General features: G+C 42.2%; 1 protein-coding gene across 3 annotated transcripts; it reads left to right on the top strand.

Moving 5' to 3' along the window:
- Positions 1-76,386: 76,386 nt before the first annotated feature.
- LOC126251422 (peritrophin-44-like) lies at positions 76,387-221,255 on the top strand. 3 transcript variants are annotated; one of them, XM_049951838.1, is made up of 2 exons: positions 76,387-76,465; positions 84,042-85,654. In XM_049951838.1, the coding sequence occupies exons 1-2, from the start codon at positions 76,427-76,429 to the stop codon at positions 84,951-84,953; spliced, it is 951 nt and encodes a 316-aa protein (XP_049807795.1). In that variant the 5' UTR covers positions 76,387-76,426; the 3' UTR covers positions 84,954-85,654. The 3 variants fall into 3 exon arrangements, with proteins under 3 accessions (XP_049807795.1, XP_049807794.1, XP_049807793.1); XM_049951837.1 differs by lacking the exon at positions 84,042-85,654 and adding an exon at positions 219,591-221,255 and having other exon boundaries at positions 76,408-76,465; XM_049951836.1 differs by lacking the exons at positions 76,387-76,465; positions 84,042-85,654 and adding exons at positions 181,643-181,749; positions 219,591-221,255.
- Positions 221,256-288,358: the final 67,103 nt, after the last annotated feature.

The following is a 288,358-nucleotide window of genomic DNA, read 5'->3' as shown; positions in this document are numbered from 1 at the left end:
CCGCGCCAGAAGACAGCAGACCGATCTTAGCCGATGCCAATTCCGGGACGACGAAGATGAACAAGAAGATGTGGGTGCAGGACGACGTAGGTCACCATCGCCGCAAGCTAGCCGCTGGAGAGGACTCTCCCCAACACGCCGATCAAGGTCTCCATCGCCGTTTAGAAGCTCCAACCGATCACCTAGCCGCCGCAACCTGGAAAACTAAAGGGTGCGACCTTTCTTGGAGGTGAGGCCGCCGAAGAGAAAAATCCTCCGCCGTTGATCACTACAGAAATGATAGGAAACTACGTCGATATCCTCATGGATGGCCGACCAGCCCAAGCTCTCGTGGACTTTGGAGCACCATATTCAGTCATTTCAAAAAAATGGTTCAAATGGCTCTGAGCACTATGGGACTTAACATCTGTGGTCATCAGTCCCCTAGAACTTAGGACTACTTAGACCTAACTAACCTAAGGACATCACACACATTCATGCCCGAGGCAGGATTCGAACCTGCGACCGTAGCAGCCGCGCGGTTCCGGACTGAGCGCCTAGAACCGCTAGACCACCGTGGCCGGCCAGTCATTTCAGAGAAGTACCGTCACCAGTAGCAGAAAACCATTTTCGTCAACAGCAAAACATCTCTGCTGAAGGTGGATAATGGGTAATATGTAAAACCTACAGGAAGATGGGTCATTCATGTGAATATAAGTGGCCATACACAGCCCGTAGAATTTATCGTCTTACAAGAGTGTAGTCATAATGTCATTCTCGGATGGGACTTTCCGAAAGCTTCTCAAGCAATTGTAGATTGTGGTCGCTCGAATATTGTGCTAGACGAGATACTGTGGACAGGAAGATGCGCATCCGAGTGTGTGGGGACTATGTGTGTTGGATGAAGTGATCATTCCTGCAGTCAGCGCTAGAAAGGTAACTGTCACGTGTCATACCTTGCGTCAATCCATGGAGCTTGTAGTGGAATGTAAGAGAAGCATGCCACTGAAGAATAACTTGGTCATCCCAGCCTCTGTCATCTCGTTTGAGAATGGATGCGGTGAATTGTAGATAGTTAACTGTCGCCAAGAACCGCAGATCCTCCCAGGACTTATGTGCATAGCAAACGCTGAGCCGTTAATTGAAGAACAGCAGAGCATCATAGAAACCTCCCATGCCGAGTCTGTTGGCGAAATTAGCGCTACCACTACGAGGAAAGATATTCTAGTTGGACTATCACCAAATCTCACTAAGGAACAACAAAAGAAGCTAGTTGCCATCCTTCAAGAGTTCTATGAATGCTTCAATCCACAGGTGAAGAGCAAATTAGACAAATCGACGATGAAGCACCGGATTAGCACTGGAGACCATCAACCAATAAGCCGTAAAGCATACCGTGTGTCAGCAACAGAAGGTCGAATAATTCGCGACGAGGTAGAGGAAATGATGAAGAATGACATAATTCAGCTTTCGCTGAGCCCGTGGTCGTCACCAGTGGTGCCCGTCAGGAAGAAGGATGGCTACAGGAAGCTTAATAAGATAACTAAAAAGGTCGTTTACCCTCTTACCCGAATTGACGATACACTAGATTGCCTGGAGGGGGCTAAGTTTTTGTCAACCATGGACATGTACTCAGGATACTGGCAAATCGAAGTAGATGAGGCTGATCGTGAGAAAACTGCATTCATCACCCCTGAGGGCCTGTGTAAGTTTAAGGTAATTCCGTTTGGTTTGTGTAATGCCCCAGCAACTTTTGAACGAATGATGGATAATCTTCTAAGACACCTGAAGTGGACGATGTGTATTTGTTATTTAAATGACATTATAGTGTTCTCAGAGACATTTGATGAATACGTAAAAAGACTGGGAGCTGTTCTTAAATGTCTCCAACAAGGCGCACTGAAACATAATCCACGAAAGTGTCTCTTTGGAGCAAAAGAAATCAAAATACTTGGACACCTTGTGTCAAACGAAGATGTGCGGCCAGACCCAGAAAAGATGAGAGCTATAACTGAATTTCCTATTCCTAAAAGTGTTAGAGATGTGAGAAGCTTCCTCGGATTGTGTTCGTATTACCGCCGTTTTATCAAAGACTTTTATATGAAAGCCAGGCCACTCCAAGAGTTTTTAAAAGCCGATGCTAAATTTATCTGGGGTGGTGCTCAACAAGATTCTTTCGATGTGCTGCGAAAAGCTCTGACGACTGACCCTGTACTTGGTCTGTATGATGAGAGAGCACCTACAGAACTACACATAGATGCCAGTGTGTATGGAATCGGTGCTGTTCTAGTGCTGATTTCGGATGGAAAAGAGAAGGTTATAGCCTATGCTTCTAGGACACTCACAAAAGCCAATAGAAACTACTCAAGCACAGAAAGAGAATGTCTTGCTGTGGTCTGGACCATGTGCAAATTTCGATAGTATCTCTATGGAAGGCCATTCACATTTTTTAGAGACCCTCATTCACTTTGTTGGTTGACAGGTCTTAAGGATCCAACAGAATGACTGGCCAGGTGGGCACTACGTCTTCAAGAGTATGAAATTACCATAGTGTGCAAAAGTGGAAGAAAACACCAAGTTGCCGACTGACTCTCATGAAACCCTGTGCAAGACCATCAAGACTGATGAAGATAGTGTCTGTCTCAATGCACTCCAGGATCTCTCTGCTGAGGAGATGAAGGACGCAAAGATATCTCAAATTACGCTTGCCTTAAATCGGTAAGAGGATGTGAAAGGACAATTTAAGGTAGTTAATGGATTACTTTGCAAGAAAAACTTTGATCCGTTTGGAAAGAGGTGGCTACCAGTGGTTCCTAAACACATGCGCTTAGATGTTCTACAGAAATTCCATGACACACTTGAGGCCGGACATTTAGGATTTATTAAGACATACGATAGGACCCGCAAGAGATTTTTCTGGCTAGGTTTATTTAGGAGTGTCCGTGACCTTGCGTCGCACTGTCTAGAGTGCCAGAGGAGAAAGGCAGTTCCTCAGAAACCACCTGGCCAACTCATACCAATTCCAGCAGCCGAAACGCCTTTCCAGCGTGTTGGGATTGACCTTCTCGGACGACTTCCAACGTGTGCTAGTGGCAATAGATGAGTTATTGTTTGCACTGATTATCTGACACTATATGCTATTACAAATGCCTTGTAAACAGCCGAAGCATTCGAGGTAGCCAAATTCATCGTAGAAGACATTGTATTAAAACACGGTGCCCCAAGGTGGTTAATTAGGGATCGAGGGAAAGTTTCTCAATCGAATCTTGTGAGAGAAATAAACCATCGGTGCAACAATACACATCACATGACGACTGCCTACCATCCGAAAACTATCGGGCTTATTGAACGCCTTAATAAGACCTTGGCCGACATGCTATCAATGTTCGTCAATGTTGAGCAAAGAAACTGGGATGATGTGCTACCTTTCCTGACGTTTGCCTACAACACCGCCAATCAAGACACCACAGGATTTACGTCATTTTTCCTGGTGCACGGGGGTGAGGCGACGACGACGACGGATACTGTGTTTTCGTTACATCCTGACGACGTGGACGACGACTACATCGACCAGGTGTTAACCATAGCTGAGGAAGCTCGGCGGTTAGTTCGACTCCGCACGCTGCAGGCTCAAGAAAACGATCGCCGAAGGTATGACGCGAGTCACAGCCCTGTTGTCTACCAGCCTGGTGACCTCGTCTGGATCTTCACTCCTGTTCGGAAGGTTGGTCTTTCTGAGAAGCTCCTCAGTCGCTACTTTGGACCTTATAAGGTTGTAAGACAGTTGTCTGATGTTAGCTATGAAGTTGAAGATTTCGACCCCGACACAAGCCGACGAAAGGTCCACGTCCTTCAAATGAAGCCCTATAAGGATCCTGCAACCCAGGGAAAATTCGAAGCTCCAGCGACAGGCAACAAGCAGAAGGGCAAAGAAGAACGTAGCGGCAAGGGACGTTCTAAGAAGATCACCGCCAGGGCGAACATCAATTATCGGGAGTTGGAGTATGCAGGACCGATGACTCGTTCCCGGACTAGGAGGACGTAACACCGAGGCGCTGTTCTCTTAAGGAGGGAGCCAGAAGACGCCGAGTAGCGCAGTCGCCGTAGTGTGGTGGTTATGCAGCTGGATTGTTCCATTGGGAGGGGGGGGGGGGTTGTAAGTTTATTAAAACTCGTCTGAACTGAAAAACTTTAATTTCTCTCTTCGGTTCGAGTACATCCTAGAAGTATCCACGAATGGCAAGAATCATTGTACTGGAATGTTCTGCAGCTGTACATATACCGTATGTATTCTGGCCGGAGGCAGTTCGCTCTGCGCTTTTGTATGTGCAAGTGCTGAATAAACGTCCGTTAAGTGAAGTTAGTGTTCGTCATTCATCTACTTACACCTTCATCTATGTGACAATATACATATCACAAGGACAGAGGTTTGGCGAGAATGAATTTTGTAAAATAGATTTTATTGCGAGTAGAGAAACAGCGAATTTTTGTAGTTTTAGTGGTAATGGAAGTCACGACTGATTAGTGGCTGTTAGATGTGCACAGTGTAACCCTGAGGATCACTCACCGCCATGTAAAAAATCGGTTCCAGTAAAATGTTATATATGCAGTCAAATGGTTCAAATGGCTCTAAGAACTATGGGACTTCACGTCTGAGGTCATTAGTCCACTGGACATAGAACTACTTAAACTTAACTAACCTAAGGACATCACACAAATCCATGCCCGAGGCAGGATTCCGAACCTGCGACCGTAGCAGCAGTGGGGTTCCGGACTGAAGCGCCTAGCAGGTCTCGGCCACAGCAGCCGGCTATATGCAGTCATTAGGGGCATATGGAGAGGCAATGCCAGGAGTCGAGATGGCTCATGATTAGACGTAGGAAATCAGTTAATGTATTTTGTTTTCTTGTACGTTGAATGTTAGTTCTCAAAATGAGTGTTGTCAAGGACAAATCTTCGACAGAACCAGAGATGCAAGGTGTATCAGAACCGGGAGCAGTACGCGTATTGTTAGAAAAGGTATCACAATTAACAGTGGATAATACAGCAATGCGTGTGTTGGTAGAATCTGAATAGTCACAATGGGATAGAGATATGTCAGTCATAAGTTTAATTGCTCCTTTTTGTGGTAGGGCAACTGAGGATAAGCAGGCCTGCATGACAGACCTTAGAAATCTAAACTGGCTCGCATGGAATAGTGGTCTCATAAGGAGTTATTGAGTGTTGGAAAATTGAGAACAACAAGGGAAACTAAAACTTATGTATCATTCCATGTAGGCTTTCACGGCTTATGTATACAGAAGCTCTTAAGGGAGGCGCAACATTCGAAGAATTTTAACAAAGGTTAATTCAGAGATATTCGAAACGGAATAGTGCCAGACGCTATAGGAAAGAATGAAGTATAATCACTGAGAAACATACGGAAACTGTGGAGCAATTTGCATGAGGAAAATTGATGGATGAACCTTTGAGTTAGACAGGATGCTGCAGTCAATGCAATTATTTTGCAAGAAGATCAGCAGAGGGCACTCGACGCTTATTTAAAAAGGTTGCATGCAGAAATGTCAAGATGTGTTCATACAGGAGAACCGACGGATTTGCGCACAGCATTGTGGTTAGCTATACGATGTGAGGAGATCGATTTGTCTGCCGACATATAGGGTAAGCGGACAGTGTTTGCAGCTAACATAAAATGTTTCAGGCGTGGACAAACGGGGCATGTAAGGAGGCAGTGTCGCCAGACTCAGGGCGATGTTAATAAAAAAAAGAGAAAGTAATAGTTCTGGAAGTGGAGAATCGGGGAAGAATAAGGCGTTAAACGCCAACGGGAACATCAGGTCCGCCTACGGTCATTCCTAGTTAGATTCATGCTCCGAAATCGTATGCAGAGGTGGACTGCGCGATGAGAGGAATAGTAGGGACCGAGAGTGGCAGGATACACTACTGGCCATTAAAATTGCTACACCAAGAAGAAATGCAGGTGATAAACGGGTATTCATTGGACAAATATAGTATACTAGAACTGATATGTGATTACATTTTCACGCATTTTGGGTGCATAGATCCGGAGAAAGCAGTACCCAGAACAACCACCTCTGGCCATAATAACGGCCTTTATACGCCTGGGCATTGAGTCAAACAGAGCTTGGATGGCGTGTACAGGTACGGCTGCCCATTCAGCTTCAACACGATTCCACAGATCATCAAGAGTAGTGACTGGCGTATGGTGACAAGCCAGTTGCTCGGCCACCATTGATCAGACGTTTTCAGTTGGTGATAGATCTGGAGAATGTGCTGGCCAGGGCAGCAGTCGGACATTTTCTTTATCCAGAAAGGCCCGTATAGGACCTGCAACATCCGATCGTGCATTATCCTGCTGAAATGTAGGGTTTCGCAGGGATCGAATGAAGGGTAGAGCCACGGGTCGTAACGCATCTGATATGTAGCGTCCACTTTTGAAAGTACCGTCAATGCGAACAAGAGGTGACTGAGACGTGTAACCAATGGCACCGCATACCGTCACGCCGGCTGATACGCCAGGATGGCGATGACGAATACACGCCTCCAGTGTGCGTTCACCTCGATGTCGCCAAACACGGATGCGACCATCGTGATGCTGTAAACAGAACCTGGATTCATCCGAAAAAATGACGTTTGCCATTCGTGCACCCAGGTTCGTCGTTGAGTACACCATCGCAGGCGCTCCTGTCTGTGATGCAGCGTCAAGGGTAACCGCAGACATCGTCTCCGAGCTGATAATCCATGCTGCTGCAAACGTCGTCGAACTGTTCGTGTAGATGGTTGTTGTCTTGCAAATGTCCCCATCTTTTGACTCAGGAATCGAGACGTGACAGCACGATCCGTTACAGCCATGCGGATAAGATGCCTGTTATCTCGACTGCTAGTGATACGAGGCCGTTGGGATCCAGCACGACGTTCCGTATTACCCTCCTGAACCCACCGATTCCATATTCTGCTAGCAGTCATTGGATCTCGACCAACGCTAGCAGCAATGTCGCGATACGACAAATCGCAATCGCGATAGGCTACAGTCCGACCTTTATCAAAGTCGGAAACGTGATGGTACACATTTATCCTCCTTACACGAGGCATCACAACAACGTTTCAACAGGCAACGCCGGTCAATTGTGTATGAGAAATCGGTTGGAAACTTTTTTCATGTCAGCACGTTGTAGATGTCGCCAACGGCGCCAACCTCGAGTGGATATTCTGAAAAGCTAATCATTTGCATATCACAGCATCTTCTTCCTGTCGGTTAAATTTCGCGTCTGTAGCACGTCATCTTCGTGGTGTAGCAATTTTAATGGCCAGTAGTGTATTATTGGATACAGGGGTGCTTGTGTTTTGACAGTAGCGATTTGATGAAACGTAAGCTATGGGATCCACGACGGTACTTTTTAAATGCAGTGGAGAATAAAGATGTCACCGTTAGGATTTGTGGACGCAGAGTTTTGCTTGGATACGGTTCAATTTAAATAATGTGTACGGACTGTGTTACACATGAGTGAGGGCTATGAGATGATTCTGGGATCAGATTTCTTGTATCAGCAGTGTGCCACAATTGATCTTCAGCAAAAAAGGATGGAACCTGACGGAAAAATGTTTCAGTTACGTGAAAGCAAATCCAGGATAGCGATGTTGCGAGGGGAGTCTGTCACGAAAGATAAACGATTAAACAGCGAACTAAAACACAAAGACGTTATTTGCACGACAGATCATGGAACGAACTTCATGACAGATCTATTCAAGGAACTGTGTTAGTTATTGAATGTGAAGAAGTTAACGACGAGTCTGCTCCATCCACGACCCTATGGAAGAATTGACAGAGCGCGTAGGACAATCGGGAAGATGATTGTGTAGTACGTTGACTCACCACACATCAACTGGGATGTCTATTTGAAGTACGTCGTCTCTGTGTACAACTAAAATCAGAATGCGAATGCAGGATTATCGCCAACTAGTGTCGTTAGGTTGTTTTAAGCTGAGGTGAGAACGTTATTCATTAAATTATTTTGGTCGCTTAAACTTTGAATCCATACCGAATCTGCAACTTTTATTGATAAAACACCACAGCTTCCCATTACTGTAAGCAAATTTCGCATAAACGTATTAATCTGATGTTCACTCTTGAGTTACCAGAAAAATAAAGTTTGAAATTAGGCAATTAAGTGAAACTATGTCGATGGATTTTTCAAAATTAGTCATTTTAAAGAAATTATTTTTTCACTCTTCTTCGGAGATAACATCATCAGACAAATTCTTTCCTTCACAGAGGCGTTCAGTGACGTTCAATTAATTCTTTTCACCTATCCACCTTCTATTCGGTATTTAACAATGGAATTCCTGTTGCACTCTTAATGTTACCGTCCTTGCTTTTAATGTCTGTTTTGACTTTTCTATGCACTAAGTTAGATATTTTGACAAACAGTTCTCCTTTTTCTTTTCTACCTTCTGTGATTGCTCTCTTCAGAGAAGCCTATTCCTCTTCAACTGAATTGCCTATTGAGCTACACATAATCGCAGCATCTATTGCCTCGGAGAATTTCAGACATATCTCTTCATTCCTTCGTACGAGCGTAAGTCAAAAATTATCCGGACTTTTCATAAAACACTTTATTTATTTCAAAAATCGAGTTTGATATCCACGTTAGTTTTCAATATAGTCATCCCTTCTTTGAAATGCACTTGGTCCACTGGTCCACAGACTTGCGTATTCCTGCCACAAAGAAAGTTTTCGGTTCATTGCAAAGCCACTGATGCACCGCTTCTTGCACCTTTGTGTCCAAAGAAAATCGATGACTTCGCAATGTATTTTTCAGCTGCCCAAACATATGGTAGTCTGATGGAACAAGATCTGAACTGTAAGGTGGATGTTCCAGCAACTCGAAAACCAACGTCTGGGTGGTTTCAAGGGTGAGGTGAGCTGTGTGAGTACGGGCGATATCGTGGAACAGAAGCACTTTCGGTGACAAAAGACCTCATCGTTCCCTGCGAAATTGTTGTTTAAATTTGTTACTCAACAATGCACGCTAATGGTATTTGTTGATGTCTTTCCCATTTCTCCATGCAATCATCCAGTATAGGCCCATTTGCGATTAGCATAACCTTTCCTATCGACGCCTCAATCTTGAATTTTTTCTTCAGTGGTGATTCAGGTTGCTTCCACTCGATATCCTGGCGATTTGGTTCTAGCTCATAGCGATGAGCCCACGTTTCATCACAGGTTACTGTTCTTTCCAAAAATGACTGTCCTTCTCTGTTGTAACAGTCGAGTAAGGGTTGGCAGATCTCATGACGTTTCAGTTTGTGTTCTTCAATGAGTAGTCGACACATCCGCTACGAAGAAACTATATGGAAGCAAAGTTCGTAATGAAGTAAACAGAACCACGACTGAAGTTCAACGCAGACTCTACGCCGTCGATATTAAATCTTCCTATTCGTCAAAAACCATCAAATGAGATAGCTCCACTTTGTAGGCCGTTGTGGACGTTGATTAGCGCCCTTCTGCCTGTTTAAGCATCATATTTTTCCGGCCAATTTTGAATGTCTCGATCCACTCGAAAACTCTTCTGTGCTGCGCAAACAGTCTACGATGAATTTCAGCACCTTTTACTACTCCTAGCCAAAGAAATCGTATCACTGCCCTTTGTTCTTCCTTCGAGCAAAACAGCTAGCAAAACGGGCGTGTTACGCTTAAACTTCAACCTACTCTTCATCATTGTTAAATTGTGATCTGACTCTATAGTTGCTCCTGGCTACACCTTAAAATCTAAAATCTGATTTAGGCATCTCTGCATAATAATGTTGTAAACTACCAGAAGTCTTCCCGTATCTCCTGGCCTTTTCCTAGTATACCTTCTCCTCTTGTGGTTCTTGAACAGCTTATTCGCTATTACTAGCTAAAATTTATTACAGAACTGCATTAGTGTTTCTCCTCTCTCATTTCTAGTACTAAATCCACATTCTCCCTAGAATCGCATTCCCGTCCCTCGTGAGCATTACATCTTTTTACATTCTGCATTACTTGTTCAATATTCTCACATACTTTCTCTGTCTCTTCATCTTCTGCTTGCGACATACGCATGTACAGTGCACTATTGTCAGTGTTGGTTTGCTGTGGATTCTGATGGAACAAACCTATCGCGGTTTGCTGTAGATTCTGATAAGTACAACATATCACTGAGCTCTTTACAGCAACTCACTCTCTGCCCTCCCTTCTTATTCGTAATGAATCCTACTTCCATCGTAGCACTTTGTACCGCTGTTGCCATTACGCTACACTCCTTTGACCAGCAATCCTTGTCCTCTTTCCATTTCGCTTTACTGTCGCCCATCATATCTAGATTCAGAATTTCCTTTTTCTGATTTTCTGCCTTCCCTACCACCTCACTAACTGAGTCATTTGGCTTCGTCGCGACAGGAGTCTATACTACTACCAGCGCTGCTGTACTGCTGGTGGGTGTCTGACCCGTTGTCGCTTCAGAAATACCTACACATTCATTATATGTCACTTTCAGTTCATAATGTATACGAAGTTCGTCATCTTGGCATTGATTTTCATCCGATCTACTTTCACTGCGAATCTGCTGGCAGCTAATACATCAGTACGCTGGTTGTCGGTTATTCCACTGTTACTGGAGTAGTAACATTGTCTTTGTTGATGGAGTCCCTCATTGCTACTCGCTGCAGTCCGCTCCTTCACTGTAACAGATCTCCGTTTTCCATACAATTATTTAAGTTAAAATACCCAATATGGCCTCCCTTATAGGGCCTAATATCTTTCCTCACTTGCTGTCTCTTTCTACCCTGGCCTTTCTCACATCGTATTCATTAACCAGAGGAGCAAAAATGCTCGTATTGAAGCACAAGAAAGGGAAATATGCCCTTTATTAAAATACTCTGGCTGAAAAGAGGAGTACCAGTTGCGTCATTCTACCTTCCTCAGCAAATTTTAAAATTTTCCCAAAATTTTTGAAAAGCGAAAATATCCGCGCTCTTTTTAACATGCAACTTACCTCTCACTCCCACAAACTCTCGACACTGTAACTCACAACGCGTTGACACCCACTAGTTCTTCGCTGTAAATCACTGCCGGCCGCGGTGGACGAGCGGTTCTAGGCGCTTCAGTCCGGAACCGCGCGACTGCTACGGTCGCAGGTTCGAATTCTGCCTCGGTCATGGATGTGTGTGATATCCTTAGGTTAGTTAGGTTTAAGTTCTAGGGGACTGATTACCTCAGATGTTAAGTCCCATAGTGCTCGGGGGCCATTTGAAACATTTGCAAATCGCTCATACATGTCTACTTTTAGTTGCCCATTCTCATTCACTACTCAGCCCAACCCACTGTCGTTATCTCTTGGTATCTAACTGTCACGGTCTCCCATCTCACAGCTACAGTCTCCTTCGTTGTGACCTACTACTACAGTCTCATTCTACTGTCACTGTAACTCTCTTGCTATCTCTTACATAACTATCCCACTCATTCTTTCCCACTGCTGCTGTCTCTTCTCGCTGTCAGTATCTATCTCTTTCTCTTTATTATTGTCCTAGACTCTTTCCCCTATTATCGTTCCTCTCACTTCCACTTTCTCCATCTCTTTATTCCTCTCCAAATGGTTCAAATGGCTCTGAGCGCTATGGGACTTCTTAACATCTGAGGTCATCAGTCCCCTAGAACTTAGAACTACTTAAACCTGACAAACCTAAGGACATCAAACACATCCATGCCCGAGATAAGATTCAAACCTGCGACCATAGCGGTAGCGCGGTTCCAGACTGAAGCGGCTAGAGCCGCTCGGCCACAACGGCCGGCTATCTTTCTCCCAATGGCATTGTCTCCTTCACTCTTTTATTAGCACTGTTCCGTCACTGTCAACTAAGTTCCACGGCGCTCTCTTTCTCACACTGCCACTGTTTCCTTCGCTCTTTCTATACCACAACCACTGTCTGTTATCCTCTGTTTTCATTACGTTTCTGGCTCTTCCCCACTGCCACTGCCTCCTTCTCGCTTAGTATAAAAAAGCGCTAATATGTTCGCATGCTAGAACTTTTGAGAACATTTTTTAAGGGGCTAGGGAAAGCGGAATGAAGCGGCTGGTACTCCACTTTGCGGTCTCGGTCTTTTGAACAGAAGCACATTCGCTTTTTTGTGTTCTGATAAGAGCATTTTTCCCGCTGTTGCCCTTCTTTTCTCTTCTACAACAGGGAATGTCACTCATACGAAAAGAACTTTGTGAATTAGTGTAATTTTAAGAGTTTATTTATGTGAAACTCAAATAACGCAAAACTTACTGTACACCTCAGACCGGATTTACTTATACTAAAATTTTGCATGTGCTTTAGTGCTACATGATGGGGTTCCCAAAACTTTTCTGATGATAACGGAGACATTTTGCTGCATATTTGTCCGTGCTCTGTCACTAGTTTTTCGCCCCACACCGGTTTTTACGTCAACGAGTAGGGTAACTTTTGATCTTCGTATCTCGTAAACCGATAAAGGTATCAACAGATGTTTCAAGGTTGTTCGTGATCGTGATCTTCGAATATATTATAAAAATTCAACACGTTTGCTGTCCATAGCTCTCTTGCAATTTGGTGTACGGTATTGGTACCCAAATACCAAATTTTTGGGGTGTTCCTCGATTACGGACACGGATTTTTGAAACCTTTGGGGTGTTCCTCGATAACGGACACGGATTTTTGAAAACTGCATTCCTACACAAATTCCCACAGCATATAACGTTAAAATTTCAGCAATTTTCTTAGGTTATTATTAGTTAGACTTCCTCTCACGCTGGATACGTACGTATTTTACGCGTACATGTAAGGTAAATTTCAACCTCTGTGTCTAGGAAACGGATAAATATATAAATTAAATTTTCTTGGTTCTTCGAGATCGGGATTTCGGAAAAATATCGTAAGAATTTCAGCCATTTGCTGTGTATATCCGTCTTTCAGTCTGCGTCTCGACTTAAGTACAAACAAATCTTAAAGAAAACTTTTTTGGGAGGTTTCTAAGGAAGCGCTTTGAACTAATCGTGCCTCTGTAAACCCCTCAAGGCCTGTCGTAGACCACATCAAATGCAAAAAGAAACAAATGACCTGCTCCATTTCCTGAGCAAAAGAAAGTGTAAAATATTCAAACTTTGACCCTAACACTAACACGATCTTTCTGTTGGGTATACAAATGGTCCCTAGCCCAGTACCTACGCAGAACACTTGAATCCCGTTTTTATGCGCGCCGTTTTGTAAGGTAATATGTAGTGCATGCTGTCGCAACCTATCGATACTTGCAACCTTCGTTGTGCTTGTGGTCATTGTGCTTTGCAGCTAATATAACCTCCAACATTGCAAGGTAATTCCTGGGACAGCACGTTTAGTAGACGTTCCTACGATCGAAAACCTTTTAAGGGCTCAGCCTTCCTGTACAGATCTCCACCTGGTCGATGCGGAGCAGCATTCAGGAATTCTTGATATATTTCCTTTTATTTATTGCTTTACCAGTACTCGCCCTCAAATATACTTTGAAATTCTACTATTCTTTCTAGATCTCTATATCTATATCTTCATCTACATCTACATAATTACTATACAATTTAAAAATAAGTGCTTGGAAGAGCGTTTATCGAACCACCTCTAAGCTACTTCTCTACCGTTCCGCTCTCGACCAGACCGAGGTAGAAACGAACATTTAAATCTTTCCGTCCGAGCTCTGACTTCTCTTATTTTATTATGGTCATCATTTCCCCCTATGTATTTGGGTGCGAACAAAATATTTTCGCAAACTTTTGTAGCCTAGACCACACAGTTACCCGCATTTCCGCAGAGGTTTGTTTCCGCAATTAATAAGCCATTCTTTTCAAGGAGCTCTGCAGGAGTTAACTTCCTACAACGTACGCAACAGTTATAGGATGGATCTTTCTCTTCAGGTCAACTTTCTGTAGTTTTTCGCTTTCTTGGCTGTGGGACGCCCATCCTAATGTGAAGCTGGAAACCACCTTTTTGATAGCTTCTATACTTTCGTTGCTTTCTGATCTCAACTTTCTCTTCGTTTTCTAACTCCACGATCTTTTGGTTTATGTCAGTCATACGCTCTTTGTTTCATCCTGAACGTCGGTGTTAGCTGCAGTTATAGTTTCGGTCAATTGTTGGTCAGCTGCTAACCTGAAATCTTGTAATCGTGTTTTTCTACTGCTTTGAACCTACATGATCTGTCCCTTCAAACAGTCAACATATTGATTCAGTTCAATGTGAATTTCCTGACTTATTTATCTTGTCTATCACCGACTTTCTTAATTTCACTATCAATTTTTGCATGAGATTACTACAAAGAGTTTCTTGGCTCTTTATCTTCCTTAGTCCGGTTATCAACTGATTCGCTCAGTCTACTTTCCTTAGAATTCATGTTGTTTTCCAATTCACTGTTCATCGCTTTGCGCATGTAATGTATGTTCTCAGTGAATTCGCTGCACACCACAATGCTTAAATCCTCTGTCCCCTTTTTCAAGACACTCGTCACTGACGTATTCAAAGAATCTACGTTACTGTCAAGTTTACTATCTAAAGCATTTACCCTCTCATTTGCCGTATGTTACTGCCCAGTTTACTGTCCAATTTACTATCTATTGACATGCCTAAACCATGTATTTTATTATTTAGTTCACATTGTTTCCTATCCACCTGATCGGTCGAAGTCTTTATTTGATTACCAATTTAATGTCAAAAGAATTTATATTCTTTATTATTTCAGTGCCTGTTGCCTGAAACATCTACATTACAGCGTCCTAGTTGTACGTCTGCTTTAATATTGGATTCGTTTTCTTTCCAAACTTGTTTGTATACTCGGAATACTCTATGACTGTTTCTTCCATACACACCTGACATGATTCCGTCATTTCTTGCTTTATTGATACGTCATTTACGTCTCCCTTCTCTTTTAGGTTATTTATTTCATCGTAGCTAACGGACTCGTTGCTATGCATTCCTGAGCTCACCTCATTGCTTTGTAGCGCCCTGTCCGCTTCCATTCTCGAGATCGATATTATTCTCGCTATTTTGTGATATTGCCAACACTCTAACCACAGTTGTATTTAATGCGAGGTTCAGGAGACAAATATTACACTACATGATGTACTTTCGACAGATGGTCGCCACTAACGTTGCTACAAACTCCGTTACATTAATGATTTTAATGACATGTATTATTTAATGTTCATTATTTTACGGTAATGGCTTCGATTCTGAAGAATAATGCTAAACGGCAGAGTGCAGTCACGATTGTCATTGTACAATATCGCACAGCTTTGTATCTTGTAAAAAAGCGATCGAAAAGGTAATTAAATGTGTAAATAAATTATGCACAGTAGTTAACTCTAATTTAAAATACGTATTACAGGTAATAACTTACCGTCACAAGCTCATAATGAAATCAAACTATATGGTTCCAGAGACCTTTCCAAGTTTCAAACATCAGTGGTGTATATATCTAGACTGAAGCGATCCCAGGATCTCGTAATTGGTACAAATTCACATTCATCGCTTCAGTCTGCCTATGTACATCACGTTTGTTAAAAAATCGATTGAAAATGAAGTTACGTAATAATTACAAATGTATAGGTATTTAGTAGCGGGACAAAAATGCAAACGCACGACTTTGAATCTCATAGCCAAACTACAGTTCAAAAGGAACGATGAGATACATAATTGCAGTATCAGAAGGAAAAATGAGATTCATCACTTTACATTAAGGTTGCCATTAACTAAAAGCGGTTCACAATCCTGCAAAAAAAACGTTTTCCCACTGATACAGAACATCTCACAGACAGCAAAGTGAAATTTGAAAACAAACTAAGAAAGTTTCTCCTTGGCAACTCCTTCTATTCTGCAGAAGAATTTCTATTATTGTAATGTATAAAAGTCGTGGACATGAATTACTAAATCACATCTGATAGTCTTCTTCCTTTTTGTATAAGAAAATAAATAAAACTTACATATATTCAGAATTAATTTGGGATATGAATGTAAAATGAGTCGTTCTACATCATTACGATCTACCGTGCAAAATGATTAATGGAACATGTAAAAAACTAACTATGACCCAATGATAGTTCCTGACTAGCAACATGTCACGTGAGACGTTTCGAGTGACGTCACTCACTGTAAAGTTATATGTTGTCAAGATTTGTGGAGAAAATACCCATGAGTAATCACTGTTTCACAATAAATGTTTCCTCGGAAAAGTTCCTAATTACTTCATTAACGAACAACAAACACTTTCGGAATGCCATTGTTACGAAAGTTAAGAGAACACATTAAATACACTTACAAACTGCATCGCAATGGACTCATACGAATACAAAGGAAGCGATAGAAGTGATGTACATGTACAGACAAACAAATGATTACAATTACAGAAAAACTGGATGATTGATTCAAGTGAACGAATTCACAAATTGAGCAACTCATAAACGCGTTGGTCCTCCTCTGGCCTTAACGTAAGCAGTTTCTCAGTTTGGCTTTGATTAATAGAGTGGTTGGATGTTGTCCTGAGGGACACATGCCAAACTACACTGAAAAGAGAAAGAATCTGGTACACCTGCCTAATATCGTGTAGGGCCTCCGCGTGCATGCAGCAGTGCCGCAACACGACGTGGAACGGGCTAGAATAACATCTGAAGTAGCACTGGAGGAAACTGACACCATGAATCCTGCAGGGCTGTCCATAAATCCATAAGAGTACGAGGGGGTGCAGATCTCTTCTGAACAGCACGTTGCAAGGCATCCCAGATATGCTCAATAATGTTTCTGTCTGAGGAGTTTGGTGGCCAACGGAAGTGCTTAAACTCAGAAAAGTGTCCCTCGAATATGTGCTCGCTCACCCATTCACAATACCTTGTCGTGCTTAAAACACCATTTCGAGATCATTATAGAGAGCATCGCCACTTTACATCCGTACTTCATCACAGAAGACTAGCTTCCTCTAAATCCATAATTGCTACAAACGTACATGTCCTTTTCTTTAACCTGTCGTCTACGATACGTTTCAGAATCAGTAATGCATCTCGTTGTCCTATACATCTCCGGAAATCGATCTGACCATCCCCGAGGTCGACTTCTACCAGTTTTTTTCTGTTCTTCTGTAAATAATGTGTTTCGGAATTTTGCAACCACGACTTATTAAACTGATAGTTCGGTAATATCAACATCTTTCAGCACCTGACTTCTTTGGAATTGGTATTAACACAGCGTTCTTGATGTATGAGGTTACTTTCCCTGCCTCATACATCTTGCACACCGGGTGGACTACTTTTGTCATGGCTGTCTTAGGTGTTTCAGTCCTCTGTCATATTCTACATGCAGTATAATATTTCCTATCTCATACTCATAACATTCTTCTTTCTTTTCTGTAATATTACTTTCATTTCCCTTGTATAGCACCTCGACGTATTCCTTCCATCGTTCAGCTTTCCCTTCTTTGCTTAGAACTGGTTTCCCATCGGAGCTCTTCATATTCAACCAGTAGCTTCTCTTTTCTCCAAAGGTATCTTTAACTTTATTTCCACTAGTAATATTTGCTTCTATAGACTCGCCCTCGAGCCGTTGATGCTTACCCTTACTGCACTTTCTGTCAAATTCGTCCTTACTAGCCTGTATTTCTTTTCGCTTGCTTCATTTGCTGCATTCTTACCTGTTCTTTTTTTAACAACTGAATTTAATATCTCATGTGACATCCAGACCTTTCTTTTTGATCCAGAAAATCCTCTGCAGCCTTCACTATTTCATCTCTCTAAGCTCTCCCCTACTGTATTTATTTCCGGTACTGCAGTCAATCGTTGCGTAATACTCCCTCTGAAATTTTCACCCTCTTGGTTCTTTCAACTTATCCAAGACCCAATTTCTTAATTTTCTGTTTTTCTGCAGTTTCTTCTGTTTTAATCTACAGTTCATAACCAACAAATTATGGCCAGAGTTCACATCTGCCTCTGGAAAAGACTTATATTTTATAATCTAGTTCTGAAATTTTTCCACCTTTACTATCTTATTAATTTCTTTTATCTCATCATACATTCTTGCACTCTCTTCATCATCTTTGCAGCTATCTTACAATGAACTTCAGTATTGAGGTGGGTGGTGTCTTCGTGTTTATCCACTAAGGTCCCGTACTAAAAATGCTACTTTTAATTTGGCAATGGCAAGTAAAGAAGTTGTTTATGGACAAAAACCAGTTATGAGTCATTTGTCTATTTTTTGTAACAACAGATCTGGGAGACGCGGTCGCCGTTACGATCTTTCATCTCTTCCAGTTATTAACCGGCGCAGCACCAGTCTTACCAGACGCCAGTAAGACGGCAAGTAGGCCGCACCTTTGCACGAGAAACGTCGTAACAGAAGAGCCCCACTACCAGCATGTTTTTCCATATCGTTGAATGTAGCTTCTAGACGACTTTACGTTTCCTCTACATTATGTAAGACCATTATTTCAGAGTAGAACCTCCTTACCTAAATGAGCTGATAACCTATCGTAAGAAGCTTTATCTGATATTGCGGTTGCGTGTGTCAAAGATTGTTTGGGCGCAGATGAGGAAAGAGAAGACACTTCTGTGACCTACTTGTGGAGTGCGAAATAGATCCGCTGATAAAACTGAATGTTTCTCTTTTCTTTGCTGTACGACTATCATAGTCTTTTCTCAAAATGAAATTAACAGTCCCAGACCTATCCTAGATTCTTATGGGGTTCCTACAACTCTGCATGGTGTGAATTTAGAAAGTAGCGTCAGATAACTACGTTTAATATTTGCCTCGAGTAAGAAGCTTTATAACTCGTTCCATCTAAGATAGCATAGTGGCAGCCGTACTTGGTTAACCGAAAAATACAAATCATAAATTTCCACCCACATTTAAACAGTATGCGTAACTTCTAATAGATCCATTTGTGAGAGGAAATTCTAAAATATGGATAAAATGCGTAACAGCCATCGAATATTCGTCGCCATTCTATTCTTTACGGTATCCTCCGAATTCCTCGGAATTTCGGCTCAAACAACATCGAATTCAATCTCTTTGATGGAGAGAGTCACGAGACAGCATTCGTTTCATACTAGGCCATACAGATTATTTTTTATTTATTTCTTCATTCATTTTTTTAAATTGACGTTCAGTTTCTTCCCACGCATGCTGTGAAGAACAAAAGAGTGATCTGAAGGATGCAACGTCAGGTTTTAACTTCTCATCGACGAAGAAGACATTAGAGATGGAGCCCAAGATCGTATGGGACAGGCTGAGGAAGGATGTCGCCACTGTCTTTTAGAGAAACCATCCTGGAATTCGCCTAAAGCGATTTAGGGGAACCTCAGAACATACAAATCTGGATGGCCGAGCAGTGGTCTGGAACCTCCGTTCAATTCTAGAGCCTTACCACTGCGACATCTCTCTCGGTGCACAGGAACTTTTTTAGATTTACGTCCCCCGTGTCCTTACAGTCTGTAAGGAGCAAAATTCCGTCACTTTTTTTGCCTCATAGTTCCCAGTTTTGATGTTTGGTTTGTCGCAGTTCTCCTACTCCTCAGTCTTTCGCTGGTTCATCCTCAAACTACATTTAGTGGTGTCTCTCTAATTAAGGACAGCAATATCATCAGTGTAACTTATCATTTTTATCCTGTCATTCGTAATTTTAAAAACGCTCCAGAGGCTACCGTTTATCTCCTTCATTACTGTTGCGACATACGTGATGAACGAAGGAGTGAGGAAACAAAATCTGTGTCATTTTCAGTGCGAGAATTTTCCTCTTCATTTTCCATTCTTATTGTTCTCCATTGGTCCTTGTGCGTAATGTGTATCACTGCTCTTTCCCTGTAGCGTATTCCTGCATTTTCTGAGGACTTCCCACATCTTGAACCACTGTTATTTACCTAATGCTTCCTCCACGTCGCCGTATCCTATGAATATGTCTGGATTTTTCTTACGTCTCACTTCCTTTATGAAGTGTAACGTCAGAACAACTTCTCTGGTGCCTTTATCATTCGTAAGGTAAACGGATCATATAATCAATCCTCAGGTTTTGTCATTCGTTTGTGTGCTATTCAGATTAGTAATTTGGTTGCCTGAGCTGTCAAGACAAGTATTCTTAGCATTTTTTTTCTCTTGCTATCCCCTGGACTTGTGGAATGTATTCTTCTTAATGTCCGATTCTACAGCAACTATTCACATAAATACAACAAACATTTGAACAATTTCTGTACATATCAATCAACTGAAAAGAAACTATGGAAAGTTCTGCCGAAGGGTATCGCTGCACGAATCCCAAAGGACGAACTGGTGAAAGCAATCCAAGAAAAAGGATTCCCTGCTACCACCGTACAGTAATATAAACAAAGGAACAAATCAATAAAAGATTTGCGGCCACTGCCAGTTTGCTGATAAGCCTACCGAAGGACAAAAACAGTGATACGATACTTGGGCTTCAAATACGTACTCTACACTCGAATCTGGGACGAAGATTTTATACTAAAGGAAGGGCGCCAGCTCTTCGAACACACGGCTAACAACCGCCATCCCCAGCCACAATGTGTTAACTCAGCATGATGTCACCACTCACATGACTGCAACATTCCGAAGAAGGCGAAGTCTAACTGGCAAAACTATGGACACCACTCTGCCACGTGGAAACACTGATCCACGTACCAGGTGCTGCTCTACATTTATCAACGCCGAACCCCTGCCTTACTCCAGTCGTCTAAACGTGCACTTACAATTCGGCTAACGTCCAAGGAAACTAGTCATCTTGGAACCAAGGGCTGTGATTCTATAAACGACTGTAGGAAATTTTATTCTCATTGCGGCCGATTTTCTACCGAATAAATACATCTTTCCCGATCAATTGCGCCAATGTATTCCACAAATTTTAAAAAGCACTGCTCGGAAACGATTTTAACATTACCAATAAGGCCTGAAGTTCAACCATCGATCATAAAGGATGATGTGTAAGCGACTGTTTATGGACCGCCACAACCTACACAGATCCCTTACTTCCAACACCAGACGGTGGATATTTTGGACATTGCAGTGATTAAATACCTCGCCCCTAATTTATAATTGAAGATGATAGAAAACCTTCCTTCTTATTGTCGGCCATAGTGTCTGTTAAACGAGGACGTTTCCCAACTCAACCTCGAATTACGATATTGGTGAATTGGGTATAAGTAAGCAAATACATAAATAACCGTGTCCGACCAGCTTTGAATGTTGACACTGCACAACAAGTCAATAGGGCTATCCAGCTGCTCACTGATAAAAGCAGGAAAAATAGAAAAAGCACGCACACCCGACTCATAGGAATGAAAGGCACCACTTGCCGTGAGAATTACGGTAAAGGGCAGCGGAATGGAGGCAAGCATGCTGGGAGGATAGAATGACCCAATCCCTCCTCTCTACAAAAGAAGAGTGTAAACTCGTCCGGCGCCATCCACAGCCTACTCCCAATAAATGTGCGATACGAGGACCAGAATAGATCCACTACGATCCACTAGCCAAAGCAGAGCTCTACGCTACTGTTCACGAATGGCAGATGGAGACCGCACAGCCTCTGGTCAGATATGAACGCCCGAAGATACAACAGGAAGAAGAGCGGTTAGTACAACTGGTAGCCGATTTGAGACAAAGTCCACTTGGGGATCGAAGGTGAAGCCACGGAAATTAAAGATCGTTCGCAGGACGCAAAACAACTCACCTGGCCAAGACCTCAATGGAAAAGTGGAATTGCAGCATCTGCCACGTAAACCCATTATGCTCTTGACTACAATCGTCACCAGTTATCTTCAGTCGCCCACTTTCCTGAGAGGTGGAAAGTAGCAAAGGTTGTTCCTATTACTAAGCCTGAGAAACACCACTCACACGTGGTCCTTTACAAACCATTTATTTTGCTGCCCATGAAACCGAAGATAATGGATCATCTCCTCCTCAGTTAGATCATGGATAAACTGAGACAGCCCAAGATCATCCGGCGAAAGCAGTTTGGTTTTCGGTAAGACTGTCAGCAGAACTTTATCTTTTCCACATAACCGAATTTCTATGGACAAAAGTTGACCCACCTAATTCGATGATACGAGTCTGTATTGACATAGAAAAAGGCTTATAGTAAAGTGTGGCGTCATAAGCTCTTAAGAAACCCTCTGCTTAGTATTCCTATCGAAGACTGCTATGTATGCATGGGAGACGGCTGTTCGTCCAGATACAAGGTAACAAATTTGAAATGAACATATCATCACATGCCACAGGGCTATTTTTGAGGTATATATGACTAATTTTGCATTGGAACAGCACGCTTCAGGAAGGTGTTATGCTGAGGACACAGCATTTTTAACATCAGGGCGAAATATATCGCAAATGATCCGTCAAATGCGGATACAATCTGACTTGATAGGAACCTGAACACTGCAGAATAAGGTAGCTATCAACCCACCCTACGAAGATGACAGTAGCACTGTTTACTAAGAAGTGTCCACTACTGGATACGGAATTGACTATGTATGTGCTCAGATCCCTTGGAGAGCCCAGCGTGTGTGGATGGATAAAGGCCTGATCTTCACGACTGACGTTGAGGAAAAGAAGAAGATAATACTAAAAATGATCAGAGCTTTAATGCCGTTATTTCTTAGCAATGATCTTAACCAGTCGATGGAAACTTACTCTGCTGGAGTTTAACATCGGAATGACGTGCTGTTCTAATATCAGAAGCCTTTAAACTCTTCAAATTATGTGACTTAAGTGGAGCTTGGGCCTTCCATGGTCGGCAAGCACCAGAGAGATCCTTCAGATGCTAAGCGAAAAATATCTCTCAACGAAAATACAAGACCATGCAACCGTCACTTTTTTTTTCTTTTTTTTTTTAGGATTAATGATCTATGATGCGTCCTCAGAAGAAAACTGGAACATGTAGGTACAGAACAACGTTGTCCATCGCACCGTTAACCAGTACCTCGCTACCTTATTGCCAATAAGAGCGTACACCTTGTAACCTTCCCACAAAAATTTTGAAAGAACTATATTTATTAGTAATGGAGCCACAGCTAAGTGTAAACTCCCCACAAGAATATTAAAAGGACAATACTTAATAGAAATGGAACCAAGCGTAACCTTCCCGCAAAAATATTAATAACAATGACAATTAAATGAAAGCTCGCTATCTGATTCAAGTACAAGTTCCCATAAAATAATGAACGATAATCTCATGACAATGAAACTACAGTGATAACCAAAAGTCAATTAAACCGAAATGTCGGTGTTTGCCCTGTGCGAATTCAGAATAAATTTCTTACCTTATTAAAACTGCATGTCAAAATTCTGCTCTTATTCTGCGGCACAGCTTGCAATAGATGTATCGCCATAACTAAATTTTTTTTGAAGTTAACTGAAATTTTTTGTTTAAGGAAATGCAAGGGAATCAAATGATACTTTTGTTAAAAAATTACTTTCAAAAAAAATCAAAATTATTATTGGGGGCGATTTTTGAAAGTTAAATTACAATGAGTGGACCTTACATTATCTGATAAGCGCAAAGCTGCATAAACATTTATTTAATAAAATTATACCTTGTCCTGAATCTTGACCATCGCTGTGCCGACGCCCGCCGACGCAACTGCTACAGACATACTACTCTCCGCGGCAGCTACCAACAGACTACCTTACGCGACTGCTCGCGACACACAACTTTACGCGACTGCTCCCAACAGACTAATGTACTGCACTGCGCTTCGAGCGCAACTGCTCTGGTCAGAGATTCTACAATGCCTCAGCATCGCTGCCGCACAACATACGTGTTTCATAACCCTCCACTGGGGGGCAAAAAATTTGGCAGCGATGGTGAGTCATTTGGACTTGCCATCGTAACAAATTTTTCATTTAATTAATTAACATTTACAAAATATTTAGATGTATCACATGAATTAAATGTTGTGCGCATGCACCGATTACAAAACATTACAGACAAGACAAAATATAAGTACAAAACAAATCAGGAAAGATGTATATACAAATTATTTGACAGATAACAAAGTGTACACACACTAAAAAATTCTTTAGCAGTTTCATAACAGGCAAAAAAAAAAAATCATGTTGACAAGTGTCATGAGTGCACATGCACTGCAGTGGAGAACATATCAGTAAAAGACGAAATGTATATACAAGAGTAACAAATGACATAAATCATAAAAGGTATACAGAATGAACACAAATCATATCGAAAATTGAGAAGAGTGCACAGGCACTGTAGTTCAGTTGAAAACATATTCACATAAGTGCACATGCACTGAAAACTTTTGAACATTTTTATAACAAATAAACGCAAGAGTAGAAAAAATCATCAAATCACAAAAAGTATATACAATATAGATGACAAGAGTGCACACATACTGCACTTCAAAACAAATCGAAAATGTCCTTAGTATTTTGACAACAAATGGCAAAAATCATGTCGACAAGTGACACAAGTGTACTCGCACTAGAGTTCAACAAATCGAGAAAAAATGTATATGCCATGAACATAAATGGTGTTAGTAAAAAAATGATTTTCACTATTAGGATAGGAAAGGAAGGATTGCATCATGGTTGTAGCACTTTAGTTTGCACATAGCTGCACTGAAAGTCCATATCTTTCCACAGAATCACAACTAAGTGATACAATCTGCAGTTCCGTTCCCAGAAGTATTTATCAGCGTATCAAGACAGTGAAACGTCGTAGTAGTATTCCATACTATCATTTGGCAGTATACCAGGTACACCAAACAGTGGGACCAGAATAACGTCTTCATCGCTTACGGTGGTGGACAGCATGTCGTGTCAGCACCACGCTCTTAAGAGGCGGCACACAGTGCTCCATAACAAAGTCTTGATTAGTGATTACATAAGTAGTTTCTTCGCCTACAGTGGTGGACAGCATGTCGTGTCAACACCACGCTTTTAAGAGGCGGCACACCAACGTAGAATTAGTGCAAAAACCAAATATAGTGCTCCATGATAATGAGGATAGACAAGACAAATGGATGTTACAATAATTTCAGGTAGTTAGGTCAGAAGGTGAAGGACATTAACTAACACACAAGTCTTGATTAGTGATTACATAAGTAGTTTGCGGTATCCATACTCTAGTCATTGAACATTTCTGTACCATGAATGTAGTATTACAGAAAAATGTTCATTAATTAATTTAAAGACAAGAGTGGTAATCAATCGCCATCAAGTATTGAGTATTACAAAACATTTTTCCTCATTCAAATGACATATTTACAAGTAACTATTAACACTCAGTGGCCTAGCAACTTTCGATTAGTACAAAATATTTATCATCATTCAGTATTAATATGGGAAGTCATCATTGCAAACACTAACAAAACGTTAAGTTACATTAATTATTGGCACTCAATGGCCAGCAAGTATTGAATAGTATAAAACATTATTCATCATTCAGTATTCTTCATATCATTAAGAAATCATTATTAGAAAAATCAGTTAATTACAGTCATAGCATTAATAAGCATGGGCATTATAAGTTACATTAATTATGGGCACTCAGTGGCCAGCAAGTATTGAATAGTATAAAACATTATTCATCATTCAGTATTCTTCATATCATTAAGAAATCATTATTAGAAAAATCAGTTAATTACAGTCATAGCATTAATAAGCATGGGCATTATAAGTTACATTAATTATGGGCACTCAGTGGCCAGCAAGTATTGAATAGTATAAAACATTATTCATCATTCAGTATTATTCATATCATTAAGAAATCATTATTAGAAAAATCAGTTAATTACAGTCATAGCATTAATAAGCATGGGCATTATAAGTTACATTAATTATGGGCACTCAGTGGCCAGCAAGTATTGAATAGTACAAAACATTAGTAGCATTAATAAGCATGGGCATTATAAGTTACATTAATTATGGGCACTCAGTGGCCAGCAAGTATTGAATAGTATAAAACATTATTCATCATTCAGTATTATTCATATCATTAAGAAATCATTATTAGAAAAATCAGTTAATTACAGTCATAGCATTAATAAGCATGGGCATTATAAGTTACATTAATTATGGGCACTCAGTGGCCAGCAAGTATTGAATAGTACAAAACATTAGTAGCATTAATAAGCATGGGCATTATAAGTTATATTAATTATGGGCACTCAGTGGCCAGCAAGTACTGAATAGTACAAAACATTAGTAGCATTAATAAGCATGGGCATAATAAGTACTCTCATTACAATAGATAGTGGCAATTATGTTTTGGTATCATTAAGAAGTCATTATTCAAGTGACATATTATTCAGAGCTGATCAGTGTTATTCAGAATTATCATAAACTAGTGACATTATCTGGGACTGTTAATACATTTTGTTTTTTCTGCTAGCAATGCATTGCTTTGGGTAATTATAAGGGAAAGCAAGAAGAAATAAGAGAAAAAATTGCTTCTAGGTTGTTCCTATAAATGAAAAGATTGTGTAACGTCATTCGTCATGAGTCAGCTGTAGCAAGGTTATCACATTTATAAATGATAGACACAAGTGGGTAAGAAAAATGCAAGTACTAGAACAGGTATAATAAGTAACAAGTTTAGTAAGTATCATAAAAAGCTTCTCCTGAAAGAAAAATACAAAATGGATTATTGAGCTGAAAGAAGAAACGCAGACTATGCTGAAAAGTAGTGAACTTCGAATTAACAGGTAGTGAAATGTGTATAAAAAATGTGTTCCATAGCTGTCCTTTCCAAAACCTTCAGTCATCCTACTACGCAATATAACACCTGCTGTCAAAGTAAACTGCAACAAATACTTAAATAACTACATAGCATAAATACATAACTTCAACATTATCCTCATCTGTAAAGAAAAACTTCATTATTCATATCATCATAACTCCATCATTATCATCACCTGTAAACAAAAACTTCATTATTCATAGTACCATATTCTTCATCATTGTTCATTATCAGCATTCATTATCATCTGCAAAAATCATTTCATTATTCATCACACAACTATTCCTAATCCCTAGCATATTTCATCACTTAAAACTAAAATGTGTAGTTCTGTCTGACAGCTTGCATCAATCGCTTTGTATTCTGAAAGAAAAAATTAGTTAAGACTGCTATTCTGCGATGTGTATAATATATTCTGGTTAATGCTTGTTAATTCTGATCCATTTACTCGTCCTCATTAGCTTATTGCATCTTCTTTCGTTTATTCCATAGGTGAAATTCCCACTTCTGTTTAATTCATTTCCTGTACGCATCATTTATTTCTGAAATTGATGAACAAAGATTAATGTCTTGCATTTAAATCATATACCCATTGAATAGTGACTGGTTAATGGTGACTCAATTAAGCATACAACATAACATGACAGAAAACGTAATATCTCAAAACACAGACAGTGTTTAAAGGCAAAAAGTGTACAGAGAATATCGTAATGCAGCAGCAAAAAAGGAAAATGTAAAACAGTCATGATGTTGAGATATCACAAGGCAAAATGTCAAAGTCAAATGGTGTGTGTTATACCTTAACTAGTTCACAGTGCATACAAACAAAACATGAAAACAATCGTACATACATAAGAAAGACAAAATGTGACATTCGTTGTGTTCAGCTTATATGTAGTGTAGTTAATAGATGCGATAATTAAAGACTTCAATGGAGAGAGAATTTGATAAAATTAATGCGTCATTATAGAGAATTGCACAATTATTCCTAAAATGCGTAAGTTCATCTGAAAAAATGCACGGTCTAGTGTGTAACGACAAGAAGAGCGACCTGCTAACCTTACCTTGCCGGGCACTTGCCAAGAAAAAATACGATAATCATCAATAGGTAGTCACATAAATGTAATTGCATAAGTGGTCATAAAATGTGTAAGTTCATCTGGAAAATATGCACGGTCTGATGTGTAACGACAAGAAGAGCGACCTGCTAACCTTACCTTGCCGGGCATTTGCCAAGAAAAAAAATACGATAATCATCAGTAATTAGTCATGTCAATATAATTGCATAAGTGGTCATAAAATGTGTAAACGGCCTCATAGCATGTTACATCGTAAAGTGGTTTCATTCGATAAAAGGTTTAATGTTTGACACATGATGGTTGCCTTTCGATTTTCTGGTTCTCAGAGTTTCGACGTGTACAACATTGGGGTGAGGAATGCTGCGAATCCGATATGGACCTGCGTATAGAAGTTCAAATTTACTGCACTTACCTTTTAATTTGCTGGATAAATAGTGTGTACGTACTAATATCTTCTGTCCAACGTGAAAGTCTCGGCGTCTACAAACCTGTTTTTGCTGTCTTCTCCGGCGCTCTGCGGCACGTTTGATGTTGTTCAGCGCAATGTCAATTATTTCGTGGTGTCTTAGTCGACGTGATCTAGGAAAATTTACTAACTCTTTGATTTTGTTTGGTGGTTCAACGTTTTTCAGTATAATAGACGGAGATAGCATAGTAGATTCATTTGGAATGGAATTAATTACATCTTGGAATGAGTGTATGTGTGTGTCCCAATTAACATGTCTTTTGTGGCAGTATATTCTACACAGTTTGCCAATTTCTTTCATTAATCGTTCACAAGGGTTCGAAGAAGCGTGGTACTTGGATATATAGATCGGAGAAATGTTTCTAGCTCGTAACATGCGTGTCCATATAGCAGAACGAAATTGTGATCCATTGTCAGAAATTACTTTCATCACATGCCCTACATGAAATAAGAAATGCTTTACAAATGCTTTCGAAACAGTTTTAGCAGTAGCTTTGCGTAACGGAGTGAAGGTAACAAATTTTGAAGTGAGTTCAACAGCGACAAAGATGTAGCAAAAACCTCTATTAGTTCTCGGAATTGGACCAAAAATGTCTACTGCGGCCATATGTCTTAATTTAACAGGTACAATGGGATATAATGGAGGAATGTGTGAAGTGGTGTCAGACTTAGCTTTCTGGCAAATTTTACATGACGCTAAAACTCGTCGTATACGTTTTTCCATGCTGGCAAAATAACAGTTCTGTCCCAGTATCAGAAAACATTTTCTTGCTCCATAATGTGCGTAGCTTAAATGAGTGTACCAGATTAATTTGTTAACCAGTTCGTCAGGAATGCATAATAACCAATTGTTACTGTCTGGATGAGAGCGGCGAAACAGAATGTCATTGCGTACAGTGTAGTGGTTTCTAATCGTAACATTATTCTTATCTTGCCAAAGGTGTTTAATTTCTTTCCACACATTGTCTTTGCTTTGCTCTCGTGCTATGTCCTGTAATGACGATGAAATAAAATTTTCAAATGCAACTTGTTGAATGTACATGACGCTGAAATTTGCTTTGCAGAAGTTGGTTGCTACGTCTTGCTGATTGTTGCTGAGAGAACGGGATAATGCGTCTGCTATTACATTTTGTGTGCCGGGAATGTGAACTATCGTAAAATTAAATTCCTGTAAATAAAGTTTCCATCTGCTTAATCTATCGTGAGTGAATTTAGCTGAAAGCAAAAATTGTATCGCTCTGTGATCTGTGTAAACGGTCGTATGTCTGCCATAAAGAAAGTGCCTAAATCTCGTAAAAGCCCATACAACACATAGTGTTTCCAGTTCTGTAACGGAATAATTTCGTTCAGCAGGTGACAAAATACGGCTTGCAAATGCGATGTTTTTGATTACTGTAGACCCATCTTCTTCAATTTCCTGAAAAATGTGTACGCCTAAAGCTGTGTTGGAACTATCGGTGGCAATGGAAAAATTTCTGGTAAGATCTGGGTGCGATAAAAGTGGAGCATTCAACAAAGCATGTTTCAGGTTCACGAATTCAGAATGTGCTTGCTTGTCCCATGACCAAATAGTGTTTTTACCTGTTAATTGGCATAATCTAGGTGTATCTAAAGCAGAGTGATGAATAAATTTACGAAAAAAGTTAATTAAACCCAAAAAACTGCGTAATTGCTTCTTCGTCGTAGGAACAGTAATGTCACGTAGAGCTTGAAGTTTTTCCGGATCAGGCGCAATGCCTTCTGCTGAAATTACGTGTCCAAGAAATTTTATAGAAGTTTTGCCAAAATGCGATTTACTGAGATTAATTGTAAGTCCTTGTGCATGGAAAGTTTGCAATAGTCGTTCTAAAATCAGATTATGTTCAGACCAGTTAGCTTCTGCAATAAGAATGTCGTCTACGTACGTCGTAATTCTGTCTTTAAGTTCTGTCGGAAGTATTGTGTTCAAACCGCGAATAAATGCTGCAGAAGAAATAGTTAAGCCGAAAGGTAATTTACAAAATTGATAACAGTCGCCGAAACAGAGAAAAGCTGTATATTTTCTGCAATTTGGATGAAGTTGAATTTGCCAAAATCCCGATTTCAGATCTAATGTAGAATAAATAGCTGTACCGTGAAATTTCTGTAGTAGTTCTTCTAATGTCTGTGGTCGATCTGTTTCATTAATAATAATGTCATTAATGTGACGTGAATCAAGTACGAGGCGAAGTGAGCCATCTTTTTTCTTAACAATATGTAGCGGGTTTATGTACGGACTAACTGCTGGTTCTATAATTCCTTGGTCGAGCATATCCTGCAACTCTTTTTTAACTTGTTCTCTATGAATATACGGAATAGGATAATGCTTAGCTTTAAATGTGTCGTGCTGTTTGACTTGAAATTCATACATAAAACCGGACATAGTACCAGGAATATTGTCGAAAACTGGAGCTTGCTGTAAAAGAATTTTGTGTAACTGCGTTCGTTCGTCGTCTGAATTTGCACTGCTTTGTTTAACTTTATCTGAAATCATCTGCATTACGTCGTAGTCAGTTTCGTCTGGAGTATTATAGTTGTGTACGTACGTATCCGTGAACAATGTGGGATTACAGTCTATGTTACGCAATACTGAAATGACCTCTGTACAATTAATTGTTTCCTCTTCTGATGATAATGAGTGCTGAAATTCTAAAGCCAATTGCACATTTTCATCCTTCAACATTAAATAAGAATTTTGAAAATCAACCACTGCATCGTGTTGTACGAGAAAATTAGTACCTAAAATTACGTCTGTTGTCAATAAAGGAACAATCCAAAAATTTGAATGAAAAGTATGACCTCCAATACAAAATGATAAATGCGTCTGTAATTTAACGTCTACTCCTTTACTCGATATTGCTCCTTTTACTTTCGTTTTGCCTAAAGGTAATGTAGGATAAGTATTCTCTTTGTTGCACTCGTTAAAAGTTTCCTCATTAATAACTGACATAGGTGAGCCAGAATCAATTACTGCTGAAAATTTCGATGAACCTATTTTAATTTCGATGACAGGATGTGAAATAATTTTCTGAACAACTGGTCTTTCCTGCAAAAGTGTGTCTCTGATGTCGTCAAAAGTAATTACATTTTCATGAACAACATTCTGCGTGTTAAAAGTAGTGCTTGTATTATTGGAAGATACGTCCCGTACAGTATCTAGTCAGATTCTATCTGACGTGTTATTATTATCAGGAGGATGTTGTGGCATTTCTACAATTTGAACAGTTCTATTACTTCTTCCAGACGTGTTACGCTCTGGATGATACCTACTGTCGGGTTCGTTCATTAGAATAGGTTCTTGTGGATGATTTTGCTGTTGGTAAGATCGACTGTTATTATATGTACGTTGATAATTGTGCTCGTCATTTTTACGTCTGTCGTGATAGTCATTCCTATACGGTGCATTGCGATAGGAATTGAAATACTGTCTTCTCTGCACGTAGTTATTTCCTTGCTGCCGTGCGTCACTATTTGTTGGATCTGGAACTATACGTGCACGCGGCGAAACATTGTAGTTGGGTTGACCTTGTGCATTACATTGTTGGTTATGTATTCCAACCGGCTGACTTTCATGCTGTTGTGGTGGAAAACGTCTATTGTTACTAAAAGGTGGTTCCTGTTGCTGAAAGTTTTGATGATGTTGATAATGAGAATTTTGTCTGCTGTTAAAGTTCTGGTAGTTGTCGTTCCTAAAGCGTCTGTTATTTTTCCTATTGAAATTACGTCCCTGATCATAATTACTGTAAGTTTGTTGACCTTGGTTATTATACGAAAAGTTTTTATTTACAAAAGAATAATCAGATTGTTGTACTTCTAAGAGTTGTAACAGATCTCTGAATGCTGAAATATTTTCCTTTTGCTGACCCGTTAGAAGTGAAACTCTTAATGACCGTGGTAACTTAGAAATGCATAATTGTATAAGTGCAGATTCACTATAAGGCTCACTTAAATACTGGTTCTGTTGCACCATGTGCTCAAAAAATTGCATGACACTGGGAAAATTTGTGTTCTCATAATTTGGCAAACTAATTAGCTGATCTTTAATTCCGCGCTGTGTCGTCTTCGACCAGTACGCTGACAGAAAAGCATTCTGAAATTCCTCTACTGAATAACATTGTCTCGCGATCGGCCTCATACGAGTTGCCGGTTCGCCTTCCAAAAAGCTGCAAATAAATTCAAGTTTGTGTGTTACAGGCCAAGTCGGTGGAAAAGCAAAGCTAAATTGTTGTATCCAATCTAGCGGGTGAATCTGTGCTCTGTCGTTTTTAAATACTTTAAACTTTCTCACTGACAGAAAATGTTTGTAATCGAAATTATCGTCTCTGTGTGATGGAACAGGTTCATGGTTGTAAGAGAATCTGTTGAACTGTGATTGTTCGGAATCAAAGTCGGGTGCTCTTTGTAGATTACCCAAATTACACGCGTTGCGCGAATTTGACAAATGTTCGCAAAGTGGCGTCTGCTGTGATGCGTTATTAGCCGAAATATTTTTCATCTCTGTTACTTCCTGCTGTAAACTTGACAGTTTTCTACGCAACGTGTTATTAGACGAATCGATTTCATTAATTGTTTGCTGTAAATTTTGAAATTCAGTTGTTTGACTAAATGAAACCGGTGAAATGTCGTCTGATTTGCTGTCATTAGTACTTTCAATAGCATCAATACGACTGGCCAATTCATCATATTTTTCAGTCAGTGTTTTTGCCTGATCATCGTTTTTAGAATCGGACGCATTAATCTGTTTTTGCAACTTACGTGTAATTTCGTTCAGTTTTTTAACGTCAACTTTGACGACATCGGAATCCTGTGTTATTTCTAATTCTTCAAATCTGTCTGTCACTGCCTGAATATCTACTGCGTGTGTATCTGTTTTTGATTTAAGATCAGAAATTTCATCACGTAATTCCGCGTTCAACTGTTTGATGGAATTAATTTCCTCGGACACTGTGGCAATATTATTGTCTACGTATGTTTTTGCTTTTGCAAACATTTTACGTTTGTCTTCTTGTCTCTGAGCTGTGATTGTTTCCATTACTTGTCGTTTCACTTTATTTTGATCCTGAATAAATTTGCGGAAACGCGTATCACTGTTTTCTATGTGAAGACTAAGACGTTCGTTAATTTGAGAGTTCTGTTGCTCGAATTTCGCATCAATCTTTTCATCCATTTTGCGCGAAAGTTCTACCGTCATTGCTTTAAACTCGTCGCGTAATTGTGTAGTTTTTTCAGAGCATTGTTTAGCGACTCCGCTAATTTCGTCTCTGAGTGTTTCTGTTGTGGCTGTTTGCATTTCCCTTAATTCTTGAGCAACAGACCTAATTTCTTCGCTACTTTTTCGTGAACAAGCCTCAATTTCTTCGCGTAACTGTTCCTTAGTGTCATGGCACTGCGCGGCAACGGCTCTAATTTGTTCACTTAACTGTCTGGAATTGTTATCTAATTTTTCATTTAACTGTCTGGAATTGTTATCTAATTTTTCATTTAACTGTCTGGAATTGTCATCTAATTTTTCATTTAACTGTCTGGAATTGTCGTCTAATTTGTCATTTAAGTGTTGTTTAAGGATTTCGTTATCTTGTTTGTTCTGTTCTCTAAGTTGTTTGTTATCTTCACTAAGTTGTCTGAGATTTACATCATTGTTATCTAATTTTTCATTAAACTGTTTGGAAGTGTTGTCTTGTTTTTCAAGAACTTGTAGCAATAATGCCATCAATTGATCCGAGGTAACATTACCTATTTTATTCACTGTGCTGTTTAATGGTGGATCTAAAATTGTCTCGCTTTCTGTAACCATTTGGTTATTCTGAGATTCACAAAAAGGTTTGTCAGTCGGATGTACACTGTCAGACATTATTTCGGAATTAAATAAATCCGTCGTACTTTGTGTATCCTGCTCATTTTCATTAGACAAATTTGTCTGTTCGTCACGTGAATTTAGTAATCCGGTTGTGTTAAGCTGGGCAGCGCTCATTACAATAGGGCGCCCCGCGTCATCGATTGTCGTCAAATCAACATAAGACACAATCGAGTTCGTTTGTTCATCATTAAGGTCTACATCATTAGAGGTTGGAACACTCTGATTGTCAGTGAACGCAGGATTGTCATCATTACACTGCGTGTCACTAGTACTATTGGTGAAGTTATTTAATTCACTTATTTCGTTCATAATACCTCGCGATACACTATTCACAGTCTTTCGCGGCATTTTCACAACAGTCACAATTATTCACAAAATAAATAAGCACAATGCAAAATCAACACACAATTACAACAGAGCAAAGAATTGCCGATGATCTGAGGAGAGAAATTCACAAATTAATAAAAGCGTTGCGCCAAATTATAATTATATTTAAGCAAATAAGAGCAGATATCTGACTGTTTTTCAAAAGATTCTCAACGAAATACGATCCTGGACTGGGTGTCGCCAAGTGTAACCTTCCCACAAAAATTTTGAAAGAACTATATTTATTAGTAATGGAGCCACAGCTAAGTGTAAACTCCCCACAAGAATATTAAAAGGACAATACTTAATAGAAATGGAACCAAGCGTAACCTTCCCGCAAAAATATTAATAACAATGACAATTAAATGAAAGCTCGCTATCTGATTCAAGTACAAGTTCCCATAAAATAATGAACGATAATCTCATGACAATGAAACTACAGTGATAACCAAAAGTCAATTAAACCGAAATGTCGGTGTTTGCCCTGTGCGAATTCAGAATAAATTTCTTACCTTATTAAAACTGCATGTCAAAATTCTGCTCTTATTCTGCGGCACAGCTTGCAATAGATGTATCGCCATAACTAAATTTTTTTTGAAGTTAACTGAAATTTTTTGTTTAAGGAAATGCAAGGGAATCAAATGATACTTTTGTTAAAAAATTACTTTCAAAAAAAATCAAAATTATTATTGGGGGCGATTTTTGAAAGTTAAATTACAATGAGTGGACCTTACATTATCTGATAAGCGCAAAGCTGCATAAACATTTATTTAATAAAATTATACCTTGTCCTGAATCTTGACCATCGCTGTGCCGACGCCCGCCGACGCAACTGCTACAGACATACTACTCTCCGCGGCAGCTACCAACAGACTACCTTACGCGACTGCTCGCGACACACAACTTTACGCGACTGCTCCCAACAGACTAATGTACTGCACTGCGCTTCGAGCGCAACTGCTCTGGTCAGAGATTCTACAATGCCTCAGCATCGCTGCCGCACAACATACGTGTTTCAACCTTGATAGCACCACAGTAAACTGCAATTTTTGCTACTTCCTGCTGTGATAGGGTACAAGTAGTATGCTTTCAGAACATACTCTGTCTCCAGAGGTGAGAACGACACGCCACTGCAAATATTCCTTTGGAACCGTGAAAACAAAGTGAATGTCTTTACTGTATCTTCAACCTTAGAAGCATAGACTGCCGAAGACGGTCATTCTTCAGTTCACAATACACAAATAACATTTCAACAAATTTCGAGAAGGTGAAGTAAGAATTTTAGAAGTCGTTATTTTTCCAAATTTCTTATTCCCAGCAGGAAACTGAAATGTATTTCAGTTCACAGTTGCGAAAAACAGGTGTTCTCATACAAAAATAGTTCCTGATATTTTCCGTTTTTCGACATACAATTTGAAGTGAGTAAATTCCGTAAAAACTGGGCAGCTCACGAAGTCAAAGTTAACGAAACAAGAAACATGCCACAAATTATAACCAAATTAAACAACACAAGCTGTGTGACAAAGTAAGCAAGTAGCTAACTGCTCATGATGTATATCACGCTACTGAAATTTGCGACACTTATGCCTACAAATCAGCTTGCGAGTGCCAGTCAGCTCCAGATGGCAGCTGGAAATGACTCCCTCTCAACAACGGTCTGGAGACGAATACCCATAACATTTCACTGACTTCCACTCTCTACTTTCAAAAATCGTATAGATGGAGGGGATAATTCAATACCGTTGCTAATGTTACAGACGAGAATAATGCCTATTTTGCTTTTTAAAAAAAAAGGGGGGGGGAGGATTGCAGCGGAAACATTGCAGCCTGGAGCAGCGTTTCCTCAGTTAGTTGAGCCCTCCACAGCAATCGTGGTGGTGGGATGACAGTTCGATCATATAACTAACATTCTGGAACGAAAGCAACCATCGTTCTCACACTCAATTGGCAGTGTGACGGCATCTCCACCTTTGATGTCCACGAAGAAAAGGTAAAAATGTGAAACTCGGTTCAGGGACAGCTGTGGTGACCAGCTACGCCAGAGAGAGGGTTCTGTCCTCAATAGCACGAAGCAAATGCCAGCTGTGTAAACTGCCCGTCTCCCGGTGGAGGCACAGGTCTCCTAATGAGATTCGCTGATTTGCCTTCTGCTGCCTACTATGAGTCCACATGGGTGGTGTACTGCACCAATGCGAAAAACGTTAATCTTTTCTCTAAAGCTGAAAGATCAAGCACTCACAAAATATAGTAATAACCACGAAATGATGGAAGAGACTGAAACAGTATCGCACACCGTTATGTGACAGTATTGCCACATTACCCCTTCTTCCCTCTTTCAACAAGAATGAAGAACTCCCTAGGAAGCAATTCTCGTTCATCACCTCGCTCAGACATCCCAGAAATTAACTAGTTCAAAATGTTCGGAGTCAGAAAACTACTCTTAACAATCCTTCATCGTGATGGAATATGGCAAGCCATTATACGTTTAATAACTTATAAGGTTACCACATGAGAAAAATTATGTTAACCCAAATCCGTGCACCGATAAGAGGTGTTAAAAAGACAGAGCTCCTCGGCAGGCCGTATGCCCACCAGCCGTCATGTCATCCGCTGCGTTGCAGCGTCATATGTATGTGTATGGAGGGGCATGTGATCAGCCCACCGCTATCCCAGCCATTTTGCTGACTTTCCGGATAGTGGAGCCGCTACTACTTCGTCAAGTAGTCCCTCAATTGGCATCAAGAGGCTAAGAGCACCCCATACCAGTCCTCCCACCGAGAAGAGCCCTTGGCAGTACCGAGAATCGAACACGTATCCTCCACATGGAAGTCATCTACGCTGACCACTCATCTATGGAGATAGACATATGATGTGTTAGTGAAATCAGAATACAATAATACACAAATAAAATACCACAAATCTTTGTTTCCCAAACATTAATCATAAAATTGTCCATTAGTCTTGGTTCACAGTGCAGGCTTGATATTAGGAGGATAGGTTGGTTGGTTGTTTGGGGGAAGAGACCAAACAGCGAGGTTATCGGTGTCATAGGGTTAGGGAAGGATTGGGAAGGAAGTCGGCCGTGCCCTTTCAAAGGAACCATCCCGGCATTTGCCTAGAGCGATTTAGGGAAATCACGGAAAACCTAAATCAGGATGGCCGGACGCGCGATTGAACCGTCGTCCTTCCGAATGCGAGTCCAGTGTGCTAACCACTGCGCCACCTCGCTCGGTAGGAGGATAGTTCCAGTTGACTTAAACAAAAAATTCACTCTCATAACGTAAGACTAGGGTGTCACTTGTATATGCCGTGAACCAGAGCCCACCAATCTCGAACTAGTGCTACATGATTACCTCAACAAAACGTTGATCAGATATTACACTATAAAGTGCCTTAGAGTTGGGATGTCAAGATTACAGTAATAAAACAACTTGTTTGCATACAGTGACACAAGGAAGACGAGTGCCTGACAAATTTGTGTCAAAAGCAATTTTTGTGAATATGATGGCTCATAAGAACCGAACAACTGATATCGTGTGTGGACGCTGGACGGTTCTGCAGGGCAGAACAAGGTCGTTTCTCTCTCTTGTTATCCAGACCTCGAGTAGAGCAAACGTCTTTCTCGAGACACAGAGTCTCTGCCTCTGCACCCAGGACCGGTGAATAACGTAGCTTGACATGAACCACCACCTCTCCTCTATCTGCTTCTTTAATTTGTTAGCCCTCCTAAATTGGCGTACATGTTTTAGCTTCCCACCCATATACCCCGTGCATTGAAACATATTGTTTTTTTTAATTGACTAACTACCTGCTATCTCGTTCAACATTAGCCCTGTAAGCCCACTCATAAGTCTGGAAAGCTCGAACACGTGTACACAACATTATCCCAGCACAATATTGAACCTTGGAATAAGTGTGACCGTGTAACCAAGGACAATTTAATAAAAAAGTACTTTGGCCTTATACACTGCTGGCCACCGTAAATGCAACACCCTGAAGGAAGCATCCGAATCAAGTGAAATTTACACCATGGGTTTGCAGCGATGAGATATGCAACTGATTAGAATTTCAGCGCAGACGCACATCACGCGCGCCTGTGGCGCCACCTCATAGCGCCATTTAAGGCTTGGCGCTTTCGACGAGTGTACGTTCGGCACGTGTGTTTACCTTGTGGTTGTTTCACAAGACGATCAGTTATGCCTCGTAGACAACAGCGAACATCTTTTGATCAAGTATCCGAGTTCGACAGAGGAAGGATAGTGGCTTACCGAGATTGTGGATTATCATACAGAGAAATCGCTAGTCGTGTTGGACGAAACCAAACAACTGTAATGCGGATATGTGACCATTGGATGCAGGAGGGCACGACGGACCGACGTGGTCGATCGCATTCACCTCGGTGCACCACTGCACGTGCTGATAGGCAAATTGTGCGCATGGCAGTGACGGATCGCTCAGTGACATCCCGAACCATAGCACAGCACATTGCGTCTGTAACACATCATCCAGTGTCTGCGCGTACCGTTCGACGCCGTTTACAGCAGAGTGGTCTGTCCGCAAGACGTCTATTGCTTCGTCTACCATTGACGCAGAACCACAGACGTCTCCGTCGCCAATGGTGTGATGACAGACGGATGTGGACGGCAGAAGGGAATGACGTTGTCTTTACTGACGAGGCACGCTTCTGTCTGCAGCACCACGATGGTCGGATTCGAGTTTGGAGACACCGTGGAGAGAGGATGCTGGACAACTGCATTATGCACCGCCACACTGGTCTTGCACCGGGTATTATGGTATGGGGCGGTATTGGATATTACTCTCGCACGCCTCTAGTACGCATTGCCGGTACTTTAAATAGCCGGCGCTACATATCCGAGGTGCTGGAGCCAGTTGTCCTTCCTTACCTTCAGGGCTCGGCCACAGCCATATTTCAACAGGATAATCCGCGACCACACGTGGCACGCATTGTCCAAAGGTTCTTCGTCAATAACCAGATTGAATTGCTTCCCTGGCCTGCTCGCTCTCCGGATCTTTCGCCGATAGAAAACATGTGGTCCATGGTTGCTCAACGAGTGACCCAGATTACATCCGCAGCTGCCACACCAGATGATCTTTGGCAACTTGTGGCAGCTGCTTGGGCTGCTGTACCCCAGGAACACATCCAACGTCTCTTTGACTCAATGCCGAGACGTATGGCAGCGGTGATCTCCAACAATGGCGGCTACTCTGGCTACTGATTCTGGCAGGAACCACATGTCACAGACGTCTGTAAACGTAATCATTTGATACTTGGTCAACATGTTATCTACAAAATAAATTTTGTTGTGCTACCTCTTGTCTTTCTTGGTGTTGCATTTACGGTGGCCAGCAGTGTATCTTAGTTCAGTTCCACAGCAGGGTACAAGTTCAAATCCAGACTTACGCATAATCGTTCCTCGGCATGTTACTCAAATCACGTTACCTTAAAAGACCTTAAGTTTAACAACTACTGTTATTCTACAGTAGCCCAGTCGGTGTGATACTCTGAAACAGAAACATCAGCAACTTGGCATATTTTAAGGACAAAAAAACACACTTGCAAAATATCATCCCCAGCAGACGTGCCCCAGCTAATATTACGACCATAATTCTGATAGTACGCGGTTATGAATTTACGGAAGTATAGGTTTAGACTTTTGCACACATCAGTTGTTTGTTACATGCTCCGCCTCACTGCAACCACCTATGCCTGACCGTGAAGCACTGAGGAGCGGAGTGACAACCACAGCCCTCCCATCCGCGGGGTGTTCAAGGTGAGGGAAAAGGAGGAGAGAAGTGCATAGGTCCAAGCGTCTTTTGAAATCCTTTACGAGATCGCACGTTATTTTACGTGAAAAACAGGTACCTACTACGAGTACGTAATATGTCAAGCTCATGCACTTATACACTCATGTTCAGAAAAAAAACAGAACACATTCAACGACTAGAGATATGATGTCCACATTCACAGGACATGTACATTAGCAAGTTCCACAGAATTGATTAGCACTTCAGTCACTTCTGTTGAGCGTATGACCTTTCGAATTGTAGGGACAGGATCCGCCATGGGCACTGATAACTTGTTCCATGCGTCATGGCATCAACGCGTATTAGACTCGAATGGAATCCTGTGATACAGCCATCCACGCTGCATTCACCTGGTTCCAAAGTTCGTCAGTCGTGGTTGGTACTGCGTCACAGCGCTGCACCCGTCGTTTCACCATATCGATTGGCCACAAGTCTCGTGATCCGGTGGGCCAGGGCAAAAGGCTGACATCCTGTGACACCAAGAAGGCACGTGTCCATGCAACGACATGCCGTCGTGCATTGTCTTGCTAAAAATGGCGTGTAGGGTATTGTGCAGAAATGGTATGGCTACGTGTCGCTGGATCTCACTCACGTAGGTCACACTGGTCACAGTGCCCTGGATACGCACCAACTGTGACCTGTGATGGTACCCAGTAGCATCCCACAACATAACGCCTTGAGTTGGTGCTGTACGTCTCATTTGGAGGTAGTCATCGTGATTCCGCTCCCAATACCTGCGGCGAACCAAACTGCGGCCATTATTTTCAGACAAACAGAACCTGGATTTGTCCGAAAACACCATCTGATGCCATTCCTGACTCCAGTGTCGTCGTTCCATACACCATTGCCGTCTAGCATGTTTCTGCACTTTCGTCAAAGGTAGGCGGAGAAGTGGACGATCCACACATACCCCATGCCGTAATAAACGGCCACGGGCTGTCACCCCTGATAGTGGACGATGTGTTCCACTGTTCCTCTGTTGCGCCAGAACCGATGAGAACGCAGTTCGGTTCTGCAATGCCATTCGTATGAGGGGTGGATAGTCTCGAGGGATGGTCTGAGTGGTGCGACATGACCCATCTCGTTGTGTTCTACGGCCTTCCATGAACGATTCTGCACATACCCGTTGCACTGCCCATACACTTCGTCCACACGAGCAGCAGTTTCCCGGATGCATGCATCATTTTCTCTCTTGCCAGTAATGCACCCTCTTTCAAACTCACTAATTTGATAGTACGGTTGGCACATACGTCTGTCAGGAATTCTGCACGTCTGCTGAAGTCACACTGATCCATTACCTTCGGTTTATAGCGACGAGAGCCATAGTGCATTTTAACGGTAGGTGGTGTTGCGCCGCGATATCGATGTGGACCTTGAACCCGCTGGCCGACATGGTTCAAATGCTCATTAATGTGTTCCACCTGTGAACATGAATGACCTATCGCTAGTCGTTCAAGGTGTTCTATTTCTTCTGAACATGAGTGTACATTCAATATGATTTCAACAATATTCTCGCACTGTAAACCTGCAGCATTTATATGTATATCAAACTGAATAAACCTAAGCAAGTGAATAATTATTGTGTAATGCTCTTAGTTATTTTCGATTTGTAATTTAATAATGCCAGTCACGTTGTGCATTTTCAACTTCTCGCGGCGTAATGAATAATCCATTGCCAGTAGCTGCCATCACTCTTCTCAGACCATGGGTGTCCTTAAGACCTTAGTGCATCGGGCGCACTGTATATCCGATGAAGACAATTTACAAGGAGAGCTAACATACCTCAAGAGCATTTTTAAATCTATTGGATATTCTCCGCAACAAATTTGTAGAGCATTCGATGCAAAACCTGAAAATCAGGTATGTGTTGGGGAAGAAGATAGTAATTTCTTCAGATCTCGGGCTTTTCTGCCCTAAGTGGGTGCTCTTTCTTCAAAGATAGGCCGTATTCTTGAGAAACACTGTGTTAAGGTGATCTTCCGGCACCCCACGAAGATTGCGGCTTTACTCGGCTCTGTGAAGGACGATTTACTGCTTCGTAAGGCGGGTGCGTACCAGATTCCTTGCGGAAATTGTGAGCAGTCATACATAGGTCAAACAACACGCACCGTTCATGAGAGGTGTGTGGAGCACCGAAGATACACACGCTTATTACAACCAGACAAGTCAGCTGTGGCCGATACGGGTCATTCCATGAATTACAGTGATGTGAAGATTTTAACATCCACCTCTTCTTTTTGGGAATCTGTATTCAAGGAAGCTATAGGAATTCGATTAGCCAACAATTTAATAAACATATAATGGTTTTAATTTGGACAAAGCATGGAATCCGGCTTTTGGAGTAATTAAATTGCAGAGAAGTCGTCATCGTGTCACCGCCGCCGATCAAACATCGATAAGCAAATCGAATGTCCGTACGCCTTCGCCACAGGCGGCGCATGTGTAAGCGTATGTCTCTGCCGGCGACCAGCATCTGTGACCCGCATGCGCAGTACCGCCGCGGTGGAGCATATAAGTCCGCGCTTGGCACCTTGTCGTCAGTCTTGTGACTTGCTCTGAAGATGGCCGGACGATACGCGGCCGAAATATCAGTAGAGGAAATTTTATTTGCGCGGCTGCATGCCCGAAATTTAATGGATAATGCCAGTCACGTTGAAGAATTGCGCAACTCCTGCAAATGTTCTTGATTTTAACAGTGTCAGCTTTACACTTCAAAGAAAATAAGGCAAAGCAGCAGTGTTACTAGTTAAAAGCCGCTACGCTTCCTGTTTAGTACCACACCTATTCTTTTCATTCATATGTCCTGCTCCATGATCAGCCACGCTCGGGACGTCCTGTTACAGCCGCTGCCCCAGACATGCTGAAGTGTGTGGGTGCCGCTATTCGGGCTTACCGCTGCACCACAACTCGACAATTGGCTCTAAAGTTGTCGGTCATTGGAAGTGCAATGATCGAGACCCAGAACCCGGGAACACGTCGCCAAATTGGGTTGGACATCACTACCTCATCCACCCTACAGTTCAGACCTGGCACCCTCGGTCTTCCATCTCTTTGGGCCGCTTTCAGGATCTCTACGGGGAACCAGAATGTAAAAGAGCTTTGGAGGACTTATGATCAAGTAAGGAACAGATAACATAACATCAAAATTTCTAAAATCGTTGGGGGAGTGGCAACAACACGACTACTCACGTTGGTGTGTAGAAAGTATGGGTCTGGCGATATACCATCTGACTTTCGGAAAAACTTCATCCACACAATTCCGAAGACGGAAAGAGCTGACAAGTGCGAGAATTATCGCACAATCACCTTCACAGCTCATGCTTCCAAGTTGCTCACAAGAATAATATACAGAAGAATGGAAAAGAAAATTAAGAATGCGCTAGATGACGATCAGTTTGGCTTTAGGAAAGGTAAAGACACGAGAGAAGTAATTCTGACGTTGCGGTTAATAATATAAGCAAGACTAAAGAAAAAGTAAGACACATTAATAGGATTTGGCGACCTGAAAAAAACTTTCAAATGTAAAATGGTGCAATATGTTCAAAATTCTGAAAAAAATAGAGGTAAGCTATAGGGAGAGACAGGTCATATACAATGCGTACAACAACCAAGAGGGAATAATAAGAGTGGACTACCAAGATCGAAGTGCTCGCATTAAAAAGAGTGTAAGACAAGGATGTAGTCCTTTACCCCTAGTGTTCAATCTGTACATCGAAGAAGGAATGATGGAAATAAAATAAAGGTTAAGGAGTGGATTTAAAATTCAAGGTGAAAGGATATCAATGATAAAATTCGCTGATGACATTGCTATCCTGAGTGAAAGTGAAGAATAATTACGTGATCTGCAGAATGGAATGAATAGTCTAATGAGTACAGAGAATGGATTGAGAGTAAATCGAAGAAAGACGAAGGTAATGAGGAGTAGTTGAAATGAGAACAGCGAGAAACTTAATATCGGAATTGATGGTCACGAAGTAGATGAAGTGAAAGAATTCTGCTACCTAGGCAGTAAAATAACGAGTGACAGACGGAGCAAGGAGGACATCAAAAGCAGACTATAAATGGCAAAAAGCGTATTCCTAGCCAAGATAAGTCTACTAATATCAGCCGGCCGAAGTGGCCGCGCGGTTCTGGCGCTGCAGTCTGGAACCGCGAGACCGCTACGGTCGCAGGTTCGAATCCTGCCTCGGGCATGGATGTGTGTGATGTCCTTAGGTTAGTTAGGTTTAACTAGTTCTAAGTTCTAGGGGACTAATGACCTCAGCAGTTGAGTCCCATAGTGCTCAGAGCCATTTGAACCATTTACTAATATCAAATATCGGCCTTAATTTAAGTAAGAAATTTCTGAGAATGTACGTATGGAGTACACAATGTATGGTCGTGAAACATGGACTGTGGGAAAACCGGAACAGAAGAGAATCGAAGAATTTGAGATGTGGTGCTACAGAAGAATGTTGAAAACTAGGTGGACTGATAAGGAAATTAATAAGGAGGTTCTGTGCAGAATCGGAGAGGAAAAGAATATGTGGAAAACACTGATAAGGAGAAGGAACAGGATGACAGGACTTCTGTTAAGACATGAGGGAGTGACTTCCATGGTACAAGAGGGAGCTATAGAAGGCAGAAACTGTAGAGGAAGACAGATATTGGAATACATCCAGCAAATAATAGAGGACGTAAGTTTGTAGATGACGAGAGTGTCAGTCACGCAGTGAAACCATGGCTACGCCTACAGGACAAAAGCTTTTACCAGCATTTAATGCATGCTCTTCCACAACGTTCGCGTACGGCCATAGAAGGTAAAAGAGACTACGTAGAAAAATAGGACATGGACAAGACATGTTGATGTACATTAGCACTAAATTATGAATCTCAACAATAAATATGCTCTGAGAAAATAAATGTGGGGCATTACTTCTTGAACGACCCTCGTACAAATCCTGCTGTGTCTTGTGCTCCGTGTTTTAATAATTTAAATTTCCTCTCGACAGCCCTGAAAAAAAATATTTCCCTTCTTTCCAATTTTCCAAAAGATGACAGGTCTTTTCCTACACGCCTATGTTACGGAAAGGGCAAAGTGGTATCCAACGAAACTACATCATCAGAGCAAGTTTCGTCATAACATATATCCGTGTTTTTACATCACTGCCCCGTTGTTCCAATGAAGCTGATCGACGAATATGATTGGTGAAAGCGTATTCTCATTATCTTCATTTTAATCCTCATGTAAAGAAGCATTTCACTCTATATCTGGGGTATCTTCATTCATGGAGTTGTCTCTTATTACTGCAACGACACTGAAAAGTATAAAGTACAGCCCAAAGAAAGCTCCATAAGCTTTCCACGTCGATATAGAAACAACTGAAGTGGAAACCTGCACTTTTTATTTAATTGATGACTAGTATATCGTCGTGCCTACTATCCACGGCTGTCAGTAATCTCTTTGTTTGATGAGTAGAGGTTCAAACTGGACCAACCTTCCGTACTGACCTTGTGGGCGCCACACTATCGGTTGTCGGTTTACTGACACTATTGACGCAAACTTATTATTCATTCCACTGTACTGTACTTTGTTCTTGGGTGTTAAGCAGTTACTGTGGAGCAAATTGTGTGGAAAATGGTCGGTACGCGCGAAGTTTTAAAGATGTGCATTCACAAGGCCATAACGGTGTGTTATTAAAAACGACTCAATGTTTTACACGGGCTCAATCACTGTTTCTGATATCTTACACGTGTGCTTTGTCTCTTTAAAATGTGAAGACAAGTTACCGATGAGTTTCCTTGTAAGTGAGATGTGCACTACCGATTTAAGTTAATGTTTCAGCAATACAGGCTGCTAAATGTACAAAAATGACACAGAGTAAAACAACATTCCTACCGTAAGTATGGTCAGGATGGCACCGCGCCCTGTTGGTAAATCTGGCTTCTTAAATTCTCAAAACAGCTGGGCAAATATCCAGGTGCCTAATTTTCAGCTGCAAGTAGGCGAAAAATATATACCAAAGGACGTGCTGTACGTTACTGATCATCCGGAACACAAAATCCCTAAGTCTTCCTCATACCACTCACGAAACTCACGTCACATCACAATGTGCTACACCTTTTAGAACTTTAAAAAACTGACAGACACAATCTTCTTTTTAAAATAAAGACATACCATCTCACAACAAAATCTGATACAGACAACCTGCAGAGGAAGCCAAACGAAAATAAGGCAACGTACCCTGAGAAATAATACAATTTTAGAAGAACAATACATCAAATGTTGTTAACTTACATCTTCGACGCTTCCGAAACAGATAATTACATGTGATCAGATCTGCTGAGGAATCTCGCTGGCCATAGCTGCACTTGATTATCTAAAACATTCGCAAAACAGGCATTATGCTCTTGCAACATGCTATCATTGGACCGTGAGAAATTGAGATTGTCAAACGCAAACATACTGATGCTCAAGTTCAACAATAAAAATAAGTTACACTGCAGGAAATACTGCAACCAGTCCCAAGTTTTCTTTAAATGAATTTACTGTACCATTCATGAGAAATCTTCTGTAAACTATGCGTCACAAAAACTCTTTAAGCAATCCTTATATAACACTTTTGGTTGATACAGTCTGTATACCTTTGTGCCCATCGGGAACTAACAGGGTAAAGTTGTGCATAGGGCATTGGAGTTAGACGTGCCTCACAAATCATATTTTTATTATTTTGTCCATTTTGGTCTGAAAACACAGCAGCTGTTTTCGTAAATTACACTGTTGGAAGTATTGCAAGCAGCCTCAGTTTTTCTTGAAATGATTTTATTGTACCAATACTAATTCCAGGCCTGAGTCAATGATCAGTTGGTAGCAATGACTTAGAGTAAGTTTTAGATTTTTTGTAAAACTTACAAGAAATCAACACTACAATCTAATGATGGGTCAAGGTCGGAACCTAGTAATGGTACAATAAAATCGTTTCAATAAAACTTGTGGCTGGTTGCAGTATTTCTTTTCAGTGTAGTTTAGGAAAACAGCTGTGGTGTTCTCTAACCAAAATGAATAAAATAAAAAAAAAACAAGATTTGTGAGGCACGTCTAACTCCAATGCCCTATGCACAACTTTACCCCGACATTTCCCAATACGCACAAATATAGACAAACAGGAGCAACCACAAGTGTCATATCAGCATTATGTAAAAACTTCATGCTAAACACAAACGAGAACTTATGGACAGGGATCACGTAAGAAATAAAGCAAACTACATAACTAATGCAAGTTATGCAAAATTAACTAAAGTAACATCAGTGTATGAATATCTACTGATTTGAGACATGGTGTGGTCCAGTTAAATCCTTCATCAGTAACATCCCTAGGACGGCTGCGTTTTTGAAGAGCAGGCGTTTTATTCACAACACGCCAACGTATAGGAATGACAGCGTGTGTGATTTATTCCTCACTTTGTTATAGAGCTGGTGATTTCTCACTAGCACACTCTGTCCTGCATAGAAGAAACATGGCTTCACATTCTTTGCATTCTTCTGTCATAGCAAAAGGGTTTCCTGGTATTTGCCATTGCCTCTGCAATCACCAGTCTGCAATTAGCTGCCTGCTGTTGCAGAGCTTTTATGGTGCTTGGATGTATGATATTTTGTTTGACAGTGAACCAGTATGGCTTCATGATTCCCTATTCAAATTCCTAGATGTTTGTACAGTGCCTTGTGCCTGGTAACACTTTCGCAATTACATCTCTCCTCATGTGGCTACTGATGAACTCCAGTTTCCCCTGAGTTTAGGAGGCTGTCTTTAAATTGCTCAGTCGGTGTTCTGATGTGGAAGACTACATCTGTGCTACAAGCAAGGAATTTCCTCGCAAGAAGAAAGGTTTTTCATTCAATTCCTACCTATGGATGGTCACGAATTCCTACTCTCTGTTGGTGGTATTAATGGCGCTATGACTTGCGGTCACTCAGTGTCCCTCCTTAACAACTGAGCGATGCATCTGAGTGAAGTAAACTTCTCTGAATTTTTAATCGACAATTTTCTTAATCTTAGATTCAGATCGCTCCTGTCCTTTGAGCTATCAAAGAGGTGTTTGTTTCTTCTACTTTCCTTAAACGTGGCTCTATCTGGGACAGCCTGGTCACAGTGCCTTCCACAGTTTCTACAATCTTGACCAGCTATCCATCCTTGGACTCCCATTGGGAATCGATTTTCCTCTCCAGCCCTCTCGTTTTTTTGCCAGAATGGTTTAGTGTCTGCATCTGCTTTCCAATCTCTCTCTTCTGCTTTCCTGTCTTTCCCCTACACTTCTTTTCTGCCTCCTATTGCTTTCATGGCCTCGAGGTGTAGCCGAGCGGTCTTAGGCGCCGTGTCACGGTCCGCGCGACTCGCCCCGTCGGAGGTTCGAGTCCTCCCTCGTGCTTGGGTGTGTGTGTGTCCTGAGGGTAAGATAGTTTCAGTTAAAGTAGTGTGTAATCTTAGGGACCGATGACCTCAGCAGTTTGGTCCCATAAGACCTTACCACAAATTTCCAAATTTTCTACTGCTTTCATCCTATCAGCGTTGGCTTCATTCCTGTCTACTCAAGCATTTTCTAGCATTTGTTTTGTCCAAAAATGAATAACTTCCATGTTTCCGGGATTCGAGCTGCTCTGTGCGATAGTGGTCTATATTTTCCAAGCTCCCTAGTTACACTCTGCTTTGCTGCTGGCGTAGTTTCCTGGGTATCGGGCAGTACAAATGTTGCGGACGCCTCTCTTTAGAAAATTCGAACGTGACTTCTCTCAGTTCCACTGCATCCTTCTGGCTAATAATTCGCCTTTTCGCTCTAGATCGTGCTCAGCTGGACATATCCATACACAACAAACTGCGTCGGCCACAGATTAGACATGAATGAATAACTAAACAAATAAACACCATCACGCATAATAGAAATAAAACCATAATCTGCAGCACAAAAAATCTTCACAGTGAATATAGATCTACCCAGTCAGAATCCCCAAAGATATGTACAGGTAAATACCAAAAAATGGCAAACACTTATAGTTCTCAGGAGCAACACTAGGAGGTACTACAGCTGCAGATTAATGCGCAAGCTACAAAATCTGACAAAAATAGTTGCTACAACTTTTTCCACTCCTGACGTGAGTTTCTCTGTGGCGTCAAAACGTCAGGATGTCGAAAGATACCATAGACAAGAGCTTGGAAAACGGTCAGCATGAAAATTCTGTCTCGGTGTGTCCTGGATCTGACTCAAAGAGCGTAAGCGCAATACTCGTTCTTTCTTTTTAGTTCTTAATGTAACTATCTTTAGGTTAGCACCCCCGCGCCCACAGCTAGAGCAGAGCACCAGTTCCACAATAGAGTGACGGAGACAGCAGCATCAGTTCTGTCAAAATGACCCATCTCGCTGTGGAGGCTCGCCTCTCATTATGTGATTCACTCACTGCCTTCTACAGACAAACAGAACCCTGAAGCCACACCTGTAGTGCACAATACAAGCGTGAAAAACGCAATACTTTTCTTTCAAGGACGCAAGTCTGGTATAAATAATAACCTTGAAATACTGACGGAGAATGAAACAATCTCGAATATTGATGTGTAACACCAACGTCACACTTGCTTCTCCATTCTTTTTCACGTGTCATGTACAACTGTATGTGCTGTATATACGGTTTAGAGTCGTAATCGCTGTAGCTGGCCAATTAGAACGTCACTAGACAGGATAAACTGGCGTTAATAATTTCATAAAGTAAAAGCACATTTGAAATCCCAACAAAAAAATTCCCACTGAATTTCCACAAAGGCACGGATTGGAGTTGGATGCACTGTAAAATCGAGGTTATGTAACCTATAAGCGACACAAACAGCCTCATGTCCGTGAAGTGTTCCTCATCTATTGTGACAAAATTAGGAGCATCAACCTGATATACCCTCCTGGAAATTGAAATAAGAACACCGTGAATTCATTGTCCCAGGAAGGGGAAACTTTATTGACACATTCCTGGGGACAGATACATCACATGATCACACTGACAGAACCACAGGCATATAGACACAGGCAACAGAGCATGCACAATGTCGGCACTAGTACAGTGTATATCCACCTTTCGCAGCAATGCAGGCTGCTATTCTCCCATGGATACGATCGTAGAGATGCTGGATGTAGTCCTGTGGAACGGCTTGCCATGCCATTTACACCTGGCGCCTCAGTTGGACCAGCGTTCGTGCTGGACGTGCAGACCGCGTGAGACGACGCTTCATCCAGTCCCAAACATGCTCAATGGGGGACAGATCCGGAGATCTTGCTGGCCAGTGTAGTTGACTTACACCTTCTAGAGCACGTTGGGTGGCACGGGATACATGCGGACGTGCATTGTCCTGTTGGAACAGCAAGTTCCCTTGCCGGTCTAGGAATGGTAGAACGATGGGTTCGATGACGGTTTGGATGTACCGTGCACTATTCAGTGTCCCCTCGACGATCACCAGTGGTGTACGGCCAGTGTAGGAGATCGCTCCCCACACCATGATGCCGGGTGTTGGCCCTGTGTGCCTCGGTCGTATGCAGTCCTGATTGTGGCGCTCACCTGCACGGCGCCAAACACGCATACGACCATCATTGGCACCAAGGTAGAAGCGACTCTCATCGCTGAAGACGACACGTCTCCATTCGTCCCTCCATTCACGCCTGTCGCGACACCACTGGAGGCGGGCTGCACGATGTTGGGACGTGAGCGGAAGACGGCCTAACGGTGTGCGGGACCGTAGCCCAGCTTCATGGAGACGGTTGCGAATGGTCCTCGCCGATACCCCAGGAGCAACAGTGTCCCTAATTTGCTGGGAAGTGGCGGTGCGGTCCCCTACGGCACTGCGTAGGATCCTACGGTCTTGGCGTGCATCCGTGCGTCGCTGCGGTCCGGTCCCAGGTCGACGGGCACGTGCACCTTCCGCCGACCACTGGCGACAACATCGATGTACTGTGGAGACCTCACGCCCCACGTGTTGAGCAATTCGGCGATACGTCCACCCGGCATCCCGCATGCCCACTATACGCCCTCGCTCAAAGTCCGTCAACTGCACATACGGTTCACGTCCACGCTGTCGCGGAATGCTACCAGTGTTAAAGACTGCGATGGAGCTCCGTATGCCACGGCAAACTGGCTGACACTGACGGCGGCGGTGCACAAATGCTGCGCAGCTAGCGCCATTCGACGGCCAACACCGCGGTTCCTGGTGTGTCCGCTGTGCCGTGCGTGTGATCATTGCTTGTACAGCCCTCTCGCAGTGTCCGAAGCAAGTATGGTGGGTCTGACACACCGGTGTCAATGTGTTCTTTTTTCAATTTCCAGGAGTGTATTTTCTTGCTGAAGGTACAGGTTGCTTACAAGGAGTTATATGCATGCAAAAGGATGCACTAGGTCAGACACTAGAAATCTGTGTCGGCTGCTGTTGAGAGACGATGGTAAACCTATCAAGAGGCTAATTTAAGTCCGTCCTATCTTCTCCCACTCTAGACTCCCTCCACAATAGCCTAAATGCTTCGATGTTGACAAAAATGATCCGTAGCCAGATCTGGTTGAGGATGAACATATGCCCTGCCAACGGTAGAAGCACATATAGTCGAGTTCTGGACAGTTTGAAACGTCCCCTTAGAAAAATTTATGAATGACTGTGCTGGTAAACCCCTTACGTTATTTGATTTTCAAACAGCTGAGCAAAACTTAACGTACTCAGACATTTCTCTCTTTACTTATTCTGATCATCACTAAACTGACACACAATATTTTTAGCCCAACGCAATCTGACTTTTAATAATCTCTACAAAAGAATGGCCCTCACTAACAATAACCTGTACCTTTCATGAATCACTTACCTCACAAAAATCTTCATTACTCGAACTACTGCAATACAGTGAGCGCCAATACTGCCAGCTAAATAAAAGATTCTAACTACTGAAGTCACTAACTATACCTTAATAGTGTTCAAAAGTCGTAATATATATATATATATATATATATATATATATATATATATATATATATATATATATATATCAGTTCATGACATTCAGTCTTACAAATTTACTGTCTCTGATGGACACACGTCCATATCATCCGCTCTCAAAACTCCGCCATCCACCACTGCTGGCGGCTCACCTCCAACTGCGCTAGGCTACACGCTGTTAACAGCCAACTGCCCAACACTACAATAGCGACTATTCCAACAATGCCACCCAGCCATAGACTGCACACAGCACAGCCAGTGCTTTTCATACAGAGCGCTACGTGGCGTTACCAATATAAAAACCTAAACAGCCTACTTACAAGTTAAGGCATCTTTTCTTCATTCTTCGAGAGGTCAATGGCAGTGATCGTAGTTCCATCTCTGAGCTCTGCGTCTGTGGTGAGAAATGGGTAGTAGTGCACTTGTGAAGCTGTGCTGTCTGTTCTAAACAGTCAGAAATTAGATGCAGTTGGTGATTCTCACCAGCTGTTGTAGTCCAGCATTAAATTGACACTGTGAACTGCCTTTATCGACCCACGTTATTCAACATCACTATAGTCAACAAGTTGTTTCCTAATACAATGAATTCTCATGATGGTGGTATCCGTCCGTATGGGGATTCATACTTTATACCCTTGACTCTTTGGCACGCTTGAAACGCACAGTCTTGAAGATGTAGTTGTCTCTCTGTGGTTCATGCCCTTCGAAACTTATAAATTTCGTCTGTTTTCTATGCAAGTTATGTAAAACCTCTCGTTCTCTGCATTTTACCTTTTCAAAGAGTCTATTCCAGTCAACGCTGTCAAAAGCTTTCTCTAAGCCCATAAATTCTGCAGGCGTGGATTCCCTTTGTTTAACCTACACTGAAGCGCCAAAGTAACTGGTATAGGCATACGTATTCAAACGAAGATATATGTAAACAGGCAGGATACGGCGCTGCGGTCGGCAACGCCTGTATAAGATAACAAGTGTGTGGCAAAGTTGTTAGGTCAGTTACTGGTGGTACACTGCCAGGTTATCAAGATTTAGGTGAGTCTGAACGTTGTGTTACCGTCGGCGCATGAGCATCTCCGAGGTAGTGATGAAGTTGCGGTTTTCCCGTACGACCATTTCACGAGTGAACCGTGAATATCAGGAATCCGGTAAAATACAAAATCTCCGACATCGCTGCGGCCGGAAAAAGATCCTACAGGAACGGAACCAACGACGACTGAAGAGAATCGTTCAACGCGACAGAAGTGCAACCCTTCCGCCAATTTATGCATATTTCAATACTGGGCCATCAACAAGCGTCAGCGTGTGAACCACTCAACGAAACATCATCGATATAGGCTTTCGGAGCCGAAGGCCCACTCGGGTACCTTTGGTGACTGCAGGACACAAAGCTTTACGCCTCGTCTGGGCCCGTCAACACCGACATGGGACTGCTGATGTTGCTTGGTCGGACGAGACTTGTTTAAACCTGTATTGAGTGGATGGACGTGTACGGCTATGGAGACAACCTCATGAATCCATGGATCCTGCATGTCACCAGGGGACCGTTCAAGCTAGTAGAGGCTCTGTATCGATGTGGGGGGCGTGTGCAGTTTGATTGATGTGGGACCCTTGATACGTCTAGAAACGACTCTGACAGGTGGCACGTCCGTAAGCATCCAGTCTGATCACCTGCATTCATTCATGCATTCCGACGGACTTTAGCAATTCCAGCAGGACAATGCGACACCCTCCACGTTCAGAATTCTACAGAGTGGCTCCATGAACACTCTTCTGAGTTTAAACACTTCCGCTGCCCACAAAAGCCGCGCGGGATTAGCCTAGCGGTCTAAGGCGCCGCAGTCATTGACTGTGCGGCTGGTCCCGGCGGAGGTTCAAGTCCTCCGTCGGGCATGGGTGTGTGTGTTTGTCCTTAGGATAATTTAGGTTAAGTAGTGTGTAAGCTTAGGGACTGATGAACTTAGCAGTTAAGTCCCACAAGAATTCACACACATTTTTTGGGCCATAAAACTCCCTAGATATGAACATTATTGAGCATATCTGGGATGCCTTGCAACGTGCTATTCAGATGAGATCTCCACCTCTCGTACTCTTATGGACTTACGGACAGCGCTGTAGGATTCATGGTGTCAGTTCCCTCCAGTACAACTTCAGACATTAGTCGACTCCATGCCACGTCGTGTTGAGGCACTTCAGCGTGCTCGCGGGAGCTTTACACGATGTTAAGCATATTCACTAGTTTCTTTGGCTCTTCAGTGTATCTTCCGCTATAAGTTGTAGGGAGAATATTGCCTTGCTTATTTCTTCATATCTCCTGAAACCAAATTGATTTTCCCCGGCCGGCCGAAGTGGCCGTGCGGTTAAAGGCGCTGCAGTCTGGAACCGCAAGACCGCTACGGTCGCAGGTTCGAATCCTGCCTCGGGCATGGCTGTTTGTGATGTCCTTAGGTTAGTTAGGTTTAACTAGTTCTAAGTTCTAGGGGACTAATAACCTCAGCAGTTGAGTCCCATAGTGCTCAGAGCCATTTGAACCATTTTGATTTTCCCCGACGTCGGCTTCTACCACTTTTTTGAATTTTCTGTAAATAATTCGTTTCAGTATTTTGTAACCATTATTTATCAAACTGATGGTTCGGTAGTATTCCCACCTGCATTCTTTGCAATTGAAATTATTATTTATTATTCTTAAAGTCTCATACATCTTGTGTACCAGGTGGAGTAGTTTTGTCATGGCTGGCTCTCCCAAGGAATGTCGTCTGCTCCAGGGGCTCTGTTTCCAATTAGGTCTTTCAGTGCTCTGTCAATTTTTTCTTGCAGAAACATATCTCCCACCTCATCTTGATATAGTTCCTCTTTCTTTTCTATAACACTACCTTCACGTTCATTTCCCTTGAGCAGCCGATTTATACATTCCTTGCACCTTTCAGCTTTCCCTTCTTTGCTTAGTATTGGTTTTCCACCTGAGCTGTTAATATTCATACAGCTGATTCCCTTTTCTCCAAAGGACTCTTCAATTTCCTTACATTCGGTATTTATTCTTTCCCTCGTTTACAAGGGTGATTCAAAAGAAACTGGAAATTTTGTAATGGGCATTAAAGGATGAGGACAATTACTTTACACATATTTGTTTATGTCACTACATAGAGCAGATTATGCTATTATTGAATGTCACAGGCATTTTTATTTCTTGAATATCACATTCAAAACATGAGGTTCCACTCGGCATACACATTTCTGCATCCTGATAGGAACGTTATGCATGGCTCGATCTAACATTTCAGTAGGAGATTTGTCATCATTCTGATTTAAGTTCTTCAGAAGTAGCAGCTCGATTACGGTAACCACGCTCTTAATGTGTGCCCACAAGAAAAAGTCACACGTTGTCAGAACGAGCGAACTTAAGAGACCATCCAATGTCACTGTGCTTACCAAACAATCGTCGCACAGCTCCCATCGATATCTACGCCTATGTTTCGTTGCTCCTTCATGTTGAAACCAACCGTGGGCAGATAAATGTGGCAGTTCATGCGCAACAAAACTTCCTATCATGGCAACATACAGAGCAGACGTTACAGTGGTTGCGGACCTGTCGTCATTTTCCAAAAATTAGGGGCGTGTAATACCACTCAGTGACATGGTGCACCATACAGTAACATTTCTGCTGTACAATGGACGCCTATGTAGCTGACGTTGATTTTGCTGGGACCAATAGCAAAAGTTCTGTTGAAAAAGCCTCGAGGTGGAAGTGATCTTCGTCCGACACCCACTGTTTGTTAATGAAATTTCCGTCGTGATGCAATTTTGCTAAAATGCGTTCAGCATATCGCGTGCGCATTAGCAGATCGTTAGGGTGAAGTTGCTATGCGATGTGCAGTTCGTACTGGTGGAACTTTAAATCCACTTTCAGTATTCGTTTATCACTCAAACATACAATGCTGATGACGTCCAAAAGAGCGCTATGGGCTTCTTAAGGAGGGTAGGACGACAAACGGGCCGACCTCGAGAAGGAGAGGCACCACAGGACATTTTAATTTGCACTGTCTATACTTTTACAAATAAATTCATAAAACTTTGTCAACGTGACCAGTAAGGATACAGGATTCACACTCATAGCAGTGGAAGTTCAAAAACACGAAAAAATAATATTTTTTAAATGTGAAATTTCATGATTTTTTTCACTTACTGTTGGCTGCATTTGTTGCTGTAGGTACACTTTTCTTCATAAGTAAGACCGAGCGAGGTGGCGCAGTGGCTAGCACACTGGACTCCTGATTTAGGTTTTCTGTAATTTCCCTAAATCACTTCAGGCAAATGCCGGGATGGTTCCTTTGAAAGGGCACGGCCGACCTCTTTCCCCGTCCTTTCCTAATCCGATGAGACCGATGACATCGCTGTCTGGTCTCCTTCCCGAAACAATCCATTTCATAAGTAACAGAGATTCTTCGATGCATTTTGCACAGCTTACAAACCATACTTACAGGTGTATGAAATTCTAGAATTTATTTAATCTATGGAAAAATAAAAGGGCTGTTACGTTTTAAACTTCGTATTTTAAAGTTAATTATCTCAATTTTTACCACAGTTTTTAACAGATTTGGGAAATTATAGAGTTTCATACACCTGCAAGTATGGTTTGTATGCTGTGCAAAATTCATCGAAGAATCTCTCTTACTTACGAAGAAAAGTGCACCTAGAGCAACAAATGCAGCCAATACCAAGTGAAAAAATGATGAAATTTCACATGTAAAAAAAATTTGTTTTGTTATGTTTCTGAACTTCCTCTGCTATGAGTGTGAATCCTGAATCCTACCTGGTCATGCTAATAAAGTTTTATGAATTTATTTGTAACAGTATAGACAGCGTAAATTAAAATGTCCTGTGGTGCCACTCTTGCTCCAAGTCGGCCCGTTTCACGTGCTACCCCCCTTAAGAAAGCAGTTCGCACAGCCTCTGTATCTGTCTCACGTACGAGCGTTTCAGCGTCTCCCTGCAGATTGCTTCTTCAATGTAGAACCCGTTACTTCAAAAGTGCGAACCCTGATGTTGACTGCATGCGCTGAGGGAACGCAAGAATGCCATCTGATGTTGAAATGACGCCGAAATTCTCGATGCGCGGCCTCCACGCTTCCATTCTTCTAATAGGCTTTTATCGCAAATGCACGCTGTACACTGTCATATTGCTCCATATTTGCTGTTATGGCAAGACAGTGCGATCAGTATACAATGTGTCATTCGGCTCCAATTACCTCGCAGTGTTGCCCAAAAGATCCCAAAATATCCCATTCTTTTGAGTACCCTGGGTATGCTTATATAGACTCGTATTTTCTCTGTAGCAATTTCTGTTTAACCTTACCGCACTCTCTGTCAACCTCATTTTGTGCATCGTTACTCCTTTCGCCTGCTTCTTTTGCGGCATTTTTTTTTTTGTATTCTCTCCTTTCTTAGGTGAAGTTCAGTACCTTCTGTGATATACAAATATTTCTATTAGGCATTTTCTTTGTATCTGTTTGATCATCTGCTGCCTTCAATACTACGTCTCTGAAGGCTACCCATTCGTATTCTACTTTATTCCTTTGCCATGCTGTAGTCAGTCGTTGTATGGCATAATGTTCCCTCTGGAATTTTCACCAGTCTCTGGCTCTTACAACTTATCCAGGCTTCATCTCTTTAATTTCCTGCCTTATTGCAGTTTCTGCTGTTTTCATCTGTGGCCAGAGACAGCTGCCACCGGAAATGACATAGTTTAAACCATGGTTCTGACGTTTCTATCTTATCATTATATAACCAGTCTGTAACCTTCCAGTGCCTCCAGGGCTCTCCCACGAATAAAATCTTCTTTGACGATTCTCATAGTAACTGTTAACAATGATTAAATTATGCCCTCTGCAAAGTTCTACCAGGCTGCTTCCTCTCTAATTCCTTTCCGCCCCCAGTCCATACTCAATTACTACTTTTCCTTTTCTTAGTTTCGTTACTATCAATTTCGAGTCCTCCAAAACAGTTAAATTTCCCTGTCCTTCACTACCTAAATAATTTCTTTAATGTCTTCATATATTCTTTCAATCTTTTCACCATGTGCGGTGCTAGCTGACATTTGAAATTGAAATATTGCAATGGGTGTTGGCTTTCTGTTTTTCCAATACATTACCATGCTTAACAGGATATTTTTAATTTGGTGATGGAAAATAATTATTTACGTATAACAGAAATTATAAGTTATTCGTTTAATTTTTGTAGCAAGAGATATGGTTAGGTTTAAGTACTGGGAGAAGCGATCACTGTTATGACATTTCTCTCTTCTAGCTATCCACTGACGCAGCACCAGTCTTGCCAAACGCCATTAAGTAGGCAAGAACGTCACACTCTTTCTTGAGTAACGCCGCGACAGAAGAACTCCGCTACCATTTCACTTATTAGTGGCGAGACGGCTCCATTTCCCCTACCGTTAAATGTATCTTTCACACTGGTTTTACATTTACTTTAGATTACATAAGGCCGTTTTCTTAGAGTAGCAGCTTCTTATCTAAATTAGTTGATAACCTTTCGTATGAAGCTTTATCTGCACTTAATATGACTGTGTGTGTCAAGTTTGTTTAGGCACAGAGCGAACACTTCTGTAACCTACTTGTGAAGCGAGAAGTACTTTTCGCCGGCCGCGGTGGCCGAGCGGTTCTAGGTGCTTCAGTCCGGAACCGCGCGACTGCTACGGTCGCAGGTTCGAATCCTGCCACGGGCATGGATGTGTGTGATGTCCTTAGATTTAAGTAGTTCTAAGTCTAGGGGACTGATGACCTCAGATGTTAAGTCCCATAGTGTTCAGAACCATTTGAACCATTTTTAGTACTTTCCGCTGAAAAACATGGATACATATTTTGGATTTAGTAGACGAGTTATATACGGTTGTCTTAACCTGAAGGTATCAGTCCCAGTCCTTTCCAAGAGCCTGATTTAATACCTACAACTCTCCTTAGACCCAATTATGAAAGTAGGGTCTGATATCTACGTTTAATGTTTACCTTGACCGAGAAGCTATAGAGTTCACTAGACGCAAATTTGTGAAATAAAATGTAGAAAATGCGAAAATACCGATAAAAATGTGTAACAGCGACAGAATATTCATTGTCATTCTGTTTCTTGTCACTATTCCTACAAAGATGTCAGAAATGTGTCTCTAATCGCATCAAATTCAATCTCTTCGATGGAGCGAGTCACATAACAGCTTTCATTTCGCAGTAGGCCCTGCATTTTCTTTAAGTTTGCTTGTAATTATTTATTTTTTGTACTTGACATTCAGTTTATTGCCGCACATACTGTGAAGAACTGAGTGTGACTCAAAGGACTGAACATTAGCTTTCAGCGTCTCATCGGTGAAGAAATCGTTACAGATGGAACACAAGCTCCTATGGGACAGGCTTAGAAAGCACGTCGCAGCTGCCTTTCTGAGAAACAATTCGCCTTAAGTGATTTAGGGAATACACAGATCTGCATGGCCGGGCAGTGGTTTTGAACCTCTCTCCTCCTGCATTCGCGTCCCGTGTTTTACCATTTCGGCACCTCTCTCGATGGATAGCAACTCTTTTAGTATTTATGTCCCCAGTCTTCTCGCAGTCTCCTTTACAGTATGGTAGCAGAATTCCTTCGCTTTGTACACTACATGCTTCCCAGTTTTTATGTTAGCTTTGCCGCTGTTGTGTTGCTAATTACCTTCTTCTTTCGTTGACGTATTCTCAAACCTCATTCCGTGCTCACTAAACTGCTCATTGCTTTCAATAACTTCCGTAAATCTTTCTACCTGAACACCAGTATCATCAGCGAAATTTGTCATATGTACTCTGTCACCCTAAATTTTAAATCTATTTGTGAAACTTCTGTTTATTTTCTTCACAGCTTCTTCGATATAAATAATCAACAATGGACGAGGAAGACAACAGCCTTATCCCTTTCAGTTCGACCACATTTTATCACTCGCGCTTTTTGTCACCCTTTTGTTCTTGGACGTAACGTATGTTACCGCTCTTTCCCTGCACCGTATTCTGACAGTTTTTGAGGCTATCTTCGTCGACAAATCCTATGAACATGTCTGTTCCTTCGCATCCGCTTTCTCCTGTGCGTTTAATTTTGGATTTCCTTAGCCCTTTTGATATTGGTGTCTTTGCTTATAATTTCTCTGAAAGATTTTTTGACTTTTCTGTATGTTTCAACTGTCTCTCCGACGACCCCGTCGATTTAGATTTATTCCTTTTTCCTGCTGGAATTTCGCTTTACCTTGGTTGCATATGATATTTTTTTTTTCATTCCTAAGTGACTTCTGCTGCTTTACTCCCACCATTTTCAGGACATTTTTGTTCCTTTTTTCGTTAATCAATGAAATATTTCTTCTGTTTATCTCAGTTTCTTCGTATTTAACCTTTATTATACCTAAATTTGTCTTATTAATTTCTGGGCTTGTAAACTGTCTCCTTTTGTATACCGATTGAATCTTTTTCATTGCTAACACGTCATTTACTCCTGATTTAGCATTCTATTTCAACATGATGTATTCCATCTGGTATCTTTTGTGTATGCTGGCCTTTCCAATTTATAGCTCCTCGTCTCCTGATTCATGAACTTTGCGTTAGTCATTACTAGCCGAAATTTAACTTCTCTCTCATTCTTACTCGCGATCCAATATTCTGTATTTTGAAGTTACCTCCAAGTTTTTTTGTTTTTTTGTTTTTTTAATAGATCTTACCACCACTCTACCCATTCGCTCTACGGAATCCTCCATTGACTTAGCCTCGGTGATACGTAGGGAGCCGGCCGGTGTGGCCGTGCGGTTAAAGGCGCTTCAGCCTGGAACCGCGTGACCGCTACGGTCGCAGGTTCGAATCCTGCCTCGGGCATGGATGTGTGTGATGTCCTTAGGTTAGTTTGGTTTAATTAGTTCTAAGTTCTAGGCGACTGATGACCTCAGAAGTTAAGTCGCATAGTGCTCAGAGCCATTTGAACCATTTGATACGTAGGGAGCTGCTGTTTGCATAGTGTACTTACTGTTACTGTCTGCTTAGCTGCTGTCGGTCTGGTAGTTGCAGTATAGCATATATAACTATTTCCTTCTTTTACACCCAGATATCAGATTTTAAAATCACCAACATATCTGGAATGTGAATTTCGTCTGCTCTTATTATTTCCGTAAGTAGCGCTCACAGTGGTTGCAAACGGTTAACTTAGATGCTGCAACTACTGCACTTTCTCGGTATATTGAAAGCGGAATGTAACGGTTTGCAGATTTTGATAATAAGCAACAAGGATAGGGAAGTTTCTCCCCCTAGGAGAAACAGAAAGCAGGTGAATGTTGCTACCAAGCAAGTTAATGGCGTGAGAAAGATTGTACAGACAGACGAAACTTTCCCATGAAATGATTTCGGAAACTAAAAAATAGCTCACGAGCCATACGTAATTTCCTCCTTTGTCTCCGGTCAAAGATGTCACACGTAGCTGGATTAAAAGGTGATAACGGTGAGTGTTATTTGTTTAAGATCAAGTCGACTGCCAAGAGATTCCTTGACTCACCTCATAGAGACTACGGTGTGTCGCTCCTGAGCCCAATAATAAACAACTTGTGCTCAGTAGCATTGGGGTCATGTGACACAGTGGATTAGTTACAATTGTACTAAATGTGTGGGTTCCGTATCGGAACAGTTTTAATCATTTTTTTTCCTGAACACTAACGTATTAAACGATGTCAGTATAGAAGAAAATATATTTTAGCACCAAATCGGCTGTTTACTTTTTAAATTTTTTTCTAGTGTTGATATGTCTTTTCTTCAAAATCTTGTAGCTTTATCATGATTAGCGACGGCTGAGAAATGATATTCGTGAATAATGATAGTCTCTTTTTCATCGCGCACTACTTATTGTCAGTAACGCAGTCTACTTGATTTGATTGTTTTGTTCCCGTGTGCCCTGCATTCAAGAACAAGTATTGAAATTCCATTGCGAAATTAAATGTGGCGCACCTGGTCTAGAAACAGAAACCTTTACATTTCATGGTCGGTTGCTCTCCCAAATGAGCTGTGCAGGCCAGACTCACGACCCGCCTTCTCAGCTTTACTTCCACTAGTACCGCTTTCCCACTTCTCCTCGAGGTATGCGGGAGGTCTGTAAAGTTTGGAAGGTAGGAGAAAGATCGGGTCGTGAGTTGAATGTGTACAGCCCGTTGTGGAGCAGCTGGCCGCGAAAGACGGAGGTTTCGATTTCCAAGCCCGGCCCACCATACAATTTTAATATTCCAGAGAGTTTCAAACCATCGCCCACTGTGATTCAGAGTGAAAATTTGCTCTGGGTACAAATATTTGCTCCTGGGCCCCAAGGCTAATGACCTCATTCCCTACTCTTGCTGCCCAGGAGAAACAATCGGGGAATAACACTGCCGAACTGTCATTCCTGAATACAGTGATTAGCTATAGGACTACAAACATTTGATCTATAACATTTCGCACTCTTCACTGATGATATTTGTTGTGAGTGTCATTGTGTCAATATGTCGTAGCGCCGTTTCAGCAGACCTCGGAACACGGCAGACAGAAATGCAAGCACCGCTGAATCACTTAACACGGTACTGTCTGGTTACCCAACGAAACTTCGGACCCGATCGCAGCTACAAATTCAAACGTAGACAAGAAAGACCGAGCATGACAATCTAGAATCATTACTGAAATTACCACCACGAGGCAAGGAGCGCTGACAGCTGCAGTAATTGGTGGCAAATGAGCTCATATAATCAGAGCCAGTGCTTCATCGACATGTGCTCGACCCGTTACTCAGAGAGGCTTACGGAGGTCAAGAACACAATCTGTCGTGCTGTCATTCTGTCCATGTCGTATCACTGATGCCTCTGGGCATTCACTGAACCACACACTCTCACTCTTCACTCGACCTCCTGAATACAACGCGACCCCTGTCCTAGGTTGCAACCTGCTGTCGGAAGTGGTTCTGACAAGCAATACTGGTGGTGGAATTGGCTGTCACTTCAAGACTTCATTGACGGTGAAGCTACGTCTGCAGTGCCTTCTAGCAACACTAGCACAGTATATTGTGATGAATGAGCTTCTTCTTCATTGGACGCCTTTGGAGTGTATTTGAATTTGTTGTGGGCCATGTCAATTCACAGAAATATTAACAGCACCTTTAAAGTGTCATTTGTTACTCCCCAAGAACTTGTGGACTTATCAGTGTTAAAGGGAATGTTAGGGAACTTCTTTAATGCAAGTTCGGAATAAGTTTTGTAAGCCTTTAGGGCACGGACTACCATGTAACAAGACTGTGCTATTTATGTGTAATATTTGTAGGCAGTACAGGCATTGGCATAAGATAGTTCCGAATTCGGTGGGTGGCGATGCAATGTAGAGTTTAGAGTTAGTTATTGTTTATGAGTTGTAGTGTTGGTTTATGTATTTTTACTGTAGTTTTGTATTCCAGAAATATATGCTGAAATGGAACGCTGTTTGTCAGGCTATGTAAAAATGGTAAAAAGGCAAAGAACATAAATCTATGGTAAAGATAGGTGTGCACACGTCAGCTGTCAGTCTGGACATCATAGACAGGAGGGGATTGGGTCCCCCACATTATAAATTAGGTGGAGTAGATGATATCAGTGTAGAGTCGTTAGGTATGACGTTCAGTTTCAGTACTGGAATTGGGGTCTTCCTGGAGCAAATGGAAGTGTTTCCATACGTAGGTAGAAGGAAATTCAGTAGCTCTTGGACCAGATTTCCTCGATTGACATCATGCAAAAATCGAACTTTCACATGTACATTAGAACTGAGTGATATTTTGTTTTCAGTGGGGGATACAACTGCAAGTATGGCAATTAAACTGAGAACACACACTCATAAATCTTGGTTGTCCTGACTAAATACTAGCATGTATGGGGAAGTTATTGTGGGCTTCAGTTCATACTGATTTGTTGTGGGAAACATTATATGTGGTAAAGCCACTAAAGGAGTGTGAAGATCTGGCTAGAATACATTACTTCTGTGGAGATGTGAAGCACACGTTACCAACATTAATCGTGAATTTATGGTTCTGGTAAATTTGAATAACTTCAGGAGGGACGTGATTAGTCTGTTGAGGCATTTAATGGTTACCACATTAGATAAGGATGATGTTGATAGTTGAGTGATGACCAGAGCTGCAAGCAAACTATTAATGCGGCAGAGTTTTGAGGAAAACTGGGTCACTTTCAAGGCAGTGGTTGCAGTGGAGCCTTTGTTACTGTGGCCTGTCGATTTATCAGCAACAACGCTGACCCAACACCATATAGCTACAGCAGACAATGCATCAGTTTATAGGATGCTGCACGGCATAGTAAGACATCTTCTACACATAATGGAAGAGTTTATAAATCAGTAGTTAGCGGAAGGTATTACAGAGCACAGTGACAGCAGTAGAACACTAACGCTGTCAACATGAAAACGTCAACAGACGAACCAGGAAGAATAGATTCTGTTGTGATTACTGCTGCCTACATGCAAAGATCATGACGGTTGCATGTCCAATCCCCAGCACTACAAAAACATTAGGGAACCTAGGACAGTGCCAGTATTTTACAATGGTGGATCTGACAAGCATGTACCAACACTTGGAGATAGTCCCAGAAGATAGGCCAAAGACGTCTTTCATATGCCATGTGAACATTACCAGTATAAAAAGATGCAAGGTGTGCTGAAAAACCGGCCAATCACATTCCATAGTTTATTGAATGGAGTTCTACTTTGGTTAAAGCTGCAAACTGGAGTGGTACATTTGTATGAATTCACTGTATTTTCGAAGAATGTGCCAGAGCATGTGAAATGCTTGGAAGACATGTTCAGTAGGCTGTGATCTGCACATCAGATGCTTAGTGTAGAGACAAGTGCGATTTTGTGCAAACATAGGTAAATTACCTTGAGCATGTGATTAGGAGGAAAGTTGTTGAAACTGATCCTCAGCTAACAGAGGAAATTTTGAACTTTGCAGCACTACAAACGACAAAGTAACTATAGTCATTCCTGAGTTTATGCAAGTATTATTGCAACTTGTAAAGAATTTTCCACAGTTAGCAGAACCCTTGACTGTGTTGTCGAGGAAGGGCACGAAATTTTACTGGTCAGCAGAATTTCGAACAGCATTTAAGGCATTGAAGCCAGCGTTAGTTCTTGGTGCAGTACTAGTTTTCCCCCTCCCGTAATGCCAGCAGTGGGACAGTTGGTTGCTTTTTAAGCCAGTACATCAGCACACAGGAACGACCACTTTCAAAATACTTGTGGTCGCAGGTAGGAAAAGTAGGTCTTTTTTAGGATAAATCCAGACAACAGGTTCCCTGCCTAAAGAATATCTCTAGCGCTTTAAAAAATACTGAAAAATTACTCACAAGACAGATTTTAACACCTCAAACACAACATATACCAGATGTCACAAAGAAAAACACATCATTCGAAAGAGTAACATGGGGCATTTTACAGACTTAACAATCCATCAAAACATGCAATCAATAAAAAATAAAATACAACTATTAGTGGTTTAGCTCCAATCTTCGAACTGCACACTAGTTTGTATTACTGAGCACTGGTGTATAGACACAGAAATCCAACATGTAATATTATCATTATATAAAAAGGCAAACTCTTACTGCAGAACTACTTCAAGGGGTGGAGAATCATGCATTTGTATCAGAAAAGGAACACAGTTCAAATCAAGACACGACCTCAGTACCGTAAGTGAAGAGAAACACTTTGAAATATCAGTTACTGAATTAAAAGGGCTTGATATCACCAAGAAATTAATCATTTTGCGTGTATAGATCTCCCAGTGGCAGCGTGGACACTTTTTTCAATAAGCGAACAGAAGTTCTAGATAAAGTCTCAAGTACAAAGGTCAACATAATTCTGTGTGGGGACTTTAACATCAACACTAACATCATAAATTAATCCAGCAGCACCTTCATAAACATCCTTCAAAGTTTTGGCATGTCCCTATTGGTCAATAGTACAACAAGGATTACCACAGCGACTTCATCAGTAACTGAGCATGTGGCCACAAATATGGACAGGGGAAAATGTGGTGTAGCTGTAAAAGATCTCGGACTCTCAGATCATCTCTGTCAAATAACAACAGTAAAGTCAGGCATCGAATCATTCCCTAAACTACAAGCCTACAAACGACATCTATCAGAAATCAAAATAAAAGATTTTTCCAAAGAACTAGAAAAACAAAGCTAGGATGAAGTGTATAAGGAAACCAATGTGAATATGAAATTCTCTAAATTCTCCACAGTGCTTAAATTGAACTTTGAAAAGGCATTTCCAAATGTATGCCTGTCTGTATCAATATCTCACAAAAACAGATGGATAACAGCAGGCATTAAGAAGTCCTCCCAAATACTTAAACACCTCACTTCCATGAAAAAGATTCGCAATAATCCTGAATTCTTAAATTTCTATCATAGGTACAAAAAGATCTATAGGAGGTGCTGATTGTTGCAAAAAAGTCATTTAATGACAAAATAATATATAATGCAGAGAATAAAAGCAAAGCAGTCTGGGATGTTATAAAAAAGTAAATGGAGAGAGGCAAACAAACACAGAATAACATACTGCTAAGGGAGAAGGATAAAGTAATAAATTATCCACAGCACTTAGCAAACTATGTAAACGAGCATTTTTAAGTATTGCAAAGAGGTTACAGCAAAAATTCCCCCAAACAAATGTAACACCTATGAACAATGTTGCGCTAAATAAAATTATGTTACTTCCAACCACAGAGAATGAAGCCAGTAAAACAATTCAAAAAATAAAAACTAAAAGGTCAGTAGGCTTAGATGAAGTACCAGTGTGTGTACTGAAACAATGCATAGGGATTATACAAGGCCCCTTAATAAATATAATAAATGAAACCTCCACATCAGGGACATTTCCAGAGCAGTTAAAACAGGCAAGAGTTGTACCTTTGCTTAAGAAAGGTAATTCAGAAGACATAGAAAATTACTGGCCTATTTCCCTGCCGTCAGCATTCTCAAAGTTAATAGAAGCAATTATGAAAGACAGATTAATGAAATACCTAAATAAATACAATCTTTTAAGCGAATCATAGTTTGGTTTCCAAAGAAGCAAAAATATGGAGTCAGCCATTGTAGAATTCACAAAAGTAATACTTGATGCTCTTGATAACGATGAGTGTGTCACAGGCATTTGTTTGGTTCTTTCTAAGGCGTTTGATACAGTCGACCACAAGATTGTATTAAATAAATTAGAAGCATTAGGAATAAGAGGGGTACTAACGACTGATTTCAGTCATACCTAACAGATAGGGTACAAAGAGTAGAGATAACACATACTTCAAATAAATCTAAACATGTAGTAAAACACTTATCAGAAACAAAATACATTAATATAAGGGTTCTGCAAGGTAGCATATTAGGACCAATACTGTTCCTGATATACATAAATGACTTTCCCAGTAGTGTCAATCATGGTGAAAAAAATCCTCTTCGCTGATGACAGCAATATTATGGTCACTGAGAAAACAAGAGAACTTCTTGCCGAGTAAGCAAATGAAACTCTTAAGGAAGTTTATGATTGGCCAATAAGTAATAAATGACATTGAACATAAAGAAAACTAATGCCATGAATTGCAGTTTGAAGATGAAAATGACAATGTTAAATTAAATTTAGATGTCACCTTTATAGACTCTGTAACAAATGCAAAATTTCTAGGAATTAATATTGATTCTCAGTTGAAGTGGTGTGAACACACAAAGGTACTTCCAAAGATAATGTCATCAGCATGTTATGCCCTTAGAATCCTATCATCAGTGTGTAACATGCAGTGTCTTTTAGTTAATATTATTCATATGTACACTCAATTCTTAGGTAAGGAATAATTTTTTGGGGGGATGCACAAAATATGAACACAATTTTCAAACGCCAGAAAAGTGCCATAAGAATAATAACCAAAAATACTAGTCGAGCTCATTGTAAAGATTTTTTCACAACACTAGGGACTTTGACTGCTCCATGTGAGCACATTCACCAGTCAGTTGTACACATCAAAAATAACATTGATAATTACTGCACAAACCACTCTGTTCATGACCATGCAACAAGAGATAGACTCAACTTACATTTACCAAGAAAAAATAAACATAAAACTCAAAACAGCATTTCCTACCAAGGAATAAAACTGTGCAATAAATTACCAAAAGAGATTAAAGTAATTGCCAAGATACACTTATTTAAAAAGGCAGCTAAAAAGTACCTGTTATGCAATACATTTTATACATTGACGCATTACTTAGCTAAAACAGAGTAGGGGTGTGTTAAAAATGTTATGCAAATAAATAATAATCATGATTAAAAAATATCCAACTTTCCACACACCTTCACTTCATTTTTTCCTTCTTTATTTCCTTTCTAGAAATACTTTGCATAACACAATACTAACACCTCTTCCTCTTTCTGAACTCATTCATTATGGAGGGAAGCTGACTCAGTTTTTTTTTTGTTTTCTTTTATAGCAAATGGGAAGCTGCGGTACAGAAAATGGCCCAGAGATCACCAGTGTGTGTGTGTGTGTGTGTGTGTGTGTGTGTGTGTGTAGTGAGTGAAGTGTGATGAAACAATGTGTGTATAGTGTTGTGTCGATTCCCTAAGGTCTCGACACAATGAGTGGCTAGGTGCACGCGAAACTAACGCAGACGGGCGTAAATTCTGAAACAGGAGACTGGATGAAAACTATAAAGAAAAGAAGAGAGATTTTAATATACTTAACTTTAATGTAGTCTTGTTCTTGTTGAAATACATCTCTTGCATAGTAGTAAGCAATTAGCAATGATACACATGGCGCCTTGCTAGGTAGTAGCGATGGACTAGCTGAAGGCTATTTAATCTGTCTCTCGGCAAATGAGAGGAATACTTGGTAGGTCTAGTCGCAAGCTATGTCGTCCGTACAACTGGGGCGAGGTCAAGTCCGTGTCTTGTGACCTGCCATGTGGTGGCGCTAGGATTGCGAGTACACAGTGGCGACACGCGGGTCCGACATGTACTACAGGACCGCGGCCGATTTAAGTTACCACCTAGCAAGTGTGGTGTCTAGCGGTGACACCACATATAGTGTGTGCAGTGATTGATAGTGAGATATGAGTGAACAATGTGGCATTACATTATTTAATAAGTTATTTGTAAAAAAAGTATTGTATACCAGGAGTAAATCTAACGATTGTCTCTAACTAAAAGTCTGTAAATATTGTGTATACAAACTGGCTTATTTTAAATTGATCTACATTTGTAAATACTTTGACATATCCTGTATCCTCGTAAAATGATATCCATGGATGAATAAACTACTACTACTACTACTACTACTACATATGAGTGTCGAGAGGCAATTTCACAAAGCGGAATGTAGCTACTCCATAACAAAAAATGAGATGTTGACAGTAATATATGTGATAGTGTACTTTTATTGCTATTTAAAGAGACGAAAATGAAAAGTCGTCACAGACCAAGCCTCCTTAAAAACGTTATTAGCGCTAATAAAAACTATCAAGTAGGTTAACAAGGTCATTGCCAAAAGTTAAGGAGTTTGATTACCATGTCGTCCATGAAACCAGGCTAGAAGGATGCATATTTTGAGACGCTAAGTAGGAAAGTTGCAATGCTGGATGTTCTAGGCAAAAGTTTAATGCAGTGGCGAAGAGCAGAAGTGGCCCACAAGGACTGTGACACATGAGTGCTTGCTCTACAGAACGACGAAATGCAGACCATGCATAGCAGTTCTGATGATGTTCAAGAACGAAGTGCTGTGTCATGTGAATGACTCTGTGTTGTCAGGTCATGGAGGACGACGAGAAACAGACAGAGTGTAGCAGAAGGATTCTGGTGGCGAACAAGAAAACGTTATGTTGAGCAGTGTGACTGGTTGTTGAGCAGTGTGCCTTGTGCACAATGATCTGATCCTAGTCATCAGGAACTGCCTTTGCAAAAACTACCACAGGCTTTTAAACTATTTCAAATGATTGCCCTTGTTATTTTAGGACCTTTCAATAGGACCCCCCTGAAAATAATTATGTACTGACAAACATAGCCCATTTTTTGGAGTTTTTAGCAATGGTGGCAAATCCTGATCAACAGGATAGAACAGCAGCTTTTCCTTAACTTTAGTTAACAGCAGGATACTTAATGTAGGGTACCTGATACCTTAGCTATTCAGCCTTGATGAAACAGTTAAGTAATATACCTCTAATCCGAAAATTATGAACAAGTCCATTCCATCCACAGACTAATGGCAGAACAGAAAGTGTGGTTAAGACATTCTCTAAAATGTTGAGTTATTATGTAAATAACAATTATACAGACTGGGATACATGTTTTGAACGTGTAGTTTCTGTATATATCTCTAAAGTGCGTACTAGCACACGTCTTTCGCCTTTCGATGTGATATACAGCAGAAAAATAGCTTTCCCCTTTGATATCATGATATCTCAGTAATGATTAGACTGTGAATCTGTTAATAAATTTGCCAAAAAATACAAGAAGTAGAGTAGAAGTAAACCGAGTCAATATTAAAGCTTTGGAGCGCAGGATAGCCCACGCAGGATGGGAGGTTACAACAATCTCAAGTGAGTCAATGAGTATTGGTCACCAACCCCTACATGCCTAAGGGAAGGACGAAAAAATTTTTACTAAGTATCAGGGTCGTTATGAGGACGCCAAGCTGGCTTATCAAGTAATGATGTGTAGTTCCCAAGTCAAGTGTCTATCGTCCATGTGAATGCAGTTAACCCAACAGAGGAGTGGTGTATGCATTGCCTCAAGTCCCAACGAGGAGTCAAGGAGAATGAATAGGATTAGGAAAATTCAGAATCGTATAGTGGTAGACAAGCAGGATGCGCATAGTCTACCCTACGCTTTAATGTCATGTGAAAGGGAATAGTATTCAGGTTTATTGTGTATATCAGTGAGTTGTTCTGTTGTTGCCAAATTTATTCATAGTTATACTATGAGTCTTTATTGTTCAATAATAGGCAAGCACAGTTTCTTCATTGTGTTAGTGTGTATACGCGTTTTCTACGGAAGGGAGGGCATGACGAAAATTTCTTCCCTTAGGTGGCGAATCACTAGGAGCCACCCGATGGGTTGTGGTAATCCTGAAGTTGCAGCACGGCATCAACGGAAGAGCAATGCACGATTTCGCACTTAACCTTTGAAGCTAAGTGTCTTATTTTCTCGACAGAAAGAAGTGTTGTTAACAAGTCACCAATGGACAATGAGGTTAACCATTGAATAAATCATGGAGTTAGTTCAGTACACCTGGGACGTAATGAAAACATTATGCAGCAATTAAGAACCACAGGAATAGCTGAGCTTATTAGATACCAAACTAGCAATAGCCAGACTCTTACGAGCATTGGTGTAGCGTTTCAGTGATGCAAGAAATGGTCTAGGGTTACTACAGGAAGCAGTCTACCAGGCAGTAAAAGAACAGTTTAAGTTCGATATTACTGTCACCACGGCAATTCTTGTGAGGGTTGCCGCTAGCAAGGAAATATTTCCCTTATTTATTTAATCGTATGGCTAGGGCCCCCCGTCGGGCAGACCGTTCGCCGGGTGCTGGTCTTTCAATTTGACGCCACTTCGGCGACCTGCTGTCGATAAGGGCGATAGGAAGACTATGAGGACAGCACAACACCCAGTCCCTGGGCGTAGAAAATTCCCCTACCACGCTGGGAATCGAACCCGGGCCCACAGGATTGACAATCCGTCATGCTGACCTTTCACCTACCAGGGGCGGACAAAGATTTCCCTGAAGAGCTAAGTCACGGAGCTGAAGTCAGAGAAAACGACATAGCAAACCTAGAAGCAAAAACGGACAGAGGGAAGTTAGACGTGTTAGTTCGACTACCAGTGGTAGAGATGCACACGCAGTATCGATTTTACCCTTATCCAGTAAGACAGATACCGGTGGAAAAGTGTGTTCAGATGAAGAGGTGTTAATTTATCCCTGATTATAGAGAAGTTCATGCTTTTATGTCACTGAAAGACCTACATCAGTGTTTGAGGGAGACTACCAGCCAGAGAAGTGTGTACTGACGTACAGAAAGGCGAGATGTCACCGATTCTGGGAGGGGGGGGGGGGGGGGGGAAATAAAGGCAACAGAGTACTGGAAAGAAACGTTGGCACCACGGCCTCATTTTCAAAAGATAGCGGCACTTTGGATACATTCAGTCTTAATCTCAGAAACGATAATTGTGATCTGCTTCAAGGAAGGGAAATCTCAGGGCATGGTAAAATTCGAGTCATGAGATAGGAGTATCTTTGTAAATGGCGCGACTTGTGAGGTATATGTGGCAGACTTCTGCATCTCAGGTACGCTGATGAACTCGACTGTATTGCAATCTACTCCCTCTGCACTGTATTGAGAAACCACTTGAGATACTACCAACACAAAATCCAACTTACCCTAACAACAACCGTAATTATGATCCTATACACCCCTCGAAAACACTGACATCGTCTCAGCAAGGCCAAATTTCTATGGTAGAAATTTTGCGACATATTCAAAACTACTGGAGAGCCGACGACGATATGTGGTAGCAATAGGTGCTACAACCACTAGTTTTAACTCGTTACCGATTGCATTTTGCATACTTTACTTCTGTCTCAGACGTAGGAGTACCCATCCTCCAGACTTGCCGATGCATCATATGTCTATTGAGTGGGTAAGTAAAAAAAGAGAAACGTGTAACAAGATAATGAAAAATCAGTATAGCTTGTAAAAAAGGAAACAAGGATCAGAGAGACCATATATGAAAAACATCAAACTTTAGAAGAATAATACAGTCTAAGGAAACACTGTATGTGACCAGCCACCGAGAGCAACAAGGTTTCCTGTCATGTTACGTGATTACAGAAAGTACAGAAGGTAAACACAGGCAAAGTTAGGGAAGAATTTTTTGAAATGAGGAAGAGGTGTTGCACAGAACCATAACTTTATTGTGCAGGCTCAAAGATTTTCATTAGCTTCCCATCGGGCGAGCTCAGAACAGATTCCATTAACGCTGGTCCGATGTGCCAATCATTAAATCAACATGGCGAACCGGAGTTGCAACAGACCTCGGAACAGGGCAAACAGAAACGAAAGTACTACTGTACTACTTCATAACGTACTGTGACGTAACCGTTTGTGTTGTTACTTTGTACACAACTGTAAGGGAAGGTATGCTACAGAGTGGCTCAGCAGCTGTCGTCATAGGAAAGCTGGACATGAGTAGAAATGATGAGCGAACAAGCAAATACAGGAAACAAAAGCTTTACTTAGAAGGTATTGTTAGCATCCCATTTAGTAAATGAATCGACATCATTTACTTCCGGTACTATGAACGTGGAAGAATTATGGGTAAATTTTAAACACATTGTAAATCACGCAATGGACAAGTATGCGCCGAAAAAGTGGATTACGGGCGGGAAAGACACACCGTAGTTTAACTGCGCAATTCGGAGAATGCTCAGGAAGCAAAAGCAGTTACACTCGCGGTACAAGAAAGATCGGGAGAATGAGGACAGGCAAAAGTTAGTAGAGATTCGTGCTGCTGTAAAAAGAGCGATGCGAGAAGCATTCAACCACTACCACCGTCATACCTTAGCAAAAGATCTTGCTGAAAACCAAAGGAAATTCTGGTCTTACGTATAATCGGTAAGCGGGTCGAAGGCTTCCATCCAGTCACTGACTGATCGGTCTCGCCTGTAACGGAAGACAGCAAAACGAAAGATGAAATTTTAAATTTAGCATTTGAGAAATCTTTCACGTTGGGGGATCGTACAAACCCACCACCGTTTGAGTCTCGTACAGATTCCCGTATGGAGGACATAGTGATAGACATCCCTGTGGTTGTGAAGCAGCTGAATGGGTTGAAAATAAATAAATCGCCAGGTCCTGATGGGATTCCAATTCTGTTTTACAGAGTGTTCTACTGCACTGGCTTCTTACTTAGCTTGCATTTATCGCGAATCTCTCGCCCAACTTAAAGTCCCGAGCGACTGGAAAAAAGCGCAGGTGACGCCTATGTATAAGAAGGGTAGAATGACGGATCCTCAAAATTACAGACCAATATCCTTAACATCGGTTTGTTGCAGAATTCTCGAACATATTCTCAGTTCGAATATGATGAATTTCCTTGAGACAGAAAAGTTGCTGTCCATGCATCAGCACGGCTTTAGAAAGCATAGCTTCTGCGAAACGCAACTCGCACTTTTTTCACATGATATCTTGCGAACCATACATGAAGAGTATCAGACGGATGCCATGTTCCTTGACTTCCGGAAAGCGTTTGACTCGGTGCCCCACTGCAGACTCCGAACTAAGGTACGAGCATATGGGATTGGTTCCCAAGTATGTGAGTGGCTCGAAGACTTCTTAAGTAATAGAACCCAGTTCGTTGTCCTCGATGGTGCGTGTTCATCGGAGGTGAGGGTATCATCTGGAGTGTCCCAGGGAAGTGTTGAAGGTTGGCTGTTGTTTTCTATCTACATAAATGATCTTTTGGATAGGGTGGATAGCAATGTGCGGCTGTTTGCTGATGATGCTGTGGTGTACGGGAAGGTGTCGTCGTTGAGTGAGTGTAGGACGATACAAAATGACTTGGACAGGATTTTTGATTGGTGTTAAGAATGACAGCTAACTCTAAATATAGATAAATGTAAATTAATGCAGATGAATAGGAAAAAGAATCCTGTAAGGTCTGAATACTCCATTAGTAGTGTAGCGCTTGACACAGTCACGTCGATTAAATATTTTGGGCGTAACATTGCAGAGCGATATGAAGTGGGACAAGCATGTAATTGCAGTTGTGGGGAAGGCGGATGGTCGTCTTCGGTTCATTGGTAGAATTTTGGGAAGATGTGGTTCATCTGTAAAGGAGACGGCTTATAAAACACTAATAAGACCAATTATTGAGTACTGCTCGAGCATTTGGGATCCCTATCAGGTCGGATTGAGGGATGACATAGAAGGAATTCAGAGGCGGGCCGCTAGATTTGTTACTGGTAGGTTTGATCATCACGCGAGCGTTACGGAAATGCTTGAGGAACTCGGGTGGGACTCTAGAGGAAAGGGGGCGTTCTTTTCGTGAATCGCTACTGAGGAAATTTAGAGAACCAGCATTTGAGGCTGATTGCAGTACAATTTTACTGCCGCCAACTTATATTTCGCAGAAAGACCACAAAGATAAGATAAGAGAGATTAGGGCTCGTACAGAGGCACATAGGCAGTCACTTTTCCCTCGTTCTATTTGGGAGTGGAACAGGGAGAGAAGAAGCTAGTTGTGATACGAGATACCCTTCGCCACGCACCGTATGGTGGACTGCGGAGTATGTATGTAGATGTAGATGTAGAATCATTACTGAACTAGCCATAGTGAGGCAAGGAGTGCTGATAGTTCTGATAAATGGGGACAAATGCGCTCATACAACCAGAGCCACTGCGTCATAGGCATAGTCTCTACCCATTAAACAGAGAGGGTTTCGAAGCTCAAGAAGACAATCTGTCGTGTTTCCATTCTGTCTGTGTCATAAAAACCAGAGAGAATAACAGTCTCTTGAGTTTAAATGAAACCGTGACATGCTGACTGATGACGAAATGAACATTAGCATCGCTATGGTATCAAACTGAGTACGGAAAAATTAGCAGAGGCTATTTTTGTTTTAAGATTAATTTCATTATTTTCCTAAACATCTGTTGTTCATTTGGGCTACTTCTGAGGGAAACGTCGGCGTATGACGTCACACTTCTGGTAACAGGAGGTGAGAAGAGATATTTTTAATATACCACGAGTGTAATGATTTGTAGCAGGCTGCAGGCTCTCCCGATTATCGACGTTTCTAGTGGTTGGAGTTGTTTACAAATCTGATTCATGTGGCCGAAATTTCGGACTGAACTGATAGAAAACACTTGAGCTGCTGATTGCGTGTTATCACTTATCGTTTGAGCGGCGTGCTTAAAAGCTCAGGTGAATATATATAGTGCTTCAAAATATCGCACTGCGTGTTTACTGTGCAAGTCACATAATGGCAGGAGACAAGACTGTTGGACTAAGAGTTTTAGCTGTAAGTTATAACTGTATTCTCTTGTTAACGAGTGCTTGCATCAGCATTAGTGTAAGATCGTATGATACGTCTCTCTCTCTCTCTCTCTCTCTCTCTCTCTCTGTGTGTGTGTGTGTGTGTGTGTGTGTGTGTGTGTATGAGTTAGTGAAACATACTGCACTTATTACGGGCACTTCTCGATTACAATCATTCTCACTATCGGCACAGGTGGGAAGGGAAAGAAACATGGAAGATTAGTTTTAGTGCACAGTATACGAGGAATTCGTCAGAGATGGAGCATATGTTGATATCTGTGATGGAAATTAATTTTACGCTTTCAGAGAAACTGTTCTCGAATTCGTCCTAATCGTTTTAGGAAAATTAAAGAAAACCTAAACCCGGGTTGTTTGGTGCTTAAACTGCTGTACTCGTATTCTCGTGTAACACAAAACCACCTCTCTGGGTGCTTTCCTTTAAAAAACTGCAAAACGCTGGCACATGTAACAGTACATGCTGAACTTCTCGCACTGCATTAAGACTTTTGGCTCTCAGAATGCACCACAGTTAACCAAACACTTGCGAAATAAGTGAAACTGACTGAATGTCTTTGTCGACTTTTATTGTGAGAGACTGTCGGTTTTCCATTGTCTTGACAGTAACAAACCTCACGCAGAGAATGGGAGTGATAGTTTTTATAGCAGAGATAATCGAATTATGTACATACTCGCGAGATGTGGTAGTATTTCAGCTTGATGTTAATTGGTTATCCACAGAATTAGAAATATTAATATGACGCGAATTGGGTGACAAATTTACTACTAAATAGTTACTAAGTAACATACGTCTCTCATTGCACTACCTGAGAAAGCTGTGAGCTGTTTACACTGTTTGACAAAGCTATATGTATGTTAATTATTTGTCTTAAAAAGTTACTTCCTACTGGCCTTATAGTCGGTTTCAAATGGCGATCACGAGCAGTTCTGCAGACAGAATGGTACAGGGCTCTACCATCTGAGCCGTATAGATCCGAACGGGTAAATACAATTCTCTGCTTTTTATGTGGCTGGCTTGTTGTGCGAATGATAAACGTTGTTATAATTACTAGCGAAATTCATAGATTCAGTCTACCAGAGTGGAAACATACGACTAACAAGAATCTATCGCTTGCGCCATTTTCCCGCGGTTAGGCAGGGTCGGCATGGATAATCGGATTTGGCAAGGTTAGTTTTAAGGGGTGGCCGGATGCGCTTACTGCCGCCACCCGGTACCCCTCGGGAAGGAATTAGTGTACCCCAACTCTCTGCGACTAGTGTAATGCATAGAAAAGTGCGAATGTGTTCAGATGTCTGCGAGCCGTGTAACTAAGGCGGGACGTGGGAACCAGTTGGGTATTAACCTAGTGGCATGCGGAAAACCGGCTCAAAACCACATCCAGGCTGTCCAGCACACCGGCCGTCGTCGTTAGTCCGCCGGGTAGATTCGATTCGGTGCCGGCGCTACTAGCCGAGTCCAGGAAGCAGCATACTTAGCACTCTCGTCTAACCTGGCGGGTGACTACCGAGAATAACAGGTAAGAAACATTGCATTTTATCTTACAGGTGTATCCAAGAAAACGAAATTTCGTCAGAATAGTTTTGCCAGATTGTTTCACTACTAAGGAGTTGCCAGTTCCCGGTTAGCAACAGCTTAAGTTCTATTCTCGGAATAACGCGGAAAACGCGTTGTATGAGCGCGTAATAACGCCTAACCTGAGGATAAACGCAGGATAACTAATCCGGTGTGGCTGGCTGGGTTAGTGAAGTTAACCGGAGAATAAGTTTTGACAATGACAGGAATAGTTACAATATTAGTGATGACAAGATTGTTTCTTAGAACGAGGAAGGAGAAGAAACGGGGACATCACACATATTGTATGGAAAAATATGGCGATTCCAAATTTATATACAAATTTCGTAATACTACTACTGTTACTTCTCGATCTCATGCTTGAAAAGCTGAAGCATATGAATGAAATGTGAAACTATTTCCTAACATAAAACTTCTTGCATGTAATAGACCTAATAGGCATTTGATATTGGTACTTCTTGAATTATATTCTGTCGTGTTATTTGTGTAAATGAGATGGATAAAAATGACCATTTGCGCCAAAACAATATCGCTTATTTGGCGTATGTTGTAATTGCTGTAATACTAGAAAGGCCTATTTCGTTTTAGCTAGCAGACAGTGACAAAATAGTCGTAATCAAATAGAGAAACCACACCACTCTTGGGTACTATTTGTATTAGCAGCTTTTTCAATATTGTACAACGACGTTATAATTTTTCACGTAGCAAAACGTTTGACGAACTTTGATGAAGTAATAGATTCTTTCGCAGAAAGGAAGGCACGCCATGTAAAGCAGTAGCAAGATTAGAAAGAAAAAAATTCTGGCGTCTAAGGATTGAAGAAATGTGAGCTACCTTGCTTGTCTCTTGCCTTTACTAGTTTATGTTTCCTATGTCTAATTTTATGTCAGTTAAAAAAGAAAGTTATTAGCCAGTAGGCAACACAGAGTGCAAATTGTCTAAAGAGTTCTTGTTCTCCTGGTTACAAATAATCCCGTCTACTATTAATTGTGAGCTTTTTTAAAGCGGGGTAGGGTGTCAGAGCGGGCAACTGGGAGTAGGAGAGGCACCACAGGACATTTTAATTTCCACTATTCTGAATATGGGTTGAACGGCTTCCGTTACAAAACACACACGCTGAATTCCACAGACGGAAATGCAGTGACGTGTGATAGATGAATGCTGTATGAAGAGGCGTGGCACTGCACTTTGGCACACTTATGACATAATAACATGTCTTACATTCCCTCGAACATATATGTTATACGTGACAAACTCTTCAGGAAGATGTGCGCTATAAAATGAACAAAAAAAAAAAGGTTCCAATGGCTCTGAGCACTATGGGACTTAACATCTGAGGTCATCAGTCCCCTAGAACTTAGAACTTCTTAAACCTAACTAACCTAAGGACATCATACACATTCATGACCGAGGCAGGATTCTAACCTGCGACCGTAGCGGTCGCGCGGTTTCAAACTGAAGCGCCTAGAACCGCTCGACCACACCGGCCGGCATAATATGAACATATTTTTGAGAAATTGATTCCTTTAAATTTGTCACGTCCTATCTCAAACAAACAAAAAAAAATGGTTCAAATGGCTCTGAGCACTATGGGACTCAACATCTTAGGTCATAAGTCCCCTAGAACTTAGAACTACTTAAACGTAACTAACCTAAGGACATCACACACACTCATGCCCGAGGCAGGATTCGAACCTGCGACCGTAGCAGTCCCGCGGTTCCGGACTGCAGCGCCAGAACCGCACGGCCACCGCGGCCGGCTATCTCAAACATTTGAGTGAGAGGGTGGTAAGTGTGTGTATGTGGGGGGGGGGGGGGGGGGGGAGGGGTGCCACTACTAAGTTTCTGGCCCGGGAAGGAAATAACTTAGATCATAGATCCGGGACTGGTCTTTAGTTCCACTACTCTAAATACCAGTAGTAAATACAGCACCAGTGCACTGGGCAGCTGTAAACAACAATTCCAAAAATGCTTTTACCATTTCTATTTAAATGTTTCCTTTAGCGACATTCCGTTTAAGGGAAGATGTTTCTCTAGTTCAAGCCACAGTTCGATCTTTTATTATGGGACAGCTTCCAGTCTCATAATCTTTTACAGCCACTCCATTTCCTAGAACTGTCTCGTCTCTACATGAGAGCAATGGCTATGTCCAGTTTCATTGGTTTACTTAGTAAAACTGAACCATTTAATAAACTAAGCCGCAGAGTCTTACAGCCAGATTAACTAACTGATCATCTCTCTCTTTCTCTCTCTCTCTCTCTCTCACTCTCTGTCTCTGTCTCTCTGTTTCTCTATACCTACCTATCTATCTGTCTCCTTGGTCGAACTCATCGTAAACTGTTACAGCTGGCTGGATACCAAACATCGGTATGATGTTACGAGACTCTCAACATTGATTCAGATGTTAAAGACTAACTGGAATTACTATCATTTGTAACCAAATCCTTACATTATTTCTAATTCGCGAAGTGATGGTTAAGAAAGTACCTACCCCACATTCGAATAACATAACTCCCAACTATGTAAAAGATAGATAACATAACAAAAAAAGGTTTTCATTGACTCAGCGATGCGCCAGGCGTGTCACAGAAAAGACTGTCAGGCAACAGTCAGAAATTGTCTCGTTTATTTGACTTATAACACGCAATAGCTCATGGTAACTGTAAGTGGAATATATTTTTGCCTCAATGAATTTTTGTTATTGGTGTGAAATAGGTACAAATCTTGTAAACTAGACAAAAATCCACAAAACAATGGGCACAAAAGTTAAGCGCATCGTTATCACAGAATTGTTGCTTGAAACTACCTCACGTAAGCTGATAGGCATGCAGTCCGTAGAGTTATCTACACTTGAAAGACAACTCTTTGAAAGTGGGTCGGTATTTGGTGGTGTGAAGTAACAGCTGAGATATCGAGCTTGTCTGAACAGTGCCGAGCTACTTCTTTCCGGAGGAGATGTGATGAAACGCCACAGTCGTATTGGAGTGTAAACAAACTGGACAGAGGTGTCCAGATGGAAGCATATTCATCCTTCTGTTGTTTATACCTTACGGATACAATTGTAACCACAGTTTTTGTCTCCAGATTGGTTCGGCAAAGTGGTTAGATGACTCCGGCACGAGCCGTTAAATACTGTGGTATTCATTATCACAGAATACACAGCCGTAGACAACTTTAAACGTATCTCATTCCGCAGTTGTTCAGTATCCCACTTCCTTCCCATTGATTTTCACTGATGATTCTCCTAAATTTCGGCCTACTCTTCTTTATTACTAAATTGGGATCCGAGTCTTGTGTACGCCCTACAATACAATAAATAATTTAAGAAATTCTTTCTGACCATCATGCAATCCAGCTGGAATCCTTCGGGCGATTTCCTACTTCCTCCTCTTGTCATTTTTGACCAGTATATTCGCTATCACTAAAATAAATTTGTTGGCAAAACTTAGTTTTACTCCACTTTCATTTCTACTTTCATTTCCACTGTGGATCCCTTATGCTCCCATAACTCTATCTTCTTTCCTTCTCTTACTATCACGTTCCAGTTCTGCATGATTATTTGATTATCAACACCTTTTACATAGTAAGTTTTCTTTTTAGTCATTAGCCTTTTGGTTGGTTTGATGCAGCCCGCCACTAATTCTGCTCCGGTGTTGGAGGTAAAAACTGTTGAGGGGGATCAAGGGATCAATGCAGTGAGCAGGTTCAAATAAATATGGGTTTAAAAAAAATGAGAGTTTCAAATTTGCGGTAAGTTCTACGGGACCAAACTGCTGAGGTCATCGGTCCCTAGGCTTACACACTACTTAATCTAACTCAAACTAACTTACGCTAAGGACAACACACACACCCATGCCCGAGGGAGGACTCGAACCTCCGACGGCGTGAGCCGCGCGAACCGTAACAAGGCGCCTCAGACTGCGCGGCTACATCAATAACTACAGGGAAATTCTTGAACCGTTCCTTAGTAGGCCATTGCCGCGAACTACGAACTTCCTTTGGCACGAGTGCTTTCAGACTTAATTTATACTTTGTGCTCTCACACACTTTTAACTAGTTTTCATCAAATCCAGCATATACACTGACAGGAAAAAAATCGCAACACCAAAAAGAAATTAAAATTTAGAGAAAACATTTGTCTAGGTAAGAAATGATTAACATTGTAAGCGAGTCGCAAGGCATTGCAAATGTGATATGGTGGTAGATAAAAAATCGGTGTAACCGACAAAACGTTGAAGGCAAGTATGCAGACGTGCATACATTATGTTGTACAGGTGCCGAATGTCAGTTGCACTTTGTCCTTCAGTACAGGGACGGTTAATGCTGTTTGTGGATGACACCGGAGCTGTAATCCGATGATGTCCCACATGTGCTCGACTAGAGACAAACCTGGTGATCGAGCAGGCCAAGGCAACATGTAGACAATTTGTAGAGCGTGTTGGGTTACAACAGCGGTATTTAGGCAAGGTTATCCTGTTTGAAAACACCCCCACGAGTGCTGTTCGCGAATAGCAACACAAGAGGTACAGTCACCAGACTGACGCAGAGATTTTCAGTGAGGGTGCGTGGGATAACCGCAGACTATAACTCCAGGTGTAGGTCCAGTACGTTTAGCGCGCAGACACGTTGGTTGCAGGCCCTCAACTGCCCTCCTTTAATCAAAACACGGCCATCAATGGCATCGAGGCAGAACCAGCTTTTTAACAGAAAACACAACAACCTGCCCTCCAATGAGCTCTCGTTTGACACCACTGAAGTCCCAAATGGTGGTAGTATGGGGTCAGTGGAACACACGCTACAGGGTGTCTGGCTCGGAGTTGTCCTCTAAGTAGCCGTTTTGTAAAGTTTATTGTGTTAATCTGGTGGTAACTGCTGCTGAAATTGCTGCTGTAGATGCAGTACGATGCAACAGAACCATACACCGAACAAGATGATGTTCACTCTCGGTTGTGCCATGTGGACCCCCCTAAGCCCGGTGTTGTTGCGACCGTACATTCCCGTGAACATCGCTGCCAGCTATCATATACATTGGCTGCATTCCTGCCAAATCTTTCTGCATTATTGTAGCGGGAACATCTAATGTCTCGTAGCCATATTGCACGTTCAGACTTAGTGAGATGTTGATAATGGCGTCTTCGTCGCCTTAACGGCATTCTTGACTCACATCAGCTTATCACTGTGTCCATCTTTTCATAGATGATTACTGGACCTCGGTTGTTCAGTACCGAATGTCGAATCGAAACACCTTTCAGCCATCTAAATTTCCACTTGCTATTTTATTGAGCAACCACTTTCGGCTATATATCACGGCATTTTTTCTTCAACAACTGATGAACGCTGGGGTCACTGCGTCCAAAATCAACGGACACGAGTCACTGAATGCTGGTCCCTGCTTTGACTGGACCAGTGGTGGAAATCCTCCTGTACGTTAGTCAGGAGACCTGAAGATGGCGTAATATACAGCCGAAACTGGTTCGCAATAAAATAACAGGTGGAAATTTAGACGCCTGAAAGGTGTTTCGATTCGACATTCTCAACTTACCACGTCGTATCTCAAAGGTAACTGAGGCTCATGACCGTTACAACGTGTATTTAAATCAGACATGATTTGCATCCTCATACTGGAACTAATAACACCATTCTAAACCGACTGGCCTGAAAACTGCTTAGACATCATCTTTCAGATGTTGAATCACACCTACCAACTTCAGTTTATGTCTCACAAGCCCTTCTTGGTACTGCGATTTTTTTCCGTCAGTGTATTATTTCGTATTATTATTCATTTTTTGATCGTTCTCAGCTGTATGGTTATCACTGAGTAATCGTTGCTACCTGTGAGATGTAACTTTGTATAACAGGTCCCGTTCTCTTATTATCATACGTAGAAGGCAGAATTCGTTTCTCTCGCAGTGAACCCTCCTCTTTGGCGCAGTTTACTGCTGTGCCTGAGTAGATTCTTTGTCCTCAACAGATGATGGCGCTGGCGGCGCTTCCAGAGCTCGCCTGCTGCCAGCTAGCAGGATCCAAGGCGCTCTCGGTTGTCTTCTGTGGGGCCGAGGGTCGATTCCCCGACCCCACGGACTGCGGTTACTACATGGACTGCACGAGCAACGGCGACGGCAGCTACACGCAGACCATCACTCCGTGTCCTGCCGGAACCTACTACAACTCGTGCCAGGGCAACTGCAGCCTCACTCAGCAACCACCCAACTGTTCCTTTCTCTGTAGTATTAATGGTGCTATAACTATTTCGCCTGAAAATCCGTCTGTGTATTTTGTGTGTATTATTAATGCTACAGGGTCGTACTTCAATGTTAGTAAATGTGACAATTGCAATATTTCAGTTAGCTGCCCAGTCAATAATTCAACAGGTGGGGGCTCCAGCTGTAACGGTACTTATTATTATGGAGATGAAAAGAACTGTTCCGTTTTCTATCACTGCGGTGGCGTAGGTGCGACACCAGATCTGGGGGAATGCAGTTCTGATCAGTACTACTTGTCATATAACCACAGCTGTGTCGAGTTTCGTTGCACATCAGAGGGCTGGTTCGCTGACCCAGCCAATTGTTCCCGATATTATTACTGCTCCAGAGATGGGTCGGGTTATGTCAAGACGCATGTTGTGTGTCCGGATGGTAGTCACTTTGACAGCTCGGTTGGAGGATGCATGATGGGATTGTGCACAACAGTCTGCCCCGGAAGCAGCAGCTCAGATTTCAGGTGCCCTTCCAGCGGCTTCTTCGCGGATCCGTTGAGCTGTAGTTCATACTATTACTGCGACAGCAACCTAGAAGCAACGCACGTCGTATGTCCCGACGGAAGCCACTTCGATAGTGTTGTCGGTGGCTGCATGATGGGTAGCTGTTCCAAAAGGATGGTCTGAATGTTCCTGGTCGTTGAATTGAGACCTCTGCGCTCTGTTTACGACCGTTCACTGCAACGTCAGGAAGCATAGATTTTACTCTGGAATTTTGATGACAACATATTATATGTGGTAACTCTGTAGTTACCCAGCTTTAGGCGACTGAAGGGACGCCAATTCTAGTGGCTTGATATGATTTCGTTGTATATACATGATACAATGTATGTGATAACTATTTATCACACTGGAGGATGCAAACCACATTTTAACCTGTTCCTACATCCTAGTTTTCTCTTCATGCTTCCTATACTTTCCGTCATAGGTACCCGATCTTCTTTAAACTACGAACATATAGAAGTAAGGGTAATTCCTGGCAGAAAAATCTGTACTCTCTAACCTGGAACCTTGCCTATTGCAGGCAGTCCTCTTATCGAATGAGTTATGTAGGTACGATTCATAACTCACATTTACATTTCCTTTTCTGCCAATACAACTTCCTTAAATATCCATATTGCTTCTCCTTTTCTTTGTTAAGCAACCATAGGTTTTCATTTTCCAATTGTTCCAGCTCCATAATACAATTTGCAGGACATAGTTAACTTCATAGGGTACAATCTTATAGCCTTAGACTATAAATCTGAATAATAACGTAACACGTGTAACAAAAATTATGTACATTGTTTACCTTAGTAATAAAAGTGACACGTGTCAGTTTTTCTAATCTCTGTGACCGAATTTCATTTATTTCACCTGCTCAGTCAACCTTAGTTCTAGAATGTTTTGACTAGAATGGTAGCAGATTCCCTTGAAAGCCACACAGGATCTTTACTTACCCACTCCGAGATGACTGGAAGCTGATATGAAAGCCAAATGTTTTCCTACACCGCATGCTAAAGTGTTATTTTTTTTCCTTGTGTTTCCATATATTTGTCCTTTCCTTGTAAATAAAGCTTACCTCTGCAGCTGAGTGGTTAGTACAGATGGCTGCCAATCGGAGGACCCGGTTCGTTTCCCGGTACTGCCATGGATTTTTCCTCAGTGGGAGGTCTGGTACGGAGTGCAGTCAGCCTTTTAATGCCAAATGAAGAGATACTTGACCGAGTGGTATCGGCTCCACGGTCTGGAAAGTCTGCAAAACGGACGGGATTGCGGTGAGATGACCACATTCCCCTCCTTACAGCATCCGCATGACACCGCAAGACAGAGGATGACCCCGTAGCCGTTTCACATTAGTGTTCTCGTTGTCCACAGCTGTCATGGTGCCTGCGATTGTTAACTGAAGTCCTGGTGAATGTCCCCTATAGCATGATACTGACCTCGCTGGCCTACGTCTGCAGCGCGGTGCCTGTTTCGAGCAGCGATTAGCTTGAACAACAGCATTTCCTCACGTTACCATGACCTAATGTCATCCAAGCAGGCGATGCGTTTGTATTGATCTACGATCCAATTTCGGTGATTTTGTGGCCCCTGCAATAGCAATTGACTGCATAGGTCATCTGTTGTGCAGCCCCTGATTAACAACATGCGCTGGACCTTGTGCTCGGAAACAGTTGTACCTGCACCAGCACTGTACGCGTACAATCTACATCTACATGACCTGCTGTTCACAATTAAGTTGTTCATCGAACCACTTTCATGCTATTTCTCTACCGTTCCACTCTCGAATAACGTATGGGAAAAACGAACACTTAAAAGTTTTCCTTGTGAGCCCTGATTTCTCTTCTTTCATTGTAATGATCATTTTTCCCTGTGTAGGTGGGCGTTAACAAAGTTTTTTTTTTACATTCTCAGGAGGAAGAAGTGAATAAAAATTTAAGATAATTTCTTCCCGGAGCGAAAATCGCCTTTGTTTTAATGCCTGCCACCCCACTTCATGTATCATATCCATGGCATTCTCTCCCTTATTTCGTGATAGAACAAAACTAGTTGTTTTTCTTTGAACTTTTTCGATGTCCTACGTCAGTTCTACCTGATGCGGATCCCTCAACGCACAGCAGTATTCCAGAAGCGGGAGGAAAAGCGCAGTTTAATCAGTCTGTTTAGTTAATGCCAATAAATCGCAGTCTTTAGTTTGCTTTCACCACAACATCATCTATATGATCGTTCCATCTTAAGTTATTCATAACTGTAACCCTAAGTATTTAGCTGAATTTACATCCTTTGTATTTGTGTAATTTATCGTGAACTGAAATTTAGTGGATTCTTTTTCGTGCTCTCGTGGATGACTCCGCACTTTTCGAGATATAGAATCAATTGCCACTTTTTGCGCCAAACAGATATCTGGTCTAAATCATTTTGCAGGTTCGTTTCGATCATTTTATGACTTTACATTATGATAAATGACAGCATCATCTGCAAACAATCGGAGAAGACTGCTCAGATTGTCTCCTAAATCATTTATGTAGATTAGGAACAACAGAGAGCCTGTAACATTTCCTTGTGGAACGTCAGACGTTGCCTCTGTTTTGCCGTCAATTATTGCAAACTGTGGCCTTTCTGAAAGAACATCGCAAATCCAGTCACACAAGTGAGACGATACGCAATATAATTAGAAGTCGCTTGCGAGGAACCGTGTCAAAAGCTTCCTCGAAATCAAAAAGCATAGAATCAATTTGACGTTCCCTGTCGATATCGCTCATAACCTCGTGACAATAAACACCTCGTAGTGTCTCACAAGAACGATATTTTCTGAATCCGTGTTGGCTACTTGTCAATAAATCTTTTTCTTGGAGGTGATTCATTATGTTCGAGTGCAGTATACGTTTCAAAATTCTACTGTTAATCGACATAAGTGATACGGGTCCATAATTCACCGGATTACTACTATTTCCTGTCTTGGTATTAGTGAGACTTGAGCAACTTTCTAGTCTTTGGGTACGGACCTTTCTACGAGCGAGCGGTTGTATGTGATGGTTCCTATGTCCCAGACCGCTGCCAGTCCTAATTTACGGAGCGAAAAACGCTTCATCCTCCACGTTCTACGATGAGGCGTGGACGTGCATACCTTGTCACCTATTCTTAATTTCACTGTCCTTCAACGACTTGCCATTGATTCTCATAACATTAACCCGCGAACAGCAGACCAGCTTCGCCACTTCCAAGATGCTGTTTCCCAAGCGACGAGTCATAACAATCTCTCCTTGGTGAAAGTCGTTCATGTCAGTGATTTCTACGTGTTTAGGTCTTCCCCTCTCTACAGTAATTTCTCATAAGTCTCAGCCCTGATTTTATACTGCTCGCACCATTACGAGACGGTATACACTCTCGCGATGGGCAATGATAGAAATGTCTTGGCTCTTGCGATCTGAAGTTTTCCCGGCGTATTTCCAATTTGAACAGTTCACGGGTATCCGACCGGGTAGCGTCCGCAATTGCATCCACTTTGTGCAACGTATGCAAGAACTTCGGCTCCAGGATAGTGACATGTTAGTGAGCTACGACGTAGTGTCCCTCTTCACTAAGGTACCACTGAAAGACTCCATCGATATGATAAGCAAGAAATTCGACAAAAACCTAACAAGGCTCTTCGAGTTCGTGCTCACCTCAACATACTTCCTGTTCGACGGAAATTATTATGAACAGGCAGATGGCGTCGCCGTGGGATGCCGGCTTTCACCGGTTGTAGCCAACATTTTTATGGAGAATTTCGAGGAGAATACACTTTTTTTTTCATCAGTCTACTGACTGGTTTGATGCGGCCCGCCACGAATTCCTTTCCTGTGCTAACCTCTTCATCTCAGAGTAGCACTTGCAACCTACGTCCTCAATCATTTGCTTGACGTATTCCAATCTCTGTCTTCCTCTACAGTTTTTGCCCTCTACAGCTCCCTCTAGTACCATGGAATTCATTCCCTCATGTCTTAGCAGATGTCCTATCAGCCTGTCCCTTCTCCTTATCAGTGTTTTCCACACATTCCTTTCCTCTCCTCATTCCTTACCTTATAAGTCCACCTAATTTTCAAAATTCGTCTATAGCACCACATCTCAAATGCTTCGATTCTCTTCTGTTCCGGTTTTCCCACAGTCCATGTTTCACTACCATACAATGCTGTACTCCAGACGTACATCCTCAGAAATTTCTTCCTCAAATTAAGGCCAGATATGCCTTTTTTGCCATTGCGAGTCTGCTTTTGATGTCCTCCTTGCTCCGTCCGTCATTGGTTATTTTACTGCCTAGGTAGCAGAATTCCTTCACTTCATTGACTTCGTGACCATCAATCCTGACGTTAAGTTTCTCGCTGTTCTCATTTCTACTACTTCTCATTACCTTCGTCTTTCTCCGATTTACTCTCAAACCATACTGTGTACTCATTAGACTGTTCATTCCGTTCAGCAGATCATTTAATTTTTCTTCACTTTCACTCAGGATAGCAATGTCATCAACGAATCGTATCATTGATATCCTTTCACCTTGTATTTTAATTCCACTCCTGAACCTTTCTTTTATTTCCATCATTGCTTCCTCGATGTACAGATTGAAGAGTAGGGGCGAAAGGCTACAGCCTTGTCTTACACCCTTCTTAATACGAGCACTTCGTTCTTGATCGTCCACTCTTATTATTCCCTCTTGGTTGTTGTAAATATTGTATATGACCCGTATCTCCCTATAGCTTACCCCAACTTCTTTCAGAATCTCGAACAGCTTGCACCATTTTACATTGTCGAACGCTTTTTCCAGGTCGACAAATCCTATGAAAGTGTGTTGATTTTTCTTTAGCCTTGCTTCCATTATTAGCCGTAACGTCAGAATTGCCTCTCTCGTCCGTTTACTTTTCCTAACGCCAAACTGATCGTCACCTTGCGCATTCTCAATTTTCTTTTCCATTCTTCTGTATATTATTCTTGTAAGCAGCTTCGATGCATGAGCTGTTAAGCTGATTGTGCGATAATTCTCGCAGTTGCCAGCTCTTGCCGTCTTCGGAATTGTGTGGATGATGCTTTTCCGAAAGTCAGGTGGTATGTCGCCAGACTCATATATTCAACACACCAACGTGAATAGTCGTTTTGTTGCCACTTCCCCCAATGATTTTAGAAATTCTGATGGAATGTTATCTATCCCTTCTGCCTTATTTGACCGTAAGTCCTCCAAAGCTCTTTTAAATTCAGATTCTAATACTGGATCCCCTATCTCTTCTAAATCGACTCCTGTTTCTTCCTCTGTCACATCAGACAAATCTTCACCCTCATAGAGGCTTTCAATGTATTCTTTCCACCTATCTACTCTCTCCTCTGCATTTAACAGTGGAATCCCTTTGCACTCTTAATGTTACCACCGTTGCTTTTAATGTCACCAAAGGTTGTTTTGACTTTTCTGTATGCTGAGTCTGTCCTTCCGACAATCATATCTTTTTCGATGTCTTCACATTTTCCTGCAGCCATTTCGTCTTAGCTTCCCTGCGCTTCCTATTTATTTCATTCCTCAGCGACTTGTGTTTCTGTATTCCTGATTTTCCCGGAACATGTTTGTACTTCCTCCTTTCATCAATCAACTGAAGTATTTCTTCTGTTACCCATGGTTTCTTCGCAGCTACCTTCTTTGTACCTATGTTTTCCTTCCCAACTTCTGTGATGGCCCTTTTTAGAGATGTCCATTCCTCTTCAACTGTACTGCCTACTGCGCTATTCCTTATTGCTGTATCTATAGCGTTAGAGAACTTCAAACGTATCTCATCATTCCTTAGTACTTCCGTATCCCACTTCTTTGCGTATTGATTCTTCCTGACTAATGTCTTCAACTTCAGCCTACTCTTCATCACTACTATATTGTGATCTGAGTCTATATCTGCTCCTGGGTACGCCTTAAAATCCAGTATCTGATTTCGGAATCTCTGTCTGACCATGATGTAATCTAATTGAAATCTTCCCGTATCTCCCGGCCTTTTCCAAGTATACCTCCTCCTCTTGTGATTCTTGAACAGGGTATTCGCTATTACTAGCTGAAACGTGTTACAGAACTCAATTAGTCTTTCTCCTCTTTCATTCCTTGTCCCAAGCCCGTATTCTCCTGTAACCTTTCCTTCTACTCCTTCCCCTACAACTGCATTCCAGTCGCCGGCCGCGGTGGTCTCGCGGTTCTAGGCGCGCAGTCCGGAACCGTGCGACTGCTACGGTCGCAGATTCGAATCCTGCCTCGGGCATGGATGTGTGTGATGGCCTTAGGTTACTTAGGTTTAAGTAGTTCTAAGTTCTAGGGGACTGATGACCACAGCAATTGAGTCCCATAGTGCTCAGAGCCATTTGAACCATTTTTGCATTCCAGTCGCCCATGACTTGTCTGCTTTCCACTTCACTTCACTGACCTCTACTATATCTAGATTAAGCCTTTGCATTTCCCTTTTCAGATTTTCTAGTTTCCCTACCACGTTCAAGCTTCTGACATTCCACGCCCCGACTCGTTATCCTTCTGTTGATTATTCAATCTTTTTCTCATGGTAACCTTCCCCTTGGCAGTCCCCTCCCGGAGATCCGAATGGGGGACTATTCCGGAATCTTTTGGCAATGGAGAGATCATCATGACACTTCTTCAATTACAGGCCACATGTCCTGTGGATACACGTTACGTGTCTTTAATGCAGTGGTTTCCATTGCCTTCTGCATCCTCATGTCGTTGATCATTGCTGATTCTCCCGCCTTTAGGTGCAATTTCCCACCCCTAGGACAAGAGAGTGCTCTGAACCTCTATCCGCTCCTCCGCCCTCTTTGACAAGGCCGTTGGCAGAATGAGGCTGACTTCTTATGCCGGAAGTCTTCGGCCGCCAATGCTGATTATTTATCAAAATTTAGGCAGTGGCGGGGATCGAACCCGGGACCGAAGACGTTTTGATTATCAATCAAAGACGCTACCCTTTTTTTTATGAACAAGGTGTAGGGAAAAAAAAGAATAATAATTCTGATGTAATCGAAGAGGTGTGAAGCAATATACAGTGGACTGAGGGAAAGACCAGTGTTGTCTGGGGTAGTGCATTGACGAAAGGAGGCGCGTGTCCATGCGCCTACTCCACTGTGGGTTACAAATGTAGAAAGTAGCGCGGGGAGTCTCACATGTCAGCAGGGGGGGGGGGGGGGGGCGGGAGTGCTGTCGGCGTGTGGCACCATCCAACTGAGCGGGGGTGAAGTAAAGATCGCAAGTAGGTAGTTGGCGAAGAAGGCGCGGTAGCACGGTCGCTGTTCAACTTCACTGTGGGCGGTTTGTAAGTACTGCCAGAAATCAAGGCGTGATTTGTCGCCACCATTATACATGTAGGTGATCGTCCACCCCTTGACCCATACAATCGCATGATTTTTGGAGGCGGGGAAATAAGAATTCTCAGGATGGATAAAAGTCCGTGGGTCAATCGAGTCCGGCGGAACGCGGAGGTAACAGGCAACAAACTGTCGGGCAAGTTTCCAGACGTCACTGGTGGCAGCACAAGTCAGTTGGTGGACATCGTCATCCACGAGGTGGCAAATGGAACAAAGTGGAGAGTCCTGTAGTCCGATGGCGTGAAGGCGATGGTTTGTGGCGAATTTTTCATTTGCGACTTGGTACCATGTCGCCCGGACGTTGGAGGGAAGAAAAGGCTGGTGGATGTGACGCCAAACCGTTGGCCACCGCGTGGACGGATGTCTCAGTTCGATATTGTTGCCGGATATAGAACGAAGCAGTGGGGTGTAAAAATCTTTAGGTCGAGGAGAACGCGTGGTCGGTAAGTGCGTGTGAGCATAACTGAAGTCGACGATGAAATCAGAAATGTGGGTCAAATGGTGCTTGATGTGTCCGACTGGTACTGGTGGTGTTATGGTCGCGGGCACAAGAATTTCCAGCAAGCTGCGCGTAAGGGAGGTGCCCCCGTGCCACTGCTTGTGCATGGTGGACGTGTACAAGGACGCCGCTCGGAGTCGCACATTGACAAGGCCGAGGCCTCCTGCTCGCGGGGGAAGGGTGAGCGTGTCGCAGCGGACCTTAAAGATCGTACCGGCCGTAAGGAAGTATCCGAGGGCAGCCTGGAGGCTGCGTCCAATAGTTGATGGCAGCGGGAGGACCTGTGCGATGTGGACCATTCTGGCCGCCACATGTTGATTGAGGTATTGGACACGTTGTAAAGAATCGAGTCGTCGGAGAAGATTTTGTTGCACCGTCGTGCGGATAGTTTGGAGTGCGCGCGAAAAATTGATGGCAGCGGAGCGGCGCACGGTGGAGGTGAAAATGATACCAAGATATCGTAGTTGTTGTACACACGGGAGAGGTGCTAAGTCGTCGTGTGAGAGGCCGCGTCCAATGGGCATCGCCGCGGATTTAGCCACATTCATGTTACTGCCCGCTGCAGTGCCGTACGTTGATATCAAATCAAGTACCGTGTGTGTTTCACTCCGTGAGCGGATCAAGAGGAGGAGGTCGTCCGCATACGCACGACATCGAAAACTGTGCTGTCGCAGAGTGAGACCAGAAAGGTGGCTCGTCAGACTCCCGATGAGTGGCTCCAGGCTTATGGCATACAGTAGGGTCGAAAGTGGGCAGCCTTGCCGTACGGAACGCCGGATCGCCACTGGTCCCGCCACACGGCCGTTAACCTGAATCAGAGATTCGGCGGTGCCGTACAGGCGCCGGATCACGTCGATAAAGGTTGGTGGAAAACCCATGCGGTTCATCACTGAGAACGGAAAAAGATGCCGCAATTTGTCGAATGCGCTGTCAAAATCAATGGCAACCACTGCTGCGCGGAGTCTGCACGCCGCTGCCAGTGCAATTAAATCGCGACATTCTCCTGTGGCCGTTTGTATATTAACTGAGCCGCCCGGAGTTGTCTGTTCCGGGGATAGAATGCTAGGCAGGATCTTGCGGCATCGCGTTGCCAGTAGGCGTGTAAAAATTTTACAGTCTGCGTTAAGCAGAGTCAGGGGACGGTAATGTGCTGTCGTCACACCTGGTGTCGGTTTGTGGATGGGTATAATAATTCCCGTGACGAAGGACGGCGGTACGGGGTTCCCCATCGTCAGCAGTTCATTAAACATCGTTGTCCACCGTGACGCCATTAGTGTGAAAAAAGCGCGATAAAATTCTATCGGCAATCCGTCGACACCAGGTGACTTATTCAGAGCACCTTTTTTGATTGCATCGTGGATTTCGTCACGCATAATGGGCTCCATCAGCTCGTCCGCTACGTCGCTGGTGAGGGTGCGGTAACACAAACTCCTCAGGGTGGTTGTTGGTAGTCTCCTCCTGGTACATTGTGCGGTAGTGGTCGACAAAGGCACTGACGATTTCGGCCTGGCAAGTGACGTGCTGGCCGCGACAGGTGGTGATCTCGGTGATGAGCTGTCGTCGTCGATGTTTCCTATCGGAGGCGATATGATGCATGGTCGGATGTTCTTGTTCAGCCGAATCTTGACGTCGGGTTCGCACCATAGCCCCCTGCAGTCTACGGCGTGTCAAAGTTACAATTTGCGCCTTAATCCTGCTGCGTTCCCTCTGGGTGTCGGGGGTGGGCGGTTGGGCGTCCAGGTCGCGGAGAACGGCGTAGAAATAGTCGGTGGTGTGCCGGCGCCACATAGCAACTTCCTTTCCATACTGAATCAAAGTACGTCGAATGGCAGGTTTGGCACATTCTAGCCACCAGGTCAAGGTCGTGCCGTATTTAGGTAAGCGACGTTCACAGGTGGCCCATGTCTCGGTAACACGTTGAAGACATTCGGTATCATGAAGATGGGAGGTGTTTAGCTTCCACGGTGCACGACTACGCCAGACCACTTGCTTGGGGAAGAGAATGTTGCAGATGTAGGCACAGTGGTCCGAAAAGGCCAGGGGCCAAAGTTCTGCACCTTGGACTGCAGGCGTGAGTTCCCGACAGACGTAAATTCTATCAAGGCGGCTCGCGGAGTGACTCGTCTGGTAAGTATGTCCAGGCGCGTCGCCGTGCCGAACTTCCCAAGTGTCGCGGAGCAACAGATCTCGGACGACATGACGCAGTTCTTGACAGGTGTTGTAGTGGGGCACTTGATCTTTAGGGTGCAAGACACAATTAAAATCACCCCCAAGTAAGTAATGGTCGCAGAGTCCAAGAAACAAAGGAGAGATGTCTTCTGAATAGAAGAGTGCCCTGTCGCGTCTGCGGGTGGAGCCTGACGGAGCGTAAATGTTGACGATACGGGTCCCCATGACGGTGACGGCCATGCCTCTGGCAGATGGAAGGTATGTGATATCGGCCACTGGAATGCCTTCTCTGGCGTAGATGGCTACGCCGCGTCCCAGGTGGTCACCAGGAGAAGGATAAGTGTTATATCCCGCGACGTCTGGAAGTGTGGCCAGGTGTACTTCCTGTAGTAGTGCGATATCGACGTCCGACGCCCATATCATCTCTCGCAGCAGTTGAAGTTTCACGGGTGAGCTAATGGTGTTAGTGTTGATCGTCGCTATTCGGTAGGTTTGGAGCCGTACCCCGCCGTGGAGGGGAACTCCACCGGCGGAGGATGAAGAGGGACGAGGCAACGGTGAGTCGTGCCGTACGCCACCCGACGGCGTTATCAGCGGCGTAACGATGCTTCCGTCTGGGGTAACTCTGTCCCCAGCGTGTGGTCCGGGTCCTCATCGACGTCCTCACTCCACACCATTGAAGGCGTTGTCGTTGTGATGGTCGTACGTTCCAATTCGGTCGTAGGGGCAGAGGACGTCTCGGCGACAGTCGCATCTGTGGAGTCCATTGGTTCAGGAGCACCTGAGCGAGCCAGTAGAGTAGGCATCGACGTATCCACAGTCGGCGTCATGTTGTCGTTATTCGTATCGTCGTGTAGGTTCTCCGAGGCCTCGTCGGGTCGGACGGCCTCTGGAGCATCGGGGGGTGGTGATCCGTCTCGTTCCGAGACCGTACGGCGCCTCCTCTTGCGCCTCTTAGGTGAACGTTGTTTGCGGGTTCACCCCTCCGTGTCGGAAGACGGGAGGGAGTCGCGTCGCTCTGAGAGGAAGGCCGCCGCGGGAACGTCAAATGAAGGGGCGTCCATATGTTCGGGCGGGTGGGTGTCGGAAGTCGTCGCTGTTGGTAGTGGCGCCGGAGTAGCGTCAGGCTTTGAGCGCGACGCGTCGGCCCCAGCGGTATCCGTAGCAGCTGGAAGGGTCACCGGTGCATGGTCCGATGGGCGGCGGCCGGTGGGAGGAGAAGAGAGCGCCGAGGCGTAGGTGATCGGTAAAACCGTCGTCGGAGCCGGAGGTGCCACGGTAGCGGCTGGCAATTGGGTGATTCGTCGCTGAAGACACTCAGATCTGAGGTGGCCTTCTTTGCCGCACCCGGAACAGGTCTTGGGTTGGCCGTCGTATATGACAACCGCGCGGCACCCGCTAATTTGCAGGTAAGATGGCACGTGGCGATGGAGGTCGATGGTTATCTGCCGTACACCGTTAAGAACGGGGTACGTTTGGAATTGCGCCCAGCGTTCGGCAGTGTGGCCATGTACAGTGCCATAGGGGCGGAAAGCCGCGATAACGTCTTCCGCTGGTAGCTCGAACGGGAGTTCGAAAGCTCGTATGGTGCGCATTCCTAAGCCGGCATGGTCGACAGTGACCGCTCCGACATTGCCGTCGGCGTGGCAAAAGCGTAATCCATGGTTGGTGTCACGAAGTATTCTTTCACATACCGCGTCATTGACGACTTTGACGTACACAGTACTGCTTAATATGGACAAATGGATGCCCAAGATGTCAGAAGCTGGGATCTTAGCAACGTCGCATAGGAAGCGTTCCACTTCCAAGGCCTTTGGTCGTGCGTAGTCGTTGCAGAAGTTGAAACGTAAAGTTGATTTTCGAAAACGGTTGGCCATGATTCTAGTGCACGTAAGCGACACGTAAGTGACGGCCGCTGAAATGTAAACAACAGCGAGCGCGCGCGCTCCGCAGGCGGAAATAACAACACGTCCGTACTGCACGGCGGCGAAAGCCGGACTGCCCTAGACCACGGGTTATATAAGACAATAGAATAAGCCAAACAAAACCCAACTTGTTTCTTCCGCTACGTGGATGACACGTTCGTTGTTTGGCCACATCGACATGACAGCTTAAATGAATTTCTCGAACACATCAACTCGCTGCACCCCAACATACAGTTCACGATGGAGGTAGAACAGGATGGTGCCCTACTGTTTCTTGACGTCCTGGTGAAACGAAAACCTGACGGCAAGCTGGGACACAGTGTATATAGAAAATCTACATGCACCAATTTGTACCTAAATGCTTTCAGTTGCCACCATAAATCCCAGCGTGAAGGCGTTTTGCGCACACTTGTTCACAGGGCACGATCGATCTGCGATCAGGAGAGCCTTCCAGCAGAACTGCAGCACCTCGAGACAACATTTCGGAAAAATGGGTACAACCAGAAGCAAATAAGACATGCACTTAGACTGCGCCAAGCGAACAAGATGAAGAAACAGAAGAACACAAGTCATTGGCGTGCATTCCATTTGTCGGAAACACCTCAAGAAAAATCGGTACAATCCTGGGGAAACACAATGTGAAATGTGTATTGGTTCAAATGGCTCTGAGCGCTATGGGACTTATCTTCTGAGGTCATCAGTTCCCTTGAACTTAGAACTACTTAAACGTAGCTAACCTAAGGACATCACACGCATCCATGCCCGAGGCCGGATTCGAACCTGCTACCGTAGCGGTCGCGTGGTTCCAGACTGTAGCGCCTAGGACCGCTCGGCCCCTCGGGCCTGCGAAATGGGTATTCCAACCCTCTGCAAAAACCTTGACTCCACTAGGTTCAGTGAAAGATGACCTAGGCTTTCGAAAACCAGGTGTTTATCAAATTCCCTGTCAGTGTGGAAAATCATACATTGGAGAGACGGTCCGCACTGTAGAAGAGAGGTGTCGCAAACACAAGCGCCATACCGAATTAAGCCAGGCCACTAAATCAGTCGTGACCGACCATTGTATAAAGACTGGCCATACTCTGGACTATGAAAAAACAAAAATACTCTGTCAATCCTCCTACTTCTGGGACTGCGTTACTTAAGAGGCCATCGAAATCCGACTACAGGACGATCTAATAAATAAAGACAGCGGCCTTCAACTTACTCAGGCTTGGAACCCTGCACTCGGCCTGGAGAGAAAGATGCGGAGACTGCAGACCCCAGTTCAAATACAGGCGCCTCTTCCCCCACCACTTCCAGTAGCCACCGCGCCGGGCGCACCAAAGACACCAGGAGAGGAACGGTGGAGGGGGTAACGGCCGGTATATACAGGGCGCCGGGATGAAGAGCACAGCATTCGTCAGGAACCACCTGAAGATGGCAGCGTGTACGTCTGTCGAAATATTGTGGAGAAATTACGACGCTACCCGGTGGGATACCTGACAACTGTTCAAGTCTTGGCTCTTCATTGAATTACGGTACCAATCATCCTTTTTTCTTCAGTTTATTGACTTCCACATTCAGCCATGTCAATAGTGCAATGTCAATCATCACGATGAGAACGTAAGGAGAATGCAACACCCAGTCTCGAGCGGAGAAAATCTCCTAACCGGCCGGGAATCGCATCTGAGATCCTTCTAGCAATTCGCTGTACTGACCACTCAGCTACTGAGATGGACTTCTAATCCTCCTTTGTCTTAACCTATCATATTACATATCAACTTATACTACCAGAATCAACCACAGACCCTGCTGGTGCTTAGTGTATTTGCCGATACCAAACGCGCAAAGTTGAGCAGTAACAGTAACGTCGAGAGATTTGCACTTCCACAAACCAGGAACGTTGTCAAAACTCATTGAACAGACTCAGCTGCAATAAGCTGCTCAACAACAGCTAAACTAGCTGCACGACCTACGCCATTAGCACGAACAAGATTTACTGAAGAAGCTAACAGCATCCCAACTGTCTACACCAGATTTCTCTCGTTTCAGTGAAGCTGAGCGGTGTGAGGTCCACCTGCACCGTTTACAGCAGAGCGCTGAGGTCAACAAGATGAACTCAATAAATCATCGACTTCTGTATTTCTTATGTTGGTCCCAGTACTACAATTTTTAACTTTTGCATAAAAGGTTTCAAGCAGCCGACCCTGGTAAGCGCACCAGACACAAAAATTAGTCGCATAAGAAGAGAGAGGGCGGTAGCGCGCCCAGCAGACGGACGAAGCGAGGTCAATGTGCGAGACCGACTGGTGTCTACGCCGTGTGGTCTTACGGAGCTACCTGCTAGGAAAGCGGTTGAAGCCAGGAGATATATTGCCTGTTCTGTTTCAATTGGACACTAGGAAACCCTGCATTTTTTGCGTGTTCAATTTTCTGTCATCGATAGAAGCCGTTAAGTTAATATCTTTGGCTAACTCGCAGCTGTGATAAACAATTCCATCTGGGTTTTTTAAGGGTCAATGTTATCGTAAATTAATAAGATCAAGCTATTCTGAGACATGTAGCTCATAAACTATTCAAAGTAGAACTCTGAAATAAAATTCAAAATGAAGGTAATATTGTACGATTGTAGCTTGAGGTGGTATTTACGCGGTGTTTTTAGAATGTGAACTTAACGTAATTTTCATTATGTCTCCAATTATTTTCTGAAAAACACGATTTTAAACAGAATAAAATTTATGTCATATTGTGTTGTGTATATAGTTCCGCTTAGACAGCACGTACACAACTTTCCCACTAGAGCGCGCCCCGCTAAGCACAACAGCGCAGGCGCTGCGCTCATCCGTCTCCGCACTATAAGATGGCGCTGCCTTAGAGACGGACCAAATTCTGCTTCCGCCGATCCGTGTATGAAATATGTAACGCAGCCAGTGAGATTGCTGCTAACGTAGAACCTTTTCTCCTCGCGGATCACACTCGCGCAATGATACCTCAACACTCGAGGTATTATACGAGTGTACAGACCTCCGATTAGTCAGTCTGTATCAGTCTGCAATAGTCTGCATTATCCTATAGTCAAGTTTCAGTCTCCGCCTAGTAAGATTATCATATTCCTGTACATAGCCAGGAAGAGAAATGTATAGACACTTTGTCAAGTATCAGAGATATGTGAGAATAAGATAAACGTACCAAGACCAAAGGAACTTCAGACTGTCAATTATAAACAGCATCCAGAATCAAGTTACGTAATATCTATTATTTTTATTATTTTAATAAATGTGTGTGAAAATTAATCAAGTTCTGTTTAAAGTTGGTCACCGTCAATCTGCTACTCTAATCGTGCAAGTGGCATTTCTATCGTCTGACCTAACGGCACAAGATAAACACGCCATGATAAGACCACAAGACATATTGCTGACACTCGCCTACTTCGTTAGAGCGACAAGTCAAATAATCTGATGGTGTGTGTACCGAAGGTCTTACAGTACGCACACCACATATTGTTTCTCATTTTATTTAAAAACAATGTTAGAAACAATTTTATGGTGTCTTCAATGCAGAACTGCATCAAAAATTAAAAGTATATAGAAACAGCGGCAAAACACTCTGGCTGCGCTCCCGTGTGAATAGTCTACATCTACATGGATTCTCTGCAAATCACATTTAAATGCCTGTAGAGGGTTCATCGAACCACCTTCACAATTCTCTATCAGTAATGATGAGCTTGTTGTAGCTAACGGCCAATTGCCAGCTAAGTACAGTGCGAGCTTTAGTATTTAATTTCTTTCCCTCGTTTCACACATCAAAACTGAAACCAATCAGCATTCATATCTATGTAAGTTTAATCTTACAAAAAATAGTGTTTGTACTTAATACAAGCTTAATGCTTGTACATAAAGAAAAGGTATTTTTAACAAAATCATCTCGTGCTTCGTGTCAGGTGATTTTAACCACCTGATACTGCTGGCAGCACGAGAAGATATTACTAATTCATGTCGCAGCGAGACCATGCATTCAGACACTTATTTTTATTTTGATAAAAATATAAAGAACAAGACAGCAAAATTTCAGTATGTCTGTGGAACAATAAAAATAACATAAAACAAAAAGATAAATAAAGGAATGCAACGCTAATTCTATCAAATACTAGCTGTTCCATTACTACTTTACGGATCTGAGACTTGATGAGATCAGAGCTGAACTTCCGCATATCTGTTAAAGGGCGTAAACTAGAAGACACGTTAAGAAACGTTGATATGTACACGACCTTAAAATATGTGCAACACCGTTTAAAATCGACGCATATCAGCAGAAATGGTACAAGAATGTAAGCAGAATTGAACAATACTGGTATCCTAAGAAAGCTTCCCAATATCCCCGGTGATTCCGTGATGATGTTAAAAACTTTTAGGGGTGATGGAGAAGGCAAAGTGTATCAATTTTGACCCTGGGCCAGAAACTACCGAGTCGAAAGTTATAACCGAAAATCGTTCTGATACCTCTGGCAGTGGACTTCTTCTACTGCAAGTTCTTTGCTTTTCACCTTTTTTGCTGTTGTAGTATGGATCCAAAGAAGAAAAAATTGTCCAGTAAACAAGGGTTCTAAAACGCATGCCATAACAGGTATGAGCACTTGTTCAGTAGAAGAAATGCTTTTCATAGCAAAGATGAGCTCATAGCTCTTATATAGCACTTTAGAGCCCATACTTACTGGACAGTTTCCTCTTGTTTCGACCATTAGTACTACGGCGACAAAATGTGGAAATCAAAGAGCTTGCTGTTGAAGAGGTCTACTATCAGAGGTATCTGAACGACTTGGGCTTATTACTTTTGAGTAGTTCGTTCCCGGACCAGGATCCCTCACCTGAAATTGATACATTTATCCTTGTCTATCATCCATGAAAGTTTGTAACATCATCATGGAACCACCCTGTAAATTTAGAGGGGTAAAGGGACGTAGGTCGGCCCGGGAAACGATGACGCTAAGAAGCTGAAGCCGGAACGAGTTCCTCGAACATCATCCATGAGAGCAGATGATGATGATTGTAATGATGATTATACTGCTGACGCAACAGTGGGCTGTTGTAACGTGCTAAACCACCGTCAGGTATAGAATTTTAATCAGTATCACAGCATCGAGAGAGGTAGCTTAGTGGTTAGCACAATGGGCTGTAATTCGGGAGGACGACGGTCCTAATTCGCGTCCACATCCTAATTCTGGTTCGTCGTGATTTGTCTAAATCTCCTCAGGAAAATGCCGGGATGTTTCCTTTCAAAGGGTACAAACAATTTCCTTCATTATTCTCGAAACAATCTCAGCTGTACAGCTGACCTCGATGTCGACGGAACGTTAAACCCTATTTAGCGCAAATACAGTTCTCAGGTTTACCGTTGGATCATATTGTGTAAATCCCACAATATTTCCTTAATACTACTTCTAGGCATCTTCTGATGGTGGTAGATGCTATTGTCACTGCTACAAGACGAGACCGATGATAATCGCGCTGTGGCGTCGAAATTTATCAGGCCAGTAGCAGGCAATACGCGTGCGTGGGAAGACAGTCACAGTTGAAGAAAAGCAAACCTCATAGTGCCCCCTGCCAGAGTATAAAGAAGAGTTCTATTCCGACAAAAATAATTAAGTGCCTTTGCTGTTCCGCCAAGGCTTTAACGGCCTACCGAAGATATATAAGGATGGGTCTTCTCTTCGTCCAGTTCAACACTGTGGCTCCTACCTAATTCCTAATCTTACTTCTGTTTGGATCCCTCGTAGATAAATGTGACCATCATATCCGGAATTCATAGGACATCATAGACCACCGGAAGCCACTTAAGCTACAAACGTCGGACCTCTTGGTTAGCTTTGACGTTGTATCTGTATTTATGAAAGTACTTTTACAGGACCCGCTAGAGTTTATCAGTGGCAATTTTGAGAAAAACATTGTGCCACTGTTCAAACATTTGCTTATCTCAACTTATTTCTTATTCGATAACCAATATTTTGAACAAGTGGTCGGTGTCACTACGGGAAGTTCTCTGTCTCACATGATGGCCAACTGTCTTATGGAAGACTCTGAGGAAAAAGTACTGCAGTCGGCAAGTCTCCAACCTTCTTGCTTCTGTAGGTATGTAGAAGATACATTTGCGGTGTGGCCCCACGGAATAGAGAATGTTTCTCCGGCATCTGAACCTGCTCCTCCAGAATATTCAGTTCACCATGAAAGTGGAAAAAGGTGGCACGTTACCATTCCTGGATGTCATGGTTAGAAGAAAAGCCAACGGTACACTGAGACATAGTGCCTAACTCAAATCAACTCACACAGAGTTATATTTGCAGGCCACAAGCTATCATTATCCTGCACAACCCGGTAATGTCTTACGCTCGTTGGTCCATAGAGCACATTTTGTCTCAGATACCGACAGTCTGCCTGGTGAGCTACAAAACCTAGAACGATCTTCCAACACAATTGCTATTCTGATAGACAGATACGGCATGCATTCCGCCCTAAGCAAGTTCAGACCAGGGATGTAAGTGAAGATGCGGAGGGAGTTCTTGCCGCGTTTTGGGGTCATTTCCTCAAGAATAGAAACAATCCTCAAAAGAGAAGATATCAGGTATGTTTTTCGGCCACTAACAACTTGAATTTATTATGGTCTGTCAAAGATGATCTTGGAATTCAGAAAAGTGACGTATATAAGATCCCATGCCAAAGTGGGTAATCTTACATTGGACAGACATGACGAACAGTGCAAGAACATTTTGTTGAACACCATCGTCATACAAGCCTAGGGAAACCTGATCTGTCAGCAGTAGCGGAGCATTCTCTGGACACGGGGCATCGCATAGTTTACGAGAACACTAAAGTTTTATCTCAGCGTCATCTTTCTGGGACCGTGTTGTTAAGGAGGCCATACATATCCGTACGGTGGACAATCTCATCAAAAGCGATGTAGGTTTTCAGTTAAGTGCCGCCTGGAATCCAGCGCTAACTGGCATTAAATTGAAACAGAAGAAAAAAGAAGTGCTGAGATTTAATTCAGATTTTAACCACAAGAGCGTCCGGTAGCACGGTCTTTGCCAACAGCGCACGTGCAGAAGGGCTTCTGCGGCTACCAGTAGAGGGCACTATGTGCGCCACTTTCCTCCAACTGCGAGTGTCTTCCTGCGCACGCGTATTACCTCATGACCTGATAAATTTCGACGCAGACGCGCGGTTATCAGCCTTCACGTCTTGTAGGAGTGACAACAGTATCCACCACCGCGTGAAGATGTCAAACAGTTGTAGCCAAGAAATACTGTGGGATTTGCACAATATGAAACGACGGCAGACAAGAGAAGTTTTATTGCAACAGATCCGTCGGTAAAGCCAAGAAAGGCACATCCAATCGTCATTCTCTCATTCGTTTTTTAACCATAGTACCATAACACAGTTAATTATTTCTACTTTGTATATGAACATGAAATTCGGGAACACTGAGAACGGTATCAACAGCCTGGCATTTACCTTTGGATCCGTCTGAACCGTCTGCGCGAAAGCTATTTAAAGATGTCATGTAAATATTTTGTTCTGCTGTCAGCCGTGATTTATTAATAATCGTCAACAAAACTTAATCAACGTTAAGACACATCTCCGAGATATTTTTGATGCTCAGTCAAACTTACAATGTTCATTTCGTTGAGAAGTATGTAGTGGACTGACAAGGCAGCCAGTCCACAGTGACGGGTAGCCGAAAGGTCACACGTACACACACGCCGACTGGCGCGAAGTCTGGAACAGGATTCGTAATGAATGCTATAAAGAAAAGAACGGAGCTTCTCGTATACTTAACTTTAATTTCTTGTTGTACATTGCTCTTGATAATACAAGTGAGACTCTCTCCAGATATGGTTAACTGCGCCTTGCTAGGTCGTAGCCATGGACTTAGCTGAAGGCTATTCTAACTGTCTCTCGGCAATTGAGAGAAAGGCTTCGTACGTGTAGTCGCTAGCAATGTCGTCCGTACAACTGGGCGAGTGCTCGTACGTCTCTCTAGACCTGCCGTGTGGTGGCGCTCGGTCTGCGATCACACAGTGGCGACACGCGGGTCCGACATGTACTAATGGACCGCGGCCGATTTAAAGCTACCACCTAGCAAGTGTGGTGTCTAGCGGTGACACCACAAAGTACATACGTAATTTCCACAGGTCCTTAGACAGACAACCACGCAAGTAAAGTTTAAACAAACGTTAAGACACATCTCCGAGATATTTTTGATGCTCAGTCAAACTTACAATGTTCATTTCGTTGAGAAGTACATACGTAATTTCCACAGGTCCTTAGACAGACAACCACGCAAGTAAAGTTTAAACAACGAGATTCTGACAAACGGCAGCATGTGGCGTTGTTATTTCCCGCTAAAATAGGTACAGTGTATGTACTCATAATAATAGGGCCAGTGTTTGAGAAGTTATATACCAGAAACTGTTTTGCTCAGAATCACCACAGAGCATGCACGCTTCCGTCCTAACTCATCCTGTATACAGCGGAGGCTACAACAGGCTACAAGATAATTATATTCACTGAATTCGGTTAAGACCAATGAATTACTAAAACGCATTTTCCTTCACCCCTTGTTGCCAGAAGCGCCAGTCGACGATATTTCGACATGTGAACATCCTGTCATTTTCAAGGCACAAATGCAACGGGGGGGGGGGGGGGGGGGGGAGATGTGCCAGTAAATTTTGAATTGCTGGTAAATTTCGCTACGGCGATAAAGCAAAAATGGCCTACTCAGGAAGACAACAAGCACACCGCAAACAAGTACCGCCAACATACAACCAAAGATGACCAATGTCAGAAGCTATAAATAGGGCATATACACTGCCGGAAAGGAACTGCAACACCGTCAAGGACTGACAAAAATGTGAGATGACATGTAGTTGATTGTAACACTATATTATAACAAACTCAAACTAAATGAAACACGTCGTAGTGAAGGGCACCCAAACAGCCGCATCAGTACACAGTGTACCTTCCCACTACACATTGTACAGTGACGGCAACGCAGATGAGTATTCTCGGATTCAAAAGATCGAGCACACAAGACTGAATCCTTTCAGGAATGTAAGCATGACGATCAGAGTAAATTTGACAATACATACTTGCAACGTTATAGGTAATGGAGGTAAGAGAAAATGTCGAGTAATCATATATTATGAAAGTAAGTGCATGCCACTGAAACTCAGAAATGAGTACCGGTACAATCAAGGGAGTTACAAGGCGTGGTAGATCTCTATCCCTCTTCCAGGTTCCCCATTTTACCTAAAAGGCCTGCTTTTGAAGATATAAGGGCTGGTTTCCCCCTCTATAAATTTCGAGAGCATTCTGGAACATTCCAGAGTATTCAAGAACATTCCAGAACACTTGAGAGTATTAGAGAACATACCACAACATTCCAGAATGTTCCGGAATGTTCCACAATCACCCGGGATATCCTGGGAAGTTCGGGAATAGTCTGGAACATTCAGAAAGGTTCCAAATGTGGGGGAACATTCATGAATATCCCATATCATTTCGGAACATTCCAGAACTCTCTCTATGTTTGTAAATGTTCTGTAACGTTGTGGTCCAAGTGAAGCCTTTATCGTATGTTCACCTTTGTGGTAAGTTCTGCAATTCGCTACTTGTGGGGCTACCCATTGGTAGGGGTAATTAAAGCAAGATCCGTCATGGGTTTTATTGTTAGTTTCTTATCAGAGTCGAAGGGAGGAACCGAAGAAGTAGTACCGTGAGAAGTGTTTAAAGTGTACTTAGTGTATTTGTTAAAAAAAAGTTGATATCATTTATATTTTAGACAATTTGCAAACATAAAAGAGGAGATCTGGCCAGTTGTGAAGCAAAACGGCGAAAACAAAAAGGACAACGAAAAAACGAAACAGACGAATAGCGTGAAGCACGTTTAAGTTCCCAACGAAGGACAACGAGCACTGTGATAAGCAGAGAAACAGAACAAGGAAATTAACGGACTGAAGAATCAAGAATGGCGACCCAGTCTTAAAATGAGAGACTGCGAACTGAAGCCACCCATGGAAAGATCAACCTACGCGAAGTGCGGGGGAGGACATGTAAACAGTACAACCCAACAAATGAAGCATTCCACTACGATCGGACGAAAGAATTTGACAAACACGTAGTAGTCGGAAAAATGGATAACATCTGCTAGTTTTATAATGCGAAAGAATTCAGTAGAGAAACACCAGGATTCTGTTACATGAATGGAAACACTAGATTTTCACCACTGGAAGCACCTCCGCAGGAACTTTTACATTAGATGACCGGGGAAGCTCCCGAAACAAAATACTTTCTTCAAAATATAAAATCTTACAAGCCTGCTTTCAAGTAACTTCTCTCGATGTAACTTCGATCAACACTAACAGAGATAAAATCGATTTTGCAACCAAAGACAAGTCTCTCACAACATGGGATCATTAAGTATGTAACCTCCCCCTCACTTATCGATCTTAATTACAGCGAAAAATTAAACCGCATGTACCTAATGGGAATTTGGGAAAAGCAATCGTCACCGAAGTTAATCTGTCGGTAAAGTGGGAGGAAAGGGTTACATCTAAATGAAGGGAAAAATGCAAATGAAACTGGTGGAAATTAATTTTGAGAAAAGGGTAAAATTAATAAAGGAAGTAAATGTGCGGTCGTCACGTTAACAATTAATTGGCGTTAATTATATATTTGAGATTTGGGGAAAATTACGGTCGCCAGTCCTACGGACAACTACTATAATAACTGAAAAAGAAAGGTTATTGCACATATAATTAGAACTTAAAGCGTGGCAACTGAAGGTTGACACGTGGTGTGTGAAAACTGAAAGTTTGTCAGAAGTAATAAATTTCGCTACACTCTGACTTGATTTAGCAAAAGAATTAATAAAACCGGAAAATTGGATGTTAATTTAGCGACTGAAATTAATAGTGAGAATTGTTTCTGAAGCACTACGAAATTCAGTAAAATAAGGTTAGTCTTGGGCTACCTCAATAATCATTTCAAAAGCTACTTGAATCTACGCAATTTAGAAATAAGAGATTTAACTTTGAAGTTGAATTAGATGATTCTGGACAATTAACAATAGTAACATTTAGTACGTACCAAGCTGAGCTGCAGTCACAGGTAAGCTAAAATATGCTAACAAAACTCGCACTCTTAATTTGTGCTTGTGTAATCTTAATATTGTAGCCAGCTATGAATACCTTAACTGAACTTCGAAATTAAAGCAGTGAAATGGAATGATATTACTTTAATGCTGGCGTCTGAATTTCAACGACACTCGGGTTCATTTCGGAAAAGGAAGGAACCCTGCTTGGTAATGCAATTGCGACAATGAGCAACAAAGGTTCATGCTAAGTTGCTGTAATTTGGCGATGCAACAATTTTAAAAGCTGAGGTCTGCCATACAGCTCTAAAACTTTACGTGCTTCCAGTCTTCCTTGTTGGTTGATTGAAGGTTTGAAGCCGTCGATCGAGGAGGTGGCGACAGTCACTCATTGTCGGCCGTCGCGGGCTCTAGATGTGCGCCAGCTAATGCTTCCCGTCCGCAACACCGTGTCAGAAACTATCATAGCAAGTCGAGCGCAATTACATGCTGCCAAACCCCGAAAGCGCGGCAACTCTCAGGAGCGTCACACAACACACCTGCTCTACTGCACTACCCCAGCCAGACTCTCCTCTGCCCGCGCTCCATGAGGCAGCGTTAACACTACCAAAGATCCTAAACACTTTGGTTCTCCACACGACCTATCGATGTATTCGTTCGACAGCATAGATTTCCCTAGGCAAGACCCAGCGTAAAAATACAAATAATATTTACAAAACTAACCAATTATACATCGACATAGATGCATAAATACATATACAAATAGTAAAACAATTACAATATATAAAGGCACAGAAATGTCATATATTCAGGTAACAAAACAAGGAAAAAATTTATAGTACAATAGATGGAAATAGGAGGATATGCATTTCCGGCGTTACAAGTACCACTACCCAACGAAGACCATAGATTTCCGCAAGTATATTTCGTGAGAAATGAAGACACAGAAATTGATCAAGATGCACAGTTGAGACGAGAAGTAGTCCAGGGTGTGCAGAGGATCTTACACAAATACAGTCAACTGATTCACATATTCAGAACAGCACTAGATCGAATGATTTCGGATGACTATGAAGTTATAATTCGAGCCGATAGACTACCTGGAGAACACGAGCGTCGATTTAGTGCACTTCAGATGGACGAAGTCGCCCTCGTAATTGTGGACAATGAAAACACAAGCCGTGACAATTGTACAACTAAGAAGAGTCGGACTACAACGCATTGCTGAGACACACCGTTCATACAATCCACTCCAGTATCCATTAATATTTCTACATAATGACTATGGATATCATTTTAATGTGAAACAAATATTGCTATAGATGTTGTAATTAGCCACAATATATCACTTTATCACAGGATTTAAAGGTATGAGAACCGCAGAGCTATTACTGTTCTGAAAGGTGTTGTAAACGCAAGCGGGCTCAGATGAATGAGACACTGGATACTTTGAAACATAACTCATCATTGAGGAATGAAGTTATTGAAGTAATTGATGTCTACAAACATCTGACCGATGAGTTTGATTTAGAGATGCCTTGGATCCTAATATACGTGACACCACTGAAGCACTGAATTAATTCATTCGGACCATACTCCAAAACACATGTCATCGAAGGTAGAAGTGATCAAAATTCCTAAGAAACTAGCGTATGTCACTTTTAACGACGGATTTGAGCGTGTCCTGCATAACGCGAAAGTCATAGGAGTCGTTGGCGGCACTACGGCTTGCTCGTTCGCCACGAAAAGGGACGAGAAACATCTCAAGCGTTCGCACAGATGCTCGTTACAGAGCAGCGTTTAATCTTGATTGCACATGTGCGAACCGTTTAGATACGTATTCCATGCAGAAGTATTTTGGACGTCATTTTGTTTGCATGCACTCATCAGTTTACCGGTAAAAAATTATTTACGTTGTATTTAAGATATGTCGTTTTAACCAAATGATGCAATAAATTGCAGAGAACAGTAAATGTGGCAATATTAATTTCGCTTGCTATTTGATCCAATAAGCTATGGTGAACTTAATTCCCTTACTAAGTTCTTTGATTTGTTGACAAGGATTTGTAAGAAAAATTAATTTTTTCTGGAAAAAATATTCAATATGAGCTTAAGATAAGGCTCCAAGACAGGGAACGCACATTAGCAATGTAATAAATGAAAATGAATATTTGTTTGTGCGTCTCCTATGCGTTCCTATAACAGTCATCCGATTGCGATGAAACTTTGATGAGTTGTTTTACGGACATCAGCAAAGAATCCTGAGGGTACAAGACCCATCTGCCACCCATAGCTGTCGGGGTGAGGATGAAAACGGGTGACATAGTTGCCTAACTTGAGAACGCCTGGAGCAACGTTTTTCAGATTTTTTATCCACATGTCTCCTTTGTATAATTATTTGTCGACAGCTAATGTAGGGGAGAGTGTTGGGATGAGAAGCCGTGACATGTAAAAATATTCGACAACGACCAAAGTCAGTATATAATCCGTAGTGCTCGGGGTCTCAAGGCTCAATGATGACAGTCTCGATAAATTTGCACTCCTAGGAATAGGGGGTGCATGGTGGTAGTGGAGCGAAGACAGTAGCATACACGCACGACTCTGCAGCGACTGAAGCAATTTCTGCCAAATGTCGTACATGTATCAGAGGAAAAAATTACTGTGACCGTAAGACAACCTGCCATATCTATGACCGAGGATGGGTATGAAAACGGGTGATACAAAAGCATAACCCAGGAACGCCAGGAGCAATTTCAACCCAATTCAGTATATACGTAGCTCATTATTTGTAGAAAAATGCTGTGGGAATAAGATAACCCCTACTAGCTATAGGATTGGGGCTGGAAGGGGAACGGTGACATTTAAAAATGTTCGAAAACAACCTTTTAGTTTTTCTTTTCTGTATTTAGAGGACTTGGAATATTTTAAAAGTATGAAGCAAAATTTCTCTTATTCACGTTGTTCACCGCTTCAGCTAGGTCGCAAGAACGATCACTGCAGTGAGCCAATATATATATATATATATATATATATATATATATATATATATATATATATATATATATATGTGTGTGTGTGTGTGTGTGTGTGTGAGAGAGAGAGAGAGAGAGAGAGAGAGAGAGAGATGTGCTACAAGTCGGACACTCTTCCAGCTCAGGGATGCAGAGTTGTATCCGCAGTTGTTCATAGCTGCCTATCATTTTCCTCCCTCCATAGCTCTGTTGAAGTACTGAAATTTGCTCGATGATGGAACAGTCATTCATCATTTACAGGGGTTAGACAAATGTATGGAAACACCACGAAAAATGCATGCTTTAACATAAATGGAGATGCTAGGCAGACGTGCAGGCTGTGCTATCGTATTTGATCTCTAACGGCAACTGTGTAAAGCGGTCAATACATTGCAAGTGTCAGTCGTGGTCGCAACAGCGTTCTGTGAAGTTGTGAGTGCATTGTGTCAGAGCTAAGCGAATACGAACGTGGGCGAATTGTTGGTGTTTGTATGGTGGGTGCTTCCGTAGCCAAGGTATCCGAAGTGTTTGGTGTTTCAAGAGGCATCGTGTCGAATATACAGGGAAAGTGGGAAGACATCATCCGCTGACTCACAACGCGGACGAAAATGTGCATTGAGTGATAGTGACAGACGGTGACTGAAGAGGATTGCGACAAAAAAATGAAAGGGAGAGATCTGCAAAAGTCACTCCAGAACTGAATGTCGCACTCACGAACGGCGCTAGAACCGAAACACCACAAAGAAAGCTCCAAAAGCAGGGAACTGCAGAGCGAGCTGAAATTCCAAAACTGCTGATCAGTGATGCAAATGCCCGTGGCAGGAAAACGTGATGCCGCAGCCATATAACCTGGACTATGGGGCTATAGAAGAGTTTTCTGGTCGTATGAGCGTTGTTTCATATTGTTGCCAACTTCCGGCCGAGTTTACGTCCCAAGAGTGGTAAACTGCGGGAATCTACGGATGATTTGGGCAGCCATATCGTCGTATTCCAGGGGCTCCGGGTTCCTCGGCAAGGTCACGCTACTGCCAGGGGTTATATCAACGTTTTGGCTCATCAAGTCCATCCTATGGTTCAAAAATTACGTTGTGTTCTAAGATGACAGGACCCCTGTTCACATAGCTCGCATCGTCCAGAACTCGTTTTGTGAACAGGAAGATGAACTTTTCATCTTCCCTGACAAATACAATTACCAGATCTCAATATTGTTGAGTCTTTTGGTCTCCTTAGGGTGGAAAGCTGTGTGTTTGCAATCCACCTCAATCATCGCTACCCGAACCTCTAGTATTTAGCAGGAAGAACAGTATAATTTACGTAGTCTGCAACTTGCTGAATTAGTCGCAGATGCAGGAACAGTAGTGCAGAGAAAACAATTTATGAAACCGTTGTTTACGTGTTTAGGTGTTAGTCGTTTTCAGAATATGTACATAAAAATTTATGCATATGCAATACAAAAGAGAGGAGATACTTAGGGCTAGCACACAGCAAACAGAAGGTATGTCAATTAATTACAGGTAAGTCACATGTAACAAAATGGAATCATGCTATACATGAAGACTAGAAACTTTCAAATTTTTCCAAATGATACCCACCCTGGCTCAGATTACAAAGTTACATGGTTGACTTACAACGAACATGAGCAGACTGACAGAATTTAGACTGAGAGTACAGAGAGGTACAAAGGCATGACCATTAGGTGGGGCCACAGCACAGTCATGTACACAATCAGCACCACCTAAGATATACAAAAGCAAAACAATTAACTATTAATAACTGTAAAACAAGTTGGCAATGATATTGGATAAACAGCGTAGATAAAATGAAAGTAGTGCAATGATCGAAAAGTACTTACGGTAGGTTGTAGGTCAAGGCTTAAAACATTTGTATAGACAAAAACAAAGAAACAGAAATGACAACTGTCAAATAATGATAAGAATAATCATTGTAAAGGAAGAGAAAGGATAAATATGATAAAGGGCTTATTACACAGGTACATGAGGTACATGACATACAATTATATGTAAAAACTTATAATGTCATTTAAAATACGAATGCACAGCAGCATTAAAACACTAATAAAAATGTATTAAAACGTAAATAAAATAACAACAAAGTTAGAGGTAACACTATAGCTTCGAAATATACCTGAGAGCATTAGTCATCTATTTTGAATTTCATTGTATCAAACTATTTTTTTATTTTTCTTTTGCAAGAAATGAGTTAGAGGAAGGGTTAGGGGAAAGGGCAATGGGAGGGGGATGAAAGTGGTCGACGAGTAATGCGAGGGGTCTCTGTGCATGGGAGAGGGAGGGTGGAAGGTGGAAAAGGATGGGTACTGGGTAGGTAGTAGCAAAACATCACGCTTGCATCAACAACAATTGCGAGTAGAATGCCCTTACAAAGTAACAGCACAATCCATGACAGTTCTATACATAGAAAATCATCGATTATATCGAAAGAACATCTACGTTCTTTAACCTGTTCAATCAGACCCATGAGTAGGTAACACAATCCATATACATACCAACGACAACTACGATCACTTGACTCAGTTCGTCACAAAATTTTATTTTATTTTTGCTCTTTACTGTTAATGGAAGGTTCTAGAGGGGTGGGGATGAGGGAAACAGGAGGGGGTGGAGGTGGGGAAGGAGAATGCTGAAATTATGGATAGGTGGCGTCAAAAATAATAGACACTGGCCGGAAAAAGGAGCTTGACTACAAAGGAGGAGCGGGGAAGGAGATAAAAGGATGGGGTAGTGTAAGAAACTGGGTGCATGTTATGCGGATGAAAATAAATGATCAGAGCTTCAACAATAAGAATTGTTGGTAAGATGTTAACGAGACATAACAATAGAATCCATAACAATAATTTAAGAAGGAAATCACGAAATGCATCGAAAAACAGTCTGTGATTTGAGTTAAACTGTACATACAAAACAACATGCGGGTAAACTCTTCCAAAATGACTAATTCTGTACTCTTAGATTCGATGTGCAAAACAGCTAAAACATTCATCAATAGGACCCAGTGCATGTATCTCTGAGGCCAAATGGCAAGCCAGTGCAGTATCATTTTTATAATTGTGTCCTCTGAAACGAGTTTCGAAATTTTCACCCGTTTTCCCCATGTAATTTCAGTCACAAGAGCCACAAGTTATCTTATAAACTTGTGGAAGTGAGAACATATCATCATTCAGATTCACTGAAGTGCGCAGAGCGGAAAGCAATTTCTTCATATGCGAGAACCAGTCATTACATTAGATTTTTTTATGTATGTACGAGGGCTATTCCGAAAGTAAGGTCCGATCGGTCACGAAATGGAAACGACTATGAAAATCCGATAAAGCTTTGCACAGATGTGTTGGGTAGTGTCTCTAGTATAACCCCAGTTAGCATCACGTCGCTCTTCTCATTTCTGAGCTCGCAGTGAGTGCGTAAAGATGTCTAGAAAATAGTGTCTGCCGCCAAGTACGGGGGCCTGGTGAGAAATTTCCCCTGAAGCTATGCAGCTAACATTACATAACTGTCGTGCTGTTTCGTCTTCAAGACAATTCTCAGCCGCATTCTGCAGGGGCAATGAAGATGCTCCTGCATCGTTTTCAAATGGAAATGTGAGATTACCCACAATACAGCCCGTAATTGTCTCCATCTGAGTTTCAGCTCTGGTCACATGAACCGCTGGTTATGAAGACAACATTTCGGCACAAGACAACGAGCCGTAGGCCAGCGTAGAGAATTGGCGGAGAGCACTGGCGGCTGCCTTCTATAGCGAGGGTATGGGAAAGTTGGTACAACGCTACGATACACGTCTAAGTCGGGTCGGCGACTATGGAGATAAGTAGCTGCAAGGTGTATCTAACTGTTGCAAATAAAACATTTTTGATTTTTACCGTGGTTTCCATTTCGCGACCTATCGGACCTTACTTTCGGAATAGCCCTCGTACTATGCGTTTATAAAAGGGGCCAGTATATTACAGCGACGAGAAATACAGTTTATCTGTTGCCGGTGCAAAGGAAACTAATAATTTATTAAACGTTTCCTTACCAATATTACCCCCAAACTCTTCAGTGCAGCCATCGTCCACCCCTATCTGGATGATTACATTTGTTTCCTAGTTTATGCATGCCGTACTTAGGTTTAAGTTTGCTACTCTCTCTCGGCTTACGATAAATGTCAAGTACAGACCGAATACCATTTCTTTTGGCAATTATATCGAGGAAATTGAGGCTTCTGTTCCTCTCAAATTCAACTATTACGCTGATGTTAGATGCTAAATATTAATCACATCCAACAAATCCAGCACATCTTGCTCATTACCTTTTGCTAGTACGAAAATATCGTCTACATACAGCCTATAAGTTAAAATAATACTCTTCAAGCTATTAATGATGATAAAGAAATTTTTCTCTAAATGATTAATAAAAATGTCTGCTAATATGCCCGAAAAAGGAGGTCATGGTGAGGCCATCTTCCTGATAATACGTCTTATTTTTGTATTATGAATGATATAAGATTTCTTTGAAAAACATACAGGTACTGTATTTATCCATTCCGAGATAACGGTAGATATGGTAAATCCAACCGATACCGTGACTTTCTCGTCTTGCAATGGAGTTTCCACGACAGTTCTAGGATTTTCGGTAGCCCAAATTCTGCAGTTGTGGGCGTTGACAGACCCTCGGAGCGTGTAATGAGCTTCGGCGGTCCACAACACGTTACTCAACCAATCGTCATCTTCCACCATCTTTTGAAACGCCCACACCGCAAATGCGCTCCGCTTCACTAAATCGTCAGGTAACAGTTCATGATTCCGATGGATTTTGTACGCATAGCATCGGAGGGTACGCCTCAGTTCCAACCAAACAGTAGTGTATGGAATGCGGTGCGACGTGCGACTGCACGAGCGCTGACTTACCCGTGCATAAACGAACCCGCTACAGTCTCCATTTCTTCCTGAACTGTCTCAGCAGCATTACGCCTTGTGCTCGGTCGGCCTCTACGGGGTCTATCATTTAAACAACCCGTGGCTTCGAACTTCGAAATCATTCTCGCCACAGCTGCATTTGTCAACGGACTTTTACCCGTTCGAATCCCCTTCCTATGGCGATAGGATCGTAACGCTGAACTAGCACATTCCCCATTCTGATAATACAGCTTCACTAAAAGCGCCTTTTCAGGTAATGTCAACATGCTGCTAATGCTGGCGCATCTGATTCTCACTACAGCTCCTTTTATACACGATTGTCATGCGCAGTCACTGACGTTTTGCTGTCCAGCGCCATCTGCCGGATATTTTGTAAACTTTTTTTTTGTTCTAATAAAACCTCAGGTCATTCCAAGCATGTGTGTCAATTTTTACCTCCATATCTACATTATTCCGTGGGTTATTAAGTTTTCACATTTATACTGACTTTTCGATCACCTTGTAGGTGTCTATGATGCAGTTTTATGTTACAACAACTGAAATAGTGCAGAATTGAAGTGCTGAAGAGAGTTAGTATAGATCCTGGTGTGTTTACAACAAAAGCATTTTACATCATCGACGAATAGAACACTTTATTTTATGACTTTGTATTAAAGTCTGGGTTTAATTCTACGTTCAGGACTATATGTAAGTAGATTTGACCCCCTCCCGCTTCCCATTTGGGGGAAATCAACAAGAAACCTGAGAAAGACTGTGGTGGAGCCTTCAGACTTTATCAGTAGTTAAAGACGTCACATATCACTAAAAAATAAGAAGTTGGGACAAGTCTTGACCGAATGATGGAGGTACAAACGCAGTGTGGAATTTTCGCAAATACTTCCGATGTGCTGCATGTGTGTGTGTGTGTGTGTGTGTGTGGAAGCTTACATAATTAGCAGTGGCGTTTTCAAGCAAGACAATGTCACCTCTTTCAGCTAGTGACGGAGGTCTTCAGAGTTTGACATTCAGGAAAGACGTTAAGAACATTACAAAATCAGCTCATATTTAATTAAAATTTGGTATAAACTTCAGCAAAAATAATGACCGTTTAATTGTCGTTCTTAACAAAACATACAGCTCAGGCAAAGTGGCATCTGCCATTTGTTTTTAAATCCTCTGCATGAGCAGTCATAGAATTCTTTTATTTTACATAAACAATATTGTAACGTCCCTTAGAAAAATTTATGAATTGCTGTGCTGATAAACCCACAACGCATTACTTAGCTTTCTTACCGAAATATTTACGAGAGCAGTTTCCGCTACAGTGACAGTCTCATATAAGAAAATTTCACAGATCGAAAAATTACCGTAGAAATGCGTAGAAACGAAATCTCATGAATAGCAGTGTTGTGATACATTCAGTGATGGACACATAAGTCATAACTCTTAAAGTACAATTCTTGGTTTCCAATATCCTTTTTCACAAACCAGAGTCCCTAACTTCTATTCATTATTCATATACATATAAACACGTAATCACATTCCTCATATACGATAGCATCATCTTATTGACCATAAACATACCTCAACTACATAATACACATCGTCGTCGTAATAATAACATCATAGAACCTCAGCCAAATCTCAAAAACGCCGTAGCTTTCTGCAGTAATTTCAAAACTTAAAAAAATTCTCTGCTCATTTCAATAGTGTCATCTACCTCAAACGAACTTTAAAAATCATGATTCCATACTAGATACATCATTCAAAGCTCTCATAGTATCACAATGGTTCCAAAAAAAATATGAACAGTTCACAAAATACAGACAAAATACAATTTCATAAGTGTGAAGTTATCCAACTGTGTAACTGCGTAAGCATGTGTCACTGATGTAGTAAAAGAAAAGTTTGTCTCTCTCAGTTAAATGATCAGATAGCTGTGTAATTCTGTGTTACAGAAGTATGGTACCGATGTGTAAAGTTGTATAAGCAAATACCATATTAGCTAGGGCTCCTTGTGCTTGCCAAACACATGGTACACAAAGTGAGCGTGTACCCCCTGAGGATTAATGTAATTATACCCTAAGGTGTTCGCGATTACAGCAATGGAATGAAATGTATCACAGAAAATCTTTGTATTTCAAAAATCTTTAAAAATAAATGTTTTAAGCACAAAGTTAATCACTCAAATACGTGTACTGTAGCGTTAAACTGTGCGTCTTGTTGTAAGATAATCTCTGTCATTACTGATGGGTAAAAAATGTGCCAAGTGTCGTAAATATCGTCGTCCGTAACCAACGTTCTGTAGAAGTCAATGTACTTACCTCGTAATAAACATGGTGAAATGCTATGCGTATAGATATCGTAGTTATTACGTACATTACCGTGATCAAGAGAGTACTATACTGTAATGTATTGCTGTGCTACGAAAAAAGCTTTCTCATTGTAGCTATACCACAAAAGTTACTACTAAAACATGTTCTACTTTCCAGAAGAATTCAGAAAAACTGCTGATATGAAACAGATACACCGCAAAAGCAATAATATAAATTGTGTCACTCATTAGTAGCGTCGTGATATAATCGTGTAGCTGTCAAATAAACTAACCACTGTGTCATCTGGTATCTCTCAGAAAGCACTTTAAATCCATAATGTATTTTCAAGTAAACTATAATGTTGCATTACAATGTCATTAGCAGTACCGGTATATGTTCTAAGTATGTAAGCCTTATAGTCGTTTCATAATCATGCAACGAACAAGGAAGAATGTACACACAACAACACTGTGTCGTCTGTTCACTATAATAATGCATTCGTAATTACTGTCTGAATAAGTTGCCTAGGTTCTTGACTGGATAGTTAACTTTAAATCATTGTTGCATGTTAACAGTTTCTAAGTGTGTCAAAGCGTACCAGTAATGTGAAGTGAAAAATTTTATAGCAAAGACTAAGTTAAAAAGCAGATTATCTTTCAATAAACGGTTTTACATGTGAAATGTGGTGCAATCCTTTACCCTTCCTAGTACGCAGAGTTTCAACTTCAAAGCAATTATCATGTTGTATAGGTCGGTAAGGAATGCTACAATTTTTCTCAAGGTTAGCATCTATGTTGTTTTCCTCTCAGCCAGCCGGTGCACGTGGCTGCCTGCGGTGCGAGTCATTGTCTCTTTGTTGGCGCACGTCATTATTGGGATTTTGAGATTTCTATATCTTCACTTCGCCGAGAGAGCCCTGCCCTGTTTGAATAACGCCAGTTCTGATGAAATTAAGGTCTGTCGTTACGATTACATCGTCTGTCATCATGTCGGTCGATTCCAGGGTTTCTTTCTTGTCGGTCACGTGGTGAATTTCTCCCTGAATCGTAACTGTGCGCTGAACTGTTGCGTCTGAAGTTATACCACAGTCTAACATAACAGTCGCGACACTTCGCCTCGATTTTGTTGCATACAGCGCCAGCAGCGCCCCAAGCGCCCGGTAGGTTGAATTGTGACTTCAGCGCGATCGTGACAGCAAATAGTGATTGTTTATTTTGATTTATACAATGGTTTTTACCATCGGGAGCGTTTGTAGCGCAACAAATTGCAGCAACAACAGGAAGAAGACACAACAGCTATCTTTTTTTAGGTTTCCTAAGGATCCTGAGGGGTAAATACCATGTTGTTACTAAACTGTATCGTCAGGATTCACTTGCTAACTATATGTGTATAAATGATGAATGTTTCGTTTTAGGAGCAGAAAATGGCTAGTTAATAGCAGACGAGAAGACCTTATGAAGAAAGACTCAGTTTACCTGTACAATAATATTAGGTTTTGCCCGCTACATTTCGAACAAAACCAGTTCATGAACGTAGACAATAACAAACTCGTGTGGAGTGCAGTACCCACACTGTTTGACATTCCAAATAAGCCACCTCGACTGACGATGAAGAGGAAACTGCCACAAAGATTCGACAGTCAATCTAAAGCTGTAAAACAGTCCTATGACACAGAAGCAGCCAGTTCAACTCTCCATGTATCAGTGCCAGATTCGTGTGAACATCAACACAGACCTGCTTTGGCGATGAAGTGGTTAGATTAAGTGCAGCTGTTCGTGTCTTACAAAAGCGTGTGAAGTGCCAGAATGTGCAGATCGAGCGAAGCTATTACGGGACAAGGAAAGTGCCTACAGACAGATTGTTTGAAAATTATTCAAATATTTGGTTTTTCGTGAAATGTAATGTAATCAGCTCATTATAATGTTTTCAGCATATTTCTTCCACTATTTGGCAGTTGCATGTCCCACTTAGAATAATACAGAGATGAAGGATGTACTTGTGGCAACAGGCGACAATGGCACACACAGTAGGCCTACAGAACGATAAACGAGCTGTCGATCGCTTTTGCATGTAGAGGTACATGTCTGTGCTTCTTACATGTGAATCTGTGTGTTTATATTCTTTTGATATCAACGTGGTAAGCTGCAATTCTGTCAAATGTCACAAGTGTTTCTTCACGAATGTGTTGTAGCTTGCCACTCTATTCATGGTTTTTGTCCATACTTGCGCTTATTTTAGAATCGTTTTTAGAAACATATATGCCTTCTGATACTACACTCTTGGAGGCAAGAAACTAACTCGAATAATTAGGAAATTACGTAGTAAATTGATGTAAACAAACATTATGCTTACGACGCGTCTGACGTTCACCTTACCCGCCGCCTTGAGCGCTAGTGTCGCTCAATCTGTCAAAAGGCAACAACTTTCACAGCAGTGAGTGTCGCGACTGTTATGTTAGACTGTGGTTATACTGTCTCCCTTGATAATAAATGTTTTGGTTCCTATATTGTCTGTTTTTATGGTTGTCTCTGTCACATTCATTACTATGGAAATGCGATCTTTCTCTGTAATTATTTTTACTCTGCCAACGGTTGTCATACGGGTGGTGGCCGTTTTGGTCACGATTTGCGTCGTAAGAATAGCCTTGTCGTGTCCAGTTATTATTTCTTTCCTAGCGGAATTGTGACGGATGTGACCTGTAATGATTGTTTTCCTGTTTTCACATCCCGCGACTGTCTGTGTCAATTTCTAATTCTTGTAAGAGTCCCTGAAAAGCTTCAATGTCGTCTTTGCAACGTCCTGCCAAAATAATATGTCGTAAATGTCCAGGCAATTTGATTAAGCATATGCAGATGAGTTCTGAGGGGCTGTATGGGTTTCACAGGTACTGATTATTGTGCAACATGTCTTCAAAATATTTCACAAAACTGGACAATTCAGATTGTTCGAAATGTTTCATTATTATGATGCTATGTTTTACTCGGTCTTGTGTAGCTTGAGACCTGTGTGCTGAGAGGAAGGCTGGATAAAATTCTCCTTCACTGTGTCAATTGTGGATGACCGATCGCATTCTTTACAGCTGGTTCATTCTCTAAATAGCCACACATAAATTCTGACTTGTGCTCCAATGACCAGTTGGGAGGAAAACAATGAGAGAATTGATGAAGCCATGCTTGTGGATGAATGTCGTTGCCAGAATTCTTAAATGTTTTGAATTTACATGTAGTAATGAACACCTTATAGTCAAAATCATCATGTTGGCGAGTCGCATATCGGTCATTGTTACTTCGTTTCGGCGGTTACATCTCAAAATTCGGAGTACCTTGCCAATTTCTTTCATATTTTCCGAAGTCCCCTGTGTTATTATTTTGTGGCTGTTCCGTATTTCTATGTCCCTCTTCCCGTATTGGAGCACGAGTGTCCTCTGAAATAGGTAATTCTTGTATTAGCTGTGTCAACTGATCTTGTACTTCCCGGATTTCTCTTTTGTACTGTGTATTTATTTGATTTTGATTTTGTTTGAATTTCCTAATTTGTTCGTACTCTTTTGTGTCATTAAAGACTACTGGTCTTGTGCCATTCAGATTATCATCTACCTTCGTAGATAAATTATTCAGCTGATCCGAAAGTTCTACTACTTTCTCTGACAATGAACTAATTTCCTCCATATGTTTTCCTGAACCAACTTTCAATGTATCTACTGTGCCCTTTAAGTTTTCCTGAGTTTTTGCAAGTTGCGTAACCGAATGGTAGATGCAACTGAGTCAATTTTAGCTTGCAAGGTGTCGTGATTTTCATGAACAATAGTTTGCAGTTTTTTATGGCTGCTTCGTGATTCTGTAATGCATTTTCATGACGCGAAAAAATAGGTTGAAAATGCTCACAAATTTGTGTTTTTACGTCATTACAGACTTCTTGACATTTCGATTCGGTTTTAAGTAATTCAACATTTAAACCTTAACGTGTTTGTTCAAGTGTTTGTTCCATTGAGACTAACTTTTGAAGCTTGTGCTGTGTTTGTCTCTGATTATGTTTTGTTCCACCGTGTCTGACTGTTGCTGTGTTTGTCTCTGATTCTGTTCCATTGTGTCTAACGTTTGAAGATTTTCTTCCATTGCGTCTAACTTTTGAAGCTTTTGTCCCATTTGTTGCATTAATTGTAATAACAATGCACTGGTGTCTGAAACATGTTCCTCAGTGTTATTCGGCAGTGCGTTTGAAAAGCCAATATACGCATTTTGAAAAGCAGAAAATGTGTCTTGACTTGATAGAGAAACGGGTAATGACGCAAAACCTGAATCTACGGTATTTGCAAAATTGTGTCCTGTCATTTCGGATCCCTGTGGCGAGCTGTTGCTGACCGACCGATCGACAATACTACCTTCTTCAATAGCTGTTTCACTGTCTGCACGAGTATTTATTGCTTGAACCATTCCCCTGTGCACAATTACCAAATTACTATGTTGAACATTAGTTAATTCATTACATGGTGGCGCTAACACACTACATTCGTCTTCACTGTCATTTCTCATTTTACTTTGGAGCCTAGTATTACGTTTTTCACACGCCATTATTATCACAATGTTTCACACGTTAACACAGAAAAGCACTATTTCAACAGCAAAATAAGAAAAACCATTAACATAGCATTGAAAATAATATCTAATTAATTGAAAGCACAGCTGACAAATACTTGGTGCAAATCTACGTGCATGCCACATCTGTTTTACTGTACAACAATGAAAAACTACAACTACAAAGAAGATTCTATCTACAATTACGCATTAGCCACAAACAATAGCTACACTAATTACACAAACAACAAGAAAAAATCAGAAGATTCCAGTGAGGTAGCCTCGGCTAAGGGTCGACATATGAAACCTCCCCTTAGAAAAATTTATGAATTACTGTGCTGATAAACCTCTACGTTATTTGATTTTCAATCAGCTGAGCAAAACTGAACGTACTCAGACATTACTCTCGTTACTTATTCTGATCAACACTAAACTGACACACATATTTTTATCGCAACTCAATCTGACTTTCAAAAATCCCTACAAAAGAATGGGCCTGACTAACAATAACCTATACCTTTCATGAATCACTTACCTCACAAAAATCTTCGTTACTGGAACTACTGCAATAGAGCGAGCGCCAGTACTGCCAGCTGAATAAAAGATTCTAACTACTGAAGGCACTAACTACTGATAGGTATAATTAGCAAATGAAAGATTTTGATAGAGAACAAACAATGTATTTACCTTAGGTTCAAAAGTCATTATATATATATATATATATATATATATATATATATATATATATATATATATATATATATATCAGTTCATGACATCCAGTCTTACAAATTTACTCTCTCGGATGGACACACGTCTAGATCATCCGCTCTCAAAACTCCGTCATCTCACTCCCCACATCCACCACTGCTGGCGGCTCACCTCCAACTGCGCAACGCTACGCGATGTTCACATCCAACTGCCCAACAATACAATAGCGAATATTCCAACAATGCCAACCAGCCACAGACTGCACACAGCACAGCCAGTGGTTTTCATACAGAGCGCTACGTGACGTTACCAATATAAAAACCTAAACAGCCTACTTACAATATAAATGTATAGTTCTTTAGGCATTGTCTTTGTTTTTGAGTACGTTTACTAACATAGGTATCATGATGTAAGTGATATATAACACGTACTATAAGTACAATGAGAAAATCATTTCGGTTCACGTTTTATGGCTATGGATATCAGAAGTTAGGAATTGTTGCATTTTGGTGGTTGTCGGATGGTTCACCTCACGGGTACGAAGTAAGATGGACCCAAAACAGGATGTAGGTGACGGTTGTCGGCTACACAAGGACAATGATGTTGACAATTGTAACAGTAGATAGGATGCCTCAGCATAGATTGGTTGCATCTCAAACAAGCAGCAGGAAGTCCATCGTAAACAGGCTATGTATAACAGTAGTACAAAAGAACCAGAAAAACACGACTTACATAAGCTGTGCTGAATGAAGGGAACTTTATTAACACACAGGTAGTCTATCACAGAAGTAAGAATACGAGGGAATGACTTAAATAGACGAAATGCATCCGTGTGTAGGTTGGAGAGGGGCGGGAGAAAATTTCTTATATGTCACCTTTAGATCACTGCCGAGAGTCCATTCCGCTACCACAGGGATTGTCATTTGTCGCTTCATGTCCACAGTTAAGTCTTGCTGCGCGCAGAGAGGATTGTCGGTACTCGACGCTGAATCACAGTTTCCGTTACTAGTTCGCCACGATTGTGTAGTGAATACCAGCGCAGGTAAAACTTTCTCAGCACATCCGGAGAGGTTTCTAATCTTCCACATAGCAAAATAAGAGTGAAAATAGTTGTTGATCTCGATTCAGGTAATCCGGAGATCTGCAGTGACTCCTGCTCTTGTTCATATAGTGGAATTAATTTCATTTTATTCGGAGAGTACTTATTTGCAGTTGTTACGTGAGCCGTTGTGTAGGCAAGCTCAACTGCTGGAGCTTTCAGTTGTCTACCGCACTGAAGAGCCCGTCCCAAGTGTAACATGCTGTCAAGTGTATTCGACAGTGTCAATTTCTTTCTTTCCACTATCAATGGCTCGAATACTTCACAAAACACGAAGTATATCAAATGTATCCTTCCGGTCTCTGCTCTCTCGACATCTGAAGTGGCTCAGATATTTAAATTAGCTCCGTCTGTGACAGAACTATGTCAACTATGTGTTAACTCAAGCCATATGCAACCCTCTATACTAGTGACAGCAGTTACAAAATGAGAGATATTTACGCAGTCTAAGACTAATAATTAACGGTGACAGAAGTGTAATAACTTTCTGGTCATTCATTAATTCGCGACTACGTGGCTATAACACAGCAACATGTCTTCACGATACGGTGTCAACGATTATAGCATCATTTCACCAGTTAAATCGCTTTCCTACCCACACTACATAAGTCATTGACAACTTAACACTTACAAATTAAACACTTCTCACCCAATGTTTATAGTAATGTATTTCACTTAAAAACTCACTTAACTACTGTAAATAATTTCTCAATAAACGGAAAATACGAGATCTATTCGGAAAATACGGTCCGATCGGTCGCAAAGTGGAAACCACTGTGAAAATCAAAAATGTTTTACAGAATCTCTAATCAAACACCTTTCAGCCGTCTAAGTTTCCAAACTTTTATTTTATTGAGCTACCAGTTTCGGGTACGCCATCTTGTGCCCAGTGACGGACTCGTAGGAAGATTACAACCTCGTTTCTGGTCACAATAGAGGCTAGAATACAAAGACTGATATCTCCAGATTTCTGTTTGATACAGGGGTCACTTCAAAAATCACCTGTAGACCTATAAAGCAACAGTTTGGAAATTTAGACGACTGGAAGGTCTCTGATTTGACATTCTGTACTGAGCACAGTAGATCCATTCAGCAGGTTATGGATCAGCTTTTGATAAGGAAACTCGTTCGCTCGTTCACTCGCTCACTCGCTGTCTTATAAAAAGCTTACTCAGAACCTACTGAACAGATCTACGTTATCCCATTTTTCACCTCTGGTTCACCACATTTCTTATAAAATTTAGATTTTTTTCTGAAATGGTGAACGCGAGAAAAGAAACATAAGTATTCCCGAAAAAAAATGAGTGTAGGAAAAGAAATTCGAACTTAAAAAAGCAGAGAAACGAATCCTCTTATTACATATGTATCATATTTACCCAAACTTTTTGTTGTACGCAATATAATTCATTAAAAAAGTAACTCAAGTCCCAAAATTATACAAATTTTCAGCAAAACCTTCGGCGCCTTTTGAAGGAAAACCCTCTAAGAATTTCTTCTGATGGTACTCCCTTTATTTCATTACCTCCAGGATTCTTTTTTTGCTGAACGTTGCTGTTATACTGCTACTTGAATGCTAACCATCATCCACCCAACTTCTTCTGGCAGCGTCTTGTCAGTAATGTATACAAATGGTACTCGTAGATATACTGACGATGGATGTTCATGTCTTCTTGTAGATGGGCTCGAGCTGTGGACGACTATGGGTAATAACAATACTACTGGCCTGCCAAACTAGTCCTATAGCTATTCAGCAGTAACTCCCGCGCCAAACAACTAATGGTCACAAATCTTATATGTAGTTGTTATCTGAAGAATGAAGTTGACTCGAGAACAGAAATGAGACATCTGTTAGTGGTTTCCTGAACCAGGAAACTGCTCTCAGTCTGAGTCTGTGCACAGGCAGGAATACTATCTTATCTCACTCAGCCTTGGCGTCGAGTCAGCAACTGGCTTTTATCTTCCATTACCGTTGATGCTGAGGAAACTGCTAATTCACAACACCTGTTCAACCGATTTTAAAAATTCAAAATGCTACATAATCTACATGGAAACGACCATTAAAATTAGGTACACAATTTTTCAGTTTAAATATTCTCAGTTAATATTCTGTGTCATGCGTCGTAAGGGAGCATATTTTGGCCATACATGACAATGTATGCTAAAGTATCTGCAAGGATTAGAAGTTGCAACTAATTTTCTACTGAATTGTTAGAATATTTTTTTTACAAGTCATGTTAACCACATAGATAGGATCGTTCGTTACGAGATTATGTCGACGAATGCCAGTGTATGTTTTGAGTAGTGTAACACTTTTAAAATCGAAAATGCATCATAGTAGGTGGATTAATATTCCACATTACCTATTGGAAAATTTCGTTTCTTCCTTTTTTAGGTATATTTTCTGTAAATTACCATGATCAAATAATTAAGAGTCTAGCATCTGACTATTTCTATAATTAGTTTGGAATGTAACAAATACAAAGGGTGGCAGATTAAATTCCACAAAGTTATAGAAATTCTTAATGTTGTTGTTGTTGTTGTGGTCTTCAGTCCTGAGACTGGTTTGAAGCAGCTCTCCATGCTACTCTATCCTGTGCAACCTTCTTCATCTCCCAGTATCTACTGCAACCTACATCCTTCTGAATCTGCTTAGTGTATTGATCTCTTGGTCTCCCTCTACGATTTTTACCCTCCACGCTGCCCTCCAATGCTAAATTTGTGATCCCTTGATGCCTCAAAACATGTCCTACCAACCGATCCCTTCTTCTAGTCAAGTTGTGCCACAAACTTCTCTTCTCCCCAATCCTATTCAATACCTCCTCATTAGTTACGTGATCTACCCACCTTATCTTCAGCATTCTTCTGTAGCACCACATTTCAAAAGCTTCTATTCTCTTCTTGTCCAAACTGGTTATTGTCCATGTTTCACTTCCATACATGGCTACACTCCATACAAATACTTTCAGAAACGACTTCCTGACACTTAAATCTATACTCAATGTTAACAAATTTCTCTTCTTCAGAAACGATTTCCTTGCCATTGCCAGTCTACATTTTATAACCTCTCTACTTAGACCATCATCAGTTATTTTGCTCCCTAAATAGCAAAACTCCTTTACTACTTAAAGTGTATCATTTCCTAATCTAATCCCCTCAGCATCACCCGATTTAATTTGACTACATTCCATTATCCTCGTTTTGCTTTTGTTGATGTTCATCTTATATCCTCCTTTCAAGACACTGTCCATTCCGTTCAACTCCTCTTCCAAGTCCTTTGCTGTCTCTGACAGAATTACAATGGAGAGAAGAGAACCATTTGTATGAATATCAAGAGCTCAGATGGCAACCTAGTTCTAAGCAAAGAAGGGAAAGCAGAAAGGTGGAAGGAGTATATGGAGGGTTTATACAAGGGCGATGTACTTGAGGACAATATTATGGAAATGGAAGAGGATGTAGATGAAGACAAAATGGGAGATACGATACTGTGTGAACAGTCTGACAGAGCACTGAAAGACCTGAGTCGAAACAAGGCTCTGGGAATAGACAACATTCCATTAGAACTACTGATGGCCTTGGGAGAGCCAGTCATGACATAACTCTACCATCTGGTGAGCAAGATATATGAGACAGGCGAAATACCCACAGACTTCAAGAAGAATATAATAATTCCAATCCCAAAGAAAGCAGGTGTTGACAGATGTGATAATTACCGAGCTATCAGTTTCATAAGTCACAGCCGCAAAATACTAATGCGAATTCTTTACAGACGAATGGAAAAACTGGTAGAAGCGGACCTCGGGGAAGATCTGTTTGGATTCCGTAGAAATGTTGGAACACGTGAGGCAATACTAACCTTACGACTTATCTTAGAAGAAAGATTAAGAAAAGACAAACCTACGTTTCTAGCATTTCTAGACTTAGAGAAAGCGTTTGACAATGTTAACTGGAATACTCTCTTTCAAATTCTGAAGGTGGTAGGGGTAAAATACAGGGAGCGAAAGGCTATTTACAATTTGTACAGAAACCAGATGGCAGTTATAAGAGTCGAGGGGCATGAAAGGGAAGCAGTGGTTGGGAAAGGAGTGAGACGGTTGTAGCCTCTCCCCGATGCTATTCAATCTGTATATTGAGCAAGCAGTAAAGGAAACAAAAGAAAAATTCGGAGTAGGTATTAAAAGTCATGGAGAAATTCTTAATATGTAACTCAAAAATTTTTATACCATTCAATCCAGCAACTTCAACAGTTTGCGGTTCTTAAAAAGTTATTGGAATTTTAGGTTTTCCCATACATTTTCTCATTGTTATAACTTGTAATTGGGCTCACACTTAACAACTGGAACACAAATTTCCATAGATTCTACAGCAATTTTTCCTTCTTTCTGATGTGTATCTTTTATTTCGTCTCCAGACTGATTGTAGTCAGAACATCTAAGAAGACCACACCAGAACTGGAAATCCAAGTAAAAATACACTAAGATCTCCTCGCTATAAAATTTCTTTATGGTCCATAAAGAAACGACCAAACATATCCAGTGGATAAAGCACTTCATTTTTCTTATTCTTTATTTTTCCTTTATTACGTATATGTCCTTCCATACTTCTTTTATCGGTAACAGATGAAATCAAATAGAAAAAAAATTGACGAAAATATAAAAAACAGTTTTATTCTAGATGAAATAATATTTCCTTTCTTTATGGTTACAAAGTCGAGTAGATTAGTCACACAATTATCAATTAATTGGATTTTCCATCATGTGTTGGATAATCTGTACCACCAGTTCCAGTAATATCGAAGCTCATGTATAATTGAGCATGGCTAGGATGAACCAGTCCAACGCCATTATTTACACTAATCTTTGTATCCTTGTCTGGAAGATGTAAATTATTTTTAAATTTCTCTTTCACAGAGAATGAGCAGAATTGATAACTTTCGATTTTGTTAATGCTTTAGTAAGGAAAAAATTAATTAAGGACTAAGTCACTTCTAAAACAACTGTTACAGAAGCACAATTAAGCCAATCAAACTGTCATTTTCATCAGTTATAGTAATTTCTAAATCGATAATAGGTTAAAACATCGGAATATATACAGGATAATGTTATTTATGAATTATAGTTCCACCAAATTCAGCATTAGGCTTGAATGAAGCAATAATATTAGTTTATTGATGAAAATGATCAGTATGCTTTACAAACATTCCATCAGCCAGATTAAAATTTATGCTGATTAATTCGAATGGAATAATTTTAGAGTATCATTAGCTACAGTGTTTTTATCAGATTCAGTAATTTCGTAATTAAATCAAATCACACTTCCAATACTATCTTTTATATTACAGTACAATTTAACAACACTCTCAATAGTAATTCCTGTTAAAATTTTTATCAGCTTTAATGTGAATATTTGTCTTTTTTAAATGAATAAAGTTTTTTAAACTATACTGACAACAGTATTTGCGATTGTTTCTCCTTGAAAGTAAGGATTATTATCTTTTTGTAATTTTTGGAGTTAAAAGTTGTACAAAACACCAACTGTTGCTACATTAGTATTGCTGACTTATGTAGATATAGTAAATCATTTGTGAGAACAGATGAAATCACTCAACTGAAACAGGCGACAGCCAAAGCTGTCTTGAAATTGTATCAATATACTCATTTACATCAATAAAATTTATTTTAATTAAATTCCCTGATAGGGGACCAAAAATAAGAATTCCAGAGAATAAATCAAAATATAAACATGGGAAACTTTTACTAAATCCTACTTTACATGCAATAATAGGATTAAGTGGTTGTGGAGAAATGACATTAATGATCAACAGTTATATTTGGGCACTAGGATGGTTGAATTTTATTCCAAAAGTTTGAATGAAATAAAATATCAAGAATTTATAAAATTGTGTAAAAAGTTGAAGACAGGCATAATGAGAATATTGCTATTTTCACTGCAAATAACAATGAAATTAAACCGCTAGATCAATGCCAGGATAATTCACTTGTAGATATTGATGATTTCATTATTGAAAATCAGGATGTAGTTAGAGAATATTTAATTATAGGAATATATAAAGGAACATATTTTTTCATTTAGCTCAAACTTACTCAAAAATACCAAAACAATTAGTCAGAGAAAATCTCATTTTTAAGTATTGTGAAACTGGCTAACACAAATGTAAATCGCATTCACCAGGACTTTGTTGGCGGAAAAGTTAAGTTTGATGATTTTAAAGAAGTATGTAGTAAATGTTGGAATGTTGAGTTTAAATTTCATACGATAGATATGACTAGAAGTCTGAATGAAGATGAGTTGAGAGATAAAATTCAAAAATTCCTAATGTAAGGTGAATGAATTGTTCATCATAAATAAATGTTTAAAGTAATTTCTTAATGTTTTTGTAATCTGTATTAAATATTTTCGAAAGATGACCCAAGATTGTTAAGAAAGCTAAACAAAATAGAAGAAAAGTTGAAGAAATGAAAAAATAATTCAAGTTTTCGGAAGAAACAACCAAGAACACATTATGAAAAATATCAGGAAGGAGATCAACCAGTAATCAACGCCATAGAACAAGTAAAGCAAGGAATTGTAGGCTTTGGTGATAGTGTTTTGGATGTTATTGAAGCAAATAGAGGCAGAAAAACGCATGGTTCCGTACTTTCATAGACATTCAGAAGGATTTAGAGATGTAGCAGGATATATAAGTCAAAAGTATGATTAGTCTGATGATAACCCTGATTTTTGTGACTATACATTAAGTGAATCTGAAATACCAGGTGTACTGAATAAATAGGAAGAAGAAGGTAAAAGTAGAAAAAAGGAAATATGGGAAGAGACCAAAGGTAGAAAAGAGTTAAAAGGCAAAGCTCAGAGTAATGTTAAACAAATAAGTACGAGTGAAGTAATGTTAGAATTTATCAACAATAGTGAAGGTACAGTTTTTGGTTTAAATTCTGTTGGTGAAATGGGTCAAATGGCTCTGAGCACTATGCAACTTAACTTCTGAGGTCATCAGTCGCCTAGAACTTAGAACTAATTAAACCTAACTAACCTAAGGACATCACACACATCCATTTCCGAGGCAGGAGTCGAACCTGCGACCGTAGCGGTCGCTCAGCTCCAGACTGCAGCGCCTAGAACCGCATGGCCATCACGGCCGGCATTCTGTTGGTGAATTTACCAGATGAATTCAAAGGAGATAACTTAATAATTGGTGAAAAAGTATATAAAGCCAAATCTAAAATACAGATTACTAATGATGATAAGGCTATGTAGTTTACTGATATTGATTTGTCAAATTATGCCCATGTATTGTACCATTCAGGAGCACTATATTCTGAAATTAATCAAAACTAAAATAAAATCACATAATGAGGAAAAATACAATAAACTGATTAAGGAAATTGCTTATTTTGATTTTCCGAAATTATATCAAATACCATCAATCTGTATTCTGCAGAATATACATCGCCAGATGAAGTAGACCTCAGCCCAAAACTAGGTGAAGGTTTAATTAAAAATTATACAGAGAAACTATGTTTGGATCAATCGTGTTACAAATTTATTCGACAGATTAGCAGTAATTTATGGAGAAGATGTAGCTGGAAATAAAAATTATCATAATGAAAAAGTTGGAATAAGACAGATGTTAACTAGTAAATTTAGTGATTTTTTAATAAAGCATCCACATAAATTCCTCATTTGATTAGATTTTATATAAACAATCTCACACATTTAGGAAAGGTGAAAAATATGGTACACGATTAGTAAATACATTAATTAACAAACTTCCTTTCGATATTTATCTTTCTGGTTGTAATTATTGTGGTCCTGGAATAAAATTAGAAGAAGGATTATCTACAGGTGATAAAGGAATTACTCTATTAGTCAAAGTTCATAAAAAAACATGTTTTTGCTTACAGAGATAATAAAGATGTAAGAAAACGACACGAAGCAAATAAAGAACTTCAGTTAGGTGCAAGAGAAGAAAGATGCTTCACTAGGAGAAAAATTGGCAGCAATAGCATTTAGAGGAATGATATGTGTAAAATTTAAATTAGGTATGGATAATGATACTGATGAAAATTGATAGGGATTGTGAAAATATTAATAAAATGTTTCTATATAAATCAATAAATAGGACTGATCAATTTTTAACTGATGCTTAAAAAAGAGATAGGGTAAAAACGAAATTCACGAGCCCAGAAGGACAGTACAAAGCTGTTGGAAATGTAATCATAACTTTAAGTGTTCATGTTGTCAAAAAAATTATTGAATATCTAACAAAAAGGAAAGAAGTTTATATGGTTAACAACACATAGAGATGGATTTTTTCCATTAATATTGGCTGCAATACCACATCTTGCAACTACTGGGTCACTAGCTAGTCGTTCCATAGTTATTGTAAATGCAGTCATAATAAAGAGAATTAAAAGCATAAAAAACTCAACCCAGCAATGGAGAATGACTGAAAAGGTAAAAAATGCAGATATAATGAAAAATATATTAATCCTTTAAATTATTTAACTAATTTTTCTATATCAAAATTAAATAGAGTTAACTATGCTAGATGTGCATTCACAATTGATGAATTGCCTCTACATGGACGTATTCTGAAGACAGCTTCGGAAGTCGCCAGTTCTAAGACTGCTTCCACTGACACTAATAACCCAAAAAAATCTTAAATTTGGAAGAGTTAATCTAGATACATTTGATCATGTTGGTACTCCTAGGATTTCTATTATAAAGCGAAATTTGTTTTTGATTTATTTGGTGGAAATATACCAAAATGTTGAAAGAGTACAGAATTCTAACGACTGTATTTGTCGTCATTTATGTTTCTTTCTGTCAAAATTACTATCTGAAAATTATGAATTTAATGATATTTTGAATTTAATAGATAAACATTTTGGGGGAACAAGGTAAATAAGCAAAAAAAATTAGAAATGGATCTAAAATTAGAAAATATAAAGAAACTAGGTAAGATTTTTAAAGTGACCGAAGGCTATAACGATTATAAAGGTAGAAGGTTAGTAGATTTGAAGGATCCACTAAGTAATTATGATACTGTTACCAAACAATATTTAGATATAGAATATGTTACAAAACCTGAATATACAAATATTCTAACACTATTCAACAATCATTTCACTGAAAGAAAGTTTAATTAACATTTAGTGATAAATCAAATTACTTTACAAAAAGGAAGTAGAAAAACTTTTACAGATTAATCCTTTAGGGCAGATTTAACACCTTACCTAAGTAACTTAAGTAACTTAAGTGATCATCAATCTAGAATTTGTGACTAACATAATATGATTTTAAGTTTGTTAAGTATGGTCAAATATTAAATTACACATTTGACGATGATGTAAAAATGAAAAGTATAACTTTACTTGCAACCAATATAATAGGTTACTTGACGCCTACCGATTTCAAAATAGAGATAAAAATATAAAGTTGATGAATTAAATTTTTTATATCCAACACAATCCAGTAATCGATCACTTGAAATGAGAATGTAAGATAAAAATTTATTTCTTTAAATTTATCTGTTAAAACTGTACCTGTTTCAGGAGAACTATGTATGCCTGGAATACTGATTTTAAATCAAATGATTATGATAGAATGGAACAATAATTTAAGATTTTGAAAATTTTTGCTCTGTATCATTGGATCATATATTTTTTGAAGTGTAAGTAATTTACAGACATACATAATCCTTACAGACTACAACTAAAAATGGAAGACTGGCGATTAAAGGAATTTTTACAACTTGTGAAACTTAAAAGAGTATACTTGTTAAAAATTTGTAGGTAACAGCTTGTACTGCATTAATATGAAGATTAGAAATGTACTAATTGCAATATGTGAGGAAATTATTAATGCATTGCATAAACAGATGACAAAAAATTTAAAAGAAAAAATGCAGTTTCTCTCAGTATAGATGATTCATGGCAAGTATATCTAGTAGAAATGGATGCAGGAAATTTGAAAGGAATTACAAAAGTTAATAAAGTTTCGAAATTTCAATTAACAGTTATTGATATGTTTTCAAAATTTGCTTGGGCTATTAAAGTTAAACATAAAACTGGGAAGAATAAGGCAGCTTCTTTGGAAAAATTTTTTGGAATTCATCATTGAAGATATTTATGGAGAGATAACAATAAAGAATTCTATAATAAAAAATTTTTAGAACTGATCAAGAATAAAAAATTAATCATTATTCAACTTTTAAAGAATTAAAAGCATCTGTTGTTGAAAAATTTAATAGAAAATTGGAAGGAAAATGGAAAGAATACTTGCTCTTTACAGTAACTATAAACGGACTGATTTAGTTTAAAAAATTGCTTGTTGAATACAATAAGACAAAGCATTCAACTACAAGCATGAAAGTAAAAGGAGTTAATGAAGAGTACTATGAACCAGTTGCCATTGTAGCTAATGCTGAATTAAATTTAAAAACAGGAGATAAAATGGGGACTAGTAAATGTAAAGAAACACTGTAAAAGATTTAGATGGTGAAGAAGTAAAGGGAAATTCTTATGATTATGTATTATGAAAAAACAATTATCTAGTTGTAAAGTATATATTAAATGGCTAGGATTTGATAATTCAAACAACAGTTGGATAAATAAACATAAAGATTAATTTATAAATATTGGCAAAAAAGTTTATATAAAGGTATTGATAAAATTAACACTTTCATGTCTTATACTTTCATGTTATCTTGATGATGATGACGATATAGTCTCTAAATTCATAAATCAATTAATTGATCTGAATGTGAACTAATTATACAATCCCTATGGAGAAGAAATATCTACTATTTATTAATACTTTAACAAACAGCCCACATACCAGAACCTGCTTTAGCTGGCACTGATTTATAGGTAAAGTTTATTCTTGAAATATTGGCTATCTCATTCCATATCTTTAGCGTCCCTTAATTTTATACCACTTTCATTCTATTTGACTGCTTCTTAAATCACATTATATTTGCCTGGATATTCTTAATACATTTCAGAATTAACTGTAGCTACTTTTACTTTAGGCAAATTAGCCAACATAGTTGTTTTTATTTTATGTGTTTCCTTTCCAGTCTTCAACTATACTACAGCTTCAATAACAGTTGGATCAAATTCTATAGGTTCTGTATTTCCAATATTAGAACGAAGTATATTTCTATCCAAACTGATTGAATCAATGTCTTAATTAGTATCTACAGAAAATAATCTAATATAATGTGATAAATCACCAAAGTGAATTTAATACATTTCTTTTACTTTCTTATCTTTATGCACACCTAGATATCTTGCGACTATGTTTTCAACTAAGTTGTAAATATACTATTCCTTAATAGATACATAAAATAATTTATCATCATCTAACTGTCCACTACTGCAAGTTGGAATACGACCTTGTAAGAGTAATTTAGATTGAAGTCCACACAAATTAAAGTAATATTTTATGGAATATGGTTTGGTAATTGCAATATACAGTATATCTTGTTTTCCAATTCTATTACATGAATTATTAAATCTTTTAAATGTAAAGATTCTTTGCCTTTTTCTTGTTTTTTCTTTTATTTTCTGATTCGTTTGGAAGCTCTTTAAATTTATCTTTTTCAACCAATGCTGCACATTTTAGATAACTGAATAGAATTTTTTTCTACAGTAATGTAATAATCTCATTCATCAGCAACCTTAGTCCTTAGACAGATCACATTTTTTTTATAATTTTCAGTAGATAATGTAATCCATGTTTTGTGAACTGTATTATTAGGTCTCAGTTGTTTAATTTCGTTTTCGATATATTCAATTCTTAAGTCAAAGAATCATTGTATTTCTGTACATTTTAAATTATAATTTTTTTATATCTTTTACAAAATTTCTTTTAATATTTCTTAAATTTTCACTCACTATAGCTGCCATTTAAAGAAAATAGTTTTTATTAGATTTTTGTTTCTGTAAGCTTGATTCACTGGTAACTACCAAATATTTTTCATTATCTCTTAACTCCACCTCTGAGGTTGGGTTTAAAATATTGTTTGTTTTTCATTATTAGTTATACCCACTTGACAGGTAGATTTTAAAATTTTTCATATTTTATTTTATCAGCAGTACCATTTTCATATTTAACATCTTTATCAGTGTCTTGTATTCCAATATTACAGCTATGTCTGTACCTTTGAACCCAGATGCATCTTCAGCTGTCCCAAGGAACATTATTTTCATCTATAATTACACACACTTGTTTATCATTGTATGAAATATTATTATATTTAATAAATTAAAAAATATACATCATAAATTCAGATATAATAGCTGTCATTTAAAGAAAACATTTTTATTAGAATGTTATTTTTTAAATCCAAATTCACTGACAAAAAGTGTATTTGAATGTAAGTGTAAGTGCTAGTTACACCACAATTCTCAACTTCTAACATTATAATCTAAAGCAAGTGGACTAATATTTTTTATATCAGGAATTTGTTAAAGATTCTGACTGGTTTTAATTTTCCAGAGAGTGTAACAGCACTAACTGAAATTCCATAATGAAAAAAATACTATAATTGGATACAAAATAGTTAAGGCTTTCATCACCACTTGTTGACAAACTGCCTATTGGCTTCTCTCTCATCATTCGTGTGATGATTTTACTGATCTTTCGCCAGAACGAGTGGATGACACTGTCAAAACTTCACTCTACATTGCCAGTGGTAAGCCGAGTTCGCTGCCACAGACTACATGTACCTGGTGCGCCAACGTCCGAGGGCTTCTCCACAGTCATTTGCGGTGTGATTCCCCTCTTGCTACCTGTGATGGTTGTACGCTGCAGAAGCCCTATCACCTTGGCTGTATGGATTACCTAAGTTCCATAAGAACAACGTTCCACTTATACCAATTGTTACTGCTCCAAGCTCACCAATGTATAAAGTGGCGAAACTCTTGGCCTCACTGCTCCAGACACACATGTGAAAGACCGACACATACATAAAGGACTCAGGACTTTTCACTGAGAAGCTGAAGAAACTGGTCAGCTTTGATGTTATTTCTTTGTTTACGAAAGTGCACACTCCGTGACGCTCTGCAGCACATTGGTTCCATTTTCCCGCAAGACGGCGTAAAGCTCTTTCATGCATATCTCACCACAAGCTATTTCATGTGGAATGGAAATTTCTACGAATAGCTGGAATGCGTCTCCATGGGTAGTCTACTTAGTCCGGTGGTGGGCAACTTCTTCATGGAACATTTCGAAGCACATTCACTGGACTTGGTGACTTGTAAATCTAAGGTGTGGTACAGATACGTCAGTGATACTTTCGTTGCATTGAACCATGGTGAAGAACAGCTCGGTGACTTGCTAAGACACTTGAATAGCCTCCATGCCATCATAAAATTTACCATGGAAGTAGAAAAGGACAAAAAACTGCCATTTCTAGATGTGATGGCCACAAAGGATGGCGAGAACCTGGGGCAGGGCGTGTATCGAAAACGACACACACTGACTGATACCTGCAGAAACTATCAAATCACCACATGAGCGAGAAAAGAGGCATGATTAATACGCTCGTAACGCGAGCAGAACGAATACCTGACCTGCAGCACCTCAGACGCGAAATGCAACACCTGGAAAGTGTTCTGAGGAGCAGTGGGTACTCCACAAATTGTATTCGAAGTGTAACAGAGCCAAGTAAGAAATCTGGAAAAGAAATGTCAGGTACTGCCTTTCTCCCACACATTCCCAGAGTGACTGACAGAATCGGCCATACATTGTGCAAACACGGCATAAAGACGATTTTAAAACCGATAAGGATGATTAAAGTGTGTCTTAGATTGGCAAGGGAAAAAAGGGACCCATTTGCAATGTCGGGAATATACCACGTACCATGCATATATGGAAAAGTTTGTTGCGAAATGATTGCACGTACCCTTGGATGTAAGCGCGCCAGGTACATATAGTCTGTGGCCGCTAGCTCGGCTCCAGTTCACCACCAGCAATGGAGGGTGAACTCTAACAACGCCAGCCACTTGTGCTGGCGAAACGTTAGTAAAACCATCAGATGAACGTCGGCCGAGGAACCCAAGACAGACGTCAATAGGCAGTTTGTCACAAAAATTTGACTAAATACTTTCAGTATTACTGCGGGTATCTTCGAGAACCCTGAAATTCCATTTCCAGTTACAGGGTACATCCTACTGTGCCCTGAAAGTCCAGAGCTATTTCAATCAATTTTCATTTATGCTGTAGAGTAGAAAAGAATATGAAGATAATAAATTCAATCAAACTTGTTATTCTGCCTCACAGTCCGAGGACCGTTAATCAACTTGCAAAAAAGATAAATAAATTAATTTGAAACAGATTTAAATCTAAATTAATTAATTAATTTAGTTTTTAATCTTTGTTTAGTATTAGGTAAACCTCCAGTAAACAATCAGCCAAACAGATACATTGATTCATTCAACTAGTCAAGCAAATGACCACATTTTATTATTTGTCCGTTATGCTTTGCGAGTTTTACTTTCAGTAAAAGTCAGTTAGACAGACATATCAATTTCATAAATATTATTGTTTATTTATGAAGATTTCCAAGTCATCAAAAATTTAACTGAAGATTTTAGTAATGGATATTATTTGGGATATGACAAATTTTTGAATTTCCTTTTTTTATTTTTCTATGAAAGAGAAAACCTACATAGTTTAAAAGCCAGCAAATTAAAAGCAAAAGTAAAACAAATAGGGCTTAAAGAATATTCTAAAATGAAAATAATCACTTATTGATGTTATTAATAATAACAATGTTAACAATGACAATGATAACAGAATTGAGTTGAATGAAGAAAAAGCTAGAGAAGAACAACTTATTCAAGTGATTCACTGTATGTGTAAAAATTTAAGTTTTAAAGAATTATATGAATTGTTCTTAACAAATGAAACACATGGAGTAATAGTTATTCTTTATATTAAAAAGGAAAATCCATTGCTTAAGATGAATGGAAACATCCACTTACAAGATTTTATGAATTACCTGAAAAATTTATGAAAGAATTTTATGATAAATTAGATTCAGAATGTATACTAAGAGGTTATGAAATACCTGCAAATTTTAAAAGAGCATTTCAAGATAATTAGACTGGAATAATATATCATGAAATCAAAAATTATCTGAAATTTTTTAACGGAATTTCAGGATAAAGTAAACTGGAATCATGTATCCATCTTTTAAAAATTCTCTGATGATTTTATAACAGAATTCCAATATAAATAGAACTGGAATTAAATATCATTTTATCAAACACTGATTTAATTTTTTAAGAGAGAATTTCAAGATAAAATAATTGGGATGTTACGTCAAGTGATAAAATATTGTCTGAAGATTTTATAATGGAATTTAAGGATAAAGTTAACTGGGAAAAGTTTTAAAATGTCAAAATCCATCAGTATCATTCTTGCAAAACATAACGAAACATTGTGAAATAATGGATTCTTCAGAATGCAGTCAATGTTTTATATGGATAAGTGATTGAAATATTCAGTATGTAAAAACGAACTGTAATCGTATTTTTCGAAACGAATGTGTTGATAAATGGTTAAAACAGAAGGTTTATTGTCTTGTTGAATAATGTAATCTCAATCTTAATATCTAAGTTCATTAATACTATGTTCACTTCAAAGTAAATTCATTAATTTTCTTTAAAAGTTAACCAATTAAGTCTGCTTTAAATTTAATTTATTAACCTTCATATCAAAGAAGTTGATTAAAAATTCATTCACCCTTAAAATTAATTTATCTTCATCTTAAATTGAACCAGTTAATCCTCATTTTTTATTTATCAGTTACATATCCAAATATATTCCCCTTCTTTCGAAGAAGGATAATTTTGTTTCATTTATAAGTCATCATCATTCATGGAGAGAATAAATTTTGTCTTCTATTCCACTAAGAATATTTAAAAAAACTAATGTAAACCAATTATGTTGGTTACAAATTTTATCAAATAATATTTGTCCATCAATCATCATTTTTATGTTAACCTTAGTTAAAAATTGTAATAATATATTAATTATACATAAATTAAGTTAATTCTACTATTGTAGTATATGAAAATAGCAGTTACATATGACAGAAAGAAAGCAATGAGATGCGGATGCAGTCAAAAGACTACACATACAGTCTGGAGAAGCATCAATGATTTTTCAGGATGTTCTTGAAATTATTGGTAAGTCAAATTTAGAAACTTTAAATTTTGTGGTTAAGCCTCAATGTGGTGTAAAAACACATAAATACTAATTATAGAATTACTATATGTAAAATGAATAAAAATATATAAAATGGTATTATCAAGGTGCAACTAAAAAGCTGTTACAAGTAACAAATGTAGCATTTTATTTGTGGCAAAAGAATACTGACATTCAATTTCATCAAGGTGACAATAATACTAATTTTTTTGGTTACAAATAAATTACAGGTACATAATTATGAAGTTATGGTCACCATTGTTCAAAGAATCGAGATGGATAAGGTAATGTGTCTGGTCACAGGTTTTTTTTATCTATGCTCAATGATCTTTTAGAAATATGTATGGATGATCAAGAGTTGTGGTACTTTGAGATTGGTAGAAATACACCAAAAGATGAAATTAATCTATTTTAAGTTTGTTTTGTGAAATTTGTTGTGGATTAGGTGTAGAACACAAAGATGTTGATGGAGCAGTAATACATCCATACTGTAATGGTTTGCATTTAGAATTATCTCAAGATGTTATCTTTGCTATTCAGAGCTTGTATGGTAAAAAGGTATCAGTAACAACTAAGCCAAAAAAAATCATGTTGTTCATTTGAAGCAATTGAATATGTAGGTCTAATTAAGAAGTTTAATAACTTTTTGTTTGTGAATGAAATATTATACATTTGTTATATATTATTTATTCTGTCGAATTCCTGTGATTCTCCTTCTTTTATGAGGCATATCAGAACATTTTCATAAACAACATTCTCATCGATTTCTGAATGAAAAACAGGCTGTATAGTGTAATGCATATGATGTTAATATCAGCTTTGTACAGGTGCACTGAAATATCAATCATTTGGATATCCAAGCAAACAATACACATCATCCAACTTGATACTTGTTGCATGCTGCCAGCATCACGTGTCAATTTTAGCAGTCAGAAGTGTATTTACCATTGAAGAGCTACTGCACAGCAAGGTCACAGACAATCACAGCAATTTACAAGTATGCCTGCTACTTTGAAAAAAATTCGTGAATATATATATATATATATATATATATATATATATATATATATATATGTGTGTGTGTGTGTGTGTGTGTGTGTGTGTGTGTGTGTGTGTGTGTGTGTGTGTCTGTGTGTGTGTCTGTGTGTATATGTATGTATGTGTATATGTATGTATATATATTCACGAAATTTATATATATATATATATATATATATATATATATATAAATCTGCCATGTCCCCCACAATAAATCAAGTGAAACTGTTTGGTTCCAGATTCCAGAGTTTCTAGAAACTCGTATGTATGTATGTAGATTAAACTGGGAATGATAATTTGTACCAAGGCTTTGATTAGAGGCTGAGTCTCCTGCTCACTGGCATTTGCGCTAACCAGTAAACCATCCTGGCTCAGTGGCTTTGCACAACTACACAGTCTACCCCAACACACCTCCCACCTCAGTCCAAAATCCCATTCACACCACAGCAATATTGTTTGGGTTTACGGGGAATACCTAATGTGCTGAGGCATAAATGAAAATTAGGACCAAAGTGCAAGGTGTGTTAGGGTACTCTGTGTAGTTGCACAAAACCACTGTGCCAGTGTCGCGTAGTGGTTAGCTTATCTGCCTAGAGAGCAGGAGACCCAGATCCCAATCCAGGGCTTTGTACAAATTCTCATTAGCTGCTTCAGTCTGAATACATACATCCAAACTGAAACTACAATATTTAACTTTCTTTGTGGTCTTTTAAGTTAAATATTCTAAAATCTGCACATACATCAATGTTATCAGGACAGAAGGCAACAAATTCCAGCACAGTTTCCAATGGGCTTAAGATTTTGGACCACCACTTTCGGTTGCCGCCTTGTGTGGGTTCCAGCCCTAGTCTCCCACACTCATGGGCACAGACTATATGTGGTGGAAACTCCCAATGGCATAACATGCCTGGACCAAAACCAGCTGCACCACTGTGAACCCAAACATTGATGTAGTGGGAGCTATTAGCTGGATGCACTGCATCAGCTCCCACCAACGTAGTAACAACAGAGCCCTGTCACTGACAATACCCAGCACCGATGTAGGGGTCTGATTCCTTCAGCAGAAAATTACGTCACAAGAGACGGCTCAGTTTTCTCTGAAGTGGTTCTAGGCATATAACTTACAGCCTCACAAAAGCAGTAACCTCCATGCCTACAAAAGTGGTGCTTACAGTTCCGACAGGGAGCCTTTTCATTAATAAATGCAGCTGATGATAGCACTTGATGTAACCGAGAAGACCAACAGAATCTTCTCCATACATGGGACCATGGTTGCTATTGCCACTACCAACTGCACTGCAACCGCTCATTCATATGTGGCAGTGACACATACAAAGAAACAAAACACGGTCCACACAGGCCTTTAAGGCCCAATGGACTAACCGGCTGCTGCGTCATTGTCAGCCCTTAGGCTGTACCGGATGTGGATGCAGAGGGGCATGTGGTCAGCACACTGCTCTCTTAGCTATTTTCAGTTCTCGTGAGCAGCGCAGCTGCTCCTCAATGAAGTAGCTCCTCAAATGGCCTGGCAAAGGCTGAGTACACCCTGCTTCTCAACAGCTCTCAGAAGACCCATATACTGACCCATCCAAGTGCTAGCTGAGCCCAACAGCGCTCAACTTTGGTGATCTGATCGGGACTGGTATTATCACTGTGGCTAGGATGTTGGGCAGCCAGACGTGGGATTATCAAACCCATGCTTCACCAACGCACTGTTAGCACGATTGCAATCAAATACCACAGATGCACCCTCTGATGTGAGCCCTGCAGAAGTTACGCTAAGCTGGTGTGGAAACTGACCTTCCTGAAGTGGAGCCGTAAACAAGCTTCACTAGCCTGCTGATCACTCTCAAGTCAGCTTAGGTTGGAACACTTCCACCATCATATCTGACCTTGCTAATGAGCCATGTAGTACCCGACAATGATATTGTCGCCAACTGAATAGATACTAAAGATGGCAAGGAACTACTTTAATTATTCATAGAACAGATAAGAAAAGTTCGAGATGGTGACCCATAACAATAATAAGATTTAATTATGTGAAGAATTACAGACTTCCTGAAGCTATACTTTATTTATGTCGATAATTAATACAATGTACATGATTCATTTTTGAATAGTCATTGAATCATCTGATCGTTTGAGAACCCTGTCAGTTTTATATCAGTGAAAGATGTCTGTGTATGGATAGCCTCCAGTAGCCTGCCATCAAACTTTAGCACATTCGTAAAATCGCTAATTAGATTATACAAAATTAAGTTCCCTTTCATACGCCACATGTGGAACATACCTTTTTGTTGGACCTCAGTTTCGGTTGGTACCCTCAGCAGTCAGGTTGGGATTCGTATGTGCTCTAATCAAAAAAAAAAAAAAAAGTTGTCGCGCAACTTTAAGTGATTTTATCTACGTGGTGACGTGGTGATGGTTATGGGCTTTCCACACATGGACCTATTTCACGGAACCCATATGTGGCTGGATTCACAGATACATCTGGTGATGGAATGTAAGTTCTGAAATCGATCAAGTATTTTGTATGAACAATTAACAGCATCAGAGTTGAGCCTGAGGAAGTGTGAAACCTTTCACACAATAAATACTTTGCCTCTGCGTGTCTCGGAGATGCCATCATCAACAATAATAATTAATATAACGATGGTATTTTAATCAAACAAATGGATGAAACTTCCTGGCAGATTAAAACTGTGTGCCCGACCGAGACTCGAACTCGGGACCTTTGCCTTTCGCGGGCAAGTGCTCTACCAACTGAGCTACCGAAGCACGACTCACGCCCGGTACTCACAGCTTTACTTCTGCCAGTACCTCGTCTCCTACCTTCCAAACTTTACAGAAGCTCTCCTGCGAAACATGCAGAACTAGCACTCCTGAAAGAAAGGATATTGCGGAGACATGGCTTAGCCACAGCCTGGGGGATGTTTCCAGAATGAGATTTTCACTCTGCAGCGGAGTGTGCGCTGATATGAAACTTCCTGGCAGATTAAAACTGTGTGCCCGACCGAGACTCGAACTCGGGACCTTTGCCTTTCGCGGGCAAGTGCTCTACCAACTGAGCTAACGAAGCACGACTCACGCCCGGTACTCACAGCTTTACTTCTGCCAGTACCTCGTCTCCTACCTTCCAAACTTTGCAGAAGCTCTCCTGCGAAACATGCAGAACTAGCACTCCTGAAAGAAAGGATATTGCGGAGACATGGCTTAGCCACAGCCTGGGGGATGTTTCCAGAATGAGATTTTCACTCTGCAGCGGAGTGTGCGCTGATATGAAACTTCCTGGCAGATTAAAACTGTGTGCCCGACCGAGACTCGAACTCGGGACCTTTACCTTTCGCGGGCAAGTGCTCTACCAACTGAGCTACCGAAGCACGACTCACGCCCGGTACTCACAGCTTTACTTCTGCCAGTACCTCGTCTCCTACCTTCCAAACTTTACAGAAGCTCTCCTGCGAAACATGCAGAACTAGCACTCCTGAAAGAAAGGATAATGCGGAGACATGGCTTAGCCACAGCCTGGGGGATGTTTCCAGAATGAGATTTTCACTCTGCAGCGGAGTGTGCGCTGATATGAAACTTGCTGGCAGATTAAAACTGTGTGCCCAACCGAGACTCGAACTCGGGACCTTTGCCTTTCGCGGGCAAGTGCTCTACCAACTGAGCTACCGAAGCACGACTCACGCCCGGTACTCACAGCTTTACTTCTGCCAGGACCTCGTCTCCTACCTTCCAAACTTTACAGAAGCTCTCCTACAAAACATGCAGAACTAGCACTCCTGAAAGAAAGGATATTGCGGAGACATGCCTTAGCCACAGCCTGGGGGATGTTTCCAGAATGAGATTTTCACTCTGCAGCGGAGTGTGCGCTGATATGAAACTTCCTGGCAGATTAAAACTGTGTGCCCGACCGAGACTCGAACTCGGGACCTTTGCCTTTCGCGGGCAAGTGCTCTACCAACTGAGCTACCGAAGCACGACTCACGCCCGGTACTCACAGCTTTACTTCTGGCAGTACCTCGTCTCCTACCTTCCAAACTTTACAGAAGCTCTCCTGCGAAACATGCAGAACTAGCACTCCTGAAAGAAAGGATATTGCGGAGACATGGCTGCTGATGGTGAGACTCTATACTCATTTACGTTAAAAAAAAAAAAACATAAAAATACACAAGAAGGCCGTTGCGGAAATATAGCTACCTTTTATGTTTTACGTTTTTCGAAGGATATTGTGTTATTTTATGAAGAACGTCGTCTTTTATTTTCATACCCTAGAGATTTTTATTTGTTTTCTTAAAAAAAACAAATTAGTAGAGCACTTATAAAAAAATAAAAAAAAAGTTGGTAGAGCACTTGAAAAAAAAAGTTTGTAGAGCACTTGCACGCGAAAAAAAAAAAAAGTTGGTAGAGCACTTGCCCGCGAAAGGCAAAGGTCCCGAGTTCGAGTCTCGGTCGGGCACATAGTTTTAATCTGCCAGCAAGTTTCATATCAGCGCACACTCCGCTGCAGAGTGAAAATCTCATTCTGGAAACATCCCCCAGGCTGTGGCTAAGCCATGTCTCCGCAATATCCTTTCTTTCAGGAGTGCTAGTTCTGCATGTTTCGCAGGAGAGCTTCTGCAAAGTTTGGAAGGTAGGACACGAGGTACTGGCAGAAGTAAAGCTGTGAGTACCGGGCGTGAGTCGTGCTTCGGTAGCTCAGTTGGTAGAGCACTTGCCCGCGAAAGGCAAAGGTCCCGAGTTCGAGTCTCGGTCGGGCACACAGTTTTAATCTGCCAGGAAGTTTCATATCAGCGCACACTCCGCTGCAGAGTGAAAATCTCATTCTGGAAACATCCCCCAGGCTGTGGCTAAGCCATGTCTCCGCAATATCCTTTCTTTCAGGAGTGCTAGTTCTGCATGTTTCGCAGGAGAGCTTCTGCAAAGTTTGGAAGGTAGGAGACGAGGTACTGGCAGAAGTAAAGCTGTGAGTACCGGGCGTGAGTCGTGCTTCGTTAGCTCAGTTGGTAGAGCACTTGCCCGCGAAAGGCAAAGGTCCCGAGTTCGAGTCTCGGTCGGGCACACAGTTTTAATCTGCCAGGAAGTTTCATATCAGCGCACACTCCGCTGCAGAGTGAAAATCTCATTCTGGAAACAAATGGATAATCGACAGGAGCAATTTGGGAATGAGAACAGATGACGACTTTCTTGCCACGATGTCGTTTCACTTGTTTCACTGCTCTCAGGATAGCGAACATTTCTGCATAGTGGATAGAAAGGTGGTCTGAAAGCACTACGTTGAAGATTCATTCACATAACATGAATGAGCCACAGATAAAACCCTACATAGACCCATTACTGTAAACACAAATAAAATCCGGGCGTAGCTTGAAAACTTCATTAAATCTTTTAAAATTTCGTCTAGGTTTTGGGCTTCCTGTGTATCTTCAGTTCCGAAATTAACTTGTGCCTCTTACTTAACGAAGGGACCACCTAATCCAAATGTGCAAATGTGTGTGAATTCTTATGGGACTTAACTGCTAAAGTCATCAGTCCCTAAGCTTACACACTACTTAACCTAAATTATCCTAAGGGCAAACACACACACCCATGTCCGAGGGAGGTCTCGAATCTCCGCCGGGACCAGCCGCACAGTCCATGACTGCAGCGACTAATACCGCTCGGCTAATCCCGCGCGGCCCACCTAATCCATTCCTGGCTTTGAGCACTTTTACATCACGCTATTAATCTTAAGGCTCTTCCTTGCATTGATCCCAAATGGTCTTATTATCTGTGTATTGTTGTCGAACCAACGTTCCAGTGGTTGTTGGGTTACAGAGGTCAGTCGTGACGATTTAGGATCACAGAAGGCCCTACATGCTTGGTGTACTATGTGGGGACGCCATATGTAAACAGCCTCCACGCGCACATGCGCGCACTTGCGCACGCCCTTACACATAAACACACACACACACACACACAGTGAAATCTTAAAACACTGTTTTCTTCCATTTCTAACACAGTCATTGAGAAGGGCTGATACGGAACTCCTACCTGGGTAGCCGTAAATGTTAACGGCTCACTTCTGATAACAGGAAGGTGTGCCGACCTCGGATCGAATCCGTCCAGAGGATTAACATTGAGGGGACACTATGCTGGCAAGCTTTGATTTTCTTTTTTAGGGGGTTTCCCACATCCCAGAAGGTGAATACCGGGTTCATTCCCATGTTCTGCCTCAGATACGTGCTGTGCAAACATCTAAAACACTTTTTCATACGTGCACAACACAGAATTTACTCTATACACGGACAGATTGAGTACACAGCTTCTGTCGTGCGGGGTGAATAGCAGAGTAACGACCTTCAATGTTTCTAGATCTACATCTAGATCTATACTCTGCAAGCCACCTGACGGTGTGGGGCGGAGGGTACCTTGAGTACCTCTATCTGTTCTCCCTTCTATTCCAGTCTCGTATTGTTCGTGGAAAGAAGGATTGTCGGTATGCTTCTGTGTGGGCTCTAATCTCTCTGATTTTATCCTCATGGTCTCTTCGCGAGATATACGTAGGAGGGAGCAATATACTGTTTGTCTCCTCGGTGAAGGTATGTTCTCGAAACTTCAACAAAAGCCCGTACCGAGCTACTGAGCCTCTCTCCTGCAGAGTCTTCCACTGGAGTTTATCTATCATCTCCGTAACGCTTTCGCGATTTCTAAATGATCCTGTAACGAAGCGCGCTGCTCTCCGTTGGATCTTCTCTATCGCTTCTATCAACCCTATCTGGTACTGATCCCACACAGCTGAGCAGTATTCAAGCAGTGGGCGAACAAGCGTACTGTATCCTACTTCCTTTGTTTTCGGATTGCATTTCCTTAGGATTCTTCCAATGAATCTCAGTCTGGCATCTGCTTTACCGACGATCAACTTTATATGATCATTCCATTTTAAAGCACTCCTAATGCGTACTCCCAGATAATTTATGGTATTAACTGCTTCCAATTGCTGACCTGCTATATTGTAGCTAAATGATAAGGAATCTTTCTTTCTATGTATTCGCAGCACATTACACTTGTCTACATTGAGATTCAATTGCCATTCCCTGCACCAGGCGTCAATTCGCTGCAGATCCTCCTGCATTTCAGTACAATTTTCAATTGTTACAACATCTCGATATACCACAGCATCATCCGCAAAAAGCCTCAGTGAACTTCCGATGTCATCCACAAAGTCATTTATGTATATTGTGAATAGCAACGGTCCTACGACACTCCCCTGCGGCACACCTGAAATCACTCTTACTTCGGAAGACTTCTCTCTATTGAGAATGACATTCTGCGTTCTGTTATCTAGGAATTCTTCAATCCAATCACACAATTGGTCTGATAGTCCATATGCTCTTACTTTGTTCATTAAACGACTGTGGGGAACTGTATCGAACGCCTTGCGGAAGTCAAGAAACACGGCATCTACGTACCTAGGAACCCGTGTCTATTGCCCTCTGAGTCTCGTGGACGAATAGCCCGAGCTGGGTTTCACACGATCATATTTTTCGAAACCCATGCTGATTCCTACAGAGTAGATGTTTAGTCTCCAGAAAAGTCATTATACTCGAACATAATACGTGTTCCAAAATTCTACAACTGATCGACGTTAGAGATATAGGTCTATAGTTCTGCACATCTGTTCGACGTCCCTTCTTGTAAACGGGGATGACCTGTGCCCTTTTCCAATCCTTTGGAACGCTACGCTCTTCTAGAGACCTACGGTACACCGCTGCAAGAAGGGGGGGGGGGGGGGCAAGTTCCTTCGCGTACTCTGAGTAAAATCGAACTGGTATCCCATCAGGTCCAGCGGCCTTTCCTCTTTTGAGCGATTTTAATTGTTTCTCTATCCCTCTGTCGTCTATTTCGATATCTACCATTTTGTCATCTGTGCGACAATCTAGAAAAGGAACTACAGTGCAGTCTTCCTCTATGAAACAGCTTTGGAAAAAGACATTTTGTATTTCGGCCTTTAGTCTGTCATCCTCTGTTACAGTACCATTTTGGTCACAGAGTGTCTGGACATTTTGTTTTGATCCACCTACCGCTTTGACATCAGACCAAAATTTCTTAGGATTTTCTGCCAAGTCAGTACATAGAACTTTACATTCACTGAATGCCTCTCGCATAGCCCTCCTCACACTACATTTCGCTTCGCGTAATGTTTGTTTGTCTGCAAGGCTTTGGCTATGTTCATGTTTGCTGTGAAATTCCCTTTCCTTCCGCAGCAGTTTTCTAACTCGGTTGTTGTATCACGGTGGCTCTTTTCCATCTCTTACGATCTTGCTTGGCACATACTCATCTAACACATATTGTACGATGGTTTTGAACTTTGTCCACTGATGCTCAACACTATTTGTACTTGAGACAAAACTTTTGTGTTGAGCCATCAGGTACTCTGAAAGCTGCTTTTTGTCACTTTTGCTAAACAGAAAAATCTTCCTACCTTTTTTTTAATATTTCTATTTAGGGCTGAAATCATCGATGCAGTAACCGCTTTATGATCGCTGATTCCCTGTTTCTGCGTTAACTGTTTCAAATAGTTTGGTCTTAAAACACTTACTCAGCATCAGCATCTAATATGGAATAACGGACAAATGTGGCTGGCTGTTCACTGAAACAAAAAGTGTACGATCCAGCCACTTTGCAACTCACTAAACCTTCGCCGTAACTATATTCTGCAGCCGAAATACTACACAAAAATTAAGAGATTTAATGCGTACGCCCCATCGGTTAAAATAGAATACAGTTTCCCATTTAAATTCGCTTGCGCCCTCTCGTCAAGAAATAAAATGCACTCAGTTAAAACGTCGCGTACAGTAATTTGCACGTCACAGATTGGGAGGGGGGGGGGGGGGGTACTTTCCTGAAATATGCCGTCGTGCGTTAATGAACTACAAACCATTCTGATGCCGGTCAGAGAGACTGTGTCCCGTCGGAGTCAGTGAGATGACGTATGCAACGGCTAGGTGACTAGCTTCGCCAACAATCAGTCAATCCTCCTCTCGCAGTTACATCGTTGTGTAATGTGAGATGACAGTCCGTAGGAGTACTGCACATTGTATCATATAGTGTGCTCCCATGTCTACTTATCTGACTGGCTGGCTCGTTTCCCCAGACTTTCGTATGTCCGGTTCTCAGAAGACTGACTCATGCTTCTCCTGCTGCTGGAGAAGAAGAATGTGCCCTGTATTTTTGTGCCATTGTCGCCACTGCACTACTTTGCTGCAATACGTAAAGGACATACCCCATCAGCTACAGCACGTTCAGAACCGCACGTAATTCTGCACTAAATACAATGTATCAATTGGGAACGTGAATCGTAAAGACTTACTTCAAACCATCGGTGTGTACTGTATTGAGACCGTGACACCTCTGTGAAATGATACAATCAACAAACTTAAAAATTAAAAGTGGAGTGCTTTCCTGTAAAATAATTCGGTACCTGTTTAGAAGCCAACGTGGAGATCTGTTCAGACCAGGATGTAAAACTTTAAAACCATCCACGCTCATTCTAAAACGGAAGAATCCCAAAAAGTTTCGTTACTTACAATAGATAACTGAAAAGTCATTCCATTTGTCAAAGAGCAACGGTAAGTTAGGTATGCTGCTTTGGAACTGATATTGTTTTATGCGCTTGTAGCGGTTTGAAGAATCGCTGCCTGACGTTAAGTGGCGTTTCACGAGCCACATCGCAAAACTTGGTACAGTATTGGCTTTAAATGCTCAGTACTCAGAATAACTGCCTAGTGGTGCAGCACGCCTAACAGTTTAAAAATACTTCCTGGCAGATTAAAACTGTGTGCCCCACCGAGACTCGAACTTGGTCCCGCTCTCGAGTCTCGGTCCGGCACACAGTTTTAATCTGCCAGGAAGTTTCATATCAGCGTACACTCCGCTGCAGAGTGAAAATCTCATTCTGGAGTTTAAAGATAGTTCACTAGCACACTACCATCAGAGAGACGGTTTCCTTGTTCGATTAGTCAGAGACATCGTCTCCGACTCGGTATTTAAAAGAACGTGGAAGTATCCTACAGAGGCTGGAAAACGGCTCTGAATCATGGTGGATGTTAGTACTACAGGCCTTCTCTAAAAACGCACTTATTAGTTAGATCTCTACGTAAAACGCCCGTTGTATAGCCGCTTTCAAGAATGGAGATGGTTGACAATCAGTTCCAAGATCTTTTTTGCGGAGCTAATAAATGTGACACAGCGATGACTACATTCGGATTTTTGCTCCCTCACAGATTTAAAGAACAGGGAGGAGACTTGTAACGACTTTCCTCTGGGAGTCTGGAGACTGTCGAGACCCCCAGATGAAGTTGAAAAGTACGATAACAACTGCTTTTCTCTTTGGTACATGAAATGTATTCGCAGTTGTGAAAGTAGACAATCATCAACTGTATAATGGAATGACAATAATGAAAATTTGTGCTGGACCCGAACTCAAACCTCCAATTTACCGCTTTTTCGCGAGCGGTCGCCTTGGATTTGGCTATCCATTTACGATTCACGGCAAAACCCAAAGTGCCATATGCCGTCAACCATGCCTCTACAATCTATACTCCTACACTCATTATGTATATTCCCGTACAGGGGACACATTTAAATCGAAAGTCGATTGCCCAGTTTCGGTGGATAAATATTATATTGCAGTGTCTGGACTGTCCAGAAGTATAAAGCAAAATTCCTTCGGACATGCATGCATGTCTTTTCTGGGCAAGCCTCATACAAGTACAGTGCGGCAAGTGGATCATGTGGTCCAGGTTGTAAAGCCAAGATCCCTGCTCCGTGTGAGGTTCAACGTTCCACCGCTGCACCGTATGGTCGTTGCTGAAGCTTAAGGTTTTGAGGACTGACAATATTCAACAATCTCTAACTCGTGAACGCCGGTTTCGCCGAACACGTGCCCAGTGCGCAGCGACAGAACCGCCTGAGTTATCCGCCAGTTGGTACGGCAAAGCAGGTAAGTGCTGCTTTAGCATGTCACGGACGCGGTGAGCATCTAGGTCCTCAACAGTTACTTGTCGCAGTATCACATTTGATAGCGCCTAGGACAACCTGTTAACGACATTTCTTGCCTTTTTCCCTCCTCTTTTCACTTCGTAGGTGATGGTAAACGGTAGACTGAGGGTCAGTTAACTTTTGAGCTGCCTTTTCTACATTTGTTTCTTATCTGTCTTTCCAACGTTGTAGCAATCTAGTTTTCTGTTGCTTCACCCTGTTTGCTTCTGCAGGTACACTTGCAGGTTCGTATGGTGGCGTTGATTTCTGCTAAGGTAATGGCAGCTTCGTGAACTTATTGTTGTTTAGGTGTTAATATTACCCAATGCACCATTCGGTCTGCTGATCATGTAGATGAACTGGTCTCCTAAAAGCAGCAAGTTAATTAAGGACCCACACAGACAGGGTCCCACTTGCCACGGTAATGCGGGGTTCCCACTGATGTGATTTGATACGCGATGCGACTCGAAAGCGGTACGACACCGACACATACACCTACCGTTCGCCCGGGTCAACAGAACTTGCTGCGCTGCTCCAAGGACCTGTACCGTACGATACAAATTTCGAGTCATAAGAAGTAGGGAAGCTAGAACATCTGAAAAGGTATATGCAAAGGCTCTATCTAGATACAGTAGGACTCAGTGAATGAAGTGGAAATAAGACAGGATTTCTTGTCAGATGAGTATAGGGTAATATCAACAGAAACATAAAATGGTATAACGGGAGTAGGATTCGTTGTGAATACAAAGGTAGGGCGAAGAGTTTGTTACAATAACACTTCAGTGTTATAGTTAGCCTTGTCATAATCGATAGAAAAGAACGATAGTTCAGGTATACATTCCGACGTGATGCAAATCTAATAGCCATCAGGGACTGGAATGCAGCTGTAGGGGAAAGAGAAGAGGAAAGGGTTACAACAGACTATGGGCTTGGGACAAGGAATGAGAGAGGAGAAAGACTAACTGAGTTCTGTAAAAACTTTCAGCTGGTAGAAGCCTATATTCTGTTCAAGAATCGCAAGAGAAGGAGGTATACTTGGAAAAGACTGGATGATACGGAAATATTTCAGTTAGATTACATCATGCTCGCCGACCAGTGTGGCCGAGCGGTTCTAGGCGCTTAGAGTCTGGAACCGCGCGACCGCTACGGTCGCAGGTTCGAATCCTGCCTCGGGCATGGATGTGTGTGATGTCCTTAGGTTAGTTAGGTGTAAGTAGTTCTAAGTTATAGGGGACTGATGACCACAGATGTTAAGTCCCATAGTGCTCAAAGCCATTTGAACCAAGCCATTACATCATGCTCAGACATTAGGCTGAAGAGTAAGCTGAAGTGCAAGAGATTAGTCAGGAAGAATCAATACGCAAAGAAGTGGGATACAGAAATATTAAGGGATGACGAGACATGGTTGAAGTTCTTTAAGACTTTAGAAACATCAGTATGGAATAGCTCAGTAGGCAGTCCAGTTGAAGACGAATGGACATGTCTAAAAAGGGCAATCACAGAAATTGGAAAGAAAAACATAGGTAAAACGAAGGTAACTGCGAAGTAATCATGGGTAGTGGAAGAAATACTTCAGTCGATCAATGAAAGAAGGAAGTACAAAAATGTTCAGGGAAATTGAGTAATGCAGAAATATAAATGGATGGAGAATGAAATAAATAGGAAGTGCAGGGAAGCTAAAATGGAATGGCTGCATGAAAAATGCGAAGAAATCGAAAAAAGAAATGATTGTCGGAAGGACAGATTCAGCGTACAGGACAGCCGAAACAACCTTCGGTGACATTAAAAGAAAGGGTGGTAACATTAAGAGTCCAACCAGAATTCCACTGGTAAATGCAGAGGAGAGGGTGGATAGATGGAAAGAGTACATTGAAGGCCTCTACGCAGAGGAAGATTCTTCGAATGTGATAGAAGAAGAAAAAGGACTCGAATTAGAGGAGATAGGGATCCAGTATTAGAATCCGATTTTAAGAGTGCTTTTGAGTACATAAGACCAAATAAGGCAGAAGGGTAGATAAAATTCCATCAGAATTTGTAATATCATTGGGAGACGTGGCAACGAAACGACTGTTCATGTTGGTGTCTAGAATGAATGAATCTGGCGACATACCGTCTCACTTTCGGAGAAATATCATCCACACAGTTCCGAAGACTGCGAGAGCTGACATGTGCGAGAATTGTCGCACAATCAGCTTAACAGCTCACGCATTCAATTTTTCACAAGAATAATATACAGAGGAATGGAGAAGAAAATTTAGGATGTGCTAGATGACGATAATTTTGGGTTTAGAAAAGGTAAAGGCACTACAGAGGCAATTCTGACGTTGCAGTTGATAATAGAAGGAAGACTGAAGAAAAATCAAGACATGTTCCTAGGATTTGTCGACCTGGAAAAAGCGTTCGACAGTGTAAAATGGTGCAAGATGTTCGAAATTCTGAAAAAAACAGAAGAAATCTATAGGGAGAGACGCATAATATACAATATGTACAAGAGCGAAGAGGGAAAAACGAGTGTGGACCATCAAGAACGAAGCGCTCCGGTTAAAAAGGGTGTAAGACAATGAGGTAGTCTTCCCCCCTACTGTTCAATCCGTACATCGAAGAAGCAATGATGGAATTAAAAGAAAGATTCAAGATTGGATTTAAAAATCAAGGTGAAAGGATATCAATGATAAGTCTCGCTGATGAGATTGCTATCCTGACTGAAAGCGAAGAAGAATTTTTTGATCTGCTGAAGGGCACGAATAGTCGAATGATACTGAATATGGACTGGGAGTAAATCGAAGAAAGACGAAAGTATTGAGAACTAGCGGAAAAGAGAATAGCGGGAAACTTAACATCAGAACTGATGGTCACGAAGTACCTGAAGTTAAGGAATACTGCTACCTAGGCAGCAAAATAATCAATGACGGACGGAACAAAGTGGACATCAAAAGCAAACTATCACTGGAAAAAAAGAGCTTCCCTGGCCAAGAGAAATCTGCTATTATCAAACTAGGCGTTCATTTGGGGAAGAAATGTCTGAGAAAGTACATCTGCAGCACAGTATGGTTAGGCAGTGAAACATGGGCTGTGGGGAAACTGGAACAGAAGAGAATCGAAGCATTTGAGATGTGGTGCTACAGATGAATGTTGAAAATTAGGTGGACGGATATGGTGAGGAACGAGGAGGTTCTGCACAGAATCGGAGAGGAAAGGAATATGTGTAAAAACACTGACAAGGAGAAAGGACAGGATGACAGGACATCCGTCAAGACATCAGAAAATGACTTCCATGGTACTAGATGGAGTCATAGAGAGCAAAGACTATAGAGGAAGAAAGAGACTGAAATACAGCCAGCAAAGAATTGATGACGTAGGTTCCAAGTGCTGCTCTGAGATGAAGAGGTTGCCACAGGAGAGGAATGCGCGGAGGTACATATCAAACCAGTCAGAAAACCGATGACGAAAAAAAGTAGCTCGAAAAAATTTGCTACTTCCGTCTCTCCACTTAATTCCTCAGTCAAACTATTATTTTTGCGTAAAAAGTTAGAAACCAGGATTTTTTGATTCCCTTGTGGTCTTCCTTTCTTTCATTCAATTCTACATTGTTATTCTGCTGTTCACAATAAAGTGGCTGGCAATGGGTTCAATGAACCACCTTCAAGCTGTCTTTCTACCGTTCCACTATCGAACGGCGCGCGGGAAAAGCCAGCACTTAAATCTTTCTGTGCGAACCCTGATTTCTCTTCTTTTATTGTGATGATCATTTATCGTGGGTAGGTGCCAACATAATGTTTTCACAATCGGAGGAGAAAACTGGTGACTGAAATTTCATGAGAAGATCCAATCGCAACGAAAAACGCCTTTGTTATAATGATTGCCACTCCAATTCACGTATCATGTCTATGGCACTATCTTCCCTATTTCGCAGTAATACAAAACGAGCTGCCCTTCTTTGAACTTCTTCGATGTGATCCGTCAGTTCCACATGATGGCAATCCCACACCGCACAGCAGTACTCCAGGATAGGGTGAACAAGCATGGTGTAAGCAGTCTCTTTAGTAGACCTGTTTCATCATCTAAGTGTTCTGCCAATGAATCGCAGTCTTTGGTTTGCTCTACCCACAACATTATCTATGTGACTGTTCCGATTTAGGTTATTTGTAACTGTAATCTCTAAGTATTTAGCTGAATTTACAGCCTTCACATTTGTGTGAGTTATCGTGTAATCGAAATTTAGCGGATTTCTTTCAACACTCATGTGAATAACTTCACACTTTTCTTTATTCAGGGTCAATTGCCAGTTTTCGCACCATACAGACATTTTATCTAAATCGTTTTGCAATTCGTTTCGGTCATGTGATGACTTTACAAGCCGGTAAATGTCACCATCTTCTGCAGACAATCTAAGACGGCTACTCAGATTGTCTCCTATGTCGTGAATATAGATAAGGAGCAACAAAGAGCCCATAACTCGTCCTTGTGGAACGCCGTATATTACTTCTGTTTTCCTCGATGACTTTCCGTCTGTTACTACGGACTGTGACCTTTCTGACAGGAAATCACGAATACAGTCGCACAACTGAGGCGATATTCCATAGGCACGCAGTTTGGTTAGAAGACGCTTGTGAGGAACTGTGTCGAAAGCCTCCTGGAAATCTAAAAATATGGAATCAATTTGACATCTCCTGTCTATAGTGCTCAATACTTCATGAGTATAAAGAGCTAGTTGTGTTTCACAAGAACGATATTTTCTGAATCTGTGCTATGTGTCGATAAATCGTTTTTTTTTTTTCTTCGAGGTAATTCATAATGCTGGAACACAGTATACGTTCCAAAACCCTACTGCAAATCGACGTTAGTGATATGGGCCTGCAATTCAGCAGATTACTCCTATTTCTTTTTCTGGGTATTGGTGTGACTTGAACTATTTTCCAGTCTTTAGGTGCGGATCATTCTATGAGCGAGTGGCTGTAAATTGCTAAATTATGGAACTATTGTATCAGCACACTCTGAAAGGAACCTGACTGCTATACAATCTGGACCGGAGGCCTTGCCTTTATTAAGTGATTCAAGCTGCATTCCTACACCGAGGATATCTTACGCTGTTCCTCTAGGGAGTTGTTCTTGATTGGAATTCAGGAACATTTACTTCGTCTTCTTTCGTGATGGAGTTTCGGGAAACTATGTTTAATAACTCTGCTTTCGTGGCACTGTCATCAGTGACTTCACTGTTGTTATCGCTTAGTAGAGGTATTGATTGTGTCTTGGCACTGTTGCGCTTTATGTATAATCAGAATCTCTCTAAGTTTTCTTCCATCTTCCGAGACAGAGTCTGGTTGTGTAAATTATTTAAAGCATCTCGCATTGAAGTACGCGCTATATTTCGAACTTCTGCAAAACTTTGCCAACCTTGGGATTCTACTTTCGTGCTTTTTTCGTTGCTTCTGCAACAGCGATTTGACCCGTCTTCTGTACCATGGGGCATCAGTACCATCACTTATTAATTTATGTGATATATATCTCTCAATTGCTGTCGATAATATCTCTTAGAAATCATTCGACATCTTTTCTACGCTTACATTATGAGATCCGAAGTAGTGAAGACTCTTAAAAAGGCGTTAACAGCATTTTTATGAGCTTTTTTTCAATAGATGTACTCTGCGTTGATTTTTGATGGTTGCGGGTGTTACGGTATTCAGCCTTACAGCTACTGCCTTGTGGTCGCTAATCTCTATATCCGTTATGATACTCCCTATTTCTCCAGGTAATTTGTTCTAGGAGGTCAAGTAAGCTTTCGCAACCATTTGAACTAATTGTTCAAAATAATTTTCTGAGAAAGTATTCAGTATAATTTCGAATGACGTTTTATGCCTACCGCCGGCTATAAACGTATAATTTTTCCAGCAGACTGAGTGTAGACTGAAGTCACCACCGACTGTAACTTTATGAGTGGGTTACCTATTTGAAATGAGACTCAAGTTTTCTTTGATCTGTCCAGTAACTATATCTTCTGAGTCGGGGGATCTGTAAAACGATCCAGTTGATAGCTTAGTCCGATTATCAAGTGTAACCTCTACCCATACTGTTTAGCAGGAACTATCTACTTCAATTTCACTAGAAGGTAAATTACTTCTGACAGCAATTAATACTACACCACCAACTGTATTAAATATATTCTTTCTGAGCACTCTTAGGTCGTTTGCAAAAATTTCGGCTGAGCTTATTTTCGGCTTTAGCAGCTTTCCATGCCTATAACTATTTGAGCTTTAGTGCTTTCTATTAGGGCTTGGAGCTCTGGTTCTTTCCCAACACAGCTACGACAATTTACAACTACAATTCCGATTGTTGCTACAAGTACCTTACTATGCTTTGCCTGCCCTTTATGTGGTTTCCTGAGACCCTCTAACCTAAAAAACCGCACAGTCCCTTCCACACAGCCCCCGCTACCCGTGTAGCCGCCTCCTGTGTGTAGTGGACTCCTGACCTATTAAGCGGAACCTGGAAACCCACCACCCAATGGCGCAAATCAAGGAATCTGCTGCCTACACGGTCACCGAACCGCCTTCGCCTCTGATTCAGACCCTCCACTCGGCTCTGCACCAAAGGACAACAGTTGGGTCTATCCACGATGCTGCAGATGGATCGCTCCACCTTAATCTTGTGAGCAATACTGGCAGTCTTTACCATTTCCACTAGCCGCCTGAAATCAGAGAGAATCTCCTCCGATCCAATGTGACACACGTCATTGGTACTGACATGAGCCAACACTTGCAATTGGCAGCACCTCGTACTCTTCATGGGATTCGGAAGCATCCTTCCCACATCCAGAATGACTCCTCCCGATATGTACATGGAATACACACTGAATTCCTTCCCCTTCTTGGCAGCCATTTTCCTAAAGGGCCCCATAGGCGCCTAATGTTTGAGCTCTTAACAACCAGCAAACCCACCCTCTGTGAATTTCCAGACCTTGCGGTCCGAGAAGCTTCCTCTGGAACAATGTGGACGACTGCATCCAGCCTAGAGACCTCGTCAGCCACAGATAACGCCCAAAAACCGTTCGCCAAACTCACCGAGGAGGCACTACGATTGGCCCCTTGGAAGGTCCTTCACTGCCTGCTAGACTTTGGAATGATCTCCCACTCGTCCACGGGTGAGGGGTCAACCTCAGTGCAGGCAGTACACGGGGTGGCCACAGCAGTGGACACATCAGGGGACATGTTGGACCCGCTCGACATCGACATCCCCCGCATCCCCGCGTCCGATCCCCCACAGTGATGCTCCTTGACAGCAGCCTCATGCTGTGTGACGAAAGCCAACAATGCCTGGAGCTATGAGCGAAGGGTCACCAACTCAGCTTGCATCTGTACACAGCAATCACAGTTCCTATTCATTACAGAAGTCACTCCTCTCTGAAGCTCGTAAAAATATGTAACAAACGAACGGTGCACTCGGCTTATTAGCAGCAGGAACTAAAGGTGCTCTCTCACTTACGTGCGAACCGACACTGAGTTACACTAACCAAAACAAACAAAAGTCAGTAACAACAGTGGTACTGTACACTACACTGTTACTAAAATAGAAGGTCGACGATATAAAGCAAGTTCGCATTAAAAATATTTCTGTTAGTGATAAATCAGATACATGTACAGTTTTTAACAATCATTTTCTGAGCATTGCTGGTGAATTAAATAAAAATTTAGTTTATACAGGGAATCGTACAACTTTCTTGGCAAATGCCTTTCCGAGATTGATTTCTGAAATGCTCCTATGTGATACAGACAAGAGAGACATTGAGTCAATAATTAAATCACTGAAGACTAAGAACTCTCATGGTTATGATGGAATGTCTAGCAGAAGATTAAAGTACTGTGCTGTACATTTAGCCCTATATTTAGCCATATTTGTAATTTTTCCTTCAGGAATGGTCGGTTTCCTGAACGATTAAAGTACTCAGTAGTAAAGCCGCATTGTAAAAAGGGAGAAAGGGATGATGTAGAAAATTTTAGACCTGTTTCTATGCCATCATTGTTTGTAAAAGTTATTGAAAAGGCTTTGTATTTAAGGATAATTGATCATTTTTGTTGTGTCGATTCCCTAAGGTCTCGACACAATGAGTGGCTAGGTGCACGCGAAACTAACGCAGACGGGCGTAAATTCTGAAACAGGAGACTGGATGAAAACTATAAAGAAAAGAAGAGAGATTTTAATATACTTAACTTTAATGTAGTCTTGTTCTTGTTGAAATACATCTCTTGCATAGTAGTAAGCAATTAGCAATGATACACATGGCGCCTTGCTAGGTAGTAGCGATGGACTAGCTGAAGGCTATTTAACCTGTCTCTCGGCAAATGAGAGGAATACTTGGTAGGTCTAGTCGCAAGCTATGTCGTCCGTACAACTGGGGCGAGGTCAAGTCCGTGTCTTGTGACCTGCCCTGTGGTGGCGCTACGTTTGCGAATACACAGTGGCGACACGCGGGTCCGACATGTACTACAGGACCGCGGCCGATTTAAGTTACCACCTAGCAAGTGTGGTGTCTAGCGGTGACACCACATTCCTCCCCCGCAAATCGGCGAACGGTCGTGAGATAAGGCTTCCGCCCGCCGTGGGGAGGACCCCATGTTGACGTATGCGATGAGGTGGGGAGCCTAACAACAGGCGAGGCTGTGCCACCCGCACCCGGCCATTCGGTCCGAGGGGAGCTAGGAAACGCCTGCAAACCTAGTCCAGGGTGCACGTCAACATGAGGTGTATGCGCACGTAATGAGACAGAAGGGTCGACCTCCATGTGGTCGGAGCACCCGACGGGCGAAGACGACATCTGGTCCGGAGCGGGCAAGAAGTCCATGGCGGAGGACGGCTGGTCACGGGAAGCGAGCGGCGGCGCGTGACCCAGGGAGGCGCCATGCGGTTGCAGCGAAGCGTCCGCTGCGGGCGGCGCCGGCGGCGGCTGCGGCGGCGCGACGCCATGAGGCAAAATGGAAGGCATCGTCGGTAACACCTGGGGATGAGGCGAGCCAGTAGATGGGTCCCCAGGGCGCTGACCTGACGGCTCCGTCGCTGAAAGCAGACGGGGAGCGGCAGAACCCAGGCGACGACAGAGGCGCAGCTGATTGAGATGCCGACGCACCTCACCAGAGGCCCCCAAAACCAAATACATCGCGCGGCCGAGGCAGCGAAGAATGCGCCCTGCGAGCCAACGCTGTGAACCGCGATAGTTGCGATAATAGACAACGTCGCCAGGAGCAAAAACAGGAGTCTGCCGCTGCACAGGAACCTGATGTGGCGGATGCAGCAAAGACATCAGAGTTCGATGAGGACGACCATGGAGCAATTCAGCCGGCGAGCGACCATCGCGAGGCTGAGAGCGATATGAGGACAAAAAGAGCAACAAAGCGTCCTCCCGAGAATGCGACTCTTTCAACTTCAACATCTGCGACTTGAAAGTCCGGACCAATCGTTCCGCGGCACCGTTTGACTGAGGCGAAAACGGCGCGGATGTCAGATGTTGAATACCATTGGCCTTGCAGAACGACTGAAATTCTGCGGACATGAATTGTGGGCCATTGTCGGAAACAATAGTCTGCGGAAGACCTTCAATGCAAAAGATAGCAGACAAGGCTTGGATGGTGGCAGAAGACGTCGTGGAAGACATCCGGACAACAAAAGGAAAATTACTGAAAGCATCGACCACAACCAACCATCGAGCATTCCAGAATGGACCAGCAAAATCTATGTGCAAGCGTTGCCAAGGGGAAGTGGCTTTCGGCCATGCAAAGAATTTCCGCGGCGGTGCGGATTGTTGTTCGGCACACGCCACGCAAGAGGAGCACATATGCGTAATCGCAGCATCGATTCCGAACCAAGTACAGTGCTGTCGAGCAAGTTGTTTCGTTCGCACTATACCCCAATGTCCTTGGTGAAGAAGCCGTAAGACAGAGGACTGTAACGAACGTGGGACCACGACTCGGGATTGATCATTATCGGAACGCAACAACAAAACACCACGTCGGACAAAAAGTCTCTCCTTGTGAGCAAAAAAACGGCGAACCAAAGGATCCTCGATCCGTGACTTTGACAAGGGCCATTGCGTAGCAACAAAACGCAAAACGGGAGCAAGGACAGGGTCAGCAGCTGTGGCAGTAGCTACACGACGAAAATCAATCGGAAACGATGCGACCACGTCATCGGTTTCCGAATCAATGAACATGCAAGCAAGTTCGGAAGAATCGAATGCTTTATCCTCAGCAACAGGCAAACGGGACAACGCATCAGCGTTGCCGTGCTTAGCAGTGGACCGATACAAGATATCGTAGCGGTACTGCGAGAGAAAAAGTGACCAGCGAATGAATTTCTGCGCTGTACGTGGAGGTACAGGCGTGTTCGGATGAAAAAGTGATGTCAACGGTTTGTGGTCCGTGATGATGGTAAAGTGACGACCATACAAGAAATCATGGAACTTTGAAACACCAAACACAAGAGCCAAAGCTTCCTTCTCTATTTGTGAATAATTTCTTTGCGCAGAAGAGAGCAATTTGGACGCAAAGGCAATAGGGCGATCATGCGAGCCATCCTTGTGCGCAAGCACAGCACCGATCCCGAAATCCGATGCATCTACCATCAACAAAAGGGGTTTTCGGGGATCGAATGGCGTAAGGCAAGGATTTGAAAGTAACGCCGATTTCAACTGGCGAAAGGCGCGTTCGCATTCCGTCGTCCAGACGAACGGAACACCTTTACGGCGTAAGCGATGAAGCGGAGCTGAAATGGAAGAAGCATTGCGCACAAACTTTGAATAATAATTTACCTTACCCAGCACACTCCGTAGCTGTGTTAAGTTCTGCGGTGACGGCAAGTCCTGAATGGCACGAAGGTGCTCTGGACTCGGATGTATACCTTGGGCATTTATGACATGCCCCAGGTACGGTAAGTCACGAGCAAAAAACACACATTTGTCCTTCCTCAAGCGAAGACCATTCTGACGCAATACCTGAAATAATGTGCGGAGATTTTGCAAATGTTCTGCTTCTGTCTTTCCTGAGATCACAATATCGTCCAGATAGTTCGCAGCAGTAGGGACCGACGCACAAATAGTTTGTAAATATTGCTGAAATAAAGCAGGGGCGGATGCACACCCGAATGGCAGTCTTTTGAAGCGATACAAGCCAAGATGCGTGTTTACCACCAAGACGCGCTGGGATTCTTCGTCCACAGGTATTTGCAAGTACGCATCTGCTAGGTCCAATTTTGAAAAATATTTTCCCGGGCACAGTTTGTCAAAAAGATCTTCCGGGCGGGGCAAAGGAAAAGTAGCAGTCACAAGTTGCGGATTCACAGTTGCCTTGAAGTCCACACAAAGTCTCAGTTTTCCGGAAGGTTTTGGCAAAATGACTAAGGGTGAGGCCCAGAGAGAAGCCTGCACACGTTCAATGACACCTTGAGATTCTAATTCGGCTAATGTTCGTGCGACCTCATCACGCAATGCGTGGGGAACATTGCGCGCTCTGAAAAATTTCGGTTGCGCGTTGTCTTTCAGTTCCAAATGCGCTTCATAGTTCTTAGCGCAACCAAGGCCCGGTGCAAAAATGTCTGCAAATTCTTCACAAAGACTAGAAACACCGGCGGACGGCACAGTCTGATTCACTGATAGGACCTGATTTACTATAGACAAATTAAACAATTGAAACAAATCTAAACCAAACAAGTTCACGGCACTAGAGGAACGAAGAACATAAAATGACACAAGTTTTGTCTGTCCCTTGTATGTTGCAATAAGGCTGCACCGTCCTAACACAGGTATGTGCTGTCCTGAGTAACTAGTTAACGTAACATTTGCGGCACGCAATGGCGGGGCGCCCAGTTGTTTGTACGTGTCGTGATTGAGCAAGGAAACTGCAGCTCCGGTATCGAGCTGGAATGGTATCACTTTGCCTGCAAAGTCTAAGTCCACAAAAAGTTTATTGTCTTGTTGACGACAAGAGCGACTGTCTCGTGCAATTTGAACTGAGACAGGTACAGAAGCACTTGCGACTTTACGGGATTTCCGGCGACGTCGACGCACACGTTGGGTGGGACGAACACAGTCACTGTTAGCTAAAGTGTCACTGGACGGTTGGGCATGAACTACATGAATGTCCATGGGCGAAGGTCCACGAGCCTGATTGTCCTGGGTTCGATTCCGGCGCGAAGCAAAAGGCCTGGAATTATTGCGAGTGTCTGATCTAAGCTTTTTCTGGCAAACACTTTGTACATGTCCTTTCTTTTGACAGTAAAAGCAAATAGCTTGGCGTGACGGGCAATTTTCACGCGAATGTCTAGTTGCACACCGCGGGCACGATTTCACTGCATTTGCTTGCTTACGCGGCGCACGTGGTTGCAAGCTAGGCGGCCGCAGCGAAGTCGGGCGCGAGGGCCGCTTAGCGTCCCGTGCAGCGGGCCGGGCGGGCCGATTAATGTGACACACTGCTGGCGAAGTTTCAAATGATGCCTGAGCAAAGTCAAGTGTGTCTTGCCTGTCCAATATGTCTATCACTTGTTGCAGGGAGGGATTAACTAGCTTCAAAATCTGTTCCCTTATGCGAACATCAGAAACGTTCTGTGCAATTGCATCACGCACCATAGTATCTGAATATGGGAGGCCACATTCACAGGCAAACGCGCAGTCTCTAGTAAGGCCTTGCAAAGTTGCTACCCACTCCCTATTAGTCTGACCGGCCGTACGTTTTGTACGAAAAAACGTATACCGTTTGGCAACTACATTTACTGTTTCTTTGAAATAGGCATCTAAAGCAGACAAAATTTCTTCGTAGGTCAGAGTTGCTACGTCGCGTCGGGGAAACAATTTCACTATCACACGGTAGGTAGACACACCGACACAAGAAAGCAAAAACGGCTGCCGCTCTTTACCTTGAATTCCATAAGCAGTGAGGTGGAACCGGAACTGATCGGCCCACTCAGTCCAGCTTTCGGTTGTGGCGTCAAAGGGCCTAAATGGCGGTGCGACAGCGTTGTGTGGCTGCGGTAGCGAAGAAGCGGCTGCCGCCGCATCGGTTTGCAGCGCACGTTGACCCTGGACGAGCTGTCCAAGGGCTTCCAATAACGCCTGCGTCTGCTGATTCTGCAAGCGAAAAAATTCGGACAGTACATCTGGAGAATGCGGCGAAGCCATGACACAAGCAAATTAGAGCAAATAGAACACAAAGACTGCAACGTGGGCGCGGCACCACTCCTCGGCGCCAAAATATTGTTGTGTCGATTCCCTAAGGTCTCGACACAATGAGTGGCTAGGTGCACGCGAAACTAACGCAGACGGGCGTAAATTCTGAAACAGGAGACTGGATGAAAACTATAAAGAAAAGAAGAGAGATTTTAATATACTTAACTTTAATGTAGTCTTGTTCTTGTTGAAATACATCTCTTGCATAGTAGTAAGCAATTAGCAATGATACACATGGCGCCTTGCTAGGTAGTAGCGATGGACTAGCTGAAGGCTATTTAACCTGTCTCTCGGCAAATGAGAGGAATACTTGGTAGGTCTAGTCGCAAGCTATGTCGTCCGTACAACTGGGGCGAGGTCAAGTCCGTGTCTTGTGACCTGCCCTGTGGTGGCGCTACGTTTGCGAATACACAGTGGCGACACGCGGGTCCGACATGTACTACAGGACCGCGGCCGATTTAAGTTACCACCTAGCAAGTGTGGTGTCTAGCGGTGACACCACAATTTTATATCATACGATTTGCTGTAGAGGTCGTTTAACAACTCAAAATGCTATATTCTCTGTTCTCTGTGAGGTACTGGATGGGTTAAACAAAAGGTTTCGACCACTTGGTCTGTTTTTTGATTTAACAAAGCATTCGATTGTGTTAATTACAAAATATTGCTCCAGAAGTTTGACCATTACGGAATACAGGGATTAGCTCACAATTGGTTCACCTCTTACTTCAGCAACCGACAGCAGAAGGTCATTATTCACAATGTTGCTAATGGCTGCGAGGTGGTGTCTGAGGGGATACTGTCAAGTGGGGGGGGGGGGGGGGGGCAGGAACCAGTGTTGGGAATGATACGCCCTCAAGTATTACAGGTAACTCTGAAATATTTCTGTTTGCTGATGACACTAGCTTGGCAGTAAAGAAACTTGTGTACAACATTGGCTCGGTTTCAAATAGTGCAGTACATGGCCAAACGTCATTGCTTGTAGAAACTAAACTAACGCAAAATCACAGTAAGACTCAGTTTTTACAGTTTCTAACACACAACTAAACCTTACGTTTTAATTTCACAGAACGGGCATATGAGTAATGGAACTGAACAGTTCAGATTTCTATTTCAGATGTGGAAAGCTCACGTTCAGGATCTTGTTCAAAGACTAAATACTGCCATTTTTACTATTCGAACGGCATCTGAAGTGAGTGATTGTCCGACACCAAAATTAGTCTACTTTTGTTATTTTCATTTGCTTAGGTCGTATGGTATTATATTTTGGGGTAAGTCTTCCAATTCTAAAAGGATATTTTTGGCTCAACGCCAAGGGGCCCGGGTTCGATTACCGGCTGGCGCAGGAGATTTTCTCCGCTCAGGGACTGAGTGATGTGTTGTCCTCATCATCATTTCATCCCATCTCCGACGCGCAAGTCGCCCGATGCGGCATCGAATGCAATAAGCACCTGCTTTCGGCGACCGAACTTCTCCACATGGCGGACTCCCTGCCCACCATGCCGTACGCTGATTTCCGTTTTGGCTCAGAAACGGCCGGTCCGGGCAGTAAGTGGTGTAAGTCCACGAACCTCTTGTCGACCCCTTTTCACGAGTCTGGGTATTTTGACATTGGCCTGTAAATATATTTATATATTCCTTACTGTCATTTCTTGTTAACAATATTAGCTTATTCCCAAGAATATGTAGCTTTCACTCTGTTAATATTCGGCAGAAATCAAAACTGCATTTGGATCAGACTTCTTTAACTCTTGTGTAGAAAGGTGTGAAATATACAGTTGCATAAGTTTTCAAGAAGCTACCACTCGAATTCAAAAATCTTAGCAGTAATCCACGCGCTTCAAATCGAAACTGAAGAGTTTCATCATGGGTCACTGCTTCTGTTCCGTCGAGGAGTTCCTTGAAAAATTAAGCTGATTCTTATTGTTGATTGCGTTTACTTAAAGTTATGGAGTGACTTTTTTGAGGTTCATAAACATTGATTTTTATCTGTTATTACTTTTATGTTGTAATTTCATGTACTGACACGTTCCATGACCATGGAGATTTGCTCCTCAATGTGTTCCTAATATGTGTAAATTAAAAAAAATTGATATAAAGGAAGACGACAATTACTCAAAAGGACAACTAGCGGCATCTAGTGACCCGAAGCAAGAAACAGCGTACGGAAATCAGACGCCAGCGACACGTGCCACACAGCGGAGCACTCACAGCAAACGAGAGGCGACACCAAGTAGCCACACACACAGACCAACCGTCGGGCAGCAACCTAGCAGTGCCGACACCTAGCGACCACCAGGGCAACCCATTCAGCAAAGACAGCAAGAAGATACGACGTCATACTCAACAACCCGCGAAAACAAACGAGTTGGAAAGAGAAGACGAAGACAAACTAGAAGAAAAAATTTCACAAAAACTAACGCAAAATACGGAAGCCATGATGGAACATCTCACCAACAATCTAAGAAGTTTAACAGATGAAAACATCAGATCCGAAATTACACACTTCGCAGGGTCCGGTGCCACAGAAAAAGCGACAGCTGAGACCGTACCAAGCGGAACACAACCAAAAGAACGCGAAAAGTCCCCGACCCGTCAACTACACAAGGAGTCACAAACAACGACAAGAAAGTCGAGGAGACCACACCAAGGAACAACAAAAGGAAAGCAGACTGCGTCGAAACAACCGGCGACGAAAACGATCAAGCATGGATAGATGTCGCGCGAAGGAACCGCCGAAGGAGTCTACAGACGATGACCTAAATAGCAGTGGGCACGCAGCAACAACCCCAACAAGAAGCGGACTCCACAGACGGCGCACTCCAGGCTCTACTTAGGACGGCTACACTGCAACTCCACGCCGGAAAAACTTATCCGACACCTCGGAAAACTGAAGGTGATGGAAATAATAGAATGTGAGGAAATAAAATCCTGAGGAACACTAAAAGCCTACAAAGTAGGCCTACCACTAAACGAGCTTCACAAAATCACAGACCCAAAACAAAACAAAAATGGTCTGAAGCGGCCCTAATTACAAGCCGAGGTGCCGAACTCGAAGTGAACCTACTTATTTGGAAAGTAGAAGGGCTAAGAAGCGCCTTAGATTTGACGGAAGGTGAGCTTCCAAGAGGCCATGACATACTCATCCCGACAAAGACATTCGCGACGGACAATTTAGAAAACCCCAGGTTCTACTCAAAACACATTCCTGCGAAAAAAGGACCGAGAGTAAGACCTACAAACCAACGACAGCAATAGCATCTTAAGTCTATGAAGAACAAGACACCATAATAATGGAGACTGAGAGAGTGACTTTCACAGGTCTCTACATCGAACCCCTGAACACGATTGAGGACGTCATAGCAAGCGTGATGACCACTCTAGAAAAGACAGCCCCTGAAAAAATTATTATTATAGTGTAAGACCTAAACTGCAGACTAGATAAGCACAACTGCAGAATTAGGGGACTACTACAAATGATGGCTGAAGAGCGATTCACACTGGTTAACAAGAGAGAAAACAACACATAATTCACACTCAGTGGTAGCAGCACCATAGACATAATCCTTTACAAAGGCAACGATCTTGAAATAACGGACCGCAAGGTGATATATTCCGCCGCGAAGACACCAATAAAGAAACACTGCTCAGTGACAGCTACCTTCAAAATGAATGAACCTAAATGCATCACAACAGAAAAGAAAGCACATGAGAAAAACCTCCAGAAAGATAGACGAGAATAAAATACGCGAAAATGGAGACAAGTTTACCGTCTTTGAAAACAAAATACAGGAAAACGACCTAGATGCTGCAGCTACAGCACTAGAAGACGTAATTAAAACCGCAACCACCACAACCAACGAGAGAAAGCCAAAGAAATGGTTCGATCAACAATGCTACACAGAGAGAAAGAGAGTCTTATTAGCCCTCCACATGGCCAAATGCACACAGAAACAGGAATACCTGATCCGATATAGTAGACTCAGAAAAGAATGCAAGAACCTCCTAAAGAAGAAACGAGACGATTTCACAGAACTCGGGGCTAGAAGAATGGTGGAAGAAGCAGAAGGAAATCCCTACACAGCTCTAAAGCCACGACAATCACAGACAATGTGGAAAAAAGAGCCGCCAGTCTGGGGGAGGACCACTTCACCAACATCCTAAATCAACAAATAGTCAACGAAGCTCATTAAACAACAATACAGTACGAAGACATCAGAAGATTCACGGTAGAGGATATTAAAAACATTGTATTAACACTGAAGACCAAGAAGGCAGCAGGGCCGGACGGGATATTCAGCGAACACATCAAGGCAGCCCCGGAAGTTTTAATTCCAGCAGACACGGACATGATGAACTTATGTCTGCACACTGGGCGACTCCCGGATAGATGGAGAACCGCGACAACCAGAATGCTGTACAAGAGGAAAGGAGAGCCACATGACCCAAACTACCCTGGGGATTCGCACTAGACCACTACCTCCTCAAAATACCGAAGATGCTAATGAAGATAAGACTAAGAGAAGAAATCGACAACAAGATTCCAGAGAAACAATTTGGATTCAGGAAAGGCCAAAGCACCCTCCACGCAGTCAAAAACTTCATAGACGACATAGAAGAGAAAATATGACTCCCAAAAGGAAAATTCCACACAGTATTCGTCGATTTCACAAAGGCGTTTGACAGTCTCAACAGGACCATAACAAGCGCCACATATGGTGGAACAAAACAAGGAACTAAGCTCTTAACAGACAGCATCCTAAGAAAAAACACCATCTTAATATCAGACAAGGTAATAACCGCGAAATAAATTACACAGACAAATGGAGTGTTACAAGGAGACCCCCTCAGTCCCTTCTGTTCGACGTAGCCACACACGACGTGGTCCTAGCAATAAGAACTTGGGCTCCGACCCTCAAGATCTATATATATACAGACGACGTGATGGTACGATCACACGATACAAATGAACTACAGAAAGGAATAAATGCTCTTGGAACATGGGCTGAACACAACGGACTGCAGATAAACTCAGAAAAGTCTGTAAACATGTTGCTGTTGTGGTCTTCAGTCCTGAGACTGGTTTGATGCAGCTCTCCATGATACTCTATCCTGTGCAAGCTTCTTCATCTCCCAATACCTACTGCAACCTACATCCCTCTGAATCTGCTCAGTGTATTCATCTCTTGGTCTCCCTCTACGATTTTTAACCTCCACGCTGCCCTCCAGTACCAAATTGGTGATCCCTTAATGCCTCAGAACAAGTCCTACCAACCGATCCCTTCTTCCAGTCAAGTTGTGCCACAAACTCCTGTTCTCCCCAATTCCGTTCAATACCTCCTCATTAGTTATGTGATCCACCCATCTAATCTTCAGCATTCTTCTGTAGCACCACATTTCGAAAGCTTCTATTCTCTTCTTGTCTAAACTATTTTTCTTCCATGTTTCACTTCCATACATGGCTACACTCCATACAAACACTTTCAGAAACGACTTCTTGACACTTAAATCAATACTCCATGTAAACAAATTTCTCTTCTTCAGAAAAGCTTTCCTTGCCATTGCCAGTCTACATTTTATATCCTCTCTACTTCGACCATCATCAGTTATTTTGCTCCCCAAATAGCAAAACTCATTTACTACTTTAAGTGTCTCATTTCCTAATCTAATTCCCTCAGCATCACCCGATTTAATTTGACTACATTCCATTATCCTCGTTTTGCTTTTGTTGATGTTCATCTTATACCCTCCTTTCAAGACACTGTCCATTCCGTTCAACTGCTCTTCCAAGTCCTTTGCTGTCTCTGACAGAATTACAATGTCATCGGCGAACCTAAAAGTTTTTATTTCTTCTCCATGGATTTTAATACCTACTCCGAACTTTTCTTTTGTTTCCTTTACTGCTTGCTCAATATACAGATTGAATAGCATCGGGGAGAGGCTACAACCCTGTCTCACTCCCTTCACAACCACTGCTTCCCTTTCATGTCCCTCGACTGTTGTAACTGCCATCTGGTTTCCGTACAAATTGTAAATAGCCTTTCGCTCCCTATATTTTATCCTGCCACCTTCCGAATTTGAAAGAGAGTATTCCAGTCAACAGCGTCAAAAGCTTTCTCTAAGTCTACAAATGCTAGAAACGTAGGTTTGCCTTTCCTTAATCTTTCTTCTAAGATAAGTCGTAGGGTCAGTATTGCCTCACGTGTTCCAACATTTCTACGGAATCCAAACTGATCTTCCCCGAGGTCAGCTTCTACTAGTTTTTCCATTCGTTCTGTACACATGGTCTTCAGGAAAAGAGGACGCCTATCCACGGACAAAATATACCTCAAACAAGAACCTCTACAAACTACGAACAGCTTCAAACATCTGGGCGTAACGGTTCAGACAACAGCACACTCATACAGAACCCACACCACACAACGAGCAGCAGCCGCAAACAAAGCTATCTACGACATCAAGTCATTAAGCAAACTATCCCTGGATACAGCCTTGGCCCTCTTCGAAGCCAAAATCGTTCCTATTCTAACATATGGAACAGAGATAACATGGGAAAAGCTAAGCTATGGAGACCGACTACGAATGGAAAAAGCGTAAACCTAATTCCTGAAGGCAGCCTCGAAATTTCCAAGTACACCAAGTCAAGATTAGCGTACGAACTCGCGAGAGAAACATTTCTAGTAGAGGACCTGAGATGGAAATTTAACTTGCCCTACACAGGCAACTGGAAGAAACTGCGGCTAGAGAAGGAGAAGAAAAAGAAAGAGATATAGCCAGAGTTCTACTCTTCAGAGGCCGTGATTAACAGAGCGTGGACCGGCACAAACCAGGAGCAAGACACTTCATAAATTCCATGGCGGTCCACGGCTACCATCACATAATCTGCAGGACGAAGACATACCATGACACAGACTCGATATGCATATGTGAACTCTGTGAAAAACGTTGTGACCGATAGCACATTCTAACGCGTAAAAACCGTGTGAAATCAATCATAGACCTCTGTGTTAAATAATGTAAATATGCACAACTTGTGAGCCATAAAGTTTATTATTATAATATTTTTCATTCTGCAGAAACTCTTCGGTAAAAAAAATGATCTTTTCACATCGCAGGCTGATAATGAACTGATTTTATTTTTATTTTGTACATGGTTATTGCGGTACTTCGCAAATAGCTAAACTATCGGGCATGTTATGAAACGTTTACGTTGAAGAATTTAGTCGATGGCCAATTTAAGTTTGGTGGGTTTTATGTTACGCATTCCTGCAAATTGTTTTCAACCGTGGAAGGAGAGCGATATCTCATAACATTCTCGAGAGATGTAATGAAGGTTCTCCGTGACGAGGTTGGCAGCTACCCGCCACACCTGAGACTATCGTCGTCTTCTATGACCTACTTTTCAGAGTGCGGAGCTGACTCGTTTCTGTTTTTCATATGCTGCCGATCCAAACCAAAGATGGAAATGAAAACCTTACTGTTTGAAAAGAGACGGGGAGTCAGCTCATGATGCTGACTCAGTGTTTTTTCAGTCTATGTTCCCTGATTTCAGGAATTTTTGTGACAGGCATAAAAGAGAACTGAAAGCTAAATTCCTGTTACTTTTGAATGAGCAGCTGGACAGAGCCGAGAAGGACATGCCAGGAGTTTCCTTAACATCATGACTTTGTTCCCTTTCCATAAACACATTGTCTACCCCTTCACAGAGTTCACCACTCATTGCTAGACCCCCGATGGTGACAGATCACATTGTTTCTTTCATAAAAAAAAGAATAAAGCGCCGTTTGATTGCGTTACCGTATCTTTTTTCTGTAATATATATTTCGACTTTTATGCCATTATCGAGTACAATGTTAACAATTCTTGCACAATTAACGTGCCATATCCGTTAAGGCACTCAACGCAGGTAAATAAGTCTTGTTTACCCACTTCCAACAGTCTTGTCAGATACGTGTTAATGGTGTAAGAACTTTTAGCATTGTATTCGATAACGGGATAAAAGTCGAAATCCAGACAGTAGAGAAGATAGTTACAGCATACACAATATTGCATGATTGTGGTTCAGCTCCATCGAAAACTTTCTTTGACTCCACTCAATGCAATTACTATCCCAGCATCATTAACTTGTAAACATTCGTTATATATTCATTGAATAAGGTACAATACTAGATGCTCTAAGTGAAGATAAACTTTTCGTGATGGCATTCATTCACTTACTTTCTCCAACTTATACTATTGTAATGAGTAGCTCGAATAGCAAGTCGAAAATCTGTGTCCTGCTTTGTGAGAGCGGCTGATATTTTCTTGCTCTAAGCTGTCTGGACTTGTTCTGCAGAATTTGTGGAGTTTCTGTACTTGCTGAGAGTCCTGACGAGAAACCACAGGCGAACGATGTTTGATATTTGTAGCATTGTAAGGGTCGACCGAATACTTCATTTTCTTTTTCAGTTTCTTGGGCTTTAAATAATGATAAACCGCAAAAGCTTTCTGTTCAGAGAAGCTTATGATTGCAGTTGAAACTGAAATAGGAACGTGATTCGTGCAGTTGTGTTGGTTGCCGTAGTGCGAGTCGCATCGCCCATAGTATCGCCTATTGTATCCTACCAGTGAGAAGGCTAGCGCCGCACCGATGAAAACACACTTGACCTCTTAACAACAAATAATGCTGGGTTAGTAACGAGCATCATAACGGATACAGGGATCAGTGAACACAGGGTTGTCGTAGAGAGTCTGAATATTGTAACCACCAAATCCTCCAAAAATAAACGAAAAATATACCTATTCAAAAAGTCAGATAAAAATTCACTTGACGCCTTCCTGAGAGACAATCTCCACTTCTTCCAAATTAATAATATAAGTGTAGACCAGATATGGCTTTAATTCAAAGAAATAGTATCAGCAGAAATTGAGAGATTTATACAAAAAAAATTAACAAACGACGGAGTTGATCCTCCTTGGTACACAAAACGGGTCTGAACACTGTTGCAGAAACAACGAAACAAACATGCCAAATTAAAACAGACGCAAAATCCCCAAGATTTGCGATCTTTTACAGAAGCACGAAATTTAGCTCGGACTTCAATGTGAGACGCCTATAACAGTTTCCACAGCGAAACTTTGTCTCGTAACCTTGCAGAAAATCCAAAGAGATTCTGGTCGTATATGAAGTATGTTAGCGGTAAGAAACAATCAATGCCTTCTCTGCGCGATAGCAATGGAGATACTACCGAAGACAGTGCAGTCAAAGCGGAGTTACTAAACACAGCCTTCTGAAATGCCTTCGCAAAAGAAGAAGAAGTAAATATTCCAGAATTGGAATCAGGAACAGCTGCCAATATGAGTAATGTAGAAGTATATATCCTCGGAGTAGTGAAGCAATTTAAATCACAATCAACTTAAATCACTTAAAATAAGAAAATCTTGTGATCCAGTCTGTATACCAATTAGGTTCCTTTCAGAGTATGCTGATGCATTAGCTCCATACTTAACAATCGTATACAACCGTTCGCTCGACGAAAGATGCATACCCAAAGACTGCAATGTTGCACAGATCACATCAATATTCAAGAAGGGTAGTAGCAGCAATTACAGGCCCACATCATTAACGTCGATATGCAGCAGAATTTTGGAACATATAATGTGTTCTAAGATTATGTTACCTCGAAGAAAACAGTCTACTGACACACAGTCAACATGAGTTTAGAAAACATCGTTCTTGTGAAACACAACTAGCTCTTTGTTCGAATGAAGTATTGAGTTTCAGACCGATTCCGTATTTCTGGATTTCCGGAAGGCTTTTGACACTGTACCACACAAGCGACTTGTAGTGAAATTGCGTGCTTATGGAATATCGTCTCAGTTATGTGACTGGATTTGTGACTTCCTGTCAGAGAGCTCACAGTTCGTAGTATTTGATGGAAAGTCATCGAATAAAACAGAAGTGATTTCTGGCGTTCCCCAAGGTAGTGTTATAGGCCCTTTGCTGTTCCCTATCTATATAAACGATTTGGGAGACGATCTGAGCAGTCGTCTTATGTTGTCTGAAGATGAGGCTGTTGTTTATCGACAGAATATCAAAGCAAATTGCAGAACGATTTAGAAAAGATATCTGAATGGTGCGAAAATTGTTCAAATGTTCAAATGTGTGTGAAATTTTGTGGGACATAACTGCTAAGGTCGTCAGTCCCTAAGCTTACACACTACTTAACCAAAATTGTCCTAAGGACAAACACACACACCCATGCCCGAGAGAAGACTCGAACCTCCGCCGGGACCAGCCGCACAGTCCATGACTGCAGCGCCTTAAACTGCTCGGCTAATCCTGCGCGGCCGCGAAAATTGTCTGTTGACCCTAAATAACGAAAAGTGTGAGGTCATAAACACAAGTGCTAAAACGAATTCGTTAAACTTCGGTTACACGATAAATCAGTAAAATTTGCAGGCCTTAAATTCAACTAAATACCTAGGAATTACATTTACGAACAACTTAAATTGGAAGGAACACATAGAAAATGTTGAGGGAAAGGCTAACCAAAGACTGCGTTTTATTGGCAGGACACTTAGAAAATGTAACAGATCTACCAAGGAGACTGCCTACACTAGGCTTGTCCGTCCTCTTTTAGAATACCGCTGTGCGGTGTGGTATCCTTACCAGATAGGAACGACGGAGTATATCGAAAAAGTTCAGAGAAGGGCAGCACGTTTTGTATTATCGCGAAATATGGGAGAGATTGTCACTGAAATGATACAGGATTTCGGCTGGACATCATTAAAAGAAAGGCGTTTTTCGTTGCGACGGAATCTTCCCACGAAATTACAATCACCAACTTTCTCCTTCGAATGCGAAAATATTTTGTTGGCACCGACCTACATAGGGCGGAACGATCACCACGATAAAATAAGGGAAATCAGAGCTCGTACGGAAAGATATAGGTGTTCGTTCTTTCCTCGCGCTATACGAGACTCGAATAATACACATTTGTGAAGGTGGTTCGGTGAACCCTCTGCCAGGCACTTAAATGTGATTTGCAGAGTATCCATGTAGATGTAGATGTAGATTGTAGCGTAGAGTGACCTTTGTTGCAACGTGTCGAATCGCAAATTACATCACCTCATTGAGAATCGCACATTAGGTCTTACACAAGTGGGGTGCAGCAAAGGCACCAGACGTTGTCCCCTAACGACTGTTCAGCTTCAACAGCCATCCATCTCAGAACGTGACACACTTTGAGGTTGATGCTTCTTTATGGAGCAGTGTGTGTAGAATTCTCATTGCCCACTGGTTATCGCTCTCCAGCACTGTACTTGTTAGTGCTTGGCTGCATTGTGGCCCGTCCGTTTAATGTTACATTCCGCCACAGCCCACAGCAAACCAGTCATCGAACACGGTTTTGCCAACGGCAGTTGACGCCGATGGAGGAATGCTTCTTATAAACCGAGGTACCGACGGTACTCCCTTGGCAAAGTAGTTCATTCCATGTCCTTTCAGTAGCTAGAAATCAGTTCAGTCAAATTTAACTTTGTGGGTCAGTAAATATTATCTTGCCCCAAGTAAAAGCTGCCTCTTGAACTGTAGCAGTTTGCATGAACCTTCATTGTTACCGTTTAAATGAAACGTTACAAAGAACTTGCACATATGTTCACTGGTTCTAAATATACAGGGTGTTACAAAAAGGTACGGCCAAACTTTCAGGAAACATTCCTCACACACAAAGAGAGAAAATATGTTACGTGGACATGTGTCCGGAAACGCTTACTTTCCATGTTAGACCTCATTTTATTACTTCTCTTCAAATTACATTAATCATGCAATGGAAACACACAGCAACAGAACGTACCAGCGTGACTTCAAACACTTTGTTACAGGAAATGTTCAAAATGTCCTCCGTTAGCGAGCATACATGCATCCACCCTCCGTCGCAAGGAATCCCTGATGCGCTGATGCAGCCCTGGAGAATGGCGTATTGTATCACAGCCGTCCACAATTAGCACGAAGAGTCTCTACATTTGGTGCCGGGGTTGCGTAGACAAGAGCTTTCAAATGCCCCCATAAATGGAAGTGAAGAGGGTTGAGGTCAGGAGAGCTTGAGGCCACGCAATTGGTCCGCCTATACCAATCCATCGGTCACCGAATCTGTTGTTGAGAAGCGTACGAGCACTTCGACTGAAATGTGCAGGAGCTCCATCGTGCAAGAACCACATGTTGTGTCGTACTTGTAAAAGCACATGTTCTAGCAGCACAGGTAGACTATCCCGTATGAAATCACGACAACGTGCTCCATTGAGCGTAGGTGGAAGAACATGGGGCCCAATAAAGACATCACCAACAATGCCTGCACAAACGTTCACAGAAAATCTGTGTTGATGACGTGATTGCACAATTGCGTACGGATTCTCGTCAGCTCACACATGTTGATTGTGAAAATTTACAATTTGATCACGTTGGAATGAAGCCTCATCAGTAAAGAGAACATTTGCACTGAAATGAGGAGTGACACACTGTTGGACGAACCATTCGCAGAAGTGTACCCGTGGAGGCCAATCAGCTCCTGATAGTGCCTGCACACGCTGTACATGGTACGGAAACAACTGGTTCTCCCGTAGCACTCTCCATACAGTGACGTGGTCAACGTTACCTTGTACAGCAGCAACTTCTCTGACGCTGACATTAGGGTTATCGTCAACTGCACGAAGAATTTCCTCGTCCATTGCAGGTGTCCTCGTCGTTCTAGGTCTTCCCCAGTCGCGAGTCATAGACTGAAATGTTCCGTGCTCCCTAAGAAGCCGATCAATTGCTTCGAACGTCTTCCTGTCGGGACACCTTCGTTCTGGAAATCTGTTTCGATAGAAACGTACCGCGCCACGGCTATTGCCCCGTGCTAATCCATACATTAAATGGGCATCTGCCAACTCCGCATTTGTAAACATTGCACTGACTGCAAAACCACGTTCGTGATGACCAGGAGCGATTCAGGATTCACACTCGTAGCTGTGGAAAAGACCATGGGCTGTCCTGACCGACCCTGACCCTGATCCTGACCGGGTTGCTCCCAACATGAAGTCTGTCATCTAGGATGAGATCTGCGTGCTATGTGTTGAGGGCGAATACACTGTTGATGCTACGTACTGATGTGCTTGATGCTAGTACTCTAGAGCAATGAGTCGCATGTCAACACAAGCACCGAAGTCAACATTACCTTCCTTCAATTGGGCCAACTGGAGGTGAATCGAGGAAGTACAGTACGTACTGACGAAACTAAAATGAGCTCTAACATGGAAATTAAGCGTTTCCGGACACATGTCCACATAACATCTTTTCTTTATTTGTGTGTGAGGAATGTTTCCTGAAAGTTTGGCCGTACCTTTTTGTAACACCCTGTATATACATATTTATTAGAACCACCGAGCGTTGTTCCCGGCAGTTTGCATTTGAAATAATGAATTGCATAGTAACAGTACATTGCACACACGTAGTTAGCGTAGTTGGCATTCTTTGTTCTAGTTGCTGTAATATGTATTTCTGGTTTTCCGATAACGAAGCGTAATTGTACTGTATGTTCGCTGTCGTGAATGAGTGCATTTCTTTCATCCTAACTGTTCTGTTTTGCACAAGGATATCTAACTATGTTGTACGAAATACAGTGCTGTGAGTCTACTGAGCATGTACCTGTCCTCACTTGGCAGTGAGTAACATTTTCTCTAATATTCTTTACAAAAGAGCTACAGTAATATTCAGTGTGTCAATTAACTTTGGGTGAGCTGTTTTGTGTATGATAACTTTGCCTTGCTATGCGATGTGTAACTATCACTGAGAGTCCGGACCACAATCTGTCCCAGAAGGAACGAACGATACCATATTGTTGGAAGAAATAAGAGTTTACTGCGTTTTGCTGCTTCGCAGTATATTATGATTCCGGCGACACACAAGTAGTGACGCAGTTCTCTACACTTCTGTATCAGGATAGTTTAGTGTGATTAACACAGTCACTAATTTCCGTTCGGCGAAAACCAACGAATCCATGTTTGTGCTAAAGTATCGCAGTAGTTTTATGTTGTACCTTGAACCGTGCAACACCTATTCTATTACATTGTGACTGCCGAACTAGTCAATTCACTTGCGTGATAGGAGGACTCCCTCAGAAACACATCACCTACCTTCGACGGAATTGCTTACTGATACGAAATGAAATACGAAAGTAATTTCCCTAAAAAACTCCCTTCGAAATTACTCAAGACTAGATAAGAAAAGCACAACAATGCCTTATTTCAATTTAATTGTATTCTTTCTTTATGATCGTATTAGTGATAGTGTTCACATTTTGCAGTCTGCCTTCGGCTTTTCCGAACATCATTTAATGCACTGATAGATAAAGGCAATTCGTAAACGCTAGCTAGAACGAATCGATTGGTTGCCCGTGTAGCAACGTTTCAAGTTTCTCTTTCGTCCGCAGAGTAGCTCCTTTTCTATAGGTTTTCTGTGTGTGTGTGTGTGTGTGTGTGTGTGTGTGTTTGTGTGTGTGTTTACTGGTGCCTGCCAGCACTTGCTGTTTGCCTTACTCACCAACGTACTAACGGTTATTTATGAAAGACCAAGGTGTATTGCCAGATGTGAATCTTAAACACTAAATACTAACATGATTTTATGGGGTATATTTCTCAGTCTATTTTTCTGTAACGAGTGCGTGTATAATTCTTCTGATGCAAATGAGACAGGAAATATAAATAGAAAGTCCCGACCTGTGTTCAAATTTCGAGTTTTCGAGGCTTGTTCGATTCGTAGGTGTAGCAGCTTTACGCTTACGTGAAGTGATTGTGACATAAATTGCTGTGCGTCGTAAGCACTATAAATAGGTGCAACAATAGCAGAAGCAAATCATGTCTGTATGACGGTGTGATATTTATTTTCCAATACACCGCGGCATAGTGTGATACTCTCACTAACTTCAAACTCTGGTACTTTATGTTTTATAAACGTTTAATATTCTAAACGTCAAGTGCTACAGTAAAGTTTTGAGACATATCGGCGTAATGCGTTATCTAAAATTGGAACAGAAAGATTGAATGACTGCACTGAGATGAACTGAAAAGTAATGTGCCACGAAAGACAAGCGTAGTGGTTTATAAAACGCAGTATTGCTCGCAATTAAATCATTGCAGAACAACCAGACACAACTACTGTGTCACATAATACAGATACAAGGGCTTTCAAATGTTAAATCAGAATGAGAAAAACTATTTATTTTGAAGTAGTTATGAGATGCTGAACGCTGCTGTGAAAATAAAATTAGGTTTTGTGTACACCAGAAATACCTATTAGAATATATTTGTACTTGTATATGGTCTTACACTGTGATTCATTTGTTCTTTCTAAAGAACTTTGTTGTTCAGATTACAAACTGTCTACATTTTATCGCCACTACTGACAACGGGAGTGTGAGAACACTAGTTATCTTAATACAAGGGTTTTAGCAGAGTTCAATGAATACAATTAATTTATATCAGTCTATGCTCTCTTCAGTATAGAGATAAACCCGACTGTCAATACATCTGATACCTGCGTCAAAGATTGCAACTAAATTGATAAAAGTACTTGAGTTGTTGTTTGCGTCCGCCTTTTATCTGTTAACTGGCTTCCTCAGAACCTCAGTAGTTACGTGTGAGACTCGGGAACATAACGTGTTGCTCTGTGCTCGTAATAATGGAACGACGAAAGTTTGTTGGACTAGAAGTTTTTGCCGTAAGTTATATTGAGTTATCTACGTTAACGTGCTCGACCCAGTATTTGAGTCAGTGTGTATGCGTGGGAGGAGGTTCGATGCATTAGTACTAGTAGTAGTAATTCTGTCGAACCGCATATCACTTTAACAAAGATACTGAACATGTCGAGATATTACTATTTCATAACAAGAATGAAAGACATATACAGGTATTTACATACCCACAGGACAAAGATAGGACAGACAGTAATTTTGGCAAACTACGAAAAACATGAATTAGAATAGCCAAATGAACACTGGAACCTCCATCCTTCCGCATACAGGTCGGCCTATTTAAAACAGCGTAACACTCAGTACCCTCTCATTACTTAGGTGGTCTACCCACCTAATCTTCAGCGTTATTCCGTAGTACCACATTCCTAAAGCTTCTATTCTCTTCTTGCCTAAACTGTTTATCGTCCATGTTTCTCTTTGATAAATCCCTAAACTCAACACAAATACTTTCAGAACAGACTTCCTAACACTGAAATCTATATTCAGTGTTAACAAATTCCTCTTCTGCTAAAACGCTTTATTTGGCATTGACAGTCTACATTTTCTATGCTCTCTAGTTCGACGTCATCATCTATTTTGCTGTCCAAATAATAAAACTCATCTACTGCCTTAAGTGTCTCGTTTCCTAATCTAATTTCTTCAACATGACTTGATTCAATTCGACTTGTTTTTCTTTTGTTGACGTTCGTCTTATATCCTCGTTTCAAGACCTTGTCCAGTCTTTTCAGTTGCTCTTCCAAGTCTTTTGCTGTCTCTGACAGAACTACAATATCATCGGAAAACATTAACTTTAAAACTTACATCTGATTTTTCTTTGGTCTCCTTTACTATTTGCTTAGTGTATAGTTTCAGTAACATCGGGGCAGGCTAAAACCCTACCTCCCTCCTCAACCACTGCTTCCCTCCCATTTCCCTCGACCCTTACAACTGCTATCTAGTTTCTTTACAAGTTGTAAACAGCCTTTGGCGCCCAGTATTTTACCCCTCCCAACTGAAGAATTTCGAAGACGGTAATCCAGTCAACACTGTCAAATGCTTTCTCTAAGTATACAAATGCTATAGACGTAGGTTCGTCTTTCCTTAACCTATCTCCTAAAAAAATTTGTAACTTACTTCTGTAAAATATCGATGGATGTATACCAATGCCTTGTTGATGCGGCCGATGTTCGTTGGTGGATTCTTGTCGTTGCGATCTCAAGTAATTCGGATATAAAATAATTTTTTGTAATGCTTGGACGGTTGTCTCGTAGTATTCCAGCTGTGTTCCTAGTGAAGATAGTTGTGCACTGTGATTCAACCTCTTTGATCCCTAATCCGTCTGAAGTCACCGTAAGGTTGTTTTCTTGTGCGTGACTTGAAAGATATTCCCTTCCCAGTTATATAAATAAGCGAGAGCTAATACCCGTATTTCATTTCCTAAATTTGTTATAATGGAAAATATCGCAGTCATGTGTTATATTATACTAAATACAGTAAGTGTGCATGGAGAAAGGTTACTCTCTGTATTCAATTAAAATTACGCTAGATGTGATCTTTGATAGGATGCCGTAGTGCGGAATGTTTCATTCACCAACTCATTTTGACCATATCCTTTGGACTAAAGGTCAGCGTGATCACTAGACGTTTAATCTCTTTCGTGGCTGTAGCTAGGTTTAGTCCATGTATTCGGTTTGGGAACCTAGAAGCCTTATTTTAGATGTGTTGGAACTGCTCCCAAAACTTTTGCTCCAGTTGCATCTTCTAACTTCTTTATTATTCGTTTGATTGTGTCAATGTCTTCCCTGGAACTGACGATCACACTCACGTCATCTGCATAAGCTTGGCAAACTGTTCTTATGTTAAGTGTCTCAAGACTCTGCAGGGTACTATGGAATTTTTTCAATAAAGGTTCTACTGCTGTGGCGAGCAGCGACATTGTTTAATCGGCACTGAAGCTGTCAGCTGCCCATTAATCTTCAGACTCTATCCTACTTCAGCTATGCATTTTTATCAGCTTTGTAAGTGGTTCACTAAAATCTATTTTACCCATAGTTCGAAATAAAACCTGTTGATAAGCGCTGTCAAAGCCTCCATTAAAATCTAGAAAAGCTGTTGCTAATCTTGTCATGCATATTCAATCTCGTTTTGTATATCCGTGCTAAATGTACGATACCTCTGTACTTGTCTAGAATATTTGCCATTGACCATCTTGTAATGCGTTGGTTTGGTACGGTCCAATTACTTTACCTAGTATTTGCTTTATTCTGTTGTTTATAACGTTTGTTAAATTTTTGAAGTCGGCGTTGAGCAACGTAAGAGGACGGGATTTTCGTCCTATTACTCTGGGCAGTCTTTCATATGATAATGATTCCCTCGTAAACTGCAGGAGGAAGACGATATTTCATAAGATTTCATCGTACTGTTCACCGAGCGAGGTGGCGCAGTGGTCAGCGCAATGGACTTGCATTCGGGAGGACAGCCGACCGAAGCGGCCGAGCGGTTCTAGGCGCTTCAGTCTGGAATCGCGTGACCGCTACGGTCGCAGGTTCGAATCCTGCCTCGGGCATAGATGTGTGTGATGTCTTTGGGTTAGTTAGGTTGAAGTAGTTCTAAGTTCTAAGGGGACTAATGACCTCCGTTGTTAAATCCCATAGTGCTCAGAGTCATTTGAACCATTCGGGTGGGTAACGGTTCAAACCCGCGTCCAGCCCTCCAGATTTAGGTTTTCCGGGATTGTTTCTTTAAAAGGGCACAGCTGATATCCTTCCTCATCCATGACACAATCCGAAATTGTGCTCCGTCTCTCATAACCACGGTGTCCACAGGACATTAAACTCAGTCTTCCTTCCTTCCTTCTAAAACTGTTCATAACATTCGATAGGCATTCGTTGTAATCCAGCAGCTTCCCTCTTCGGAGCGTTGACGATGATACGTTTGACATCCTGATTTGTTATCCTAGCGATTAGTTCTTCGTTATCTCTTGATTCAGGACACGAAGTGATACTGTTCAAAAAGTAATCTGTCGATGTCTCTTATAGATTCGGTGCTGAGTAGAGATCCTTATAATATTTCACAACGTATTCCTTGATCGTGCTTTGTTGAAAATATTCATTTCCATCATCATCTAGAAGCTTAGGAATCAATTTTTGTTTGATCCTTTTGGTTTCTCTTATTATGTGATAGACGGATGCAATTTCATGATTGATGTCATTGCTATATGGAGCCCGGAACAAGTAAAGTTTCGCGAACTGCTGCTTTTATTTGCTATTTAATTCCTTTCTTTAAGGGGGGGGGGGGGGGGGCTTAGAGCATCCGGTCGATCGCATAGTTCTTGTAAAATTGTAAAGTAAGATTTCGACAGTATTTCTCCTCAAGCATGATTTATTCTGTGCAAAGTGGATGATACGTATCTTTATTTACGTCTTTGCCCAGTCCGTCCACTGTAGCACTCTTCGTATATGCCTGTTCGTCTATCGAAACATTTGCTCCCAAATGTCTTGAATTTCCTGCCTTAATATATTATCGCCAAGTAGCGACACACTCAACTGCCATACGCCACGCCCTAGAAAATATTCTGTCTGTTGTACGTAACGGTTACATGGCAAGTGCAATGGTCGGCAAAGATGAGTGGCCTCAGAATCTCGTAGGTTATTTAACGTAGCTTTGGAGAAGTAAATTCTGTCTAGTTTACTGGCAGACTGCCTACTGACGTACGTGTAGCATGTAACATTAAGGTCTGGGTACATCTTGGTGCCTTAAAGCTCTAAGCCATCTGTTAAAGTTTTTAACTCTGGGCAGAATTTATAACTCATGGCCTGATATTATTTCCTTATCACTTAATAGAAGTCTCCGACTGTTACACTTGACTGAAAATTACAGGTTCGTGGTGCACTCCATCGGTAATGCTGGAATTCAACGTGGTGTTGGACCACCCTTATCCTTGATAGCAGCTTCCATTCTCGCAGGCATACATTCAGTCAGGTACTGGAAGGTTTCTTGGGGAATAGCAGCCCATTCTTCACGGAGTGCTGTACTTAGTAGAGGTATCGATGTCGGTCGGTGAGGCCTGCCACGAATCTGCGTACCAAAACATCCCAAAGGTGTTCTATAGGCTTCAGGTCAGGACTCTGTGGAGGCCAGTCCATTACAGCGATGTTATTGCCTTGTAACCACTCCGCCACAGGCCGCTCATTACCAACAGGTGCTCGATCGTGTTGAAAGATGCAGTCGCCATCCCCGAATTGCTTTTCAACAGTGGGAAGCAAGAAGATGCTTAGAACATCAATGTAGGACTGTACTGTGATAGTGCCACACAAAACAACAAGGGATGCAAGCCCCCTCCATGAAAACAGGACCACACCATAACACCACCGCTTCCGAATTTTACTGTTAGTACTACACACGTTGGCAGACGACGTTCACCGGGCATTCGCCGTACCCACACTCAGCCATCGGATCGCCACATCGTGTACCTTGATTCGTCACTCCACACAACATTTCTTCACTGTTCAATCGTCCAATGTTTACGCTAGTTACACTAAGTGAGGCGTCGTTTGGCATTTACCGGCGTGTTGTGTGGCTTATGAGCAGCCGCTCGACCATGAAATCCAAGTTTTCACACGTCCTGCCTAACTGTCGTAGTACTTCAAAAATGGTTCAATTGGCTCTAAGGACTATGGTATTTAACATCTGAGATCGTCAGTCCCCTAGACTTAAAACTACTAAACCTAACTGACCTAACGACATCACACATCCATGCCCGAGGCAGGATTCGAACCTGCGACCATAGCAGCAGCGTGGTTCCGGACTGAAGCACCTAGAACAGCTCGGCCACCGCGGCCGGCGTGTCATAGTGCTTGCAGTGGATCCTGATGCAGTCTGGAATTCCTGTGTGATAGTCTGGATACATGTCTGCCTGCTACACATTACGACCCTCCTCAATTGTCGGCGGTGTCTGTCAGTCAACAGACGATGTCGGCCTGTACGCTTTTGTGCTCTACATGTCCCTTCACGTTATCAATTCACAATTACATCGGAAACTGTGGACCTAGGGATGTTTAGGAGTGTGAAAATCTCGGGTACAGGTGTGTGGAACTAGTGACACTCAATCACTTGACCACGTTCGAAGTCCGTGAGTTCCGCAGAGCACGCCATACTGCTCTCTCACGATGTCTAATGACTACTGAGGTCTCTGATATGGAGCAGCACAATCCACCTCATATGAAAAACGTAGCTTTTGGGAAGTGTCCGGATACTTTTGAGCCGACCGAAGTGGCCGTGCGGTTCTAGGCGCTGCAGTCTGGAACCGCGAGACCGCTACGGTCGCAGGTTCACATCCTGCCTCGGGCATGGATGTGTGTGATGTCCTTAGGTTAGTTAGGTTTAAGTAGTTCTAAGTTCTTTGGGACTAATGACCTCAGAAGTTGAGTCCCATAGTGTTCAGAGCCATTTGAACCATTTTTTTTTTTTTTGATACTTTTGATCACATAGTATACAGGGTGTTACAAAAAGGTACGGCCAAACTTTCAGGAAACATTCCTCACACACAAAGAAAGAAAATTTGTTAGCTGGAAATTGTGGCGATCAATCCATCAATCCATTTGGTTGATGTTGCATCTTTGAAGAAACTGAGACACGTGGGCATGTGTCCGGAAACGCTTACTTTCCATGTTAGACCTCATTTTATTACTTCTCTTCAAATCACATTAATCGTGGAATGGAAACACACAGCAACAGAACGTACCTGCGTGACTTCAAACACTTTGTTACAGGAAATGTTCAAAATTTCCTCCGTTAGCGAGGATACATTCATCCACCCTCCGTCGCATGGAATCCCTTATGCGCTGATGCAGCCCTAGAGAATGGCGTATTGTATCACAGCCGTACACAACACGAGCACGAAGAGTCTATACATTTGGCACCGGGGTTGCGTAGACAAGAGCTTTCAAATGCCCCCATAAATGGAAGTGAAGAGGGTTGAGGTCAGGAAAGCTTGAGGCAATGCAATTGGTCCACCTCTACCAATCCATCGATCACCGAATCTGCTGTTGAGAAGCGTACGAACACTTCGACTGAAATGTGCAGGAGCTCCATCGTGCAAGAACCACATGTTGTGTCGTACTTGTAAAGGCACATGTTCTAGCAGCACAGGTAGAGTATCCCGTATGAAGTCATGATAACGTGCTCCATTGAGCGAAGTACAGTACATACTGACGAAACTAAAATGAGCTCTAACATGGAAATTAAGCATTTCCGGACACATGTCCACATAACATCTTTTCTTTATTTGTGTGTGAGGAATGTTTCCTGAAAGTTTGGCCGTACCTTTTTGTAACACCCTGTATATCTCGACATACATCAGTAACGACTCTGATTTCGTGTCGAAATAACTCACTTCTCGCTCTCCTACCATCTGTACTCGTTGGGGCGCATATGGTGAGAAGGCGCACATCCCCATGTCAGAGCAGCAATGCCTCTTCCTGACTCTACGTACGCTTGAACCACACATTATATACCACCCTTTCTGTATAGAATCGGCGTTCCACATACTTCACCAATACTGAGTATCTCATAAAATCCAAATATGTCAGAAATATTTGGTGTGATCACTTCTTGGCTAAGAACTACGCCTACATCCATAGAATGTAAATAAAGGGTTACACATTTTAATTTTACGTCTGATTGAATTCGATTGATATTGACAGTCCCTATTTGAAATGATTGCATGCTCACGTCCAACGATTGAATATCCTGTGACCAGGTTAAGTTGTTTTCTACCTTTTACAGGTGTGTCGTTGCCAGTGATTGTTCCTGCAGCTAATCTACGTTCATTGTAACATCCAAGCTTCAGGAGAGTCAGCACTATAGTATTGTTCATTGCAAACTTATTTTTCAGTTTTGATTTCCCTTTTTATGCCCCAATTTAATTTCTTAACCAGAGTCATTCCCAGTAGGTTCACTTTCTGTTCCTCAGTTCTCGTCATCTTCGTATTTTCTTTCCGCATTTTTCCTATTTTTTCTACTTGTCACATTTCGACTCACTTTGACTTTCTCGCGTGGTATCTTCGCAACAACTTGAGGTTTTGTAGCCTTCTGGTTGTTGTTACTTCCCTCCGCGCCCTTTCCTGAGAGTTTTTTGTATTCTGTGGCAAACTATACTTCCCTGTTTACATGTTTCAGTAGCTGCTTTGGTTTCTCTCAGCTGTTCTTGTGTTGTTTCCTGGCGTGTTGCTTCCTGCATCGGTTGATGTTAACAATCCTGCAGTGGACGGCTCAAGGGGCTCGCCATGTATGATTGTTGGGATTGGGGAACAACCGTTTCCTCATGATTTCCCGTTTCCATCTCGGATCAACCCTATATCAATGTAATGTTGTCGGACTTCTGTTTCCTAGGTATCTGTGCCGATTCTGGGTATAATCGATTCTACAGTTCGTTGGTAGATTTGTGGAGCTTTGTGGCACCAGCTGTGTACGCACAACTCATGTAATTCACTGTAGATAACTGACCGAGCGAGGTGGCACCGTGGTCAGCACATTGGACTCGCATTCGGGAGGACGACGGTTCTAACCCGCGTCCGGCCATCCTGTTTTAGGTTTTCTATGGTTCAAATGGCTCTGAGCACTATGGGACTCAACTTCTGAAGTCATGAGTCCCCTAGAACTTAGAACTAGTTCAACCTAACTAACCTAAGGACATCACACACATCCATGCCCGAGGCAGGATTCGAACCTGCGACCGTAGCGGTCTCGCGGTTCCAGACTGCAGCGTCTAGAACCGCACGGCCACTTCGGCTGGCTTTAGATTTTCTATGATTTCCCTAAATCGCTTCAGACAAATGTCGGGATGGTTCCTTTGAAATAGCACGGCCGAATTCCTCCCCCATCCTTCCCTAATCCGATGGGACCAACAACCTCACTGTTTGATCCCCTTTCCCAAACCAACCCACCGACTAACCACAATGATGGCGCTCGATAGCGGCGCAAACTGAACTATCGGATTCGCATCATGCGAATGACATTAAAGTAATTTCACTATCATGCTCCTCGAACCACTGTAGCATCATTCTGGCTTCGAGACACGGACAGTTGCACTGTTGAAAGATGACATCGGCGTTAGGGAAGACATCAAGCATGAAGTGATGCAGGTGGTCTACAGCTGACATGGTGTGTTAGATAAGTGCCACAGATCCCATGCAAGCGCAGGGAATGTCTCCCATGCCTTAATACTGCTCCCACCAGCCAGCTTCCGTGGCGCGGTGCACGTTTCGAGCCGCCGTTCGCCTGCATGACGGAGTTTGTGGAAACGACCATCGGCCTGGTGAAGCAAAAACGTGATTCGTCCGACGAGCCGACACGTTTCCAGTCATACAATGTCCGATCTCAATGATCCCGAGTCCACTGCAGCCGTAACTAACGAAGTCTTTGAACCAACATGTGAACGCGCAGCGTCATCTGCTGCGGAGCCCCTTGTTCAACAGTGTGCGCTGAATGCTGAGCTCTGAAATACACGTGTGCCCATTAGCACTGTGCTCTTTCGCCAGTGGTGCCACAGATCGCCATCTATCCTACATTACACAGCAGAAAAGCCTCCAAACCCCACCCTCTGTGAAGAGCCGTGGACGTCAAACCACTAAACGTCTAGTGGTAGCGTCACTGCCCTTCTACCACTTTCCGTAGATGCTCACGACAGGAACAACTGAGCATTCGACCGGCATCGCCGTTTTAGAGATATTCGTTCACTGGTTCTACGTAGTAAAAATCTGTCCTTTGGCAAAGTCGCTTATTTCAGTGGATTTCTCCATTTGCAGCGCTTATCTTCGCTAGGGTAATTCCCCATTCGTCTTTGCTCCGCTCACATGGCTTTCTGTTGAGTCACGTGCCCACAACGCCACCAGGTGGCATCCAGCCTTTGCAGTGGCCAGTGGTCATAACGTTTTGGCTGGTAAGTGTATGTCAACGGTACTAACAGAATCATCACAATGACGGAATTCAAATTTGCCCTGGGTTTCAGCAATATTCTGTCTACCGCAAAAGATCCGTGCAATTTAGCAAAAACAAACTATTTCTCACGATTTATTTGAATGAACTCAGTATTATCACCAGAAATACTTAAATTAAAACGCAGCCAGTCATTAATTTCCAAAGCCATAGTTTGTACATGCCTTGTATTCATACCAAAGTACTTCTCCTGGTCGAATCGATAAATATGATTTATAGTTACGAAGCGGTACTTCTGCTTCATGAGCAATGCACAGAGACGATGAACAAAAAGTGCCACCACTTATAAGTTAGGTGGCTGCACAAGGAACGCAGTGTACACGTATAGTAACTCTTGCTTATGTAACCAGGTCGCTACATCACGCACCGCACCGCACGTCAACACAGGCTGAGCAATGGGCCGCGAGTGAGACACCTCGGCTATCAGTGGCCACTCTGCTGACCAATTCAAACTTTCATATGGCGCTCAGTGTCTACATCCCTCAATGCTATCACATTGATTCCCGCAACATGGCAATGAGAATACATGAAATTAGGATCAGTTTCATTATCGTGGTTCTCGCCCATCAGCGCTAGGAATACTGGTTTAATTTTTATATTGTCTGTTCCAACAGACATGTATGCCTGAAATAACAGACACTGTAAAAATTAAATAAAATACTACAAACGTTTTATTATTATTCTCATTATAACTTTCTTGTGTTACAGTTTTACCAAACGCCAAGTCTGTGTTATCTACGCCGGCTGGAGTGGCCGAGCGGTTCTAGGCGCTACAGTCTGGAACCGCGCGACCGCTACGGTCGCAGGTTCGAATCCTGCCTCGGGGATGGATGTGTGTGGTGGCTTTACGTTACTTAGGTTTAATTAGTTCTACGTTCTAGGGGACTGTTGATCTCAGAAGTTAAGTCCCATTGTGCTCAGAGCCATTTTTTGTGTTATCTTCACGGTATAGAATGTAACATGCGTTTAAACAGATTGCTAAAAAAAGTTAAAATGCAATTCTCCTTGGGCAGATTATTGTAGAATCTCATTCCTTGGTAGAAAATGCTGTCTCTACCAATCGCCACTCGCACGGGAAACGAAAGTGATTAGTATCCTTCCACTAAAAACAGTTTGTTCACAAACGATACTGGGTTATATGAGGGAAAATCTATGGTCTAATCGGACGAGTAACAGGGATACTCGTATTGGATGCAGAATGCAAATGTGTCTTCAATTATGACAGAACACATGCCATCCTGTTGTGGTGTCTTGCCTTGTAGTGTTCAATATACTCTTTTACAGATCGAATGCATCCTTCTTATATGCAGGTTACGTTGCTCATAAAACTAAATCTTTCAATGATCTCCTCAGCTAGTGTCGTCTTGCAACCAAATTTTGATGCCTGAAGTTTTCTATTTTCTTGCATTTTAATGAAAGGTTCAGCTGTGTGTTTGCCTATAACTCTAAATTTGAAAGCAAAAAGAGAACATGGTTGTGTTTCAGATAGTTACGTGTTAGCATTTTAAAAATTATTTACCATATCCTCCACAGAAAACCTTTGCGATTCTGCATGATGTGATGTATAATCATCTTCACGATTCCACGAAAAGTAATACCTTCAGATCCAACCTAAAGTAGCTTCATAAGTCTGTTAAATTAGCAGAAATATATGAGCTGGTGCCATTCCAGCCTCAATCAAAGCTAAGGAATCAAACCTCTATACAGCACCGGGATTAGAACGTGGTGCCTCTTGTTTTATTTTGTTACTGATGTTAAAGAACACTTGATTTATCTTTACCAGCGGTAATTTTTATGTTCATATTATGTGCTTTCATCATCGCTGTGTGCTGTTGGTTAATTTTTGTCTGAGATGCATTCACCATACAGGTGATCTGATCTATATATTTGTATCTGACCTTGATTTCTTTTTATTTGCCTTCCATGGCTGTTTTTTCAGATAACGTATTTTTTAAGCAGTTTGCAAAAATAGTGAGTTTTTGTACATAACTTGTGCAAGACTATATGTAAACAATGGACAGTCGATTATTATATGGAGCGCATTCCAAATTGAAAATGAAGGAAGAAAAACCACTGTTTAACGTAACGTCAACAACGAGATGATTAGCGACGGAGCACAAGCTCGGATCGTTTCAAGGATACGGAATAAAATCGGCCATGTCCTTCCGGCATTTCCCGGGAGTGATTTAGGGAAATGGCAGAAAGCGTAAATCAGGATGGTCGGATGCGGATTGCAACCGTCGTCCTCCCAATGTGGGTCCAGTGTGCAAACCACTGCGCCACCTCGCTCGGTGAAAATTAAAATGCTCCTTTATCCGTTCGAAAGCACCGTTTGTTTCTGCGGTAGTTTCTGTAGGAAAAAGGGTTGCGTGATATACTGATTTGATATCACATTTCTTTTGTTTCAGTAGTTTCGTGTGGCTTGTTCTTGTTTTCTATGCCAAACAATGACTGCTACTTTAAGTGGTGTATCTGCTTGTTCTGCATTTGTTCCATCAGGTCCTCTGTGATATTCACTGTTCTACCATTTTCCAGTATACAGTATTTGCACATATGTTGTATTCGCTGAGGTGAAACAAAGTCATGGGATACCGACATGCGCACATACGGATGGCGGTAGTACCGCGTACGCAAGGTAAAAAACGGCAGTGCAGTGGTGAAGCTGTCATGTGTACTCAGTTGATTCATGTGGAAAGGTTTACAACGTGACTGGGGCCGCACGACGGGAATTAATAGACTTTCAACGCCGAATGGTAGTTGGAGCTAGACGCATGGGACATTACATTTCGGAAATCGTTAGGGAATTCAATATTCAGAGTTCCACAATGGCAAGAGTGTACTGAGAATACAACACTTGAGGCATTACCTTTACTACGTGCAACGCAGTGTCCGACAGCCTTCACTTAACGACCAATAGCAACTGAATTTGCGTAGAGTTATCAGTGCTAACAAAAGGGCTACACTACGTGAAATAACCGCAGAAAAAGTTGTGGGACGTACGATGAACGTGTCCGTTAGGACAATGCGGAGGCCGGCCGGTGTGGCCGTGCGGTTCTAGGTGCTTCAGTCTGGAACCGCGTGACCGCTACGGTCGCAGGTTCGAATCTTGCCTCGGGCATGGATGTCTGTGATGTCCTTGGGTTAGTTAGGTTTAAGTAGTTCTAAGTTCTAGGGGACTGATGACCACAGATATTAAGTCCCTTAGTGCTCAGAGCCATTTGAAACATTTTTTTTTCAATGCGGAGAAATTTGGTGTTAATGGGCTACGTCAGCAGACCACCGATGTTAGCGCCTTTATTAACAGCACGACATCGCCTGCTGCACCTCTCCTGAACTCGTGACCATATCAGTTGGAACCTAGACGACTGGAAAACCGTGGTCTCCTCAGATGAGTTCCGATTTCAGTTGGTTAGAGTTGATGGTAGTGTTCGAGTGTGGCGCTGATCCCATGAAGCCATGGATCCAAGTTGTCGAGAAGGCACTGTACAAGCTGGTAGTGGCTTCACAATGGTGTGGGCTGTGTTTACATGAAATGATCGGGTCTTTGACTGGGAGTGATTATACTCGGAGACCATCTGCAGCCATTCACGCACTTCATGTTCCCAAAAAACGATGGAATTTTTATGAATCACAAAGCGCCATGTCACAACATTGTGGACACTTCGAGTAAATGATCTGGCCACCCAGATCGCCCGACGTGGCTCTCATCGAATATTTACGCGGCATAATCAAGAAGTCAGTTCGTGCACAAAATCCTGTACCGACAACACTTTCGCACTTATGGACGGCTATAGAGGCAGCATGGCTCAGTTTTTCTACACGGGATTTCGGACGACTTGTTGAGTCCGTGCCACGTTGAGTTGCTTCACTATGCCAGACAAAAGGAGGTCCGGTACCATATCAGGAGGCATCCCATGACGTTTGTCACCTCAGTGACCTTTACTGCTGAACTCGATGGGATGTTTGTGTAACTTTGCTTCGCTGATTACCCGTCAGCTCATCTACGATTAAGATTTTATCATACGCATTGTATCGTGAGATCATGAGAAGATTAACTTTAACGTAGAGATAATAAGAAGTGAGATCAAATTAAATTTATTGAGGGTTCTATCCAATCTGTGACTCTGTCTTCCGTATCGCGAACATATTTTCTGCACCTAAGCCACGTAACTTTCCGCCATATGTACACTTGCCAGTACGAAATGTAGAGGTGCAAAATCGCAGGCAATGCGGCACAGCACACGTGAGAATGAAATGCAATATGTAATTTTTCCGAATAACATTGAAAACACAAGGAAGAGAAGTGACTTCTTGAAATATTGCTCTTCAGTCCGGAACCCCGCAGCTGCTATGGTCGTAGGTTCGAATACTGCCTCGGGCATGGATGTGTGTGATGTTTTTAGGTTAGTTAGATTTAAGTAGTTCTAAGTCTGGGGGACTGATGACTTCAGATGTTAAGTCCCATAGTGTTTAGAGCCATTTGAACCATTTGAAATATTGCTCACAATTTGTAGCTGAATGATCAATCTGTAGGCTTTCTTTGTAAAGGGCAAAGATTCACTTCTACGTTAGACTGTAAATACTTGGATTCAAAAATGGTTCAAATGGCTCTGAGCACTATGGGACTCAACTGCTGTGGTCATCAGTCCTCTAGAACTTAGAACTACTTAAACCTAACTAACCTAAGGACATCACACACATCCATGCCCGAGGCAGGATTCGAACCTGCGACCGTAGCAGTCGCACGGTTCCGGACTGCGCGCCTAGAACCGCGAGACCACCGCGGCCGGCATACTTGGATTATATTTCTGAAAAAGTGTCTATACGTAATTAGTTAATACCTGAGAGATAGTAACAAATGAAATGCTTTATGATTTTCTGAAACGGAGTATTGCTTTATCCTGACCTGTATCGCTGTAATGATATTATAATTATTCAAATGGTTCAAATGGCTCTGAACACTATGCGACTTATCACCTGAGGTCATCAGTCCCGTAGAACTTAGAACTACTTAATCGTAACCAACCTAAGGACATCACACACACCCACGCCCGAGGCTCGATTCGAACCTACGACCGTAGCGGTCTCGCGGTTCCAGACTGAAGCGCCTAGAACGGCTCGGCCACACCGGCAGGCTATTATAATTATTCTATAACAGACAACGACGGTACACGGTTCGAACTGAGATACCCGACCACCTCACTCTGAGTCCGACCTATATGTTCATGAGCGATGTTTCATCGTCAACGGGCTATTCGTGACAGTGTCATTGTTCTTGTGCAAGCAGATAATTTGACAGTGTTGGAGGCTGGAGCATGGTAATACCTTCCTGATTACACTGTTAAAAGACGAATTCTGCAGAAAAAAGTAGGATTGCGGGAACTTGAAGCTGGCGTGTAACAACACCAGTACACGATATTGAACTTGTGAATACACCACTGCAGAAACTTTTTAACACATTGCAGTTGAACCATACTTTTGCGTTTCCCAGGTCGGCCGACACAGTTCATCCCGAATTTCAGAAGGCTTCACTATAGAGCAAATGCGCGACTGTCAACGGGAAGTTTCATGATGATTATAGACTCTACCGATTAACATTTTCTGAGTGAAATATACATCACGACTGGGCGAAAGTAATATTTCCTGACGAATAAATGTTTTCCACAGAGAATTAAATGTCCAGCACATGTATCTAGGCCGCAGGCCGTCTGTTTCGACCTCCAGTACCCCCGTGTTACATATCTCAGTGGCGTGTGTCTGTGATACCTTCGAGCTGGTTGGGTTCAAGTGCAGCTGGTTATTATACTCACGTAATTGGTAATGTTATGCTTCCATCTGTTCCCCAACTACGCTTCTTGACAAAAAAAGTAAAACAACGAGAAGGGAAGAAAGAAAAGAACTGAAACTTCATGTACTGAGAGAGTATGTTATACCAGTGATTACAAAATCGAGACAAAATTACAAAGAGCTTGGCTGTATTAGAACAATTATCATTATGTCGATGCACCACCTCTGGCCTGGATGCATGCACTGATTCGGTTGGGAAGGGTGTCATAAAGCTACTTTATAGTTCTGAGGCAAGCTGGCCCGCTCACAACTGTTGTAACTGGTCCCTGATGCCTGGATACCGGCGCTGACGTCCGAGTTGGTCTCACACATGCTCTGTCGGGAACATTTCTGGCGATCTTGCTAATGACAAGTTTAGTACCTCGGCTTCACACAGATATTTCGTGGAGACACGGGCTGTATGTGGATGAACATTATCCTGTTGAAAAATGATACCACCATACTGTCACATGAGAGGTAACACGTCAGAATGCAGGATATCCGTGACGTATTGTTTTGCCATCAGAGTTCCCTCGGTCAAAACCAACCGTGACCTGAAGTAATACCTGCTCTGCCTCTTCAAAACATTGGAAGGACGAGATTTTTCCCCAGGTCACCGTCATACCCGTCGACGATGCTCATCGGATTGGCACAGAACTGCAATTCATTGATGAACACAGTGTGATGTCATTCTTGAGAAGTCCATGGTTCCCAGTCGCGACACCACTCTACAAGCATCTGTTTGCGTTGTGACTTAACATCAGCTTATGCATTTCGCGACATGGCTGCCGCTAGTTTCTGACCAATGTTTCAGGCTGACACACTATGTTCCAGGGAGTTCATTACTTGGTTCTCGGATGGCAGGTGCACATCTACATCTACATACATACTCCGCAATCCACCATACTGTGCATGGCGGAGGGTACCTCGTACCACAACTAGCATCTCCTCTTCCACTCCCAAACAGAACGAGGGAAAAATGACTGCCTATATGCCTCTGTACGAGCCCTAATCTCTCTTATCTTATCTTTGTGGTCTTTCCGCGAAATATAAGTTGGCGGCAGTAAAACTACTGCAGTCAGCCTCAAATTCTGGTTCTCTAAATTTCCTCAGTAGCGATTCACGAAAAGAACGCCTCCTTTCCTCCAGAGACTCCCACCCGAGTTCCTGAAGCATTTCCGTAACACTTGCGTTATGATCAAACCTACCAGTAACAAATCTAGCAGCCCGCCTCTGAATTGCTTCTATGTCCTCCCTCAATCCGACCTGATAGGGATCCCAAACGCTCGAGCAGTATTCAAGAATCGGTCGTATTAGTGTTTTATAAGCGGTCTCCTTTACAATGAACCACATCTTCCCAAAATTCTACCAATAAACCGAAGACGACTATCCGCCTTCCACTGCCATTACATGCTTGTCCCACTTCATATCGCTCTGCAATGTTACGCCCAAATATTTAACCGACGTGACTACGTGACTGTGTCAAGCGCTACACTACTAATGGAGTATTCAAACATTACGGGATTCTTTTTCCTGTTCATCTGCATTAATTTACATTTATCTATATTTAGAGTTAGCTGCCATTCTTTACACCAATCACAAATCCTGTCCAAATCATCTCGTATCCTCCTACAGTCACTCAACGACGACACCTTCCCCTACACCACACCAATCATCAGCAAACAGCCGCACATTGTTATCCACTCATTTATGTAGATAGAAAACAAGAGCGGACCTACCACACTTCCCTAGGGCACTCCAGATGATACCCTCACCTCCGATGAACACTCACCATCGAGGACAACGTACTGGGTTCTGTTACTTCAGAAGTCTTCGAGCCACTCACATATGTGGGAACCAATTCCATATGCTCGTAGGCCGGCCGCGGTGGCCGTGCGGTTCTAGGCGCTGCAGTCCGGAACCGCGGGACTGCTACTGTCGCAGGTTCGAATCCTGCCTCGGGCATGGATGTGTGTGATGTCATTAGGTTAGTTAGGTTCTAGGGGACTGATGACCTAAGATGTTAAGTCCCATAGTGCTCAGAGCCATTTGAACCATATGCTCGTACCTTAGTTAGGAGTCTGCAGTGAGGCACCATGCCAAACGCTTGCCGGAAGTCAAGGAATATGGCATCCGTCTGTGCTTGGTGCCCAATATGGCGAGCCTCCATTGCGGTGGGCAGACACGGACGACCGGTACCTTGGCGACTAGTGTGCTTGCCCTCACGTTCCTATGTAGTCCTTATTGGGCAACTGTCACATCCCTGTGCCCCAAAAATCTGGATGCTGCACGTTTCGACCATTCGGCCAAATGGACACCTACGCTGAGCTGCTTTTAAAACTGGGTCCGTGTGCTGATAACACCTTCTCACACGAGTACGTGGCTTCTTCGCGTCCTACAAAGTGATCACTCAACATCTCATGCTCTTCACGCCCCTTATACATCCTACCAGGCCTTTTAAGATCATTAAACATGAACAGCACTAATGTACTCTGATGGCCATTCTATCTATGGCAGAGAACTGTAACTCTAACCGTTTACATAGGTGTTTAGGTACGCAAAGTTACAATGACATGCGACCGTGTCTTCTGGTTACTTCACTCTTCTTCTCAGGCAGTGTATATCCTAAGGTGTGCCTCTGTTTACAGTAGCATGTCTCCAGCGAACATATCATCTGAGACTTCGAGAGTGATTTACAGAACGGATGCAAATTATTTTCTCGACTGGCCTCCAGCACTAGACCCCAGCGCACTGAGAATGGATAGGAGGAGACAGGCCTTGCGAGAAAATTTGTCCGAGCCCACCCCAAGAACACGTGATGATCCGTGTCATCTGCCACTTCTCTAGTTTTGCTATAGGCAGCAGGGAGAGGTTTCATTTTTTAGGTGTAGGATTCGGTGTTTCTTTATCGTTCATCGTGTTTAGAAAATTGGTTGCTGTAGGAGTGGATGTATTTTAATAGACACAGAAGGTACATTTGCTGATCGTGAGTTGCGATAAGACAGCGATAAGGGTGGGGTCCATTGTCATGTTGGTAATTTTGTAGAGCCATAATGGAATGAAGTAAAGTCCTGCTCATGCACACAGTCGTAGACAATCCTAAGAAGTTGTCTCTTGGTAAAGGAGGCATCCTTTTCAGGATAGAATTGATAGGATTAGTAGACGACATACTAAAGAAATAATTCAACGGGACTGGGCGTCTCACGTAAGTACGTGTCTGGTGGACATTGTTGTGAGCCCTTTACCGTATCAGTTACGCGTCACATAGAATGTTCCATTTTTGAGGTCTAGAGCCGGTCGAGTCCCAACACCATTCGGACATAGAACGTTTCTCGTTGTCGGCCTGTATACATTTTACTAGACGTGGCAGGCACATTCACTAAACCGGTTGCCGTTGTGCAACGCTGATAACGTTAAGCGCACAGGAAGTTGGCATCCGGTATGGGGCAAGAGCGATAATTGCTTCTGGCAGTGCAAGCAAAATCTTCATTCGCTACCTCACTAATATGATAAGTGTGATAACCAGTCACATTACGAGAATCGCAATTCAAGCCTTAAGCAGCAGAAGCACTACCTGTTCTTACAGTAGCTACAGTCAATCAACCATTAACTTGAATAAAAGTGTCTTTACTATTAATACTAGACTTTCTAAAATGCATGAGCAGGACTTTATTTACAATGATTAACCAGACAATTACGACCACTTACCTAACAAGCGGTATGTCCATCTTTGGCACGGGTAACAAGGCGAGGCATTGTGGCGTGGAAGCAGTGATACCTTCACAAGTCGCTGCAGGGAGTTGGCACCACATCTGCACTCACAAGTCATCTAATTCCCATAAATTTCGGGAAGGGTGGCGATGAGCTCTGACGCCACGTTCAATCACATAAAAGGTATGTTCGATATGGATCAGATTTGCCGAGTTGGAACTAATCGCTGTGTTCCTTCAAACACTCAATCACAGTCCTCACTTTGTGACATGGCACTTATCGTGCTGAAATACGCCACTGCTGCCGGGAAACATGATAGTCATGAAGGGGTGCGCGTGGTCTGCAGCCAGGGTATGATACTCCTTGACCGCCATCTGGCCTTGCACGAGCTGCATTGGCTCCTTGGATGCCCCCATGAATGGTCACTAGAGCCTAATGGATTCGCCGCCAGCTTGTCCCGCAGTAGAGGTGTCAAAGAGTTGCTCCCCTCAAAGACGAAGAAGGTGTCGGGATTCATCACACCACGCAACATTCTGTCACTGCGCCAACGTCCAGTGGCAATGTTCACGTGAGTATTTCAGTTGTTGATGCCGATATCGTGGAGTTAACATGGCCACATGCATGGGTCGTCGGCTGCGATGGCCCAACGTAAGGAGAGTTCGGTGCATTGTGTGTTCAGACACACTTGTGCTCTGCCCAGCATTTAAGTTAATCAGTCGGTACTTTCGCGAAACAGTCCCTCAAATACTCCTCAATGGTACCCAACTACCATACCAAATAACAGTAAAAGACCTTGGAATAATCTTGGATGAACACCTAAACTGGGAAGAACAAACAGTCACAACTTGCCGGAAATCGCTCTCCTCCCTACATGCAATTCAAAAATTTAGAAAAACATTTCCAACCCATGTTAAACAAAAATTAGTCCAAACACTAGTCTTGCCTAATCTTTACTACTGTGATGTAGTTCAACACGGCACAAATAGTGAAAATTCGAGATGCTTCGAAAAAAAAAATGGTTCAAATGGTTCTGAGCACTATGGGACTCAACTGCTGAGGTCATTAGTCCCCTAGAACTTAGAACGAGTTAAACCTAACTAACCTAAGGACATCACACACACCCATGCCCGAGGCAGGATTCGAACCTGCGACCGTAGCGGTCTCGCGGTTCCAGACTGCAGCGCCAGAACCGCGCGGCCACTTCGGCCGGCCGAGATGCTTCGAGCTAGTGATGAATGCTTGCGTTAGATACGTATGCAATATACGGTTGTATGATCATATCAGTCCTTCATACTCCCAGCTAGGTTGGATACGCCCACATAAGGCACGCGATTTCCACACGATGTGCTTACTTCATCGATTTCTTAGCCACTGGTGCCCCCAATACTTATCTTCTCACATTAAATACCTATCATCATTCCACAACCGCAATACCAGATCGGATACGTCTAGCATCTTGGCTGTACCTTTACATAACACAAAATCTTTCTCCGTGTCATTCTCCATCTCAGCCATACGACTATGGAACGCGCTCCCCTGTGATCTGCGTCTTATCCAGAACCACTCAACATTCAAGAGGGAACTCAAGACTTACATATTAGGGACGGTATAGCCACCACTGTTGTGACCCTCTCATCTCTTTCTTTCTCCTCTCCATCATAGCTTCGAATTTTACCACTCTATTTCTCTTCCTCTAACCTATCTACCTCTTCTATATCTCTTTCACCCCATTCTATCGTCTTATGTCTCTGCTTGATGAGAATAACTCACAAGCTGCAAGAATATAACGAGAAAATTCCCAACTAGCAATAGGACTGACATTCATAAAAGAAAAATATGTTTACTTTCATATACATAGTCATTACTATTATTATTGTTATTATTATTATTATTCTTGATTGTTATAATTATTTTTTGATTGTTATATTTATCATTGTACTACGTTTATAATCTCTATTTTTTTCTTTAACATTAATACTGTATAACATGTTATATGTCCTTAATGTTCTGTAGAAACTGAAATTTGTTGAATCTGAGTATGCCTGGTTAGATGTAAGAGAGGGCCTGAAGGCCCTAATCTCGCCAGGTAAAATAAATGCATAAATCAATAAATAAATAAGTCTGATGTTTTTTCTGCTACAGCTCAGCGCCTGTCCCGTTTTACCAGTCTGCCTACGACATCCAGCAGCAGAAATGAGGGCTGGCCGCCCAATCCAACGACGTTTTAACGTAGTTTCACCTTCGTTTCGCCACGTGTTAAACACACCCACCACAGAACTTCTCGAACACCCGACAAGTCTTGCAGTTTCCGAAATGCTCGTGCCGAGCCTCCGGGCCATCACAATCAGCTCTCGGTCAAACTCAGAGAGATAGCGCGCTTCCCCATTCTACTCACGGACAGCACGCTCACTGACTCTACATACGCCGTGCATGTGTCTGACCAGAAGTCATTCCTCGCCAGTTGAGGCTGCTATCGCCTAGATGGCTTTATATCTGTAGTAGGTCGGTCGTCATAATGTTCTGGCTGGTCAGTGTAATTCCACTGTGGCTCTATACAATCGTCAACGTGACAATGGACCACACTCTTATCGCTATATTACGCACCTCATGATCAGTAAATGTGCCAGCCGTGTCCAGGTGAATACATACACGCCAACAGCAAGAAATTTTCTAATTACGCAATAAAACAACACCGAATCCTACGCCTAAAACCTGAAACATCTGTCTGCCTGGTCTACTGAAACAAGAACCTGACACAAATCCCGCCTGCCGACCGCACTCCCTAGGTGGTGTTTATTTTTATCAATAAAGGTGACGTTCATCCCTTTACCTCCGCCATGATTTAACCAAAACCCAATGATCTTCCCAAAATTTCCTTGGTCTGTAGCTCTCCATTGCATGAATGCACAACACAGAGCTGTAATGACGTAAGATCCGAGAGAGTAAACCCCTGTGCCCGCCTGCCGCACCTCTAGTTTTACTTGGCGCGACAGGCAAATTTACCAAAATGGATATGGCTGATAACGCCGACAACGCCGAGTGCTCTGTGCAAGCGCGACCACAGAAGTCTCACTGCTAGTCTGATTTGGACTGCTGCAAATTTCTCTCCTGTACCAACCACTTCATCACAGTAGCACTTGCAACCTACGTCCTAAATTATTTGCTGGATGTATTCGAGTCTCTGAATTCCTCTATAGTTTTTATCCCCTACAATTCCGTCTAGTACCATGGAAGTTATTCCCTGATGTCTTAACAGAAGTCCCGTCATCCTGTCCCTTCTTCTTGTCAGTGTTTTCCACACATTCCTTCCCTCTCCGATTCTGCCCAGAACCTCCTCATTCCTTACCAGTCCACTTAATTTTCAACATTCGTCTGTAGCGCCACATCTCAATGCTTCGATTCTCTTCTGATCCGGTTTCCCCACAGTCCATGTTCCTCTACCATACGATGCTCTGCTCCAAGCGTATAACCTCAGGAATTTCTTCCTCAAATTAAGGCCTATGTTTGATACTAGTAGTATTTTCTTTGACAGGAATTCCCTCTTTGTCAGTGCTAGTCCGCCTTTTATTTCCTCCTTGCTCCGTCCATCATACGTTATTTTGCTGCCTAGGTCGCAGAATTTCTCCACATCATCTACTTCGTGACCGTCAACCCTAATGTTAAGTTTCTCGTTGTTCTCGTTTCTTCTACTTCTCATTACTTTCGTCTTTCTTCGATTTACTCTCAATCCATAGTCTGTACTCATCAGAATGTTCATTCTAGTCAACATATCCTGTAATTCTTCTTCACTTTCACTGGAGGTAGCAATGTCGTCAACGAATCTTATTGATATCTTTTCAACTTCAATTTTAGTTCCACTCATGAACCTCTCTTCTATTTCCATCTGGCTTCTTCGAGTATAGACAGAACTGTTGGGGTGAAAGACTGCGTCCCTGTGTTGCACGCTTTTTAATCCGAGCACTTCGTTCTTGGTCTTCCACTCTCATTATTCCCTCTCGTATATGTTGTATATTACCCATCTCTCCCTATAGTTCATCCCTATTTTCCTCAGAATTTCGAACATTTTGCACATATGACCAGGTCGCCAGATCCTATCAACGTGAGTTGACTTTTCTTTAGTCTTGCTTCCATTATCAAACGCAACGTCAGAACTGCCACTCTTGTCCCTTAATCTTCCCTAAAACCACACTGATCGTCATCTAGCACATCCTGAACTTTCTTTTCCATTCTTCTGATCAGTACTCTTGTCAGCAACTTGAATGCATGAACTGTTAAGCTAATTGTGCGATAATTCTGGCACTTGTCAGCTCTTGCGCATTTCGGAACTGTATGGATGATATTTTTCGAAAGTGAGACACGTAGTATATAGCGAGACTCATACACTGTACACACCAACGTGAATAGTCGTTTTATTGCCACTTCCATAAATTCTGATGGAATGTTATCCTTCCCTTCTGTCCTATTCGATGTGAAGTCTTCCAACGCTCTTTTAAATTCTAATACTAGATCCCTTATGTTACCTACTGTAGTGGACTGACAAGGCAGCCAGTCCACAGTGACGGGTAGCCGAGAGGGCACACGTACACACACGCCGACTGGCGCGAAGTCTGGAACAGGATTCGTAATGAATGTGATAAAGAAAAGAACGTAGCTACTAGAACACTTAACTTTTATATCGTCCTTTGGTATACAGCATTCTTGATGATACAAGTGAGACTATCTTGAGATACATGCAATGGTACAAATGGCGCCTTGCTAGGTCGTAGCCATTAACTTAGCTGAAGGCTATTCTAACTGTCTCTCGGCAAATGAGAGAAAGGCTTCGTCAGTGTAGTCGCTAGCAACGTCGTCGTACAACTGGGGCGAGTGCTAGTCAGTCTCTCGAGACCTGCCTTGTGGTGGCGCTCGGTCTGCGATCCTGACAGTGGCGACACGCGGGTCCGACATGTACTAATGGACCGCGGCCGATTTAAGCTACCACCTAGCAAGTGTGGTGTCTGGCGGTGACACCACACCTACCACCTTTGCTTTTAATTAATTTGACAGGTGACTTGACCTTACTGTATGCTGAATAGTCGTTTGATTGCCACTTCCATAAATTCTGATGGAATGTTATCCTTCCCTTCTGCCCTATTCGATGTGAAGTCTTCCAACGCTCTTTTAAATTCTAATACTGGATCCCTTATGTTACCTACCACCTTTGCTTTTAATTAATTTGACAGGTGACTTGACCTTACTGTATGGTGAGTCAGTTTTTCCAACAATCATTTCCTTTGCGATTTCTTCACATTTTTCATGTAGTTACTTCGCCTTATCTTCCTTGCATTTTCCATTTATTTCATTTCTAAACTTGTATTTCTGTATCCTGAGTTTCCCAAAACATTTTTTTGTACTTCATTCTTTCATCAGCTGAAGTATTTCTTCTGTTAACCCATGGTTTCTTCGCAGTTACCTTCCACGAACCTACGTGTTTCTCTGCAATATCAGCAAGTGCCCTTTTTAATGATGTCCATTCCTCTTCAACTGAACTGCCTCTTGAGCTATTCCTTATCTCAGTATCTACAGCCTTAGATAACTTCAAGCGTATCTCTTCATTCCTCAGACCTCGGTATCCCATTTCTTTGCGCATTGATTCTTCCTGTTTATTGTCTTAAAAAAATGGATCAAATGGCTCTGAGCACTATGGGACTCAACTGCTGAGGTCATAAGTCCCCTAGAACTTAGAACTACTTAAACCTAACTAACCTAAGGACAACACACACATCCATGCCCGAGGCAGGATTCGAACCTGCGACCGTATTTATTGTCTTAAACTGGAGCCTAATCTTCATCACCACTTCATTGTGATCTGAGTCTACATCTGCTCCTGTGTACGCGTATCTGGTTTCGGAGTCTCTGCTGATCATGATGTAATCTAACTAAAATCTTCCCGTATTTCCCGACATTTTCCATGTATACCTCACCCTCTTGTGATTCTTGAACAGCGTATTCGCTATTAGAAGCTGAAATTTATTGCAGAACTCGATCATTCTTTCTCCTCTCTCGTTGTTTGTACCAAGCCATTGTTCTCCCGTAAGTCTTTCTTTCACTCCTTCCCCACAACCACATTCCAGTCCCGAGTGACTGTTACATTTTCATGCCCGTTTACGTACTGAGTTTTTCTTTTTTTGGGAGGGGGGGGGGCATCAGTATTCTGACTGGTTTGATGCGGCCGTTCACGAATTCCTCTACTGTGTTTACCTCTTCATCCCAGAGTAGCACTTGCAACTTACGTCCTCACATATTTCTTGGATGTATTCCAATCTCTGTCTTCGTCTACTGTTTTAGTCCTCTACAACTCCCTCTAGTACCATGGCAGTAATCCCGTGATGTCTTAACAGATGTCCTATAATCCTGTCCCTTCTCGTTGTCAGTGTTTCCCACATATTCCTTTCCTCTCTGATTCTGCGCAAAACTTCCTCATCCCTTACCTTGTCAATCCACTTAATTTTCTACATTCGCCTGTAGCACCATATCCCAATACTTCGATTCTCTTCTGTTCCAGTTTTCCCACAGTCTATGTTTCACAATCATATAATGCTGTGCTCCAGCAGTACATTCTCAGAAATTTCTTCCTCAAATTAAGGCCTATGTTTGGTACTAGTAGATTTCTCTTGGCAAGACATTTCCTTTTGGCTAGTGCTAGTCTGCTTTTGATGTCCTCCTTGCTCCGTCTATCATTGATTATTTCGCTGCCTGGCTGCAGAATTCTCTAACTTCATCCACTTCGTGAGCATGAATCCTCATAAATTTTTCGCTGTTCTCATTTCCGCTACTTCTAATTGCCTTCGTCTTCCTTCGATTTCATCTCAATCCGTATTCTGTACTCATTAGACTGATCATTACATTCAGCAAATACTGTAATTCTTCTTCACTTTCACTCGGGATAGCAGTGCCATCAGAGAACCTTCACCTTCAATTGTAATACCACTCCTGAACCTTTCTTTTATTTTCTTCATTGCTTCTTCTACACACAGATTGAAAATAGGGGTGGACGACTACATCCCTGTCTAACATCCTTTTAATCCGAGCACTTCGTTCTTGGTCGTCCACTGTTATTATTCCATCTTTACACTTGTACATATTGTTTATTATCCGTCTCGCCCTGTAGCTTTCTCAGAATTTAACATCTTGCACCATTTTACATTATCAAACGCTTCTCCGGTAAACAAATCTTATGAACGTGTCTTGATTTTTCTTTACTCTTGCTTCCGTTATCAGTCGCAATGTCAGAATTGCCTCTCTGGTGCCTTTTCCTTTCCTAAAGCCAAACTGATCGTCATCTAGCACATCCTCAATATTCTTTTCCATTCTTCTGTATATTATTCTTGTGAGCAACTTGGATGCATGAGCTGTTAAGCTGAGTGTGTGATAATTCTCGCATCTGTCAGCTCTTGCACACTTCGGAATTGCGTGGATGATATTTTAACGAAAGTCAGTTGGTATGGCGCCAGACTCATACTTTCTACACATCAACGTGAGTAGTCGTTTTGTTGCCACTTCCTCCAATGATATTAGAAATTCTGATAGATTGTTATCTACCTTTCTGCCTTCTTTGATCCTAAGTCCTCCAATGCTCTCTTAAATTGTGATTCTAATTTTGGAGCCCTCATCTCTTCTAAATCGACTCCTGTTTCTTCTTCTGTCACATCTGACAAATCTTCCGCCTCATACAGGCCTTCGCTGTAATCTTTCCACCTATCCACTCTCTCTTCCGCATTTAACAGTGGAAGTCCGGTTGCACTCTTAATGTTACCACCCTTGCTTTTAGTTTCACCAAAGGCTGTTTTGACTTTCTCGTATGCTGAGACAGTTCTTCCAACAATCATTATTCTTCGATTTCTTCACATTTTTCATGCAGCCATTCCATCTTAAGTTATCTGCACTTTCTATTTATGTCTTTCCTCAGTGACTTGTATTTCTGTACTTCTGAATTTCCCTGAACATTTTTGTACTTCCTTCGTTCAACGATTAACTCAAGTATTTCTCCTGATACCAGTGGTTTCTTCGCAGTTACCTTCTTTGTACCTATGTTTTCCTTCCAACTTCTGCATTGCCCTTTTCAGAGATTTCCATTCCTCTTCAACTGTACTGCCTCCTGAGCTATTCCTTATTGCTGTATGTACGGCATTAGAAAACTTCAAGCGTATCTCGTAATTCCTTAATACTTCCGTGTCCCACTTCATTGCGTACCGATTCTTTCTCACTAATGTCTTAAACTTCAGCCTGAATTACCCATTAAATATCCTCATATACTTTCTGTGTCTCCTCATTTTCAACTTACGACTTCGGAATGTGTATCTGAACTGTCGTTGTCGGTGTTCGTCTGCTGTTGATATGATGAGATCAACATTATCACTAATGTGTTCATAGTAACACACTCTCTGCCCTACCTTCCTATTCGTAACGAATACTACTCTCGTAATATCATCTTCTACTGCAGTTGCAGCTAGAGTGAGTCTTTGCATTTCCCGTTTAATATTTTCTACCTCGTAGAACATTTTCCTTTCGTTGGCGTTCAACCTTTTCCTCCTGGTCACCTATCCCTTGGCAGTCCCGTCCAGGACATCCGAATGGAGCACTATTCCGGAATCTTTTTTCAATGGAGAGATCATCATAACACTTTTTCATCTACAGGCCGCATGTCCTATGGATACACATTATGTTTCCTGAAAGCAGTTGTGTCCATTTCCTTCTGTATCCTCATGCCGTTGATCATTGCTGATTCTTCCGCCTTTACAGGCAGTTTCCCATCGTAAGGGCAAGAGAGTGCTCTGAACCGCTTTCCGCTCCTTCGCCCTCTTTACAAGACCATTGGTAGAGTGAGAGTGTCTTCTTATGCCGGAAGTCTTCGTCCGCCAAAGCTGATCATTTATAATTGAAATCTGAGCAGTGGCGAGTTCGAAACTGGGATTTTTTTTGGTCAAAGGAACCTTCCTGGCGCTCAAAGGGATGGGTGGCGGCAAAGTGGGTAGGAGTCGCAACCCGAGGCCTAGTCACCATTCCCCGTTCCCACCACCCAGGAACCAAGGACAGCGTAGGGAATGTAGAATGGAGGTACAAAGAACATCAATGCTTTTTTATTTATTTTTCCCTTTTTTAATTGTTATTAAAAGCACAGAGAACAGCAGGAAACCGGTGTCGCGATGAGGAGGGCGCGGCAAGTTGCCGGCTCGGTGAGACTAACGACGTATAGTGTTTCAAGGGAGAACATCCCGAAACCTGAGCGGTTCTAAGAGTGGAAAAGCCATGGGTCAACTCCTCGTCCGCAGTTGGTGGTCTAGTGGCTAGCAGTACTGTCTCTGGATCACGGGGTCCCGGGTTCGATTCTCGGCCGGGTTGGGGTTTTTCTCTGTCCGGGGACTGGATGTTTGTGTTGCGCTCACCATTTCATCATCATTATCATCATTTGTGACAGCCACTAGAATGTATTGGGAAAAAAAGGGACTGTGTAAAAATTGAGGCTTTGTTCGGCCTTTGATGACCGCGCATTTTAGCTCCCCACAAACTAAACATCATCACCATCAACTCCTCATTGCCGAAACATACCAGCTCTATTTCACTACAGCAAAAATTGGAGAATAATTGTCTGTATTTGGGATTGCGGACAACTGGACAGTGGCGTTAATTGAGGAAATGCCAACAATCAAAGACTTTTCTCGCCGTCAGCAAACAAGTAGTGAGTTGCGTATCCACAAATCCACGGAAAGAGGAGCAGGTGAGGAGGTAGGTGACACACTGGTAACTAGGGCCTGCATCTGTCGTACCCACGAACTAGACACTAGACACCTATCGCTGATCCGCACGCCAGGCGATGCTCGTCTGTGTGCAGAACATCGCAGGCGACAAACAACGGCACGCCTGCAAAGTGAATCCCGTAAAGGCACGACCGGCATACTTATTTCCCACTGTCAGAAAGGTACCAAGCAGACTGGACCCCAGTGACAAGATAAGAGCAGATATTGATCGCCAGACGGCACGCCAGTCGACCTGAGGATGCTTCCCCTATATCAGATTCGGTAACCTGTGCTGCTGAAGAAAGCCACAGATGGCCTTCGTGGATGTCAAGCGCATTGGCGGTATTACAGTATGGACGTAGCTCAGTTCGAGGAAAAAAAGGTGGAAGTGAAAGGAACTCTGAAAGCTGCATAGGGGCTGAGAGAGAGCGTGCTGCAAGGGCCTCCAGCAACAGGCTGGTAAGGTCTGTAGAGAACGGCGCCACAGCACCATTTCAGAGCTGACGAACAGGGCTATTACTCTGTGAGGGACATAATAGAGACCTAAACCGCCCATGCAATGTTGGAGGTGAGGATCTCGTACCTTATCTTGAACAGCAAGCCGTGGCGAAGATATGTACGAATGCTGCTTGCATGACGTGGGCCACGAAAGGTGGAACAGGAAGTGTCTGTACCACTTGGGGAATACGTGACGACAAATATAGATTTACATATTGCATCAGTTGAAGAAGACACAGTGCTAGTAAACGTTGAGTAGGCGTCGGAAGCTGAAGGGAATCGTGCGCAGCAAGTCACTTGCGAAATCGGGTCCTAATCATCAGATAGTAGCGGCTACACGCATTGGAGCAGCGCCGTCCGCAGGACATTGCGCTTGATTTTAAGACGTTAAGACAGCTACCAGAAGCTTCGCCGTTGGTGGTAACTTATACAATCACTCCCTGAATCAGCACCACTATGAAGAACGATAGGCGTTGACAGAGGCCGATCAGCAATGGTTCCATGCTGAAAACATACAACAGTGCAGAGCACCGGCAGCCTTGACGCATCGAACGACGGATCTAGATGAGAGGTGTGAGACGGCCTTCATAGAGTACACAGGACGTAGCTCCACGAAGGAGACGCATCGCGACGTTGATGGTATTATGATCCGGAGCGCCCCTTCCAAGTAGTCGTGATCGACCCGATCGAAAGCCTCGCTGAAGTCAAGAGCTGCTAAAAGTCCACGCCCACGACGAGCGTGAATAAGAATCAGTCCCGATAGCGACAGAGAACGGTGCGGATGTTATTGTCATCTCCTAAAGAAGTTTGATCGAGGGAAACCACGTACCGAGCCGTCCGTTTAAGCCGTGAGGCCAATAGCCGGGTAAAGATCTTCGTGTCGCTGTTGAATAACGGCAAGGCGGGAACCGCATATACCCTGATGTACCCTGAGACTTATGGATGGGAATACCGTCAAGGAAACCGTCTGATATCTGCAACAGAGGTCCCAACAAATTTCCGATCCCAATGGAGCCGTTAGAGGACGAAACATCCGGTAAAAATTTAGTGCGAGGCCGTCAAGGCCGCCTGGATAGCATCATGGATTTCGTTCTCTGTGACGTTGTCAAGCAGATTCATCATTTCATCGTCAGGAACCGACCCAAATGAGAGTTGGGAGAGTAGCGTTATGGTGGGATGGTGGTGATGTAGTGCAGCATAACCTAAGGTTCATGGAGGGCAGAACCTAAACCACGTTGGATATCTAATCGCCACTGTAAGAACATTAATCAAAGTCCACCGATGGTGGCGCCATTCTGCTATCACACGGTACACAGACGGACGCCCCTGTGTTAACCAATCATGTGTGCCCATTCTGACCAAAGCTCAAAGCTCCTTCAAAATGACGACGAGAGAGGGACGTGAGCTGTGCCTTCGCACAATTCACCATCGCCTGACGCTCTAGCTAATAAGGCATCATAGTACATTCCCAGAGAATGGCGAAGTAGAAATCCTCAAGCAGAAATCCTGGGTTCGTCGCCGCCACACCGCGGCCTCCCTTCTGTAAACAAACACGACCTTGCAGACGGCAGGCTTTGCATACAAGACCCACCACTCCAGGACAGACGACACGCTATCCACGTGGCCTCGATGAGCTGCCAGCACTCGAGTGAAGTAAGATGAACCACGTCCAATTTCCACAGTCCTGGCCGTGCCACACCGTTTGGTGACAGAAACTCATGGTACAGATACATGGATCATGGTCAGAGAATGCAACAGGCCAGACCCCAGCAAGAAATATAAACTCGTCGAGACTAGTGGAAAATGGCTAGAGAAACGTGTAAACCCTTGACGATCACAATGAAAATGCTCTCAAGGGTCCACAAGGTTGAGGTGCTGGAAAATTTCCGTTAGCTCCACGTATACACAGTGATTCAGCAGCTGGTCTTTTGGCGCCTGGGTGTAGTTAAAGTCGCCTCGCATGATTAATGCAACCTGCTGAACCAGGAAGAGAGTCAGCGGCGACCCGAACCAGACGGTGCATAGGTTTTGTGGTCCTGACGCCACTAAACGTGAGAGCTATACCTCTCGCATGAGGGAGGGAACTGTACCAGCATGAATACTGTCACGTAAGAGGATCGCCGCCCCACTACCAGTAGCGGAAGCATGGGACATGTGTGCCGCAAATCCACGGGGAGCTCAAAAGGTTGCAACATCCATCTCCTGAAGGAGGATGTTGACGTCCGCAGCATACAGCATTTCACAGAGTAAGGTCATATTGTGAAGTGCGTTGATTGATACTGACATTGACCGTGGCTATGAGATAAGTCTGGAACGCTGTCATCACCAGGAGGACAGGTGATGCAAACATGATGGAAGCACAGGGAGCCACCTGTTAGGACTCCTCGGAAGGGCACATAATTGTGACATGGAGGGAGCCGACTCCATCAAGGGGCTTGCATCGCTGTATATACCTTCACACACCAGGCGATGCTCGTTCGTGTCCATAACATCATAGGCGAAAAAGAACGGGGTGCATGCAAAGTGGATCTCGTGAAGGTATACTTGCTCCCCATTGAAAGTCCGCCCACTAGACAGGCGTCTCACCAGGCCGGTTCGGTTTAACACTATCAGGGGTGCGCCCAAGGGTAGCGTCAGATACAGAAAGGGAAGCAAGTGCATCAGACGCAGGTGGGTGAAAGTCGTTCGTTATCCGTGGGTAGATGCTGACGGGAAGTAGAGAAGGGGAGAGACGTAGCTTCGTCTGGTGGCGTCAGAGGGCAGCCCATCACCAGTAGGAGGGTCGTCATCCTGTGCACACGAGTGTGTGACACTTTCACGGAGTGACACTTGTACGGAGGGCAAATGTGTTGACATTTGCACGGAGCCTGAGACACGTAGGCAGTGGACAGAAGTAGGATACTCCAACCTGTCCGCCGCTACCTGCAACGTATTCTTGGGAAGGCCAAAGTCCATTTCCCTGTCCCCGCGCCAGTCTTGAATTTTCTGAATAGAAAGCTACTCACAGTCTTCTTGAGGAGGTGCAGTGGTAGGGCTATCTGATTGTAAGCCAGTGCCTATTTCCTTGGAGCTTGTTGATCGTACTCTCAAAATGTTTCAAATGGCTCTGAGTACTATGGGGCTTAACCTCTGAGGTCATCAGTCCAACAGAACTTAGAACTACTTAAGCCTAACTAACCTAAGGACATCACGCACGTCCATACCCGAGGCAGGATTCGAACCTGCGACCATAGCGGTCTCGCGGTTCCAGACTGTAGCGCCTAGAACCACTCGGCCACTTCGGCCGGCTTGATCGTACTGAACAGGGCTTCATTGTATTAACTAAATTTCCAACGACTGGCTGCCAATTATATCGTTGATTTTCTTTGAAATCCTGCAACTTGTTTTTCTCAGTTTAAGTTTACCCCAAGGTAAAGATGGTTCTATATGATGATGATAAAATCATAAATTATCTTTGGCATCTTTTGGTGCGCCACACCCCCGGTTTTGAGTACCTGTTTTGAAAAGGATGACAACTAACATAATGGTCGGGTTACGAGTTTCAGAGCGGTCAGACACGTCAACATCAACGTATCAGCGCAGGATTCCAGGTTCATATGTTTGTTGTATGCAGTGGTGTCTTGTTATGCTTAGTGATCTATTAATATGCTTCAAAACTGTGCACACAACGAAAAAATTCAGTTTACACCAACATTGCAATAGATTCCATGCAAAGATTACTGTCACTCGGAAGGTGAACAGCGAGTAGCCGATGTAGAAGTATTATTTTAAGGAAAAAAAAAAGGTCGGCTTTTAAGCGATAAGACAGAAGAAATTATTCATCATATGGGAGCAGAGAAATAAACGTCTCAATAATTTTCCCAACATTTTGACTATGAAAATACATTTTTGTTTTCAGGAGAGACACTCAGTTAATGAAACTGCAGTTAAATCAAGTTGTGACACTGCTATTCAGCTTGTAAAGAGTTGCGCAGTGGAGTTGATTTTCCGGCTTTGTTGACAGTTCGGAAACGCGGCTACAGACAGAAGTCAGAGACCTATAGTGTGACGTTTGCATGATTAGTTTCATAGAAAAATTGGTCTTGTAGACTTCTGTATCCTCAATGTAAATTTGACATGCTGTGTTTTTGTGTTTAATGTTTCAATGAAATAGTAACGACATATAAATTTGTCTATTTAAATTTCGTTCTAAAAAGGCGGTCATCATAAGGCTGCAGCAGTTGCAAGAAATACCATGTTTCATCCTTAGCCGCTTCCCGTTCTTCGTATCATAAAAATATTTAAAAAGATGTCCAATTTAGGTGTTAGTTCTCATTAATACATCAGTTTTAAAAATAAACTTTGCAGGAAATGCATCCATGAGCTACTCTAAAGCGATTCATGGTTGCTCACTGCTCCCGGACCCCTGAGACCATATACATTGCTCTATGTCTAGTAATTTATGCAGAGTTAAATAAAATATGAAATTTATGCACACTTGCTTGACCAAGATACTCTTGTTAAAACATGCTGAAAAATAAAAGCAACCTGTCAAATAGACACGTCTCTTTGCACTCACTTCAATGGGGGTACCCACTGTTATATTAAAATTAAACTGACAAGAATCTTTAAAGAACTCCCGTCTTCAGGCCACGAGTGGCCTACCGGGACCATCCGACCGCCGTGTCATCCTCAGTGGAGGATGCGGATTGGAGGGGCGTGGGGTCAGCACACCGCTCTCCTGGTCGTTATGATGGTATTCTTGACCGAAGCCGCTACTATTCGGTCAGTAGATCCTCAATTGGCACCACGAGGCTGAGTGCACCCCGAAAAAATGGCAACAGAGCATGTCGGCCTGGATGATCACCCACCCAAGTGCCGACCACGCCCGGCAGCGGTTAACTTCAGTGATCTCACGGGAACCGGTGTACCCACAGCGGCAAGGCCGTTGCCGACAAGAATCTTTTTTAAAGCACAAATTTAACGCTTAATTGAAAAGCTACAAATCATTTAATAATCTACATGTATGTACTAAGTAACATAGAGAAAAGTACAAGGAAAGTCATGATGCGTTCATTTTATGTTTAAGTGGGGAGAATACAATGTTCTGGTACACTGACGTATTTAAAAAAGTATTAAAAAAACTAAACTCCTCCCGAACAGGCCATGAAGTCCCAAAGGCGCCGACCGGCCGCCGTATCATCCCCAGCCCACAGGCGTGACTGGATGCGGATATGGAGGGGCATGTGGTCAGCACACCACTCTCCCAGCCGAATGTCAGTTTCCGGGACTGGAGCCGCTACTTCTCAATCAAGTAGCTCCTCAGTCTGCCTCACAACAGCTGAGTGCACCCCGCATGCCAACAGCGTTCGGCAGACCGGATGGTCACCCATCCAAGTGCTAGCCCAGCCCGACAGCGCTTAACTTCGGTGATCTGACAGTAACCGGTGTTACCACTGCGGCAGGGCCGTTGGCCTAAAAAAGTATAACACATGTAATAATTCAATAAATAAATTACATACATATGTGTGGCCTTTAGTGATGACAGCTAGTGTCTTTAACTATCATTAATAAAATGTTTGTCAAACTATTATTCGTTTTTAAAAAATTTTGTAACTGCATACGTTTGCTGTAATAACTTCGGCAGTTTTATTTATATATATGGTGAAATCGTCTAACATGCACCTCAGCGCATGCGATTATTATGACGTGGTTTATTTTGATATATGTCAAAACTGTTAATAATTTTTAATTCTAAAGTTTACCTATGCAGCCCTAATCTGACGTATTGCGACTGCGCCTTCTTTACTGTTGGCTTCTTAATCCACATGCTCTTCAAACGGCTAACAGCCTCCCCACAACTTCAGACGCCTGGACGTGCAACCGATTCTGTCGCAGACCGCCCACTCGCCGACGATCGCAACTTTTAGTCGACTGAATAGCTCTCTAGAAAATGCATCACGTGAAGATCAATAAAACAGCTTTGACGGCTGTGTGCGGTTACGAACATGCAGGCAACTGCGACTAGTACACAGAACACAGACTAATAGCAAATTAAGGGAAGACGAAAGTAATAAGGAGTAGCAGAAATAATATAAGCGATAAACATTACATCAAAATTGAGGACCATGTGGCAGACAACGTGAATGAAATCTGACACCTCGGAAGGAAATAAGGAACATATGCTTGACGGACGAAGCAACTAGAACATAAGAAGCTGACTAACAGAGGTAAAGAGAGAATTTCTCCCTAAACGAAGTTGACAAGTATCAATAATTGACCTTGATTCGAGGAAGACTTTTCCGAGAATGCATGTCTGATGCACAACATTCGACAGACGAGAATCATCGAATGTAGGAAAACCGGCAGGGAAAAAAATCGAAGAGTTTGAGGTGTAGTGCTTCAGAAAAATTGTGAATATTATGTTTACTAATAGGATAAGAAAAGCAGAGGCTCCATACAGACTAGTCGAAGAAAAGAATATGCGCAAAAAAACTGGCTGGGAGAAAGTACAACATAGCATGACTCGCGTTAAGACATCAGGAAATAACTTCCACGCACTAGGAGTAGGTATAGTAAACGTTAAAAAGCATGGAAAAGACGGAAGTCAGAATATATAGAGCAAATTATTGAAGACACTGAATGTGTTACTATGAGATAAGACGTTGACACAGGAGAGATAAACAGCCGAACGTCTGGTGACTTCTCCTGTCCTACTTGCTGCCTAAGTGTATTTTTTAACTCCCCACGCCATTTTTTACACAACACACATCAAAAAAAGTTTTGCATCACCCCTGTTCCCAGAACTCCTGAAGATAGACGTTGACTGTGGATATTGTATCACAGGCACAATCCCTTTGACTGTTAAGAAATGTCATGAAACCCACCCAAAGATGTAAACAACCATGCATGAGCAGCGCCTATTAGACGGAGGGGGTCCGACAGCCTATCAGATCCAGTCATTCCAACAGGAAGGAGGTACACGGCTCGTGTTGTCTGTAGTTCAACCATGTCTAGACAGTCAGTATCGCGATTCCACAGCTCCCGCATTGTTACTTTGTACAAGGAAAGGCTCTCAACGGGGGAAGTATCCACGCGTCGCGGAGAGAACCAAAGCGATATTGTTCGGACATGGAGGAGATACAGTGAGACAGGAACCGTCGATGACAAGCCTCGCTCAGGCCGCCCAAGGGCTACTACTGCAGCGGATGACTGCTACCTACGTATTATGGCTCGGATGAACTCTGACAGCAACGTTACCGTGTTGAATAATGCTTTTCGTGCAGCCACAGGACGTCGTGTTACGACTCAAACTGTGCGAAATAGGCTGCATGATGCGCAACTTCACTCCATACCTCCATGGCGAGGTCCATCTCTGCAACCACGACAACATGCGCTGCGATACAGATAGGCGCAGCAACATGCCTAATTGACCGCTCCCGGAGACGTGTTTGGAGGCAACCCGGTCGGGCTGAACGCCTTAGACACACTGCCCAGCGAGTGCAACAAAAAAATGGTTCAAATGGCTCTGAGCACTATGGGACTTAACATCTATGGTCATCAGTCCCCGAGAACTTAGAACTATTTAAACCTAACTTACCTAAGTACATCACACACATCCATGCCCGAGGCAGGATTCGAACCTGCGACCATAGCTGTCACGCGGCTCCGGACTGAGCGAGTGCAACAAGATGGATGTTCCCTGCCGTTTTCGGGTGGCATTGTGTGGGGACGACGTACGCCGCTGGTGGTCATGGAAGGTGCTGGAACGGCTGTACGATACCTGATAGTGCAACCAAATCGGCAGAATATTGACGAGACATTCGTCTTCATGGACGACAATTCACGTGCCCATCGTCCACATCTTGTGAATGACTTCCTTCAGGATAACGACATCGCTCGACTAGAGTGGCCAGCATGTTCTCCAGACAAGAACCCTATCGAACATGCCTGGAATAGATTGAAAAGGGCTGTTTTTGGACGACCCACCAACCACTCTGGGACAATTTGGACCAACAGTGCCCTGATGATGCCCTGATGACGCCACGACGAATACAGGCATGCATCAATGCAAGAAGACGTGCTACTGGGTATTAGAGGTGCCGGTGTGTACAGCAGTCTGGGTCACCACCTCTGAAGGTCTCGCTGTATGGTGGTACAGCGTGCAATATGTGGGATTCAAGAGCAATAGAAAGGGCGGAGATGATGTTGATCTCTGTACAGGTTCCGGAACTCTCGGAACCGAGGTGATGCAGAACCTTTTTTGATGTGTGTACAAACAATTTTCCGTTCGTTACATGAATTCTAAAGACCAGCGAATAATGATTTATTTTTGTTAGCATAAACAGTAAAACAGTATAATGTGTTCTGTCTGTAGGCAGGTCTTTACACGGTTTCCTCTGCCTTCTGCTATTCTTCTCATTTCCACATAGCTTACATTTCCTTTAATTTCATCTATCATCGTGTATGATCTCCTTCCGTCCTTTCGTTCTTCTCCCGCACATTAATCATTCCAACGCTTTATCTATGAACCAGTCCTACCGCAACACATGACCAATCCATTTCTTCTTCCTTTCTCTTATAAATTACATTAACCTTCTTTTCTCCCCTACTTTCTCCAGTAAGTCTTTATTTGCTCTTGTAGCTACCTACATCTTTCCAGCCTCCTCTACATCTACATCTTAAATGCTTCCAACCTCCTTTCTTTTTTTCTACTCGTTGTCCACATGTCCAGATGTCCAGTTTACAGCTCGATATAGTGCCACTTCCAGATGAAATATTTCTTTATTTTTCTCCTGTGTTCTCTTTCTGCCTTTTACAGATAGTAATTTCCTCTTTCTGTTGACAGTTACTTTAGCTACGGCAGTTCGAGCTTTGGGCTTCCAGTGGCACCTTATATCTTCCATTACGTCGATTCTTAGTTATTTGCCTAATTTTGTCTTACAGTGATATTGGTTGTTGTCCTTCTTTTACCAGTCACCGTGCACTTTTATTTTTCAGAAATTTCCTGCTGTCCCTAAAAAATTCTCTGTCGTAAACAGATGTTGGCGCTGGCGGCCCTTCCAGAGCTCGCCTGCTGCCAACTGGCTGCCCCCATAGTCTATTGCGCGGCCGAGGGCCGCCTGCCGGACCCCACGGACTGCGGCTACTACGTGGACTGCACAAAGAACAGCGACGGCAGCTACACGTCGACCATCAACCCGTGCCCCGCCGGCACCTACTACGATTCCTGCCAGGGCGACTGCAGCAAAACTCAGCAACCATCCGTCTGTTCCTTTGCCTGTGATAATGATGGCATTGCCGGATTTCCACCTGAAAATCCGTCTGTGTACTTTGTGTGTAACACCGCTGGTAGTGTACCGACCTTAACTGTTGCTAAGTGTCCTAGTGGTACTGCAATCGGTGCTGACATGACCACTTGCATAGGTATTGCCCCAGACTGTCCAGTCAATAATGAGTCGCCTGCGCCCTCTACATGCAACGGAACTTATTATTACGGACATGCGAATAACTGTTCCGTTTACTACTACTGCAGTGGCCCAGGTGCGTCACCAGAAGCGGCGTACTGCAACGCTGACGAATACTTCATCAGTTACAACCACAGCTGCACTAAGTTTCAGTGCACGTCGCAGGGCTTTTTTGCAGATCCAGCCGATTGTGCCTCTTTCTATTACTGCGTTGGCGATGCTTCGGAAGCGACGCAGCTTACGTGTGCGAGTGGTACTCATTTCGACAGCTCGGTTGGAGGGTGTTTACAGGGAGAGTGCACAACAGTCTGCCCCGGAAGCAGCTCGCACTTCACGTGCCCGTCCATCGGCTTTTTCGCAGATCCGTTGAACTGCAACTGGTACTACTACTGCGACAGCACGCTGCAAGCATCGCACAGTCAGTGTCCAGACGGAAGCCACTTCGATAGCACCGTGGGTAGCTGCTTGATGGGCGAGTGTTCTAGCACAGGAACAGACTTCACGTGTCCTTCCAGCGGCATTTTCGCTGATACGTCGAACTGTAACTGGTACTACTACTGCGACAGCAGCCTACAAGCATCGCACAGCAAGTGTCCAGACGGAAGTCACTTCGATAGCACCTTAGGTGGCTGCTTGATGGGTGAGTATCCTAGCAGGCTGGTAGGTATGGATCGGGATGTTGGAGTGCGACCTCTGCGCTCTGTTTCTAGCCTTTCATTACGACGTGAGGAAACCCAGATTCCATTCTGGAATTCTCGAAAGGGGACATTGCAGATGCCAAGTCCATAGACATTAAGTAGTACCTGCAGGACAGTTCTCATTGCACATGGAGGAACAATAGTTTTTGTGACAGCTACTTAAGATTAATGTTACCATCGCGATATGTTTGTCAAATTTACTGCACAGGAGCAACCAAATCACCTTCTACTCCATTTCTCAAGCCTGGCTTCTTCTTCAGATCCCATTTACAAGCTGGCCTTTGTAATGTATGTATATTTTCATATTAATTACCATTAATTTTTGTTTGCCACATGATGTATATATACTCTTTGTTACCTACGCACGTCCTTTCAATACAACTACTAGTAAGTTCAGTAACACTCTAGTGACGAAGTTGTTAATACCTACACATTGGCAGCCTTGTATGTAACAATGCTCTGCGTTACAAACTCGACGTGGGCAGTGTTTTCTTGTAACGATGTTCTTTTCTATCAAGCAATAAAAGCTAATTTATATGAATCACATTCATTAACTGTAAAAACCGTACCTGAGTATGAAATTTGTAATGACAATCAGACAACAGCACTAGAAATGTAATTAAAATCGTTTTTATTTCCACAAAAAGTATCTAGCTTGAACCACAGATACATAGCTGTTCATACCCTTTAAGAAACCTATTCCCAAACAGTTAACGTATTTTCGTCATATATTAAGATTAAGAAAACAAAATAATCTCAAGGTCATCTCCCTCAGTTATTAGTTCGAGACAATTGGTGCGTTTCATTACCAGACAGTGCATGTTGTAGTTGACGATGTTGACTGCTGCGCATTTTGCACAGGAGGTATGTCAAGCTACTGGCTGATTAGTGTGTAAAGGCAGAGATCTATAACGGGCAGGCATTAGAGGCAATGATTGCAAGTGGTAGCCATAGTCCATGTACTGGCACTGTGTGACAAACCAGCAGACACTAAGATACTTCACATAGAGTCCCACACCAAAGTCTGCCACATTATGTTACCCTCCATCCATATTCAGTAAACTTAGCTCTATGTTTTTCACTGAACCCAATCGGTCAGGTCTCGCAGTATGAATTATTTGCTAACAACTTTCGTTCCTGTCGTCCAATGACCTCTTTTCCAATGCTAAAACCGCACTATTGTCAAGTTTATAGAAGTATTCCTCTCCTGACTACTGTTTAGTTTACCGATAACAATATATAAAAATGGCTCTGAGCACTATGGGACTCAACTGCTGAGGTCATTAGTCCCCTAGAACTTAGAACTAGTTAAACCTAAGTAACCTAAGGACATCACAAACATCCATGCCCGAGGCAGGAGTCGAACCTGCGACCGTAGCGGTCTTGCGGTTCCAGACTGCAGCGCCCTTAACCACACGGCTAACAAAATATATATCGGAAATTTTGTGTTATGTTACGTCATAAATCTTCTCAGTTCTTTACAGTGGCTCATCAGTTGTGCAAATGCTGTTCTGATCAACGAACAAAATATGCAAGGAGTCTCTATCCCACATCTGCTTGGAGAAATTGGATCGTAGTGTCCTTTCCCAGAGAAATCCGTTGTCTTCAGGTCCACTCATACTGGTACATAGATGATCCATTTACCTCTGTTCATTGATTTTTATGCCAAATAAAATCACAAAATACAGAATTAAAGCTCTTTTGTTTCATTTGCATTTTATTTTTAATAATTGTTAAACTACTCATGAAATTTGCTTTTATATTTGAGCAGCTAATACCCGGCATGCATTGCAATGCCACTCACAGGAAGAAAGTGTTTGTAATTAAATTTTGTTTATTGATGTGCTTTTGGATACACAATACTTTTTTCCATCCAGTGCGTACATAGTAAATTTTTGCCCATTTTGAACGGATAATGTTGATCGATTTGTTCATCAGTGTTCCCCGTTACATAAATTTGAAGGAATTAGCGATCTGCGCGTTCGTCAGTGCGAGAGGTAATCCTGTACGATGATAAATTTTCTCTTATACTTTGAATGTTGTCACTCGATTCTCGTATGCAATATTGCGAACATCGATCGATGTCATTTGAAAACATCAATTGTTTATTTATTTATTTATTTATTTATTTATTTATTTATTGTTCCGTGGGACCAAATTAAGGAGAAGTCTCCATGGTCATGGAACGAGTCAATACATGAAATTATAACACGATATTAGATAAAATGAAATATAAAAAAACATATTCAGGTGACAAGTCGTAAGTTTAAATGAAGAAAATCAACAACGTAACACTGGAATTTGCTTAATTTTTTAGCTCTTCCAGGAGCTCCTCGACAGAATAGAAGGAGTGAGCCATGAGGAAACTCTTCAGTTTGGACTTAAAAGAGTTTGGGCTACTGCTAGGGTTTTTGAGTTCTTGTGGTAGCTTATTGAAAATGGATGCAGCAGAATACTGCACTCCTTTCTGCACAAGAGTCAAGGAAGTGCATTCTACATGCAGATTTGATTTCTGCCTAGTATTAACTGAGTGAAAGCTGCTAACTCTTGGGAATAGGCTAATATTGCTAACAACAAATGACATTGAAGAAAATATATACTGTGAGGGCAATGTCAGGATTCCCAGATTTTTGAATAGGGGTCGACAAGAGGTTCTCGAACTTACACCACATATAGCTCGAACAGCCCGTTTTTGAGCCAAAAATACCCTTTTTGAATCAGAAGAATTACCCCAAAAGATAATACCATACAACATAAGCGTATGAAAATATGCGAAGTAGACTACTTTTCGTATTGAAGTGTCACTTATTTCAGATACTGTTCTAATGGTAAATAAAGCAGCATTTAGCTTCTGAACAAGATCCTGGACATGGGCTTTCCACAACAGCTTACTATCTATCCGAACGCCTAGGAACTTGAACTGTTCCGTCTCGCTTATAATATGCCTATTCTGTCTGATCAAAATATCGGTTATGTTGAATTGTGAGTTAGACACTGTAAACACTGAGTCTTACCGTGATTTAGCATCAAATTATTTTCCACAAGCCACTACCTTATTTCATGAACTACATTATTTGTTACTGTTTCAATATTACACACAAGATCCTTTACTATCAAGCTGGTGTCATCAGCAAACAGAAATATTTTTGAATCACCTGTAATACTAGAAGGCATATCATTTATATAAATAAGAAACAGCAGTGGCCCCAGCACCGACCCTTGGGGAACGCCCCACTTAACAGTGCCCCGTTGGGACTGAACATCACTACCACTCTCAATATTGCGGAGAATTACCCTCTGCTTTCTGTTCTTAAAGTAAGAGGCAAACCAATTGTAAGCTACTCCCCTTACTCCATAATGGTCCAACTTCTGCAGTAATATTTTGTGGTCAACACAGTCAAAAGCCTTCGTTAAATCAAAGAAAACACCTAGCGTTCGCAACCTTTTATTTAATCCGTCCAAAACCTCACAGAGAAAAGAGAATATAGCATTTTCAGTTGTTAAACCATTTCTAAAATCAAACTGAACATTTGACAGCAAATTATGTGAATTTAAATGCTCCAGTAACCTTGTATATACAACCTTCTCGATAACTTTAGCAAACACCGATGGCATAGAAATAGGTCTAAAGTTGTCAACACTATCAATGTCTCCCTTTTTATAAAGTGGCTTCACTACCGAGTACTTTAATCGGTCAGGAAACCGACCACTCCTAAAGGAAAAGTTACAGATATGGCTGAGAACTGGGCTAACATACATAGAACAATACTTCAGTATTCTGCTAGATACCCCATCATATCCATGAGGGTTCTTGGTCTTTAGTGATTTAATTATTAACTCAATCTCCCTCTTGTCAGTATCATGGAGGAGCATTTCAGGTAACAGTCTCGGAACACTTTTTTCTAAGAGCGCTATATGATTCCCTGTTGGGACTAGGTTTCTATTTAGTTCACTTGCTATATTCAGAAAGTGATTATTAAATACTATACATATATGCGACTTATCAGTAACACGGACATTCCCACTATGCACTGATTCTATATCCTCGACCTATCTCTGCAGACCAGCAACTTCCTTTACGACTGACCATATGGTTTTAATTTTATCCTGAGACTTAGCTATTCTATCTGCATACCACATACTTTTTGCCTTCCTAATAACATTTTTAAGCACCTTACAATACTGCTTGTAATGGGCTGCTGCATTTAGATTTTGACTGTTTCTAACGTTTTGATATAATTGCCACTTTGTTCTACAAGATATTCTTATCCCTCTAGTCAGCCACCCAGGCTGCCTGTTTGTGCTAGTACCCTGTTTTAAACGTTCAAATGGAAAGCAACTTTCAAAGAGCATGAGAAAAGTCTTGAGAAAAGCATTATATTTATCGTCTACTATATCAGCGCTATAAACATCTTGCCACTCTTGTTCCTTTATAAGATTTACGAAGGTCTCTACAGCAACTGGATCAGCTTTCCTAACAGCTGATGACTATATTTAACACGTGTTGCAGCACAAAAATCTTTTAAAGTTAAAATTTGTGCATCATGATCTGAAAGGCCATTCACCTTTTTGCTAACAGAATGCCCTTCTAGTAATGAGGAATGAACAAAAATGTTGTCTATGGTTGTTCTACTGTTACCTTGCACTCTCGTTGGAAAGAATACGGTTTGCATAAGATTATATGAACTAAAGAGGTCTACCAGCATCCTCTTCCTTGCACAATCACTTATACAATTGATATTGAAGTCACCATATATAACTAACTTTTTGAATTTCCTATAAAGTGAACGAAGAACCTCCACTAGCTTTAGCAAAAATGTTGTGAAATCGGAGTCTGGGGATCTATAAATAACAACAGTTAGAAGTTTAGCTCCGTTAAATCTAACCACACCTGCACAACATTCAAACACCTTTTCAGTGCAGTACTTTGAAACATCAATTAACACAAATGTGATGCCGTTTTTCACATACATGGCTACTCCCCCACACCGCAAAGAGCTCCTCGAAAAGCTGCCAGCCAACCTGTATCCTGGTAAAGGAAGCCTCTGAATTATCTCCTTATTTAAGAAGTGTTCAGATATACCAATAATTTCAGAGTCAACATCTATAAGCAGTTCACTAACTTTATCTCTAATACCTTGTATATTTTGATGAAATATACTAATTCCCTCATTACTCGGATACCTAAGCTTTGTCAAAAGTGATTCCCTTGTTAGAGAGACTTCCCTTAAGCAGGAATACCTATCAGCTGACTTCACTCTGAAAAAGGTGAAGCTCTAACACCCACTACTGCAGGAATTTTCCCATGAGTGATCCTACCCACCCCACCTATGCTGTCACCTATAAGCTTTGCCAACCTCCCCTTCCCATACCTGTTGAGGTGCAGACCATGTCTAGTGAAACCCGTCCTGCTGATAGACTCCACCGACACCACTGAAATGTGACCCATGCTTTCTGTCATCAGCGCACCCCCAAGTCTCATGTTATTACGCCTGACGGATGTATTAAGATGAGGCCGATCGTGACGCTGAAGCAGTTCCACGAAATGCACATTCGTGTTGCCAGTCTGAGTGGCTATCTTTTCCAGGTCACCATCTATGTTATACTCTCCATCCCTATCAATACTATTACCAGCCCTACCCACAATCACTACCTGATCCTCTTTAGTAAAATCCCTACACACACACCCTATGTTAACAGTCACCTGAGCCAACCCTGCATTAGGCTTCACAATGCTGGTGACCTGGTACTCAATCCCCAGCACTTCCTGCAACTGCTGGCCTACACCTCTGCCATGAGAACTACCTAACATCAGAACCTTCTTCTTCCTCTTGGACTTTGCGACTGTTCTAGGCACAGTAACTACTGAGGTCTGCTGCATACTTCCTAAATCTACAGCTACTAGAGATTCCTCTCCACTAGACTCTGACGGTCATATCTATTGTAAACACCAATAGTAAAACTATCTGAAAATCTTCTTCTCATAGCAGATCTCTTGCCAACAGACAGCTCCCATTCCCCAACCCCCTTCTCCCTCCTCATCCTATCTACCTCCTCCTGTGCGTTTTTCAACTGCACCTGAAGGGCACAGATCTTACGCTCCTGCTCCTCTATCAACTTACTCTTGCTACATAACCTGCAGTTCCAGGAGAGGATCTCACCAGAATACCCACTGGCTTCCCCGCTGCATTCCCCCCAGTGAAAATATTTCGAACAAGTCTCACACCGCAATCCACTACTCACGAACCTACGGCAAAGCCTACACTTCTCACTCATTATAAAATTTTACTTTTTCTAAGTTCCGCTACTACAATAAGAAGATGTTAAAAACCTGACTACAATAATCACAAACTTACTCTACAAGGGAAGTAACTACTATTATTAACAGTATTAATAAACAACAAATGTGAATACAACAAAAGACTAATACAGAAAGAGAATCAAACGTCTAATGGCACAGTAACGAAGCTGAAAACAGTTCCCAAAAGGTTCTTCTGAAATTATTTCACCAGAAAACACCAAGAACACCGGTTGAAGACTACTAAAGTTCCTAAATAAACCACTATACACAAACAATTAATTAGTACTTAGCTTTCGATGCGCCGCTACATCTGCAACTGGTCAGCGCGGAATGTAAACACAGGCAAGAGGTTAAGTTGCTCGATACGAAACACAAAAATCAGGTCACAACACAAGAAAGGCAGAGGTGAATGAAGAAACCACTAATACGTCACTTTTATAGTAAATATTATCACAAAAACCGTTAAAATATGTATCTGAAACCTAAAAATATATGAAAACTTAGAGAGCGATCTCAAACGCAGTCACTCGCTTATGACGTCATGTTCGCCGAGAAATATTTTGGTGGGCTCTCGTCATCTGATACGTACATTGTCAATGGCCAATGTGGTGAATGTAATAGTGGCAGTTTCAGTTTACCTCCCGTACAGCACATTCGTGGCGTTTCGTTCTCAAATCTGAGGACATTGCAATATATACATAATTTATCCATTTTCTCAGTACCCACTCTTAAATGAGTATAATCGTAATTAGCGTCATAATCTACATCTACATGGATACTCTGCAAATCGCATTTAAGTGCCTGACAGAGGGTTCATCTGACCACCTTCACAATTCTCTAATATTGAAGGCTGCTCCTCTGAAAAGAGCATCTCTTGATAATCTTTCAATTCAAATAGCTCTGGTTACTCTTTTCTGCAAGATGCATGAACTACACCATGCTGTTTGTTCCTGAAACTATTAGCCTCCTCATATTTTCCAATAACTGGCATTTACCAAACCGCATGTTCCTTTCTCGCGAACATTACATAGGATACTAAAATCACTCTGTAGGTAAACGCTTCTCAGTTACTGTTTGTTGTTGTTGTGGTCTTCAGTTCAGAGACTGGTTTGATGCAGCTCTCCATGCTACTCTATCCTGTGCAAGCTTCTTCATCTCCCAGTACCTACTTCAACCTACATCCTTCTGAGTCTGTTTAGTGTATTCATCTCTTAGTCTCCCTCTACGATTTTTACCCTCCACGCTGCCCTCCAATACTAAATTGGTGATCCATTGATGCCTCAGAATATGCCCTACAAACCGATCCCTTCTTCTGGTCAAGTTGCGCCACAAATTTCTCTTCTCTCCAATTCTATTTAATACCTCCTCATTAGTTATGTGATCTACCGATATAATCTTCAGCATTCTTCTATAGCACCACATTTCGAGTCCGTTCCCGGTAGCTGAGTGGTCAGAGCGACAGACTGTCAATCCAAAGGACTCGGGTTCGACTCCCGGCTGGGTCGGAGATTTTCTCTGCTGTGGGACTGGGTGTTGCGTTGTCCTAATCATCATCATTTCATCCCCATCGACGCGCAAGTCGCCGAAGTGGCGTCAAATCGAAAGACTTGCACCAGGCGAACGGTCTACCCGACAGGAGGCCCTCGTCACACGACGTTTCCATTTACCACATCTCGAAAGCTTCTATTCTCTTCTTGTCTAAACTAGTTATCGTCCATGTTTCACTTCCATACATTGCTACACTCCACATAGATACTTTCATAAAGGACTTCCTGACACTTACATCTATGCTCGATGTTAAAAAATTTCTCTTCTTCAGAATCGCTTTCCTTCCCATTGCCAGTCTACATTTTATATCCTCTCTACTTCGACCATCATCAGTTATTTTGCTCCCCAAATAGCAAAACTCATTTACTACTTTAAGCGTCTCATTTCCTAATCTAATTCCTGCAGCACCACCCAATTCAATTCGACTACATTCCATTATCCTCATTCTGCTTTTGTTGATGTTCATCTTATATTCTCCTTTCAAGACACTGTCCATTCCGTTCAACTGCTCTTTCAAGTCCTTTTCTGTCTCTGACAGAATTACAATGTCATCTGCGAACCTCAAAGTTTTTATTTCTTCTCCATGGATTTTAATACCTTCCGAATTTTTCTTTTGCTTCCTTCACTGCTTGCTCAATATACAGATTGAATAACATCGGGGAGATGCTAAAACCCTGTCTCACTCCCTTCCCAACCACTGCTTCCCTTTAATGCCCCTCGACTCTTATAACTGCCATCTGCTTTCTGTACAAATTGTAAATAGCCTTTCGCTACCTGTATTTTATCCCTGCCACCTTCAGAATTTGAAAGAGAGTATTCCAGTCAAAATTGACAAAAGCTTCCTCTAAGTCTACAAATGATAGAAACGTAGGTTTGCCTTTCCTTAATCTATCTTCTAATATAAGTCGTAGGTTCAGTATTGCCTCACGTGTTGCAACATTTCTACGGAATCCAAATTGATCTTCGGCTTCTGCCAGTTTTTCCATTCGTCTGTAAAAAATTCGTGTTAGTATTTTGCAGCCGTGGCTTATTAAACTGATAGTTCGGTAATTTTCACATCTGTCGGCACTTGCTTTCCTTGGGATTGGAATTATTATATTCTTCTTGAAGTCTGAGGGTATTTCGCCTGTTCAATACATCTTGCTTACCAGATGGTAGAGTTTGGTTAGCCCTGGATCTCCCAGTTTATTAAGTGAGTACTTATTTGCCGTAACTGAGAGAGTTTCTATATAAAATGTAGAAACATATTTTATATAGAAACTCTCTCAGTTACGGCAAATAAGTACTCACTTAATGAACAGAAAATCACTCCACTATTTAAACATGAACGCACTGAAGCTACTTTGTCTATTCACTTACGGGAGCTGCACAGGATATGCTGGGGAGGGTACAGTGTAAACTAAAGAGCGAGAAGTTCTCTTGGTGTGGGAACTGACCTTTCCCAGAAGATAGCCACGACAGTTGTACAGAATGACTAACAGTCATTTTCCCAACTGGCAGCGCCAGGTGGTGGTCGGAGATTTACGAGATCTGTTAAAAACTTCCGCGAATTTTCTTTTATCTCGTCTATTGATGCAAATCTTCGTCCTTTCAAAGGGGTTTTGAACTTTGAAATAACAAAAAACGTAAACAGAGGCCAGGTCTGGAGAGTACGGGGAACGAGGCAGCACAGTGACATCGCTTTTGCAACAGTCACAAACAACAGGGATGAACGTACGGGCGCATTAACGCGGTGCACGAGCCATGAATAGCCTCGCCACATTTCAGACCGTTTCATTCTTACATTTTCTCGCAGGAGTCGCAACACGTCACTGTAGTGCCATCGATTACCAGTTCCTGCCTATGGAATGAATTCATGATGAACTCATCCTTCAGTGTCAAAGAAAACTATCAACATTTGACCTGACTTCACGATCTTTTCTTGGTCTTGAAGAACCTTTCCTGACCCATTGTGAAGGTTGAAGCTTGATCTCAACATCATACCCGCAGACCCACGTCTCATCACCAGTTATGATTCTATTAAGGAACATCTCGTTCCCATTTGCACCATCCAAAAGCTCTTCGTAGACGTCGAGGCGAAGGTATTTCTGGAATTCGCTCATGAGCCGTGCGACGAACTTGGTTGTAACACGATGCATTCGAAGATATTGTGTCAAGATTTCATGATGGTATCCAAAGGAAATTTTACCTTCTTCTGCAATCTCTCGGACAGTCAGTCTTCGATTGACAAGCATGATTTCGTTGACGTTCCTGAGATGAGCTTCGTCGGTAGGCAGCGAAGGGCATCGTGAATAAGGGTCATTTTTAAGTGCCGTCTTGCCATTTGTAAACCGTGAGAACCATTCGTAACACGGAGTACGGCTTAAGTACTCGTCACCGTAAGCGTCCCGCATCATTTGATGTGTCTATGTAAAGCTTTTCTTGAGTTTCGCGCAAAATTTAACGCAGACGCATTGCTCCTCTAACTCTGCCATCTCGAAATTCGCGAACCGTGTGACGCAACGTCCTACTTACTGTTCACTGAACAATAACTAATACACATACAACAATGAAATTTCCGGCAGTTACATATTAAGGGGAGCCGGAGGTGGTCAAATCCAAAAAATTTAGATTTTTTTTTTTTTCTTTTTTGCTACCGAGAATTAATTGGAACATTCCTCTTTAATGTAAACTTTGAATTATTGTTCTACTCACCCTAGAAGTGGAATTATTACCATTTTCCCCCACGCCTGCGGAGGAAATGGGCGGCCGCTGAATGCATCTAACACCCTCTCGTGACTTCCTGGCGAAGTGCTTGTGATTTTCTCGGCCTGTTACGCATACAGCGCCTTATGTTACGCATACAGCGAGTGTGCAAGGGTTGGCTACATTGTTTTCTGTGACAAATGAAGCGCTAAGAGCGCGGAAAATCGTATCTTTGTTGTTTACCGTTTCGAATTAGTTCAGTGTTGCGCCTGATGTTGGTAGTGTTATACTTCTTGTGTAAAGCGTTGTTCTGGTTACGATGCCACGTTTTAGTAACCGTGTATATAAGAAGAGGAAGAACGTAGGGAAAAGAAAATTAACACTAATACCAAGTTGTGATACTACAATAACTGAAACAGCGCGTTCTTCTGCTAAGCAACACATGGCCGGCCATAGCCCTGTGACATCTTCTAGCAAGAAGCTGACTGGTGGAAGTGACAGATTTAGTGAATATGTTAGTGACAGCGATGATATTAACGAAGTACTGAATATTGGATTATTATCTTCTGTGCTGAAAGAAAGTGTTCTGTGCAAAATGTGTTCAAGTGTAGGAGTGGGACTAGAGATAACAAAGCACTTTGCTTTAGCTTGTGAGATGAAGATAATCTGTGTATGTTGCAAGTATCAAGTGACTTTCTACAATTCACATGCCAGTCTCTTTGGTGAAAATGGACGATCTAGAGTGTTTGATGTGGATGTTCGACTTGTGTATGGTCTTCGATCCATTGGAAAAGGGTCTGCTGCTGGTAAACTGTTTTGTGTTATTATGAACTTGCCATCGCCTCCAAGCAAATTTGGGTACTACTGTGAACTGGTAGGATCCTCTGTTGAAGATGTGGCTTTGAAAACCATGAAGGAAGCAGTGGAGGAATCTGTAGAAATGAACGGTGGTTGTAGGGATTTGGTAGGGGCATTAGATGGTTCCTGGCAAAAGAGGGGTCATAAATCCCTGAATGGGGTTGTCACTGCTACTTGTGGTGATAGTGCAAAAGTGATAGATGTTGCAATATTATCAAAACATTGTAGGTGCAAAAATAAAATCAAAGGAAAGCACAGTGAAACCTGTGAGGAAAATTTTAGTGGATCAAGTGGAACAATGGAAGTGGATGGAGTGAAACAAATTTTTGAACGTTCAGTTCCCAGATACAACGTTAGGCACAAATACTACCTTGGGGATGGTGACGCCAATGGTTTCAAGACTATAGAGGAACTGAAACCATATGGAAATGAATTTGTAGTTGAAAACTTGGAATGCGTTGGGCATGTGAAAAAGCGTATGGGTGCACGGCTTCGAAGGCTCAAACAAACTTTGGGTTCAAGTAAGCTCAGTGATGGAAAGACAACAGGAGGGAGAGGCAGGCTTACTGTTGAGGTGATTGAACGTCTACAGACATACTATGGGTATGCTATAAGGCAAAATACTAGTAATGTTAGTGACATGCGAAAAGCAGTGTGGGCATTGTTCCTTCATACTGCCTCTTCCAATGAATACACTCAACACAGCCTGTGCCCAAAAGATTTCTGGTGCAAATATAATGCAAAAAAGGACTATCATCACAAACATGGTTTGCCAGCAGCTGTGATAAATGCAATAAAACCAATTTTTCATGACTTAGCACAGCCGGAATTGTTACACAAATGTCTACACGGAAAGACGCAGAATCCTAATGAGAGCGTAAACAATTTGATTTGGAAAGTGATTCCTAAAAGGGTGTTTGTAAGCATAAAAACACTGCACTTTGGCATTTATGATGCAATAGCAACCTACAACCAAGGGAACAGTGTGAAGTGTGAACTTCTGAAGGCATTAGGATTTACAGCTGGGGTGAACACTGTACGAGCACTAAGAAATATTGACAGAGAAAGGATAAGAGGAGCAGAAAGAAGAGAAAGGTATATGAAGTATGATGGAACAACAGGCCAGGAAAGAAGACAGAAGAGGAAGCTTTTGGAGGATGAAAAAGAAGACCCTGATAATCCATCCTATAGTGCAGGAATGTATTGAGAAACTTTGATAGCCATTTCCCGTAAATTAGAATTTTTCGAATATAAGGAACATTTTCTCAAAATCCACTCAAGCTAGAGAGATGAAATTTTTATACAGCACTCCTAGTGGTCAAACTTACATTGTAACACAGCCATTTGGCAAAATGTTCAGTAGTTTCATTTCAGTTTAATTATGAAGCAATTATTTGTAAAAACGTTTGGGTCATTAATAAAAAAATAATTGGAAGGAAACTAGAAAAGATACTCCAAAATCCCTCTGTCATAACTGCAATACTAAACCACTCTATATTTTTAAAAAAATTCAAATTTTTCTATTTGGTAGTTTATTCATAAATGTTCCTCAAACTTAGTGATTTTAACATGGGCAGCATAGGCACCTCCGGTTCCCCTTAAACACAGGTGTGTGCAGGGATGCCAACCGCATTTCGCTCCAACACTCCACTGGCGCGAAATTACGAACTTTCCAGAATTTTTGAACAGACCTCGGATATACATTCTCTTCGTATGTGTAGTTTTATTAATGACTAATATCTGTATTCCATTTACTGTTAACACATTTTGTGTAAAATATATACTCTCCGTTTGTGTCTGCACATTGTGTCACCAGTAATTTACAAGGTGTGCTGCGGAAGGGTCAGTATGACTGTGAAATGGGGTGGAGTTGTTTCCTGTGTAAGTAGGCTGTTTTGGTATTTTTGTTGGTAACGCCACGTAGTGCTCTATATGAAAATCACTGACTGTGCTGTGTAAGTAGGCTGTTTAGGTTTTTATGTTGGTAACGCCATGTAGCGCTCTATGTGAAAATCACTTACTGTGCTGTGTGAAGTCTGTGGCTGGTTTGCATTGTTGGAATATTTGCTATTGTAGTGTTGGGCAGTTGGATGTGAACAGCGCGTAGCGTTGCGCCGTTGGAGGTGAGCCGCAAGCAGTGGTGGATGTGGGGAGAGAGATAACAGAATTTTGAGAGCGGACGATCTGGACGTGTGTCCGTCAGAAAAAGGAAATTTGTAAGACTGGATGTCATGAACTGATATGACTTTTGAACATTATTTAGGTAAATACATTGTTTGTTCTCTACTAAAATCTTCCATTTGCTGATTATGCCTGTCAGTAGTTAGTGCCTTCAGTAATTAGAATCTTTTATTTAGCTGGCAGTGGTGGTGCTCGCTGTATTGCAGTAGTCAGAGTAACGAAGATTTTTGTGAGGTAAGTGGTTCATGAAAGGTATAGGTTATTGTTAGTCAGGGCCATTCATTTGTAGGGTTTATTGAAAGTCAGTTTGCGTTGCGCTAAAAAAAAAACATTGTGTGTCAGTTTAGTGATGATCAGAATAAGTAAAGAGAGAAATGTCTGAGTACGTTCAGTTTTGCTCAGCTGTTTGAAAATCAAATAACGCAAGAGGTTTACCAGCACAGCCATTTATAATTTTTCAAAGGGGATATTTCACCTGCGACGTATTGGCCTAGAGAGAGGAGGGACTCGCTAGCTCTACAGACGCACAGGTGAGTGAAGTATTCTGGTGGCCTGCCTTCGCTCACACTTCTACCCTCCACTGCCGCTCACCCTTACTGCCACTAGACACATCCCCAGACCATAACTTATCCCTCATAAATGATTTACTTCACTGAATATGGTATAGTCATTTAATATTTGGTCTTAACCAGTTAACAATTAACATTGATGTTGCACCACTGAAACACTGTCTTCAATGTGTAATGCGATTTTTCCATCCCCTGCAATTCAGAAACTATTAGTTATAGAGAAAAAGGGAATAGGAAAATTTCTGTGGGAAACTCAATGTAGCTTAATTTTGTACTGAGAAACATTTTCCAGTTATTCAAGAACAGCTTGAAAAAACACACGCAGGTGAGTGTTTTTAGTATGTTGTTCACTACACTTCCGCCTACCACCACACAAAAATTTGCGGCTACACGAAATTTTCCCGTATTCACCCTCTTTTGGTCTTCGCTGATTGGCCTAAACTCGCCAAAGTTTCGTTGTTTGAAAGACTCAATCATTATCTGTTGTAAAATGGTTGTAATAATTCAGAAATCTTTTCCGTCACGTGAACAATTCATCCAAGCTTCATCGCAGTTGGATGAATGGTACAGAAATGCGTATATATACATATGCAGGGTAAGAAAAAAGTCCGCACTGGGATGTCGGCAACCGAGTCCTCATCCAGAGTCAACACAAAAGTTTATCTAGCTAAATCAGATCGGATGCATTTTTTAAACACATGTATGGAAACGAGGAGCTGGCAACACTGTCACATTGTGCAGCGCACCAGAATGTACAGAGGAACGAGTGTCATCCAGCACTACCTAGTTCACTGAATTGTCTGTTGGACCAAGGACCAAACATCCACCATGGAGCTTTGGCCCGAATCCACGTCCACTTCCTTTTTTATCTTTTAGCTGTTGGTCCCCTAGTTCTCGTTAGTTATCAATAGGACATCATTTTGTCACATGACAATAGTCTACCAGATGACAGTCGGATGCATTAAACTGCACTCATGTGTCTATTAATCGCGCAGCCCACATCCATAACTTGTCCTGTCAATTTCATGTAGGGCGGTTTCCGGATGGAGTACCCAAACGATAAATACGTCGATATGACTTTGGTAATGGGTGCATCCGATAACCAAGGTTCTGCTGCTGCTCGTGCGTGTGCTGCACGGTGCCCTCAAAGATGTCCGCCCTAATAAGAACTTGGATAAATTCATGGTAAACTCTGTGCTGTCGTACAATATATTTATTCACAACCGGTTTCGATCATTAATCATCTTCACAGTGGGAAAATATTGTGACAACTTCACATGTCATACATGCTGTTTAACCAGAAAAGATGCCATAACTGACTTGCAAACATCAGAAAAACATACTTCTCGCCATAATACCGGCTTAAGCAAACACAAAACACTGTAAGATGAAACCATGACATGTGAAGTTGTCACAATATTTTTCCACTGTGAGTTGATCAACGATAGAAACCGGTTGTGGATAAACATATTGGAAGGCGGAACAGTGTTTACCATGTATAGTGATGACAGCACAGCGTTTACCAAGTATACTGATGCAGTTGACAGTCGCGTGAAAAAAAAAATTTTATCAAACATGTTTTTCGTCACCTGGAGTAACGCCTTCGGGAAACCGGGAATCTACGTCCACGAGTAATAGACAGAGACTGTCCAAGGACTAGACGTACTCCACAGAAAGAGGATGTGATTCTTGAAAGCGTTCAGTACCCGTTGTATCGCAAGGCAGTTCCGGATATCTCAAAGACTGGTTGTTGAAGCGTTGAACGACGAAGACCCGCATCCGTTGACACATACACGTTAACACAGCCAGAAGACTGCATTCGAGGGGTACAGTTTTGTGAATGGCTTTTGCACCAAGTGGAAAATAACAAACATTTTATAAATGATGTGATATGCACTGACTAATCTAGCTTTCCTCCCGAAGATATTTTTACCCTCCATAACACTATTGGTCGGAACGCAACTCACATGTCACCCGTAAACGTCGCTTTCAGGCACGCTATTGCATAAACCCGTGGGCTGGAATCGTGAGAGGAGTGCTTTTGGACCCTCACTTATTGCCGGGTAAGTTGAATGTGTCCCCGAATCACACGTTTCTTTGCAGTACTTTGCCTGACGCATTACAAAACGTTCCACTTGGTGTTCGACACCGACAGCTGTGATGTCAGCATGATAGTGCACCGCCACACTTTGGAACGAATGTGCGTAAGTACTTAAATGAAGCGTTTTCAGAGATATTGAGTGGTCGTGGAGATCCAACGTTCTGGATTCAAAGTTCTCCGGACCTTAATCCACTAGATTTTTATTTTTGGGGGCACTTAAAAGAACATGTTTATAGTATTCCGCCCATGGAAATACACGACCTAATGGCTCGTGTGCATGCCGCTTTGGCGATGGTGGATAAACGTGTGTTGCGTGCGGTCCAGCAAAGTGTGGTCCAGAGAGTGGCGAAGTGTTTGCAAATGTAATGTGGTCGCTTAGAACATCTTCTCTGTGGTGAATATTGCTCGTACGTGTACGTACCGGCGCTGTGAAGAAAAGTATGGATGTCATATGTACAGAATGGAATTATTGTACGTAGCATAATGTGCAATCTAGTGTTGCCTACCTATTGTGTTTTATGTACCTAATTGGATACAAACGAGGTTACTTTATCCACTATTATTTACTGTTAGCTTTATTTGTGTCATTGTCAAAACAAAGTGGTCGTTTACGTCTGTAAGAAGTTCATATTGCGTCTTCAAATAAAGGTAACAGTAACAGATGGAAATACATAAGATACCGCATTGTGGAGATGTAAATTGGATAGAATTAGAAGCTTTAACAAAATTTTAAAAAAAAGTTCGACACAAACGCAACTCGAACATCGGCGATTCTGCATATCCTTTTCGTTCCTCATGGCATTGCTTCGTCTCCCTTTCTTTATTTTACTTTTTTTTGCCAAGTTGACTTGGTACTTTCATGAACATTCAGACGCTCCAAGGCAAAGCATCATGCAATGTGAGTTCCAAATTCAGATAACAAATAATTATTAGTAACAAGACTAGAGAAAAAGATTTTAAGTAACCAGGAAATTAACTCACAACCTATTGTTAATTTTTTTAAATTTGGGTTCTATAAGTTATATATTTTTATTATAGTTTTAATTTAATGTTTGTAAGGAAGAAAAGTGAATAAATCTAGGCTTTATGTGACTGGCCACTAGAAACAAGGAGGAATCAGAGGCCAGAAGGAAACTTAATCAATACAATAGCCATTATAAACCAGAAAAAGCATATTTTCAAAAAGCGCTCGATAATGTGGAAACTGTGGCCACTTCCAACGCGCAGTCTCCAGTCACTGGTAGAAGATACGGGATCATGGTCGTTCCCTCTACAATAATGTAGTTTTCGTCTGAGGAAAAAAGGATGCGTCTGGACAAATAAGGAATTCATCCGAAAAGACGGAGTCAGACCCTCGATAAATTAAAGTGTCGATGATGCCGTCCACAACAGCCCAGACTGTGAAGTAAGGTGTCAGTGTGATGACGCTCGTCATAATTACCAGTCGCGCGAAGGCCTATGCGGAAAGAACGTCCGCCATTCGGAATCAAGTGATGAATGCCCCTATTCCAGGACGAAGCAATCTTCATCAGTAATATAGGAAGACCAAGAGGAGTACACACAGGTTCCTAGGATGTTTACGGGGAATCTACTTCAGCAGGGAAGAGGCAAGATGGTTGACACCAATGAAATAATAAGTCTCCGTTAGTGAGGTTCAAAATGTTCAAATGTGTGTGAAATCTTATGGGACTTAATTGCTTCGGTCATCAGTCCCTAAGCTTGCGCACTACTTAACCTAAATTATCCTAAGGACAAACACACACATCCATGCCCGAGGGAGGACTCGAACCTCCGCCGGGACCAGCCGCACAGTCCATGACTGCAGCGCCTTTGACCGCTCGGCTTAATACCGCGCGGCGTTAGTGAGGTGCATCTTTGAAAGGATATTAGCACCTAAGAAACTGACAGTAATAAAATATTCGTGAATATGACTCAGTTTAGGGTTAGGCCGTCCAACATTAACGGGAGGAGTCAGACAGACCGGCTGGAGACAATAAAATAAACGACATGTAATAGAATACTGTGCCTTTGTACATATTACGGCATGTGTGGTGCAAACAAGATCGACGCCTTCCTTTCAATACCGCGACGACCTAATTTTCCTAGCTTCGAGGCCTGGCCACCACTACGTACTGAACTCGATAGAGGTGTCGTCGCCATAAGAATTGTTTGAGTCTGTGGGCCATCATTGCGGGAGGCGGGAAGGTACGTGCAATGCAATACTCTTTACTAATCCGCACTTGGTGAGGGAGGCTAAGGGAACGGCGTTCGTGTCCTTAAATCGCTCTCTCAACTTGAGTCGTAACCTCTCGCCACTGAAGTCCCGTTATTTTGGTCGGGTTGCATTCTACTATGCTCCCTAAAGACTTGTGACGAAAGACCACCATGCCCAAGGAATTACCACTTGGTTAAAGCCTAGCAACGGCAGGAACGTGCTTTTGCGATCATTAATGTGGGAAGCAGCAAGGTGAAAACAATAATCCCGGAAATATCATCGACATTTCGTACTAAAACCATGACATCATCGGCGAAAGCGCAGGCTGAGAATCATCCTCTCAATATAATCCAGCCACGTATTCTCACGGCAAGGTTTCTAAGAGCAGAACGAAGAGTGGCATGGATAAGGGGCTTCCCTGCGTAGACTATGTCGGATCGAAATTTGGGGGATAAGGAGACAGTTTGCAACTACTGTCCATAGATACCAGAGGAAAGGTTGGCCAGGACCTGGCATGCGCCGTTAATAAGACGCAAAGCTATTGACACACTAATTAAAAAACTATGACTGACGCTGTTAAATGCCTTGTGGAAGTCGAGAAAAAGCAAGGCTCCCCCGAGATATTAGTGGGTGCAGCTACCGAAACGACATCTCGACATTCGATAACAGAAGTTAGTATCGTGCGAACATAACTTTGGCGAACGCCAGTGACTTTGTCGAGGAGCTCAGAGAGACAAGGGGGTTTATAGCTTGAGCGACAACTTTATAGTCAAAGCTTAGGAGAACGTTCAAGATCAGGTCGATCCTCGAGTTTCGGGATAAGGACCATTTTACCCTTGTTGAACAGAGCAGGAAGCGAAACTCCCCGTTTCACTTTACTGATAATCGATGTTATTGTGTCACCTATGAGAGACCGGAAATGAACATAAAATTCGTTGAGAATACCATCCAGTCCAGATGACATGCGTGACTGAGATCCAGTAACAACATTATGTAATCATACTTGTGGAAATCTCCCAAAAAAACGTCATTTAATTCCGGGGTGACGACGCAATCCGGCGAAGGGGAAAAATCGTGAGGAAAACTTTCAAACAGAATGTGGGCATCTTACAGTTCAGTAAAGTGGTTAAAAATGTCACGCTGGGACTTTGGCACTCGATCATTGGCGTTATCGAGGAATGCAGTGCAAACGCATTTCCTGCGCGCCCGTATACAGTTAAGATGGTATTGTGAAGTCAGTTCATCTTGTAAAATGGAACGTGGTTGACATTTTGTCTGGAGTCCTTTCATCTGAAATTGTTTTAACGGTAATAATTTGGCTTTAATTCGCCGTACATCCATAATCCGTGAGGAGCTCGTTTAGCGCTATCATAAAGTTGGCGTAATACGGACTAATAAAATTTTTGAGTTCGCCGGCCGTCTATTACCTTACGCCACAAAAATAGATGACAGCTTTCGAGTTTGTGGCTTGGCATGTAGTGTCCACCATTCCACAATAGGCGAGTATCGTTCTACAGCACGAGAACAACGATTCATACTTCCTGAATGACAACACTAAGGGAATGGTCTTGTAGATAGTCTATATTGAGCATCCGAAGATGACGATACAACTTTACCGGATGCTCCATGTAGTTAAGTGTGAGAGCTACAGCACAATGATCAGAAAAACAAATAGGTATCACTTCAACGTCCAAAAGCAGCAGCATAAGGAAACAGAAAAGTAAAAAGTCGACTGCTGGAGGTGGCAGTAAACTAAGTGTGTCAGACAAGAGTAGGGTACCGACAAACTCACGCATCATGTAAGTGCAAGGAGCGTACAATATTATCAAGTTTTTTACTAAAAATAAAATTAGGTGACTGATCCACTGGCTGTGGAACATAACTAAAATCACCACCCAATAGAATCTTAGTAGGGGATTTACGAAGCAAGTAAGTGATTTCCTCCTTGTAGGAACGCGGACGTTCCATAGAACGACCAGAGCCAGAAGGGGCACAGAGAAGAGGTAAAGTGGGATCATGAAAGATGCATCCTATACATCTACCATCATCGAGAACTTCGAAATCTCGTAATGGAATTCCTTCCCTATGAAACAAGATAGTGCCGGTAGAAAGTTCAGGAGCCACACTAAAAAAGCTCGAGCAACCAATAATTGAAAACTGGTCAAATAATACGTTCTGTAAAAAAATTACATCTGCACCAGAGTCATATATAAACTGTCGCAAAGAAGCGAGACGTTGTTGGGAACAAATAATGTTAACATTCAAGTGAGGAAAGTATATGGTGCACAGACAACTGAACTTGAACAGAAACCACAAAATTGCAAAACCGTCATCCAGTATCCACGGCAGAATAAAAGGACGAAACATAGGGAGGAGAAGTGTGAACATATCCTCCATCTTCTGTTTTCTCTTCTTCCGTGATGCGACACTCTCAGACTGGGTACCCTGTTAACAGCGGCTTCTCGGAACTTCCGCCACCTCATGCGTTTGTGTGGATGGGTCATGCAGTTACAGAATGAGAGGGAGAGACCTCCGCACCCCACTCGCCGATGCACAGGGGATCGCATATGGAGATTTGGTTAGTAACGACGGCGTCCTCCTGCCCTTGTGAATCAGTCAGGTTATGCTCATCAAGAGGCTGTAACGTGGAGGCCGTGACAGAAGGCGCAGTATTAATTTGAGAAGCGGAGACAATCCTATAGAGCCGGGGAGACAAGTGGAGTCCTGAAACAGATTCCTTGACATGCGGCGCCGACGAGTCGACTTGCAGACAAACTTATCAGGAACTTCTTGATGCAATAATTTACCAACAGCCGTGTGTATTGTAAAAATTTACACTGCTGGCCACCGTAAATGCAACACCCTGAAGAAAGCATCCGAATTTAGTGAAATTTACACCATGGGTTTGCAGCGATGAGATATGCAACTGATTAGAATTTCAGCGCAGACGCACATCACGCGCACCTGTGGCGCCACCTCATAGCGCCATTTAAGGCTTGGCGATTTCGACGAGTGTACGTTCGGCACGTGTGTTTACCTTGTGATTGTTTCACAAGACGATCAGTTATCCTCGTAGACAACAGCGAACATCTTTTGATCAAGTATCCGATTTCGACAGAGGAAGGATAGTGGCTTACCGAGATTGTGGATTATCATACAGAGAAATCGCTAGTCGTGTTGGACGAAACCAAACAACTGTAATGCGGATATGTGACCGTTGGATGCAGGAGGGTACGACGGACCGACGTGGTCGATCGCATTCACCTCGGTGCACCACTGCACGTGCTGATGGGCAAATTGTGCGCATGGCAGTGACGGATCGCTCAGTGACATCCCGAACCATAGCACAGCACATTGCGTCTGTAACGCATCATCCAGTGTCTGCGCGTACCATTCGACGCCGTTTACAGCAGAGTGGTCTGTCCGCAAGACGTCCATTGCTTCGTCTACCATTGACGCAGAACCACGGACGTCTCCATCGCCAATGGTGTGATGACAGACGGATGTGGACGGCAGAATGGAATGACGTTGTCTTTACTAACGAGGCACGCTTCTGTCTGCAGCACCACGATGGTCGGATTCGAGTGTGGAGACACCGTGGAGAGAGGATGCTGGACAGCTGCATTATGCACCACCACACTGGTCTTTCACCGGGTATTATGGTATGGGGGGCGACATTGGATATTACTCTCGCACGCCTCTAGTACGCATTGCCGGTACTTTAAATAGCCGGCGCTACATATCCGAGGTGCTGGAGCCAGTTGTCCTTCCTTACCTTCAGGGCTCGGCCACAGCCATATTTCAACAGGATGAAGCGCGACCACACGTGGCACGCATTGTCCAAAGGTTCTTCGTCAATAACCAGATTGAATTGCTTCCCTGGCCGGCTCGCTCTCCGGATCTTTCGCCGATAGAAAACATGTGGTCCATGGTTGCTCAACGAGTGACCCAGATTACATCCCCAGGTGCCACACCAGATGATCTTTGGCAACGTGTGGAAGCTGTTTGGGCTGCTGTACCCCAGGAACACATCCAACGTCTCTTTGACTCAGTGCCGAGACGTGTGGCAGCGGTGATCTCCAACAATGGCGGCTACTCTGGCTACTGCTTCTGGCAGGAACCACATGTCACAGACGTCTGTAAACGTAATCATTTGATACTTGGTCAACATGTTATCTACAAAATAAATCTTGTTGTGCTACCTCTTGTCTTTCTTGGTGTTGCATTTACGGTGGCCAGCAGTGTATTTTATTTTATGAACTTCTATCTGCTACCAGTTACGGCATTACATTGATGCCATCTTCAGGTCCCACTCGTCACAGTCACAGTCACAGTCGTAAAATCGCCTGAAGATGGCATCAATGTAATGCCGAAACTGGTATCACACAGAAGTTCATAAAATAAAATAAATTTCTACAATACATACGGCTGTTGGTAAATTACAGCATCAAGAAGTTCATGCCAGCCGTCGTCCCACGATCCATAATGGATCAACGAAGATTATCAGGAACTGTCTGATCGAGTGCAGAAGCATCCATAGCTTCCTCGTTCACAAATTCCTTCAACGGAGGGCTACCCGAAGGGCGAGTCAAAGGAAAAGGCTCCTCAACTGCATCATCGTCTTGTGTTCTGCGACGCTTGTTTGGAATACCCGGGAACAGAACCGCGGGAGTGACGGCTTTAATGCCCCTACACCTAGGCAGCGGTGGAAAATCATGAGAATTACCTCTAAGAGATCCTCAATAACAGGGGTTGGCTGACCTGTAGAATCCTGTGGGAGAAGATCGGCTAAAGATAATTTTTTTCGCTGTTAAGCAGGTTTTGATACCACCACCAACGCGGAATATTGGTAGGGACGTGACCCCTCTGATTACAGATAAAGAGGTTCCTTCCTGGCCGGTGTAAGTAATATGAACCCGATACCCACATACGTGCAAGTGAGAGGGAGTATATTTTTAATCGTTGTTTTTGCCGATTGAACACCGCTATAGATCTGTAAGCGGTGCTGAGCAGACCAGCGTTCCCTTCGAATGTGTTGTATATTCCCATAAGGGAACAGGACGGAAAACCTACCTCGGGCAGAACTTTAAAAACCTGAGCATTTGTTTAGACCACTTCTGTATTCGCCAAAAGAACCATGCTAGAGAAAAAATCACGATGAGTGAATGGGATATCAGTAATAACCTCCAGTCAACTTGAAGCGGGTCAAGAAATTTAACAGAAACCACATATAATTCCGAATCAATGTATGCAGTATGCAGTTGATCTGTAGTAATCTTGATCTCGTCATGTATCTCTAAAGAGTTGAGCTGCACATGTCACGTGGATTTATCAGAACTGAAGCTGACAGTACCCGCAACAGGAATCAAACTGCCACACTTTGGCGTGAATGTGCGCAACTATTTATATGACGCATTTCCAGTGATATACACTATTGGCCATTAAAATTGCTACACCAAGAAGAAATGTGGTTGATAAACGGCTATTCATTGGACAAATATATAATACTGCACCTGACATGTGATTACATTTTCACGCAATTTGGGTGCATAGATCAGTACCCAGAACAATCTCCTCTGGCCGTAATAACTGCCTTGATACCCCTGGGCATTGAGTCAAACAGAGCTTGGATGGCGTTTACAGGTTCAGCTGCCAAAGCAGCTTCAACACGATACCACAGTTCATCATAAGTAGTGACTGGCGTATTGTGACGAGCCAGTTGCACTGCCACCATTGACCAGACGTTTTCAGTTGATGAGACAGCTGGAGAATGTGCTGGCCAGGGCAGCAGTCGAACATTTTCTGTATCTAGACAGGCCCGTACAGGACCTGTAACATGCGGTCGTGCATTATCCTGCTGAAATGTAGGGTTACGCAGGGACCGAATCGAGGGTAGAGCCACTGGTCGTAACACATCTAAAATGTAACGTTCACTGTTCAAAGTGCCGTCAATGCGAACAAGAGGTGACTGAGACGTGTAACCAATGGCACCCTATACCATGCCGCCGGGTGATACGCCAGTATGGCGATGACGAATGCACGCTTCCAATGTGCGTTCACCGCGATGTCGCCAAACACGGATGCGACCATTATGATACTGTAAACGGAACCTGGATTTATGCGAAAAAATGACGTTTTGCCATTCGCGCACCCAGGTTCGTCGTTGAGTACACCATCGCCGGCGCTCCTGTCTGTGATGAAGCGTCAAGGGTAACCGCAGCCATGGTCTCCGAGCTGATAGTCCATGCTGCTGCAAATGTCGTCGAACTGTTCGTGCAGATGGGTGTTGTCTTGTAACCGTCCCCAGCTGTTGACTCAGGGATCGAGACGTGGCTGCACGATCCGTTACAGCCATGCGGATAAGATGGCTGTCATCTCGACTGCTAGTGATACGAGGCCGTTGGGATCCAGCACGGCGTTCCGTATTACCCTCCTGAACCCACCGATTCCATATTCTGCTAACAGTCATGGGATGTCAACCAACGCGAGTAGCAATGTCTCGATACGGTAAACCGCAATCGTGATAGGCTACAATCCGACCTTCATAAAAGTCGGAAATGTGATGGTACGCATTTCTCCTCCTTAAACGAGGCATCATAACAACGTTTCACCATGCAACACCGGTCAGCTGCTGTCTGCGCATGAGAAATCGGTTGGAACGTTCCTCACGTCTGCACGTTGTAGGTGTCAAATCATTTGCATATCACAGCATCTTCTTCCTGTGGGTTAAATTTCGCGTCTGTAGCACGTCATCTTCGTGGTGTAGCAATTTTAATGGCCAGTAGTGTATGTTGGTCGTGGAGATCCAATATTCCGGCCTCAACGATCTCCAGACCTTCATCCACTCGATTTATATTTTTAGGGACACTTAAAGGAACAAGTTTATAGTACTCTACTCATGGCTGTTCACGATCTAATGGCTCGCGCGCATGCCTCTTCGGCAATGATGGATGTACAGTACGTGCGTTGCGTAGGGCCCAGCAAATATACTGGCACTGTGAAGATAAGCCTGGATGTCAAACGTACACAATGGAATTATTGTGCGTAGTGTAACGTCCAGTCTAGTATAACCTGTTTGTTGTGTTTTATGTACCTCATTGGTTACAGATGATCTTACTTTGTCCACTACTATTTTCTATTAGCTTTATTTGTGTCATGGTCCAAACAAAATGGCCGTTTACGTCTGTCAGAAGCTCATGTTACATCTTAATGTTCAAATACAGGTAACAGTAACAGAAAGAAATACATAACATATCGCACTGTGGAGAAGTACTGCACACACAACATCGCCAGAACTTCGTTTTTTAAATCACATTTCTACTAAACCTACTGGCTGGACTAATTTTTACTAGGTACACTTTTGTCTTAAATTGGGACGAGGAATCGCATGGCTACAGCCACGTGCAGCATTTTTTCTTCACCCTGTGTGTATACACTGATGAGCGAGAACATTAAGATCACCTACCTAATAGCCAGTATCTCCATCTCCGGCACGGATAACACGGACGCGTCGTGGCATGAAAGCCATGACGCCTTGGTAGGTCGCTGGATGGGGTTGGCCCCACATCTGCACACACTAGGTAACTAATTCCCGCAAATTTCGGAGAGGGGGGCGATGAGTTCTGATGCCACATTCAATCATATTCCAAATGTGTTCGATCGGGTTTATGTCTGGTGAATCAGGGACACAGGAAATCAATTGGAACACGCCGTTGTATTCACCGAACCACTCCAACACACTCTTGTCCTTGTGACACAGCGCATTATCTTGCTGAAAAATGCCACTGCCGTCATGAACTGTGATCGTCATGGAGGAGTGTACGTGTGCTGTAGCCAGTGTACGATACTCCTTAGCCGCCAGGGGGCTTAGCACGAGCTCCACTGGATCCATGGATACCCCACATGAATCTTTCCCTAAGCATAATGAACCCTCCGCCAGCTTGTCTCCGTCCTGCGGTACAGATATCAAGGAGCTGGAAGACGACAGATGCGCACCCTCCCTTCGGCATGATGAAGAAGGTATCGGGAGTCATCAGACCATGCGATTCTGTGCCACTGTGCCGACGCCCAGTGCCGATGGTCACATGCCCATTTCAGTGGAAGCTGCCGATGCCGTGGTGTTAACATGCATGGGTCTTCAGCTGCGGAGGCCCTTTGTGCACTGTGCAACTGTGTATTCAGACATTCTTACACTCTGGCCAGCAGTAAAATCTGATGTTGTTTCCACAACAGTATGCCGCCTGTCTTGTTTTACCAGTCTGCCCAGCCTACGGCATCCGGTATCTGTAATCAGGCATTGCCGCCCAGTCCCACGGGGTCTGGACGTGGTTTCACCTTGGTTTTGCCACTTGTTGAAGAGACTCACCACAGCACTCTTCTAACACTTGTCATGTCGTGCAGTTCCTGAAATGCTCGTGTCAAGCCTCCGGACCATCACAATCTGCCCTCGGTCAAAGTCAGACTAATATCGCGCCTTTCCCATTCTATGCACAGACAGTACGCTCACTGATATTACATGCGCCGGGATTATGTCTGGCTGGTAGCCATCCCTCGCCATGTGACGCAGCTTTCTTCTGGACGGACTTATATCGATAGTAGGATGGTGGTTCAAAAATGTTCAAATGGCTCTGAGCACTATGTGACTTAACATCGGTGGTCATCAGTCCCCTAGAACTTAGAACTACTTAAACCTAACGAACCTAAGGACATCACACACATCCACGCCCGAGGCAGGATTCGAACCTGCGACAGTAGCGGTCACGCGGTTCCAGACTGTAGCGCCTAGGATGGTGGTCACAATGTTCTGGCTGATGGTAATATACCTGAATGGTGTTAAGGTACAGACACAGGTAATGTCGTAAACGGTTTCTTACCTTAATATGTATGCACTTCAGTGAGTTAGTTGTTTCTTCTCTGCGTCTAACGGTCTTCTTGCAAACAAATCACGTAATTTCCCACGTGATGTTTCTACTCAGTCACAGCTATGCTGTGATGCGGACTATGCCTGTCAGTGTAGGCTATCGGTTTTGTGTCCATGCTTCTGCACTTCAACACTTGATTTGCTGTCCAGGGGAAAATACACAATAATTGTTGTTTGTGCCGTGCGTACTAGAAAGTACTAACGAACCTAAAACATATTTAATCTAGTACGTATTTGTGAGGTAAGTGGTAAGATGCTGGGCAAATTAAATCCTGAAAAGATAATTTAACACCCTTTATGAAAACATTAATTAAATTACCCTGACCCAAAACCAGACGGGGTTAATCAAGTTGGAAAATTTAAAACAATTACTACACTGGAGCGCCCAAGAAAGTGGTATAGGCAGGCGTATTCAAATACAGAGACATGTAAAGAGGCAGAATATGGCGCGGCTGTCGGCAACGCCTGCATAAGACAACCAGTGTCTGGTACAGTTGTTAGATCGGTTACTGCTGCAACAATGGCAGGTTATCAACTTTTAAGTGAGTTTGAACGAGTTTTACAGTCGTCGCACAAGTGATGCGACACAGCATCTCCGAATTAGCGATGATTGGGGATTTTTCCGTACGACCATTTCACGAGTATAGCGTGAATTCAGGAATCCGGTAAAACATCAAATCTCCAACATCTCTGCGGTCGGAAGAAGATCCTGCAAGAACGGGACCAACGACGACTGAAGAGAATCGTTCAGCATGACAGAAGTTCTACCCTTCCTCAAACTGCTGCTTATTTCAATGCTGGGCTATCAACAGCTTGCGAACCTCTCAACGAAACATCATCGATATGGGCTTTAGGAATCGAATGCCCACTCGTGTACCCTTGATGACTGCACGACACAAAGCGTTACTCATCGCCTGGGCCCGTCAACACAGACACTGGCTTGTTGATGACTGGAAAAATGTTGCCTTGGTGGGAAATGCTCGTTTCAAATTGTATCGAGCGGATGGACGTGTATAGGTAAGGAGACAACCTCATGAAGCCATGGACTGTTCAAGCTGATGGAGACTCTGAAATGGTGGGGGCGTGTGCAGTGGGAGTGATATAGGACCCCTGATACGTCTAAATACTACTCTGACAGATGACACATACGTAAGCATTCTGTCTGATCACCTACATCGATTCATGACCATTGTGCATTCCGACGAACTTGGGCAATTCCAGCAGGACAATGCGACACACCACACGTCCATAACTGCTACAGAGTGGCTCCAGGAACACTCTTCTCAGTTAAACATTTCCGCTAGCCACCAAACTCCCCACACATGAACATTATTGAGTGTACCTCGGATGCCTTGCAACGTGCGTTTCAGAAGAGATCTCCGCCTCCTCGTACTCTTACGGATTTATGGACAGCCATGGACGATTCATGGTGTCAATTCTCTCCAGCACCACTTCAGACATTATTCGAGTCTATGTCACGTTGTGCTGCGGCACTTCTGTATGTTCACTGGGCCCCTACACGATCTTAGACGGGTGTACCATTTTCTTTGGCTCTTCAGTGTATATAGCCTGTATCAGTATTTAAATCTTGGAGTCATTATTATATAACTCGTTAGCCAAAGCATTAATTAAAATGTTAACGTATAGATTCAAGAGACAATTTTTCTCCAGCACTCATGGTCATACAACTCTGCCTTTAGACTGACTGAGAAGTTTTTGGTATAATACCATGACGACTAATCACATTCAGATACAAGCTTGTACAAAATACAAGTCGCCATAACGCAGCTATACCGCCACTGCCATAGCTCCAAGTCCCTCATCAAACGTAGCACAGTAATAAGAGTATCTGTTTATCTATCTTAAAGATAAAAGTACAGAATTATAATTTTTGGAAGCACCATTTGAACAAGGATCATAATAATGGTTATCTCAGGCAGAGAGGTATCAGAGCAATTTATAGTCACTTAACGCCTTATTTACACTAATGACCAACTGCCAGTTTTAAGTTAGAGGAAAGTAAGAGACCCATTAACATAAGTAACAACAGGATCAATTACAGCATGAAATAATAGATTACTGCTAATGAAGTGGTCAGTAAGATTTCAGGAAATAACCGTGCCTATATAAGATCAAGAAAACTGAGGTCATTTACAGCCAACTACCTTTGATATGAAAGGGGCACAATAGCATGCGAACACATTAGTTGGAGGAAAACGTGCCTCAACGTATTCAAGTAATGGCATCGTCTGCATATGAAAATATAACCTCTGAGGGCCGCACAGTTTAGTCACGTAAATCAGTGTAATATTCCTTAAAACCTATCTGAGGGCTACCCTACAAAAACAAGATTAAATAATAGTAAATGGTACAAAAACATGCACCTTCTGAGATAGCGGTAGCCGCAAGACTTACATAGTCGCAAATGTACGGTCAGCAAGACCACTCGTATAAGATCTCAACAGCAAACGTTAAAGTCAGTGTTCTATGTACAAATTGTGTCAATCAAGGTTTTAATGGTTCGGAAATTTAATGCCGTGGCTGTCTGAAACTTATGACATGAGTTACACATCCGAAAAAAGCAACACAATAATTACCGGACACTGATTGTCTCAAACAATCACCGCACACGTATGCACAAAATATAACCGCTCACTACAATTATGAGCACATTATGACAGCAAACCAATTTAATAAATCTTGAATCGTAGTAGCTATAATAATTAGCCTTTAGATAATATAAATACATCCACATCTACATTCATACTCCGCAAGTCACCCAACGGTGTGTGGCGGAGGGCACTTTACGTGCCACTGTCATTACCTCCCTTTCCTGTTCCAGTCGCGTATGGTTCGCGGGAAGAACGACTGTCTGAAAGCCTCCGTGCGCGCTCTAATCTCTCTAATTTTACATTCGTGATCTCCTCGGGAGGTATAAGTAGGGGGAAGCAATATACTCGATACCTCATCCAGAAACGCACCCTCTCGAAACCTGGCGAGCAAGCTACACCGCGATGCAGAGCGCCTCTCTTGCAGAGTCTGCCACTTGAGTTTATTAAACATCTCCGTAACGCTATCACGGTTACCAAATAACCCTGTGATGAAACGCGCCGCTCTTCTTTGGATCTTCTCTATCTCCTCCGTCAACCCGATCTGGTACGGATCCCACACTGATGAGCAATACTCAAGTATAGGTCGAACGAGTGTTTTGTAAGCCACCTCCTTTGTTGATGGACTACATTTTCTAAGCACTCTCCCAATGAATCTCAACCTGGTACCCGCTTACCAACAATTAATTTTATATGATCATTCCACTTCAAATCGTTCCGCACGCATACTCCCAGATATTTTACAGAAGTAACTGCTACCAGTGTTTGTTCCGCTTTCATATAATCATACAATAAAGGATCCTTCTTTCTATGAATTCGCAATACATTACATTTGTCTATGTTAAGGGACAGTTGCCACTCCCTGCACCAAGTGCCTATCCGCTGCAGATCTTCCTGCATTTCGCTACAATTTTCTAATGCTGCAACTTCTCTGTATACTACAGCATCATCCGCGAAAAGCCGCATGGAACTTCCGACACTATCTACTAGGTCATTTATATATATTGTGAAAAGCAATGGTCCCATAACACTTCCCTGTGGCACGCCAGAGGTTACCTTAACGTCTGTAGACGTCTCTCCATTGATAACAACATGCTGTGTTCTGTTTGCTAAAAAATCTTCAATCCAGCCACACAGCTGGTCTGATATTCCGTAGGCTCTTACTTTGTTTATCAGGCGACAGTGCGGAACTGTATCGAACGCCTTCCGGAAGTCAAGAGAAATAGCATCTACCTGGGAGCCTGTATCTAATATTTTCTGGGTCTCATGAACAAATAACGCGAGTTGGGTCTCACACGATCGCTGTTTCCGGAATCCATGTTGATTCCTACATAGTAGATTCTGGGTTTCCAAACACGACATGATACTCGAGCAAAAAACATGTTCTAAAATTCTACAACAGATCGACGTCAGAGATATAGGTCTATAGTTTCGCGCATCTGCTCGACGACCCTTCTTGAAGACTGGGACTACCTGTGCTCTTTTCCAATCATTTGGAACCCTCCGTTCCTCTAGAGACTTGCGGTACACGGCTGTTAGAAGGGGGGCAAGTTCTTTCGCGTACTCTGTGTAGAATCGAATTGGTATCCCGTCAGGTCCAGTGGACTTTCCTCTGTTGAGTGATTCCAGTTGCTTTTCTATTCCTTGGACACTTATTTCGATGTCAGCCATTTTTTCGTTTGTGCGAGGATTTAGAGAAGGAACTGCAGTGCGGTCTTCCTCTGTGAAACAGCTTTGGAAAAAGGTGTTTAGTATTTCAGCTTTACGCGTGTCATCCTCTGTTTCAATGCCATCATCATCCCGGAGTGTCTGCATATGCTGTTTCGAGCCACTTACTGATTTAATGTAAGACCAGAACTTCCTAGGATTTTCTGTCAAGTCTGTACATAGAATTTTACTTTCGAATTCACTGAACGCTTCTCGCATAGCCCTCCTTACGCTAACTTTGACATCGCTTAGCTTCTGTTTGTCTGAGAGGTTTTGGCTGCGTTTAAACTTGGAGTGAAGCTCTCTTTGGTTTCGCAGTAGTTTCCTAACTTTGTTGTTGTACCACGGTGGGTTTTTCCCGTCCCTCACAGTTTTACTCGGCACGTACCTGTCTAAAACGCATTTTACGATTGCCTTGAACTTTTTCCATAGTGATGTAATGCTGTTCAGTGCACTGTCCTCAGTCATCAATTGAAATAGCTGCATCTAACACCCTATACATATAGTTTATCTATTCATCAAAGTGTTCTAGATGTTCTTTTTTATTGTTTTATTCGACACATCAGAAAGCATTCATGATGTTCCATGGATTCCATCATGAAGGTGAAACTTCAGGGCTATGGAACAAATCAAGTTATACATATAACGTAAGACAAAGAAGACTTTATATAAACTTTATCTGTATACTGAATTAATAACATACTCCCACTATACCTCTTAATGTTATAAACGCTTATGTCATCTAAATTTGAGTAAATTGGTAAAAAAGATGCTACTTTGAAAAAGTTGTTGCCTTCTCAGTTTCATTGTAGAGTTGCTGTTTATCTGCTATTAGTAGTTTAATGCTTACTAGATTACAATCGTATTTTCAAAGAAGACAATTTCTACATCCAAAAATTCTGAGTCACATTTATAGTGCATTATCATTTACCATTCTGCTCCATAACAAACATTTCCTCTTGCCATGTTGCTAACAGAACTTTTCATTCTCTGAGTCAAGATATTTAGATAACTTGTAGAAAGAGTGGCCAGTGAAGTATGAGTAGGTAATCCAGAGCAGCACTCATGTGATATCAACCACTACGTAGGTATAAACTGTGAATACTGTTTCATTGCTATTAAACGAAACAGCACATACATGGGCATCTAACCACATAGCAGTCCATCACCAGACAGATTAAACACTTAAGAAATAACAAACATCATATTCTTTTTTCTGAGATTATATATCGTCTATATTGATACTGTGTCGTCGTTCAGTTGCATCCTGCTAGAGCGAAGTCACCATACGTGCTTTTAAATTTGGCGTTCCAGCCTTCTTTTGGAGAACTTTCTGAGTTTGAAATTGTAAACATGATCATGAAAAAGCGTCTCAGATTTAGTAATCGATGTACACATTGCTGTTATGTGATCTGGAAGTGGTCATTTAACTGTTTGAAACTAATAATCGTTGTGTCCTTCCTTACGATCTTGGTAAATGACAAGTTTTCCGAAAAGAAGACAGCTGCACCATTAGAAAGTAACTACGTTTTGACCCTGTAAAAGGAAGTAAAGTCTATATGAAAATTATTTTTGTGTCTTTTATTGTGACTGTGTGAATCAAAGTTCAGTGAAAACTGTCTTTTATTATCAGCCACAAAAATAATTAACTAGTAAATATATTGGGATGTGAGTTTACGAATTCCAAGATCCTTATATGGGTTGTTGTAAAATGCACGGTTATCTACTTTACACAACATACTTACTGAAACATCCTGGCAGATTAAAACTGTGTGCCGGACCGAGACTCGAACTCGGAACCTTTACCTTTAACGGGCAAGCGCTCTACCATCTGAGCTACCCAAGCACTACTCACGCTCCTTCCTCACAGCCTTACTCCTGCCAGTACCTCGTCTCCTACCTTCCAAACTTTACAGAAGCTCTCCTTCGAGTCTCGGTCCGGCACACAGTTTTAATCTGCCAGGAAGTTTCATATCAGCGCAAAATCCGCTGCAGAGTGGAAATCTCATTCTGGAAACATTCTTACTGTTCGCTTCTGATAAACAACTACTTTATTTACTTCAAGTGCGCTTTCCAAGAAAATAATCAGGTAAAACAACAGTGAATGAAAAATTCAAACTAAGCCAGCGCTATTGTCTTTATGTCAAAACATATAAGACGCTTGCAAGGACACATCATGCTGACCTAAGTTTCTTGATTACTTTATCGACGTGTGGACTTCATGTTAACTTGTTATCGACGTGTGAAATCCAAGAACTTTTACACATTATACTTCATTCATCCGTCAGTGTCTAATCCTGGTATTAAAATGTCATTGTTGCGTAATTTGAGTCTTCATCATATTAAGACTTACACTGTTAGCTGTGAATCCGTTTTAAGCCAGTTCAGCCATCATATGAGCTATGTCTACCAGGGTTGGGTTTCAAGTCTTGATACTTCTTTCGTCTCTTGTGCATCAAATATATTATCCTTACTTACAAGTCATGGCTACATTTTTAATATTTGTATTTACAGTTGTAAGGATCGATGTACTAATTAAATTTACCTGAAGGATAAAAGCTTGCAAATATTCAGCTTGCATTAATCAACAGGAACTTAGAAAAACTTCTCGTGAAACTAACACTGATCTTTGCTGTGTGTCAGTTTTGATTGCATAGAGATCATCTTTATTACTAAATCAGAAGAAACAAGCATGTCTGGGGCAATTTGTAAGAGTATTATTTGATTCTCAGGAACCTATGCCGTATACTTATGCATTAGCACTAATAAATGCTTTGAAATCTCCTCTCTTAATTTTCCTTAGCCCTATGTGGGGCATTGACTTCATTTAATGTTGTGTGCTGTGCAGGTGAACTCTGTGCTGCATCCAGTACATTAATTAATTTACTTATCTATCGTATCAAATACATTAATAGTTTTTGAATCAGATGAATAGCTATAAATACACAACGGTGAAACTTGGAGAGGTTGAAACCAGTTGCAAACTCAAGTTTATTGTAACACTTGACCGAGCTTTCGATGATTATGTAATTATTCTCGTCAGACGGTGTAAGGGACTCTAAAAGTTACAGTAGTGGCCACCAAAATATTTTAAACAAAACAAAGAAGTAACATCAGCTGCCGAAAGTTGTAAAATAACCATACTCACTTGTTACATTAATGAATGTCTCATGTGACAACAGCCATTTGGTTTTATTCAGTGTACTTTATCCCGTGTGATGTAAGAAGTGAGTATGCTTATCTTACAAGTTTTTTCTACAGTTGTTACCTCTTTGCTATGTTTAAAATATTTTTGTAACCACTAATGTAAATTTTAGGGTCTCTTACACCTTCTGAAGAAGATAATTTTACAATTATCGAAACCTAAGTCAAGGCTTCTAATAAATCTGCATTTGCAACTAGATGTCTGATAGTTTCGAACTCTACGATTTTACTGTGTACAGTCGCTGAATTGCAGCCATGTTTAAGGTTTTATACGAAGATTATTACCTACTATATATTAACACTTCAACAGAGATCTTCAGCACAATAGAATACAAATGACAATAGCTAGAGGAATAGCAAAATCTTTTATAGGGATTATCACTCCATTCGTCACTGTCAGGAAACCTTCGAAAGCAACAGTACAGACACATGCAGGACATTTTGATACAACATGAGCAATTGTCTGCCGTTCAGCACCACAGTGACATGATAGTGAAAATTACACTTAACACTGGAAGGTCGGTGTTATCACCAGTCTTCTAGTATTCACATACTAGTGCACTCTTACATCTGATACCAGGAGCTGAAGTGTGATTCAAGACAGGTAAACAATATCTTGGAGTGATCATATTGGCCCAGTAAAGATGAGCATGGATGCGCTAAGTGGTACATCAATCTTTTAAATACACTCCTGGAAATGGAAAAAAGAACACATTGACACCGGTGTGTCAGACCCACCATACTTGCTCCGGACATTGCGAGAGGGCTGTACAAGCAATGATCACACGCACGGCACAGCGGACACACCAGGAACCGCGGTGTTGGCCGTCGAATGGCGCTAGCTGCGCAGCATTTGTGCACCGCCGCCGTCAGTGTCAGCCAGTTTGCCGTGGCATACGGAGCTCCATCGCAGTCTTTAACACTGGTAGCATGCCGCGACAGCGTGGACGTGAACCGTATGTGCAGTTGACGGACTTTGGGCGAGGGCGTATAGTGGGCATGCGGGAGGCCGGGTGGACGTACCGCCGAATTGCTCAACACGTGGGGCGTGAGGTCTCCACAGTACATCGATGTTGTCGCCAGTGGTCGGCGGAAGGTGCACGTGCCCGTCGACCTGGGACCGGACCGCAGCGACGCACGGATGCACGCCAAGACCGTAGGATCCTATGCAGTGCCGTAGGGGACCGCACCGCCACTTCCCAGCAAATTAGGGACACTGTTGCTCCTGGGGTATCGGCGAGGACCATTCGCAACCGTCTCCATGAAGCTGGGCTACGGTCCCGCACACCGTTAGGCCGTCTTCCGCTCACGCCCCAACATCGTGCAGCCCGCCTCCAGTGGTGTCGCGACAGGCTTGAATGGAGGGACGAATGGAGACGTGTCGTCTTCAGCGATGAGAGTCGCTTCTGCCTTGGTGCCAATGATGGTCGTATGCGTGTTTGGCGCCGTGCAGGTGAGCGCCACAATCAGGACTGCATACGACCGAGGCACACAGGGCCAACACCCGGCATCATGGTGTGGGGAGCGATCTCTTACACTGGCCGTACACCACTGGTGATCGTCGAGAGGACACTGAATAGTGCACGGTACATCCAAACCGTCATCGAACCCATCGTTCTACCATTCCTAAACCGGCAAGGGAACTTGCTGTTCCAACAGGACAATGCACGTCCGCATGTATCCCGTGCCACCCAACGTGCTCTAGAAGGTGTAAGTCAACTACCCTGGCCAGCAAGATCTCCGGATCTGTCCCCCATTGAGCATGTTTGGGACTGGATGAAGCGTCGTCTCACGCGGTCTGCACGTCCAGCACGAACGCTGGTCCAGCTGAGGCGCCAGGTGGAAATGGCATGGCAAGCCGTTCCACAGGACTACATCCAGCATCTCTACGATCGTCTCCATGGGAGAATAGCAGCCTGCATTGCTGCGAAAGGTGGATATACACTGTACTAGTGCCGACATTGTGCATGCTCTGTTGCCTGTGTCTATGTGCCTGTGGTTCTGTCAGTGTGATCATGTGATGTATCTGACCCCAGGAATGTGTCAATAAAGTTTCCCCTTCCTGGGACAATGAATTCACGGTGTTCTTATTTCAATTTCCAGGAGTGTATATGACTAATAAGCCAGACAGATGCAGAGTACTTTGCTGTTGAATAGACCAGCCCAAGTGCCGATACTCGAGGAGTATCTGTTGACTATAACCAATTAGTGCCACAGAGCTCATAAAGAATATTATTTCTGCTTTTAGCTTAGCAGAAGTTCCAGTCAAGTGCTCCTAAAAGAATCTGTCCAGTTAGACATGGTCCAAAGGTGTCTTTGGTGGATGTTACGATGAAGCTTGTTCTCTCAAAATACACATCTAGTGGGGGGAGGGGGGGTGTGCCAACCTATTGGACAGATAAAAACATGCAACCTCTTTTTATTTGAGGTAGGCTGTAAATTCGATTTACGGAAGTTTTAAGACGTTTAGCTCAGAAGCTAGGATTTCTTCAGTTGTTTCGAAGACTTTGTTTTGGGTAGCTATTGCCCAATCATTCACATAGCCAAACTTTTTGGACTGTGTTGGAGGAATATCAGATATACATCAATTAAGAGAGGAACGAGGGCGGATCTCTGGAGTAAGCCATTATTCATTACATTTAGACAGCCGGTGTCTTTTCCTGTAGTTACAGTAAATGAAATAGGTAATAATAATTTATAAAGCAGCCCATACCGTGAAACAGCGTCACATGCTGCACGTAGATCAACGAAAGCAACTGGTGTTTTCTACTTCATCTGGCAACCTGGTTCAATGAATGTTGTTGTTGATTGAAACCTAGTCAGCGCAGCTCCCTCGTGGTCGCAATCCAGATTTCTCGGTAGGAATGTTCCGAAAGATCACTGGACTAATCCGACTTATAGAATTCTTCCAATGAGTTTAAAGTGCTCGATAGTGCAACTGAGCGAAAGTTCTTTGACAGGTCTGATGTCTCACTTGGTTTGAGTATTGCTAAGATCTTTGCCTTCTTCATTTTTTGTGCGATTGAAATAGATATCTTAATATCAAAGAAGAATTACGACAGCCACGTTTTCGTTGTTCCCACAATTCAGGAGAAATCTGGGAGTTTTATGTGTTTTATGAACACTAGAAATTTCACATACAAAGAAATTTCTTGAGAAATCAGATTGCCCATTAGTGTTTCTGTTTTTAGCGGTGCAAGTCTATATCTGAAGTGTCTTGCACAAGTTTTACCCCTTGGTGCTCCGGGTAGTCAGTAACTGTGATGCAGTCGTATTATCTAATATATGAGAGTAGTTCCTGACTTTTATTTTGTTTCCACCCAACTTTTTCAGTAATGATCATGCTTCCCCCCTTCATGTTTGAAAATTGATAGACTCAATAATTTCTATACACATAGTACGTCTGGTTGTATCGAAGTGATGTAATAGGTTATCCATTAATTCTGGGTCACCACTTTTTAGAAATTCGTCGTATTGGTTTTCGTTATTTTCATTCCAAACTGGAATTTATTGCTTGTGGTAACCCCTAGAGCACGCCTTGTTTGCTGCACCAGCGCCGACAAGTCTCTCATAGTTATTTTCTGTTTGGGGAAGCCAAACAAAGGATTTGTCCAGATTTTAAGCAAACATGCTCCACTTTGATTTTCTATAGTTCCATTTAGGTCGTGGAAAAGTTTGTATGAGTGGAATATTTGTCCCAATTACAATCAAGATTGGTGGTTTTGGCTGTGAAGGAAGTCTTATAATACAAAACTAGTACTTTGAAGAGGTAGTGTCTTCTCATTAGTCGTTACAAAGTATAGATCAAAATTATGCTCTTGTCTTCACGCTGCTGATACAAAAGTTGCTTTATAGTCTGCATCAAACACTGGGTATAAGTCATTCTCTTACAAGGACTTCATCTTTTCCATTATACTTCCACAGAATATGGTAACTGTTAAAACCCTTGGAATATATGGAATGATATTATTATTGCGGAACGACTTGTAGGGGCCAGAAGATAGCTGGAGGTTTGTGTATATTAACTACTGTTATGTCACCAATTTATACTATAACTTCGTGAAAGTCATTGAGATCACATGCAGAGCATGGATGTGGATTCTTGACTGACGATCTTATGTAAGTTGCCGTTCCAGAAGTACGATGGTAGGTAGCTCGTAATAAGTGAAAGTCAAAATTTTTCCTCTCTGATTCATTTGACCTTCATTCTCAGCAGGAGCTTCCTGAACAACAATAATATCGGTTATATTTTGATAAAACTTCGGAAAGATTTGACTGATTTACTTTTGCTACAGTATCTATTTGACTGATCTTGGTAACAGATCCAAAGTAGATATTAGAAATGGAGGGAGTACGAGTCCAGTGGTGCGCGTTGCACTCATCAGAAACCAAGGCGCGCCGTGTGGGATTGGCCGAGCGATCTAGGGCGCTGCAGTCCTGGACTGTACGGCTTATCCCGGCTGAGGTTCGAGTCCTCCTTCGGGCATGGGTGTGTGTGTTTGTCCCTAGGATAATTTACGTTAAGTAGTGTGTAAGCTTAGGGACTGATGACCTTAGCAGTTAAGTCCCATGAGATTTCACACACATTTGAACAAACCAAGGCGCCGCTGCTGTGGCTGTTTGTTCTGGCCTCTCCCCTTCCAACCAGACAATAAACTCGTGTAAATCACTAGTCTTTGAAAGATAGTCCAAGGTCACTCATACAAGATGTCGAAGTCCGATGGAACACTGTTACAATCGCTGGTTTCAGCATGTGGTACTCTGATCGAAGTTAAGGAGTTGCTCGCACAGAAAGAGTTAAGTAAGCTTCAGAATATAGATGAACAGCATTTACATGAGCTTGTCATGTTCCCCAAGTCATTAAAACAAGCTAGTAATGATCTAGAACGAGACAACTATCCAACACTCCACTTGGTACTTCTCTGGCGCTGTAAAATTCTGATTGAACACTTGAGTCGAATGAATTAGATAGTTATGACACGGCAATACACATGCAGAAGGTGCATCGACGGCACGTATGATAAGATTAAACTGCACTTGTACCACAAGATCACGAAACTTTTGTGTCGTTCATATCGTGTTCTTTTGATGACAGAGAGAATGTTTGAACGAGGTTAGTTATCTGAGCGTAAACATTTAAGGTGAGTGAACAACTATATACGCCTTTATATACTTTATGCACTTGGAAGACAGTTACGAGTGAATGTTGCTTCAAACTGCGATGTCCGTTCTTTCTAGTTATCCCTGCTTCATGCGGAAGTACACCAGGCCCATCGAAATTGCCACAGTTCCAGAGGTATGCGAGAAGTCTGGACCATGCAGACAAACTGCGAAGTATCGTTCCTGCTGAAGAACACGCAGAGGCGGAAACTAATATTCTTGTCGGCCGGTGTGGCCGTGTGGTTCTAGGCGCTTCAGTCTGGAACCGCGTGACCACTACGGTCGCAGGTTCGAATCCTGCCTCGGGCATGGATGTGTGTGATGTCCTTAGGTTAGTTAGGTTTAAGTAGTTCTAAGTTATAGGGGACTGATGACCACGGATGTTCAGTCCCATAGTGCTCAGAGCCATTTGAACCATTTGAACTAATATTCTTGAGTGGTGAAAAGAACACGAAAAGACAGTATCTTATCTGGCGCGTGTAGTTAAGAGCTTACTGTATATTCCAGCCACAAGTGGATGTAGTGAGAGGAACTTCAGAGCTGCTGGTTTGGTTGTTACTAAGCGCCGCAGTCGTCTGGACCCTAATGTTGCAAACGGAACTTTTTTGGTTCACTGCAACAATGATCTGTTACATACTTGCGACTGGTCGTGTAAATAAAATAACTTTTTTCTTTGGTAAATATTCGCCCAGCCGCTGTCCCGTATCCATTAGGGATCAAAAGAGATTAAATTAACTGATGTCCGTACTACTCAGGTATTAAAGTAATATATTACAAAATACCGATAATATCATTTCCATTTAAAGCTACTTCCCAAGCTAGCCACTGTGGCCGAGAGGTTCTAGGCGCTTCAGTCTGCGCTACGGTCGCAGGTTCGAATCTTCCTCGGGCATGGATGTGTCTGATGTGCTTAGGTTAGTTAGGTTAAAGTAGTTCTAAGTTCTAGGGGACTGATGATCTCAGATGTTAAGTCCCATAGTGCTCAGAGCTATCTGAACCAACTTCTCAGCGGTCTCCTAGAAAAACCTAGTTGGCGGACCGTCGTCTCTCAGAAAATTCTTGAATTTCCGATAACCAAAGGCACGGAGATGTCACATTACTTGTAAGTGTCGTTATATGAACGCCGGACTGGTTTTTAACCCACACAGCTAACAACAGGTACTTTAAAGGAGCCACTATGGTTGCGCAAGCTACAGTGTTATACGTTAATGCTACGAGGTTACTAATAAACTCTCACACATGCAAAACTAGGAACTAAAAAGATTTTATCCGAAAGGGACCGAAATCTGTAGACGTGATGTGTATGTACAGACAAACTAACGAAAACAATTTCAAAAAATGGATGATTTATTCAAGAGCAAGAGCTTCACAATTTGAGGAAGTCAATAAAGTGCTGGACCTTATGGTAGTGTTGTTGTATGTTCTCAAGAGGGATATCACGCCAAATTCTGTCCAATTGGAGCGTCAGAGCATCAAAATCCGGAGATGGTTGGAGGTTCCTCCCCATAATGTCCCAAACGTTCTCAACTGAAGAGAGATCCGGCGACCTCGCTGGGCAGGGTAGGGGTCGCCATGCACAAGACAAGCAATAGAAACTCTTAGCAGTGTGCTGGCCTGAAACGTAAGCCCAGCATGGCTTGCCATGAAGGTCAAAAAAACGGGACGTAGAATTTCGTCGACGTACCGCTGTGCTGTAATGGTGCCGCAAACGACAACCAAAGGGTTCCTGCTATAAAAAGAAATGGCACCTTAGACCATCGCGTTTGGTTATCTGGGCACACGGCGGGCGACAATCAGGTTGGTGTCCCACCGAATTCCGGTGTGCCTCCAGGACATCCAAAAACTTTTTTAATTAATGCCAAGCTTAATAACTGCTTGCATAAGGGCCAGAAGTGGACCAACGCGTTATTGATTGGTCAGTATGTGAAGGTTCTTCTTTTGAATAGCCGGACCGTTGTGGCCGAGCGGTTCTAGACGCTTCAGTCCGGAGTCGCGCCACTGCTACGGTCACAGGTTCCAATCCTGCCTCGGGCATGGATGTGTGGGATGTCCTTAGGTTAGTTAGGCTTAAGTAGTTCTAAGTCTAGGGGACTACTGACCTCACATGTTACGTCCCACAGTGCTTAGAGCCGTTCTTCTGAATAAATCACCCAATTTTTTCTGAAATTGTAATCCTTTGTTTGTCTGTACATGTACATCACATTTATCCATTTCTGTCCCTTTCGAATAATTCCTTCGTGGTGCATCGGTTGTTTTTTCCTTACTGTGTCTATACCTATAAGTAAAGGGCATCAGCTTGTGTATTCTTTTTGTCATGGTAGCTTGCGTTTGTAGGCTAATAGGGAGCTGTGTAAAGTATCATTCACTTCTACAATTTTTCAAAGAGTGCTGTAAATTTATTTTAACATTGAACCACTATTCAGAGCAACCATCATCTTCCTATCCTGCTTTCACGTACGGTTGTCACAGACTCGGTAACTTGTCGAAAGTATATGGATGTCAACGTATTTATTAGACTGTCTCTAAATAGACAGCATATATTACAATCTATTGGTTATGAACTGTAGATTAAAACTGAAGAAACTGCAAAAAGGTAGGAATTTAAGGAGATGGGATCTGGATAAACTGACTAAACCAGAGGTTGTACAGAGTTTCAGGGAGAGCGTAAGGCAACAAATGGCAGGAATGGGCGAAAGAAATACAGTAGAAGAGGAATGGGTAGCTTTGAGGGATGAAGTAGTGAAGGCAGCAGCGGGTCAAGTAGGTAAAAAGACGAGGGCTAGTAGAAATCCTTGGGTAACAGAAGAAATATTGAATTTAATTGATGAAAGGAGAAAATATAAAAATGCAGTAAATGAAGCAGGCAAAAAGGAATACAAACGTCTCAAGAATGAGATCGACAGGAAGTGCAAAATGGCTAAGCAGGGATGGCTAGAGAATAAATATAAGGATGTAGGGGCTTATCTCACTAGGGGTAAGATAGATACTGCCTACAGGAAAATTGGAGCAAAGAGAACCACTTGTATGAATATCAAGAGCTGAGATGGAAACCCAGTTCTAAGCAAAGAAGGGAAAGCAGAAAGGTGGAAGGAGTATATAGAGGGTCTATACAGTGGCGGTGTACTTGAGGACAATGTTATGGAAATGGAAGAGGAGGTAGATGAAGATGAAATGGGAGATATGATACTGCGTGAAGAGTTTGACAGAGCACTGAAAGACCTGAGTCGAAACAAGGCCCCGGGAGTAGACAACATTCCATTAGAACTACTGACAACCTTGGGAGAGCCAGTCCTGATAAAACTCTACCATCTGGTGAGCAAGATGTATGAGACAGGCGAAATACCCTCAGACTTCTAGAAGAATATAATAATTCCAATCCCAAAGAAAGCAGGTGTTGACAGATGTGAAAATTACCGAACTATCAGTTTAATAAGTAACGGCTGCAAAATATTAACGCGAATTCCATACAGACGAATGGAAAAACTAGTAGAAGCCGACCTTGGGGAAGAACAGTTTGGATTCAGTAGAAATATTGGAACACGTGAGGCAATACTGACCCTACGGCTTATCTTAGAAGCTAGATTAAGAAAAGGCAAACCTACGTTTCTAGCATTTTGTAGACTTAGAAAAAGCTTTTGACAATGTTGATTGGAATACTGTCTTTCAAATTCTGAAGGTGGCAGGGCTAAAATATAGGGAGTGAAAGGCTATTTACAATTTGTATAGAAACCAAATGGCAGTAATAAGAGTTGAGGGGCATGAAAGGGAAGAAGTGGTTGGGAAGGGAGTGAGACAGGGTTGTAGCCTCTCCCCGATGTTATTCAATCTGTATATTGAGCAAGCAGTGAAGGAAACAAAAGAAAAATTCGGAGTAGGTATTAAAATCCATGGAGAAGAAATAAAAACTTTGAGGTTCGCCGATGACATTGTAATTCTGTCAGAGACAGCAATGGACTTGGAAGAGCAGTTGAATGGAATGGATAGTGTGTTGAAGGGAGGATGTAAGATGAACATCAACAATAACAAAACGAGGATAATGGAATGTAGTCGAATTAAGTCGGGTGATGCTGAGGGAATTAGATTAGGAAATGAGACACTTAAAATAGTAAAGGAGTTTTGCTATTTGGGGAGCAAAATAACTGATGATGGTCGAAGTAGAGAGGATATAAAATGTGGACTGGCAATGGCAAGGAAAGCGTTTCTGAAGAAGAAAAATTTGTTAACATCGAGTATAGATTTAAGTGTCAGGAAGTCGTTTCTGAAAGTATTTGTATGGAGTGTAGCCATGTATGGAAGTGAAACATGGACGAAAAATAGTTTAGACAAGAAGAGAATAGAAGCTTTCGAAATGTGGTGCTACAGAAGAATGCTGAAGATTAGATGGGTAGATCACATAACTAATGAGGAGGTGTTGAATAGGATTGGGGAGAAGAGAAGTTTGTGGCACAACTTGACTAGAAGAAGGGATCGGTTGGCAGGATATGTTTTGAGGCATCAAGGGATCACAAATTTAGCACTGGAGGGCAGCGCGGAGGGTAAAAATCGTAGAGGGAGACCAAGAGATGAATACACCAAGCAGATTCAGAAGGATGTAGGTTGCAGTAGGTACTGGGAGATGAAGAAGCTTGCGCAGGATAGAGTAGCATGGAGAGCTGCATCAAACGAGTCTCAGGACTGAAGACCACAACAACAACAAGATATTGCAATAAATTTACAGCAGTCTTCGAAAAGGACGTATTGAAGTAATCACACACACTCACACATTCAAAGGTAACTTTCGCGATCGTTCCTGTGTGAATTAGAAAGCTTGATTTGGATGCTAGTAGTGATGCTACTAGCGCCATTCTAATGCTACTGACGGAAAAAAATATCGCAACGCCAAGAAGAAATTATGTGACATAAACGGAATTTGCCAGATGTGTTCATATATCTGAAAGATGACGTCTATTCAGTTTCCGCACCAGTCGCATAAGAATGGTGCTAGTAGCACCACTATGAGGATGCAAATGTGATATTTTTTTAATACACACTGTAACGAAAGCGAGTGTTAGTTTCGTTTGAGTTTGGACTCAAGAATGCATATAACGCGACGAAGACGTCATTAACAACACCTCGCTGAGTTTGAACGAGGTCCTGTATTAGGGCTACGAGAGGCTCCATGTTTCTTCTGCGATACTGCAGCAAGACTTGGCGGGAATGTAGCTACTGTACCTGAGCAGTAGCAACAGTGGTCAGGGGAATGTACGGTCGTAAGAAGACCTGGCTTCGGACGGCGACGTGGCGCTACCGAGAGAGGAGAGCATCGTGTTCGGCGTATGGGTCTGGCGCATCGCGCTGCATCTGCAGCAGCAATTTCAGCATCAGGTGGCACCCCAGTGACACAGTGAACTGTAACAAATCGGTTAGATAGAGGACACCTCCGAGCCAGACGCCTTGTAGCTTGCATTTTACTGATCCCGGATCACCGCCATTCTCGACTTCAGTGGTGTCAAGCGAGTGGTCATTGCAGGGCAGGGTGGAGGTCTGTTGTGTTTTGTGACGAAAGCTGGCTCTGCCTCGGTGCCAGTGATGGCCATGTGTTGGTAAGGTGTAGGTAAGCTGAGGGTCTACAATCAACCTGTCTGTGTACTGGACACTGGACACAATGTACCTACAGCTGCAGTTCCGATCCGGGGTGTGATTTCGTACGACAGCAGGAGCACTGTCGCGCTCGTCCTATGCACTCCGACTCCAAATTTGTACGTTAGTCTGGTGATTCGATCTGTTGTGTAACCATTCATGAACACCATTCCAGTGGGTGTTTTCCAACGGGATAACTCTCGCCCACATACCGCTGTTGTAACTCAACATACTCTTTAGGGTTTCGACACGTTGCCTATTCCTTCTCGATCACAGGATCAGTCTCCAATCGAGCACATATGGGACATCATCGCACGGCAACCCCATTTTCATCTACAACAGGCTTAACCATCTATGGCCGGCGGGAGTGGCCGAGCGGTTATAGGCGCTACAGTCTGGAACCACGCGACCGCTTCGGTCGCAGGTTCGAATCCTGCCTTGGCTGTCCTTAGGTTAGTTAGGTTTAAGTAGTTCTAAGTTCTAGGGGACTTATGACCTCAGCAGTTGAGTCCCATAGTGCTCAGAGCCATTTGAACCATTTAACCATCTATGTAATAACCGACGAAGTGCAACAGGCATGGAACTCCATCGCACAAACTGACATCCGGCACCACTACGACACAATGCACCCACGTCTGTATGTTTGCATTCAACCATCTATCGATTAATCCGGTTATTAATGTACTAGCATTTCACATTGTCAATGGCTTATCTCGCGCTTATATTAAGTTGTTGCATTTTTAACCACTTAAATGCGAGATTTCTTCACTCTAAATCAGTTATTTTTTGGTGTTGCAATTTTTCCGTCAGTATTGCTATGTGCATGTATGTGTACATCTACGCACATACCGAGTGTTCCTCCTATGGGTCGCCGCGCTGGATTAGCCGAGCGCTCTTAGGCGCTAGACCTCCCTCGGGCATGGGTGTGTGTGTTTATCCTTAGGCTAATGTAGGTTAAGTAATGTGTAAGCTTAGGGACTGATGATCTTAGCAGTTAAGTCCCATAAGATTTCACACACATTTGAAAATTTTTTTCCTATGGGTCGTCAAGCGGTTGGGCGCATTTACGGTGGTGTTTCAGCTGATATTTGAGCTTTCGGTTTTGCTGTAGCAGGAGTCAGCCCAAACAGATACTGCTCATTACTTTTGTCATACGTCGCCAAGTTTCGGTGTATACCTTCCATTTGTTTCCCGTTACAAAGAAAACGTTTGTTTTGTCGGAATTTTACGTGCCTATTCGACAAAGCGGTCCAAAGTAGTCCAGTGCGATATTCGTTTTATAGATACGTATTAACAGGGACAGTGAAACACGAAGTATCCGAACGGAGACTAATCATCGCTGCTGCGTGACGGCAGCAGTCACCACGGGTCAGGGCAGTGCCGTAGCTTCTGCAGTACTGAATATTCTTCGTGTTTTACTGTTCTTCTTAATCACAAGCATATACAACGGATATCGCGCTACACTAATTTTGGCCTCTCTGTCGAGTAGACACGTGAAATTCACATTTAAAAGTCATTTTCTTTGTAACGGAAAACAAATCGACACTTTCCGTCGTCGCTAGGCTTTGTATGAAAAACGTGAAGAGCAGCGTTTGTTTGGGCTGACGCCAGCTAAACTTCGCAAAAACGAAATTGCAGATATCTTCCAAAACATGTAATGCGTTTTTGATGACACGCGTTGCACTGGCAGTTCAAACAAAAAATATTAGGGTCACGAAATATTACGATTTAGAAGGAGTTGGCTTGGTTAATTTTTCTGTGTCAGTGAATTTTAAATATCTCAAGTGCGCCAGTCTTGTTCGCACTGTTGAATCGGACATCACACGTACTCTAGCAAGCAGTCTCTATATAATTACCACAATTATTAGTTATCTCAGTCAGATAACCATAATGGCGATCACGTTCAAGCTGATAAATTCTTATCATGAAATAAAACTCACGACACTGCCGGAGAATGGGGTGTTAAAACTGCATATACAGCAATACTGACAGAAAAAATGAAAAATACAATGGGATATGCCTATTTGATGGTAATTACTATTATCATAAATAACTTACACACACAAACACCGACATACCTACAGATACATTATAAGAGAATAACAGATAATGAAGTAACTAGAGAAGGAAATAAAACAAAAGAAAAATAACATTTGACAAAGATATTTCCTGTGCACAGTTTTCAACTCAGAGTCATCAGTGTTTCAAGTTCATGTATTACGTGAATCTCTGCCGCATCATAATAGAAACTCTGATGATCGACAAAAACATTACAGCTGTCTTTGTAAGAAATTTCACAAAAATAATTATTGTGTCAATTCATTAAGGCGCGAAAATGGTTAAATTTACGTGTTGAAATCAACTGTAGATATCTTACACTATGGATCACAAATATTTAGAAGGGTAGATGGATTACAATATTTTCTTCATTACCAATGCTAAATTCTTCCACCTAAAGATGTGGAACGACATATTATTGTCAGAGACTCAATTGATTATTGTCCCCCCCATCCGGGCGAAGCAAGCAGAAAATCCTCGAGAGTGAAAACTGCGGCAGGACCTTCAGAACTTTTTGGATTCATACAAATGTTTAATTGTGGGCTCAAACTAAATCTTTTACTGTGGCCTTTGTTAAACATATACACTTAGACAAAACACACATACTTAGACAAAAATAAAGTCTTTACCATACGTAGCTTCCAACTTACAAAAAAAGTTGTTAACTTTTCAAGACTTATGTCAGTCATATAACGACCACATGCAAAAGTTTTGTTAGCCATTCATTTTCTGTGATCACTCATTACCTGACACAAGGGTACAAATTATGTGATCTTTACCATAGTTTCTTTCCTTAAAAGAGTTTTGGATAAAAATTATAAGCTCTCTCATTTGTGTCAGTTTCAATGGAAGTTTCAACTGGAATGAACAGCTGATGACTGTGATGCCGACGACGGACTTGTCATGAAGGTTTGCAGACACGGTCCCATCATCGGTAGCCAGTACCACCTAGGAAAGGTTTTCGGAATCAGTGGACAGCACTGAGTCTGCACAGAAAAGGCTTCCAGGACGTTATGATGAGCCGAATTGCTTCAAAATATACAAACACGCGAATTAAAATAGTTGTACGCGCGGAATATATGCGTATAAGCGTATGCAGAGAGAAAGGCTCACTTTAACTACAGCTAATTTGTTTTCTCTAATTGCTACTAACGAACATCATTTTATATCGAAATTCATTAGGAATTCTCGTTAGTTCAACGTGAGGCTGGAATATCATCAGCATACAGGGTCTCCGTGTACCATTTTGTCAATTTTTAAACTCCCTTTATTTGTTCTTAGAACGTTAGGAAACCTGACGTTCGCACTAGAACGCCAACAACAACTGAATTTAAACCAGGCCACTGGGCAGCTTACAGTCTAGGTTGCGGAATACTGGCATATCGGCCGGTACGTGCATACAAGTGTTGGTCTTAACATTCTGGACTAGAGTGCGTGTTATTACTGATTTCGCAACATTGGTGCTATCCATATGAAGAAACGAGGACCTTTTCTGACTTCATTCACTGGTCGCCCCCGCAATGTTCCAGCACTGGTAAATAAAACATTATCTACTAATTTTACCAGTGGGCGACACAGTTATTTCGCGCCACTACCTACCGGCGTTTCACCTTTTATTCACTTTCACTATGAATTTTTAACGTACATGTACTTTTACTCCGACTCCGTCCGAGGTCTCGGAAAGCCCTAAGGGCACTGACCGACCGCCGTGACATCCTCAGACTACGGGCGTCACTGGATGCGCATGTCGAGGGGCTTGAGGTCAGCCACACCGCTCTCCCGGGCGTTGTCAGTTGTCGAGACCAGACCCGCTACTTCCTTCGTCAAGTAATTCCTCAGTTTGCCCCACAAGGGCTGAGTGAACCCCACATCTCAATAGCACTCGGCATAGCGGACAGGTCACTCGTGCTAACCATGCCCAACAGGGCAGAACTTCGTTTATCCGACAGGCACCATTGTTACCACAGCAGCAAGGCCATTGGCTAACATACATTACTGGCCACTAAAACAGCTACACCAAGAAGAAATGCAGATGATAAACGGGTATTCATTGGACAAATATATTATACTAGAACTGACATGTGATTAAATTTTCACGCAATTTGGGTGCATAGATCCTGAGAAATCAGTACCCCGAACAACCACCTCTGGTCGTAATAACTGCCTTTATACGCCTGGGCATTGAGTCAGAGCTTGGATGGCGTGTACAGGTACAGCTGCCAATTCAGCTTCAACACGATACCACAGTTCATCAAGACTAGTGACTGGCGTGTTGTGAAGAGCCAATTGCTCGGCCGCCATTGACCAGACGTTTCCAATTGGTGAGAGATCTGTTGTGCTGGCCATGGCAGCAGTCGAACATTTTCTGTATCCAGAAAGGCCCGTACAGGACCTGCAACATGCGCTCGTGCATTATCCTGCTGAAATGTAGGGTTTCACCGGGATCGAATGAATGGTAGAGCCGCGGGTCGTAACACATCTTAAATGTAACGTCCACTGTACAAAGTGCCCTCAATGCGAACAATAGATGACCGAGACGTGTAACCAATGGCACCGCATACCATCAAGCTGGGTGATACGCCAGTATGGCGATGACGAATACACGCTTCCAATGTGCATTCACCGCGATGTCGCCAAACACGGATGCGACCATCATGATGCTGTAAACGGTACCTGGATTTATGCGAAAAAATGGCGTTTTGCCATTCGTGCACCCAGCTTCGTCGTTGAGTACACCATCGCAGGCGCTCCTGTCTGTGATGCAGCGTCAAGGGTAACCGCAGCCATGGTCTCCGAGCTGATAGTCCATGCTGCTGCAAACGTCGTCGACCTGTTCGTGCAGATGATTGTTGTCTTGCAAACGTCCCCATCTGTTGACTCAGGGATCGAGACGTGGCTGCACGATCCGTTACAGTCATGCGGATAAGATGCCTGTCACCTCGACTGCTAGTGATACGAGGCCGTTGGGATCCAGTACGACGTTCCGTATTACCCTTCTGAACCCACCAATTCCATATTCTGCTAACAGTCATTGGATCTCGACCAACGCGAGCAGCAATGTCGCGATACGATAAACTGCAATCGCGATAGGCTACAATCCGACCTTTATCATAATCGGAAACGTGATGGTAAGCATTTCGCCTCCTTACACGAGGCATCACACCAACGTTTCACCAGGCAACGCCGGTCAACTGCTGTTTGTGTATGAGAAATCGGTTGGAAACTTTCCTCATGTCAGTACGTTGTAGGTTTCGCCACCGGCGCTAACCTTATGTGAATGTTCTGAAAAGCTAATCATTTGCATATCACAGCATCTTCTTCCTGTCGGTTAAATTTCACGTCTGTAGCACGTTATCTTCGTGGTGTAACAATTTTAGTGGGGCAGGGCACTCTCTTGCTTTTGGGGTGGGAAACTGCCATTAAAAGGCGAAAGAATGAGCAATTATCATCGGTGTGAAGATGCAGAAGACAGTAGAACCTATGTGTGAGCGCACTCTGCATTGTTGCCAAATGTATTCAAGATGGCGACGATGACGTCATCCAAGATGGTGGCATGTATACTTTGCAACATCGCATAACTTCATCCAAGATGGCGTCTTTTGATGGGAAAATAGGCCAATTGTGCTACGTCCATTAACCTAACCCTCGAGAAAAAATGGCGAGAAGTTTGAATTTTGGCAGGAAAATAGACCAATTGTGATATGTCCACTAACCTAAACTCCAAAAAAAATGGCGGAAGTTTGCCCACATCTCGTGGTCGTGCGGTAGCGTTCTCGCTTCCCACGCCCGGGTTCCCGGGTTCGATTCCCGGCGGGGTCAGGGATTTTCTCTGCCTCGTGATTGCTGGGTGTTGTGTGCTGTCCTTAGGTTAGTTAGGTTTAAGTAGTTCTAAGTTCTAGGGGACTGATGACCATAGATGTTAAGTCCCATAGTGCTCAGAGCCATTTTTTTGGCGGAAGTTTGAATTTTGGCGGGGAAAATAGACCAATTGGTCTACGTCCACTAATCTAAGCCTCCAGAAAAAATAGGCGCGAAATTCAAATTCCAACAGGATAACACTTGCAAAACCGTACTTTTCATTATTATTATTTATTATCATTCATTATCATTTATTTTCATTTATTATCATTTATTATTATTTATTATATTGACCTGCCTCCACTAGAAAATTCCCTCCAAATTCAAATTCCAACAAGATAATGGCTCCAATACCTTACTTTTGTTTATTCTTATTCATTATCATTTATTATTAGTCATTATCATTCATTGTCATTTATTATCATTCATTATCATTTATTATCATTTACTATTATTATTATTATTGTAGGCCTACCTCCACTAGAAAATTGCGCCAAATTCAAATTCCAATGTCTCGATAACTATACTTGTATTTACTATTATCATTTATTCAAGATGTCCGATTTTCTCGGCGAGTAAGCCATTTTTCTTACATCCATAACAAAAATCTATCACAAGTTCAAATCCCAACACCATAATCGATCACACGTACGAACTTTCTCCGTCACTTATGTTTTTTCACTGGTAACCTATCAAAAACGTGTCAAATAATAAACTGCACTTATAGTAACCTAAATCAGGTCCTTTGATTTTGCAGGGGGAGGAAGGGACTGAAGACTTTAGTTGAAGCAGTACGGTCATCACTTGTTCTCCAACACAATTAGCACACATCTTTGATATTGCAGTGCAGTCGCCACGACGTCCGCGTCAACTGAATTAGTTCAAATCCTCGCCACCCCCTGGCCCCGCCAGCCAGCGCGCGGAGCCACATCCGATGCCTGTCACGTGAGGCGGCCGCTCACACTGGACTGCCGGTACGCTGGGGGCAAGCCCAGCGATCGCTCCCACGTCGTAAACATGTTTTCACTGGACAGGCTGGATCTAGCCGAGTTTGATGTCACAGCAGTCCCTAGTCCGCTCACCAAATGTCTTCGTCGCCTCCGCACGTTTCCCGTCAAAATTGTTTGCCTCGGAGTTGAATCACACAACGGTCGGCCGTTGCCTGCCACTCTTTTGGTAGAAAAGTTGTTTTCCTGCGCACGTTCAAACCTGTCGATGCCGACCACTCACCGTCCACCACGTGTCCTTGTGCGAGCGAGAACGCAGTGCTACACTTTTGGCGGCAAAGTTTGCTCGACAGTGGAATCCGCCATGACTGTATAACAGCACGTTTGGTCAGCACTAGAACGCTCGCTAGTTGACTCTCTCTCACACGCGCATTATAACTGGACAATCGCTGTGCCGCCGCCCTGTTTACGTCACACACCCTCCATACATGCGACAGACATAGTCTTCTGTAAATATGCTAATTCCCACATCGCTCATCTAACCTATCAATTACCTAAGTACTTAATTCCATTTCAGTTTTAATCATATTAAATAATTCAATTTACAATTTCATACACGTATTCAAAGGTGTTCAACTACCTAATTTCAACTACTTTTCGAGGATCAGACAGCCACCTCTTCCTAGAAACCAGCTCCGAGTTTGAATTCTGGCAGTAAAGAAAGGTCACTTCCGCTTTCTCTACCAATCTAACAAAATTGTTGGAAAGAAAGGGCACTTGTACTAACCTCAACCACCCGACCACCACTTTCTCCTAGGAACCAGCACCAAGTTTGAAAACTGCCAGTAAACAAAACTCACTTGCGCTTCCACCACCAACCTAAGAAAATTGTTGAAAAACGAAGCTCATCACCACTAAACTAAGCCACCAGCACTCAACCACTTCCTACAAGTTTCGGGTAAAAGGACTCACCCTGCACTAGGCCCATGGATGGAGGAACCAATTTACTTTATTTAGGAATGGAGTATATGTATCACACCGACATGTTCCACACCATACAGACCTGCAAAACACTCCTACATAACTCATTTATAATGCTATAGACACACGCTTGCTAATTGTAAACAGTTAAAAATAACTCATAGCACAGCCTACTGAGCCGGCCGTAGTGGCCGTGCGGTTCTGGCGCTGCAGTCCGGAACCACGGGACTGCTACGGTCGCAGGTTCAAATCCTGACTCGGGCATGGGTGTGTGTGATGTCCTTAGGTTAGTTAGGTTTAAGTAGTTCTAAGTTCTAGGGGACTTATGACCTAAGATGTTGAGTCCCATAGCGCTCAGAGCCATTTGACCCATTTTGAACAGCCTACTGACATGCGAACCGCTCGTAAATAATGCAAAACATTTACGTCCAAATAGCCAAACAACTCCTAATTTTCGGAAATAATTTCAGTCCCTCGGGCATGGGAGTGTGTGTTTGTTCTTAGGATAATTTAGGTTAAGTAGTGTGTAAGCTTAGGGACTGATGACCTTAGCAGTTAAGTCCCATAAGATTTCACAAACATTTGACCGTTTTTGGTCTACCTCTGGCCCTTATGAAAGCTGTTATTTGGCTTGATATTTGTTGATAGAGTTGTTCGATGTCCTCCTGAGGGATATCGTGTCGAATTCTGTCCAACTGGGGCGTCAGAACGCTAAAATTATGAGCTGCTTAGGGGGCACTGCCCATACTGCTCCGAACATTTTTAAAAAAATGGTTCAAATGGCTCTGAGCACTATGGGACTTAACATCTATGGTCATCAGTCCCCTAGAACTTAGAACTACTTAAACCTAACTAACCTAAGGACAGCAACAGCACACAACACCCAGCCATCACGAGGCAGAGAAAATCCCTGACCCCACCGGGAATCGAACCCGGGAACCCGGGCGTGGGAAGCGAGAACGCTACCGCACGACCACGAGATGCGGGCCGAACATTTTTCACTGAGAAGTCGGGCGACCTTGCTGGCCAAGGTAGAATTTGGCAAGCAAGATAACCAGTAGAAATTCTCACTGCCTGAGGACGAGCATTATCTTGTTGAAATGTAAGCCAAGGGTGGCTTGACATGAAGGGCAACACAACATGGCGTAGAATATCGTCGACGTACCGCTGTGCTGTAAGGGTGCCGCAGATGACAGGAGGGTCATGCTATGAAATGAAATGGCGTTCCAGACCACAACTCCAGATTGTCGCGTTGTCTGGCGGGCGAAAGACGGGTTGGTATCCCACCACTGTCCAGGGCGTCTCCAAACAGTTGTTCACTGGCCATCGCGACTCATTTAGAAGCGGACTCATCACTGAAGACAATTTTGCTCCAGTCAACGAGATTTCAGGCTGAAGACGTGTCTGAAGACGCACGGGACTGCACTGGCATACCAACTTGACTGTCGCCCAGAATACAGTCTAGGTTGCCATTTATTTTCATAGAAGGACTCTTTAGTTGTCATCTGTGGTAGCCTTACAGCACAGCGGTACGTCAACGATATTCTTCGCCCCATTTTGTTACCCTTAATGGTAAGCTATCCTGGGCTTACATTTCAGCCCAGCAGACGGCAAGAGTTTCTATTACTTGTCTTCGTGCTTGCTAAACCCTACCTTGACCACCAAGGTCACCGGATCTCTCCCCAATGGCGATCTTTCGGAGCATTATGGGCAGGGCCCTCAAACCAGTTCGGGATTCTGCCGACCTAGCGAGCCAGTAGGACAGAATAGGGCATGATATCCCTCATGAGGACATCCAACAGCGCTGTCACTCGATGCCCAGCAGAATAACTGCTTGCGTAAGGGTCAGATGTGTACCAAAACACAACTGACTTTTTCTATTTGTGAAGCTCTTTCTCGTGAGTAAGTAATCCAATTTTTCTGAAATTTTAGTCATTTTTATGTACATCTACATCAAATCTACCGATTTCCGTCCTATTCGGATATTTCCTTCATGGTGCATACTTTGTTGTCCGAGAGTGTATATGGGAAACACTGAAAAGAAGAGAGGACTGGATAATTGAACATATGTTAAGACATCAGGTAATAGCTTCCACAGTATTTGATGGAGCTGTAGAGGGTTCAAACTGAAGAGGAAGACTGAGATTTGAATACATCATAAAATAACGGCGTTGGTGTCATTTTCACTCTGAAACGAAAAGCTTCTCACAGGAGAGAAATTCGTGGTGGCCACATCACATCAGTCAGAAGATGGACATTTGCTAATTAACACTAATGAATAAAATTTACAGGATTACATACTAGGTCAGTCAACAGTTTAAATATTGCTGTATCAGATTTTTACAGAGTCAGATTTTCGGTTAACATATTGTCAATTTAGGTTTCTACAACTTCTTTACAGTTTCCTTCCACTGAGTAAAGAGCGCTCTTTTCCAGTACCACAGTGACTAACACCCTTTTCACATTTTGACTGTATTACTCTATTAAAATTTATGTATTGCTAGCAAAGTTAATTTGTAGTGGCATATGGTAAACGATAGAATATAATATTAGTTGTATCTCATTGTAAATATTTCCATAGCGTACATCACTTTACATGAGGTGGTCACTTCTATACCAAAGAGAAAATTCCAAATGATTAAGCACATTGTAGTTCATCAGTTAGATCACTTCCAATAGACATCATTATTGCTGTAATTATGAGGTGGAAAGTTTACTTTCCCTTATGTCGTACAATAAGAATACTTCAATATTGTGGCTAAAAGTGGACAATATTTGAAGTTGTACCCTCAAGGCTTCAGGACAAATTAAACATACTTATCTCAGTATTCAGCACAGTTAATCTTCTATGTTTACGAATGTTTGTCACAGTATTATTTATCCATCCATTTCTTTGAGAATCCTAATATTTATACTTTAACTCAAGTGAAGAAATTACCTCCTTCTACATGAGACAGTATTTTTAGAAGGTATGTATTTTACAAAACATGTTATACACCTGTTTACTTGTACAGCAATCAAATTCCGTACTTAGTGGAACGTCGATTCATTCGTCCCTTCCTAGATTCCATCATCCCTACCAAACTGCATGTAACTACCAATCAGGGCCGCGAAAATCGACTATAGTTCCCTTTAATAAACATAATTTAATATTACAGTGGTTGTAACACATTTCTTCACTCACCACAACAAGTGTATTCCTACTGATACACAGCTACTAGTTACTAGTGTGGTGTACTTACTTCTTAATAATAATAACATACACACATGAAAACAGAACTAAAGCATCTCAGATATAGGAACAGTATGTTATTTAGTCCATGAAAGCAGAGTAATAGCAGTTTGCTTTATTTCATTTTAATTCAGTTACGATCTGAAAATACTCAGTGGCACCTGTCTGTAAAAGTAATAATTGTTCCATCACATAAAGAATTGTGGTTCCTTAGTCTTGGGTGGATCCTCCACCCACATTAATTACTTTCAAGCTCTAGTGAAAGTACTTTTTAATGTCCCTGTACGAATATAGTCATTTAATTTTGTTACTAGACGGATGTGCTAATAAGTAACTGCCCTCATGGGGTTTCTTGCCATTTAGAAAGAGCCCATACACATCAACTGCCATTTCTTGTTTTCCTTTAATAATGTAACGAGCCTTGATTAATACTGTTTCAGCCTCGAAGTTCTCCTTAATTTCTTGCCGTAGTGTGCTTTTCTTAATCCGCGCTTTCTATAACTGAGATTTATACTTGTTTACAGCCTCTTCCCAGGTGGTTTCCATTCGAGGCAAATGCAGGATTAAGTATAGCCATTCATTCTTTCCCCTTTCCTTACATTTTACATTAACTGGAGTAAATGGTGTAGAACACAGGGGAAGGTTATCTACTAATTGCTCGATGATCCCCAAAATTCTATCCATTTGATTTCTTTAGTAACTGCTTATGTAAACTAGTGCAGTTCTGTAAAACCCTTGTTCTTGGATTAACATGAAGATTACATTTTGAGTTTAAAATCTGTTGAAGTTAGTGACCATTCAAAAATTCTTCCCTTTTTTTGCAAATAAAATCTGATGCATTGTCTGATAAAATTGCTGTAGGCTTCCCACCATGGGAGTAGTATAGTCATTCGCTGTACGTTTAATTATTGGCGTAGTAGCTGTTAGCTTTACTGCATACAATTTAACATAACTTAGGAAAGACTACATACAATGAGGGGGAAAGATCGCAACAGCAAGAATGAGTATTGCGACACAAACGAAACTTAGTAGGCATTTTTCTACATCTGAAAGATGGTACCTAATGACATTTCGCAACAGTCACGTAAGGGTGACGTTATTAGCGCCAGTATGGGGAAGACAATCATGTTTACCTTAAATACACGCTGTAGCGATCGTTACCTTTGAAATTGGAAGTGGTGAGTTGATGTTAGTCAACAACGCCTTTAAGGTGAGAAAGATACCATTATCGCTGAGTTTCAACGAGGTCGTGTAACATGGCTACGACAAGCTGGATGTTCCTTCTGCGTTAATGCAGAGGTTTCCTCCGCAAGGTCTTCAAATTCCTGCAAACCTTGCTCAAGTCGTGATAAGCTATCGCAGATAGTATTATCTTTTCCCTTCGTACGTGTGATTTGAGAATCATATGATTGTATAAACATGTCCAGCTTGCTCGACTATTACACAATTTAAAAAAAAAAAAAAAACTAGAAATTTAATCCTGGTGATCGCAATAAACGTTCACATGCCTTCTGGACAGATCATAATTGAACTTCTTGAATGACCAGGTTACGGCTAATTTTTTCAATTCAGTAGATGAACACCCTCGTTCACACTACGATAGAGCACGACAAGCAAAACTGATAATCCTGATTTTACTTTTACATCCCTCAATAGATCGCCCCCAGCCTAGAAAAAGAGGCATCAGAGTCAATACAAAAATATTTTGTCGTATCAGGATGATGTAATATCTCGCAATTTTTCAAAGCAAATTTTATGGATTCAAAATCTTCGTGACACTGTTTCGTCCAAGACCAATGCACATTTTTTTTTTTTTTTTGTATAATAGACATTCTGAGACTTTCTTCCAGCGAAACAGAAGAAAGGGAGGACTCCGAGCCCATGTTCCTAGTTGTAAGGCAGTATGGAAACTGATTACTTCTTTGTACTTCTTCTGTATATCTGTTTTCAATAAATATTGGACTGTGACAAACGTCACTAGGCTGACCTCATAGGATGTACCGTTTATTACTCGTTCCGTAATAACATTCGTTTCCCTTTCTATCTATCAATTTGAGCACTGAGCTGGAATCTTGGGTCAAAGTCTTCCTTCTCATGTTTTTGAGAATGATCTTCCACTTGTGGTACATCTTGCTGAAGTGTTGATTTTAAAGTGTTTTATTCTAATAGTAGAGTATTAAGGCTCTCAGTTAATTCTTTTACGGAGTCTGGGATATCCTTCATAGCTTTTTGGAACCCTGAAATTTCGGTTCTCATATTTTCTAGGTCTCTTCATAAGAACCAGATACGAGATTAGCAACTTCGGTTTTTAGCTGCTCAGTTTGGTTTTTAACATGTTCAGTGATTCATGCAATCTCAGTAGCCAGATCGTAATGCTCTCTAGCTAAACTATCTATCTATTTTGACAAGTTTGATTGTTCATTCGTCAGACCACCAATCATATTTTTAGTCTTTGGAGCACTTCTGTAATACGATCTGATGTCATAGCAATAGACAGAGTAATAACTTCGTTCGTAGCAGGTGACATTCCCTGAAGCATGAAGGTTATTTAAGCTTTCATTGGTAAATTCGCCTTCTGGTGCTTGAACGGATACAATCGCTCAGATGGTTTCATTACGGTAACCAGGCATCTAGTTTTAGCAATACTAACGTACAAGGATATCAGGTGATCGTATAGCGATAAACACGTAAATAAATCACACATGGGTTTCGCGTGCAGCACAACGTTATTGATGAAAAATATTTCTTTGAAAACAACAGCACATATCTAGTATAAACTGCGCTTGCTTGATTATGAATATCATCCAGCTTGTGGCTTTCTAACTAAATGTAAAAATAATTATATGATAACGATAAATTTTGTAAGTATCGAAATCTCCAGCTAGTAAGGGACTCAAATAAAGAAATTTTACCACTACCATTTACTATTGAATGAGAGTAACAATGCCTCATCTTGTGCTGTTGTTGATGACAATACTGAATTTGTACAATTTTCTTTATTCTTTAACTTATTAGTTTCAATCGTTGTATTGTAATCAGTTGCCTGTCAAACCACTTGTTGAATCTTATTAAAATATTTCATTCATTTAGCACTTGTCTTGAGCGGCATATGTGTTGTATGCCTACATGAAAAAAAAAACTATCAGTTATGAAATATAAGAAATTATTTAGTAGTAAAGAGACGAGTTACCGAAAGGCAGAAGTGCTGTGTCATCGACAGATACACAAACATACCCACACACACACACACACACACACACACACACATACACACACACACACGCACACACACACACACACACACACACACACACGAACATGCACATGCCTGTCTCCCTACATTGTGCTCTTTCGACTGCCAGTTCTTTCCTGGCCCACGGTGAGTGTAGTGGGGTGAGGTGGTGGTGCAGGATGGGGTGGGGCGAGGGTTGGAGAAGAGAGGTGGGAGGCAGGAAGGCGGTTGGGTGGAAGTGTATAGTGGCTCGTGGGAGAGTAGGAAGCTGTCTGTGGGCTATCTATCGGTGCAGGTAGAGAGGTTAAGTGGCAGATAGCAGGGAAAGCGATTTCACAGATGGGCATGATATGGCAGCACATAACTAGCTGATATGTATTGGTCGTGGATAATGGGAAAGAGGGGCTGCGTGCGCGCACAAACACACACACACACACACACACACACACACACACTCACACACACACACACACACACACAAAGACACACACTATTAACTGGGGGTGGGGTTGGGGGACAGTGTGTTACCATAGGTTTAGGCCAGGGAGGTTACAGGAGCAAAGGATGTGCTGTAAGTGTAGCTACCATCTGTGCAGCTCAGAAAAGCTGTTGGTGGTAGGGAGGATCCAGATGGCATGGGTTGTGAAGCAGCCATTGAAATCTCGCATGTTGTGCTCTGCTGCATGTTATGTTAATGGGTGATCCACCTTGTTTTTGGCAATAGTTTGATGGTGGCCATTCATTCTGGTTGACAGCTGGTTGGTTTTCATACCAATGTAAAATGCTGTGCAGTGGTTTCAGGAGAGCTGATATATAACATGGTTGCTTTCACAGGTAGCCCAGACTCTCATGGGGTAGGATATGCCTGTGTCAGGACTGGAATAGGAGGTGCTGGGTGGGTGGATAGGGCAGGTCTTCCATCTGCATCTTCGGCAAGAGTATGATCCCTTTGGCAGGGGATTGGTGGTGGGAGTCGCATAGCCGGCTACAGTGCCCGAGCAATTCTAGGTGCTTCAGTGTGGAACCACGCAACTGCTATGGTCCCAGGTTCGAATCCTGCCTCGGACATGGATGTGTGTCATGTCCTTAGTTTAGTTAGGTTTAAGTAGTTCTAAGTTCTAGGGCATTGATGACCTCAAATATTAAGTCCCATAGTGCTCAGAGGCATTTGAACCATTTGGGAGTGGCTTAGGGATGGACTGGAAGTTGTGGAGGTTGGGTGGGCGGCGGGACACTACTTTGGGAGGGATTTGAGGTATCAAAGGTAGGATGTTCCTCTTCTTCTTCTTCTTCTTCTTCTTCTTCTTCTTCTTCTTCCATTTACTGTTCCTTTCAGAGCACCCATCAGCAAAAAATCTCTTCTCATCCAAAGCCAATTATGTTTCCTCTTCCTGAATGTCTTCAAAATTTCTCTCTCTTTCCCCAATCTTTCCAACACCTCTTGTTTCTCTCTGTATCTGTCCTTTTTATCCTTTCCATCCTTCTCCAAATCCACGTCTCGAATGCTTCTATTCTTCTTTCTTCCTCTTTCCTCAGTGTCCATGTCTAAGCTCTGTATATTGCCGTGCTCAAATAATGCGCTTCGTCAGTCTCTTCCTCAGATCCCTGTCCATGCACTCATATAGCAACCTCCCTTTTTTTGCCTCCTTGGCAACTGCTATATGTGTTTTTAACTACTTACTACATTTCATGTTGTCCATATTTATGTTTTCAAGATATTTCGAAGCACTAACTTGTTTAAGAATCATGATAGAAGGTTGTATACATGGAAGAACCCTGGAGATACTAAAAGGTATCAGATTGATTATATAATGGTAAGACAGAGATTTAGGAACCAGGTTTTAAATTGTAAGACATTTCCAGGGGCAGATGTGGACTCTGACCACAATCTATTGGTTATGACCTGTAGATTAAAACTGAAGAAACTGCAAAAAGGCGGTAATTTAAGGAGATGGGACCTGGATAAACTGAAAGAACCAGAGGATGTAGAGAGTTTCAGGGAGAGCATAAGGGAACAATTGACAGGAATGGGGGAAAGAAATACAGTAGAAGAAGAATGGGTAGCTTTGAAGGATGAAGTAGTGAAGGCAGCAGAGGATCAAGTAGGTAAAAAGACGAGGGCTAGTAGAAATCCTTGGGTAACAGAAGAAATATTGAATTTAATTGATGAAAGGAGAAAATATAAAAATGCAGTAAATGAAGCAGGCAAAAAGGAATACAAACGTCTCAAAAATGAGATCGACAGGAAGTGCAAAATGGCTAAGCAGGGATGGCTAGAGGACAAATGTAAGGATGTAGAGGCTTATCTTACTAGGGGTAAGATAGATACTGCCTACAGGAAAATTAAAGAGACCTTTGGAGATAAGAGAACCACTTGTATGAACATCAAGAGCTCAGATGGAAACCCAGTTCTAAGCAAAGAAGGGAAAGCAGAAAGGTGGAAGGAGTATATAGAGGGTCTATACAAGGGCGATGTACTTGAGGACAATATTATGGAAATGGAAGAGGATGTAGATGAAGATGAAATGGGAGATACGATACTGCGTGAAGAGTTTGACAGAGCACTGAAAGACCTGAGTCGAAACAAGGCCCCCGGAGTAGACAACATTCCATTGGAACTACTGACGGCCTTGGGAGAGCCAGTCCTGATAAAACTCTACCATCTGGTGAGCAAGATGTATGAAACAGGCGAAATACCCTCAGACTTCAAGAAGAATATAACAATTCCAATCCCAAAGAAAGCAGGTGTTGACAGATGTGAGAATTACCGAACAATCAGTTTAATAAGCCACAGCTGCAAAATACTAACACGAATTCTTTACAGACGAATGGAAAAACTAGTAGAAGCCGACCTCGGGGAAGATCAGTTTGGATTCCGTAGAAATACTGGGACACGTGAGGCAATACTGACCTTACGACCTATCTTAGAAGAAAGATTAAGGAAAGGCAAACCTACGTTTCTAGCATTTGTAGACTTAGAGAAAGCTTTTGACAATGTTGACTGGAATACTCTCTTTCAAATTATAAAGGTGGCAGGGGTAAAATACAGGGAGCGAAAGGCTATTTACAATTTGTACAGAAACCAGATGGCAGTTATAAGAGTCGAGGGACATGAAAGGGAAGCAGTGGTTGGGAAGGGAGTAAGATAGCGTTGTAGCCTCTCCCCGATGTTATTCAATCTGTATATTGAGCAAGCAGTAAAGGAAACAAAAGAAAAATTCGGAGTAGGTATTAAAATCCATGGAGAAGAAATAAAAACTTTGAGGTTCGCCGATGACATTGTAATTCTGTCAGAGACAGCAAAGGACTTGGAAGAGCAGTTGAATGGAATGGATGGTGTCTTGAAGGGAGGATATAAGATGAACATCAACAAAAGCAAAACGAGGATAATGGAATGTAGTCGAATTAAGTCGGGTGATGTTGAGGGTATTAGATTAGGAAATGAGACACTTAAAGTAGTAAAGGAGTTTTGCTATTTGGGGAGCAAAATAACTGATGATGGTCGAAGTAGAGAGGATATAAAATGTAGACTGGCAATGGCAAGGAAAGCGTTTCTGAAGAAGAGAAATTTGTTAACATCGAGTATAGATTTAAGTGTCAGGAAGTCTTTTCTGAAAGTATTTGTATGGAGTGTAGCCATGTATGGAAGTGAAACATGGACGATAACTAGTTTGGACAAGAAGAGAATAGAAGCTTTCGAAATGTGGTGCTACAGAAGAATGCTGAAGATTAGATGGGTAGATCACATAACTAATGAGGAGGTACTGAACAGGATTGGGGAGAAGAGGAGTTTGTGGCACAACTTGACCAGAAGAAGGGATCGGTTGGTAGGACATGTTCTGAGGCATCAAGGGATCACCAATTTAGTATTGGAGGGCAGCGTGGAGGGTAAAAATCGTAGGGGGAGACCAAGAGATGCATACACTAAGCAGATTCAGAAGGATGTAGGTTGCAGTAGGTACTGGGAGATGAAGAAGCTTGCACAGGATAGAGTAGCATGGAGAGCTGCATCAAACCAGTCTCAGGACTGAAGACCACAACAACAACAACAACAACTTGTTCTATGAGTACGTCTTCCTGTCCTAACTTTACAGGTGTTCTTACTTTTCTTGCACTTATTGTCGTATATTTAGTCTTTTTCTTACTAATTCTTATTCCGAAATCCTCACTGGTCTTCTTTAATTCTTTTGATATTCCAACCCTAATTCCTCCGCTCTCTACCAATAACACCATATCACCCTCAAATCGAATACATTTATCCTCCAATCACTAAGCCGCACTGCTCTTTTTCGTTTCAAACATTCCTGAAAAATATGCTCCAAGTACATGTTAAACAGTGTTTTTGCGAGAGTCAGAAGTCTTGTCTCACTAGCCTTCCAATTGTGCTCTCCTCTGTCATCTCAATCTGTATTTGTATTTTCTGTTGTCGTAGTTTCTTAATTAGCTTCTATCCCTCCAGTGGGCCCCACACTTTCTTAAAATGTCCATTAATTTATTACACTCTGTCAAAGGCTTTCTCCAACTCAATAGAAACAGTACAAACTTGTCTTACTCTTTTAATACATCTCTCACCCACTATTCTCAGCAGTCTAACTGCATTTCTTGTACCTTTCCCGTTTCTAAATTCATACCATTCCTCTACAATACTATTTCACTGTCTTCCATGAAGTCTTCTGTGTATCATCCCTAGCAGAACTTTTGCTGCATGGGAAATCAAACTTACCGTTCTAAAATACTCACATTTATTGGCATTGCTTTTCTTCCCAGTCTTACTGCTGAGAGAAGTCATCTGGCCATTCACCTCTTTCATGTTGTTGTTGTTGTGGTCTTCAGTCCTGAGACTGGTTTGATGCAGCTCTCCATGCTACTCTATCCTGTGCAAGCTTCTTCATCTCCCAGTACCTACTGCAACCTACATCCTTCTGAATCTGCTTAGTGTATTCATCTCTTGGTCTCCCTCTACGATTTTTACCCTCCACGCTGCCCTCCAATGCTAAATTTGTGATCCCTTGATGCCTCAAAACATGTCCTGCCAACCGATCCCTTCTTCTAGTCAAGTTGTGCCACAAACTTCTCTTCTCCCCAATCCTATTCAATACCTCCTCATTAGTTACGTGATCTACCCACCTTATCTTCAGCATTCTTCTGTAGCACCACATTTCGAATGCTTCTATTCTCTTCTTGTCCAAACTAGTTATCGTCCATGTTTCACTTCCATACATGGCTACACTCCATACAAATACTTTCAGCAACGACTTCCTGACACTTAAATCTATACTCGACGTTAACAAATTTCTCTTCTTCAGAAACGATTTCCTTGCCATTGCCAGTCTACATTTTATATCCTCTCTACTTCGACCATCATCAGTTATTTTACTCCCTAAATAGCAAAACTCCTTTACTACTTTAAGTGTCTCATTTCCTAATTTAATTCCCTCAGCATCACCCGATTTAATTTGATTACATTCCATTATCCTCGTTTTGCTTTTGTTGATGTTCATCTTATATCCTCCTTTCAAGACACTGTCCATTCCGTTCAACTGCTCTTCCAAGTCCTTTGCTGTCTCTGACAGAATTACAATGTCATCGGCGAACCTCAAAGTTTTTACTTCTTCTCCATGAATTTTAATACCTACTCCAAATTTTTCTTTTGTTTCCTTTACTGCTTGCTCAATATACAGATTGAATAACATCGGGGAGAGGCTGCAACCCTGTCTCACTCCTTTCCCAACCACTGCTTCCCTTTCATGCCCCTCGACTCTTATAACTGCCACCTGGTTTCTGTACAAATTGTAAATAGCCTTTCGCTCCCTGTATTTTACCCCTGCCACCTTCAGAATTTGAAAGAGAGTATTCCAGTTAACATTGTCAAAAGATTTCTCTAAGTCTACAAATGCTAGAAACGTAGGTTTGCCTTTTCTTAATCTTTCTTCTAAGATAAGTCGTAAGGTTAGTATTGCCTCACGTGTTCCAGCATTTCTACGGAATCCAAACTGATCTTCCCCGAGGTCCGCTTCTACCAGTTTTTCCATTCGTCTGTAAAGAATTCGCGTTAGTATTTTGCAGCCATGACTTATTAAAATGAACATTTGGTTGGGCATAGGCTATAGCTTACGTTTCTTAAATGGTCATGATCAGATTTTCTATTAAAACTGACTGTGAGAAAGAAAATGCTGTGCTGTCAAAAAAAATGCAGTTTCGATACCTTTCTTGCAGTCTGTTTCAACTGTGATAGCATAGCATTTAAACCATTAGACAAGTTGTTTCTCCCATAGATACTCTCCGTCCTTCAAAAACTGTACACATAACAATATACGAGTACTGTTTCTTTCTCCTTGTTATCAACAGTTTTACAGATAACCAAAAAGGTGTACTTATGGCTTATCGCCTTATGATTAGAATACTACTACTACTACTACTACTACTACTACAGAGTTGCAGTATCTGTCATGTTCACAATGATCTTGCAGCGTCTCTTCCCCCAGATTCACGGGTCCAGAGGACAGCGCGGTCACATCAGCTGCTAGAGAATGTCCTCACGACACCGTGGGACGACCCCATAGAGACGAAGCCTTCACCTCCTCCGCTGCTCTCGTCCTACGGATGGAGCTGGACCCACCCACATCGCAGCAGTCGCCACCTTCTATCTTTGGTTCATGGCAGCAGGAGATGGACGCATACTCTTCTGGTCGTTGTCCACTGGACGTTTCCACCAGAGCACAGGCCGCATGGCGGGGTACGACCAGAAGCTTGACGTCCTCTGCAGCCCCTGCCTACCCCGCCGTGGTCATACCCCTTCACAACGACGATCCGTCGTTTTGGGGTGGGGGTGGGGGGTGGGGGCTGGGGGGGGGGGGGGAGGAATGTTCCGGCGTTTCGACAAGCGCCGGCTCGAAGATGAACACAAGAGCAGACAAGGCTGTGAGACGACATCAGCCAATGGTTTGCTGACTAGGACCGCACCTCGACAGGAGCGGCCTCTACAAGAAGAAAATATAAAAGCCACTCCTGCCGGCCTCGGCCGCGCAGTACTAGACCAGCACTACGACTTCAGTTATTAGTGATCCATACCAATAGCTTACGTGGACAATGTATATAGTGAGAAACACTTACTTATTTACATGTCTCCCATTGCTTGCGACAAACCGTTGTAAATACAAAGTTAAGTATTGTCAACCTGCTTATTTGTAACAAAAACTATTAAAGTGATTTGCTTGAATTGTTGTATAGCATTCCAAGAACGCAGCATCCCTTAGGCACCCTATACGAGTTGAGTGGGCAGGACCCCACAGTAAGGTATTTGTTAGCGCACACAGCATGGTTGCAATTGGTAGAGAGTACAGAGAAGCACATTCTGAATACTGTTTTTTACAGTTCAAAACACGTAAACAGTCTAGCACACGGTCCGACATGTGATCCAATCTGTAGTTATATATTGCAGCCTCCAAGCTGGTAACACAATGCTCTTTAGCTAAGGACACTCTATAAAAATGTATGAGGTGATTTCCGATAACTTTGGGGTCACCCATGAACCTGTGATCCGACATACATAAATTTATTACTCCACATTTGGTGGTCATCCACGTCAAACAATCTATTTCATCCGTCTTAGCGCCGTCTACGAAAGATGACTTTTTCTCTGCTTTCGGTGCTTCCATG

This window comes from Schistocerca nitens, chromosome 4 (assembly GCF_023898315.1).
Source record: "Schistocerca nitens isolate TAMUIC-IGC-003100 chromosome 4, iqSchNite1.1, whole genome shotgun sequence".
In the NCBI taxonomy this organism is placed as follows: Eukaryota; Metazoa; Arthropoda; class Insecta; order Orthoptera; family Acrididae; genus Schistocerca; species Schistocerca nitens.
Note: the sequence above shows the minus strand (reverse complement) of the source record. Positions and strands in the feature narration are given on the sequence as shown.

Coding starts and splice junctions, on each gene's coding strand:
- LOC126251422 (XM_049951837.1), top strand. CDS start 76,427: ATGGCAGGAGACAAGACTGTTGGACTAAGAGTTTTAGCT. Junction 76,466..219,590: donor TTGGACTAAGAGTTTTAGCT/GTAAGTTATAAC, acceptor TGTCGTAAACAG/ATGTTGGCGCTGGCGGCCCT.